The 288,358-nt window shown below is 40.0% G+C and overlaps 5 protein-coding genes and 4 long non-coding RNA genes across 19 annotated transcripts; 2 read left to right on the top strand and 7 right to left on the bottom strand.

Annotated features, from left to right (window-relative positions):
• Positions 1–5,764: 5,764 nt before the first annotated feature.
• Positions 5,765–12,778, bottom strand: LOC119026331. Its single transcript, XR_005077116.1, has 3 exons — positions 12,494–12,778; positions 6,008–6,074; positions 5,765–5,900 (listed from the first exon to the last, which is right to left on the bottom strand). It is a non-coding gene; the product is annotated as an uncharacterized LOC119026331 (long non-coding RNA).
• Positions 12,779–30,323: 17,545 nt separating this feature from the next.
• LOC119025942 lies at positions 30,324–35,842 on the bottom strand. Its single transcript, XR_005076969.1, has 2 exons — positions 34,673–35,842; positions 30,324–32,261 (listed from the first exon to the last, which is right to left on the bottom strand). It is a non-coding gene; the product is annotated as an uncharacterized LOC119025942 (long non-coding RNA).
• Positions 35,843–60,483: 24,641 nt separating this feature from the next.
• On the top strand, positions 60,484–73,700 carry LOC119025788. Its single transcript, XR_005076917.1, has 2 exons — positions 60,484–60,807; positions 70,465–73,700. It is a non-coding gene; the product is annotated as an uncharacterized LOC119025788 (long non-coding RNA).
• Positions 73,085–87,690, bottom strand: ralba (v-ral simian leukemia viral oncogene homolog Ba (ras related)). 2 transcript variants are annotated; one of them, XM_037109721.1, is made up of 5 exons: positions 87,535–87,690; positions 76,394–76,605; positions 75,723–75,931; positions 74,860–75,037; positions 73,085–74,745 (listed from the first exon to the last, which is right to left on the bottom strand). In XM_037109721.1, exons 2-5 carry the CDS (start codon positions 76,505–76,507, stop codon positions 74,623–74,625), a joined length of 624 nt encoding a protein of 207 aa, XP_036965616.1. In that variant the 5' UTR covers positions 76,508–76,605; positions 87,535–87,690; the 3' UTR covers positions 73,085–74,622. The 2 variants fall into 2 exon arrangements, with proteins under 2 accessions (XP_036965616.1, XP_036965617.1); XM_037109722.1 differs by lacking the exon at positions 87,535–87,690 and adding an exon at positions 80,252–80,271.
• A 6,088-nt stretch (positions 87,691–93,778) lies between these two features.
• On the bottom strand, positions 93,779–98,573 carry nepro (nucleolus and neural progenitor protein). The gene is made up of 9 exons (XM_037110768.1): positions 98,422–98,573; positions 98,090–98,244; positions 97,524–97,612; positions 96,886–97,014; positions 96,712–96,789; positions 96,301–96,596; positions 95,808–95,872; positions 95,475–95,689; positions 93,779–95,345 (listed from the first exon to the last, which is right to left on the bottom strand). The coding sequence occupies exons 1-9, from the start codon at positions 98,504–98,506 to the stop codon at positions 95,015–95,017; spliced, it is 1,443 nt and encodes a 480-aa protein (XP_036966663.1). The 5' UTR covers positions 98,507–98,573; the 3' UTR covers positions 93,779–95,014.
• Positions 98,574–103,218: 4,645 nt separating this feature from the next.
• Positions 103,219–118,227, top strand: LOC119025263. The gene is made up of 5 exons (XR_005076753.1): positions 103,219–103,414; positions 109,916–110,005; positions 110,095–110,271; positions 117,672–117,752; positions 117,842–118,227. It is a non-coding gene; the product is annotated as an uncharacterized LOC119025263 (long non-coding RNA).
• A 2,599-nt stretch (positions 118,228–120,826) lies between these two features.
• Positions 120,827–122,496, bottom strand: tex30 (testis expressed 30). The gene is given in 4 exon segments (XM_037110198.1): positions 120,827–121,063; positions 121,347–121,559; positions 121,968–122,181; positions 122,473–122,496. Coding segments are annotated over 3 exon segments (354 nt in total). The 3' UTR covers positions 120,827–121,063; positions 121,347–121,443.
• A 200-nt stretch (positions 122,497–122,696) lies between these two features.
• poglut2 (protein O-glucosyltransferase 2) lies at positions 122,697–131,986 on the bottom strand. Its single transcript, XM_037110621.1, has 10 exons — positions 131,458–131,986; positions 129,191–129,396; positions 128,866–129,071; positions 127,718–127,795; positions 127,166–127,338; positions 126,199–126,436; positions 125,406–125,615; positions 125,200–125,289; positions 124,650–124,754; positions 122,697–122,861 (listed from the first exon to the last, which is right to left on the bottom strand). Exons 1-10 carry the CDS (start codon positions 131,649–131,651, stop codon positions 122,844–122,846), a joined length of 1,518 nt encoding a protein of 505 aa, XP_036966516.1. The 5' UTR covers positions 131,652–131,986; the 3' UTR covers positions 122,697–122,843.
• An 868-nt stretch (positions 131,987–132,854) lies between these two features.
• On the bottom strand, positions 132,855–267,437 carry stxbp5l (syntaxin binding protein 5-like). Of its 10 annotated transcripts, XM_037109249.1 has the most exons (30): positions 266,380–267,437; positions 243,798–243,895; positions 206,480–206,561; positions 198,637–198,737; positions 191,172–191,306; positions 184,522–184,585; positions 181,994–182,077; positions 178,633–178,756; positions 175,230–175,305; positions 174,532–174,686; positions 174,281–174,353; positions 173,114–173,261; positions 172,573–172,640; positions 171,937–171,977; positions 171,308–171,522; positions 170,850–171,025; positions 170,089–170,214; positions 167,459–167,610; positions 164,144–164,212; positions 162,811–162,876; positions 157,842–157,946; positions 153,522–153,575; positions 149,730–149,909; positions 143,118–143,219; positions 141,705–141,944; positions 138,848–139,211; positions 138,198–138,363; positions 136,882–136,993; positions 136,490–136,710; positions 132,855–135,655 (listed from the first exon to the last, which is right to left on the bottom strand). In XM_037109249.1, the coding sequence occupies exons 1-30, from the start codon at positions 266,545–266,547 to the stop codon at positions 135,614–135,616; spliced, it is 3,807 nt and encodes a 1,268-aa protein (XP_036965144.1). In that variant the 5' UTR covers positions 266,548–267,437; the 3' UTR covers positions 132,855–135,613. The 10 variants fall into 10 exon arrangements, with proteins under 10 accessions (XP_036965144.1, XP_036965145.1, XP_036965149.1 ...); XM_037109250.1 differs by lacking the exon at positions 153,522–153,575; XM_037109254.1 differs by lacking the exon at positions 157,842–157,946 and having other exon boundaries at positions 266,380–267,435.
• Positions 267,438–288,358: the final 20,921 nt, after the last annotated feature.

Here is a 288,358-nt window from a genome sequence, read left to right as displayed (position 1 = left end):
TAATTTTCACCGAAATGCCATTACTGTACAAAAAAAAAAAAAAAAAACCTCTTGCATTTCTCTGTCTGGCACAATTTTGTGCTGCTCGTCAGTAAAACCATTAGCTGCAGTAATGTAATGACACAAAGGGTGATTTGCCCCTAGATGAAGTACAAATATGTCAGCCCTGGCTCCATTCCACAGCCTCACTTCACCACAAAATGTTACCTTGAGATTAAGGCCTGAAACCGGGGCATTAAAATGAGACATCAATCAACAGCCCTGACAAATATTATTGCCTTCTCTTGGCAAGAGAGCCACCACCGATTCGATCCGAAACCACACCGCGATGATAAATCATCTATATGAGCTGCTGGACAAGTCACTAGCCAGAAGCGTCAACCTGAATTTCCAACAAAGAGCAATAGGAAATGCATAAATGTTAAATGCTTCATTATTAAAATGCTTCCATCTCCTTTATCAGTGCCAGGAAAAGCGGCTGAGCTACAAAGGTCCTCGGGTGTGACGCACTTCACGCGACGCATCACACTGGAAAACCACATCCACCGCGCTCATCAAACATAGTGGCTCTTATACTCGCCACGCTGTTGGCAGACGTTCGCCGTCACATGCAAATCAAGAAAAAAATCATTTTCAAAACTTGGCTCACACTAAATGTGTAATGATTTGTGTCCAGCACACATGGATTAGACAGATGGTCTTTTTTACAGTACAAATACTGGGATTATAATGATCCATATGTATTCTGCCAGCACCCAGCAACACACACCAACACACACATGGAAAATGCATTTTAGTCGGCTGAACATGTTTTTGAACACGGGGAAAGAAACTGAAGTTATGATATATGCGACCACGGCAACCGTGCATGATCTTTGGGGGAACTATCCTACTGTAAAATGTTACACAAAGACAGGAGGACGCTTTCTCTGAATGCGTCTGACCTCAGACGGTGGAAAATTGCCCAGCTGACACACGAGCCCTGAAGTTCCATTTCATGGTCTCCTGGTTACCACTGAGCTGTCTCAGGGTATCATTTTCCTTTGCTTTTCCTTATAAACACTGTAATCCTTTATAACAGCTGCACAGAGCATTTATCTGTCCCTCATTTTCCCACAACTACAACTCCTTTGTGTTAAATTAGATCCAATTCTTCCTGAAAGGAGCTAAAGAAATCATTTTTCTTACAGTGCAGTGATGTCTCCCATTATAAAGCCACACTCAAATGTGTAAAAACTGATCATTTGGGCAGCACAGCCTTTGAGTCACTCAATGATGTGGGATGTATTTTATTCTAAGCACAGAACTACAAAGAAAATCTTTCTATACAGAACCAATAAATGGCCCTGTTAGGTACCACAGACTACAATAACGACATGAGGACTCCTCTGAATTTAAACACAATCCCACTCTGATAGCGAGTGTGTCAGTGCAGTGTGTATCACAGCAGTCTCTTAAAGACACACTGAAGTACCTGACTTAAATGGATGATGGACACGTTGACAGTGATGTTGTTTTTCCAGCTAAGAATAGACGTGACACTCAAAGACTGAAATATTACATTTTTAAAAGCCTCTTGATCTCACAATGACACTTTTTTTTCCCGGTAATAAAACAGATTAGCTTCACAAAGTGTCATTCTTCCGCAGCGTTTGTCGTCAATACAGGTTTGAGAAGTTTTTAAACTGCAGAGATGGGAGGTGAAGTGGTGAGTCTGAGGAGACGGTGTCGCGTCAGGTTAAATGGAGTCTGATTGAGCAAAGTGGAAAAAAAGGCTTTGATGCTTTGTTGTATTTTGATTAATACACATGATCACACAATGTCCGTGGCATTGATGTATGCTGTCTGAGTGTCAGCATTTGTGGGTATTTAATAGTGATCAGTCGTCTCAATACAGATGTATTGGAGTAACTGTTCACCCAGCAGTGGCCTGTCAAATGTGAGCACCCTTAGCGTGTTAGCGCCTGTCCTCTGTGTGTGTGGGTCTGGCCGGTGTTGTTTTGTTTTTCGAACCTGCCTGCCGAGACACCAGTGTGCCATGTCCTTCACCTTTCATTTTTCATTTTTGTGCATTTTTGTTTTACATTTAAACAACATGCTGTTAAATTAGATTAGATAACTTTGTTGTCCAGTCAGTGCAGGAGATACAAACATGAGACACGTCTCATTAAAGCAGTCAGTGAATTTATACCCATAGTATGGTAGTATAGCTTACACTTTAGATTTTAAGTTTGCTGTAATTGGTTAACATTAATTGTATTCAGGGTAAATGAAACCTTTTAGATCTTTTACTGTAGCACACATTTGTTCTTCAGCGTCGTCCTGAGGGGAGCAGCTCAAACTCTGTGAAGAGAGGGTGTGTTTTGTTATTTATGATGGACCGGGCTCAGTTGTGCTGTAAAGATTATCTAGCTGCTTCTGTTGGCAGCCTATTATCTTCCATACTGTCTTAACAATACTATATAGCTTGTTTCTATTTTAAGTCACAGCGTTCTTCTATCAGACGGACCAACACCGATCAACCGCATTCATTCATACACTTCAAAACATCACTGATTCTGACCTCACCTATTGGAAATTATTTCAGATTACTGCCGCTAAGGTTGGCACACGTCTCCTCGTCTCTGTTGTGTAACAAATTGGACGTTCATCTACTGCTAAAATCACGTTCAGAATTTTGCTTGTTTAAAATTAAGCGAACTCGTGTTTTATTTTCTGTCGAATCTGGTTTATTTGAGTGTTTTGGTTACACATCATTCAAGTTTAATTGGCTGCACACGGAGAAGTTCCTTGAGCTGAGGCTCTCATGAGTTATTGAAAGGGATTCCCTCCTGTCAGTGTTCTGTAAGTGAGCGTTATGTGCTGAGTTTGGGACTCTCCGGAGGGGATGCACTTTGAGATGTTGGGTTTAGGTGTTTGGCAGGAGGTTTTTCTTGCTGTTTGTGGCTGAACAGACACTTGTTTTTTTCTTCTGCAGCTGTTGTCTCCGGCTGCAGACTTTGGCTGAGGCATCTGAAAGTAATTGTTGATCCGCTTAAGTGTGCATTTCCTAAAGGAGTGTTTCCCCTGGTGAGTCTGGTGGCAATTGTCCTCTGGGTTTGGAGCGGTTGTAGCACTGAGGTTTGGCAGTTTGAGCTTACTTTTACCCAGTTGCCCTTAAATTTGCTCATTGTGCATCTCTGGTTTTTGGAAATGATTTTATGGTCTCCTCTACTGAGCTAGTGCACCGGCTACTCATGGAGACTATGGCTGAGTTTTGCTGTTGGATACTTGGATAGGTAGTCAGACTGCAGGGAAGCTGTTCTTTATATGGTGGATAGCAACTGTTTGCCAACAAGTTCACCAAATAAGCTTCAAAGGAGACCATATGTTGATGTTGTGTTTCCAACTTATTTCCACTATCAGGTATTGCAGGCTTGAGTGCACATAATTATTTAGTGTACATCTCTTTTGAGTAAGGGCTAGGCATTATTTTTGTGGTGTGGGCCATATGTTCATTATACTTAATATATAAACATTATAGTTTATATCTTGCTACAATCTTAAAACATCATAATAGATGTTTACATTGGACTTTGTTAATGATAATTTTACAGTTTCTTCCCAACCCAATCGCCTTTTCTCCAAATTGTGGATGTCTTGAAACTTTATGTCCTAATTTTACCTTTCATAAGGTTAAGTTTTAACACTCATGGTTTGGCTTTCTTTATGCACAAAAACCCTCAGCATTAGGTTTGGAAAAAGGTCATGTTTTGGTCACCACAAACATGGCTGGAGACGGTACGACATCCCATGAAAAACATCTAACATTTTCACACTTAAAAATGTTAAAACTCAGTCTCGTACTGGGTCAGTGGCTTCGAATCCGTCTCGCCAGTAACATCACCACCATCCCCTCCGCCTACCAATATGGAAGTCAGGACATAATCATCTAATGTGGACGTGATAAGACACATTATAAAAAATATTAATATAGTATGGTCATAGCCTATGACACTTGAATACATGAATGTATCAGGTGCACTTATTTCAAGCAACTTCGGCTAAGATCTTTAAGTAGCTGTTGTTAAAAGCTTAATGAAGGGTTACTCTTCACAATATAGTGCACATACTAATGCATGTGTAAGCAAATAAATGATGCTTGTGATTAAACAGCTTAAACAGTAATTCACAAAGCAACATTACATTACAGTGCATTAGCCTTGCACATCTTTCAGTCGGCCTACAAGGTGCAAACCATCCAAACCTTCCTACTTTTCTATGATTATTGTTATTATTGTGCTTTTACAGCAGCAATTCAATTAGCAATGGTGTTACAAAAAAAAACCAACAACAACAACATCCCACCACAGTTTAGACTACAAGACACCAGAGAATCAAATCTGCGATGAAGGTGAGAGATCATTTCTGGGGTTGTTTTATCAGCAGCGACTGACTTAATTGCTGTCTTGCTCCACCTGAAGATTTTTTTTTTTCCTGTATGATGACGGTGACCTCTGCTCCTGCGGGGCCATTGTCACCGTGCTCATCGTCACATTCACTGAGCAGATGAGCATCTCTGGAGGCTTTTGCTTAATGGCGTGGAGTCCCTATTCCCTTTAATCTCGATGTAGCGGAGACATATTCTCACTAAATTGTTCAAGATCATGGCACTAATAGGGATCCTGTGGACCGTCCCTTGAATACCTTTCACAGAATCAGCACGAAGCTCTCTCATTAGTTCTTTGTATTTTTGAACCCACATTTGCTTTGCAGTCTAATTTGATTTGTAGAAAAAGGTACAGTGACATCGAGGATGTGTAGGTCTCTTACCATTGCACGTTGAATTTAATTATATTCAAACTAATTGTATTGTAGGAGAAAGAATGAGAGATGTCAGGTTCTTCGGGGAGCAGAATTAATTCGTCGGCCTGTCAATGTCTGTAATTGGTGATGATGAGCTCCTTCTCCGTGGCTCGCAATATACCCAGTCCTCATTCAAATGCAGCCAAACCAAAACGAAGTGCCGTTTTCTAACCAAAATATGCACTGCTACATATGTTTTACTCTGAGCTGTAAAGCAGAAAAACACTGAAAATATGATAACAGGTATGCAGTTGGTATACGGACAGTGTGGGTGTTTTCCTTCGCCCTCCAGCGGAAAGCTACGGTTAATTACAAAAGATTTCTAGTGCTGTTTTTCTGAAACACCTGACCCATTCTCCTCCCTTTCCCCACGACCCAACACTTAACAACAGATTTTCTATACAGCACCCTAGACTCCTCTCTAATGTCCTTAGGAGGTCTCTGAGCAGTTAAAGCAGCCATGTGTTACTGATCCTGGTCCATGAACACACGAGTGCTGTCAGAATTCACTGAAACAATCCGCCAAAGGAATGAGTGGGAGGTCAGGCTCTGAGGAAGCTGAGGAGATCTGGGTAATTCATGTTTTATGCACCCATGCCCTCCAGTAAAACACGCTAATGGGGAGAGTGTAAAGTAATTTGCTGCTAATTTTTTTTTTTTTTTTTTTTTTTTTTTTTGTGTGTGTGTGTGTTGTGTGCTTTGGGATCATATTTGTCCTCACATAGATTAAACTGGATAGGAGTTCAGCGGTGACGGCCCCTATATTTGTTACTCAAGGCCAGAACACAAAGCCCAGTGGAATACGCAGTGCAGACTGGGCGTACTGGCACGTTCATTGGTATTTTCATATGCAGTGAACCAGCAGCCCACTTGAAAAGCAGGGTGGGATTAAGAGGAAATCCATTAACATATATTATCTGCTGGTGTGTTAGAGGAAGGTTAGAGGCTAGTAAACTATCAGTCGTGACCAAACACATCGGCTTGATCCTCTGATCCCTTTACGGCTGTTCCCTTATCCACCGTGATGCGCTGTGGCGAATGGTGCGGAGAGTTTCCTAAAAGAAAAAAAAAACAACACCTGAATAAGTTTAACAAACAGAAATGCACATAAAATAGAGGGTTTGGTTGAGAGTTACGGCACAGCTACAGCTAGGTAGATTACCTCTCACAGATGGAGATACCCAACAATCTCTGAACCTCTCGGATGTCCTCTGTCAGCAATTCAGCATCTGGGGGGAAACAGACAATGATTTGCGGCTTCCTTTGTAGCCAGCAGATATCAGGGCCAAGACTTTATCTTCTGTGCACTGGTTATTGTTTACAGTCCAACTGATAGGAGAAAGGAGCTGGAGTTGAGAGTGAACTTATCCCTTCAAACAGATATCTGCATATGAATACATATACAACATTTAGTGGTTTCTTAGATTGCATTTCAGCGAATGCATTCTTTCTCTCTTTCTCTTTTGCTCTACACAACCAGCAACCCAATAGCAAGAACAAATGTTAACAATTTATATTTCTGTCAGGCACAAATATGTTGAAACTTGGAATGCATGACAGGGATTTTTTTTTTTTTCTGGTTGTTGCTGTTGTTGTTGATTATACCAATAACCAATAATTACCTGCTTCTCGTGGCCACTAACGATAAGATACGTTTTTTTGGTCCAGTTTTCAATTTTATGTCATGACAATGCTGTTCTTATGTTCTGGTCAGGTTTAGCTTTAACATTTTGTTGGGATGAGGAAAAGATTATTTTTTTTGGGGGGGGGGGGGGGGTTGGCTCACATGGTTCTGTCACCACAAACACAGCTGGAAATTGTCCCAACATCTCGTAAAAATATTCTGTTTTGTTGCCACGGACACGGCTGAAAGAAATGTCTGACCTTTGGTTAAATGTATCCAGTGGTAACAAATTGTGTCTCAAACAGTGGTCTCTGGCCTGGTCTTGGCACCACCACATGCATTATAGAAATGCCATTATGGGCATACAGTATGACACATGTGTATTTCATAGAAATATAAAGTGCAGAAATGTCACTCTGGCCATTGGGACTAAAACGAATGGACAGCCAGACTCTTGTCCTTGGCCTTCAGATAATTCATTCATATGCAGATGTCTGTTTGTAGAAAACACCCAGCTAATATACAGACTATTTATTATCACATCGCATACCCAGCTTCTGATTGTCCTGAATAACAGACACAGTGACACATCAGGCTGAAATGATAAGCCCTGGCTGTTGTGACAGGTGGCCATCTAATAAGATCGCACAAACCACACACACAGGTTCAGCCAGCTGCTGAATTCTAGATGCCCACCATGATCAAAAAGCAGCTGGCGAACACGTTTCCTGTTGTCAGGTCGTAGAGTTCTTTCTGGGTTTAAGTCTGAATATTTGGTAGAGAGTCTTGCAGCAAATGCTTTTCCTCCAATAAAGCTAAGCATACACTGAACACATTTATCACCTGAAAGTTTGTGGTATGCTGTCAGCAGTCTACCGTGACAAAAGAAACTTTAAACTCCTCTAGGAAGTGAGTGTTGCCTTGCCTTGACTTCGCTTCCAAAAAAGCACTTTTCAAACAGGTCAGGACAGAGATTGTGCCTCATTGCCTAATGAATAAATGTGAATCAGAGAGTTGAATAATACTGAAGTGCGGAGGGGGAGGGGGGTCATTTCCTCTTATGATTTCATCTGCCGCGGTTTTGAATTAAAGAAGTAGTTTTGATAAGGTTGAATATTTTAGAAAGGCAGAAATATTCTTCTCATTAGCAGGCAGACGAAACCAGAGAAAATCTACCTGTTGGTTACAGAGTTGCAGCAGGAGAAGGAAACTATTGAACACGGCAACTAGGGTGAGTAAGGTGATGTTCAAAGGAATTTAAGATTTGATAACTCCATTCATTAACTGTTAATTCTCACTGCATAATTTTGCAGAAGTTAATATAATCGGGTGTGTGCATGAATTTAGAAAGACCTGACAGAGGACCTCTAACATCCGAGTTTCAGGGTTCCAATTCAACTCCTGCTTACCCTGCCTTTCTCAGACGTACAGTGTCTGACCTGGCTGATATCAGAATTTAATTAACAGGAGTGTCTATTCTTTTCCATTTATCAGTGGTTGGCCACTAATGAAACAGAATTTAATCCCAGCTCCAATAAAAAAATAAAAAAAAATCTCCTGGATGAAACCAACCCCTGCAGCTTGAGGTGTTTCAGTGATGTCTGGTGTCTGCAGGATATTACCAGTCCTGCCGAATAAAGCTCACTTCAATATTAGATAATGTGGGATATGACTTGTTATAAGTCCAGCCGCAGAACACAGACAAGTTAACGCTGTGAGTACAATTACAAAACACCCACTAAGCGTGAATCTTCCTGTTACAAGATTTAATTAGAAGATTTCAAGGGTCTTACATCACCGCGTCACGCTATTTGAATATTGACTGTAATCAAGATCATTAAAGATATAGTATGTAGGAATTCTGCATTAAAAGGTCTAAAAACTTCCAAAAGTCGATTCCAACAATGTTCAAACGTGATTGTCTTTACTGCTTACGGGACAGAGAAGTGGGTAAACAAAACTATACTTCACATGAATACGACTTTATACATTACCTCATCTGTGAGCATTTGTGCTGGTAGATAGAATTTCCTTGGTTGTGAAATTGCGTATACATCAACAGTGAAGCGAGTTTGACACCTGGAACATTTGTGTTTATTTGCATTACTTGTGCAGTGTTTGTCCGCCCCAAAACAGCCAGATTACTTTACTGTAACTATCCGTAAAATGACGCTAGGGAGCAACAGCACACGCCAAGGCTGTTAAATTCAGGACAACTGTATTTGAACCCAGTACTCGCCAGAGTCTCTGCTGCTCTCTGTTATTGTCCCCTCTTCTCTCTGTAACGTTGTTCATGAGGTAAAGTACATTTCCCTTCAGGCTCCAGTCCACATTATAGTACATAAACACCTGACAATGTAGGTCAGCTCTGTGGATCACTGCTGCAGTTAGGTTGATAAACAGGAGTGAAGATGAATCCATTTTTTGCTACCAAAGGTAAAAAATGATCTCTGAGTTCTCAGTTCCAGATCAGAGGAGAACCCGAAGTGACTCCAGGTGTTTGTTCTCTGCTCTGGTTCTAATCCAGATGTTGACACTCCTGCTTTTGCTTTATTTTTCGATAGAGGGCCCACAAGCAGCACAAGTCACATATTGTTTGCTGTAAAATGAAATACCGATATTGCGATGATACACCACATACGATAATATTGTTTAAATAATCCAGTGCTCGTTCGCAGTTTGTCATAGTACATGGGGGTAACACACCTTGATGCTGGTCGCCAACACTTAATTAACCACTTAATTAAGTTTAATTATAACAATTGATAACAACTCTTAAGTGTAATTGTTCTTTTTGTATGCTTTTGTGCATTTAAGTTTACAGGCTCTCTCCTCACCTCCCTGAACTCATATGTTGAGTATAATTAATGTTGACTGGTAGCGTTATTGTTGTTTTAATTGTCAAAGTTTGATATTGTGACAGCCTGAGTCTTACACATACTATCAGCTGTATAGGATACACAGCAGGTGGACACATTCGCTGATGACTTCGCTGATAATTCAAGAACAGCAAATAAAATTACACCTATTCAAAGAAACATTGGTGACATAGCAGGGCTCCCAACTTTAATAAACCAGACTTCTGAATGGATCTCCTCTCCCCAATAAACTCTGTGCAGGCCAGTGCACTTATTGATCCAGTGCTAGAAACCTAAATGTACAAATCACTGCCAACGAGAACCAATGCCTCGCCAAAAAAAGACTCAGAGTCCAAATCAGTGTACTTAATATAAATGTACAGATAGCTGCTTTTAGAACATCTCACAGATTCACCCATCAGGTAGGGAGGTAGGTAATATCCTGCCTCTCTACAGGATGGTGCAGCTATCAGCAGTTCCAGTTTCTTTCTGGGCATGTGTTTCCTGATTTATTCTCGCGAGGTGGTAAAGGAGAGCTCCAGAGACTGTGCATCAAGCTCACTGTAGCTGGGTAGACTATTCCCTTTGTGCAGCTCCACCAATTAATCAGGAGAGAACATAATGTCTTCCTTCTACAGAGCCTTGCCTTTGGTTTGGCTGCCTACGTAACCTGGATATCTTTCCGTGAGTTTTAAGAATCCTAAAGTTGACTCTTAGGGGAAAGCAAAACATTTTGGCTCAGGAATCCTGAGTGCTTTGTTGGTGATGAGTGATTGGAAGGAGGCCCAGGATGGCTTTGCTTTAGAAAAGGGGATTAAAATGTACTTTTTCAGGAATGCCAATCAATCTAAGAGCTGCATGGATGTTTTCATATGGAATCTGATGGTGCAACTGCTACACTGTCTGCATTAAGACGCTCCGGTTCTTATCTTCCCTTTCCTTTTTATCAACATCTAACATACAGAAATCTGTCTGTATGTCGCAAATATTATGCATTCCTCAGTCACCACCACTGTGCCTCTGCGGCCATTTACTCATAGGTATTCTCACAATGTGCGGCTTGCTGCAATATAACATTTTTCTCAGTGGACCTGCGGTCTAAATGAATCTTTATGTGCAACAATAGCTGGAGTGATCATTGCTCTAATTAAAACAAGCAGTCTAATTAAAATGGACTTGGCTACTCCGAGATTTGAGAGTTGAGTTAATTCGGCTCTGAAGTCTCCGTGGCTGCACAGCTGGAAGTCATCTCCGGAAGATCTGACAAGTCTTGTTTCGATGAAAGAACAGGGTGCCACAGTCCATCAAAGTTTTCCTTCTCAGTCTCGTTAACCCCGCTGGAATTAGTGATGTGATGATGTTGCATCATAAACTCACTGTATGAAACGGGGTCGTCCAGTGAGTAAACACCAGCAAAGCAGGGTTTGTTTTTTTTGTTTTTTTTTTTTTCAGAAGAGTTCCTTCAGGGAACTTCTTCCAATTTCCTGTGGTTCAACTGTTACAGTACCAGGAGTTAAAAATCGACAGTTGTTGAAACTGTTGTGTTAAAATGCTCATATTTGAGCATTTGTGTTTCTGCGTCCTGCTGCTACTGCTGCCAGAACAGCTGAATGGAAATGACAAACATAATGAGCATGTGTCAGACAGAACAACAACTGTGTTTCATTTATTTTAAGGTACAGGACATGCAAAGAAGTGGCAGCTGAAGCATTTTTCTCTATGGGAGGCTATACTTAAAAAAAAATCAAGCAAACATGTCACCATAAATCTATACTATTATATTACATAGGGTCTATTTTCAGGAGCGCTCCCTGCATTTCTGCACAAGACAGCACTACTGTGATTTTTAACATGGTCAAAGACCAAACATTTAGCTCCTATATCATCTGCGTAGCTGCACTCTGAACTTCCCTGAGGCCCAGCGTGTGCCGTCTCTTGCCAAGCCAAGAGTTCTCGGCCAAGCCTTATCAAAAAGATTACCATATAGGTCGACTTTGAAAGCAGCATATTGCAGCCCAGATTTATGCTTTGTGTGGCTGTAGTGACTGTTATGGCTGGAAAAGGAGGGGAGAGTCTGGATAGGGAGAAGGTCGGGGACAGATGGGCTGGATGGGTGCTGCAGAGGGAAATACGTCACCTATCACCAACGCTATAAAACATATATATCTTTAATCTTTTGATTTAACAATATACATTAAACCCACTTACTATATAATACTTACTTTGCACATTTAGCAAGTAACTTTTTTTAAAGTCTTCTTCATGCCTGGGTTGATGGAACGTTGCACCATTAGAGAAGTTGAGCACTTGGGGCAACAACAGGCCCGAGGCATTTGCTTGTGATTTGTTTGTGTCTGGGTATAAACTGCCTGTTTAGTCAGGCAGTTTATACTGAGACAAACAACAGAGCCTGTGTTCCAGCATTTTGTTCCAGTATTTTGTTTACATCAGCTCATCAGCACCAGACAGCATCAGGTCTTCTGATTGCTGCCGCCTGTTCTATGTGTTCGATTTGAGGGAATATTCACAAACATCATCCACCACATATGCAATCAAATATAGAATTACAGGGAAGCATTTTTTTTTAGAAATGTACTCTGAAAGTGTACATAAGGTGGAGTGAAGAGCACCGACTCCAACCGTACAGCTTTTATCTGTGGATTTCTAAATGTCTTCATATGTCAGGGACGAACACAGTGTGCTCCTGATTAAAGCTTAGCGCTTCTTCTGTCTGACATAACTCATCAACAAAGGCCCAGCAGTAAAAAAGCAATTGATTTGCTTGGCGGGAGGTCTGAGCTCAAGCTGAAATTGGGCATTAAAATGACACAGTCCATTGCTCCCACTAGCAATATTCCTCCTCATGTCAGGGGAGTGAGACTGTGAGACTGTACAATTAATGCTTATGAGCAGAGACTTGCCTCGTTCAGTCCCTCACTGCTCCCATATCCCACACAGAAAGCACAGGATGGAAAAAAAGAAAAAAAAAATCACCTCATTTAATTAAACTCTTGTTGGCTTGTTTTTGCTATCTGAACATTACAATTAGGCGAAAGTCGTAGAAAGACAAGGTAATGGAGGGTTATCACAGGGATTATAACTCACTGGGCAGGGAAAATGAAAGTGTGGGTCCCCCCCCAAAAAAAAAAAAAAAATTTCCACCAACCTGTACGTGTCAGCCCTTTGCACGTCGCTTTGACAACTTGGCAAGTCTGATTATCATCTGTTCTTCACTGAGGGATTCAGATGTGCATCTCTCCGTGTCTCATATCGTGGCATTAAAGCAGTCCTTGGCCATTTCCCTGAGCAGTTTTTGGTCAGATGAACCTGCCTGTCTTCAGCAGCGTCTGCCGTCGACTACATCTGTCTGTTCCACTGTTGGCTTCGACTGCAGTTTAGCCGTCAGCCGGCCCCTCTTGAGTGCGACCGCTCATGCAGCGAGGCGCTTTTTGGAGACATAAGGAAGCAAGTTTTAGGCTGGAGGCTATTTAAAATCAGAGGAATGGGTTTTGTTAGATGTCTTTGTGGACACCGACAACCTCCCAGCGCTTCCACACAGAATGAGGTCAGACGACCTATCGATACTCGTTGTATTCATGTTATACCAGCGCTTTTGTTTATGCCGCGCCACACAGGAACCTAATTTCTTTTGCTTTCCGAGTGATGAATTATGTTTATAGGAATGTGTGGAGAGAATGTATTATCAGGCTGTTTTCAATTCGATATAGGAAGGGAGAAAAATTGACCTCTAGTCCTTTCAGGCACAATAATATGCATTTAGAGGCTCATAATAGAATACAAACAAACATAGTGTTCTCCGAAGGTTTTCACAAATCTGAACTGCAGCTCGGTCCTGGCGAAATACAGCGTGAGTCATTAAATGCTATTTGCAATGCATTTGAAACTACAACTAAGGTCAGAGGAAAGACTGGAGACATAATGTAATGCGGCTACTTCCTCAGCTCAATAACAGTGTGGATAGTTTGACTTAAAGGCACTCGCACGCTCATACCTTGTGTAGTTTTTCTCTCATCTGGGGATTAGAATTTGCCTGAAGAAAAGCGCTGCACCTACCAACACGCACCCAGAAGTCTCTTTCTTGTTCCGCCCTTACTTTCCCAAGATGCATCAAAGTAAGATTTTTAGGGTCGGGGAGATAAGCGAGAGCATGAAAATTCAATCTGCACAGCGAAATTGATGGCATACCCCTCGACGGCCTGCCACGGAACAGATGGCATTACAATATGAGGACAGCACTATTAACAGATCCAGCCATTTTGTGCCTGTGTTGGGAGAGCACCACATCACTGTAGAGGGGTGTGCTGAGCCAAAATTGTCAGATGGCCACTCCACCTTTCATGTGGAAAAGAGAGATGATCTTTACCGAAAAGACAGCATACACAATGATACGCTCTGTGTTCCGCTATCACCAAGCAGCATCCCGTCACTTCATGTCTCAGTTTTGTCCTTTTGATTATCATCGAGCAGATGATGTGGAAGTCTCACTCGCTAAATGTTGTAACAAAGAAAGAGCCCACCTCCATGATGACCGTCCTGCAGCATGGTATTTTGGTATTCATGCTTTGTCCGGACTTAAGAACCACTTTGCAGTGAATCATCAGTGGGAGAAGAAAGGCAAAGTTAAGTGCCGCATGAATATTTCAGGTCCACGTTGTCTAATTGCACTTAATTAGAGTGATTAAGAATTTAAAGGTTCCCGTCTACAGTGAATCTTGAGATGAAGTGGTAGCTGTCACTTGTGAAAAAGAATAGCAAAAAGATTCTTTGTTATGAAACGGTCCGTATGCATTTGTATTTAAAGGTCACCCATTGGAACATTGCATTTACAGTGACGCTGGTGGAAGGATGAGAATAATTTTCGTAATGGACATTATTTGCAGGACCTCAGATGGCTCCTTTGTACTCTCGCCTCAAATATGGTTAATAATAATAATAATCTTTGCTCACATCCCGGAGACGTTTCGGGCTTAAAAGCAACACAGAGACAGGAACTGAACCCTGAAGAAAGTAATAATAAAAGTTCATCTGCCAAGTGAGATTTATGTGGGGTTTTTTGTGGTTTTTTTGACCACTGCTTCAATTTAGCAGATTGAAATTGCAGTTCGGTCAGATATGGGCAGATTTTATGGGCAGGGAACTCACTGTGTTGCAGGGATTCCTACTGAAGTTAACATCACGTGCTGCCCACAGCAGCAGCCCAAAAAGACTTTGGCTTACAATGTGAAAGAAGCAGCTGCAAAGCAGTGGATGACATTTTTTTTTTTTTTTTTTATCATTCACAACCCCTGTGAAATGGTTGTTTCACTCTCACTCACTCCTGAAGTCATTTCGTCAGATAGAATTTAGAACGTTTCAAGGAGCTGGTTTCATTTTATTCCCGTTCATGTTAGCCAGCAGCTTAACCAGAAGTCAGTGGACATCTCTGTTGCACATGCTCTTTGGGCCCCATAATGCCGGAAGATCAGAGAAATTTTACATCTAGAAGATCGAGCAGCTTTCATAGGAATTAACAGGGCTCTGCCTCCTGAGCTGTATCCAGACTTTGATTACATGAATCCATTATTCGAACCAGTAAGTAAAATAAACTCACAAAATCTACAGTGCACAGTCTAAATTCAAGTTCCTCTCTTCAACCAAACTGAGACAATGACTCATCAAGTCATCGTAAAGCAACACATTCAGTACAGACATGACATAAACAAAGCAAAACTGAACAAAATTCCTGTTAGCTTATAGGGTCACTTAGCTCCACGGCTCCACTACCTTTGAAATTCTTACCATTACTTACAAATAACACCTTTACAAAAACAGATCTAATAAGTTTTCTACAGTTTAAAAGCCTAAAGCCAAGTGATGAATTAGAAGATCGATACGACTTTCACGTCTCTACAGTAACAAATGTGGCTGGAGACAGCAACAGTTTATGGCCCACGCCACAAATAAAGTGTGTTCTCCATCACACGCTAAATACTGGAAACCACCATGAAGGCCGCTGTCTACATATATCTAATCTATGTAAAATAATGCAAGTCAAATGGAAGATACTGCATCTGCTCTTCAAGGCCGACACAGACACAGGAAAGTTGCTGTCAGCGGTGCATTTCAGCACCATAGACAGCGACTTCTACCAAACAAGGGCATGCAGTTGCATCCTGCCTGCACTCTGCTGTCACCTACCTCAGCATGCCTAGAGTGGCCATAACAATTATCTTTTCAGAGGAGAGCTGAGTCTGATTTATGCTTAATTACTGAAATAACAATCACCGTATCTCAATCGCTACATTTATGGCCTTTTACAAATGCATGATTTTTTTTCGTGCAGCAGATTTTATGGCCGGAAAAGGACAAAGGGATGATGCATCGCACACAATGCTATCTGTTGATATTATAAGAATAATTCAGGGCTTAGTATTCAAAAAGATTTACAAGGAACAAAAGGTTATGACAGAAATTGGTCATGGAGTCTTAGTTGTTCCTCCTTCATTAACTTTAAGAGTCGTGACCTTTTCAGGAGTGTTTTGTTGATGGTGTGGGTAAAAGCAGCCTTTTTGTTGGGGTTGCCATGGCTTTTCCCTTCTGAAGCAAAATAATGAAGATGACCTTTGGCATCATCGAAATCACATTCCACAACTCGTCACAAAAAAGAAACAAAAAGACACTGCAGCGACATAAAGAAAGAAAAACATTTTGCTTACAAAGATAACAATAAAAGGAGCGGAATGTCTCTACTGTGACATCCGCTCAAGGAAAACACCGAAGAGTCTTCAGGTGCACTCGACCTCAGGGAGGACAACTAATCAGCTATTCCAGTGGAACGCCGCGCGTGGACATGTTTATCTTGTGCCGAAATATGTGTCGTCAGGAGCAATCAGCTGTCGGTGATAGTGTGAACACGGCTATTAGCCCCTGCAAGAATGTCACAAGGAGTATAAACACTGGCTGTTAAGAGATGATGTCCATCAGTAGATAGGGTCGGAAAAAAAACATGAAAGCATTAACATCATCCACAAATGTTTGTTTTTTTAAAATAAAGAAAAGACAAACCAGAGATGTGAAAAAGGAGGAATTAGGGTCAAAGGTTATCTGCAAATGAAGCCACTTGGATAACTGATGATGTGTTGTTATGGCCGTGAGGTTAACAACACTTTAAAGGTCAAAAGCTTTGTTGCCTTTATTTCCGACCAATCAAACGTCCTGTAATTATAACGGCATTGAACATAATTATATGAAATTAAGAGTGCTGGTGATAGGTGTGGAGATACTGTCACTTGACCTCTTAACTAATAATAAGCCCTGATGAAGTTGAATTAACTGAGGTAAAACAGGACAAATTGATACTATAATTGAGCCGTTCCTGAACGGCCCAGCCTCATCGGGAAAATAATCATATACTGTAGGTCGACTGTTGGAATCCATATTGACGTCTGTTGTCAGGTGGCAGACACAACTAAAAGGAAACATTAAGCACAGGCTCAACAACACTGCAGCTTACATTTAATGCAAATAGGTGTTGTCACTGTTTAAACGTGCGGGCCAAAAAGCAATAGAACAAACAATTCCTCTCAGCACCCAGTTCTTCTCACAAAACCCCCTTACCAAGTCCATATTTTACTCCACTCAAAATAATAAAATAAAAGTAATGTTTCTGGTTTCACTATCAGTTCACTGGATAAGCAATCAGTTCACCAGGGTTAATAAAATCACATGAGTCATGAAGTCCAGTCTGTGTTTTCAATTCAAGAGCTTCCAGCACTGCCGGCCAGAGATCTCCAAGGCTGGAGCAGATTCCAGGAATTTAACTGCCCGGAGGTTTTTCAGGGAGAGACGAGGATTCAGCAAGATTAAATCTTGAACTATTAAAGAAAACGTGAGAACAAAGATCACAGATGCCAAACTAAGACCAGTCTGATGGGACAGCCTCACCACTTGGAAGGCGTAGCACTGCCCCATCTTGAATTTCCACTTTGTCACCATTTGAGAAGAGAAGTTGGATTTGAGCAGGGTCTGTCTGTGACAGCGATGCACATGGGAGGAAAATGAAACACGGGGTACATTTGCCACAGGTTACCTCGCCTGACGGTGCACCTCTGACTGCAAAACATTAGCTAATTACAGACAATTACTGAGGACTAATGAACATCTTTGTTGGTGCTAAACAGATCATAAAAAAAACAAATAGAAACAGCAGTCAGAAAGTTGGAGAGCAGATGAAGGACACATTTTCTGTAACTGCTGAAGGAGTTGCCATGAAACAGAGCATTAAACTGAAACTGCCGGCTGAGATCTTGTCAAAGGAGAGCTAACCTGGCCTGTTCTTCTCAGAAAATGTGAAATATCCTGGTGTTTGTAATCATGTAACAGACGGGTCTGATGTCTGACCAGGCAGTCTTAATGTCACAAGAAAATAATAAGGCGGCGGAGGTTAGCTGTACACCACCAGGCAAAGCTGCATTGCCATTTGTTACTACTTTGGACACTGCAGAAACCTGCCTGATCCTGAAATTCATTTGCTTTCAGACCACATTAAACAGAATCCTGCAGTTTAAAAATGTCTAGCACAAACTCCACCCACTGCTCCACAAGAGCATCTCCTTGAAAGGCTGAAGAGAAAAAAAAAAGATCAAATGCTGCTTTAATCTCTAATGGATTCAGAAACTGGAAGAATGTGTTGCACTGCTTAAAACAAACATCAGCAGAGTAAACCTCCAACATCACGCAGCTCCCAGAGACACACAGAGGGTCATTAGATGAGCGGTCGAGTAGACATGCAGAGGTAAGACACTGCTCCGAGAAAGAGAGCGTATGCTCGGTAAGGAGATGAAATTGATTTCAGTCGATGATTCAACTGTTGAATTTTCTTGGGAGAACAGATCCCCTCCGGCTAACTGGTTAATGCATAGTCATGACTGTGGTGCTGCAGTCAACGGTGCCAAAAATGAGTTCCTCGACTTGTTTGGCGAGAAATTTAACTAAATTATATAGTCCTGCTGAAACTGAGCAGTTTCTGCTTGCATGAGAAGTTTTGACATTTTTGTTTTCATCCCACGTTTGTTAAGGGTGTCATTACCTGTGAATCATGCATGAATCCAAACCAGATGCTGATTCATGCTATTGTTACATCCCTTACTTTTTTCGTGGAATTATTTATTCTGTTTGTTTGCCAGTTTAGCTTTATTGTCTTTTGTCTAACTGGAAATCTCTTTCATCCCCTGTGGGAAAAAAAAAGGACATCTCAAGCGATGAGGAGCCGTGTTCTTGCACCAAGGATAGGCTGACCTCATTATCACAGTGTGTCCCAGTGTGTTAAGAAAACACCTCCACACGCCCACCCTCGCAGTCTTAATGGGCACTTCAGGACTGTTGGTAATTACTGGAAATCTGTTACACAAGTGCCTGGAAAAAGTCCACAGACCACAAGCGTGATGACTGGGACAGAGCCAAACATTCCATTTGCTGCCGTCAATGATGTCTCTGGATGTTTCGCGTCGTATTACTATCAGTCCTTTGTTTAACATTCTGCTTTAGTGCGGAGGGCAGAGCAGGAACTGGTACAAAGGTCGCCCTTGATTATCGCTGACAGGATTGGAGAGGGCTGAAACTTAATGTGCTTTGCCATCCTGTGATAGCTTGCCTTGTTTAAGATTTCTCTGTGATGCAAATATTTTCAGAACGTGGTACTCACCTTCATGTTGCAGTGTTAACAGTTATTAGAGAGATGAAGGTGGACTGTGGTATCCCCTTTACATTGCAGTGCAGTATTTGCATGGTAACAGTGGGGTTCTAGTTTGATTGTAAAAAGGTTATGATTAAAGCTGGGGTTGGCAAGATTCTAGAAACCACCAAGAGCAGTATCCAACGAAAAACAAAAACAAGCAAAATCCCATCAGTGCCACTCAGAAATACATGGACACTGGCCAGCAGGGAGATGTATCAGCAGCCATTAGCTTTGTTTGGACTAATAAATACATAAATAAGAAACTCTATTAAACACCAAAAGGCAATAATCTTATCAATACGAATATAACTCAGTCCGAAATGGCACGGCACTCACTTCTTACTGCCGTAGGTGTGTGCTTTGTGCTAACCGGGTTAGATTGACTCAGGGACTGTGTGCTTTGTGCTAATATATTAGCCACTGAAAGAGGGTGTTTCTGCCGCAGCAGCTCTTCATGGCTCTCAAGGGCTCTTATTTTATGCTACTTGGTTAGCGACTGTCAGTCAGTGTTGCTGCTTACTCCATCATTAGCTCAGAGGCCGCATGCTTTGTGCTACTAAGTTAGCCAGCTGCTAAAGACCGGGCTCAGTGGCTGTGTACTGTAAGCACGGCATATCATGGTAATCTAACTGCCTCATGTCTCACTCACATGGAAGAAAATCTAACAGCTAACATTTTCATCATCAGTACTTACCGCTGTAAAGCTAGCCTGTTATGCTAGCATGTGACTTGTTGCCAAAACATGTGTATTGTTACCAAAATGTAACTATTTTGCTATCTTTCGTGCCCCTTGACAACCCATTAAATAAAATTGTTAGGCCAGTTTTACCCCAATAGCCAAGCTATTACCCAGTTATTACTTATTTGTCATTACTAAATTACTACCCTCTTATTATCAAACTATCAGTATGGGAATGTTTTGGTCAAGGTCTTAATGGAGACAATATTGATTAATATTTGTGTGTCTGTGGTTTTGGTACTTGTTGGAGATACCTTCACCAACACAATGCCAGGGAAATTGATTAACCCCAGTCCATCTCCCTCCGGTGTCCCAGCCACTTCCACCAAATGTGTATAAAGTTGAAGCAGCATTCTCATCTCCAGTATCTCCTACGGTCCTTTGTTTCATATCCCTGGGAGGTTGGTTTCAGTTTATTGTCTGCATCTGTTGAATGGAAGTTATTTTGTCGTTGTTTGTTTTTTTGTGTGTGCTGATAGTGGAATAACGACATTTCTGTGCTCACATAATAAAGAGTAAGGTACTTCAGGCAAATCATCTCCCGAATACATAATACCATCTCCACCGGTACAGCACCCCGGAGATGCCATGCAGAAAATTTTTAATGAAAACACAGAAGCACAAAATCAACTATGTGCGACCTGGGAGTTGAAAAATAACTGTTAGCACAGTTTTTACCAGATGTAATCAGAATTTTATGCTACTATGATAAATCTGTTTCACCATTTTCCTGAGGTTTTTTTTTTTTTTGGTTAACCCTTTAATCTTTCGGGGACTTTGATAAGATGCTAATGTAATTCTCATTTTTAATGTACCTCTCAGGAGAGCACTTGATCATATTTACAGTTGGCCAGTTGCAGACAGACCTTGATAGTTGCAGCACATAAATTAGGAAAAATATTCAAGACCTCTGACCTTCAATTAACTGCCGCACTTAAAATGCAAACTCAAGCACCAGTGAAAGGCTGAATGCGGCTGCATGCAACCTTTCCTATACAAATGTTTTCACGGATTTTTTCACCCGTTAGATTTCACTGAATAAATTATCAGGCTGATATAATTACTCTTTTCTATCGTTGATAACAAATCATTTGAAATCATGAAAATTTTAAGTGAGGACGAATAATTTAATCTCCAAATAGGTCTTGTTTTGCTATAAACACATTTTTTCTTTCCCCTTTCCCTGTAGTCTCTGAGATGTTAAAACATCATTAATCTGCCAGTTTACTCCCGTGCTCTAAAGAGACAAGGACAGATGGTGCGTGTCTTTGACAAGAATCTGGACCCATTATACATGGATACGGTGCCCAGCAGAGGCTGGAATATTGTCAGTCACAGGTCAAGTGTAGTTTAACCAGCCACTTAAGTGAATATGTTTTAGGTGTTTGGGTTGTCGACAGTTCACGACAAGGTCGGCGTACATGATTCATAAGGAATTCATAAATTGAAATGAACGAAAGACCTGTACAAAGTGTGCAAGAACGATGTCACGTGTGATTCAATGCAAGAATAACACGCAGATTTATCAACAACTATCAATCATGATAGCTGAGCTGTTAATGATCATCTTCAGAGGAACATCTGCAGTTAAAGTCAAAGCTGAGATGTAATTTTTTTTTTTTTTTTCTTAAAGACTCTTCAATCACTAAGCATTCATTTTCCATTACCTCATTATGTTTGTGGCCTTCAAATTACACTGTGACCTTGTCCGTCATCAATATTAATATTAATGTCGGGTTAAAATATGTCTTTGAGGTGCCTCTTATACGTACTTAAATCCTAGATTCGCAACTCAAGGGTCGGGGACAAAATCAGCCTGGGTGTCCTGTGAGTGACTGGCTTTGAGTAACGCAGCGTGGGGCCACCGCTGTCTTCCTTTTCGAGCCCCGCACTGTGTTTCTATTTTCAGTCTTGTCACTTGCATTTAAAGCAAGACAAGAAGGTATGATAAAGTTTATTTTTTTACTACACAAACCTAAATAAGATAATTTCTGGTAAGAGAGTACATCCTCTCAACTTGATGTTGACTATCATATGTCATTTCTGATAGGGAAACATTTAAAATATCATGGTAGAAAATGTGTGTTTCTGTTCATAATGTAAAAGTGCCGGAATGACCTCTATCTTAGTAAATCACCTGTCTTTCATCATGTTTTGAGTGTTTAAGCGAGCTTCTGGACATCACCTCACATCGGACCCTCGCATGGAGTTAGGACTCGTGTAATGTTAGTGAATTGTGTCCAGGGAAAAAAAAACAATTCTACGCTTCCTGCTGTCTAGTTCAGGTTATTTCTCACAACGCAGAAGGAACAGAAATTCATAATGGCTGCTCTGATGCGCAGTATGCTCTGAGATGGCGGTGATTTCGGCTCGGCGGCCTTCCACCATCGCCCCATTTAGAGGAGAATGATAATCAAAGGGAGGGGGGGTGGCTCATTCTCATCCCGCCCAAGTGAGATTTAAAAAATGTCGAATCCCAAATACAGGCTCGTTCTCAGGGGGAGATATTTCAGCGGAAGAGGCTCATTCCCTGGAGTGGCTGGATGGCAGGAGCCTCACCTTTTGATAAGCCATCATGAGCTGTCTCTGCTCTCGATCAGTACACATCCACACCCTGCTGCCTGACTCCTGCTCCCTTGATTCTCTGCCTCAGAGATGGAAGGCGGCATCAATACTGTTTCCACACCACGCTGCTTTGAGAGAAGACCCATTCGCCCCCTGAAATCGATTAAGAATTCTTCAGAAATTGAAAACACTCTCTTAACTGATCAAATAAGTGAAGGGCCACAAAAGTTTTTCATTCCCTCGGGAACAAGTTTTGTCCCAGTTTTGAGCAACTTTTAGCATTCAGTGGCTTCGGAATAGAAAAGTCTCATGCAAAAGAGCAAATGAATATCTTATATATAGCTAAGCTCATTAGCTAAACCTTCTGAATATTGTGCAAGTATCATCATGGTAACGCATCACACACTTATGTAATGCTTATACTGTATAATGCAATCAATATGAATTTGTCTAGTTTACCATTAGACTGTCATCAGTTTAGATGTGTTCAGTCACTGTCACTTCATTTATTCATATGCATCAATTTAGCTAGATTTTAGACCAATATTTAGTTATGCTTCCCTTTATGGCACTCTCAATGTTCTTCACACATATCAAATGAGAAGGATATGATGATAAAAATATCACTAAGAGATAAAATGTATAAGATACTTACTTTGAGCAAATGTTGGCCTTGATTGTTACCATTTCATCTCTCCGTAACAACTGTCACATATTTTAATTCAAAACCTCAGGAGGACGGTGTCAGGTTATTCTCGAGGAGAAGTGGATCTGAAAATCCATCGACTCTGTTCATTAGTAATTCAGTTTCTGGTTTACAGCATCTGCAGCATCATTTGAGAAGAACAGATGAGGAAACTGTGCAGCTGGAGCAGTAATTCTTTGTTTTTTTTTCTCCCTGGCCTGCCTGTCAATATCCACGCCACCTGTCACTGGAGGCTGCTACATCTGTCAAATACCATTTTCTGTCACTTGAGCCTTAACCAATCTGAATTCAGTGTTTAATTCAATAACTTTATCCATCCTGTATCCACAGTGTGGTCATTAATGATCTTTCTACATGAATAAATCAAAATCAAATTAACTTTTTTCGCAGCAATGAACCTACTGAACAGTATTAAAGGTCAGGTTAAAATAATACATCTACAGAGCTTGTGGAAAGGTGCAGAACACAAGTATCTCTTGTCCTTAAGAAGATTATTATGATTATGAGTATATTACCTCTTTTTTTAATGACCTGGTCTAAAATTATAGTTTTGTTTTTCTCTGTGTAAGAATTCTGACAGCTGGTTTCAGCTCCTAACAAGGTTTGTCAGCCAGTAGCATAGCAGCATTGTTATCACGTAGCATCTGTGATCTGTCAACAACCAATAACCTTGCCAAAAACTTAAAAATTGCCGTAGTTTTACAGTATAAGCCCAGAATATTATACTGCCACATCAGTGTAAGTTAGGTGATGTTAGCATTGTTGACTTTGGCTAGTTAACATTAGCAATGTAAACAGTAGTGAGCTAGCGTTAGCAATGTGAATGTTGACTAGTGATGGCTGATGTTAGCAATGTAAATATTGGGTGGCTAAATATTAACAATGTGAATGTTGGCCTGTCAACATTAGTAATGTTAATATTCGCAAGACAGTGTTAGCAACATTAATTTTTGCTAGTATAAGCAACATTAGCTAGTGCAATGGACCTTGGCCAATACTTGAGTGAAGATTATATTTCATCTTGTCTCATAGTTAAGTAAGGGATGATGTATAGAACGCCGGTCATTATCGGGAAAATAAGTCCCGACGGGAAGGGACTTATTTTCCCGATAATGAGCGCCGTTCTATACATTATCCCGCTTATGACACGGCTACTTGCCAACATGAAAAAAAACTTCACACAGTGTGTCTTTTTACAATTTATTTGTTACCATTCATAGTGTTTTTAAGCAGAGAAATATAGTTTGCCCAACCGACGACAAAGACGTTAAACAGAACATTCTTTAGAACACAGCTGATCAGATGTCCGCTGAAACTCAAGTCCTCTAACCAATCTTTTAAAACTGACATGGCCCATAGCGTGCTCTTTTTGTTGTTCAGTTTGTGTCGATCCTCTATTTTATCAACGTCTCTGTCATCCAAAACTTTGTGCTGTTTTGCTTCTCCCTCTTCGCTGCTTTCCTCTCTATTTATTTTCTTGACCAGTGACGACAACTCAGCCTTTTGCCAAGAGTCGAGATCACCGTATTTTCCAAAAATATTAAAAGTAATGTTAAACTCGTGCATACTAGTAGCCTTGGAGTAAGTTTTTTCTGATATGACGTCTGAGTTACCAGTCTCATGGTTCTTTATCTATCCATCAAAAGATCTTTAAACTTTTAGGGGAATAATAATAATTAGAAATTGGCCGGCAATAGTCTTTGTCTCCAATCTGTTCTGATTCCAAGGTTGTTTTTTCGTTGTTGTCTCCGTTACAACACTGGTCGATTTTAAACAATGTTAGCCAGCTTCCAACAGTCTGCTAATTACCTTTTCAATGCTTGCATTCGAAATAACTCTCCTTGTTATCGAGTCATAAAACAATGATTTATATTCTCAGAAAAAGGGTTCATTTGAGGTGCACGGCGCAGTATGCATAAGAATAAAGAGATCAGGACATCAAAGTCATGCAATGAGTCTAATTTGAGCAAGCACTGCAAAAGATCTGAGCGAAAGTGTTTCACAGAAAGCAGGTAGTTTGAATTAATCTACTCTGCAATAAAATGAAGTGATCTGTCATTACAATCCACCCGGAGAAATGTGGCCTCTTGTAGGAAAGTGAAATTCAGCAGGTAAATTGGGCCATCATTGTTGGACTGAGGCGCAAAGGACAGCTGTATAGAATTTTAAATTATTCAAATAAGGGTGATAGTCCTTGAAAGTTCCTCCTCTTACGGCACATCTGAATTAAATGAATGGACACTGGCTTATGCATATACAGTATACTGTTTATTACAACGCTGTTATGTGCAGTCATGCAGCACTGATCCAGGAGTAAACAGATGTCATACCAAGGACACTAGAGGAGAACTGTAGGTGTTGTACATGTGCCATTACCTGAGATGGCACTCCAGCTGAGCATTTGTGTCCCATTGACTTTGAGGCATAGTATGATGAGCTAACGTAACGTGGAAGTGAATGGAAGCTTTATCTCATTACATGTAAGCAGTTGTGGAATCCGGCAGATGTTGCTTGTTAGTTTCATTCAGTTTGAATGATCTACAACAAATAGTGAGACACAGCTGTGTTACTTACTAAGTACAAGGGTTTAATGGAATTATTGCAGATGTTTTTTATGTGTGGGAGGATTTATGGTTAAGGACAGGGCGGCTAAGGGGAAGTTACTTCATGGAATTTATAAGAGTGGTAACTGCACTCCTGGAAGACTTCCAGAACAACTTCCCTCGAAGATCTTTGTGAGGATCAAATGAAAAACATAACCCTGTGTGTGCAAAACTGGAACATAAAGATCTGACGTCACAATTTTTAAATACATATTAATCTTTCTGGGTGGTACATTTGCCAGTCTTGGAGACTCACCTCTTAGAGTGTGACAATGAAATTAAACCGTTGTTGCTTATAATATTAATAACAAGTGTATTCAACATAGTTGTGATACACAATTCATATAATTCAGAAGATATTTGTATAGGATTGTGATATTGCCAGCATGCTATCTGAAGTTTACCACTGCAGAGGTGAGCAGATCCAAAATAAGAAATTAATTGCTTTGGTTCTGATTCTGATTTGTTGTGATTCTTCTGTAAAGATGTTGCACAATTATTTTAAATGTATTTCATTATCCCATGTAAATCCATCGTTCAACCCTTTCTGACAAGTCGGCCCTGCACGTGACACTCAGCCCATGTGTATTTGTTTATACAGAATATATAAATCTATCCAAAATCCTCACAAATATGTTTATTTACATCAGTTTTGATCCTAATGTACCCAGATGGGTAGTAAACAGTGCAATTTGCTGGGAACAATCTTCAGCAGTGGACTACTACACAGCAGCAGGACTGTGTGTGTGTTGGACTGACTCAGAATAAACAACCACAATGGCCAGAATAAATGTTGGTTTCTGCAAAGCATGCATATGTTAAAACTTTCCCTTTCTTTAGGTTCAGGTTTAGGTTTTCAGTGTTTACGTTGTGACAGCGCTGAGCTTATTGTCTGGATAAGTTTCGGCACAAAAAACACTTTATAAGGCTTTACGAACTTATCACAGTTTAGCTTAAAATACCTGTTTTTGGTCGCAACAAACGCGGCTGAAAATTGTCAGGAGGTCTCCTAAAAAAATATCAAGTGGTTGCCAGTTTGGCACCTGTAATTCCACACCATCTGTTCTGCCTGTGGATGTGAAAGTCAAGTTGTGCAACATGTAATGTGAACATGATATAATGCTTTTGCAGGAACATTTACTGCCATCATTTTATCTTGATGACTGCGCTGAAATAAACCTCTGTAACCATATTCATTGTGGTGAAGAAGCATGAATCGTACTGTTAAAAAAGCTACATCATTCTCGGGCTACACACCTGTAGTCGGTCGATTGAATTAATTCTTGGTGTTGGTATTTTTGTTGGATTCTTTAAGATATAGCATCTTGGTTGTATGCCTCCACACAGCAGTCAGGAGGTTCCCGAGCAATGGTGTTTAATAATGATAATATTTTTTGCAGTTTAATAGCACATTGAAGTTGACCTTTGACCTTTTGGATATGGAATTAAATCACTTCATTTTGTCCTATTAGACATTTGTGTCAAATGTGTTTTGAGACCTTTGACCTTTGACCATTCAAGTCTAATCAGTTCATCCTTGAGTCCAAGTAGATTTCATTTAACACTTCTGTTTATGCTGATTTTGCATAGACATGTCAAATTGTTACTAGTGACTGGAATATATTTTAGATTTTTTTTTTCATTTGTGACTGACAAAAAAGTGGCTGAATATACTTTAGAAAAGGACAAAAAGTAGGGGAAAATCTCCTCGATAGGATGAGTAAACAAAATTGCAGATAATACAATGGTCCACTTCCAACACGCAATAACATTCCACAGCAGTAGTGGGTACAGCAGCGTTGTGTGTGTGTGTGTGTGTGTGTGTGTGTGTGTGTGTGTGTGTGTGTGTGTGTGTGTGTGTGTGTGTGTGTGTGTGTGTGTGGAGATACTGTGCAGGTAATTTCTTCCTTTGTTGGTTTTATGTCTGGATACTGGCAGTGCAAAGAGAATTACCTGCTCATTGTTTGTTTTTTTTACACAGATAATGCCTGATTCATTTTATCAAGGGATAAATGTTGTTTGCATACTTCTTTTTTTTGCTGTTGTTGTTGGAAAAAATAAAGGGGACAGAAGCCTTCTTTGCTGCACGCTACAGAGCAGATATACACTGAACATATATTCCACGAAGGTGCTTCCATGCTGTGCCATGAGTCCTTGAGGTGCTCTTTAATAAAGTTAGCACCTAAGTAGACTTACGGTCAGTTTAATACACAAATCCTTGTAATGTATAATTACCTGTATTGCGTCCTTGTACTGTTTAAGTTTACAATACAGCACAGCTGATTTGTATGAAGACTTTAATAGTGTATACTTGGTGTTGGCAGTTGCTGATTTCGATACATATATACCTACTTTCTTTTCACATGCACAATGCATCCCTGAGTATTCATTCCTCTTTAACTCTGTCTACAGTATACTGAGAGCAGTGTAAAAGGCATACATAGTCCTCCAACGTGTACATACTTGGACATTGGACAACTCTATTCTGATACTGATAAGGGCTATGTGAAAACTGAGAACAAAGTCTATGACCAATCAAAACTACAGAAAGGAAAGGAAAACCTGTGCTGTATAAATCTGTTTTAGCAATAACTTTCCCTCAAATCCTGTTCTTAAGCTGAATAAGATTAGAGAGAAGAACAAGAAAGTCTCTGCCATATGAAGCTGAAGTTTGAGTCCCTCTGCAGGTGAGTTAATGAGTGTTTGAATACTGCACATTTTTGTAGCATTTACAATAAGCAAACCATATTTCAAGCAAATAAGTGGTTCACAGAGCTCCGTTATTGTTTAGCGTTATTGAAATATGTGCCTGTAAGCTATTTTTTTTATCACTTCAGATCAAAAACAATCCAGAGTGGCCTCGCTTCCACGATGGCAGGTGATAAAAGCGGAGTGCCATCACACTGAACTTGGCATCAGTGGCATTAAATTTCATGTACTCTATACTGCTCAGCCATTATATACAACTTCATATCCTCTTTGATTCAATTATGTTTGAGAAATGTTTTCATACAACTCAACTGGCAGCCTTGCTTAGCTTAAATTCATCTCTTTGTTGGAAGAGGACAACAGGGAGTCAATGGCTCTCTTCTGCCTGAGGGCTTTATATATTGCTTTTGAAGATTCCTCATGCAAACATGATGGGGTTCACATTTACATTCATGCAATTACATTAATCCAGAGCTATATGAATCAATTGCAAACAGTAGAAAACAACAGTAAGGGTTATAAACACTGGTTTAGAGGCCTTGAAGATCTTTAGCATTTTGTAATTGAACTTATTGCAACAGTTCATGGGTTATTCCCAGTGCACTGTTTTGAAATCAGAGTTTTGCATGATGTTTATCCTCTGTGAACATCAAACGATATCCATTAAGCAGCAGCCAGTTTACATTATTTGACAGTAATTATGTGTCGCAGGATCCCCAAGAGAAGTTTGTGTGTCCCATCAAAAGCATGATTATTAGGTTCATTTGCCCTTAAGTGAACCCTGATCTACATTTAAGATTATATTTTGTGACAAGAAATGCTGAAAATATCTGGGTAGTTCAGAGATGCTTTTTTAATCCCACCCATAATCTCTTCCTTTACCTAACACGTACTTTTGTTACCTACCAGGTAGTTTATTGCCTATACCTAACCTTTTTTTTGTTTGGGCAATTTAACATTGTTGTGTGTTGCTTAATCCTTACAAGGTAGCTAATTTTCTAAACCTAAGCAGGCAGTTTGTTGCCTAAACCTTACAAGGTAGTTTGTGTTCTTAAACCTAACCAGGTAGTATAATGTCTAAACCTGACCAGGTAGTTTGTTGCCCAACTGGACCAATACTTAACTAATTTTAAATACATGAAAACAATACATTCACAGTGTCTAAAGTAGTAAGTGTTGACTGGGGATGAAAATGAGTTGAGCATACTTTTAGGTCATGAAACCAACAAAAATGAACCAAAGGTCCATTCGAAATGTTGTCAGTTTAATGTAAACTTCCTCCGCTTTATTTTACTGACAGGCTGGAAGTTCTCAGTCATTAACAACACACACAATGAAGGCTAAAATCGATTGAGGAGTCCTCTGGAGATGTAATCCCTTCTTACTCTAATCTCTAATCAATGTAACAAGCGCGCCTGCCTTCTGTCAAAGTTAACTCTCCGTCCAACTGTGTTTACATAACACCATCTACATTGTTGGTTTTGCAACTCCTGGTCAAAAACAGCAGTGCTTCTTAACATATTTTGTTCATTTTTCAATCATATGCCCCCCCCCACTATACAGTACTGCTGAGACATAGAAAATCAATGTAGCAAGCAGAAAGTTTTAAAAATAATGAGATTGGATCAGGGATAGAATATAGAAATTGAACCTTTTGCTAATTTTGAGAATTCAGTGATTGGCTACCTGTGGAAGAGAGATATTTTGTATCAAACTGACATAATAAGAAAAAGAACATAAAAGGTGATGCCAAACTAAAAAAAACTTGATTAAACAACCTCCAAACTATTGAAACATTGCTCTGATCCAGAGCATCAGTCACATTTAAAACCTGGCATATTAATAATGTACTTGTGAAAAGTATATCAACACCTTCCTTGGCCCTATTTATGAAAGGAAAAAACCCCACAAAGAACAGACTAGCTGACCACAGAACAGAGCACACAAAGATTTAATCAAGAGAAAGCTCTTTTTCTTCTTCATTTGATAATGAGTGGCAGCCAACATGGCCGGGCATAGCATGATACACAGTCATCGCTCCTGAGTCGGGGTGTCCTTGTTCCTCTGTTGAGGGTGGCTTGCCCGGACTTAATGGGTCTGATTATGATTATCACTTGATTTGTAAAAGTGGTTTCATGGTAACCCGAACATACGAATAAGCCCCCGGCACATGCACGCAGTAAATGGCCTTGGAGTGCAATCTACGATACATTATATGTTTATTGATTTAATGGTACTGCAAATATATAGCAGTTATTTACTTTATATCAAGGGACATATATTAGCCATGAACAGTTGTAAAGGTTTATGAACACTGGTTGCAACTTTTTAACAGCTATCTAACAATCACAAATGAATTACACAGTATTTAATAACCTTTTACATCACAAAAAATAGTTGTTAAATAATGCTTCACAGTGAAAGAACTATTCACTGAAATGAAATGAACTATAAATGAATCTTGGTTATTTGGATGTTTGACCCATTTCAGTGTTAACAGTGTCCAAATAAATCTTTCTAACTCCCCATAAGTTCGACAGTGAAGTCTCGATCATAAGTAATTCACTAGTAGGTCGACATTTATTGACCCATGCAGGTTGTACTAGTGAACAGACAGACTTCATTTAAAGTTATTTGAACACTTTAAACCAGCTCTGCCCAAAGTTGGCCCTCCCTAAGGTTTGATTAGGCACACCAGAGCTTTCTAAAATAAAAATCACTGTTTATTTTTTTGTGAGGAGAAAAATGCACTTGGAATATGTCAGTCGCTAAAAATTGATCATTTTCCACTATCTAAGCCCCCAGAAGAAACTGCTGCCCCCTCTTTGCTCAAAACAAATAGGAGGCAGTATTACCGTTAAAGTAACCGTTAACTGCTGCAAAATGTAGCTGTCATTAGCCAGCTAGCTCATTTAGCCACACAGCTAGCTCGCTGGTTAGCATGGTTACTTCGGTATATATCTTTGCAGAGCCACACATAAACATCAGAACATCAGAACTGTTATAACACATCCTGTAGATAATTTTATTACATCTTTGAATGTTTTCAACTAAAATTCGTACCTATTGCACCTTTAACGATACAATTAGAATGTTGTTTACTTTTCTGACCTGTGGCCCATCATTAAATCATTAAGCCCTCAAACGGAAAGAGTTTTGCGCTTTTTTTACATAAGAATTGAGCATATATATTGTAATGAAGAGAGAATGACAGGAGAGCAAAGCATACCAAGATAGTGATTAATGTAAAACTTCCTCACTAACTGTCAATAAACAGTAATTAGGAGGTTATTGGGAAAGAAAATCTCAGTTAATGGCCTGGTGTCTGTAGCATATGGATATGAATATCACTATTAAGTGTTTTATAATCACTAATAACGCGCCAAAATGCTACTAATATGTATGCAAATAAGCAGCTAATTGATGGATAATGTGTGTACCCTAGTGTTACCATATGTTTCAGTATATCAGACCTCTGTAAAATGACATGTGAATTAGCATTGTGCATTGTATACAAGTGTAAAGTCTCCGGAGTGTTCTTGGACTGTCAGAGCAGCCAGACTCCAGCGCTGAAGGCGGTGTGAATCTCTCTGGCAGAGCTTCGTGATTGGCACCGGATGGATGAGCGCAGCCTGAGGCAGTCCAGAGTTGCTGGATATCAATCACTGTTGATAAATAGCCCTCTCCACTGAAAACAAATGTCCCCTCTTTTACCGCTGATTTAGATGAATCAGCCAAAGGACATCAACATCCCATTGGTCTGGCCGGCTCCCCACTCATCAAAGTACACCTGTTTGCCGTCTTTTAGTGGCGAAAACAAATGTCCTCCAAAGTGTTGGCGAGCCCATCGCCGAAATTCCTCAACTACAAAGTCACCTAGATAAAATGAAGACAGTCAGTCATTTCTTACATGTTATACAACGGCATATTAATTCTGCCAAAGTTTATTACTCCCCTCCCCCTCGCCCCCTTCCCCTCTTCCACTATCACTCATTCACTGGCCCTTCCTCACTCGCAGTACAAAGGCTGTCAGGGTGAAATCTAAATAGGTAATTATCTGGCTTATGTGAAGCACAGAGAGAGAAAGAGGGAGAGAGAGGCAGATCCTTGTGACTGGCCTGAAATCAAGCCCACTTCTCAGCACAGGCATATTAATTGCGGTCCCACCTTGTGTCTGGGGCTTTTATTGGATCCCCTTGTTTTCCCAAACAAGCCAAAATGAGGGCAGCTTGTTCCCTTCCCACATTCACCCATTGATTGTTTACTTAACAGGTTAGCATTTGAGAGGGCTGCTTCATCCCAGGCATTATTAATTGAGCCCGCGGAACTGACAATGAATGCAGATTTTTTTTTTTTTTTTTCTCACCCCTACTACTCACTTTCCTGTACGAGTGCATGTGTGTGTGTGTGTGAGAGAGAGAGAGAGACTGGCTGCCCTATACTTATCCTTGCGTCTCCCTTATTAAACGGGTGTATGTTTCTGGTGGCTTACTGCCCCCAATAGGCCACAACGGTGAAAACCAAATCATGAATGAAAACAGACTCATGCTATTGTCCGTCTCATTCTGTATTTGAGGTAGAGGCATTGAACATATGTTACCCATTCGATTCAATTCAACGGGGCTTTATTGGAATTGGAACACAGATGTTGACCGAGCCAAAGCACATGAGAAGAAATGTGATCGTCTGTGAACCATCTGATCTTGTTGTGCTTTCAACTTAATGCTGTTTTCTTCCATAAGCAGCTAATCATAGTCTTTGTGTCTGTTTGCTTTGTATTCTCTGTTTTTCAGGGAGGGGTTTTCAGATAAGCCTGTAATAGGTCTCTACCTCACCTCATATCAGTTTTACTTCTTTTTTAAAGCTTGTTGAAAAAAAATTTCTGTAAACTAAAAACTTAACTCAATAATAATCAAGGATAAATGTAGAACATATTACAGCATAATACAACATAATATTTTATTAAACTTTTATTTATATATATATATATATATATATATATATATATATATATATATATATATATATATATATATATTAAACAGGCACATTTACAGTTGGTTCATCGTTGAAAAATAAGGTATAATGAATTATAAAATGAACCGTTGTTAACTGTTATGGTTTTAAACCATTTACTAAGCACCTGTTCATTATAAAGTTGCAATTGATGTTCATAATACTTTGTAAATGGTTGATATACACTGTGCAGTTAAATGTAAATGTACTATTTATTGATAATAGTTATCATGAAGTTGTTTGTTTGTTTGTTTGTTTGTTTGTTTGTTTGTTTGTTTGTTTGTTAAAAAGGAGCCCCATTAGGTGAATGCACTTGGCAGCAGCTAGGGGTACAAAATCCAGCAAATCATATTCATAATATGCATCATAACATCTGTGTGACATTGTGTTCATTGCATGTGCACCTCACATCATATCAAGAATGAATACTGAGATACTATATTCAGTCAGAAGTGGAAGTAAATTCAAAGGAAAATTGACCTTGGAGCTCACTACAGTAAAAAAGCATATTTGTGTGGGTGCAAAAACTAATCATTTAAATGTCACGAACATATGAGAACACATTTATAAGAATGTACATGATTAACTTTTGCTCCAGCGGTCTCATACAGATTTAATTTGCGCTTATTTGCTTACTTTTTGCAATTATAACATTGCCAGATATGTCCTCGGTGATATAGATTAATTCATGATCATGCTAAATCCCATTTGATGATTCCGTTTAAACATTCATTAACTGTTTAAAAAATGCAAAGAAAGGTGCCCGGCTACTGAGAGCAGTGATGACCTGCCACAGGTGTAAAAATACTAGAATGAATTAACAGTGGCTGAATTTCATTTAGCTGCTTTGGTTTCAGGGCGCTGGTATTGTGCTCGGCATTGATTACAGGAACACTTGAGGAGAAGAGTGCCCTTTGGTGATGTAATCAGAAACACCTTTTCTACAGTGAGGACTCATAATGTGTGCTGTGAAAGACAACGGCTTGAGACATTTCTGTGGCCTCGTTTAGCCATTAGCTGCATTAGTCGTATGCCCATAAAACTGAATAAAAGCTAATAATAACTTATACTAATAAAGTTTGGTAAAAGCCTGTGACTACACAGGGTCGTACTACATATTCCAGCTCCATCAGATTAAAGATACGCAACCCAGACAGAGTTACAACATCAGTACGTCGTGGTGCACACGTGCTCCTTATTGATCACACATCACATCTAATTTCTCTCACAGTCGGCGTCTGTCAGATTTGCCTGAGGTCATACCATCTCACCTCCTGTCTCAGTGTGGTCCGGCGCCTCCTGACTGACTGGTAACAAATGATCATCTTGCTGGCTCCTCTCTGCAGCCCGGCTGAAATAGCCCACAGTGGCTGCTGGCTGCTGCTCCCATGCAGACCTAATGGAGGGGGGGAGAGGCGGAGACGACTGGAGATGGATTTCCTCTGTCATTCTCCACTCGAGCATGCCAGACTCTATTTGAAGAGATGAGCCATGTTTGAGTCCACGTCTCTAATTAGCCACGTAGGCCTTTGCCTTGCTCAGAGAGCTATTATACTGCCTAATAAAAGCCACTGCAGAGCCCTGAGAAGGAAATAACTAACACTCTCAGTTTAGATATGCCATTGTCTTAAGGTTCAAAATAAATGGGAGCGCGGAATTGCAGTTTGTAAGGATTTGCAAGTATGCTAATAGCGTTCGAAGGAGACGCGGTACGTATGCATGAGCTGGAGTGTCCCGTAACAATGAGAGAAACGCCAGAGAACTGGGTCTCAGATGATTAAGAGCTGCCTCTTTCCCCAGGCGTGTTTGTCTCCAGAGACACATCATCTTCCTGATAGTTTCTAGGCTGAGCTTCGGCCCTCCGACAGATGACAGAGAGAGACGCCCAGCTACTCTCCCTTTGTCTGGTTCAGGAGGGCAGGCCGCTGCATCTAGCTTTATTTATCTTACAAATGACTCTATCTCTAGGCGCGAGTGTTTGACTTCACAGCTGGATGATTGAGAGGGTGTAGAACTGATCTGATCTCCCCCACTCATCCTCTCTGCCTGTGTCTCTCGTGCAGACACTTAAAATTCATGAAGCCTCCTCCCATTAGTTCCAAAACAGGTATTTTTCTCCACTTGCCAGCTCTCATAGAACATGCCGCTAATCACATTTGATCTGGTCTGCGTTTCAGCTCCTATTCTATTAAAAGATACCTCCGTGTAATCAAGAAGCCGGTGTGTGTTTCTGTCTTTCATATCTATTTTTTTTTTTTTTTCCCTCAACAGACAAAAACATGATCCTTCATTTCCTAATTAACCAACACAGGGGTTTGTGGAGCAGGGAAAATAAAACGAAGCATAGATTGTCCTCTGAGTAGAGGCAATTACCACCTTCTCCTCAGCGGCACGTAACATCACAGGTTGCCTAAATAGTTGTTTCTTGTTTGTTGCCCTGATGTTTTCCCTTTCTTCTTCACTTGCCTCCTATGGAGACTGACCCATATGGAGGAGAAATGTCAAGAGTAAGGCAGCGAGCAAGATGAGAGAAACAGCGCGGGGAGGGAGACAAAAGCAGACTAAAGCCTGCACTCAGATCCACTCATGCAAGAAATGGAAAGAAAAAATAAGATCCACTCCTTTCCCTCCATGCTTCCCTGGAGAGGTCACCTCTTGTCACGGTTACACGCTGAAAGCGGTCAGATGTGTGAAAGATGCCACACACTCTTTCTGAGCGTTAATATGATCGCAGCCTAATTACAACCACAGAGAATATTTATAGCCGTGTATTGTGCAGTTGTGGTTAACAACTTCCAGGATTGCGTTTCACCTCTTTTGTATTGCCACTTCTGTGGAAGTTCAACAACCCCCTGCTGCAGATGTAGGTGGCAAGACGTGAGTTATGTTTTCATGCGGCTTTCTTTGTTCCTCCTCTGTTATCACAAGATGAGTTCAGTGGGCACTGACCTTAAAATACACGAAGTAGATACCAGCAGCTACAAACTGTGACATGTTTTGATCTTGGCCTTACTGGGAGACCATCATATTGCCTCTCAGATGGACTTTATCAGACTGCCGACTGCACTTGATTTTAGTGCATCTGACTCCCGGAACAAAATCAACCCAATCACCAGAGTAAATGTTGGCAATGTAATCTTTTTTGCAAAAGACTGATATGTAGAAATTTCACATTTATTTACATTTACTCTTTTCTGTGTTTTGGTCTAATTACTATAGAAGGGATCATGTTTGGTTGCCACAAACGCCTCTGCAGGTGTCACGAGTTCTCATTTGCTGACGTGAACGTGGGCTGGAAATTACAGACAAGGTCTCCTTAAAAATATCCAGTGGTTTCACTTTTACAAATGTTGAAACACAGTCTCGCGTGGTGGTCACTGGTTTGGCAAACAAACATCCCCTCCACCTCCTAACATAAGAGTCAGGTCATTAACATGTGAAGTGAATGTTTAATTCGGTACATAGCCTATGACGCATTCAAATGCAGAGGAATCTGTGGTTTGCCGATATGTTTATGGGCTGAACAGAAGACATCACCTCCTTAAAATCACTATACTTGGAAAAAACACTTCCTAATTAACCAACACAGGGGTTTGTGGAGCAGGGAATATGAAATGAAGCTTAGATTGTCCAGTCAGTAGAGGCAATTACCACCTTCTCCTCAGTGACACGTAACATTTTTCTAATTCATTTATCAAATTATTTGTTGTCAGAAGTTGTTATTTGTAGTTATTAGGGCACAGGCTGGCATAGGTGTCAGTCACGCTGGGTGTGTGTCATCACCGCTTCTTTAATTGGCCGATTTTTTTTCCCATCACTGTTTTAAAGCCCAATGTATTCAAAAGAAGCGTATTCCAAGAAATGTTAACAAATGAAAACAACTCGTTGACATGCACTGGTACTTTCTACAGCTGATGTTATATTGGTAATGTCTGCTGAAGTCGTGGATGTGATGCATATATGTTTGGTCCATATTATCGTGTTTTATTCTTAATAAACAATGGTAATAGTATTGTTGACAGTGTAGCAGCCTACGATTCACCCTTTTGATGAGCTGTAAATAAATGTTTTTTCCTGTCTTAATTATCTACTCTCACCTTACTGACTCCCCTACAAATATGCTTCACATCACATTGTTCCCACCGCTTTGAGCACAAAGTGAGGCTCTTGTTGGCTGGTGTGTTTTCACCTTATGAGTCTGTGTGTGTGTATGTGTTTGTCATCTTGGCAAATTGTGTTCCTGGAGACATCTATTGTAGCGAGAACTTACACGGAAGCAGTTTTAAGTACTTGACTAGCTGGTTTTTCTGTGGACACATTTTTGTCAGTGTGATAGCGTCACAGCCCTGAAATACTGACTTACAAAACTTGAAAGGTGTGGTTAAGATGAAAATGAAGGGCCGAGTTGCACAATCCAGGCAAAGTGGCGGGAAGTACAGGAGCGGCGCAGCTATTATTTATTCCCCTGCCCTACAGTGATTGGATGCGTACATGAAGGAACGTAAACATGTTGATGGACGTAGCTGGTGCAAGCCCATCACACGTTGTGGTGGCTTTGGCGCAGCAGGTGGAGCCTGCATCTTGTAATCGAAATGTCGCTGGTTCGACCCCCCTGGTTTGCATGTCGAAGTATCCATGGGCAAGATACTCAATCCCAAACTGCTCCTGGTGTGCTGGTCGGCACCCTGCATGGCAGTCACTGCCATCAGTGTATGAATTTATGCGTGAATTACTGTAAGTTGCTCCTAAATGCCCCAAATGTAACAAGGGTATTAACATTTTAATGGCCACTTGTTGAACTGTTGGACTTGTTTTTCTTTTCCTAGTGTTGTAAATTGACTCAGTGTCATTGCAAACAAGGGTCACCTTGTAAGTACACCAACTTAATCAACTTAAGTTAACTTAATCGACTCATTATATTCAAAGAATTGCTTTGTTCTTAATTACGTAGGCTTTAAAGGAGGATGAATCCAAGCCTGAAGGATGCTTACACATCCCTGCACAAAAACGTAATCAAAACACACAGCACAATGTTGCAGAGCTCCAGACATTGAGACTCCCCTCGTGTGCATAAGAGCCAGTAAATATCGTGGCATCTCTGAAGGTGTGTGTCAGCTCGTGTCACCATCTGTAGCCGGAACTTTTGCTCGCGCCTCTACAGTAAGTTGTGCGTGAGACTTACTATTAACATAAAAACAGTCAAGCCACAAAGCTTTGGCTGCTCATTTTACAGTGTCAATCAAGCAGCGTGAGCAGCTTCTCGGGAGATCCGGCGAGCTAACCACTTATGAAGACTGACAAGAGGAGAGGATGTGCGAAAGGAATGACGACCACTTAAGAAAAAAAAAAAGTGCCACTTGCACCTAAAAATATACACGCTTGCCACTAGAGATACTACACAAGGAGATGTTTGACATTTGTGTCACTTATCCCCATTATCACATCTCTGGTGGTCCTGTTTTTAGAGATCACTTTCAGTCTTTAGCAGCATTTAAATCTCTGTAGAATATTTCATCATATTAATGGCTTTTTTTTTTTCTTTTTCAACTAACGAGACGTGACTAAGATGATGTTATTGTAAGTGTTCTCATATGGGTTGACAGGGACTCAAAGAACTGACACAGAGCCTCTGGGATATGGTGTTCTGTCTTTATTCTTTGAAGATTTGGCTTTGATAACACGCTGGCACTTATCCACAGCAAATACAGGATTCTCAACACCAAAAAAAAAACGTACAACGCATCTAGATTAGCCTCGGGGCTAAGACCAGTGGTGAATGTGCAATGGGCAAAAAGACTTGCTGTAAGACAACAACTCGGACTGCTGTCTCAATCTGTGGAAAGTAGACATTGGTGGCGTTACTGATAATGAGGTATGAATAATGAATCCAGCTAAGTGCACAGTGTACAGATTCTGCCGCAGGGGGCCTCTCAGTCAAAACAAAAGGTGCGAGTAGATCGGGATCATAGGATTTGTTGTGTTCATTGTTGAACAAACCACCACTGCAGATGTGTTCACAGATGGGTTTTAAACTTAACACACATTCCTTCTGCCCTGTCTGCTCTAGTGGAAGTAGTGGAAGCTACCAGATGAAATGCAAAATTACTTCAGATAAAAAATATGATTCATTTGGGTTTGAACACTGTTGGATCATGTAGGTCCCCAATTCAATAAAATACTTAAGAAGGATCTGGTCATTTTTTAGACATTTGAATGCAGAAATGTTACATATAACAGCTATAAGCTTCATTTTAAAATGTAATGTCGTTCATTATCTTGAAAGGACGTCTGGCCTTTTCCCCTTATACACTAATACTGACAACCTTCTTACGCTCAGCTGTCAGTTTATGAGACATGCTGAGCTAATACAACAGCAATAAATGCTACCGTCAAAGTTTCTTCAAAGGCTGCTGTTAGTCATTTTCTTTATATTGGGTGTTTTAATTGTTTAGTGGACGCCTCTTGGCACACAAAAGTAAAGTAAAACTACATCATCAACCCCAAACAAAGCCTGAAACAGCTGTGTGTTGAGACTCCAAGTATGTTTCTAACTATTCTCTCTATATACTGTTAAAAGTTTAGAGTGCATGAACTAAACCGGCAAACAAATCCACAGAGACTATCCTACATGACCTCCATTCTCAAAAGAACTTAAACTTAGGAGCGAGAAAGAAGCTGCTGTCAGAAGCTGCTTTGTCTGTGTTGCAGCCTTGGTGTTGTGTTGGAGTGTATTTGTTCTTGTTGTTTTCCCTCAGGTGTTGCCCTCTCCCCCCCTGCTTTCTTACCCATGAGTGGAGGATCACATCAGATCTCCCACATCATTAGGCCTTGGTGATTTTGTGGATAGATAGCTTCTTTATGTTCCTTTTACACATGTATTGCAACAGTCTGTACACACACTATGCATCCACAGCACCTATACATGAAAGACACCCACACACAACACAACTGCTGTAAACACATAACCCACATAGATGCACAGATGGCATCGTGGCAGCAGAGCGTGCGCCGGACCTCAAGCGCAGCATAAAATAACAAAGGGGCCAGTGGGCCGAGCATCTATAGTGTGCTGTGTGAGCTTGAACCTCAGTAGGTAAGGTGATTTATTTTTTTTTTTTTTTGTCAATAAGCAAACCAACATTTAGTGCCGGAGCTGCTCTGAATATTGCAACACTGGTTGTCTTTTCTTCCGTTGAGAGCCAGCATATTCCTGAATATTCATGAAGATGTTTGTTTTTTTGTTAACCCAAGTACTTTCATTTCTAAATAAATCTTTTGTGTTTAAACGTATTCGTTCTGTTTCTCCTTCTTCTTTTACTCCAAGTTTTAACTTGGTTACCCCCATCACTTCCTGGCTTTATGGGGATGTAATTTCGTCTGTGATTTGAATATTTGAGTTCCTAGTCCTTCTGCTTTCCTTAAAAACGGGGCTTCACCACCTATCTCGCAGAAGATGAGAGAAGAACTCAAGAGGGATGTCCATAAATTTGTTGTTTGAGTGGACACCACCTTTGATTGGCCCTTGTTTTATTTATCTGACCAGTTTGGACAGCCAGGGACATCACTGAGGTCTCAGTGGTCTCCTGGGTCTGAACAAAAGATCCTATGAAGTCTTATATTATCACAGTGATAATTTACACCAGAAATGTTCCTGATGTGTGAATAAATACAGTTCCAGTGTTGACGCAGGACCAAGTGGCAGACAGAAAACACATTTTCCACTTGACCTTTGACAGCCCTGAGGTGTGTGCTCTGTGTGAACTTTGACTCGCGATCTTTGAAGTGGCCATCAAGCAGAAACTGCAAGGTCACGGCCAGTATCGACCTCTTGCCACAGTACGTACTGAGCAATGTGTAGGGACCAGGACCTCTCTGAAGGTAATTTGTCACATTCATAAGTAACTATGGCTTTAACTCCTCAGAGGCCCCATGTTTCACCGGCATCTGTTGGAGAAATTTCTCAAACTGCCAGGCTGTAACTACGATTCGTTATGGTGGACACTTGAGGTCACATATGTAACGTCTGCAGCTTCACAAGGTGCCCTTCTAGGTCTCTCTGGAATCAATAACGATTCAAGCTTTGGAGGAATAATTTGATTTGAGGGAACACAAATGTGATTATTTGTTCACTTGTCGATGTTCTGTTTGATGTTTGGATGATTAGTTGTGTTTACATCCGCAGGGGGAGTGCCACCACGTTTCTACAGAAGCCCAGAATGGACACATCAAGCACAGGTCTTTCGTGTTTTTCATATATTTAGCAGCCTCTGTAGCAGAGGGTTAGATGAGGGGTGTTCAGTTGGTTGCAATCTTAACATCAAGGCTTTATGCCTTAATTTGAAATACTGGAGCTTTTCTTATATTAGAGCCATGGGGCTATTATTCGATGGCCCTGAAGCTCAAAACACTAAACACATTTCACAACACATAACATTTTACTTTTCACAAAACACAACAATGGCATTTTTTTTTTCTTCCAAAACATGATACAACATTGCAACATTTGCAAAATACCATTGTCTATTCCCTTTTACGTAAATGTTGTTGTTTTTTGACCCTCAAGGCCACCGTACTATTTGCTTATCTTCAACAGCAGATCAGCTTTGCTCTGACAAAAGTTCATAAATATACCTACCAAGTGTTGGTGGCACTTCAGAAACCATAAAAGATGCTAGGGAGTGGAATTAAGAGGTGTTAGCAGGGTTATTTTTTATTTAAGTAGAGCCAAGTTCGCTATTTCCTTCTGTTTCCAATTCTAAACCAGGCTAAGTGCCCTCTGGTTCTGGCTCCATTGTTAATGCACACTGAAGGCATGAGAGTGCCATAAATCGTCTTTTGACCCTCAGCAATATAGTGAATGAGAGTATTTCCCAAAATATCAAACTATTCCTTCGATGAAAAACAAAATAGCCACCTTTGGCATTTTCATTTTCTCCCATTCTGAGACCCCCATCTCGTTTGCTTTTCCAAGCGACAGAGGATGTTGTTGTTACCTGTACCGGAAAGGCAGAAATGTCTGAGTGTGTCAAATTCAGACGAGGACATTCTGGCGGAGTGGCGTTGAAAAAAACATCACCTTGAAGAAATGAATAGTTTTGAAAAAAACACAAACATTCATCTGAACCACAGGCACCAAAGCAAACTACTACAAACGTTATCTAGCTGATACAAACCATCGCAGCCATCTGAAATGAGAAAGGTGCCGCAAACAACCACAAATCCCCCCTCCCAAACAATCACTACTTCAGCGTCAGATTCAGATTTCGCATATCATTTAAGTGTCTCTGGCTTTGATATATCTGCGTGGCATTCAAGGGAATGACTTATGTTAAGAGCACATACATTTAATTACCTTCGGAGCTGAGGTGCACAGAAATGTTGGCTTGCATTGTGAGAATAGGAATATTGTCAATAATGTAATGATGTCTTTTATTCACCTGTATACACTCCCTCACTCTCTCTCTCTCTCTCTCTCTCTCTCTCTCTCTCTCTCTCTCTCACTCGCTCTCTCTCTCATGCAAGCCAGTAAACACAGATGTACGTGTAGCTGGAGCACAATCGAAATAAGCTGCTTTGTCTGCTTGTATGTTCTGAGGGAGAAATGTACCGAGATGATGACGTCTGTCTGAAGTTCTGATGGTTTCGATGTCTGTTTCTATCTGTCTGCCTTACGCTATAGATTACAGTCAGACGCACCTTATTTTATTTGTACATTTTGCTGGATACACCGCAAACTAACAACATTTTGATTAACATGACATATCTGAAACACCTAGCTCCATCGATGTCACTGATGCTCTGTAGATGATAGTGATGTTTCCAGCCGGTTTTTGATCACCCGCTGTAGAGCCTTCCTGTCCCGGGCCGTGCATGAGCCATTGCCAGTTTACGATGTTTCCAGTCAGGATGCTTTTCTGTTACTCCTGGATTCCTGTAGCTTTGTGCATCTGGAAGAGGTTCATTCATTGTATTGTAAAAGCAGGCCCAGCTAGTCATCACAAGAAGCATCTGAGTTTATGACTCCTACACCTTGAACACCAATGATTTTACAGGAATGGGCTGAGGAACATGTTGACTCCAGAACCACCGATAACGAGATTTCAGAGCACCAGTCACATCCGTCCTTCCCTCCATCAGTGACCACAACAACTGATGACCAAAGTTTAACCAGGAGCCTTCAACACTCTTGAGATGCTCTAACTAGCAAAGCCAGGAAAACTACCTGCCCATTTGTATCAGGCAGGTTGAAGCAGTTGAGATGAATATACAAGGTTCTCATATTAGTTCTCTCGAGATCGCTGCTTTGAAATTATCTTGACCATTGCCACATTAAGGGCTCATATCGTCTCAGCTAGCTTGTCATTCTCATTCTCCAGTTTCTCTTTCTAATGATCGAATTCATCCACTGCACAGTAACAAACTCCTCGCCACCAGCAGTGTCAGGTACATCTTTATTTCAAGTGTGAAACTGTTTGCTCTTTGGCTGTGCTCTCAGCTTTGATACCAGAAATCCATACTAGGTGTTAAAAACACTTTCCAGGGCTTCCAGGAAGAGGGCATACCCCCACGAGAACAGATATCTAGGGTTTCTTTGCGTGCAGGAAGAGGCAGGATGAGGTGTTTTGGCAAATGGTGAAGTCTGATAAAAGCTTGTTAAAAAACAGATTCCAGCCAATCTGGTGCCTTCACTTAGTCCCTTCTAGTCAATAAAGATTTTAAAATGCCCAGTGTCAGACATGTTTTCAGACAGTGGATGATATTGGATAACTTAAAGAAGAAAAATTAGTTCTGAAACCACAAGAGGAAGTTAATAAACCTGCTATATGCAGTGTTCTTTAAGGTTTCAGTCCGCATGTACACACCCAGGCTTTTGTTGTGTTTACTGTTCCTCTCCATCCTCAAGGTCCAGTCAAAGTGAAATTTAGGAAAACATGAAAAAAAAAAAAACACTATTTCTTCAAAAACCCTGGCCACAGAAGTTAATTTCCCATTTACTGTCTCTGTGGACATCAACGTAGCTTTGAACCAAGCCCAGCTGCAACAAAGTGAATCACGAGTTTGCACAAACAAAAAACAACATAAACTCAGTTCTCTCCGGCTTTAAAAAAAAAAAAAAAAATTGCGTCTGACAGTCACCAACAGAGGTTGTTAGGGCGGGGAACATTCTCACATTGATCTGCTCTCACTAACCAAGGCACAACTCAGTTAACTTGGTGGAGTCACTTCACAGTAAGCTTAGTTAAAAAAAAAATCTTCAGCTGAAATCAGACAACCTGTCGCACCATTCAATACCTTCTTTGCACTCTTAAGACATTCTGGATGATATTAAATTTCACTACGGGGATGACAGCCTTGAATTATTGGTCCTGAGATCATATGATTCAGCTTTTCTACCCTTTAAACTGTTTATCGCTTCTCAGTCATGTGGAATTCAGACTGACATCAAAGCTCTCGCAACACAAGGCTCGTACATCTATCTGCCGCTGCAGCGGAGGGAAGACAGGTGTGCTCTGTTTTGCCCAATCAGCCTGCCGATTATCCCTCAGTAAAGGGGCCGTCAGCAGCAGCAGCCTTGACAAGCGACGGGATTAGGGAGAGCAATTAAGGCCTCAACAGGAAACGTGTGTCTGACTCACACAGATAGGATTGTGGCTGCATCCCTACACATACATGCATTATGCTCTAACTGTGAAGTGGGGCGCTCACCTTGAGTCACATAAGACGACTTCAGCATCCATTTGTTTATTTGTGTGTGTGTGTCTCGGAGTGCGTTATTGGCAATTACCGACTGAATTCACCACCGCAAACCAATTATCACATGCAAATTAATAAAACTGGAATAGGATCATCGTAGGAATAATACACTGAGAAATGACAAAGATTAAGAGGCACTCCGATCCTTCAAGACGCGCAGGAATGGTCTGTAGTTCAAAGCACACTTCACATTAGATATTCAATATGCAAACATCAGTAGAAAATGAAAGCAATATACCTCAGTTCAGTCAGAGAATAAGGTCAGTGATGTCTCATATCAGATTCATTTTTAAATTATCTCGCAGGTCATTGCGGCTGAGTGCTCGGGCGAAGTAAGAAAAGACGTTGCAAGGTCAATTTTACTCACTATGGAATAAAAATACAAGCAGGGCTGGAAATAATGTGAGCAAGGTTGCACGCATTAGGCCATGTTCAGGATCACTTCAGCCGTGCGTTAAAAATACAAAGCCTTCTTGTTCATTTCAGTGAGACCTGTGCAACCACACTGCAAGGTTTTTACAATGCAGAGAGCTCCAACAAATGAATTCAGTCATGCAGCAAAAAAGTTGAGCCAGACTCAAATTTTGCAGCAGCTCAACACGTCGTAATCTGCCAAGGCCAATCAAATATCTTAAAAATCTTAAAAATAAACTGGTGTCGCGCTTTAAACTGTTGAAATGACAGGATACCACATCAAAAATTTGCTTCACACATACACTGAAACACAGTCTGTGGTCACTTGCTAAGTGCCAGTGTAATATGAAGGTCAGGTCATAAACACGTAATATGAACATGATATGACGTGGTTTGTAGCAATGTCAAAATGGCACAACTTGGCTGAAAACTAACCCTCCGGGGATTTCTACATTATATTGCAGGCTGTGTCTGTGCTGATGACTTCTTTATTCCAATGAATATTTTCAGCCTGCACCCAGCAGCAGCCTCTAGTAGCCACACACAGATGTGTTACCGCAAGGAAAAGTACAATATTTTAGAGGTAAAATTTAAATAAATGAAGGACTTTCTGGAGTTTTATAACTTTTTTCCATATGTTGCCATGTATGAAAAGACCCCAATGAACACTGTACATGGAATACAGTACTTGACTACAATATGTGAAGCATTAAAAAAGCCCTTTGATTCTCTCCAAGCGTTTCTTATCAGTGAAGCAGTGGATCACTGTAAATGGTTTTCAGTGTATCTGAAGCAACGCGCCCACCAGCACGGCTCCCCGTGTTGTTGTCTTTTTTTTACAAAGGGCTGTTTTCAGTCTGAGCAGCCAATTAGATGCAAGCACGCCGACAGTGGTGCACAAGTGCAAAACTCTATATCGTTTTGTCAAACATTTGTTTGGTACGACGAGGCATTTGTTGTTCCCTCAAGTTGTGTGTTCTCTCACCATGCAGCACTGGTGTAAAACAACCAGTGCAGAGATTACACCACAGCCTGATCAATATGCTGATGAATAATTTAAGTGAGGACAAGAGCATGAGTGAGATTTTACCGCAGTCATGTATAGCTGACCTATATTCAAGCAGCCTTCATTCACTGCATCTACAGCAGCAATACAACATGATGAAACAGTCTTAATGTGGTCAACAAGAGGTACCTGACGGCTCGGTGAGGAGCATCAGTCACATCTGTTCATGTAAGCAGAGGAGTTTTCACTTCTCGGCATGCAAACGTGACAGTGAGTTGGCGTTGCATTCTCAGAAACTCCTCTTCTTTTTTTCTTTTTTTTTTTTTTTCCGAGCCTCCATCAGTCGACCTTGTAGCTCTTTTCATGTCCCCAATGCTCTCAGTGCTTTTATGCGTGTCTCCAATTATGGCCGCCTCCCTCCCCGACCCGCACTCTCTAGACACACTTATGCTCACACTTTTACACACTCACACGTCTGTCCTCGCTCTTCTCAGCTCCCTCTGTCAACAGACGGTCTTTACAGTGTGAGGACACGCCGCTCATCCCCCATTGTAATGACCTCCACAGAGACCCGGTGAAGCTGTTTGTAAATCCCCCAGTTGTTTTGTCGGGGACTGTTGCCATATTAAAAAGGACTCCGCAGCGCAGTGGAGTGCGCCGATCAGCCTCTTGTTATCAGTTTGCACGCCATCGCGGAGATGCCAGCAGCCAGATGAGGGGTCATTTGCAAACACTACAAAGGACACTGCTGCACCCAGTCCCAAAGCATTTTCAAAGACCCTTTCAAGCACTGCTGAAGCTTATAATTACCGTGCAGAGACTTATGCCACATTCACATCACATACGATCCACTGTGTGCACAAGCTGCCAGTGGAGGAAAACATTTACCTCAGCTCTATAGTGCTAATTAAAAGTATGATGTGAGCATTTTTTAGAGGCTCCGTATCTCCCACCTGGTGTCCCATATTGCGAAAGTGTGTCAACACAGGCAGTGAACACAGCCATTAATCAACGTGTGCCAGAAGTCCACGGCAAAACAAATCAAAAAAAAATTATTAGTGATAATACAAAATGTTAATGCACTTGGCTCTATTTGAAGAGACAGAGCTGACAGTGGGATCTAATATAAAGGTCCAAGATATCAGCCCACATCACGAAGCGGTGACCTCCACTTAAAGAGCTGGGTTGTAAAAATGTCTGTTACTGTGCTGTGGCAGAGACACTAAAGTAACGACTGAATAAATGTTTAATTCTTTTCAAACTTTTAACAAACAGATGTTTTATTCAAGTCATATAGTATTTGATTCTTCTCCAGTATTTTAAACGTGTTTGAACTTAGTCTCTGTATCTAATAAATGTTGGATTATTTCCAAAATGTACCAAATGAGCCTGTTTTCTATATTTAACGAGTATCATATTCAATGCGATATTTAAACTACTATTTGCTATCTCTGCACTACGGGTGGGCTTTTAATTCAACATGACACCAGTAGCTTGTAAGCCAACTGTATCGATTATATTAATTTAAAAGGACATGTGATTTAGGGGGAATATCTTTTTTTTTTTTTTTTGGAAGAAAAAAAAAACATTGAAAACATGAAAACGATCACTAAACTTGAGGGCAAATCAAAAACATAGCCCTCTGGCCAATATTCATGAGATCTTTTCAAAAGCAAACATGAGCACAATTGATTAAAAGAGTGTGCTCAATACTGTCCAGTATTTTACAAAAATATGATTTAAAATGTAAACTATGGCCAGAATTTTGAAGACCAAACAAACTGGGCTGCATATCAACAGACTAACCGGGACTCCACTCTGTGCTGTAGCTGCAGTTTGGCTGGCATCTGTATCTATCTCAGTTAGCTGTGGAGACCGGATCTATTAGCTGACATGAGTGTGCCTGGACTGCGAGCGTGGATCACGGGAGGATGTTGCTGTTCACACACCGCTGCTGCTGGGACTCACTGAACACCAAACCAAACACAGCCCAAGCACAGTCCAAATACGGTCACTTCTGGCTGCAGAAAAACAAGACTGTGAGACTGTAATGCTAAACTCGAGGCTTCAGAACAAGCAGTATATATTTAGCTAAATGCTCCACTACGTTCACCAGATAATTGCTTAAACCTTGTGTGTCTCTTGTTTGACATCGCAGGCCATAAAACCAAAACAAAGACCTGAAAGAAGCTAAAATGCTCTGCACATTTGACGGGAACTGCAAAAGTTTGTGTTTGTAATGACCTTTAAATTACACATCATTTGATATGCAGTAAATACAGAAAAAGCTTTAGCTGAGAAAAAAGTTACTGGACTGAACTATTGCAGTGTAATATTCTGAAAGTATGTGTTCATTTGATGAAAATACTTTCAGAATATTCAAACCACTACCTTTCCTTAAAAAAAAAAGTTGGACTGAAAACCTTCTTCCCAGGTGTACCTTTGAAGTTACATAAATGTTACCATTTAAGTGACATGCTTGAAAATCCCATATTGCCGAATGCACTTGAAAGTTTCCTAAAGTGGACGAAATTGGCCTTCTAATGACACACTGTCAGTAATGAATGTCAGTGGCCAGATGCTCGCACACAGCCTGAAAATGAAATTGGCACTTTTGTAGCCGCTATTCCTGCCAGGCCCAAGGACTCGCTACCTCCCATTTAATCTGTCACACACACACACACACAGCCATTACATGCAACAGTGACGATTATGAAAAAAGATCTGCATCCTTCTGAGGGACCCTGTGTACTCTGTGGGCGATTAAAAACAAATCCCAACAAAGTCATTGGAATCCATTAGAATCATCTCTGGGCTGTCATCTGTCTGACATGTGGTAAGTCTCAGATTTACTGGCATCTTTGGGTAACAGTGGAATCATCTCGGCGAGGCCACATTAACGCTGGTAAAAACGAACCAACTGGAGACACTGTTTTATTCACACTGGAGATGATGACTGCTTATAAACCACCTGACCCTGACCTCTTACCCCTTTTGAAATGTTGAAAGAAAATCAAAAAGAAAAACCACCTGAAGTGAGTTTTGATAAAAGGTTAAAAAGGTTATTGTTTTATTAAAAGAAACATAATGATTAAGCAATAGCACTGGCTTAAGATAATTAGCGTTAGTTGTCTTTTATCAGCTGTTTCATTCATGCTTCCCCATTAGTTTTTCATTCATCGACTAATAACATCCAATCCCATATGAAAAAGTGTAGCTCATGTTGATGCTGATTGCTAGAGCCGCTCCCTTCACTCACCGAGCTTTCTCTCCATTGTGATGCTGTTTTCCGTGTTGTTTTGTGTAGTGAGATTTAATGTTCATGCATATTTATTGAGGGGAGATAAGTTCTCCCAGCAGAATCGTCACACCGCTGATCTGATTCCAGGCGAACTCTGTCAGAGAGCAGAGAGCGCTTTCCTTCCACACGAGGCCATCTTATTTACCAGAGAGATTTACCATTTTGAGTGACGAAAAATACAGCTCAGCAACTATTAACGGTGACCTTTCATCTGGTGCTGGCTTTTATGGTCACATTTATTATTACTGAGATGTTATCACGATCACTGCTTTAACGGCCTCCTTCTGCTATGAGTTGTCTGAAAAGACGAATGTAAAAATGTCATAGTCATCGAACACCATTCACCCCGAAAAAATGCTAATGTTTGCCCTTGTAAAAGCACAAGATATCAAATCTCCAGTATAATGTGAATTATTACGGTTAGCAGGCAATTAGCGACTTCCTTTTCAATTAAGATTAAATTGAACTGCTGAGATTTGAGGAAACGATCATTGAAAAGCTTTTCCTCGCATGCTTCTCTCTTGTTGCTCGCAAATAAAGTGTGGAATCTTAAGCGAAGAAAGAGAGAACAGAGCAGTCCCTCCAGGGCCTCGTAAAAATCCTCCCTAATTAAACTGAACTCTCCCCTTCCGAACTGCGAGCAAAGCTTTTAGGAACACACAGAGCCTCCTCAGGTCCTCTTTCAGCCTCGTATCGGTCTCCTGCATCAGCTACTTTCCTTGAACACTGCAGGCTGCAGCGATCAATAAAGAGCATCTTCGTAAATTGGAATTCTCTCCCCCATAAAAAACACTTATTGTTATTGTTTAAAAACGGGCACGCCATGCTAAAAATACTTGATTTAAATGCATTAAATGCTGAATGACACCACGGCTCGCAGCTGGTAAAGGTAATGGTCTGTAATGGTCCCGAGGAAACTAACTGAGTCACACCAATTATCTGATACATCACCCAAATACCCAAGTGCATGAAATAATGTACAGTTTGTTGGAGTGAAGAGGGAAGAAACTGCACATTTCCTGCGTTTCATCGAGACAAATGCGCGAGCAAAGAATAAATAAAGATCATATATATGGTGTCGACATTTCCAAGCTATTTGCTGTCATTTCTGTCTGACTAATGACATTTAGCTGCAGTCAGCCATTTCACCTCAGGGAAGAAAAACGCCCCCAGAATTCTTGGAGATGTCTGAAACCGGCTCAGCACTGACTTTCACTTCCCTGACAAACTTTAAGGATGGCTGTAGGAGTCAGACATATGTCAGAACAACCAGATTATGTTCTACAGTTTTATCGGATGGATTCAAATTCACTTGGGAGCCTCTTTGCTGGAGCTAGATGTCAGAAATAAGTGGACGATGTCTACATTCAGAGATCTTTAAGGAACTATTGAATCTTTTTTTTTTTCTTTTTTACATTACTGCTGTGCAATGACCTTCAAGTGGCAAATGAAATGGCTGTACGTATAAGACAGGAGGCTGGAAAGTATCTTGACTTGCAGTGTTAAAGATTGGTGCTGGGTGCTCTTTAGCTAAGGACCGGCCTTAATAATGTGGGTCAAACCACAGGCGCTCAAAAATCACCCAGCAATCACTTAAAAATGCTAACAGTACGTCTCTGGCACAGCTTTCAGTGGCCTGGAAATGACCTGAAGAAAGAGAGGAAACGTGGGTACTTAGAGCGGGAACTCAGCAAAGTTGAGGGTGAAAAGGTCATCAATATATCACAGTGCAAAATGTTTGAATAATACGGCTGTTATATCAAGTGTTTGTTTGAGTTTGGCTTCCAGCAAGGCTAAATAATGGGCAAGAAAACCAAGGAATTCAACACCGCTCTGCGTAATTGAGTCACCGGTATTGATCGGCAACCCTATTAACCTCTTTCGCAGATCTATCTGGATATCTGTCCTTTAATGATCACTATGGTTTTTTTGTTCAGCGTGAGAGGAAGAGAAATGCGTCACTTCTCTCCAAGACGTGCACGGTAAGGTGGTGCATCCCCGGGAGATTTCCTATCTCCCCATCCGCTCTCTCCCCCCATACTCATGTCTCCATGATGTCTCCATCTCTGTTGCTATCAGTTAATGAAGCCCGGTCCAGAGCGTGGAGCAGCACTAAACCAATCTGCGGGACCTACACGGGCAGCAGAGGGGATTTGCGGACAGTGAGAGACACTCGCAGGCAGGTTAGCTGGGGGGGCATCGGGCTCCAGTTTATAATCTGATCTGAGTCTATATTTGACTCTGGGAAAACCTAAATATGGTAATGGAATATATAATGCCTGCAGATTTACTGTACGCTACAAGCGTGGGCACCAAGGAGGCATGTCGCTGAAGTGTAAAAGCCATCTGTAATTGAGCTGGCAGCGAGACCTCCAAAAATGGAGCGAGCAGAAAAACGACAAAGATAGCCGTGGAGGAATATTCCCCCAAGGTGTCTGCATTGCGCCAGTGAGGAGGACGGCGAGCCCTCCGGGTGGAGGGGCGCAGTCAGGTTCACTGAATTCCACACAAGCCTATCAGTCTGAGTACGACTCCTCCAGAGGGAGAGGATCCCCCACACTCAGCTGTCTGCGGCGAGCTGTTTTTCTCTCTGGGGGTAATTTGTGGCACCGCACAGTGAGACATCAATTCTTTCTGACGTGTTGTGTAGAGAAAATAGGAACATTTACAGGCCTTTATTTGTCATCTTTTTTTCTTTTTTTTTCTTTTTTTTTCTCAGACAAATTTATTACCACAGAGGTCGCTGGCCTTGAGACACCCAGCCCGGGGGTTCTTGTATATCTTATTCACACTCATGCGAGTGGCTCTCTCTGCAAACCAATCGGATTTAGATGCAGATTTGTGTCATATTCAAATGCGCGAAAGCGAAAGTGGAGCACCCTCAGCGATGTTCAGCTTATTAAACTCGTTGACGTTCTGTTGTACTTTCACTTTTGTTATTTGGTGATAACACAGATAATTGCAGCACTCAGCTTTTCTGGCAACCACGTTAAAATACTTCCAGGCCTTGAACGGAATGATGTGCGGCACACTGGACAAACTGTTAATTCCCTAAGTGGGCCGCATGACAAATATCATAAAGTGTGAATATCGCTGAGTGCAAATTAGCAGCACTGCAGAATATATTAACCACATGATACCTAATTTATTCGTATCTTTGATTTCACAGCAACTCGGAGCAGCTTCTCAACGGCTGGCAGCGAAGTTAGGAGTGAATACACAGTGCAGGCAGCCTCCATGTCAATTTGACTTGGTTTCTCAAACTTCTCGCTTGAATAAATACTCCATCTGTCTGAGCTGATCTCATCACCAACATTGCATCTAATCCTCCTCCTTAGACATCAGACTGTACTGGCTGATGATTCTCCACCAAGTCAGATTACATTCTCCAGTCTCTCCGAGGGAATCCAAACCCCAAGCCAAGGCTTGAACGGCTTCCAAGGTGACATTTTCATCGGAGTTCTCTTGCTACAGTGGACTCCCCCCCCCCCTGCCCCCACACACACACCTCCCAATCAGGATTTTTGCATCGTTACCAGATGTGGTTACACACAATGTCATCTATCTTTTAATGCCACGCGCACATATGTATGTACAGACACGTACACAAAGCTGTGTACATGCACGCACACGAAGACATAACAGACGCTAATGCTATCACACACAGTCACATATGGAGGCAGGGATACAGATGCACACAGACACAACAATATGCAGTTGACACACACACACACACACACACATTTTCCATCCCTCTCCAATAACTGAAAGGAGAGGAAGCTCACAAAGGGAGTAATGTAGCACTAGGGAAAATGCCAAGTGTCTTATTAGTGGTTTAGTAGAGATGGCTGGGAATCGATGAGCGACCCCGCTGGTCACAACACAGCACTCCCAGAGACACATATCACGGCACTCAGTCTGCACAATCCATCATAACAAAACAAAAAAAGAAAACTCTTCCACAGCTAAAGACTTTCTCCCTCTTATCCCTCTCCTTCTGTTCAGCACTTTGGGAGAGACGTGAGAGTGCTGCCAAGCAAAAGCTCGGGCAACATAAGGAGTCCCTTATTTTCTTCTTTGGTCCTCGGAGATGACTCCTCTATTCCACCTCCATGCAGCAGACAACTTTTTCTTTACAGAAGTTATTTTTTTCTTTGCGTCCTTCTGGAAACACATTTGACAAAGAAAAACTTAAAATTTTTAAATCCTTTTACAAAAAAGCTGATCAAGGAAATCCAGTTTTCTTTTTTTTTTTTTTTTTTTTTTAACCCTGCAGATGTTGACACGTCTGTGAAAGTACTGGTTGGGTACGTTAGCGACTGTGGCAGTAATACTTTCAGTACAAAGTGACTGCCTTAAAGATCCAGTGTGTGGGGTAAAGTGGAGGTCACAGATTATAACCAGCAAGATATTCCTCATCTAAACCTGCCCTGATGGTGGCAGTGAAAAGAATTAGAGGCCCTTGTTAGAGCTGGGGTTTGGTTTATCCATTCTGGGATAGTGTAGAAACATAGTGGACTCCTGGAGGAGAAACTGCTACCTCTGTAGATATAAAAGGCAAGATTCAATATAGTTTTGTCATTATGAAGAAGGATATTGCTTGTATTTGCCTCAAGTACATGCGCACAAAAAACAAAACTATACTGACTGTTGAAAACAGGTCAGAAAAATTAACTATTTCTGTTGGCGTGTTGGAGGAAGAGTTCAAAAGCATCGCAGCCATCCATCCGCTAAATATCCTCCCATCATGCATCACGGTTTAATCTTTGCAGTCAATTTAAGCGGGCATTAAAAAGAAAACATTCTGTGGTTTGTTTCTTGCCAGTCAAATGTTTCGTTTAGTTGGAGAGGGTTTCCTGAGTGTCTCTCTCAGACTTGAAACTGACTTTCATTTCAAAGACTGTTGCTCCACAAGGCTGCCGCAAAAATGACGCCCAGTGTGATTAATGAAAGATTAAAGTGGGTGTGTGGTCACAAAGCAGTCAAGATGACACATTTCCATTTTTTTCCCTCTCATTAGGCAAGCTGTTGGGAACTTATTGAAAGAGATGGGATAAACAAGGTTATTCCACATGAAAGGTGTGCAGATTGCGTGGCAGCGGTGTAACAGACAGGGAAGCAGCTGGTGGCTAATGGTGTTTCTGTAGAAGAACTGCTGTGATTCTGACCACCTTCCACACTGCACTTATTTTTCCTATTAACACTTCAACAAGTCTTGGCCTTCTCATGACTTTCTGATTTACCTTTGTCCATACCTGCAGTCAGCCAGAAAATGAGTTCTAAAATGCCAAAGTGGCTCAAGGGACCCATTGTTAAGTGTTATTCAGTAAAGCCACTGAAATAGCTGCCTGTCAAAAACAACTCAGCAGACACTCTGCTGGCTGCTCCGACGCCCGGCTCACCAGGGACAGATATTATTTGGGAATGTGGGGTGATTTGTGGTCATTGCAGGGTCTGTTGGTGATTTCAGGCCGGCGTGAATGAAATCCAATCGCAAATTACCCACTTTGTATTGGTAAGTAGTAATAATTGTTTCAAAGATAAATTGAATTTGTGGCAATAATACCCCTCCGATAAAAGTATTTTGCAATACAGAGTAGCATAAAACTTACAGCACGAAGCAGCAAGACACAATCAAACGTCATATTTTTCTAAATTACTGGCTAATATTGAAATCTGAGGATCAGATCAGGGCACGTCTTCTGCGTGTTCATATAAGAATATAACTACACAAACAGCTTTTTTCACCATTGTGTCTGTCTCTGGATCTATACACTTCTTTTTTTATACCTTTAGAAATGTTGCACAGCAGCATCGTGAGGCAAACAATGATCCTGGCAAAAGAGAGGCCTACAGAAGACATTAAGACATTATTTTGTCCCTTCTCTTAACCTGCCTGAGGGTGAATGAGCTTCGTCTTCAGACTTCAAAAAAATCCATCTGTCACAGTTATTAGACTGAGAGACACAATGCAGAGCAAGAATCAACAGAAGAATTATGCTTTCTTCTTGAACAAAGAGCGTTTGTTTCAGTCTGTTTGCTATTGTGTTAAGAAGTGTGGTTTCCAGCTTCCCAGCCAACGTTTCTGTCAGCAGCCAAACACATTATCATATTAGTAACTGTGAGGTTTGGAATATTTCTGCTTTGTCTTATGAAGGTTGCATTTTAATAAATACCTCATGGGCGCTCACACAAAACTAGGTTTTCAGTCTCACTCCACAAAAATTTGAGCACATCCATCTGTTTTAGATCATTTTCTGTTTGGTTATTTATTTATTTAGTTAGTTAGCTGTGATTAAAATTGGCCATGTCAGACATGGATGGCAAGAGGAATCTCATGCAGCACCATTAGCAATAAAAGTAGCTTAAAGAGGTCATATTATGCTTTTTGGGGGGAGGGTTGCCTTTCCTTTATTGTCTTATGTAGCATTTTTGAGCATGTAGAAGGTCTGAAAAGTGAAAAAGCCCGAAGTCCAGGCAGTTAGTCAGCAGACATACAGTTGATACTGCTGTAGCGATGTTATTTTAGATCACACTACCTCGTTATGGCACGCCGTCCTGCCCGTTAAGTAACGCACATGTGCAAATGTCACCAGAGATTGAACAGATGTGAGATGCAAACCTATTCTACCCCCAAATAAAAGTATAAACCTTACAATTTGCATAATGTGACCTCTTTAAATGCCCTACTTGACCAAATCAGATCATTTGTAGCATGATGATAACACAGATATCACTCCAACAGTAAATCTGTCTCTGAAATATGTAGGTCACCTCAGGAGATCGCCGCTGCAGTCAGGTTGATAAACACGTGTGAAGATTAAACCACTTTTGTATCCCAAAAGTTAAAAAGATATCTCAGAGCAAATGTCTTTTGTTTTGTTTTGATATAGATTGCCCTAGTGGCATTTACATATTATACAATTAAGTGGTTTGTTCAGCGTGTATTTTTGACTTGAACATACCATCATAATCCAAGGGGCAGTCATTACATGGACCAAACTTAGAGATAGCATGATAAATCAACATCAAGCTCAAAGTGCAGATGATATAAAGTTTTCAACGTGGTATGAGAAAGACAAAAAAGACAGAGGCTATCTGAGGATCCTGAGGGTTCATGCTTCAGTGACTCTGAATGTCTGTGCAAAAATCCAAGGCAGTCCATGAAGCAAATTGTTGCGCTGATAGACCAGCAGTCAAACAGATGGACTGATAGACCCACATCACCATCCCGAAGGCCATGCCGCTAGCAAGGCTGAAAAAGAAAAAAGAAAAAGAGCAGCCGCACAGACACAAAGATAAAGTCACGTCCCAGGCCTTACAGCACACACCGAGTGGAGGTTGTACAAAGGATAAAGGAAAAGCTCATCCTTGCCACAAATCCAACTCAATTCAACTGTCTAATCAGTATTCTGCTAAGGCCCTCTCTCACACATATTTTCATCCGTCATGGGAACCTCCCAATGTGTCTGAGACTATCTCAAGTGGAAAACTTGTGTTGCTTCTCCCCAAGTAACCACAGAGAGACACACAAGCATATTGAAGCCGTGCCAGTAGAACAAACTACAGTAAATAATGCTTATTTCCAAGACCTCTCAAAGGTGAGGGCCCAGGTAAATGAGTGACATTTCGAAAAGCCAATATAAAAAAAAGGGCGGGGGGGGGTTTGAAGGTTTTCACTTCCTGTGATTAGCAGAAACTCGTGGTAATGGAAAACATGTAGTGACGATACCAAAACAACCTTTTCAGTGAACTTTACACAGAAATGTCACAGTCTATCACAGAGCTTTTGAGGGGCCGAGAAAGACATGAAAACAACAGGGGAACATACAAGGACAAAGGCACCCTTCAGATATAATCTATAAGTCAAACTAGATAATTACAGACATAAACACATGGCATTCACAAAAGGAATGTGATTGCACCGTGTGATGTGGGGGTCAATCTTGACAGAGCAACAGCTGCCTTTATAAGCAGCTCACAGCACTGAAAAGACAACAAAACTGTATTCAAAGCATGCCAGTGGCCCTGACTACCAGGAGCATGGTTCAAATCCATGAGGGCTTCGGCCCATTGGATCTCAAGTCCAACGACTTAACCACTCAGCCAGCCTCATTATGTCATTGCTTGGGTGTGTTGTGCATTACTGTCAGTACAGTACTGTTTAGCATTGTTGGATAAATAGTTAGCTAGCCTAAGCCTAGCCTAGCTAGCCCCCAACTATAGATTTGACATCAGTGTAGAGTTTATTATGTTATTTTAATAGATTTTTGAGAGGTTGTCTGTCCTAATGTGGAAACATTTGAAAGTACATCTTCGTCTTCTTGGTTTTGAAACACATCAAGTAAGAATAAGCCCGAACTGTCTTTTACTTTGGTGAAAGCAAAAAAAAAAGATTAGTATGATTATTAAAAGGATCCAACAACAAACGTCACCTTTGGAAGAATCCAACACTCTCTTTTATCAACCCGTTCCGTAAAACATACACCTCTAATCCAGCCTTCAACTTCAACATCAACTTCTCTACTCTCATTGAGAGAGCTGCTGTCACATGTGCACCAGCGATTCATGTCATCGGGGGGTTTATTTTCCTCAGAGGTTAGAAGGTGAATACCGCTCATTAGGTGACATCCCGTCTCTCAATCTGTCACATTTGGTGTGTCATTTAAATCCTTCACGGATCAAATGAGGTGCAGAGAAGTTGCAACTGAAAGTATGTAACATAAAAGACAACAGTGGATCACTATTGCTAGTGTTTGCAGGACATAGACCTGATATGGTGAGTAAAAGAGAGAACGCAACTGTCCGTAATGAGAGTCCATAAATTCACTGCATTATTTCCTGTGTCTGATTGGCAGTGACCGGGAAGCAGATGCAGGCTGCTGCTATCCCTGCCGCACCTTTGACTTAATCCGAATCCTTGAATCGCTCAGGCGCCACAACACATTGAAGTCGATGCACTTTACAGCAGAAAAGATAAATCACTTTGGACATTACAATACAAAGTGGAGCAGAGGGTTTGCCTGCTCTTTGATTAAAGTCCTGCGAGACCCGGAGAAGGCGATATCTTATCTGAATAACGGTTTGATAACTTATTTTACATATGGCCCATTGTTACATAATTGCAAGGTAATTTTCCAACCTCTGCGCACATAGTATGTAAATGTTGTGCATTTTTTCATTCTGCACTAATACCTGAGGGAGATTGCTATGTAGGTGTACAAGAGGCCATTCAGCAGCAAAGCCACTGGGAAAACTGAAAGCCTGCTGATTAGCATGGAGATCGAAAAGTGTCGCGGTGTAGCCAAACTTCAGCTAATCCCACAGCGGCTTGTTGGGTCAGCACCTCCCAAACAAACACAACGAACGGTCACATAGCGAGACTCAGAACGACGTCCAGTGCAAACATTTGATAAAGCACATAAATGAAATACCAACAACCACCAAGATTATTAAACGGTTGTAAACTATAGATGAAGCTTCCTACCTGTGAGAAATATTCATCGGATGAACATAATGACCCGGGAGGACCGGCTGTTATTTAGATTTCATGTAAAACAGCACCGCAGACTGATTTGAACTGATGATTTTGATGACGTCATACAGTTCATGGAGCAGCGCTGCTACGATGAATTACACCTCAACTTTGACTCACATGTTCTTTTTAAAGTTGGTGCAGGACTTTGTACAGCATCTATTTTGCTCATATCTCATCATACCTGTCAGACAAGCACAGAATACGCCCACGGCACAGTGAGGCCTGCTGTGCTGAAGTTTCTAACAATACAGCCCCACGGATACGAGTGCGCGAACTGAATTCATTCATCTTTAATGAGACACACACGCACAACATAAGTTCCTGATGCAATTATTGCCCGTACACCTCATGCAGATCTCATGCAGCACTACCTCTGTATCCCGCTGTTCCCCCCATTTTAAATAGCCTCTAATGAATCATTACTTTCAAGCCCACACGTCCACCTTTGACATGAGTTATGTGTTTTTGTAGTTATGAGCGCACACTGCCAGGATTCATCAGATGGGGCGAATATTGCCTCTTTCAGTTTAATCTGGCTTGGCTACGTCCTTCAGTGTTGCACTGAGATTGCGTGGAGGTGTGAGAGAGTTGATCAAGTTTTTTTTTTTTTTTTTCCTGCCTTTACTTCTCACTTTGTTTTCTTTTTGACCCACCCAAGAAGAGAATCGGGTTGAGCACAGATTTCCTCTCATGTCCCAGATGGTCACACTGATAATACGCAATGTGCTTTTTTTCTGGTATGTCTGCGGAGTTTTATTTATTGTTTGATTCTATTCCCTCAAGTTCACTCAGTAACCAGGATAAAACATTGTATTTGAACATTTCTGCAAGCCACTGATACATTTACATGTCTGCCAGTTTCAAAGGCTACAAAGCACATAGGCCAGCTGTTTTACCAAGTTCACATGACATGTTTAGAGCCTGACTTTATGTTAGGAGGTTGGAGGATGTTTAAATTATTTTATCCTCATTCAATTTAAACGGGCGTGAAACCGGAATTCATCTGGCTCAGTCGGTGGAAGTTTCTTGTGCGCATGCGCTGTGGTCCCCTCTACAGGGATCCCAGAAACCAAGCCATTTTGTCCTCAAAGCCCCACTGCAACATTATGTCCAAATTTCAATACAACGTCCTTTATCATCAATACAGCACACAAAAAATGTAAATAAAATAAAGTCAACTAAACAGAGCGAAAGAGGACTATTTTGGGTTGATGGCAGCTAGAACTTCAGTTTCACTTTCCGTTTCCGACGGACCCGTTACATCGGCGCACCGCTGAGGGGAAAAAACACAACACCTGGGTGGACACCATGGCATCTAAATAGACAAACAAGTCTGAGAAAGACGTCAAAGAAAGGACAGTTCAGCACATAATTCAACCAAGAGACGCTGCTGGTATGAAAAGAAAGTTTAATCCTGATTAGAGAAGTGTTGAGTTTTGTGTTAATGTGAAGAAAGGCCTGTTAAGCTTCACATTTAAGTTGATGCAGCATGAAATGATCAATAATCATGTTTAGCAGCATCGTGAAGGTCTAGCTTGATTGATTCATGACTGTTTTAAATATAGATATTAATAAGCTCAGTCATGAGTGACTGTTAGGAGTGATGTAATGAAGCATTAGGGGTGATTGTCATGGTCATATTTTAAGCTAACGCTGCAAACAGTTGCATAATTATGTTTTCTTCCTAAGGCATGTTGTAAATATTTATATTTAGAGAAATGTTTCATTTAAAGGGAGAATATCTCTTTGAAAATGATGGTATTTGTTTATTTTCTTTAGTTTTCTTTATCAACCCAAGTGACTCCACTAAAAAATATTATGGATCTTGATAGGACACCTGTGAAATGTACAAATTTAGCATATCTTTAGTTTCGGAAACATTTTATCTGGCAACCCTGCTTTTAGGATAATCATTTGTGTGTGTCACTTTATGGTATTGTGGTGGAGCTTAAGATTTGTCTAATTCAAACAAACAAGGGGCAGCATGTCACTAGTGTAACTGCTAACTGTAGCTGCCATCAGCTAGTTAGCTTAGCTATCCGTGCAGTTAGCGGTTGTATTAGCTGACATGGCCCAGGCTGGAAGTGTGTAGCCTTGGTGGGGCGTTGGAGTTGTTTACTATCGGACCATCCACTCTTGAGGTACAAATCAACTTGTGGCTATCTAGATAGCATGCTAACTTAAGTAGATAACTGAAAATATGCTCAAAACTTGTGGATCACATTCTGCCAGTAACTTTAGTTAATCTTTGAATGCTTTAAACTGAAATACCTATATATATTGTACCGTTTTAAAACAACTTTAAAAAACCTACCCACACCAAACACTGTATGAGAGACCCAATTCAAAAGGGACCCGATCAGGGCCAAACTTGATCCAAATCGTTGGGAGGATAGTTAAGACCTAGTTCTCCTGAACAGGCAGACACACCAGCTATTAAGAAGCAAAGGGAGTCGAAAATAGTGATAATAATAATAATGATTTATCCAGGAATTCACAGTTCAGACTCATGCCTGCCCATAGGTCTGCAGTAAGTCCTCTTAAATCCACCTGAGACCCACAGCAGTTACAAGTGGAACATACCAACCCGGTTAGACTGAATATAACTTGCTTCTGGCCCAGTTTGTGTTGGGGTCAGATCTCATATTCCAGGACCTTTAATATGCTGCACAGGCTGTATCCTCTCTGAGCATCAAACAAAAGTTGAAAACTATGTTTCCCTTAAAAAGTACAAGTGTTTTTTTTTAAACACTGAACATTAATAACTGACCAGGCAAGAAACCTACAAGCCCCATTAGTAGCATCAAGAGGCTGTGCTGCTCCAACGGTACCGAACTGGTCGAGAGGTGAAGATTCTTTGATTCTGTGCAGTTGATGGTGGGTAATACCAAATTCCAGAATGAAAACTAGCTTCTTTCAGCTGTCTGGATAAACTCTCAGTTCCCGTAATGATTTCTGAGCCACAAATAATTTTGAATAAACTGTCAAAAACGTCCAGTGTCACCACATCTAATTTGGATCCACCGAGTCTCCCGCTGTCTCCCAGCTCAGCACTTAAATGCTGATGGAGGACGTCGTCATTTTGTCAACATCGGAGGGAACATTCATTGAAAAACCATTGAAGCTTATTGCAGTAAATATGGGCAATATGGCTGTAAGTGAGAGCATAACAACGTTCTTGAATAACCTCTGAGAGGATTGTCAGCCACTGGTGGACGCTGGATCCTGTACTTTCCTGTGATGTGAAAAGATATACCTTGCTTTGGTGTTATATTCATGTGTGATGGAAAGGGAGAAAGCGTTTGAAGCTGCTGTCTCATCTGTCATTCTGTATGAATCTGTGGGTTGGCTGCAAGTGCCTCTAACATCTTTTGAGAGCGTTTACTGTACTACAGTATATGTGGCCGGGGTGACGACTCTGCGTCGAGTGAGGAGCTCAACACCTGAACTGTTTGTCAGAGGCAGGTCTTTAATTACCTCCATCGACAAAGTTGTGTTTTTACCGGCGTCCGTTCGTGTGTTTGTTGGTTTTGTCAACAGGATTACACAAAAAGTACTTAGAATACTATAAACTAGAAAAGACTCCATTTTGGCGAAGATCCTCAGAACGGGACAGATTCACTAACTTTATCGTACCTTCTGTAACATTGTGTGATATATTTATGTCAGATTGTCAGAGTAATACATGGATATTGATGACAAAGAATCCGGCGTATTTAGATGACTGGTGTCAAGGAGCGAGCACAAGTTGATGCAGAGCCCAGAACTTGTGATTATGGACTGCGTAGTGTTTTTGTCGTATAATCAGGGCAGACTGTGTACAATACAAAGTCACGTCCAACCAGCTCTGTGTGCACTTGAGCTAAGAGGGGTTTTCATGTTGTTATTCCACAACAAGCGCAGATTTAATCAAGCTAACCACAGTGGATATGGCGTCCATAATTAAACTTTGACTCTCAAATTAGAGCCTGCAGACACCTGATGGTGATTTTTAAGGAGTTAATCAGCGGAGATCCATCTCAGGCCTTTAGCATACAGCTATATATAACTCCTCCTGTGGGCACCCATAAATAGAGGGTGGTGTTTAAACAGATAATGACTGACCATATAGAAAATATAGTTAAATATGTCTTCTTAGGGGATTTAATCACTTCTGGCAGATGCAGCGCTTAATAAAGGTTAGAGGTTGTGTTTTCACCCATGTCCATTTGTTGGTTGGTTTGCCAGCATGACACAAAAACTAATGAATGGATTTCCATGAAACGAGGAAAGTCTCAGCCCAGAGTAGACCCCATCAAGATTTGGTGCGGCTCCAGATGAAGGGGCGGAATCAGGAATTTTCTCTCACTTTGTTTAACATTGCAAGATGGGGCTTTGTTGGGGGGGGGTAATCTTAAATAAAAGCAGATTTAATTATGTTTTATTTGATATTGGATCAGGCTTGATTGAATTAAAGGGGACCTCTGGGCCTCTGCTGAAAGCCATTCTAGGTTGTGCTTGTTTCATTTGAGTATGAAGGCCCGGCTTTTCCAGTTTTTGCGGCTTTGTTTGTAGTTTAGGGACTCCAGACTCCCATTGTTTTGGTTATTTCATTATTGGTGTTATAATTGGTGTTGTAATATTTGTAAATATAACCAGTTTTTCTATGCAATATTATCCTCCGTTATGGTGTCTTTTTTTGTAAGCTGCTGGTCGTGAGGTTGAGCGAACTCTTTGTTTTGTTGTGACAGTAACATTTCTATATTTTCGGGAGAGAGGGTAAAGTGTGAACAAGTAATTAAAAACCTGATTTGAGAAAACAAGACTTTTAGTTGTCTGTGTGGATTTCCAACTTTAAAGGTGATCACAACAATTTGTAAGTGATGGTGTGAACACCTGCTTAGAGAGAGAGAGAGAGGCAGCACAAATGGGAACAGTGTAATAAACAACAAAAGTGTGCATCTTTTGATTAGGCGTTTAATGAATTTAATGCACAATTGTCATGTCTGTCTTTACAAATAATTTAAGAATAAAGGTGAATGTAAGCACGCCGTTAAAACGGGGTTCAGAGAGAAAGCAATTTGTTAATTTTGCTGCCTGTTTTTGAAGCAGCATAGCTGCAGATGGTTAGGGAACTGAAGCTCCAGATGAAACACACAAGGTGTAAAACTTCTCATTTAAATGCAAGGGATCTGTGGTTTGTTAAAAATATGGAGGGCTCCCACTGTTAGGCTGCTTTTAAGATGGCAAGCTGGGGAAAAAAAACATCTTTAAGCTCCAAGAAAAATAGATTCAAAGGTAGGCATCGTCAGTATATTTCAAATATTGTTTAATAATGATGCAAAAAAAAAAAATATGTGACCAACTGCATTATGTGGTGCTTAATGTGGCTTATGGTGATTTTTCAGGAGATGTCTCTGTGTTCAGGGTGAGTAAATGGAAAGACCTATAAATTATATAAACACACTGCAACCTGAATCACTGAGTGGAAAAAAAAAACAGAAAAACATATTGGTGTGAAAATTGTTCTGATATTTTCTTGTCACCGGACCGAAGGTACATCACAGCTCAATTTGTGAGGCAGGTTTGGCAAGTGTTCTCTAAATTACAGAGCAGCTAGAGTGAGCCACAATTATTTTGTAAACCACAAATAACAGTAATTATAGTACCTTTAACAATGTTCCATTTATTACAGGAAAACATAGTTTCTGACAGGTTAAATAGATTTTCCATTCGGCTGTCAGGTTGTTATTACTCGTCCAAATGAAGGTGTGTCAGGCCTGCTGGAGATGTGATGGGCTTTATTGAACACATCGTCTGCAGCTCATGTAATGTACTGCATGATGTCCCCTAATTCACGCTGTCTGCTTCCACATCAAATCAGTGCTCGTGGTTTCCTTTCATTAATATAAGCCACAATGAAGAGATGCATCAGATCCTGCTAATGAGTTTGCGTCTCCGCTGTTACTGATTGCAGACGGACAGGGAAGAATTTGGCTCTTTCTCTGTGTTAATGTGGGAATCAGCTCAACATGTCCTTGAGAGCTGCTGCTTGTTTATGTAGGAGTTAGATTTGATAACATGACATCGCTGCCTCACAGCTTGTTTTTCTACTCCTGGCTTAAATGTCCACATTCGCAAACACTGATCGAGCGTAATTGGAGGTCCAACCTAAGTGGATCCTGACATTATTCATCCTTTCCATCCAAGTCTGACAGTTTTTGGCATTCAGTCTAACAGCTTCGGTAAGCCCAGCTGTCAAATATTATATGTTCAATCGATTTAGATGCTTTGTACATTTCATCAACTATATCAAGTCTGTGATTTATTTATTTTTAACAGGAGGGTTGGTGCACCGAGAGCATCCCCCTGCCCACCACACCACCAGTCAGCACACACACCCATTTAAATCTACCATAAGTCCAACTTATCAAGTTATCTTCCATCTCTTCATACAACATAGGGATGTTACAGGCAGCAGTGTGTCTCTATGATCCTCTTTCATGATAACACTTTGAGCTTTGATCATGAAGGTGACACTACTGTTTACACTCTGTGGCCTACAGTAAAGCGTAGGACTATGTTTTTGAAGCCTGTGCAGTCGAGACTATAATGGATCTGAGATGAAAAGAAAGACAGAATGACACAGAGAAAAAAGGGAGCTCATTTTGTTTTTGTCTCTTTTAGTAAGACCAAGTTCTGGCTGTTTGGTCCGGACAGTGATTCGGGTGAGGTTTCACACCAGGAATTTTGTTCTGGATCAACCCGAAAAGTCCAAAACTCCGGACCAAACGAGGGAGTTGTGAAAGCACCCTGAGAGCAGCTGGGATGACGTACTTTTGTAGGCTAACTTAGAAGTTAGCTTCGCTCCAGCTCACTCAACAAAAAGCCTGTAGGATTGAACGGCAACTAACATGTTGTTTTGTTTAGCTAGATTACCACTTTTTGAAGAATTAATGCAATTACAATAAGTAAAAAGCTAACACAAGGCTAAAAACAAACTGATTTGTATGTCACCACCAGTTTTTCTACTACATTAAACTATACACATTTTACTCTAAATTGATCAATATATGATCAAGATAGCTTATATAAATGCTTTAAAATAAGGTGTGGTGTATTTTTAGATATTTGTAGAATAAAAATGATCACTTATTTCCAGGTTTAAAGACTCGTTCCTGCAGCACTGCACTGCAGAGCTGTCTGCTACTTCAGCACCATGGACAGTGCAATGGATTAAAAATATATAGAACCGGTGAGCTACTGATATTTGAGAGCAAAAGTCTGGGCCATAAATTCTATCTTGCAGAAACTTTAGTCAGATAAAGGATCAAGGATCAAACATTCAGCTAAACAACCGCTCTGCGCCTGCTAGAGAGGTTGTAATCAATCAGCATTACTAAACTGAAGTGTCTGCACTGTCTTTTCACACAATGAGTTAAAGCACAACGCTTGTGCTGCAAAATCAGTCTTTATCTATCTGATCTAATGAGGGTTTGACTCACGTTGCCAGCCTCTAGTGATTACAAACCCTTTTGGCTTGTAGCCTCTTACGCATTTAAAACTGGTTTTCGAGTTCGGGCCCTTGTCACATCTCGGGAATCGATGAGTTGTTTGCATTTTCCAACAAGGAGAGATTTTCCCTTTAAACCTCTCAGTTTTTTTCTTTTGAATAATAATTCGTCTTAGGCTCAAAGGGATAAAACTCAGTTTAGCTAAAGTCCAAACAAATTTGTGCAGCAGAACCTCTTGATTTCAGAGATCAATGCATTTATTCAGATGAACACACATCATCTGTTTTACTTAACACCAATGAAGTAATACCCTCATTTGATCATTTCCGCTTTATATCTTAATTATTCTTAAACAATTAACGAGAAGCTCGACGTATGTGAGGGGATGTGAGGACGTATGTGAGCCTCATCTCATTATATGGAGTGGTACTGACGGACTCTTTGAGCACATTGTTAACCACAGTGGATCGTTTGTACAGTGGAAACCAGCCCTGAGGATTTGCTGAGGGAGCACCTCCCTCGCTTTAAGAGGCAGAGAAAATAAGTGATGGTTCAAATAGGCTTTCTTTCTTTCCCTCTTTCTCTCTTCCTTTCTCCCACTGTGCTGCAGTGTGAAGCTGTTGATAGTTCGGCTATTACACCAGCACAGCGCGGGGTGGGAGAAGTATGGGCAGTTGTTTCATGACCGTCCAAATAGGTTTCGCTTTCTTCTTCTGACAGAGATAATGGAAGCAATACGCTGCTTAGCTCTAAATTGACTGACACCGCGCTAACAATTGCAATATGGACCAATCTGATATCTGTGTGATCAAGTGTTTTGTGTTACAGATCTGTGTTGTTGTCGAAGCACAACTTTAACAATAGCTGGATCTGTCCTTTTTGACTTCCTTTTATCGCTCTCATGTTAGCAAATGTGGTTTATCTGGTACCCGTAGAAGAAGTACTTAGATCTTTTACTCAAAGCTTTTTTGCTTTAACTTATCATTCTGAAGTAACAACCAATTGCAGGAACTTTCACTATGAACATTCGGCCCGCCACCAGGCTGCATTATTCTGCAAAAAACGAAGTGCGAATTATGGTACGAAGGAATATATGCCATCGTGCAACCAAAACAGGAAGAGGCATTGTTTTCCCCAGGTCGCTATCCCCAGGTAACGGCCGAACAATAACTGTGGAAACTTTACACTGCAAGAGAAAAATGAACTCCGCTGATAAAAGAGGCGAAGAAGAAGAAAACAAGCGTGAACAGACGAGCATTCGCTCATCGGAGAGCATTCCGGTGTTGCGTCCGTCTGTTCCCCTGTTTATTTGTTCCCCCTTACCAGCAGGACATGAGATGGTTCAGGGATTAGATCAGCAGAGTAACAAAACCTGTTCAACTATTCATACAACCTGACGTGTTTTACCCTACATATTCATAGCACTAAGATCTTACAGTTGTTGTTTTTTTCGCTTTGAACAGTAGCCAGGCTGCTAGATGTAGCTAACAGTGTCTTCGCAACAGTGGCACCAACATTGATAGGCAACCACAGGGGAAAAGAAGGAGGGAAAGTTAAAAAGTTGACATCACGATGCGCAGACGTGCAATAGTCACATTGCCAGACGTGCAATGTCAAGTAGGGCAAATTAACACAAACATGTCGCTGCAACATTTTTTGCAGCTTGATACGAGAGTGAAACTCACAAGGTGCCCGCCATCCGAGTCTAGTCTACAAGAGACGAAAATCACCAGATCATTCTAGCATGATTAATGCTTTCCAAATTGCAACTTATATAAAAGAAAAACAAAACAAAACTGTTTTTTATCCAAAATGGTGCAGCCCTAGGTGCCTAATTCTGCTTTTAGTACCACAGCGTACCTTCAGAGTAAAAACAAGTTCTGTATTTCAGATCTTACTGTAGTAGAACTAGAAAAAGTATTAGCATCAAAAGTTTAACTTCAGAATAATAAATATCACAATAGACACAGAGCTAATTTTAGCTACTTTATTTTCTGCCAGCCAACTTAATCCAAAATGATACTTCATAATTCATTAGGATTTATGTTTTGTATTAATAATCTGAATCTGCAGAGGAACAGTTTGTTAGAGCTGTCAAATAAATGCAGCAGAGTAAAAAGGACAAAAATTGGTTTGTAAAATGTAGCAAAGTAAAAGTATTAAGCAGCGATTTAAAGATAATTTATGCTGTCAGAAAATTATAACTACTTCTCCAATACGAGCAGCACCATCATTGAGAGCAGCAGTCGGGTCACAAGAGTGTGGCAGCTGAGTCCGTCTTCCTTGGAGCTGAAGACGTCTTGTAAAGATTAGATGTTCGCCTGTGGTTTTGGCCTCAGGTCTGCTCGGCCTTGGATGGACAGTTGAAACAGTTAGATGTTACTGTTGGATGACGTGCTGAGTTTGAGAGTTATTGAATCATATGTTTGAAATGATCTTGTGAATGACTGCGTTGATGTCAGATGCCGGGTGACTTATAATCGATCTTCTTCTAAACTGGCTGTGAGAGGAGCACTCCTGGTGTTCAGGTCAGCTGCATTCTCTGAGAAACCTCATCACGACTCCATGACAACCAGTAGTAACCAGTTACGTCACATGTACTCGAGTAACTTTACAGAGTAAATTGTACTTTTCAGAGTCGCTTCAATGCAGTAATCCTCTTACTCTTAAGTAAGTTAAGAAAACTTGAGACAACTTTTACTTCATCATATTTGGATACATTCATCATCATCATGGTCCCAGGTCTGTTGGTGCTCTCACAATAAGAAAGTAATGTAACTTAATTACTTTTTTACTTTTGGATTACCTCAACATCAAACACGCAAGTAAAGAGAAAGGAGTGACGTTTGAGTTTTGTGATGTCATGCTAGTCGTTAGCATGCAGACTAATATATCATTCTTTAATTTAAATTTGTAATTCTTTTAATAATCCCCTTTTTACTTGATGTATCTGAAATCGGATTCCTTTTTTTCCTGTAATTGTAGGACACACAGAAAGGTAAATGTTATCCAGTAACTACTTTTTTTAATAACTTTTTCAAGGACTTTTGTACTCTAAAGTCATCTGTGAAACAACCATGTCGATCCACATAAATCCTGACAGCACCCATTATTCTGGATCTCTGCTTTGTCCCAAAATAAAAATGTACTCTCTTGTTATTAAGTAACTATTCTGTTTTTGTTATAATCTGTGCCCTCCCGTGTTTGTGTGATCCCTTTATAATAAATCACAGCAGATTTATAAAAGCTACACAGCTCATTAATAGCGTAGACTCCCGGTAGTTTAAAAAATGCCCACACCATCCAGAAATTCCTCTAGGTCCACCTTATTCCTCTACATCACACCTTGTACCCACACGTATGTATCAGTACATGCAAGTGTAGGAAGTCTTGAACTTTGGGAAGTTGTCGGCGGTAAGATTGAACTATGGTAACAAAAGGGATTTCATATTGTGTTATAATTAATAATCACAAAGATAATTCAGAAACTAATCATTAATTCTGCAGGGGCGTATTGTTTAATCAGGGCTGATAAACATTCATTCTTTGTCATTCAGTTGCCACTCGATGAATCCTCGCGGTGTGAGAGGAGTGATGATGCAGGCAGCACCAAATGAGCCAGGGTCGGCTCCACAGAACACCAAGACTGCCATCCCATGGTGGAAGAGGGAAGTCGTCTTCCCCTCTGAGACGCTCCATACAGACAGCAGGATGTGGCACAGTCGCTAAAATAGGAGTTATTCTCCGTCCGTTGCATTCATCTTACAGGTCGAGCACAATTCCACCGAGTCTGTTTCTCTTTCTGTATAATGAAGGACTGTGATGGTGCTTTATCACCTGAACATCCTCATCCCCAACATTAGCTCAGATATAATGAGGGTTACTCAGAGGACGGGGGCCCTCTCTGCAGCATGATAAAGGACCCGAGAGTGCGCCAGTGACACTGCATCGGTCATTAGCCTGGCTCACTTTGCCCTTTCATATATTTCTAAATAACTGCCTTCCTGTGGGTTTAACGGACCACCTAATCTGCCTACTTAGAGGTAAAGGGGGGGAAAGAGTGGAAATCCGAAGAGGTGAGTGTCACGCAGGTAAATGTGCTTATCAGAGCTGTGACATGTTTAGCCTCTCTGGTGGAAATGCTGTCACGGGCTCTAAAAGAAAAAAACCCCTCAGTGGGTTTCACCAGCGATATAAACTGGGGAGGGATTAGTGTGTTTTACGTGAGGCCTGCAGTAAATGTGGAACAGTGGCAGCCATTAAAATCCCCACAAGCGCTTTCTCTCTGCACTCCCCCTTTAAGTTAAGAATTCACCTGGCATAGGCCAGTCTGATCAATACTTGTAAATAAACAATTCTCTCCAAAAGACCGGAGAAGTAACAGTCTTATCTTTGGCGCTGTTAAGATGCACAGCCCGGAGCCGCTGCAGTGCCAACAAATGGACGATTGATTTGACACCGGGGACGTGTGAGGGTCGTCAAAACGAAAGGGGCTTAGTGCTACAACGGCGCTGGAAAAGATGAACTTTAAATTCCTGAGATAATTCAGAAAAAAAATTGAAAATATCACAGAAAATCATCCATCCCTGCAGGAATACCACGGCAGATTTTAAAATAAAGCCGAACAAGGTCACTATAAAGTTTTGAGTAGCAGAGACACAAATAAGTCCCTATAGGAAAAACTACAGGAATGTAAAAGCATTTTAAAGTGAATTTTGAATCCTCTAGGCAGGCAAACTACTTTCTCATGTTCAGCGGTGGAAGACGTAGAAGTTACAGTGTGTCCACAGACTTAAATTTAATGATTTTTAACCTGATTGAAATGATTCACCCAAAAAGGAAAATGTAGTCCTTATCTTCTCACAGCCATGTGGAGGGAAAGTGTGGATGATGTTTCGTAGTCCATCAAACAATTTTTGGAGCTTGGCAACAAAATAGTGTTGCTGCATTCTCCTGAACAACTGAGGTAAGCTGGGGACTCGTTTTAACACAATGTTTGATTCCTGGACTTTCACAGACTCGGACTACACATTTTTACATTTAGAAAAGCTGCAGCTCTGTTTTGAAGCTTTAGAAGTGTTTCATGGACCACAAAACATCACCAGACTTTCTATCCACATAGGGGTGAGTAGATGACTTGCTTTTCAATTTTGGGTGAACTTATCCTTCAAGACTGATTTGATTTGACCGTTATTTCTCTCTTATTTAAGCAGCACGGGTAAGTATATATATGTATATATGTGGCCTTGTGCAGAGGTAGATTTTATGTAGGGATATGGTGACAGGTAAATGCAAGTATAAAGCAAGAACAACAACATAAGGTTTGTGTCAGGTTTGAAAGATTTGTATTATCATAAACGTGGACTTTCACGCGAAGGAGCTCGACTCATATTGACAAATAAATATAGAGATGGATTTAAGAAATGAGATCATATGTTTGTGGATATTTAACTTTAAGACTATTTGAATTTTATGGCGCAGAATGCATCAAACATACTGAGTTACTGTTATTTCCTCTCTTTTACAAACCAGAGGGAGGACACAGAATAATTTCAGTGATATATGATGAGTCTTAGCCTGGCGGTGTAGTCAGCCATGCTTTCACATTGTGAAATGAGTTCCACTGACCCGGCCACCCACAGGGGTTCAGCAATGAGAGCCCACATCTGGTTCTTCCTAAGGATGAAGTTACACTCATCCTGCCATGTAAGATAAGCCTGTAGGGTTAATAAGAAACGGTGCCGGTATATCACCGTCAAATTCAAGGAAACAGGCCTTTGGCACCCCTTTCTAGATGGCAGAGGAACAATCAATGCAAAGTGTGTAACTGCTGGGTTATTTGACTAAACTGGGGCACAGAATGCCTCGAAGGGAACAGGAAATGACAACCGTAACATTTCACTCCTGTGGCTAGTGCCAGAGTAACTGTACTGTGTCGATACAATAAGTAGAGAGGGCAGGTCTGTTACCTCCAGCAGCCAGCAGAGGGCAACATGCAGCACTAAGTCCACTGATGAGGGCTAATTCACTTCCAATTTAATCAGTTTCTAAATTCAATTAGATCAAATGTAAATCATCATCTGTTGCTATGGCGCTAATAGAAAATTCTGATTTGGAAAACACACGCACATTATGCTTCAAGGGTTTCCGGAGACAAAATAATGTCCACTATTTACAAAGGAGAAAAAAAAGCATTTATTCGACAACACGCGCTGCAGAGCAATAAAAGCATACTCACAGCTGGAGGAAGTAAAGGAACAGGGGAGGACAAGTTACAAAGAAATGTTTCAGGCAGTGGTACAAACATCTTGTTCATTGTAGCACTTGATTAAACAGTTAAGAAGTTGGCTCTCTCGTCAAAGCTTCACGCACGCCGACACAGAAAGGTTGTGGGATTTTCTGGTAAATGCACATACACTCTGTTAATTAACATACATACTGTACATCCACAAACATAGTTTGATTTTTCTGTGAGTGTATGTGTGTGTGTGTGTGATTTTGTTGGCACAAACTGTTTAAAAATGACTCCAACATGAAGTCCACTTCTTAGGTATCTGAAATGTAGTGCATGTTATTCAAAAGACCAAAGCATAATAAGAAAATCTGAACTCTTGAGGGTAATGACACGCTGTTGATTTTTAAAAGTTTGATGGCCTCCTGGATTGTCAACACCTATCGCACAGTACAGACTCCAAATTCAACAGTCGTGTAAAACAGGAAGTTGTCTGAACTGTGAGAGGGGCTGGATTACAGAAACATGGCAGAGCACCATTGAGAAAAACAGGTCTACTCTTTCATTTTAGACAATGCTCATTTACCAGCAACACGATGCTAGTAACAACAAGCTTCTTTTCAGATGTTTAAATATTTTAAATGAAGCTGTGATTTGTTCCTTTCTGTGATTCACAAAAGATTTTATTTTTTGCTGCAGCTGAAAAACCACAAAGCATCTTATGATTGATTTGTGGTTTTAGGCCTGATAAAAAAAAATCGAATAAAATAACCCTTTTTGGCAAACAAGTTCTCTTGTGATTTTCTGTGGTCAGAAAATCACAGATCCTCAAATGAACTTAAAAAAAGAAATCTGCAGCCTCGAGGGCTGTAAGATGAAAACGCTTGAAACAGTCGTCCCAAACATGCTCTGAAGTCAAAGAGATCAGAGTCGGGACAGATGAATGAGTTCATGAGGCCAACATCTTCAACAGTCGACATTAAATGTCATCATAAAAGATTACAAACATGACAGACAGCAGCATTAGAGTTCCTTGTAAATTGATGAACATGGATTCAATGGGTTTACACTAACAGACTGGGTTAAGACTGAGAGCGGGTAAAGAAATTAAGAGCACTGTTAACAAAGACTCAACAATTCGGGTGTAAGACACACTGAACGAAGGTCAAAGGCAGTATAATCGCTGAGTTAAACAGTGGAAAACGTCTTGAGCAGCAGAGTTAGTGTCACTGGCAGTTTGGTTGTCGGCCTACTACGAGCCATCAAGCACTGCAGTCCGAGTCACAGTCACATAACAGTGGTTATCCTCCATTGAATCAAATTTCATTAAAAATAAAGTGGTTGAGATTGTTCCTTACACTAGACTATAACCAGCTATTACAAAAAGATCAGATTTCATTTGAATGACGATGGCAAGGACGCTCTGCTTTGTTCCGCATTAACTTAACAGCTGTACTGTGGGTTGTTACGGTCCATGAAGAGTTCAAAGTAAACAGCATCTTTCTCTGAAGCTCTTCTTGTTCTTCTTGTTCTTTCCTTTTCCATTTTTGTCTTTGTTTTCTGACATTTTCTTCCCTCGTACTTCACGCATCAGGTCAAAGAACACCTGCAGAGAAGACAGGGAATCATTTAGCACTTTTAAGCATTTTCATCATGCAAATGTGATACAGCGATGAGAGAATGAAAATTAAAATATGTCAATTTATAGTATTGGACTAACCTTGTCAACGTTGGCTCTGGTTTTGGCTGACGTCTCCACATACTGGACGCCCCACTCCTCTGCCTTCCCTCGGGCCTCATCCACAGATACCTGCCTACGCTCCTCCAGGTCCGACTTGTTTCCCACCAGCAGGAGAGGGATCTTGTCCTCTTCCGCCTTCACCCGCAAGATCTGCTCCCTGCCAGCACAGCAAAGACAGTGTACTTTTTTGTACTTCAGCAGTTTTCCCTCTCTAAATAAGTGAAATCTAAGCTTTGTGTCTAGAATGCAACATTTCTTCTAACTCTATATTCAAACAAGGTTTATTTATGAAACAACTTCCTTTTTTGAATACTGATTATCTCCAGCATTGCCTATCAACTTGTATTTCTTATTTAATCAGTTTGTAAAAACTACTGTACAAGTTATCTAGATTTTCCTGATGGTACATACAGTTTTCAAACTTATTGATTTGGAGCCAGTACTTAAAAAAACAGATCATTATATTAAAGTTTTACAATTGTTCTGATTTAGGGGAATTCGGATTTGATTATTCCTCATTTTCTTTTTGTGACTCATGTCTCTAGGTGTACATATATAAAAATATGATGTCAAAAGTTCCCCACTGTTCTTTTACTGCTCTGAAGCACTGAATGTCTCTTTGATTCTTGTTTAGTGTACATGAGTCTACAGAGCTGTTCACTGAACTTGAGCTTCAGTATTTTGTTCTTTCTCTATGATGACGAGAGGCTGTGAGAGAGATCCTCGCTGACATTCTTCTCTTTACAAATATTACGGAACACACTACAGAAAACCAGTGAAGCAAAGCGGTTGTGCAGGTTATATTTTCTAAGTGACAGATTGCTGTAAGAAGGATACGCTACCTGAACTCCACAGTGGCAGTGAAGGACTCGTGCTCTGTGATGGAGAAGACCAGCAGGAAGCCCTCCCCGCTGCGAAAATAGTTGTCCCTGATGGCAGCGTAGTCCTCCTGGCCGGCTGTGTCCAGAATGTCAATCTGGACCTCCTCCCCGTCCAGCACCACCTTCTTCCTGTAGCTGTCTGCCTTGGTGGGCTCGTAGTCTTCCACAAACTGGGGATGAAAAGATACATTTCATTCTTTGAAGCCTGCTGAAAGTATTTGTTTTTATTTATCAGGCATCAGTTAAGCACGAGCTGTTATGTGCACACGGCTACACTGGTTAAAATGGAAGCGTGTGTGCGCAATCTAATGAGATGACTGAAATATGCAGCCGATTTGCTGCTTGGTAGCAGAGCCAAACAAAAAACAACATCTGTGGACTCGAGAAAGTGTCCTATTTTTGTTAACAAGGATGCCTACAGTATGAAAACTTTTTGCAGCTTTGCAGCACTTGTGTGATGAAGGAGCCACTGCTGTTTAAAAAAATCATGTTGTTAGTTTCAAGAGTTTGCAGCTTCACAGTTTTCTGAATCATTTTTTTTAGACTGATCACCTCTTGCATTTACTTAACAAAAAAAGGATCTTCATTGGGGAGCCTTCATTGAAAGGAGGGCTTTAAATTTGTTGACTCACCTCATCGTACATAAACTGCAGGGTGAGGGCCGACTTCCCCACGCCTCCACTGCCCACCATGATCACCTTGTGCAGTGTCAGAGAGCTCTGGTTTTTACCTTTACCAGTAGCCATCGCTGGATTCTTCTGTCTGTCTCTTTCACACACTCACACACATGCGCACACACACCCACGCATACACGTCTCTGCGCCCAGGCACTCTCTGACACAACCTGTGAATGACAAAAGTAGAACCATATCAGCACCTACAGTAAACAACCTCCACAGAGAGAGACCATAAGTGCGGGGACAGATGGCAGTTGTTACTTAACAGCTTTCACTGTGACAGTTACTTGCTGTGCCAAGGCGCTAGGCTTTGCTCCAACAAATCTTGAATCCTAACCCCCACCCTTCCCATTAAAGTGCCAAATTGCCCACTCATGAATCCTAGAACTTTATAAAGTTCACCATCAAAAGGTCATTGCTGCTGATCGGAAGTAATGAAGCCATCATTCTTCACTGCAAGAAGGCATTTAGGAATGCATTAAAATAAGGCCGTCATGTGCTAACCTCGTTATAAAGAAGGGAGACGTCACTGGCCATCTATCTGAGCTATACGGGCCCTGCCCTCAGAGGGTGAAGGCTCAGAGTCAATTGCTTTCGGCTAACTTCCATATCTTTTATCTCTGTCGGGCATAGCTTCAACCAGAGAGCAAATTCACTATGTTGTAAAAGCCGGTCTGTCATGTCTTGACTTAGACAGCCTTTGGAGGGACAGGAAGTGATTGTATCGAGAGTATCAGGTGTGTACTGAAGTCATAACAAGTCAATCTGGCAATCTGTTGGCACGATATATTTCAACTATGTTCCTAAAGTACAATTTCCTTGACATTTAAACAGAAGTTTAAAGTTAGTCCACTATTCTTAAAGTAAGACAACAATCAAAAAACATACGTTAACATAATGTAAAAGATATTCACTATAGAGAAACATTTTGAATGGAATGACATGATATTTCAGGGCAATTATGTCAACATGTAATTTAAACGCGCATGTACCTATAGAAATAATAAGGTGAGCTGTTTAATAGACTTATCGAGGAATCACACACAGCTCTAATTGAGACCAGGACCGGAAAATTACCAGCAAGTGTAATTTTGTTAATTATATCTTTGTCATCCGAGTTTGAATAAGGCATGCACAGTGTATTTGTCAGTTTATTGATAGGTTGGTAACTTACATCTCTAACTTTGGCTTACTTTTTTGCTGATCTCTACAAACTTGCATGTTGACTGAACAAACCCTTGCTGTAACTTATGGCGATACGGGCAAGCACCCATCTGTTACACGGAAGGTATGTTTTCTGCATTTCAATTGTAAATAAATTGTGTTCATCTGCATTGATTGCAGAGCACCCCTGTTTCTCTATGTCTCCACTTGTGGTCTCATTGCAAAAATATTAATAACATTAATAGCTGTGATTGCCGACATTATGGCAAACAATGATTGGATAGTGGCAAAAACGTCAATACTGAGCACCCCTAGTTTGCTGTAATGATACACTGCATTAGAAATGGCCATTTAAACAGCCGGTGGCCTTTTTAAAGATCATTTGATGCTTTAAGGACATCTTGTGTTGTTCTGTAAATCATCAATAGCTGTACGTGAGTGACAGAAAATAAGACAAATGTGCATATTAGTCCTCTGAGACTATCTCTGGGAGATTAACCAAACAGCTGGTATCCTGTGTTCCTCTGATGCAGCAGAAATCTGAAGCCATCACTTCCTCTGGACTTCCCTACTGACACGCTTCTTCTGTCTGATTAATACTAATGACACTCAGCTCTCATCAGTTAATCCAATGGTACATCCTGCACTTTTAGGTGTTAGCACTGACAGTTGTTGTCAAGACTCCACCCTTTACAATCATGCCTATACTGTAGGTCAACAAAGAGCAACCATTAACTAAACACGCAGCCATTTCCTCACCTCACTTCCTGCTATGAGAAGTCAAATACAAGGTAAAACATATGCTAATGTCAACAGATGTCAGATTATATTAATGCAAACTAATTTCACCCAGAGTTGTTACACACACTCTCTCACTTGCTATCCTGAAAGTCTGTTTTTCTGTCAGATGACACAATGTTGCTGCTGTCACATCACAGGGGACAACATATTATTTTCACTTTACCTTTTTTCCTCCTATAATTTTATTCCCCTCTGCACGGAAAAAGATTTTTTCCCTCCTCTCGGGATGTCACACTAATGGGAACTCTGAGCTGATTCATAGCATAGCAAAATCTGCTCCTCCCCAACAGTAAACATTTCACTTCGACTCATACAGTGAGACGGAGTGTGCACAGACAGTTAACCTAACAGGGCTGAGGAGGAGAGAAAACATTCCCAAGGATGGCAGAACAAACTGGTGATTTTATGTCAACTTTTTCATAATAATCTAGTAAGTGTCAAAAACCTCTCAGATGCCTATCAAACCTGTTAAAGGTCCTGTGAGATTTTCATAGTTGCTGTTTCACACAAGCACGTCAGACTCCTGATGTGAAAGTAGATAAAGAATTTCTAAGGCTGCAGCATTTCCTCACATTGTCCAACAGTAAAGGGGGAACATGTGGTTCGCATCAAATAACGTACACTTCAGTATGCCAGCTATAGTGTGGCGACTCTCGGCATTGAGGAAGTGGCATCATGGTTCCTCTGCCTCTGACAGGAAGTGGAGTTTGACCTGTGCTCTTCCTGTCTTTGTTATCAGTAACCAGGCCAGTGAATGGTCTCGTGGGAAGGATATCCACACAACGCACCTATGCCAAACTCAGCACTTATGCATGGGGGTCACTTCTTAAATTATTCACTTCTAACCCACTTTACTGCATATGTGCGCACACAGATCCCACAGATATAAATAAAACGATCACAGTGAATAAACTGAAGGCAAAATATATCTCTTAAATATGCTGAGCACACACAAGTGCTTAGTGCAACTTCTCCAGAGGAAGTTCAGACCTTACAGGAGGGGTTCCGCCATATTTCCCCCAGCTGCACTTTACTATATGTTACATGCAGGGTTATAATGGAGGGCAGTGGAAAAAGAAGAATTAATATTTAGGCCTAACCCAGATATGTAACTGGTCCTTTTTAGGGGCTGTAGGGTTAAAGAGAAGGATGGGTGTAGTCCCTCAGACCACTGTGGTTGCTAAGCTGCTGAAATATAGATGACACCGGTGGGTTGCAGGGATTCATTAAGATTCCCTTTGGAGAATACACCAGTGTTGCCTCCCTGCTCACTGTCAACACTCTGGCATGGATGCACCAAGGTTCACCAGGACACACACAGATGCTAATAAAAGATCACAGCAAACGAATAGAGCCAAAGACAGAGCTGTGTTGATGCTACCCTGCCTCACAAATGGGTAATTTTCCTGAAATAGAACATGACCACCAATCATCCACACTACCATCGAGGCATACGTCAACTGATTAGGCACAGATCAGAATAGGCATCCATTACAACTGATGTTATCACTCAATCGGCTGATTTTTAATGGCAGTAAAACTGTAACTGGTATTTGAATGCATTCCAATCACTTTCACCTCATGTGTAGAAAAGTACAGTTCTCTTTCTTTAGGAATGATCTGTCCTTGAAGCGTGTCTATGGATCCCTCTGCTCTTCATTGCAGGACCTGCCCTCCTCTGCCTCTGACTGGCTTGCTTCTATTGTTTTCATGTAACGTTAGTCTCACTGGCTATGTTGTTCTGGTATCAAGATCAACACTGTGTGTGTGTGTGTGTGTGTGTGTGCGTGTGTGTGTGTGTGTGTGTGTGTGTGTCCATGGGTGTAAACTCAAGATATATAGCTGAACCTGATGAGTCTAATTCCAGATGACACAGAGGTGAGGGGATTTTCCTCTTTCCATCTGATGGAGACAGACAGGATCTTTTCTGGCCCTATTACAGCCCACCTAAATCCAAAGATCGGAGAAGGAGATTAGCTCAGTGTGGCTGTTTCTCTCATTAGTACTGCTCAACTGAGTCGACCAAAACAATGAGGTGGCCTGGAGTGGGTGTGGTTGAACTGAAACACTACTGCCATGGTAATATTCAACAGATGTTAAAGGATGTGATGTCATTTGAAGGGAGGAAAAATTATGAAATTCCACTTATATTGTGATATTCATCATACTTGCAGAACTTCTTTAGTCTCTCTGACATTGCTAATGCTTGTCATATAGAAACAGTTCCTCCCTTGGTAGTTCTGCAGCCAGCAAACACCCATCTCCCTCACTAATGCACTGGCTACAAATAAAAACTCTTCCAGTTTCTCATCTGATTTCTACCACACCTAGACTGAAAATGTCCTTCATTAGTGGTCCAGTACTGCAAATGTGCAAGGGACCCTTTGCTTCTGCTACCTATCAAGCTAGTCATATGTTCTGCTCGCTGTGCAGAAAACAACATAACCTAGATGAATCATCTCAGTCATGAAGTTATGTGTAAGAAAGGGTTTTCTGTTACATGCAAATAACTGGCATTTAAGAGCCTAAGGTTTGGTTTCCACAGAGTAATCAGCAATGTGCAAGATTCAGCAGTTATTTTGGTCAGTACCAGTGGAGATCAGGAAACGATTTGGTCTACTTAAAAAGACAGCAAGACAGAAATGTTATAAAGGCACCCCACGATGCATACTAACAACCCTTGGCTAGGGGAGTGCACAGAGGAGCCTTTGACGAAACCGGGCAGCAGGCCGGCCAGCAGGGAGCTAAATCCTCTCGTTGGTACAATCCTTCTTACCTCTTAAACACCAAGTGGGCTCCTTTTCTGAGTATAACTCTATTCAAAACTGTTTTTTTCTTCCTCAAAACATAACACCATGTTGGCATACTGCATATATAGAGAAGAATGGAGAGAAAATATGTTTCTACACAATGACAAAATGATGTAAAAGCTTTTTGTGTGTAGTCAAAAACGCACAACAGACATCCTTTCTAACCTCCCTGCAGCTGACCCTGATGATGTTATCCAAACATTCGTGTCTTTCCTATTACTTCAGCATTCCACTGGACTGATTCAGGGAGGACAGAAAGAAGATTCTCAGCATCCATTCACTAACAACGGCGTTTGTTCGTGTTGTGTGACTCCCTTGCTGACTACCCACCACTCAAACTTGCCATTTGCCAAAAAGGAAATGCAATAGACTCAGGTACATAATATCAATGCAATGGTAGGGGCTAGTGGTGGGAGTTGTAAGCCACAACAGAACCACAGAAAAATCTACCTCAACCCTCCCACATTCCTCTTTCCTTCACAGCTCAGATGTGCTCATGAGGGCTTTGGTCATCATTCAGAGAGCCTTTTAACCTCCCTCCTTGGTGCTTTTCGTACCATTTTGAAAAGCCTGGACTGTCATCCTTATTCTACAATGCAACACTCCCATACTCTAACCAATAGCTTTAACACAGCCATGGGATTAATGAGAGGGAACAGTTCAGCGAAACCTTTCTGACTTTGTCACAAATTTAAACGTAAATGGGCACACAAGAAAGCAATATTTATGGGCTGAGACACTGCATCCTTCTTACTGCATGATGGTGTAATTATCTCCTTGCCTGAAAGGGTACAGAGCACATTCAGAGTGCAGATGAGTGTCAATGGGTAGCTCGGCTCAGCTGTGGAGCAAAGTGGAGGAAAAGAGGCCGATGGAAGTGGTGAAAGTGATGAGAGGGATCTCAAATCTGTCCACTCTGCATTCTTGCACACATGGCAAACTCATGCTAAAGTCATGTTAGCATGCTTTTGACAATGCCAAATAAGAAAGGACGGACCAACTGATTAACCCAACAATGCATAGGTTACCGGTCACCATTTTTACGTTTTCACATCGGCAGCTAGTATAAGGATAAGTTGTTGTTGAGAGTAATAATAATTTTAATAATAATAATAATCTTCCCCACAGTCTATACTATGTATCTGTATTTCATTTTTATTAGGGTTAGCTAAAACTGAGCCCCTGGCTGTGTCCAAAATGTCCAACATGCTTGTTAAACCGCTAAAACAGTATCTGAGAACTTTTTTTTTTTAACCATGACCAAAGTCTTAGTACAAAACCCATACCAGCATCATATACTATTTATAGGGAAACATAACAGCATGCAAGCACTGCAGTAGTGACAACAACCCAACATGCAATGCTGGTGTTTCTTCTTCTCTGGATCAGGCCAACTATATGCTACAATTGCATATTGCTGTACCACATTAATGCTTTTTTGACAGTTACTTGTATTTTTAGTCCATGACTGTGCTGATTTTCAACCAGTTTCTACATTTTAGTCCAGGTATCCTCTGCACTTGATGAAAGTGCAGAGTAAAAACAGTTTCTCCAGCTGCTCCCAGGTGTTTAAACAGTTTCCTCCCTTGAAGCTATGCCAGTTGCATTTGGTGACTTACTTTTTACAAGTGAATTGACGTTTTTGTTTGTTCCGAAAATGGTACCGTTTGGTTTGAACTCCACCCTACCACTGAATTATCATACTGTTCTTTAAACAAATATTTACATAACGTGTTCCCCTTCATTGCATAAAACAGGATGCATCACTTTTCTTTACTGTCACACATAGCAAGTAATCACAACTAATGTATGTACGGCAGTATATCAAATTGGCTGCCTTGGGGGGTAGAAAAAAAACACTCTAGCCTTACAGTAATTCATTCCCCTGTAAGAGTAAAAAAAACCCTGTCTGATTAACTTATCTACAGGAAGGATTAAATGACAGCTCCTAGCATATTCTGCAATGGCTGCACGAGCAACAGGTTCTTAATTCCTCAAGCACGGCTCATATAATATTTAACTGACGTACAAAATATATAAACCTCCCTTCCTCCATGCTCACAGAGGGCAGACAATTGATGGCGGCTAGGTATGCACTTAACCACATCACTATGTCCTGCACATAATCATTCACTTTCCAAGTCCAGTAAAAAATAAAAGCCATACGCCGCTCTCTCTGTCCTTTCCCTACACTTTCACTGCCAACATCATTAGCAGATGGTTTTCTGACTCTGGCGCTATTACACCCCTAGAACCCAGGTCATTCTGGGACCTCATCAGAAAATGAAAAAGGAACTGATCAGAGTAGCAGATGGGGCTCTTTGATACGAGCCAGCCAGGTTAGGTCCAAACTGAGGGAAATTAAGTCTGCAGAGAATAGTCAGTGCTATAAGAAAAAAACAGAGGGCTTAGCATTAAGATTCAAGTGAGGGAGAGCATGGTTGGACAGAGATTAACATCCAGACAATCTTGACAGAGACAGAAAAAGAATGCAGGGTCAGTTTAGTCTCAAAAGCCCTTACTCTAGCTCTGAAGTCATTAGCTTGCCATTGGTCTGCAGCTATGCAGAAAATGTTTCTTTACCGGAATTGATCAAAATCCAGCTCTGTCGTCGTTTGCACTAAGTGGCTAAAATGTTGCCAATGTTGGTCAATGCCTGACCCATTTCACTAGTTGGAATTTCACTGGAGTTTCCACTTCCTATCATGGTCAGATGTTGTTTCAGGCATTTTCTTTTAAAAAGTCTGTATCAGCATTTAGTAATTAGATACTATTGTGGCAAATACGCTTCATACTTGGATGACATAATCATAAAAAATATCAGCCCTTAAAAGTTCCACAACAGAAAATCTGTATAAGCCTTTAAAAACCTGAAGTATACTGATGGAGCCCAACAAGGCTGCTAAACAATTCCTGAAATGGTTTCCCTGAACACACTTTAATTGTGCTGCAATCAGCATTGTGCTCATAGGTTGTTTACGAGGGGGATGACTGCATGTGATTCCAGCTGTGTTAACTGTCATATACAGCAACACTGCTGACTGGGTGACTTGAACTTGACTCACAAGCTTAACCCTTCAATACACTCAACATGAGGACGCACAAGATGAGTAGTGCTGCAAGGTTTAGTCGACTGAAAGAATATTCATTGACAAATTTATGGATGAGTCATTATTACTTAAGTAATTTGTTGTTATTTATTGTCAATAAATTACATGAAGAGTACTGAGTCTTGGAGTATGAGTTTTGGACTCCTGGCTGCATAAACAAGTAATTTAAAAATGTCACTTTGGACTAAGTGAAATTGTGAGCATTTTACAAAATTCTGGCATTTTAACAGACAAAATAATTAATCAATTAATTGTGAAAATAAAATGCAGTTGAACTGTTATTGGAAATAATTAGTTGTAGCTATAAAGATATGCGAGATCTGCCATAATTCTGAGATCTCTGGCCTGGATTTGTAAAAGACATCGCACACAACCTATATTCATGGATCTAGTCATTTTGGCTACTTTTAAGACATGAGAAGTAAACCTCCACATATATGTTACAATGAGTAATGTTATTAATAAAACAACTTGTCTAGCGGGTCTAGGATGCAATAATAATACTCAGCTCTCATACACTACAGAGTCAGAGACTCACAGTTAACCTCCAACTCCACCACAAGACAAACAATTCTTTCAAACATGATTCAAAAGGCCCCGGGCAGATCTGTGGTTTTAATAATGAAGCAGACGCCTTTGCCTTTTCATGTTTAATCTATGACAGCTTCACAACTACACATCTGATTTTCATTAACAAACATCTCCAACTGTAGCTAAACACACTCTGTGACGGACAGAGAAGATCACTGGTGCAATAATTTATACAACTTATTGTTTGCCTCCAATAATGGCCCTCGGCTCTGAGTGTTGAGAGAGGCCGGACTGCTAATGATTGTCCTATTTGCTTACGGTACATTTGTCAAGTGTATGGTGAGAGTGGATTAATTGACAAAAAAGTTTCTTTTAACTTTCTCTCAACTCTCAAAGCTAATGTCTCAGCATTTTTGAAGTCTGTCAACAACAAACAGTCCTCCGATAGAGACAAGATAAGCTAAAGGTGTTAACGTATAGCCCTCAGATAAAGCTCAACATGCATTCACTGGGTGATGATTTATTCTTTCACAATATGCATCAAGTAAATAACTGGACAAATGTGAAGTAAAGCACATCAATAATGCGTTTCTGTACCACACAGCCCTGTGTTCATCTAGTAAACAGGCTATGGAGAAAAGAAAAACAGTCAGTTTAAGATTTTTTTTAGGTTGTTTTAACTAGGGCTTATCCACCCTTGAGACACATGAATCTGGATGATGGATTTGGAGTTGTCACTCTCTCCTAGGGCTGTACAATATGATAATGTTTGCATCACAATTTGCATATTTTACTTAAAAACAAGAAACTGTTGAAGTCATGATGATGTGACATTTGTTGGGGTCTGAAGAAAACAAATATGTGTTCTTGCATCTGGAGAAGGAAGATTTGTAGGCCATGGCATATCTGCAGGACTGCAGTTCTTCATTATAAATTTGTTTTGTCACACATTTTAACTTTAAAAGAAAAAATGCCTCTTCTGGCATTTGGATATTGTACTTTGACTTGACTGCAATAATAGTGTGATTCATTGTGCAGCCCTACTTTTCCCAATATCCAAATAAAGGTTATTACAATTAAAAGAACACTGGTATGTATGTTTGTGTCTGTAATGAAACAATATGAAAAAAAAATGTTTTTAAAGATTATTATTATCATTATTATTATTAGTGGAGTTTTACTGTAGCAGTACATTTAAGACAATGATGTTTACTGTAAAACTTAAAAATATCTGCCTCCATCACATATGTCACATTTGTTTGATGATCACATTTCAAGGATTGTTGCCAAAGAATCTGAGTATATCTGCTAACATATCGACATCTACATTAATTACTTCTGAATATTAGTTACAGCATCAGCCCCAAAAATCCATTATGGGTTGGGCTCTAACTGTTAATGGGATGGGGTGAGTTTTGCTTTGTCCACACTGTCCACAATCCCCTAAATCTGTCTGTAAACAAAACAGGCTGATAAGAGATGTTACACCTATCAACAATATGGTGCATCAGTAAACACAGCTCATTACTAAACAGCAACAACAGCATATAATACTAGTTATCCAGCGCTAATATAATGTCTGGAAAACATAAGAAATATACTATTTTGAACTTGTTGAGTCCACATTTCCTTGATACATTTACAGGGGTAAATATGTATAATGTTTTAATACCCCCCGCCCCCCTTTCATTTCAATCAAATAGATGACACACACACACACACACACTCACGCACAGGGAGAGACAATGTGTGGCAATGCTCGCAGTACACCCTGCATAATTAACAAATAACTGCCAAAAACAAAATGGTGGTGGTGGAAAAGTACGCTGTTACACTGTTTTTGCTGACACCAACATTAAGTTAGCTGAAGAAACCATGAGCCAGCTTGGGTGTGTCATCCCCTGAGGGGGGGGAAACTTTTCAGCACAAGCCTGTCTGAGTAATTATCGACGGGAAAGTATATTTTAAGGATGAGCTAATAAAGTAGCTATGGACAGGTAATAGGGCTGATAAAAAAATAAATAAATAATAGTGAACACTTTAAAACGCCGGCGCTGCTGGTGTCAAACAGTAAGGTAACTTAGCTAGGTTAGCTAACTTTTGAGCTTTTTAAGCTAACGGCTGGTCTAACGGCAGCTGACCATCAACACAAAAGCCTCATAAACATGGACTTTGATAACACGACTACCGTTAAATCCGCAGCACCACGGTGGCAGCTGTTAGTTACCTCCTCAATGAATAAACTTACATCACATTCAGACATATTTGTTCAAATCACCCATTAAAAACAGGGGGGGAGTTACGAGGCGGCCGCGAATTAGCATAAAATGTTGTCCACATCATTACCGTTGAAGAGCAGAGACTGATTGCTAACCTAAAGATAACATACAGGCGATTATTAACACAACGTCAGATATTAGCGTTAAGTTACGTTACACGCATTCAACATATGAATACGAGACACACGAACTACAACACTGAAGCAGGTATTTAAAGTAGTTCGTTAAACCCTTGGACGAGTAAGGAGTTTTATTTGCACCCATCTTATATTAAGCGGTCACCCGTTTTCTGGGTCGCTCGTCCTTCCTTAAAACAGGTGTGGTACTTTATTGCTCTGTGGCCGCCGTGTGAGCGAACACTAAGTCATTTTAGTCCGATAAGATATCTGTGGAGAGCTTACCCGAAGCAGGATTTGTATTTCTGCCCCTCGGTTGATGTTATCTTGACGCCTGCATTAATAGAGCATTTCGAGGCATTGGTTCTCCAAATGCAAAGCGCTCCTGCAACAAAAGCCCCACCTTCCGGAAGTGAAAACTACGGATGGCCGGATGTAACATCATCGTGACGTCTCACTCAGGCTGTCAGCGTTCAATTATTTTTATTTTTTTATTTTTTTCCACCCAAAATATTTACAGAATATATTAAGGGCTGTCATCACTGCAACAACCCAGTCTAGCTAAAATAGAAAAGTTAAAATAGAAAATACAAATAAATAGTTAATAGTCATCAATTCACTAACAGGGACAGGGATTCGTTGCACCTTAAAGGGCCAAATCACTTTATTTTTGCCCCAACTACTCAAATTAAGTATCCTTAATAATGTAACAAATGTAACTTTTAACTTTTATAGAGTGGTGTAGTTTGTAAGCCTAAAATTAGGAAATCAGATTTTTAAAGTCTGAGTTTTATTTGAAAAAAAAAAAAAATTATTGGTTTTTGGTTAAATGTCTGATTTAAGGTCTGAGGTTTCCACAGGCTTATAACATGTAGATGTTTTGCTCTATGACATAAAATGCATCATTAAATGCTCCACTACTACAGGTCGACTTATTTACAAATTATTCTAACTTCAACTTTACAACTCAATTTACAGAAAATGGGTTATGGTTAATGTGTAGTAAGAGGCTTAGTGGTTGTCATGTTTAAGTCATGTAACCACAGTGTAGTCTGTTTATAGCCTAACATTACCTTTTTGTGTCAAGGGATCTAAATCAGGCCTTGAAAAACACAAAAAATCACGAAAATCAGAGTGGTGTCCATCTCTGAAGATGATCCTGCTGAATTAAAAAAACCCATAGGTTTTTTGTCAACGGAACCAGAGTGATGCTAACTTCCAGGTTGGCCAATAAAAATACATCATCGCTACACAACTATATAGACTCTATATAGTTGTGTAGCGATGATGTATTTTTACCTTCTTTCTCTCTATATTATAGAGAGAAAGAAGGTCCCGTGGGTCAAACCAGAAGGGGCATGACTTCGGTTCTCTACAGGTCCAGGTGGCCATTGTCCACGGTGCACTACTACAACTAGATTATTTTTGTTACTGATGAACCTTCTGATTATTTTCTTTTGTCATTAACTGTTTGGTCTTGAAAATACAGGCTAATGCACAAAAGGAAATCCTCATCATAAGTTCCCACTGCCATGGAATTGTTTTCAGTTATCTTGTTTTTCCAAACAAAAGTACAGAAACCGAGAGTGGCCAAGGATTTTTCTTCATTTTTATGCTGAGGTTATTTACTCATTTGGTAACAAATTAATTTATTTCATTATCTCGATATAACAAAGATTGTTTTCTCATGATAACGAATGAATTAATAATGTGTTCGTCTTGATTTACAACCTACAAAGGCTGCCATAAAGTTATGCGCTATGAGTGACTGAATAATACAACATTAGAAAAATTAATACTTTCAACATAGTATCAACTATTTATTTTTAAAAATTAGATAATTTGAAATTCATTTCATTGTCATAATATTATTATTCAACATTCACTCAAAAATTATTTGGCAGTATATGAGATATGAACGATTGCACTGTAACTGTTCTTCTTTTTTTATGCACTATTATCTTGTGATAACAACTTATTATCTCATTATCTCGATATAAAAAAAGGTTATGTTCTCATGATAACAAATTAATTTATTTCATAATCTCGATATAACAAAGAACAAAGAACCTTTGTTATATCGAGATAACGACATAAGAAGTCGTTATCACGAGATAACAGTGCATAAAAAGAAGAAAAATCCATGTCCATTCTCGGCTTCCGTACAAAAGACCTAAACATAAAAAAAGTATTTGCTGTAATAGAATTTATAGAAAAGAAAACTTGAATTCTCACAATTTTTTGCAAAAGAAATAATTCAAAGGTGCAATATGTAAGAATTGGCCACCTTTCGAAGCAATTCTAAAAACAAATAAAGGTCTTACCTGAGTTACCGTTTGTTATTTATCTCAATTAGCAGAGCACTAGCGGGCAAGGCGGAGAGATCAGAGAACCAGGGGACTGCTCACAAGGGAGACTTGAACCAGCAAAGGCTGGGACATGCTTGTTAACATGCTAAATACAAAATACAGATACTGTTTTCATTTTTTTCAGTGTTTTCATTAAAATTCTTACATTTTACACCTTTAATGATTGATTGAAATATTTTTACTCAAATATGGTTGCCAATTATGTTTTTGTTAATTGATTGATTCGTTGACAAACTGCTGTGACTCTCAACTTCTGAACTAGAGCAGGAAAAACATGTATCATGAGCTTGCTGACAGAGTTTGGATAAAAATAATTTAAACTGATGGACATCGGATCGGTACAATATTCAACCGAATGTCCAAAACTCAACAGCACAGTTTACAAAATGTTTACAAGGAACAAATGAACCTTCAACTTTGGCTAAACATTAACACTGCTCACATGCTACACTCCTCTGGGTCCAATTTCGGATCGGTACAATATTCAACCGAATGTCCAAAACTCAACAGCACAGTTTACAAAATGTTTACAAGGAACAAATGAACCTTCAACTTTGGCTAAACATTAACACTGCTCACATGCTACACTCCTCTGGGTCCAATTTCAAAGATGCCACTAAAACTGTGTTCACAAAACATCATATTCAACTATGATCTTATTTTGCCTTAAAGTCAGAGCTTTTAAAAAGGCAAAGAGAACAAATGGTTTGTTTGGTTTTCAGCAACAAACGCCAAGAAGCCAAGGACACTTTTATGATCATACATGAAATACTTTTAAAAGGTAGAAAATGGAACTTAGTACTCATGTAGTCTACAATGTGCAGCGGAACAGGGAGTGCGATGTTTTATTGCAGTGCAGTAACACTGCCCTCGGTGACCCTGGATGGGAATAAGTGAGAGTGTACAGTAAATGGATGGACAGCAATGATACAACTGGGAGCGTTTTACAGCCACATTAATAGTTGTAGTAGAGTTGAATAAAGACTCATACTCTTCACTGTGCTCTCCCAACAGATTTTGTTAGCACACAGGCTTCAAACATGAATAACGGTGTGCAATCCCACTATACTCTTCCACTTTATTTTATTTTTCATCTTAATTGCAGGAACACATATAGAGCACATATGTTTCAGGTCCCAGCCTCTCTAGTGTGTGGCACCGATTTAGGGCGCTTGATGCTCCAGAGGATTTTCTCTCATATATTCTTGGACACAGACGTTACAAGAGCATAAAACACACTCAGGATACAATGTGTTATTCAAGAATGTATGATATAGGTATAAATTTAGATATAATCATAATATTGAACATATTCAATGCACTGGAGGGGGAGAAGAGACAAAAAAAAAAAAAACCTGCGCTGCCGTCACTGTTTAAATTCAGTGTTTCGACCTTGCATGTCGTCTTTGGTTGTTTTCCCACTTTATTCATGGCCTCGATACAATTTTATGCTTTACATCAATGAGCTGCTGGGGACCGGGCTGGAGTAATGAATGGCACTACGAGAGCTTGATGCACTAGGCTGGCCCTCTACGGCTCTACTTTGCTTATTTTGTCTCTGTGGAGGTAATGATGTGATTGATTTAACACGCCTCTAAGTATAAATGTTGAGAAGCCCTCTCCCTCTCCACTCCCCTGCTGCTATTAAGGTGGCAGGGAAATAAATGAAGGTAGAGCATGTTGGGGAGTGCAGACCTTTTATATTGCTGCTCTTATTTTAGGTCATATTATGCCCAGCGGCCATAACTGATGCATTTGCAGAATCCCCGGAGAACTTACCCGCTCTCACAAAAATATGTGCAATTCCAGCACTGAACCTGTCCATGTGGAACCATGTTACAACGCTATTAAATACTTCTCAGTTAACAGAAGTAGGCAGACAGACAGGTGGACCACAAACTGCAGTATGTACAGTTTTGAACACCCTTGATAGATAATGACACAGGCTCTTCAGGCGTACACCTTAAATGGACATAAACCGGAATGGCACTCAGTAGAGAGGATACCTCCGCCAAGGCCGAACAGACCTGTTTAATTCAATCAAGCCTAATCCAGTTTATTCCAATGCACTAGGTCTAGATTTGTATTTGGAATCATATCAGCTTGTTCTCACTCATAGCCACTACAATACACCTGACTCCTTTCATCAACGTCAAGATGACAAAGTTAAAGAAAGACAGAAAAATCTAAATCCGTCCTTGTTATCTGGATTGGCACCAAAAGCTAATGGGGTCTTTTCTCGGCTGAGAGCAATCTGCCATCCGAGTTTCATGGAAATCTGTTCACCTTGGCTGCTCACAAACCAACCAACCAACAGATGCACACAGGTGAAAACGTCCTCCAGAGTGAAACTGTTAGCCTACCAATTCTGTAAGTGGGCAGCGTTATTGTTACTGATGATTTCTAGTCGGTGGGCTTGCTGTTATTACTGACAGCTATATTTTAACATTTTGAATATCATTACTGCTCACTGGCTTCAAATGTAGTCCACAAGCATCCCATCAAGGAATAGATTTCAACATCCTGCTGTTGGTTTATAAAGCACTGAATAGTTTAGGGACAAAATACATTTCTGATCCTCTGAAGATCTGACGGCTAAAGACTTCTTTGTTACCACTGCCTTTAATTTAAGGAATTTTAAGGCTAGTTTTGATCAATATCTTGAACTGCACTGGGATTTTATTGTCTTATTTTTTCATTTTTTAAAAATATATTACAGTCTGCACCACTGATGCATATCTAAATTGCTGTGAATTCATGGACAGGTTTGTTTTGTTTGTTTTATTGCATGGGAAAATACCATCTTTCATCCTCAGTATTTAATTTACTAAGTGAAATGTCAACAAGACACACACCCCTACTGTTATTTAAACACTGTACTTTTACTTTTGCTAAGGAAAAGGTCTGCAAAATAGAGAAAGGGTTGCATTTTATTCACCTTAAGTTTGAGATAATAACCACAAAAAGTGGACATTCAAAAGGTGTTGCTGGTTGATGCCTTTGTGACTCCCATAAAGTGTACATCAGTGCTGCCAACTATTAGTTAATTAATCCATTAATTATCAAAACACATTTAATTGCCAACTATTTTGATAACTGAATATTTTAATTTTCAAGCAAAGATGTATATCTAGCTTCTTCAGTGTAGAAATGTCCTCATTTCTGTTTTTCTCATTCGTGGGTTAGAAGAGTCTTTGGGTTTTGGATTGTTGGTCGAAGCAATTTATAGACCATTAAAGAAAGGTCACTTTGGGCTCTGGGAAACTCTGATTGATTGCAATTTTCACAGCTTCACAAAAAAACCCACAACATTTTATAGGTTAAATGATTCATCGGGAAAACAATCAGCTGGTTTATCAATGATGAGAACAATCTTTAGTTGAAACATGAGTGTAAATATCTTGATAGTGATGCCACAGTCACTCAGAGTTCATGCAAAGAAAATACGCTCTAACCTCCTGTGTTCTCGTATATACAGAATACAGACATGCAAGGCTTCTCCTCTGCCTGCACAAGTCGACCTTGACTAACTGGTTTAGATGAAACCCAGAGAGCAGAGGAATCAAGAATCTGTATGCACAAATAAAGCTGGTGGGCTGATGTGAGACCATAACTCAACCCAGTCAGACTCGGTGAGGGGGAAGAATACTGCACCGTTGTATTTGTGCAGTTGGGAGCACTGTGTCTTCTTTGGCAGAGGATGATAAGAAAGTGGGCAGCAAAAACACAGGCCGACACAAAGCTAACCCTTTAGCTTCTAATCTAGTTCACAGCCTCCACTCCTGAGCAATCGGACGCCACAGACCGGCAGACACCTGCACGGTTTTATGTGGTGCCACTTGGGCTCTTACAGACTTCCAAAGCCTATAGCCTTACAGTGTGTTCTCTGTTCAGATGAGCTTTCAGTCTGTGTACACAAGTTCAATTCTAGGGCAGAAGACTGACACCCCTGCTTTTTCACAAGGTTGAGGGAATCGTTTCATATTCTCTGAGAATGGTTTTGAATTCATCGTTGAGTGAATTCATTTATTAACTCCACCAGGTGGAGCCAGAACTACCATCACAGCCTGAGCAAGCTGCCCTCAATCTGTGTCTCTTCATCCCATAAGACCCATTCAGCTTTGGGACCAGTAACACTGAAAATAGGCTCGTCTGCAGGATGTCATGGTTCACCAAACTGATTTTATTTAGTTGCAAGCCTCATTTGTTGTTTAGAAGCAGAAAACTCTGGCTTAACTGTGCAGGGACGGTAAAAGCTCATCTAATTCCATAATGAAGTAATTCATCCCTCATTTGACACATCAGTAAAATAGTTTAAATAATTATTCAGTGTGTCATATTCCTACAAACAGTCACTCTTTGGATCATTTGCACATGTACTCTATATGTCCCAAAGTTCAGAGCGCTTGTGTCAAAGTTAACAGCGCCTGGAAAGATGTGCTTATTTTGCCACATTTCTAAAATATTAAAGGATAAGTTCACCCAAAGATTAAAATTCAGTTAATTCAATTATCTACTTTACTCGGATGAAAAGTCAGGCGAAGCCTCACAGCAAAACAGCATTGCAACAAAACACAAAATGGCATAATCCAAGTCTAGATCCCAAACTGATTTGATAAGATGTGATAAGATCAAAATCTCAGGAAGCCCAGCCAGAACTGACTAGGAAAGCAGTTATTTAAACCCTTGATGCACTGGTAAAGCTTGTTCACTCAACTCAGACAGGATGTGTGCCAGTGCTTTGAGCTCAGTAGATACGTATTTTAGCTATAAAAGATAGATTACATCTTATCAAATCAGTTTGGGATCTGTGGGCTTCCTGAGACTTGGATTATGCCATTTTATTATTTTATTTTATTTTTTATTTTATTTTACATTTTTAAGTCTCCATCCACTTCAGGTGTTCGTAGTCATGTTTTGCTGTGAAGCTCAAGAAATGCTTAGTGGAATACAAAGCTTCACCCATCTTTAAATCCTTACAGGGGTGAGTATACAGTGACTGAATTTTCATTCTTTAATAATTTGCCCTCTCTGTAGGGCAAATCATTAAAGAATATCTTTTTCTCATTCATTAAAGAATATCTTTTTCTCTCACTGTTCACCGTCTGCCTCTGTACTGATCTATCCAATAAAACGGAAAAAAAAATTACACTGTAGAAGCATTGTCATCTTTAAAGTTCTAAACTTTAAACCAGCAGAGGTCAGTGAAACAAGGCTTCTCAGCTCGTTATATAGTTAATATAGTAGCATACTGCAAAATCAGCTGTTGCTTCCATAATCCAATCATCAGTTTACACATTGAAGTTACACATTAAATACCATCCAACTGTCAAGACGAAGACAAATGTGTCAGCAGACAATAATTTGTGTCCTTGGATGTGTCCAATTCCATAGTGTCACAACCCCACAGATGCAAATATATCATCTATGTCATCACCGTCAACAGTCCGAGACGTCGGCTTGTGTGTTGTCCTGTTTCTTTGGTCGTCCGCTGACAGTCCGGACACAGAGGGCTCAGCCTTCTCTCTTTGTCTCCTCCGCTGTTTCTTTTTGACCCCGGCTCTCACCGCTGAAGACCTGAATCTGCTCCTGAGCGAATGAAAACGAGTTCTCAGGTGAGCGTTCCTCCTCGTCGCAGCCGAAGACCGACAGCTTCTCGGCACTGATCCTTGAGGAGATGAAGCCCAGCGAGTTTCCTCTCTGAAGGTCTGCAATTTCCTCTGGACACTGGGGATGAGGACATATTATACACACATGCACAATTAGTACTAGTTGCATTAAAATCAATTGTATTGCACTGCACAGCTATACTAATAAAATGGCCACTGAATGTATATTCTGCAGTGTCACTCTTACTTGTAACCCTCTCCCTCTAAGCATTTCATCCTCTGGCACTTTAAACGCAGGAAGGTCAAGAGACTTTTTTCCTTTTTCATCTTCTTAGATTTGCACCATACGATCATTTCCTCTAAATGGGTATCCATGTCTGTGAAAGAAGTCGCCTCTCTCATTTGTTTCTGGAACTTTTGCATCTTGTCACTGTTTTTCTTCCATCGTTGAACGCATTTGTCCTTTGGGACCAAAAGGATGTAATCAGTAGATGCAGTAAAACTAGATCAGGCAACAACAATTAAACATTACGTAAATTATACGAAAATGAATAACATTTATTCTGGTTTGCTCACATACCTTTGTAAAGTTCTTGAAAGCCATTAGAAAAGGCTTCAGGTCAGTGTCAGTGTCAAAATCTATACCTGGAAATACAAGACAAATATATTAAGTTATGTTAATGCTATGATTCTGGGTTGTTAAGATCATCTGGTTTAATTATAGAGGAGCGACACTGAAGATTATTTTGGTTTTGTTTGAAAAGTTTTAATAAGCAAGAAACACTAAAAATCATGTGAGGTCGCTTTACAATTTCAGTTCTATTCCAACCTGTAAGACTAAATAAAAAGTTTCACACAAGAAATGAAACAGGTTTTATTAATTACTAATTTTTCACGTAAAAAGTTTAAAAGGCAAGCATTTTGCATGTTACATTATGGAGGCCGAGTCGGCTTCCATTAAGAGATCCTTTGAAATTGAATAAATCTACAGTTTGTTAATTCTCCAGAAAAAAAAATATCATTTTACTATTCTGAATTAAATGCTTCTAGCAGAACAAAAAGAAAAAGCTCACCTCTTTCAATAGCTACACCCAGGTCCTCTTTCACCTTCTTCGTCTGTGCCTGGTTCTTGACTTCAACAGATGATTTCTTCCTCCTCTTCTCCTTGTGCTCTTTGGCATGAGGAATGTGTGCTGACTTTTTGGTCAGTAAAGATGCATCTGAGGGACCGAGGAACTGTGTCATGTCTGCTGGCAGAGAGATGTCTTTGAGGAAGGGCATGGGCTGAGCGTCGGCAACCTCTCTGAGCAACTTCAGGAGCTTCTGATACATAGCGGAAAGGCTGACCAGGATGCCACGGCAAATCACCCTGATGGAGCACAAAGGTGGGTAGACTTAGACTGTGGAAACTTAACAAACACAAATTATTTAAAATGCAGTTTTTAAATTCCCTTTCAGATGCGACAGTGAGGAGGAGCACTCACCAGAGACGACTGAGCATGCTGGTAATCACCACATTCAAGATTATAAACTCGTCGCATTTCATCTGCTGCTTTGAGAGTCTGAAGCAAAGTTTCTGTCAAGGGTTAAAAACCACGAGGACACATCAGAAAGGACAAGGAAAAAAAACATCACGTTGCTGTCAGATTCAAGGATACATGAAAGCTCTGCTGCAGCGACCCAATGTGCAGCTCATCAGCTGGGCGCCTCCCAGCACTTTGAGACTGATCCACTCGAGGAAGGGCTGACTGGGAACATCACCCTCACCAGCCTTGATGCTCAGTCCTCTAAAACACAAACAGGAAACACACACACATACACAGAGAAGCAGCATTCAGATATTACGCCCCACGTATCTGGAACTCCCAGAAAATGCCGGTCTGCTCCAAATCTCACCTCTTTTAAACCTTTTTGCTTGCCACTGCCTTTTATCTAAGACATTTTACTGTCTTGTGTCTTTTAAACTTTTATTTCAGCTTATTTTTCTATTTGTAAGTTATTTTAATGTTTTGTTTCTTGATATCTTCCTTCTTGTTTTATTGTCTCTTAAATGCAAATTTCAATGTAGCTGTAAGCCCCTGTAAAAAACTTCTGACTTGCCTTCTGTCTGAATTGTGCTGTACAAATAACCTTGCATTCCCTTAAATAGTACACAAATAAAAGCACATTCTTCAGTTGGATCTGGATCATTTTTTTCTATTTTTCGTTACTGAATTTAATTCAGCTTTCATAAAACATGTATCTCATTGACCCTAAGTATGCTGGCAAAAGCAGCACACTACATGTCACCACCTACCTTTGAATTCTATTGGGACACAGATCTGTCAGCTCCTGAAGAGCAACGTCAAGCTTCATGCTCTTCAGCCTGTTCATACATTGTTCAACCTGAGAGAGAAAAAATTAAGTAAATGTTGAACCATGCTGCTCTTTTAAATATCTAACGCAAGCAAAAATTACAAACACAATTTACTTGTACTCTTGATACTTCAGATAATTTAATATCAGATCCTTAAAGTCTTTTACTCAAGTAACAGTCGTATGGGTGACTTTCACTTTTGTTTAAGTAATATTTTAACACAATATCTTGACTTTTTCTCATTCATGACTTTATACAACACCATGTTTTATAGACTCTTCATTTACTCTGCATGCAAACATGTTTTATGTAAATTAACTGCCAACAAAGGTGTCCTAAAAGCTGTACCAAAATAATGGAGTGCAATATGAACTGTGAAACGCCTTGGATTAAAAGTAGGAAGTCCCATGACAATAAAAACACTTACGTTAACTATGAGTACCTAAAATCTGAGTTTGCAGTACTCGACTACATGTTCTTGGTTACACTCAGCCTGTGGTCCTCACCTGCTGTAAGCCCTTGTAGGTCTTGTTGCCTCTGAAGCTGTTGTTGAGGATGTACAGCAGCTCGTACAGGACTCGTACCTCCGTCTGAAGGATCTCACTCCGGAGCAGCCTCAGCACCCTCTCGTTTTCCACCAGCAGGGTTTTAACACTTACATCTGCAAAACAACAACGACAACAAGACTGAAACACAGGTGACAGAGGACTGAATGAGCACTGCTGAGGGTGGATCCGTTCTCTCCCACGTGGGGTGCAAACAGCACATAATAAGAGATTTAACCGCAAACATAAAGTTAATATATTTAGCTTCATAGCACCCGAGCTCTGCACCGTACCTGTAATTTGTCTGAAGTGTACACGGACACTGGAAACAGCGCTGGGAAAGGGAATGTTTACTCTGTTCCACAACTCCGCTGCCATGCTTTTCACTGCGCGACAACATGCGGAAGTCCGTCAGCCAACCGTATTCGAGTTAAAACATACGTCACGAGTTCGTCTTAAAGGCACACCGACGGATTTTTTTTTTCTTCTCAAAATTGTTTAGACACGGACAACAAACACAGCTGTGTAACAGCAGAATCCTGTACTGACGAATATGGCAAGCCGTTTTAACATTTAATCGAACCACACTCCTATCTGTAATTACATTTTAGATAGCCATAATAGCATTTCTCCTAGTCAAAATTGGTATCTCACAGTCAGAATGGTAAGTAAAGATATCCGCAATAACATTCTTACTAGTAGAAATGTTATTTCAAGATATCTACAACTGTGATTGTACTAGTCAAAACTAAATTTAAGATATCTAAAAATCCTTAAAATATATAAGTGGCCATTTTAACATTTAATAGCTGGACTAGATATGTGTTGCAGATATCTGTAATTCAATTATTCCTTGTCAAAACGAACATTTCATATATCTTCAATCCAATTGTTACTAGTCATAATTTTCATTTCAGATATCCAAAATGAAAAACTATTCCAGATATCCAGAATGTAATTTTGAATATCCAAAAATACATTGTGACTACTAAAAATGTCATTATGGACATCAACAATATATTTACAGATGTCCACAATTGCATTTTTACTAGTCATAATATGAATTATGGATATATTATGGATAATGACAATTGTGGATAGGAAGAATGTCATTGTGGATATCTGAAATGTTCATTTCGACTAGGAATAATTGAATTACAGATATCTGCAACACATATCCAGTCTAGCTATTAAATGTTAAAATGGCCACTTATATTTTTTAAGGATTTTTAGATATCTTAAATTTAGTTTTGACTAGTAAAATCACAGTTGTAGATATCTTGAAATAACATTTCTACTGGTAAGAATGTTATTGTGGATATCTTTAATTACCATTCTGACTAGTGATCATACCAATTTTGACTAGGAGAAATGCTATTATGGCTATCTAAAATGTAATTACAGATAAGAGTGTGGTTCGATTACATGTTAAAACGACTTGCCATAGTAGCCACACTAACGGACAGCAGTTGCTCCGTTAATCTGGTCAATGCGGAACAGGCGATGCATTCAGGTGCCCTCTTAGACGATGGGAAATTTGACTTCTCAAACCTGGGTGGACTGTGTCAAGCTGGCACCACCTACTGGACATTAGCGTCGATGCACTTTCTTTTGTTAGTGCGATTTAGGCAGCTCTCATGTCAGAACCATGTGCCAGCCCCAACACAAACATATTGTGATAAAATATTAGAAACATTTACTTATGACTGATCAGAATATTACATCACTGACCTCCTCATGAAAATCCCATAGATCGTGAGTGACTCAGAATCAGAATCAGAGTCAGAATTCCTTTATTGGTCCAGCAAAAGTGGATATTTGTGTGTCACAGGAGCCTAAGGACAGTTTAATTTAACAATAAACAATAATAACAGAACAGAAATAAACAAGATAATAAAAAGGTAGCAAATAGATTCTCACATAATATGTACAAGTACACCACTATGAAGTCATGATTCACATTTAATTTAATTCATTTTATGGTAAAAGTACAGAACAGAAATCAACAACACTTGAACTGAGGTGTCAAAATGACCCAAATTCACCCAATTACAATTTTAAAGTAATGTAATTTGATTACATTCTGTTAGAGTAATAACAAATAAAGAAATGATACATCAATAAAAAGTGACCTTTTTTTAAATCCTTTTAACAATTGTTTATCTGTGTTGGTTCTATTAATATTTGGTTTATTCATATTTTGCCCTCTATTGAGAAGACAGATTGAGAAATTACAGTAAACAAAATGCAAACACAGGTCCTCAGCCCTGGATTTGAACCCAGGGCAAAAGTAGGTCACATTATTAAGGGACACCTGTTTTGCCAACTAAACTAAACTATCCACCCTCAGGCCCACTCTCTGGTTAGATACAGGTAAACCAGCAAAGTAAGTCCCCCCCCCCAGCTTCTCTAAGGAATGTGGGTGGTGCGCGCCAAAAGGGGCGGTCTTTCTCTTTTCCCGCGTGAAAGTAGTGCATTTCCCTCCAAAACACTTTATTATCAGCCCCTGAGGGATCTCCAGTCTGTTTGGAGCGGCCCTTCTCTGAGGACACGAACACGGTCAGTAAACTTTTATGTACCAATCTGCTTTATGTGTACAGTTATTTGCTCAGTACAGGTGTGTTAATGTCTGTGTGGGAGGTGTACAGATCAGCTATTATTTACAGATATCCAGTAATAAGCCCAGGTAATGTTCATTTATATATCAGGGAGCTCCACATAGTAACTACTTTTATGTGTTGTGTAAGCCCAGTAAGTCCTGCTTATGTGCAGGTTAAAAGGGAGCTAGCCTCCCCCTATGTTGGTGAGATTTGTTTTTGAAGAAGTCTCATTTAATTCTTAAATGTTGAGGTAAATTCGGCTGGAACATAATCCTCAAACAACAACCAATTAAATCCGCCATGGGCATTATGTTTTGCTCAGTGTACCAGACCTCCATTGTGATTTTGGTCTTTTTATCGCTGTCCTGTTTATTACATGAATAATGAACAGTTAATTAAATTTAGGTCGCTATCTAAAAACAAGTCACTAGTTTTGGTAAAGTCGGTTTTAAGTTTTTTGAGTTGTATTGATTATTTTGAACGGTATGAAAGCTGGTTAGGTAAGGTTTGCTGGTCAGTGTAAGTGAGTGGTTATGTTATGTTATGCTAGCTAGCTGACTTTTGGAGTTGCACTGCATGGTTTGGGAAACATGTTAGCAGCGACTCAGCTGCCTTTACCAAGGGTTAAGGACACATGAACCGGGTACTGACACTGTAACGAGCTTATAAAGATTTCTGAGTCGTTTCGTCGTTGTGTTTTTACAGACAGGTTTGCATGTTAGCTAACTTGTGTGTCTGTTGGAGAGTGTTAGCATGACGCCATTATCCTGCTGTGTCCTGTGTTGGCCAAGGCCAGTAAATCCTGTTTATGTGCGGATTAAAAGGGAGCCAGCCTCCCTCTCATGTCGGTGAGATTTGTTTTTGAAGAAGTCTCATTTAACTCTTAAGTGTTGAGGTAAATTCGTCTGGAACATAATCCTCAAACAACAACCAATTAAATCCGCCATGGGCATTATGTTTTGCTCGGTGTACCAGACCTCCATTGTGATTTTGGTCGTTTTATCGCTGCCCTGTTTATTACATGAATAATGAACAGTTAATTAAATTTAGGTCGCTATCTAAAAACAAGTCGCTAGTTTTGGTAAAGTCGGTTTTAAGTTTTTTGAGTTGTATTGATTATTTTGAACGGTATGAAAGCTGGTTAGCTAAGGTGTGCTGGTCAGTGTAAGTGAGTGGTTATGTTATGTTATGCTAGCTAGCTGACTTTTGGAGTTGCACTGCATGGTTTGGGAAACATGTTAGCAGCGACTCAGCTGCCTTTACTTAGGGGTAAGGACACATGAACCGGGTACTGACACTATAACGAGCTTATTAAGATTTCTGAGTCGTTTCGTCATTGTGTTTTTACAGACAGGTTTGCATGTTAGCTAACTTGTGTGTCTGTTGGAGAGTGTTAGCATGACGCCATTATCCTGCTGTGTCGTGTGTTGGCTACGGCCAGTAAATCCTGCTTATGTGCGGATTAAAAGGGAGCCAGCCTCCCTCTCATGTCGGTGAGATTTGTTTTTGAAGAAGTCTCATTTAACTCTTAAGTGTTGAGGTAAATTCGGCTGGAACATAATCCTCAAACAACAACCAATTAAATCCGCCATGGGCATTATGTTTTGCCAGGTGTACCAGACCTCCATCGTGATTTTGGTTGTTTTTATCGCTGCCCTGTTTATTACATGAATAATGCACAGTTAATGAAATTTAGGTCGCTATCTAAAAACAAGTCGCTAGTTTTGGTAAAGTCGTCTTTAAGTTTTTCGAAATGTATTAATTATTTTGAACAGTATGAAAGCTGGTTAGCTTAGGTTTGCTGGTCAGTGTAAGTGAGTGGTTATGTTTTATTATGCTAGCTAGCTGACTTTTGAAGATGCACTGCATGGTTTGGGAAACATGTTAGCAGCGACTCAGCTGCCTTTATAAAAGGTTAAGGACACATGACCCGGGTACTGACACTGTAACGAGCTTATTAAGATTTTTGAGTCCTTTCTTCGTTGTGTTTTTACAGACAGGTTTGCATGTTAGCTACCGTGTGTGTCTGTTGGAGAGTGTTAGCATGACGCCATTATCCTGCTGTGTAATGTTAACTTGTTAATACTAGCATTGTTACAGCCGAATATCTGAGTACAGCACAGTTAGCTAACAAGCTCCATCTGTTGTGTTAGACACACAATATCAGCCTCATTTTAGTCTACACAGAATGGACTCAGTGTGTTTGTCTCGGTTCTAGTTTAATGTGTTATTAAAATCACTGCACTGACTCTCTTGTGGTTCAAAAGATAGACTTCATATTACTCGTGTATAATGCAGTTAATGTTCTCAGGACGTAATACATTTGGTTTACCTTTAAAAAACACATTTATTAAATCAGATTATGGTAGATTTTCCAGTGCAGAGGGATGTGAGACTTGTGAAGTGTTGTCATGCACTGCTATATTATTCTTTATTATAAAATTATAATCTGTGAGAAATACCCTTTTTTCCTGGATGTGTCTTCAATCTGATTACATCTTCTTTTTTTCTGTTACGATCAGCATATATACATAAAAACACACACATAGGTATGTAGTCATAGTTATATTAAAGTTCTTCCTCTTCTATCTAGGTGAACAGTGGGACTTGTCTTCAGCTTCAAGTGGAACAGCTCTGACCTGTATGGTGATCAGACTCGGAGAGGAGAGACACCTGGTCCAACAAGGTCAGTGCAATGGAGCTGCCAACGTTAAAGGCAGAAAGTGTGAGATTTGTCATCTGCTGTTCATTAATACTCTAGCATCAATAAATGAATCAAGAGAGTAGTCGAGTCTCATTCACAGGTTGTTGAATACCAACATTTTGGGTTAGCAGAAGCCATTACAGTGTCACTGTTGGGAGACTAGTCTCTCTCCCTCTTTTTCTGTTTGTCTTGTTAAAAAAAAGGCAAACAAATTTACAAAAAAAGCAATGTATAAGTTATTTCAATGGGAAATTAGAGAGCGAAGTAAAAGTAGTATTTTAAATGGCTTTTACTGAGTGCCGTATTGTAGGCAACTGGCCTTGTTTTCAGTTCAACTTGTTAAATGGGTTTTGTTTACTGAGAGGAAATATAAACAGTATGTCTGTTTAGAACACCTGCATGTATTTGATATCATTTATATATAATATAAATGATATAATTATATTTTATTTAACATGTATATTTGTTCATTATACACTCAAAATCTCCACAAATGAACACAAAACTTCCACAAATAAACACAAAACTTCCACAAATACACTCAAAATCTCCACAAATACACTCAAAATCTCCACAAATAAACACAAAACTTCCACAAATAAACACAAAACCTCCACAAATAAACACTAAACTTCCACAAATACACTCAAAAACTCCACAAATGCACTCAAAACCTCCACAGATAAACACTAAACTTCCACAAATACACTCAAAATCTCCACAAATAAACACAAAACTTCCACAAATACACTCAAAACCTCCACAATTACACTCAAAACCTCCACAGATAAACACTAAACTTCCACAAATACACTCACAATCTCCACAAATACACTCAAAAACTCAACAGATAAACACTACACTTCCACAAATGAACACAAAACTTCCACAAATACACTCAAAACCTCCACAGATAAACACTAAACTTCCACAAATACACTCAAAATCTCCACAAATAAACACAAAACTTCCACAAATACACTCAAAAACTCCACAAATAAACACTAAACTTCCACAAATGCACTCAAAACCTCCACAAATGCACTCAAAACCTCCACAGATGAACACCAAACTTCCACAAATACACTCACAATCTCCACAAATAAACACAAAACTTCCACAAATAAACACAAAACTTCGACAAATACACTCAAAATCTCTACAGATAAACACTAAACTTCCACAAATACACTCAGAATCTCCACAAATGCTCTCAAAACCTCCACAGATAAACACTAAACTTCCACAAATACACTCAAAATCTCCACAAATAAACACAAAACCTCCACAAATAAACACACAACTTCCACAAATACACTCAAAATCTCCACAAATGCACTCAAAACCTGCACAAATAAACACAAAACTTCCACAAATACACTCAAAATCTCCACAAATAAACACTAAACTTCCACAAGTACACTCACAATCTCCACAATACACTCAAAACCTCCACAGATAAACACTAAACTTGCAATGCATGACACTGGCATGTCTGACATTTCCTCTCTAAGGTCTCAACTTTCTGCTTTCAATGCTAGATAACTTAATCTACAGTAATATATAATGTTTGATCAGTGAATATTTAATTTTGATTATATAATTCTGCAAAGTAAGTAGTAACTAAATCTGTTAGACAAAGTGCAGTGAAAGTATGAATAACATAGTTAAAAAAAACAATTTATGCAAAGTATTAAAAGTAATTAACGTGTATATCTTCACTGTTCAGCCGAAACATTAAAACAACTGACAAGTGAAGTGAGCATTGATCATCTTGTTACAATCAAATGTTCTGCTTGGAAATTTTGAGTACTGTCATTTCTGTGGAGCCTCTTTGACAAACACCACCCACCCAAACCCTGTTCAGACCAACTACACCCCATCATGGCAAAGAACCCAAGGTGTCAAACTGGCCTCCTTGTCTTCCAGATCCCAATCCAGTTGAGCATCCACGGGATGCACCAGAACCAACTCCCATCCATGTTGGGGCCACCATGGATTGTTCTTGGCTCAGACTGCATCCAGTGGAAGCTCAGTTGGATTGAGATCTGGGGAATCTGGAGGCCAGGTTGACACTTTGAGCTCTTTCCCACGCTCCTCGGGTCGTTCCCGAGCAGTTTTTACAGTGTTGCAGGCGCGTTGTCCTGCTGGGGGGGCACTGCCATCAAGGAGTGCTGCTGCCATGAGGGGGTGTACTTGGTCTGCAGCTGTGTTTGGGTGACTGGTGTTTGTCAAAGAGACATCCGCATGAGTGCTAGGACTCATGGTTTCACAGCCGAACATGGCGTTGGAACACAATGATCAATGTTATTTATTTCACCTGTCACTGGTTCTAATGTTGTGGCTCTCAGTGTATACACATGTTACATGCTTTTTACAAATACACTCAAAACCTCCACAAATAAACACTAAACTTCCACAAGTACACTCAAAATCTCCACAAACAAAAGCAAAACTTCCACAAATACACTCAAAGCCTCCACAGATAAACACTAAACTTCCACAAATACACTCAAAATCTCCACAAATGCACTCAAAACCTGCACAAATAAACACAAACCTTCCACAAATGCACTCAAAATCTCCACAGATAAACACTAAACTTCCACAAATACACTCAAAATCTCCACAAATAAACACAAAACTTCCACAAATAAACACAAAATCTCCACAACTAAACACCAATCTTCCACAATACACTCAAAATCTCCCAAAAAAGACTAAAAAACTTAATCATAATGACACACAAAATAACCATAAATACACAAACAACTCCACAGAACTTAACAAATTCACAAAATATACTCAAAACCTCCACAAATACACTCAAAACCTCCATAGATAAACACTAAACTTCCACAAATACACTCAAAACCTCCATAGATAAACACTAAACTTCCACAAATACACTCAAAATCTCCACAAATAAACACCAAACTTCCACAAATAAACACAAAACTTCCACAAATACACTCAAAAACTCCACAGATAAACACTACACTTCCACAAATACACTCAAAATCTCCACACATGCACTCAAAACCTCCACAAATGCACTCAAAACCTCCACAGATGAACACCAAACTTCCACAAATACACTCACAATCTCCACAAATAAACACAAAACTTCCACAAATAAACACAAAACTTCCACAAATACACTCAAAATCTCCACAGATAAACACTAAACTTCCACAAATACACTCAAAATCTCCACAAATAAACACAAAACTTCCACAAATACACTCAAAACTTCTACAAATACACTCAAAATCTCCACAAATGCACTCAAAACCTCCACAGATAAACACTAAACTTCCACAAATACACTCAAAATCTCCACAAATAAACACAAAACTTCCACAAATACACTCAAAACTTCTACAAATACACTCAAAATCTCCACAAATAAACAGAAAACGTCCATAAATAAACACAAAACCTCCACAAATAAACACAAAACCTCCACAAATACACTCAAAACCTCCACAAATAAACACCAAACTTCCACAAATAAACACAAAACTTCCACAAATACACTCAAAAACTCCACAGATAAACACTACACTTCCACAAATACACTCAAAATCTCCACAAATGCACTCAAAACCTCCACAGATGAACACCAAACTTCCACAAATACACTCACAATCTCCTCAAATAAACACAAAACTTCCACAAATAAACACAAAACTTCCACAAATACACTCAAAATCTCCACAGATAAACACTAAACTTCCACAAATACACTCAAAATCTCCACAAATGCACTCAAAACCTCCACAGATAAACACTAAACTTCCACAAATACACTCAAAATCTCCACAAATAAACACAAAACTTCCACAAATACACTCAAAACTTCTACAAATACACTCAAAACCTCCACAAATAAACACCAAACTTCCACAAATAAACACAAAACTTCCACAAATACACTCAAAAACTCCACAGATAAACACTACACTTCCACAAATACACTCAAAATCTCCACAAATGCACTCAAAACCTCCACAGATAAACACTAAACTTCCACAAATACACTCAAAATCTCCACAAATAAACACAAAACTTCCACAAATACACTCAAAACTTCTACAAATACACTCAAAATCTCCACAAATAAACACAAAACTTCCACAAATAAACAGAAAACTTCCACAAATAAACACAAAACTTCCACAAATACACTCAAAGCCTCCACAGATAAACACTAAACTTCCACAAATACACTAAAAATCTCCACAAATGCACTCAAAACCTGCACAAATAAACACAAAACTTCCACAAATACACTCAAAATCTCCACAAATACACTCAAAACCTCCATAGATAAACACTAAACTTCCACAAATACACTCAAAATCTCCACAAATAAACACCAAACTTCCACAAATAAACACAAAACTTCCACAAATACACTCAAAAACTCCACAGATAAACACTACACTTCCACAAATACACTCAAAATCTCCACAAATGCACTCAAAACCTCCACAGATGAACACCAAACTTCCACAAATACACTCACAATCTCCACAAATAAACACAAAACTTCCACAAATAAACACAAAACTTCCACAAATACACTCAAAACCTCCACAGATAAACACTAAACTTGCAATGCATGACACTGGCATGTCTGACATTTCCTCTCTAAGGCCTCAACTTTCTGCTTTTAATGCTAGATAACTTAATCCATAGTAATATATAATGTTTGATCAGTGAATATTTAATTTTGATTATATAATTCTGCAAAGTAAGTAGTAACTAAAGCTATTAGACAAAGTGCAGTGAAAGTATGAATAACATAGTTAAAAAAAACAATTTATGCAAAGTATTAAAAGTAATTAACGTGTATATCTTCACTGTTCAGCCGAAACATTAAAACAACTGACAAGTGAAGTGAGCATTGATCATCTTGTTACAATCAAATGTTCTGCTTGGAAATTTTGAGTACTGTCATTTCTGTGGAGCCTCTTTGACAAACACCACCCACCCAAACCCTGTTCAGACCAACTACACCCCATCATGGCAAAGAACCCAAGGTGTCAAACTGGCCTCCTTGTCCTCCAGATCCCAATCCAGTTGAGCATCCACGGGATGCGCCAGAACCAACTCCCATCCATGTTGGGGCCACCATGGATTGTTCTTGGCTCAGACTGCATCCAGTGGAAGCTCAGTTGGATTGAGATCTGGGGAATCTGGAGGCCAGGTTGACACTTTGAGCTCTTTCCCACATTCCTCGGGTCGTTCCCGAGCAGTTTTTACAGCGTTGCAGGCGCGTTGTCCTGCTGGGGGGGCACTGCCATCAAGGAGTGCTGCTGCCATGAGGGGGTGTACTTGGTCTGCAGCTGTGTTTGGGTGACTGGTGTTTGTCAAAGAGACATCCGCATGAGTGCTAGGACTTGTGGTTTCACAGCCGAACATGGCGTTGGAACACAATGATCAATGTTATTTATTTCACCTGTCACTGGTTCTAATGTTGTGGCTCTCAGTGTATACACATGTTACATGCTTTTTACAAATACACTCAAATCCTCCACAAATAAACACTAAACTTCCACAAATACACTCAAAATCTCCACAAATAAACACAAAACCTCCACAAATAAACACAAAACTTCCACAAATACACTCAAAATCTCCACAAATAAACACAAAACTTCCACAAATAAACTCAAAACTTCCACAAATAACACAAAACTTCCACAAATATACTCAAAACCTCCACAGATAAACACTAAACTTCCACAAATACCCTCAAAATCTCCACAAATGCGCTCAAAACCTCCACAGATAAACACTACACTTCCACAAATACACTCAAAATCTCCACAAATAAACACCAAACTTCCACAAATAAACACAAAACTTCCACAAATACACTCAAAAACTCCACAGATAAACACTACACTTCCACAAATACACTCAAAATCTCCACAAATAAACACTAAACTTCCACAAATGCACTCAAAACCTCCACAAGTGCACTCAAAACCTCCACAGATGAACACCAAACTTCCACAAATACACTCACAATCTCCACAAATAAACACAAAACTTCCACAAATAAACACAAAACTTCCACAAATACACTCAAAATCTCCACAGATAAACACCAAACTTCCACAATACACTCAAAATCTCCCAAAAAAGACAAAAAAACTTAACCATAATGACACACAAAATAACCATAAATACACAAACAACTCCACAGAACTTAACAAATTCACAAAATATACACATAAAATCTCCACAGTCATGCACAAATCCTGCACAATGACACACAAAACCCCCACAATGACACAGAAAACCTCTACAAACCTTCACAAATTCAAGAACAAACTTCCACAAATACACACAAAACTTCCACAAATATACACAAACCTCAGCAAATTTACAAAAAACTTACACAAAATCCCCACAAAACCTCCATAAAGAGACGTGAAACTACCACTGCTCTTATTTCTCATCTTGCAGGTGATGGACGGCTGAAAGGACTAATCATCAAGATGAACAAGACAAGCCAAACATTGGAGACGAGCCACCACAGGAGCCTGAAGGAAAATTGTGAGTATCTTTCACCTGTATGTCACAAGGGGGATCAAACATGGCTGATAAATCTGCCGATAACTGATGGTCACTGTTCATTTCTCCAGAACGAGAGCAGCCAGGAGCTGAAAGTGTGGGCAGAGGAACAGGATGCTGAGGACGAGTTGGAAGACGGTTCCCTGAACCTGCACTGAATCCCGATTTCCTGTAATCGAGTTTTGTGGACTGACAGTTTGCATGGTTGGTGCTCGGCCCAGGACAGGAGAGACACCTGGTCCAACAAGGTCAGTGCAATAGGTCCAAAAATTAAAGGCAGAAAGTGTGAGATTTTTCAGTTGCTGTTCATTAATACTCTGGGATCAGTAAATGATTCTGGAGGGTAGTCGAGTCTTATTCACAGGTCGTTGAATATCGACAGTTTTGGTTGGCAGAAGCTAGCACAGTGTCACTGGTGGGACACTAGTCTCTCCCTCTTTTTCTGTTTGTCTTGTTTAACAAAAATAATAATAATAATTAAATAATATAAACTGTATGTCTGTTTAGAGTGGTTGCATTTATTTGATCTCATTTATATGTAATATAAAAGATATAATCATATTTTATTTAACACGTATATCGACAATGTTCAGCCGAAACATTAAAACAACTGACAAGTGAAGTGAGCATTGGTCATTTTGTTACAATCAAATGTTCTGCTTGGAAATTTTGAGTCCTGTCATTTCTTTGGAGCCTCTTTGACAGACACCACCCACTCAAACCCCGTTCAGACCAATGACACCCCGCCATGGCAAAGAACCCAAGGTGTTAAACTGGCCTCCTCATCCTCCAGATCCCAATCCAGTTGAGCATCTATGGGATGCGCCAGAACCAACTCCCATCCATGTTGGGGCCCCCATGGATTGTTCTTGGCTCAGACTGCATCCAGTAGAAGCTCAGTTGGACGGAGATCTGGGGAATCTGGTGGCCAGGTTGACACCTTGACCTCTTTCCCATATTCCTCAGGTTTTTCCTGAGCAATTTTTACAGTGTTGCCCGCGCAACACTGCAGCAAACCCAAAAGGAAAGTGTGAAGCAGTGTAGCAAACCCAGGAGTTAAACCACACAACACTGCATCAGACCGAAAATGAAAGTCTAAAGCAATGCAGCAAACCCAGAAGGCAAACTGCACAACACTGCAGCAGACCCCAACAGGAGAGTGTAAAACACTGCAGCAAACCTAAAAGGAAAGCGTAGAATAGGACAACAGTGCAACAAACCCCAAAGGAAAGTGTAAAGCAGTGTAGTAAACCCAGAAGGCAAACAGCACAACACTGCATCAGACCCAAAAGGAGAGTGTAAAACAGTGCAGCAAACCCAGAAGGCAAACTGCACAACACAGCAGCAGACGGAAAAGGAAAGTGTAGAACAGTGCAGCAAACCCCAACAGGAAAGTGTGAAACAGTGCAGCAAACCCAGAAGGCAAACTGCACAACACTGCAGCAGACCCCAACAGGAAAGTGTAAAACAGCGCAGCCAACCCTAGAAGGAAAGTGTAAAACAGTGCAGCAAACCTAGAAGGCAAACTGCACAACATTGCAGCAGACGCAAAAGGAGAGTGTAAAGCAGTGCAGCAAACCCAGAAGGCAAGCTGCACAGAACTGCAACAAACCCAACAGGAAAGTGTAAAAGAGTGCAGCCAACCCCATGAGTAAAGTGTAAAACAGTGCAACAAACCCAGTAGGCAAACTGCACAGCACCACACCAAACCCAACAGGAAAGTGTGAAACAGTGCAGTAAACCCAGAAGGCAAACTGCACAACACTGCAGCATACCCCAACAGGAAAGTGTAAAACAGTGCAGCCAACCCCACTAGGAAAGTGTAAAACAGTGCAGCAAACCCAGAAGGCAAACTGCACAACACTGCAGCAGACCCCAACAGGAAAGTGTAAAACAGTGCAGCCAACCCCAGAAAGAAGATGTAAAACAGTGCAGCAAACCCAGAAGGTAAACTGCACACCACTGCAAAACCCCAACAGGAAACTAAGTGTAAAACAGTGCAGTAAACCCAGAAGGCAAACTGCACAACACTACAGCAGACCCAAAAGGAAAGTGTAAAACAGTGCAGCAAACCCAGAATGCAAACTGCACATCACTGCAGCAGACGCAAATTGAAAGTGTAAAACAGTGCAGCAAACCCAGAAGGCAAACTGCACAACACTACAGCAGACCCAAAAGGAAAGTGTAAAACAGTGCAGCAAACCCCACCAAGAACGTGTAAAACAGTGCAGCAAACCCAGAAGGCAAACTGCACAGAACTGCAACAAACCCAACAGGAAAGTGTAAAACAGTGCAGCAAACCCCATGAGTAAAGTGTAAAACAGTGCAGCAAACCCAGAAGGCAAACTGCACAACACTGCAGCAGACCCCAACAGGAAAGTGTAAAACAGTGCAGCAAACCCCAGAAGGAAAGTGTAAAACAGTTCAGCAAACCCAGAAGGTAAACTGCACAACACTGCAGCAGACCCCAATAGGAAAGTGTAAAACAGTGCAGCCAACCCCAAAAGGAAAGTGTAAAACAGTTCAGTAAACCCAGAAGGCAAACTGCACAACACTGCAGCAGATGCAAAAGGAAAGTGTGCAGCAAACCGAGAAGGCAAACTTAACAGCACTGCAAAACCCCAACAGGAAAGTGTAAAACAGTGCAGCAAACCCAGAAGGCAAATTGCACAAGACTGCAGTAGACGCAAAAGGAAAGTGTAAAACAGTGATGTAAACCCCAACAGGAAAGTGTAAAACAGTGCAGCAAACCCAGCAGGCAAAGTGCACAACACTGCAGCAAACCCAAAAGGAAAGCGTACAACAGGACAACAGTGCAGCAAACCCAAAACGAAAGTGTAAGTTGCAGATCAACTACCCTCCATGGCAAAGAACCCAAGGTGTCACACTTGTTTCCTCATTCTCCAGATCCCAGTCCAGCTGAGCATCTACGGGATGCGCCAGAACCAAGTCCCATCCATGTTGGTGGCCCCCATGGATTGTTCTTGGCTCAGACTGCATCCAGTGGAAGCTCAGTTGGACGGAGATCTGGGGAATCTGGAGGCCAGCTTGACACTTTAACAGTGTTGCCAGTGCAACACTGCAGCAAACCCAAAAGGAAAGTGTACAACAGTGCAACATACCCAAAAGGAAAGTGTGAAGCAGTGTAGCAAACCCAGAAGTTAAAGTGTAAAACAGTGCAGGAAACCCAGAAGGCAAACTGCACAACACTGCAGCAAACCCCACCAGGAAAGTGTAAAACAGTGCAGCCAACCCCAGAAGGAAAGTGTAAAACAGTGCAGCAAACCTAGAAGGCAAACTGCACACCACCGCAAAACCCCAACAGGAAAGTGTAAAACAGTGCAGCCAACCCAGGAGGCAAAATGTACAACACTACAGCAGACCCAAAAGGAAAGTGTAAAACAGTGCAGCAAACCCCACAAGGAAAGTGTAAAGCAGTGCAGCAATCCCAGAAGGCAAACTGCACAACACCGCAGCAAACCCCACCAGGAAAGTGTAAAACAGTGCAGCCAACCCTACCAGGAAAGTGCAAAACAGTGCAGCAAACCCAGAAGGCAAACTGCACAACACCGCAAAACCCAAACAGGAAAGTGTAAAACAGTGCAGCAAACCCCAGAAGGAAAGTGTAAAACAGTGCAGTAAACCCAGAAGGCAAACTGCACAATACTACAGCAGACCCAAAAGGAATGTGTAAAACAGTGCAGCAAACCCAGCAAGCAAACTGCAGAGCTCCGCAAAACCCCAACAGGAAAGTGTAAAACAGTGCAGCAAACCTAGAAGGCAAACTGCACAACACTACAGCAGACCCAAAAGGAAAGTGTAAAACAGTCATGTAAACCCCACCAGGAAAGTGTAAAACAGTGCAGCAAACCCAGAAGGCAAACTGCACAACACTGCAGCAAACCCCACCAGGAAAGTGTAAAACAGTGCAGCAAACCCAGAAGGCAAATTGCACAACACTGCAGTAGACGCAAAAGGAAAGTGTAAAACAGTGATGTAAACCCCAACAGGAAAGTTTAAAAAAGTGTAGCAAACCCAGAGGGCAAAGTGCACAGCACCGCACCAAACCCAACAGGAAAGTGTAAAACAGTGCAGCAAACCCAGAAGGCAAAGTGCACAACACTGCAGCAAACCCAAAAGGAAAGCGTACAACAGGACAACAGTGCAGCAAACCCAAAAGAAGAGTCCAAAGCAGTGCAGCAAACCCAAAACGAAAGTGTAAGTTGCAGATCAACTACCCTCCATGGCAAAGAACCCAAGGTGTCACACTTGTTTCCTCATTCTCCAGATCCCAGTCCAGCTGAGCATCTACGGGATGCGCCAGAACCAAGTCCCATCCATGTTGGTGGCCCCCATGGATTGTTCTTGGCTCAGACTGCATCCAGTGGAAGCTCAGTTGGACGGAGATCTGGGGAATCTGGAGGCCAGGTTGACACTTTAACAGTGTTGCCAGCGCAACACTGCAGCAAACCCAAAAGGAAAGTGTACAACAGGACAACAGTGCAACATACCCAAAAGGAAAGTGTGAAGCAGTGTAGCAAACCCAGAAGTTAAACCACACAACACTGCATCAGACCCAAAAGGAAAGTGTAAAACAGTCATGTAAACCCCAACAGGAAAGTGTAAAACAGTGCAGCAAACCCAGAAGGCAAACTGCACAACACTGCAGCAAACCCCACCAGGAAAGTGTAAAACAGTGCAGCCAACCCCAGAAGGAAAGTGTAAAACAGTGCAGCAAACCCCACCAGGAAAGTGTAAAACAGTGCAGCCAACCCCAAACTGCACAACACTACAGCAGACCCAAAAGGAAAGTGTAAAACAGTCATGTAAACCCCAACAGGAAAGTGTAAAACAGTGCAGCAAACCCAGAAGGCAAACTGCACAACACTGCAGCAAACCCCACCAGGAAAGTGTAAAACAGTGCAGCCAACCCCAGAAGGAAAGTGTAAAACAGTGCAGCAAACTGCACAGCACCACAAAACCCCAACAGGAAAGTGTAAAACAGTGCAGCAAACCCAGAAGGCAAATTGCACAACACTGCAGTAGACGCAAAAGGAAAGTGTAAAACAGTGATGTAAACCCCAACAGGAAAGTTTAAAAAAGTGTAGCAAACCCAGAGGGCAAAGTGCACAGCACCGCACCAAACCCAACAGGAAAGTGTAAAACAGTGCAGCAAACCCAGAAGGCAAAGTGCACAACACTGCAGCAAACCCAAAAGGAAAGCGTACAACAGGACAACAGTGCAGCAAACCCAAAAGAAGAGTCCAAAGCAGTGCAGCAAACCCAAAACGAAAGTGTAAGTTGCAGATCAACTACCCTCCATGGCAAAGAACCCAAGGTGTCAAACTTGTTTCCTCATTCTCCAGATCCCAGTCCAGCTGAGCATCTACGGGATGCGCCAGAACCAAGTCCCATCCATGTTGGTGGCCCCCATGGATTGTTCTTGGCTCAGACTGCATCCAGTGGAAGCTCAGTTGGACGGAGATCTGGGGAATCTGGAGGCCAGGTTGACACTTTTACAGTGTTGCCAGCGCAACACTGCAGCAAACCCAAAAGGAAAGTGTACAACAGGACAACAGTGCAACATACCCAAAAGGAAAGTGTGAAGCAGTGTAGCAAACCCACAAGTTAAACCACACAACACTGCATCAGACTGAAAAGGAAAGTGTAAAGCAGTGCAGCAAACCCAGAAGGCAAACTGCACAACACTGCAGCAGACCCCAACAGGAAAGTGTAAAACAGTGCAGCAACCCCAGAAGGAAAGTGTAAAATAGTGCCGCAAACCCCCAAGTCAAACTGCACAATACTGCAGCAGACCCAAAAAAAGCCAGAACTGCATCAACACTGCATCAGACCCAAAAGGAAAGTGTAAAGCAGTGCAGCAAACCCAGAAGGCAAACTTCACAACACTGCAGCAGATCCCAACAGGAAAGTGTAAAAGAGCGCAGTAAACCCAGAAGGCAAACTGCACAACACTACAGCAGACCCAAAAGGAAAGTGTAAAACAGTCATGTAAACCCCAACAGGAAAGTGTAAAACAGTGCAGCAAACCCAGAAGGCAAACTGCACAACACTGCAGCAAACCCCACCAGGAAAGTGTAAAACAGTGCAGCCAACCCCAGAAGGAAAGTGTAAAACAGTGCAGCAAACCCAGAAGGCAAACTGCACATCACTGCAGCAAATCCAAAAGGAAAGCGTACATCAGGACAACAGTGCAAGAAACCCAAAAGTGTTGTAGTGATATTTTTTTGTTTGGAAGCAGCTGTTGTGGTCATGTTCATGGTAGAAGTGTAGCGAACTGATAGATGCAAACAGCTTGAGTGATTGTTAGTTTGTCTGTGTCCTTCTAATTGTATTAAAGGTTTGTTGTCAGTTCAGGTACGTCTCCACTCAAGCATGCAAATGTGCGTTCAGGGAGTGCTCAAGAAGCTTTATGAAGCCTTGGAAGTTGTTTTGCTAGAGAAACATTGTGGCATAAAGCTTACAGGCTAACAGTGTAACAATGTTGAGTGCAGTAAGCTAAGACATCCAGTTAACCACTGTAGAGTTCTAGACACGGAAGTTTAGAAACAGCAATCCAGTTGTTGGTTTGTCTGCTAGGCAAGCGGCCCCACCTCAAAACCCACAGGATTGGAGCGTTTTTTCCAGCTACTGGATAAACTAAAAAAATGTATGTAAAAAATAAATCTTAAAATAAAACGTATATGAAAATACAAGTCTTCTCATTGTTAATAACTCGACTCTCTATGAGTCCTGTTAATAGCTCACAACGTGCGTTATTTGACGACCTGAGAATGAGAATAAAAAATCAGCTGTCTTTGTACAAAATTGCTTTAAGAGTATGCCGACATCACGCAATAAATCAATTGATTAATAAGAGACCTCCATAATGCATGACACTGGCATGTCTTACATTTCCGTGCTGAGGTCTCAACTTTCTGCTTTTAATGCTAGATAACTTAATCTATAATAATATATAATGTTTGATCAGCAAATATTTAATTTTGATTACATGAATCTGCAAAGTAACTAGAAACTAAAGCTGTTAGACAAAGTGCAGTGAAAGTATGAATAATATGGTTAAAAAATCAATTTATGCAAAATATTAAAAGTATATCTACACTGTTCAGCTGAAACATTAAAACAACTGACAAGTGAAGTGTCAAATGTTCTGCTGGGAAACTTTGACTTCTGTCATTTCTGTAGAGCCTCCCAAAAAAGACTAAAAATCTTCACAATTGCACACCAAAAGTTCGCAACTTAACAAACAACATCCATAAATATACATAAAATCTCCACAAATACACAAAATCTCCACAAACAAAAACTTAGACAAATTCACTAAAAACTTCCACAAATACACTCAAAACTTCCACAAATAAACACAAAGCTTCCAAAATAACACACTAAATCTCTACAAACCTCCACAATACGCAAAAACCTCCACAATGACACAGAAAGTCCAGAGTCAAAACCTCAACAAATTAACAAAACACCTAAACAAATGAACAAAAAATGTACACAAATACACAAAATCTCCACAAATACACATAAACCTCCACAAATTTACTAAAAACTTCCACAAACACACACAAAACCTGCACAAAGAGACGAGAAACTACCACTGCTCTGCTTTCTCCTCTTGCAGGTGATGGATGGTTGACAGGACGAATTATCAAGAGGAGCCAAACAATGGAGATGAGCCGCCACTGGAGCCTGAAGGGAAAGAGTGAGTATCTTTTACCTTTACCTTGAGAGGGGGATCAAACATGGCTGATATGTTCGAAGAGTGCTGATGGTCACTGTTCGTTTCTCCAGAACGAGAGCAGCCAGGAGCCTCAAGTGTGGGCAGAGGACTGGGCTGATGAAGACGAGTTGGACAACAGCCTCCTGAACTGAATCCTGATTTCCTGTAATCAAGTTTTGTGGACTGACATATTGTCTGGTTGGTGCTCGGCCCAGGAGAGGAAGGCTCTGCAGCGGGTGATCCATCCATCCACAGAGCATCAGTGACAGAGGAGAGGTGAAGTGTCTGCTCAGAGCTCCAAGAATACTGAAAAAGGCTAAAAGAACCAGAAGTAACTGCTGATGTAGCTTCTGTCCTCGGTGAGACTCTCCAACATGAAAAATATTTTGAACATCAACAAAATAGACTGCTTTGGTTTCTATCCATCTGTGATGAAGCATTAAATGAGTCAAACTTATTTTACAAGCGTGGTGTTGTCAAATGTTTTCTGTCAGATCAGTAGGAAGTGTTGTGCTGCTTGCAAACAGACTCACACTCTCGGCTGTATAGACTTCAAATACAAGACCCTCAGAAGCTGCCATGTTCAATTCCAGCGTAAATGTGTGGAGGAGAGCAAACAGTACCAGTTTTCTTCTGTCGTTCCTCCATCATTCCCAATCTACATCAATGCATTCGGAATCTCCTGTCACTCACAGTGTAACATTTTGGCAATCAGAGTTTTGGTGCTTTTAATACAAGCAGGTGGTCATGTCATGTCATGGTCCGTAGCTGCTTATCCCTTTCCATGGGGTCACGGGATGTTGCTGCTGGAGCCAATCCCAGCCTTGTCTCAGGGCGAGGGCAGGGTACTCCCTGGACAAGTCGCCAGCTCATCGCAGGGCCCTCACTGATGAGCAATGTGGGGTTCAGTATCTTGCTCAAAGACACTTCGACATGCAGCTCAACCCTGAGCCGGGATTTGAACCAGTAAACTTTCGATCACTAGTCGACCTGCTCTACCCGCTGAACTACAGCCGCCCCAAGCAGGAGATATTTTCTTTAATTAAACAAACTCACAAACAATCTTTCATCAAGGCAGAAACTCCTGTCAAATATTAATGTTCACATTTTTGTTTTTAGTGAGTATTTTGGAGTTAATGAGTACGACTGGGGGTCGGTCTAATGTCTATGGCTGTCGGCCATTTTGTTCCGCTATCTTTCACAGACAGACCACAAGTGTCACCTAAGATAGTAATCAAGCATTTAACTAATAGTTCAATAATACAGGTATTATTAAAATAAAGTATTAGTCTAAAATAGACTATATTACAATAAATGTATCATTATTTGATGTTTTAATATGAAATAAATTGAGGAATTAAAAATGAAAATAATAATCCACTGATAAATAGTTCAAATTAAAAAGAGATTTAGTTTGAAATGTTAATTGTTTTTAAATTGCAGAAGACAAATAAATAACTGAATTTACAAACTGAATTAATAATACAGATTTTATTATTTGTCATGTATATTTATGTAAAGCAGTTAGAAATACCTTGTGTCTGAATGGCACTTCTGCACATCAGTAAAGTTGCCTCAAGTGAAGTTTTATTTATTTGAAGATACTTAAATCTAGAGGAAATCTTGTTCTAAAAAGCTGAATATCTGAGTACAGCAGAGTTAGCTAACAGGCTCCATGTGTTGTGTTTAATAAGGTGTCGGTATGTTAGTATGTCAGCATCTAGAAGGTCATTTTGAGCAGCTACAGTAGTTTATACACACAGTATGCAGCCTCATTGTAGCCTGCACCGAATGGACTCAGTGTGTTTGTCTCAGTTGTGGTTTAATGTGTTATTTAAATTACTGCACAGACTCCCTGTGTGTCAAAAGATAGACTTTAAAATCATACTACTTGTGTAAAAAGAACTAAATGTTGTCAAGACTGAACACATTTGATTTACCTGTACGGGGGATTGGGAGGGTTAATTGAAATGTTTGTTCTGATAGTTACTTATTTAATTAAGTAGTCACTCATCTAAATCAGAGAATAAAACATAACCATTAACCGTGGCTTTCAAATAAGTTAATTAATTAGATGCATTTTTTTCCGTAGCTTTTCTCCGTTCTGGCTTTCAGATGCTGTTTTAATATTTTAATGTTTTAGTTTTGATTAATTTCTCTGTTTCTGAATAGGTTCAATTCTATATAAATAAACTCTCCAAAGTGAGGTTTTATTTGACTGAAGGTTTTTAGATCTCAACCTTTGAGAGCTCTAAACCAAGCAGTATGAAATAAAAAACAGGACCTGAAATAAATCCAAATCCAGATAGTTTACAGGCTGTACATCCAGGGACCAAATTAAAATCTTAGAATCTTGACAGACTTTTTTTTTTCTTTAATTAGGGCCCAAACACTAACAGTGTGAGGACCCTCTTGTTTCTGTGAATTCAAAATGTTCATAAAGTAAAACCACAAGCTGCACACACACACACAGTTTTTCCTTTGTTGTGATCACATTAAAAACATGTACATTATAGGGATATTCCAGTGTAAGTTTAATCCATGGTCTAACACACCGTGACACTGACTGATTGCGAGCGTATGTAGTTTTAGCAACCTCAGAAAACACGGCACAATAACAATACACTGCAGTCTATGCCTCCAACAAGAAACTGCTGTAAAAAAGCCACAAATAATGCTCAGAACAGCACCAAACTTCAGCAACACTACAAATAGGGTCCCAGCACATAGTTCGAAGCATCAAACATCTGCTAGCTTTGCCAGATTTCTATTGAAAAGACAACACAACTCACCACTCTCCTGCAGCAGCTTCCTGTTGTGGGGAAGCCTGACGAGTTGATTACCGAGTACAGTAGAGTTCCGCAGCTCAAGGATGAAAATGTCTGATTATTACGCCATGGAAATGCAATCAAAGTGCATATGTGTCTTGTCTCTATAACAGTTATTATTGAGAGCTGACAGGGAAAAGAACGGAATTGAGCATTTCTAACCGCACTTGAACTTAATTGATGGTGTCAACAAACTTTTGATTAAAAGATGACACAACTCCTTAACCATATTTTGTGAAAAAAAGTTAAAAAAAATCCTTTATTAATTACAACAAAAAAAACCAAAACAATCTTGCAACACATATATATCTATGCTCCTCGCTTGTTCATCCAGGTGATGACCTGTAGGTTCACATCATCTAACACCGACTCCTCAGACCTTCCTTTCACAGTCAGTCCATGGCTGCCTCCTTCTATCCAGAAGACCTCCACTTTCATTTGCTTTATTGTCCCTTCGAAAAGAACCTGAGAGAAGACAGAAAGCAAAAATCACAACTGTGTGACATATTCATCTACATCTCTCTTGAAAGATTATGTCCTAATGCAGAAAAGTCAATAATCTAAGATATACAAAGAATAAACTGAGTGTGACAAATACAAAAAAAAGGTAGACAGAATATTTAAGATATACAGATATTCTAATATAAAACATCAGTGGATACAGTATGCCTTAGTATATACAAGTATAATTTAAGAATAAAAAAAACACAGACATTATGTATGTTTGTAACTCCCTAACCGTCCTCACCCTGTCACACATTGTCCTCGCTGCCTGACACAAACAGCATGGGAGCATTTTCAGGCAGCCCCCTGAGATCGTCACTCCGCTGCTGATGGGAGTGTGTCTATGCTGGTGGGTGCAGGGGGAACGACAAGCAGATGACACCCTGCACTGCATCCTCCGATTCATCCCTCAGCTTTCAGGCTAAAGCTGCAGCAGCGCGGCTTCCCATGGACCGACCTGTGGACAGGACATAATGAGACAAGATGTCACCTGATGTACAATACTGAGCATTGTCAGATTCTCACCCAACGTCATTTATTGACATCAAGTATTGTTCATTTAACTTCTGTAAATGTAGAAATGAGCACTGAGCTAATGTCACATCCATTTTTTGTTACTGCCTGCTTTGATTTATTGCTAATTGGTTAGATATGATGTTATGTTATTATGATGCAAACTCACACGCACACAGACATAACGTACCCACTGTTTCTGCTTACCTCCAACAAATGTGCTTGATGTTAAACCTCTGCAGTGATTTCAGATACTCCTGGGGAGGAAACACAAGTGTGCACAGAGTCTTAAAATAGCACAGAGAGACTATTCTATAAAGGAAATATTAAGTGAATGAAGACGTTTACCCACAAAGCACAGTAAGCCTCACTCTGTAACTCAGGTTCAAACCTTTGCATGTGAAGCAGAGACACAGGAAGCCCTCTGAGGACAACGCCTGTGCCAGAGACACTGAAACTGAAAGAAGACTCTGCTGTCCACAGTTCAGCCCATTCTTCTTCTTCAATTTGTAGTTGGCAAATGACCTCAGAGGTGCGTTACCGCCCCCTCCTGGACGAAAGTGCAGCTACTGTTTAATACTGGTACAAGGACACAGCAGTGTTGGATTAAGTCTCCAGACCTTTTACGCAAGTGAAATGACTAATGTCACCCTGTAAAAATACTGATTAAACAGCAGCTGTGATTCAGATATTGTATTAGACAGGCATCACATTGCTAAATATAAAAGTAACATTTAACTGTAGTAGTTGGTTGAAATGGAAAATGGATGTTATGTATGTGTCTCAAACTAATGAGGTTTTTAAATGAAAAGTATTGTTAACAACCAAATGATTCCAGATATGCTCATACACACTACTGGGTAGATTCTAGGAGTCCACATTTTTGAATATACCTCATGTTATGTCAGGATGGAAACACCACAACAACCTGTTCAACAGCACATTAAAATAAATTAATTAATTAATTAAAAAAAAAAAAAAAGACTTTAGAATGTGTGAACTATTTAAAATAATTCCAGAGGGTTTCTGCGTTATGAGTGACTGAATAATACAACACTAGAAAAAAAAAATACTTTCAACATAGAAAAAGACAAATATTTATTTTTAAAAAATGACATAATGTGAAATTCATTTCATTGTCATAATATTATTATTCAACATTCACACAAAAATTATTTGGCAGTATATGAGATATTAAAGATTGCACTGTAACTGGATGACAGGTCGGTCAGAGTTCATCCCTCGCCTGGAAAACAAAGAAGATTGCATTAGAATCAGAAGGTACGGAAGCCGAGAATGGCCTTTGGTTTTTCTTCTTTTTTTATGCACCGTTATCTCGTGACAACAAATACTTATATCTCGTTATCTCGATATAACAAAGGTTGTTTTCTTGTGACGACGAATACATTTATCTCGTTATCTCGATACATAATAAACATTGTTTGCGAACACATTTATACATTTATATAACAAAGATTGTTTTCTTGTGATCATGAATACAATTATCTCGTTATCTCGATATAACAAAGATTGTTTTCTTGTGATGACGAATACATTTATCTCATTATCTCGATATATAATACACATTGTTTGCGAATACATTTATCTCGTTATCTCGATATATAATAAATATTGTTTGCGAATACATTTATCTCGTTATCTCGATATATAATAAATATTGTTTGCGAATACATTTATCTCGTTATCTCGATATATAATAAATATTGTTTGCGAATACATTTATCTCGTTATCTCGATACAACAAAGATTGTTTTCTTGTGATAACGAATGCATTTATCTCGTTGTCTCGATATAAAATAAACATTGTTTGCGAATACATTTATCTCGTTATCTCGATATATAAACATTGTTTTCCAATGCATTTATCTCGTTATCTCGATATATAATAAACATTGTTTTCCAATGCATTTATCTCGTTATCTCGATATATAATAAACATTGTTTTCCAATGCATTTATCTTGTTGTCTCGATATAACAAAGATTGTTTTCTCGTGATAACGAATCAATTAATAACGTGTTCGTCTTGATTTCAACCTGCAAGCGCTGCCACAAACGGCTTCCCTAGCCACTGGCTGTAGCTGTAGCCTACCAGTAAGTTACACTTTGTGTTAGTTTGTTTACTTGACTGGGTTTGTTTAGGGGTTAGCAGGTAAGGTAACGTAAATGCTGTGTCACAAGAAGGATAAAATGAGGCAAAAATGTACCATAATAAAAATACCATTGGTAAAATCCAACATGAGCTCCATATTCACATGCATACAAGTTTGGTTTAAACTTTAACAAACTTAAATATTCTCTTTATCCTGTGAGGAAATGATGTCAACTGGAACACTTTTGACTTTATTTCATCTTCAGATGCAGTTACACTCAATATCCATCAGAGGGAGCCACACTCTGTAGAGTGGTATAATGTGCCAAAAGGCTGTTAAGAGAATGTAAAAATGTAATAACAACAAAAAGCTTAAAGCCATCAAGGTAATAACCACAGTCAGAAGTAGTTCTGGTTTGTTCTGCTACAGGTTTGTCTTGCTAGTCAAAATGTCTGCTGTGAAAAAGACTTGTTACTGAACAGAACAGCTGTTCAAAACTGGTCAGAAGTTAATGGATTTTGGCAAAGAGCCTTTCAAGCTTTATAAAGTTGGTTAAAATAGTGCAGCTCTGGCTCTTACGTTGACAGACTTCTGCCATTTCAAAGTATCTACTTACAAAACCATTATAGTTACTCATCATTTCATACAGACCAGACTCATCATGCAGTACAACTTCAGGTGCAGTTCTGTCAATATCTACAAGAAACTGCTGCATGTTTCCAGATTCATCATAGCTTCTATGATGCCCCTGAGTTCCACCTCTTTATTGGGCAAAACAAGGCTGACTACAGCCATGTTTTCTGGATTAAATGTGATTTAAGAAAGTACAGCTTTTACACCTTAGATTCTCTAAGGTCAGCTGTGGTGAGGTGAAACACTCCACTCCACACTGATGGACGGCAAACTCATTGTCGTTCCTTACCCTCGTCCTGTGGCAGAGACACGGGAACAGGTCGTCAGCAGGTTGCTCTACGAGCTCCATGTCTGTACGAACCTTGGGCTCCGTGACCTGGAGTTTGGCATACTCCTACAAGATGAACATTAAAATCAGAGAAAATCATGACATGCAGGGGAAGTACATCCTGAAAACAAGCAAGCAGTTTTACTCACACTTGAATTGATTTGACATAAGGTCACCTGTGATAGAGGACGGCCTCACCACAGAGATGCAAAGACAATGATGAGGTAACTAATGAAGGAACTGATTTGACATAATGTCAAAATGTCAGGATACTTTAAATAGAGTTTATTCATTTTTGGGGTAATTTTGAGGTGAGATTTCTCCACACTGCTGCAGTGAAATGTAACCAAACGTGTACCTGTGACAGAATAAGGCATCAGGAAGTAGATGCAAAGACAATGAACATAAATAAGGCACACTAAAATACACTACAATACACTTTGATCCTAGGATGACTGAATGATGATGATGATAATGATTCATATATTCTCTCTAACTGCAGAAATGTTACCTGGAAAAGTTTGTAGTAGTAACAAAATATTCGGTCTCCCATAAGATTGTTGCGAGCAAACTGCTGACCCGCCAGTGCAATTTTCTTCACCTGAAAGACGGCAAGAAACAAGAGCGACAACATCGACACAAACAAAAGATTATTTACTCGTTATTTATAGAAATTCTTAATGAGGACAATAAGTAAGATTTATCCACAATCATCACCTCTTCATCGTGCTCACGGGCCCACTGGATCTTTTCTAGCAGGTCTCCGAGGTCCGCCCTGATCGGGATGTAGTGCTCCCACGGCCGGAGCTCGTTGTAGAAGTGCTCGTAGTAGCTCGAGTCCTGCTTTAAGACCACGCTGTCTCCTGCCAGGAGATACGGCAGCCGATACGCCGCCACCGTGCCGTCAATGTTTATTTGGTACTTGTACTGGTGACGGAAAAAAGTTAGAGATAATGAGAGTCTCCAAATCATCCTCTCTGCAGTTTTTATACATTCAGCAGACACAAAGCTACATGGGCATCCCGTTAGAAATGTGTTTTGTAAGTGGTCCTTGAGCATCAGTTTGGTTCATCATTTCCTTAGAAAAATGTCTGCATCTATTCTCTCCTCACGAGATATAATGTACGAGAAACTTAAGAAACATATTCTGAAGTATACTGGAGAACATGGATTTAGGCAACAAGTCTGATTTACAGACTAATTTCTCAGTGCCATGTGAGTCTACATCGAGTCAAACAATAGAGACTCCTCTTGAGTAATAAGGGTGTAAGTCTTTGCCGCTATTCTACTCTCAGCATGCCTCAGCTTGTTTGCTGAAAATTACTTCCTATGGTTGTAAAACAATTAGCTAAACATGCAAACTGCTGCAGTTAAGTGTTAATGGACACTGGTTGCTGCAGTCCTAGCATCTATTTTCCATTACTTGGTATCATCTGTTTCAAAGATGTATACAGTTTTTGCATCCAAGACGTTTAAAGTGTGAATGAACTCTGAAACCAGCCTCTCTCACCTTGAAAAAGTCAAAGAAAGAGACATGTTTGACCAGCGGCCCGTAGAGGCTCTCATCGTGTTTGAAGAAGAAGAAGTTGGTGAAAGCAGCGTCGATCATGTCGGGGTGAGCCCTCGACAGCTTGACCAGCTCCAGGCGCTCCTGTCGACTGTCTCGGCCTCTCCAGAAGGCTGTGGCGTTCTTCTCAGGCCATGATGGCCCCGTGTTGGCCTGCACCGACATCATGTCCAGACTTACTCTGTTGATTGAATACACAATATGTTGTTCAAATTCTTAATCTCAGCGTCTGTCAAAGTTATGAACTCATACGCAGAATGAGAATGTGGATATCCAGACAGTAATTGGCACCTCACAGTCGTGCATGTGAACATTCTGTCATCTTCGTATTTTACACGCATAAAGAATCACTTCATACTGTCAGCTTTGCCTCAGAGCCTTTAAATCATACATTGCACTACTTTACCAGTTCACTGCTGCGGTCAACAAAATATAGTTTTGTCACCAAGAGATGTTATTCTGCACCTGGTGATTCAGACTCACTCATTAAATGGCTAAAATTCCTGCAGGGCAAAAAGTCAATGCATGTGTGATGAGGCCACCTGTTTTTCTGGCTCAATCTAGATGTAAAATAAAATACTTGCAGCAAAACTTTTTTGTTGTCACACACCAATTGGCTATCTTGCACGGCATAAAAATGCATGAAGCAACGCTGAGGAAATAATGAGCATCCTGACACAGGGTTATTTTGGAGCCATTATCCTGTGTGCAGTGTGACAGTGTCAGTGTCCGTATACACAAGCTAACGTACTGTTATCTCCCCGAGGACAAAAATAAAATCATTATACTGCAAAACTGCAATGTGTCTAAATAATATTGTTCATTTATTTCGAACTCAGCAATATTAATGCATTTTTCAGCTTTGTCAGAAATTGCGCAACATGTTTGTGTTTCAGATTCACAGCTGTACCTTCCCATGGTCTCAAGGACGGACTCAGTCAAGTCGTAGGTGGGCATGACAATGTCTCTGGTGTTGTTTGAGCCGCACCAGGAAAAGATGGGATGAATCTTCTCAGACGCTTTCCTCTTCTCCAACGGCCAGTCACCCAGGTTAACAAAGAACTCTATATCAGGGAGCCGCACCTGGAGGAAAGTGGCATGGTCATTATAGATGTTGTGTGTTTTTAAAGACCATTTTAAGGAAAGAAAGAAAGAAAGAAAGAAAGAAAGAAAGAAAGAAAGAAAGAAAGAAAGAAAGAAAGAATAAATAAATAAAAGCACAATTCAATTCAAATAAAAATGACTAATGCAACATAGAAGTGAAAAAAAGTTATCCACATTTCTAAAATGTATGCATGGATAGTGAAAAAAAAAATTTAAATAAAAAAATAAATCATTTAAAAAAAAAAAAAAGTCAGCCCTTCCTTAAACTTTCTTTCAAAGTGCACAGATTAGATCAGATAACATTATAAAGGATAAGATTTTTTCAGTTCTTACATACCATTAAATATTATGAGCTTACCTTTCTGGTGAGTGACAGGAGGATGGAATCCATAAAGATTCTGAAACCAACATGTTCACCAAAGGTTTTCACGTAGACCTGAACAAAAACAAAGAGGATAAGCTCATGTATCATCATAACATCACAGGAGGGTTCATCAGGCAAGGAACTAACTGCTATTTTTAAGAAAGGGGTGCTATGTAGTTTTGGTGAAGAAATTAAAACGCTGAATCTAAATATTCACAATATTAATAAGGTCACAATACAAACTCAGAAATCTTTTTTTTTTTTCATGAGTGAATAAACAAGCTGTTCTCAGAGGAAAATAAGGTCCACATAACATTGTTTGAAGCTAGAAAGTTGGCAGGGTCCACCACATATAAACAAAGTTAAACAGTATGAAATTCTGTTGTCCTTCAAGGTCAGCTTATTTACCAAGTTGTGAAAACAAAAGACAGTTTGTTTAGTTTGTTTATGCATTTCTGTTCCGATTACAATTTATTCCCCAAAACTACGTCATGCACCTTTAAATACAAACAATATCCGTTGATGAAGATTATGTACTACGGTTGAAAGCGTCTGGAAACAGTATTCTGACGATCCACGTATTAGTTCTCCAAAGACCTTTCACACATACATAATAGTTGTTTCAGTTACATACAGATAACAAGACAAGCAGCAGAAATAAAGTTGATTCACACTTTACTACACTCGTTGCCAGTGTCTCATTTCTCAACCAAATGTATAAATTACAATGTGAGTGCAAATCAGCGACAACTGATTTACTACTGGATGTTCCCAGGTAATGTAACACTGTGACAATGTGGCTGTAAAACGTATCACTAGCACAGGAACCTGGATTGACGTCTACAGTGGTATTTTGAGAAGATTGTACCCTTGAACACCTGGCTGTCAGACTGTTCTTACAGGTGTGTCACATAGCTCCAGGCTGTCCTGGCCCACTTTACTTTACTACACGTCCCTAATCACTACTCATCCTGAAGAAATTCTACACTTTATTACCATACCACCCTTTGGTTTGAAAGAGAATCTGGGGATTTTTTGAAAATGTACTACTTAATATAGGTTTTCTGTTACATCAGGCTGTTGGGTACGTATTGCTTATTTCTTTCATTTTTGTTGTCTGTGATATTATACATGTGAGGTACCTTGTTGTCTTTAACGGTGTAATGGCAGAGGCTTTGTCTCTGCCCGAAACGCTGTGGGATCTCCTGTGCGTTGCGATCTGGGTCGACACTAGCATAGAGGGACAGGTCCCTGTCTATCTGGGGGAAGGTCTGAGGACAGTGCATGTGGGCCTCCCATACAGAGCCACTGGGCTGGGGACAGTCACAGCCCTCATGATAGACTGGGCCTGCAGAGGAAAAACACAGGAACATAAGGAAAATCATATTCAAAGCATATCAGTGGAGCCAGACAGCCACAGTTTTCATCCTAATACATATTGTGTAGGCAGCTTGGATCGTGTTCTACCTTTGAGAATGAATGGTGACTTGGCAACATGCTTGTTCTTGAGCAGAATGTGGATGTGAATGTCCGTGTAGGTGGCGTACATTCTGTAGCGGACCAGGAAGGAGCCATCCTGACGATCCAGGACTTGGATCCAGATCCTGGTGAACTGCTCCACTGGAGACACGATCTTCACTTCAAACGTCTCCTCACCAGGCGACGTCGTCAAACTTGTCGCAGAGGGAATACGGAGGATGGGATAATTATTCTTTTTTAAAAAGGTCTCCATAACCAAACCTTTTCAAAGAACATGACCTAAATGAAACATGTTTAAAACGTGCTATAAATAATTCAATCTGATGCTAATTTGACGGTTGAGGTGTTATTTTATTTGCTTCCAAATATAATCAGGTAAAATTACTGTTTGAAAAGCACAAGTGTTGTATCACTGGACACAGAGAATGAGTAAACAATCATTAACACTAGCTGCATTTACAAGAACCCTAATATTCCAAAAATAAATGGAATAAAACCCCAATCAGATTAACAATGTCTCATGTAATCTCCACTGCCTGATCTGAATTGAGAGGTAAACCTTGGATAATCCGTTCAGCAGGATAATGCTAGCGCCTGATAACCACCTAAATGCTAAAATCCAACTGTTTCTTTCTGGTTGGAATAACTTGTTGGATTGAATTATACTTCAGCACACTGGATTTGAAAAGAAGCAATTTACAAACAATTCAAATGACATTATTTTCCTAATACCTTCTGACTTTAATTACATATAACAAGTTGTTGCTGCTGATATAATTTCATGCCTTCTAGGTATTAGCGTGCCGTTATTGTCTCTCTTGTGTGCCAGCAGACAACAATAATGTAGTTTTTTGTTGTCAGCCTAAATGGAAGAGAGAATCTGATATCTTGTGATCCAAAGCACGTGTGAAAGTGACACCCAGTGAGTAACTGGGACGTCTTCATTGGTCCCATGGGAGCTTCTGGAAGAAAGGGGTCATTGGAGGATGTCTAACTTTTTGTCCCGGGGTGCTAACTTTCATGTCTGCTCTCTCAATACTGAGTAGTTTCAAATTTCAACGTGAGTGAAAAGATTTACTACGATGTCCTTTCTTTGTAGTCACGCAGTCCTCAGACACTGTCAACATTGTCCAGGGTCTAGAAAACTGGACAGAGGTTAAGTTTTTACCTGCTTGTAATTCTGCAATTTACCTAAATATTCCTAGAATGAGAAAAAGTGGGGTTACATTAAAGTACATTTATAAAACGATTAGATTATAAGCTTTTTAGAACAATTAATGTTTTTTGTTTTTTTTTAAATACATCAATTAAGTTTGAGCTCGTGCGGGTTGACCGATATGGCATTTTCATGGCTGATGATTAGACATCAAGGAGAGTGAAAACCTATAGTTAGGAATAATATTCATTTGCAATTAAAATGAAACTCAAAAATTTCAAACAGCAAGTGATGAAATAATCCGGAGTACAGTTTACTCAAGCATGTTGTTTGGACACGTTTTGAGGTACTTTACTTGAGTACTCTGCTACTTCATACCTCCTCTCCATCATATTTACTTAATAAATGTAGTGACTAGTTATTTTGCAGATTCAGATTATTCCGTTTTCATAGGCTATTTATTGTGTTACCAACCAGTCATTGTGTGAGAGGATGTTGCATCAGAGCCAAAATATCACAATTTCAATTTAGTTTATTTTGTCAGCAATCTGACGGAACTTTAACAGATTTTGATAATTGGAAAATGCTGAACATCGGCCCTGATGATCAGTCCACCCCAAACTGTCAAGCACTTTAAAACATCAGCACTTTGTAACTTTAGTTTTAGAACCAAGGCTGCTGTAATTTCTTGCTGCTTGTGTTGTGATTTAAATGAAAGAAGAAAAAAAAACAAAACAAACATTTCTCTCCACCTTTATTCCTGTTTAAAATCATTTACATGATGCGTTCACGAATTAATCTATAATTTCATGGTCAATGTTATTGGGTCCACCAGTGTAACCAGTGTTCAAAGAGCCCTGCTTCATCATTATAATCTTAATTATATTAACAAACAGTGTCTCGTGGCTCTAGCAAAGTACTTACCTGCACCAATAAAATTAATTTATGTACAAGTTTACAAACTCCAAATTACGATGTTATGTGGAGCACCTGAAGGCACCATTTCTTGCCAATAAAACTTTGCAGGTTATTCCGACTGTGGGGGGAAAGGTAGTAGCAACACCAAAGATGATTAGCAGGCCTCTGCTACAGTACTTACTTTCTCCCAGAACTGTCCACCGCCTGTATGTAGAAAAAACGAGCAGGGAGGACCATGTTTGCCTCCAGACCGGGTCCCCATACCAAAGTTTTCGCAGCACTGGGGACCGCTCCTGCCTGAGCTCCTGGGACTTCATGTCTGAACAGATCCAGGCAGAGGAGCAGAGTCGACCACGAAACCAGCCGAGGAGACATACCAGCTAACTGTCCGGGTTCACTGTCAGCTAACGTTAGCTGTTAGCTAAAGTTACTTTTCTAGCAACAGAGGTTCACTTTCCAAACCTGCCATTGTTGGTTTAAAAATGTCAAACAAAAAAAAAAAGAAGAAAGAGTGTGAATAGAAGTATGTAACGTCAGGTAAACCGTTACTTCGTCCCGTTTCCATATCAAATAACATCATCTAACGGTGGCATTGCTAGCAGCTAACATCTGACTAACATGGACGTAAAAGTTTAATTATTTTAACACAACGTCAGTGAGACGAAGTTACCGTTAGCTCGTCCTGAAATCACTCAACTGTCTGCTGAGAGAGCAGGGGGCGGGATAAGAACGCGCCATGCAGCGATCTGATTGGTCGTGGCTCCACAGACTTTGGGTGTGATTGGCTGATGACCATTTGGCTCCGCTGACCTTATTGCACAGAAATCCGGAAGTTAAAACCGTGTGTACAAGCTGGAGATGGATGGTGTTGAGAGAATGGGATGTGATCTGTGTGAATATAGCTAATGATGTTTTTGTGTTTGGCAATATTGACCAAGTTTTAACAGATTTCATTTTTTAAAATTTTTTTGGTAAATGTAGTATTTTGCCATTGCTTTTGGCTTGACTTACATTTTAAATACCTTTCAGAAATGCTTGAAAAATATGTCAATCTAACAAATATTTAACTCAGTCCAACTTCTCCCTAGATTTAATTTGTATAATAAATAAAATTGCATTTATTATTTTAGCAAAATATGACATTCATAAAATGAAATGGCTTGAACAATTGCCCTCCTGTCAAACATTTAAAGTTACAGATTTTAAATCGCAAATGGCATTGAAAAAACAGAAATTGGCAAAAACATTTAGACTATTTAGATATTTCAAATTTAATTTCAATTAGCAGACCTCTAAACTGTGTTTTGTTTTGTTTGTTTATTGATGTTGGGTTGTGCTCATAATAATAATAATATAATAATAACAATAACGATAACAATAATAATAATAATAATAATAATAATAATAATAATAATAATAATAATAATAATAATAACGCTGCACTTTCAAGCCTGCTTGATGTCAGTGGTAGAAGAGAATCAACAATGTGGAGATTACAGTCTATATTTCACCATTTTGTACCTTCAGCACATCAGTGGATTCTGGTCAGGGGCCATGCAGGGAAACAGAGCTCTCAACTGTGTACATCAATCAATGTTTATTTCAGTTTGCTTTTGCATCAACATATTTTCAGTTCTTTTTTGTCAAGTAATTTCTATTACACTAGTATAATATCAATAAGAACAAAAAGTGGTAGAATCCATTTAAATAAGACAAACTTTGCTGCCATCATTGAGAAAACCAGAGAAATGCTTTTTCAGGATACTAGTGTGAAGAACTACAGAGTTCCAGTGATTTAGACAGAGCCAGAATACCAGATACAGTACCAGCAGTAACAGGTACAACATATACAGAGAAAGATATCCCAAGAATGTCTTTATCTTTTGTTTTTTTGTTTCACCTTTCTCCCAAGATTGAACTGTACAGTTAATATAAAAACCAAAAACATACAAACCAAAAACATACAAACAAAACACCCTGTCAGTAGAAGTCAGATTTTTTTTTTTTTTTCAATTTTCTTTTGGTTTTTGTTTTTTTGTGTGTTTTCTCTGCTATTGAAAGTACTGCACTGAACACAAATCTCATTGACGGTACAGAGATATGAGAGAAATAAGTTTTTTGACTTTTTTTTTTTTTCTCGACATGTTTAAGACACCTCATTGAATCAATTCACATGTAACTCCTGAAATCACAGCCTCAGGACTTCAGGGCGTTGAGTTTGGTGAAAATAAATGGGGTTTAAAGGTATGACCAAGGAATGCCTCAGCAGCCTGACAGGAAGCAGGCAGAGATGGCTCGCAATTTTAGTTTGAATCTTTTTTATTTTTAGCGCATGTGTCGCTGTGCATATTCTATGTGGGAGTGATGCTTCATATGCATTAATGCTCGTGTTGGTAAAGGCCCGATGTGTGCAAGATGGACATCAATAATCCTCTGTTTGGTTTTTCAGATCGATTCAAAGTACAGACAGATACACAAGTACAAAATATCCTCCTCAGTTAATGCTGTTTGCCTGCGTCATGTGGCTACCCATTGACATGTACAACACAATCACAATATGATACACAACCATGTATCATGAAACATTTTGTTGTTTTTAACACACAAGAGCCTTCAGTTGAGAGGCCATCACCATCAAATATAGGACTGCGACGAGAGGATATCATAGTCATCAAGAACAATATTGAACGAAAAAAGAGAACATTATTTGCCTTCAGTTGAAATTGTTTGCGAATGTTTTACACATGTACATAGTTTCTTCACTGACTCACATCTGAACATCACTGAAAGAAAAAGAATAAATACTGTTACTTCTCCTGAACCGTTTGTTGATAGCGATTAAATGGGTGTGATTCTCCGCTTCGTACTCACAACGACAGTGACAATCTTTCGAGGAATGGTTGGTGATCACAGCAGAGGGCCGCTTGGGTGAAAACGTGTAAAGAACTGGGAGGGTATCATTCATTTTTGATTGCTTTGGTAGAGAAAGAGTCCGCTTATTTAACATTTGTGGCACTCTTTCTCTCGCACACACACACGCACACACAACCTAATGGCTCACTAAACTTCTGACAAAGGCAGCTAAAGACTCAAATGGTGAACCGGCAACAACCCCAAAGGAGTAAACAAATAAATCTAAAAAAACACCCTCTTACGTGTATTTTTTCATAAAGAAAACAGACTTATTTGACATTGATAAATGCCCTCGATTGCCAACTCCATGTCTCACCTGTTCAGATCAAACAGGAAACAAATGATGACTACCACATATTAGCTCTTTGTTAGTTAGTTTACAGCAAGTGGGTTCACTCACCTTGTTTTGTTTTTTTTTATGGCACATGAATAGTATATAGGTTCATACTGTAGATATAAACACACTGTGTCCAGAATTAAATCTTTCTACACGCCTCACACTAATCTGCTCCCTGTTTTCATACAACTGTCATTGGGGGGTGAGATATTCCTCGTCATCGTTTAATAATGCTTCTGTAAGTTGCAGCAGCCGAAAAAGTGAACTTAAATCAATGTGTTTAGACTGTGCAGAGGTAAGTGTAAATACTACGGATTTGTGTTTGCACTGTGCAGCCCAGAGTAATTGGTAAGAATATAGGTTTTAGCGTTGTTTTAAGTGTGTGAAGAGAAAGCTAACTACGTGTTTCTATATCGTGGCAAGTAATATTTGCTGAGACTAAGAAAAGAAATGTAAATAAACAAAAAATAAAAATAGAAAAAAGGGAAAGTAACACAAGTTTTGGCTTAATAGCAATGCAGGTATACATTTCCCTTTTTATATATAGTTTTTTGTCAATATTTCAAAAAATATAAAGTATTTCATTGTCTCTGTTGTTGGCTTACATCTTTAAATAAAACTTTTTTTTATTTTGTATCTCCTGTTAAAGTAGCATGCTGCTTTTTAGTATGGCAGTTGGATATTTTTAATAGTCATCCATTTTGTTTTCATGCATTTCTTGTTGGTTTCTTTAACTTTTGAGTATCTACACAGTGAGGTCCAGAAAACCCAACCACACACTCAAACGCACACACACACATACACACGAATACACACAGACAGACTTGTCGGATATTTCTAGTTCCATCTTCAGTCCTTCAAAAGCCGCCACTCTCTTTCTCTCCTCTACATGTCTAGTTGAGGACTGAGTTCGTCCTCGTCCTTCAACAATGTGACAGTGCCGTACATATAGCCAGTCCAGAAGCCTTAAAAGGCAAAGTCACTCTTGAGTCTCTCTTTTAATTGCCCTCATTTGTAGAGTGAAAGTCCGTGTCCCGGCGTGAAGTTCCCAGAAGTCCAAGGGCAGCCTCCGCCCTCTGTCCTGCTATTAGAACTGGTACCACTTCTTGTCCTTGCACTTTAACATCAGCTGGAGAAAGAGCGTTGAGAGTAAATAAATAACGTGATGTGGAATTGGCACCAGATTTTTAACATTATTGTGTTCTTTCTAAAATTACAGTGGTGATTTGGGATGAGAATGACATAACTTTTTTCTTTTCTTTGTACAGCCTTACTGGGAAATTTCATTTTAATGTATAAAACCATGATTTAACTTAAAACCAAACGTACATTAACAGTGATTCAGTTATATTTCTATATTATTTCCGTCAAACCACATCTTAATTTTGATGGCTTGTTTAAACAATACAAATAGTGAAATAGTAAAATACTATAACTGACAGATAAATTGTGTATCACACAGCATACCAAAGTTTTTAAAGCTAGACACTGTCTCTGGGAACTGAAGGAGGGAGCAACTGCGGGCCTGTGGAAATAGGAGTAGGGTGGAGGAGTATTCTAACTGCCAGAAGGGGGAAACTAACCTCATGTGATTTAGAAATTACATACTGACGTCTGTGTTTCCTGTGGTGCATTCGCATCGGATAATCCAAGTCTGCATTTACTGGCCTTATCTTGAGGATATGAGGTAAAGGCTCCTTTACATCAAAATTTCAAAAGCAGAGCACCTGTTCTTTTGTAGCCACATTAGCCACTGTGACCTCCTCTGTTATTAATTTTAAATGTCACTACAGCGATCTCAGTGCACATCCGCTGTCAACTGTTCAACATACAGTATTATAACCTGACCAGATTTCTTAATTGTTCTTTTATCTTTTTTTTTTTTTTTTTACATAAACATGGTGACCAAATACTTGTTTATGAATTTTTAATTATCCAGGTTTTTGTTTGCCTGCTTGTTTACCTCATGAGCATGTTTGGAGAAGGTTTCTGCACTGGTCATCATCAGGGCTGTTCGTTCCTCCAGCTCTCCGAGCCTTTGGCCTCTCTCATCCAGAGCAATGCGAGCCCTTGCCAGATCACCCACTACTCCGCTAGCTGCCACCTTCATACCCTCCATTCCACCTTGCCCGGGGATGTGCTGGGCCAAACTCCGAGAAGCCTTCCCAGCTGCTGCTTCACCAACTGTCGACAACATCAGGTTAAAAAGGAAAGAGAAAATGAAACAGAATAAAGCTGAATTCATGTTATGATGCATTTTAAGCCCTTAAGAAGTTCTCTTTTAGGGTGAATTAGTATGCAATAGAGTGACACTATTCATACAATGAAAAAGAAAGAAAAGACAAAAAAACACACAGAGCTCCTCTCTGTCGAAGGTATTGGCATTTCCTCCAAAGAAGCCCTTTAGGAAGCCTCTGTTCTGGGCTTCTGGTGTTTCTATCGGTGTAAACAGCTCTCCCAGCATCTCCTGAAAGCAAAGACAACAAATTCTCAACAAATTCTCAGCAGTCAATACATTTTAATAAAAATTCTGCACCAGGGATGTACTGCAGGTATTGGTTTATCACACATCGGTGATTACCCACGTTGGATGGCTATTTTTTTTTTGTTAGCTTTCACGCCCCCTTATTTAAAAAAAAAAAAACATGGCATCCTTATATGTAACTGGAAGACTTGTACTGTCAACTTTTCCTTACTGACTGGCTAGGCAGATGATAATCTGAGTAACTACTGTTGCCTGTAGGTGGCACTATGGCAGCACCATGCAACTACTGTAACTCTGTTATCATTAGTGAGGGAGCAGCAGTGGCTCTTAAGAATAAACACATGCATGAACGTGCCCATGTCTACACACACACACGCATACAAACACACATACCGTAAAACAGTCACACAATTGACCTAGCGGAGTTCACACCACAAGTGACAAGTGTGACATTTCACTTTTAAAGCCTGACAGAAGATTAAAATAATTGCATGTGCGCTTCTGAGCTGAGAAAGAAAATGTGAGATGACACAAATGGTCAATCGCACGATGAGGGGGCAACTTAATAAGGAAGGCTTCAGAGCACATACTGGATTACTTAGAGACTTGTGCCTTTGGGAATGAACAATCTCAAGGTCTTTTTAGAAAATCTTAGAAAACAGCCTTTATATGCGTGTTTTTAATGTTTTTCTATCATGATATCAATCATTTTTACAAAGAGATAACACTTGTCCCCATTATTTTCAGTGATTATATGCATATTTGTCTTTGTTCTTCTGTTTTCCATAGTGATCCTTTTGAAAACATGTTTTGATATTTACATATGCACATATATGACTTCAGAGTTGAAGGACCCCCTGGCTGTATGTAGTATTAAAAGTGAAAAATGCAGTTCTTGGTGTCAAAGATTCTATAGATATTGTGTAATTTAACAGTTCAAGAGGATGCATGTGATTGTGTAAACACCGCTACATGTGTAACTGCTGGCTGTATTTAAGCACTATGTCACTTGGGTGAGTGCTGAAAAAGACTGAAATATTGACGTTATTCTAATAAATCTATCAATATATTTTTGTAGCAAATGGTCAGTCAAGCAAAACTGGAGTGCAGATATATAGGTAAGATACAGATATGTTTGACAGATAGACAGCATGCACACTACACACACGCAGACTGCAGTGCTGACCTGCAGGTTGTCACACATCTCCTGGCTGTATGTAATTCTCTGGATCTCTGTCGGGGAGCTGAGGTATAGTGCCTGCCCCCCGTTGGTAAAGCAAAAGGTTCTCGCAATGCGCATGTCTGTCAGAGGCAGGTAATTGATATCCATCAGCGGTCTTAGACTGGGCAAACTGTGAGCAGAGCGAGCAGAACAATAGACACGTTAGACACCTGCAAATAAAAAGTGTATCCAGCAGAGAAAACCACAATAACAATCATGATTATCAAAGTCGAAACCAATCTCGGAATTATTTATCACAACTTTGTGTCAGTCTCTGGTAACAAAGTTGTTTATTGCGTGTGAACATCTGACAGATATAAACCTGCCACTAATCCTACAATGTAACTATTAATATTCCTTGAAATGAATTTCTATTCTTAGAAGATACAAATAAATTAGGACAAAGGCGGCACAAAATGGCATCAAACCAAGAAGATATTCCTACATGAACAACTTAGTGACCCGATGTGCTGTTTTTTCTTTATTGAAAATATTCTTGCCTGTATCATGTATGTTTAATGTTATGTTTAATATCTGATGAGACAGACAAAAGAAGTAAACATGTCCAAAAGATGCATTTTATCAGATGTTTTGAAAACAGATCGAGGTTGTACCTGAGTGTCATGACATGTCCGTTAGCGCAGAAGCAGGCGAGGCACACACTGTTAGACACGGACACCACGTCGGCTCGCAGCACAAAGGATGATTCTGTGATGTTGTGGACAAACAGGCAAGACTGTGAGGGCAGCAAGAAGACTTTGGCCTGCCTCTCTGAGCACACCACAGCTAGATGTCCGTCTCCGCAGGTGTCCTGAGAGGATGACGGTGAAAAGTGGACCAGCTTGCGTTTCCGTGGTCTGTCAGGATCCTCAGGGGCGTTGGGGTCTCGCCAAACCTCGTAGGGGCTCTGAAGGAGCGCTCCCATGCAGTCCAGGAAGCTGAAGCGTAAAACCGAGCCCTTCAGCATCAGCACTGCTCCTGGGAATCAACAGAGGGAAGGCATGACGTCAGAAACAACAATTTCTACAAATACGACATATTACTACAAGACGTGGATGCATCTCCACTGCAACACTCAATTTCCCACTGAAACTGGTCAAACAGTGACAGTGGATTTTAAAGGTTAATAAAATAATAATACAATAAGTTTGGGGCAGGAAATAGTTATACGATTGGCGTCAAGATGAAAAAAAAGGCAAAGTAATAATACTTAAATAAATCTGGATCACTGAACATCAAACCAAAAGAATAGTCATCAAAGTTGTTACATGTGGCCCTATATAAAACAGACTGCACACACTGCTTAAGTTGGTGTGTTGTTGTGTTTGTTTACTGTGTTTTGTTTTCCTCAGAGCACCTGCAAACAATTACTGATGAGGGAGGCCAGGTGGGGCAGTGTGAAGTGTGGAACAGCGGGTGTACCTTCTCACACCTGTGCACACCAGACAGCAGGCAACACAGACTTTTCTCCCCAAGCGTTTTATTTACAATGTTGGGATTTTAGTTTGGGATTAAAATCACTTGTAGTCCATTTATCGGGTCTTGTTTGGTTGCAGTTTGATTCTTTTCTTTAGGTAGGTTAGGGACCACAGCGGCCCACTGCACAGCTGGCTCAGTAGCTTCCTCATCTTTTTCTCTTTTGTGCCAAAGCCCTTTGTTAATTTTGTGTTGCTCTTTAGGTATGGTGGTTATTCTTAAAAACAAACAAACAAATAAATAAATAAATCTTGTGTGTTTTCCATTTGAGATGTCTAGGTGTCCTCTGCATGTTCCTCTTTCTAGTGAAGCCTTTTTGTTTAGAGAGACCGTAACATAAATAAATGTGTAAACTGATGATGTACCACTTCATCTGCCTTTACTGGAGCAAAGTTAGACTGATACCCATAGACTGTGAAAATGTCTACTCAGTGCTCATTGACATCCTATAACAAAGCGGATCACATACACAATTAGGAGCCTACTGTGACCTGTCATCTACCATTAGCTTATAAGTAAACCATCACTAATATATAAGCTGGAGTTTGATGACATTTTTGTCAAATATTAAATCTTCCTGCAGAAAACATCTTCTATCAATGGGAGGTCCACTGGAGCACTTTGAGAACACAAGGGAAGAGTTCAACAAAAGTTGCTTCTCTCCTCAATTTTCTCTATGACCTTCCAGTAATAGGCTTGCATCTTTTGTTCCGTCTCAACAAAACAACTGTGGCTTCAAAGGGCTGTATTTTTCCGTCTGTTGATGTTTTTTTTACTCTGAGTAGGAGAGACCCTCTTCCTCTCACAGCAGGGCTTCTGCACTGGTAATATATTTTGAGTGTCTCAGTTTTGTTTGGTCAAAGTGCAAACACAATATGGCTGCCAAATCTGTCCTTGATCTGACTACAGAAGGAAGTCAATACAAGATCTCGTCCCGCTAATTGAAATAAATAAGGTTTTAAAAGCACTGGAGTATGAGTAAGACCAGGGGAGAGAGCTGGGCTTTCAAATGCTGGTCAAACAACTTAACACAGTGTACTTGGATCCTCGGGCAATTACCTGCTCTTATCTTAAAAGCCTTGTGTTGCATCAACATTGCATTTGTCATACGTCTCAGTAGATGATTTCTGTCAAAAATACAAATGGAACTGAAATGAGAGCTAATGTCTCTGTACTTAGATGAGCATTTTCAAAGTGTTCAAAGGGTACCCGAGATCATTCTTTGTGAAACTGCTTGTTTACTTCACAGTAATATGAAAAAAAAAATAAAAAATAAAAAAACGCTAATTAGTCTGCTCAAATTGTAGCCGGCAGCTGTTTTCAGGAAAAAAGTTCACATAAACCACCCATTGTTATGGGAGATATGCACATAATTGAACATGCAATTCTGTTTAAGAGGTTTCATTGTTGAGGCAAAGAAATAGAACTAAAATGAGTGTCAGATTCAAATAACATTGTAACTGATTATCTTTTTTGCAGTTCTAAATCTATCTATCTCAACTTTTAAATTATTATGTATTCATAATAATTTGAAAGTTGTCTTGTCTGTCTTGATTGTTGCTGCTGACAAGGCTGAAAGCAGCTTTAAACCCTTGAATAGATTTAATTAGATATGAACGCCTTTAATAGAATTGTATTGGAAACATTTTGATCTAATATAGCAATTTGTTGTGATGTAAATGTAATGGGAGTGGTGAGACGGAATGCCACATTTAGTTTATGAATGTTCTCAATAAAACCTTTAAGTCTGATAAAAAAGCCTGCCATGACAGGTAAATGACAAATTATGTTTTCAGGGTTGATGTCAGGTTGTCATCGCAAGAACATCTCAAACAATGTCAACTTAGCATTAAAAGTTTTATGACTGACCAAATGTTACTCAACTGAACAGTCATAAAAAGATTTACAATGACTCATTAATGTCAGTCTCATGCACACCCTATTTAAATGAAGTGTTGCTAGGACCTCTGTAAGGTTGTGATGACTAGGACTTACCACTGGGGCCAATGGTCACAGGTTCCTCCATCCTCTCCTCCTGGTCAGTGGGAATGGACATTGGTATGAGCAGCACCACGCCTAAGCTGGTGCCCACCCACAGACATGGGGTGGGCACGGCGTCAGTCTTGCGACCGTAGGACTCTCCGAACTGCAGCGTGGTAATAGCTTCTTTGGTGTCCCGGTCGATGCTGGACACACTGGAGCTGCGTGAGCGGCTGAAGGAGTTTTCACGGCTCTCTGTAGCAGCGGCCGTCGAACACGGAAGCACGACACAGGCAGAAACGATGCAGGAGGAGAGAGACGTGAAGCGATGGCAAAACAGGAAAGGGGAGAAAGAGAAAACAAGAAAGAGAAAGGCAGAGTTGCAGAAGTCGCAGAGGCAAATAGCAATGTGGTGGACAAAGAAGACAGAATGGTGGTGTGAGAGGACAAGCAGTTAAAAAGGAAAAAGTAGCAGTGAAAAGAAGTGCGGCACACAGGTATTCTAAAGGTCATCTATGATTTGTCTGCAGATTGTATGTGATGCAGAACACTGGAACAAATAGTAAAATGCCACTGAAAAGATGTGATACAGTGAGAAGTAAAGTGTGTAAAGTGACAACTGGACACACACACAAACACACACACACACACACACACACACACACACACTTCTGTCGTTGTTTTACTGAGAGTGCACCGGTTTTCACTCACTTCAGCGTGGCCTAGTGACACACTCGGATACGCTGCTTGTGTTTACACACACACACACACACACACACACACACACACACACACACACACACACACACACACTCACACATTATAAATACACATATTTACAAATGAAATGTGCACACACACACACACACACTCAGTGGAAGTTGCAAAAAAAAAAAAAAATAAACTCCTTTAACTCTGTTTGAGTGCTACCCATTCAGGTCTTCCATTGTGTACTTAAAGCCTCCATCATAAAAGTATTTCTGTATTGCTGCCTTTCTGAATTATTCAGAGCCAGGCAATGTGCAAGACTGTGTTTCACTGCCTCATGCTACACAGAGTGCAGACTTTATGTAACTACAGATGGGGGGGGAAAGCCCAGCATAAACACGTCAGGCCAAACTGAAGAAAAGTTTGACAGATGCTCAGGAATTTTTCGTAGCCATTATGAGAACCGAATAAAAACCCCCAAAACAAAGACTGTCGGGAATATACAGGGTACTGTATGTAAAAATGTGGTCACTGCTATAAATATGCAATTACCCACCTCCTACACATCAGGAAAAGAGCAACCGGTTCTGGGCATGTTTTCAACGACTACAGGACTGACTGACATACTGACTGACTGACGGACAGACGGACGGACGGACGACGGACGCATAATAAGCAGGACGACATCAGTTGATGGCTTTGTGGCCGAAGCCCCCTTACCTCTCTCACTCCAGCAGTAGGGGGCGCTGGTGTGGTGCTCGTCGTGGGAGTACATAGTGACTCCATGTAACTGCTGAAGCATTGCCCTCCTGGATGCATAACCTACTTGTGCCCCCACAACATGAACCCCATATAACAAACCACACCCCACCATGCCCCAGAGAATACACACACACAATCCACCCAACCACCCATTCACAAACACACACACAAGGGCAGCCATCCAGCCAAATATATATATATGGACGAGACGGACAGATGAACAGCGGTACCAGAGAATGAAAGGAAGGAAAAAAAAAAAGAGAAAGATGCAACTGAGAGATTGCTTCAAATACATTCAGACAGAGAGGCCGTCACCTATGTTTCTGGTGGCCACACAACCTCTACTCGTTCATCCACCTTCTCCCTAGAACCTTTTTTCAGCACCATCTGCTCGACTAAATGCTGTTGGCATGAGTAGCAGGTTTCTGCGCTTCAAATGACACGGATAAATCTAGTATTGCATACCTACTTGCATTCCAGCGTGGTCGGTATAGAGCTACCGTACAGCACTGTTGCGCGACAACCAACATTTTTGATACAGCTGATATCGTTACAGATGATCCAAGTCTACAAAAATACACAATCAATTCACTACAAAACTGACATGACAACTCCTCCGAAGTATTGTTTGGTGTATTTTTTTTTTCTTGTTCACCACAGTACCAAAACAGCATCAATGTATTTGGTGTCATGACGACAATGCTGTACGATAATGCTGGCAGCCACGCAGACAAAATAGCCTTGAGACTCGGTGGCAGCTCAGTTTGGCCGTGTGTCGCTGGAGTGTGTTTACGCTGTGTGACAGAGCCTGTGGGGCGCTGGCTAATGAAAGTCAGGCACAGTGGTACTCTGACAGGACACAGGGACCCCTGGGGGGCCCTTACAGGGAGCTAGAGGCAGGCGAGGCAGTGTCAGGGAGGAGATAAGGAGAAGCAGACAATGTGAAGCAGTGAGACGTACAAGGTGCCAGATTTTAACAGAGGTACATGCACATACACCCACACACAGTGCAGAGAGGACGAGGACAGACACCTGGAGACAAGGCTTAACACAGTCTGTGTACCACCAGCACTTTGTGCAAGGATTAATGCCAGTCAATGCATACGATAGATCTATCAGGTTTTTTAAAAAAAATAATTGGGTGCTTAATTGGGGATTAAAAAATCTTTGAGCTCAAAATGTGACATTTAACAATTCGAATAAGTTTGTCAATTATTTCATAGAGTCAACAGGGACATCTTCCATCAACAAGCCAGAAAATAAACTGTCAGCTGCTCTGGCATTTGGATTTCTCCCTTGCAGTCAAACACAGACGTAGGTGTGTGTGGGTGTGGACTTGAGTGTCTTTTGAAGGACACTTCTGCATCTGTTCAGGTAGTCACTGAGTCACCACAGCTCTGTGCCACGGTGCAGGAAAATATATTCTCTTACTGCCTCTTTTCCTCGTGAAACTTGTGAAATTATGTGATTCTATAATATGTGGATTGTACTTAATTATACTTTAATTCACTACATTTTTAACCCTTGTTCTTGACCAAAATGCTGCCAATTTTCAGACCTCACCTGCAAATCCAGCAGTGCTTCAATATTTAATAGGTGTGCCGCCTAACAAAGATGGGAGGTATGGAAATGTTTACTGTACACTGAGTCTGGCTTCCCCTGCCATTTCCCTCCTCAGTTTCCTCCTCCTGGCATGCAGGCCTCATTAACATCGGCCTCATCTCTCGCACTGCTTGTTGACCTTTAATTATTCCAGTGATCCTGCTGGCTCTTCACTGTGGTAACCCAGTGCAATGGATAAACAACAGCACGAAATGTAGGAAACGGATAGAGAATAGGCGAGGAAAAGCAACCTCAATACACTCACTTTAAGCGGCTGCAGATATTCAATGACATTCTTCCTTATTACATGCATCTCTTAGTGCATCATATGTCTTACTTGTGGTTTAAAACAAATTATAGTATGTCATTTGATCAGTTTCAAGAGAGAGGGGAACAGCAGAACATTTAACTGAAAATACTTACTACTCAGATCAATGAAATTAAATCATAAAATATTTTTTGCCGTATATTCAATCTTATCAGAATGCGCTGCTTCTGTTTCTAAGCTTATGTTGCTTCATAGAGCGCTGCAGTGTCATGAACGACAAAACGGGAATTTTTTTTAGACTGATACAGAACTAATGTGCCAAAGAATCTGAAAGTTGAACTAAAATGTTACCTAAAACGTCACAGCAAGTTGCCTTTTAGATCGTGTGTCTACATATTATTTTTTTTGAGTGCCAGTGTCTTCTTTCACTTGTTCCCAATGAGGAGCATGTGGCTACCAAGAGAAAACAGGTTGCACCCAATGTCGTTTTTTCAAAGACCTCTGCCCTTTGTGTGCAACCGCTCCGAGCGGTTGTAGTTAAAAACTTTTTTTGCTGCCTCTCTTCAGGCAACCAATCATATATTGGATCAGCCAGGTCTTTTTATCCTATGTCCCCGTTTTACCACGGAAATGGAGGAGAAGCTTGTCCTAACTGGGTCCGCATATCCTGAGCTTTATCAGAAAGAATCTATTATACCAGAGACAGAAAAGTCTGTTTGTTTGAACAGATCAGCCGACACATAATGTTGCAGTGATTGTTGTCCTTTTTTCACCCTGCACGTAGTAAACCTGTTTTTAGCTGTGTAATCAATCCTCTGTTTCCATAGCATTTGCTAATGTCAATCAAAATGAACCTGAGCGAAAGTGCATTCAAACATTGCACCAGCACTTTTCTACTAGTGAGAAATGTTATGTGGACACAAGCCCTTGCATTTTGTCATTTCAGGATACATTTCAGCTAGAGGGGTTGCCAAAATGAAAAAAAATAAAATAAAAAAAAGATTCATCCAATGACATCCAAAGGAGTTACTGGACTGACAAAAATGTGGATAGCTAAAGATCTCGTTTGAAGGATTTGGGGGGATAAAACTGGATATCGTGGACTTAGTGCATTGGCTGTGAGATGATCAGAGTGCCTGTCTAACACTTTTTTTCTACACAGACATGCACTTCTAGCCAAAGGGAAAAAAAACCCAGTTGTCATGTCAAATACTACACTATCAGAACAGGAGGATACTGTCCACCACTCAGGCCCTCAGAAGTGGGGTGGTTATCATGCTTGTGATTCTCTAGTATCATTCTCGGACACTCCCATACAGATGTTTGTTTTTGTATTGTTTTTTTACTCTGCTAGCTGCTTACATGCAGCATTACTGTAGTCAGTCTTGAAATAATAACACTAATTGATAATAACTTTTCTTTAATTGACAATTACATTTTAACAAACTTTTTAGGCTTAGTCCTCATTTGGCACATCTGGGTTGTCGCACACTGGTGTATCATGGCCATAATAATGGTACCAAAACCCTACTACAGTACTTATCTGCCCACAAATAACAATGATGTGCTGACACAGCCTGGGGTTAGGATGCTGCACAAAACTACTCAGTCAGTGACTAAGTCTGCGCGGCCAAGCAGGTACATCATTCTCTGTCCACCTGTATGAGAAATTTGATCTTTTCTTACATTAAATGTCAAGCGGCTACCTTGCTAAATCCTTATTCAAAATTTCATGTTAAATTAATCAAGAAATCTGTAAAAAGTTTATTCTGGATATTTTAGAGGTTATGAATCAACTGAGGACAGAAACAGAGCAGTTTCTACCATCGTTTTTCATCAGTTTGGTTGATAAAGCAGCTGTAGCCCAGCCAGTGGCTTTAATAAAACATTCAGCTTATGCTAATGAAAAACTGCTTCCCCCTCGGCTCTGCAGGTCACTACTGTATAATGAGCTTGATGAAGATGGCAGTGTGAATGCACTTGCAAAATTGGTGTAAAATGGTCAACTGTGACACAACATGAAGCACTGCACCTTATCTTTGTTATTTAGCTTCAGTACTTTAGGAAACATCATTTAGGAACATGCTCTTATTTTTCAGCTGCCAACATTTGCAGTTGTGCGTGTTTTTGCCTGATGTGCGTGCAGAGGTGGGTTCAGTAACTGTGATATTTTGGGAACTGTCACAGTGTTGAGTCTCCTATGGAGAGATTAACCTTGGCTTTCTGTTGATCTGACAGAGCCTGACTGAAAGCAAATACTGACTGGACCATGAGCAAGAAGCTGTCACAGCCCAAGCTTTATGGAGAGTTCTCCACTTTGGTATACAAGTTTATATAGCCATGATTCACCTGCACTGTTTGAAGGCAATGCAGTGCTGGTGGTGCATGAGGTTCAATCATTTGTCTGTCACTTTTCAAGGATGAACAGCTTCTAAAAAATGCATGCTCTTTAGCCAATGTCCTCTAAATTCAGAAAATCACCCAGCGATGTGAATTATTTGAAAGGTTTAAATTGAGTTCGACTCCCAGACATGTCTAGTAATAGGTCCCTTTGGCGTTTTCTACTCTAGCAAAAAATCTACAAGCACGATTCCGAAAAGGAAAACAATACAACAAATGTTTTACTTCAGCTTCATTGATTTCTGTAAATGTATGCTGATTCTGACGCCATCAACATGTTTCCAACTACTTGGAACAGGGGCAACAAAAGACTGAGCAAAGTGGAAGCTCAAAAACTGGGGAAACATGGACGGGGTGAGGTTCACCACTTAATAGTTATAAAAGATATTATTACATGGTCTTGGAAACACTGTAAAATTGTCGTGTTCATTTACAAATGATTGCATTGTGTTTTGTATACATTTCCCTCTCTACATTTGGGGTAGTGATTGTGAGGGTTAAATAGAGAAATAAAATGTCCAACATGAAGAATGTCAGGAGTCCTGTTAAGATGTCTGAGTGGGAGGACTTTGTTTATTTAAGTCAATCGATGCCTTGCATTGGCGTCTAGATGTCTGTCGCCTGGCAGTGACAGACTGAGTGCAAGATTTCATAAACACTGTGTAATTAAATGTTGACGCACAATGCTGGCCATTTTTCTGTGTCAGATCTGAGGTCAATATCTTAAAATTATGCTGCTGGGAGAGTCATTCAAAGTCCTTACTTGACAGCATGTTCTTTAATCTTTTTTGTTTTTTCTTTGGCTGTCAGTTGTTGTGTAAGAACAGAAAACAAAAATATACCCATCAACAAGCCTTAAACATGAGCCACACTTCTTTTAAAATAGTAATCAAATCTTCAAGAATAAAAAAAAAAAACCCCAAAAAACAATGTATTAAATGTTGAACGATGTTTTATCAAAGCCTGTAGAAGGAGTTTGGCTTAAATCAGCTCAGCAAATTCTAATGAAAAAAAATAAAGTAGTTACCACTAAACCTGTTGGCATTGTAAATACATAAACACAGAGACATATTTACACACCCACAAATGCCCACACTCTGTTTCTATCACATAGGCTTATGTATACACACACACATACACACAGAAACACACAGCCTGCTGGGTCAATCAATTTTTAGATGGTGTGGTTCGATGTCAGGGTGTGAATAAAAAGAGTTCAAATGGAAGAAAATAAATGTCAGATTTGTCGATGAGAATGTCAAAATGCCAGACAGCAAATCAGGCCGGAAGAGATGTCTTGAACTACTTGTTCCCCTATCTTATGTGTGTTTTCTGAAATGGGATACTTCAAGAGCAAAAGAAAACCAAATAAAAACATAAACTAAATCAAGACTGATGTAATATTTGGTTTAAACCTTTGGATTAGAGTTCTGTGGATTAAGAGAAGTTGGGAGGTGTGGCCACATAAATCAAATAAATCTTGTGTGCTCCGTTACATAGTCTTCAAAAAACAAGACTTTCAGAATCTTTTTATAAAGACAGAAAATAATTAACTGAAAAAAATACAGAAAAAGTTTACATTACGAATAAATACTATGATTGATGAGTAAAATAAGTAGCAATTTTTTTGCAAAGTAGAAAAAAACAAGTAAGAAAGGCACTGGAGAAGAAAAAATCAACTGGTTAAAACAAAAACAGTAATATTGCACCAACCTTCAGGCCTGGAACATGGTCAACACAAGTGTTAAGGGACACGATGCAAGGACTGTTTCTTGCATTCAATAGAAGCAGAACCTGTCGTCCAAATGCTGAAAGGTGATGCTAATGCAAGCTGCTGAGCTGTCTGTTAGCATTATTGATATATATATATATATATATATATATATATATATATATATATATATATATATATATATATATATAGCTAGATATTGCTCTTGCCACAGCACCATGTCCGCTGCTTCAACTTATAAAGACTGACAGACAACTTTACCCACATATGGTTGCTGAGCTATGATTTTTGGAAGAGGGGTTTAGCAAAAAGTCAATTATGAAGTTTTACATTAAACTTAACTATGAACCTTTGACCGTCAGTTTCCCTGCAGCATATGCTGCTGGCAACTAAAGCATGCTTTAGGTTTTTATGCTGCTAACTTGCATTAGCATTCATTTGCCTTGTGTTAATTATGTATCAGGCCTTAATTTACTTACCCCAGGGTTAGAGGATGGCATGCACTTGTTGGGGGGTAGGATATGTTAAAGAGGTTAAGGGGATGGGAGTTGGGAAGTCAAGCACACACCTTCAGTGTGGGACACAGGCAAAGAGATCTCCATGCAAGCAGCGGACTGGGCCTTGCGGAAGGGCGGTCGGCCAGGGCCTCTGCGTGTAAGCCGCGGCCCCTCAGGACCCATCGGGACGCGAGGCTTCCCCGCCGAGCACGGCTGGGAGGTGGGGCTAGTGCAATGTCCATTGACATGATCTGTAACAACGGCAAAGCATTAGCAAACAACACAAAGAGGAAAATAAAACTGTCAAACATTCTAATCCACCGCTGCAATATTCATCTTCAATAGTCACTTAGTCAAATAATCAGCACTGATATCTAATTCAATCAAGAAATCTTCAGATGAAGGGGAGAATGTTATTTATTCATGATGCTTGTTTTTCTTTATCAAACAAATAGCTGATGTTTTCTCACTCTATTTAGAGATTTTGCTATTCCTTTAATTCTGACATGATACTGCAACTCAATATTAGACTTCATGACCTATGAAGATGGATATTTTTGCCGTGTAAGAGAAGCAAGCCGATGTTGAAAATCAGATTTTCAAAAAGAAAGATGGTAGTGAGGGAGAAAGGGAAAGGGAGAGTGAGTGAAAAAGGGCTGGAGAGTGGTAGTAAGTATGTGCAGGGAGGAGAAAGAGATGCTGGGGCAACAGAAAAGAGAGGAAAATGCAGAGGCAAATTGTGAGTGCAGTTTCAGTCAGTCTGTGCCAGGAAAAAAGATATGAAAATCAAAAGAAACAAAAACAGGCTTGTTTCATCTCCACTTTGTTTATTTATTTATTTATTTTTTGTTGTTCCTTTTTGAATTGCAGGAAAACCTTGTTTCCGGAAGAAACTGCTTTTCTGTGATCAGAAGTTTCATGACATCACTGGCTATTGCAAAAAGCCAAAAGTAAAGATCAAAGAAACAGAAAAAGAACAGGAAAAAAAATAAAATCTCATATCTGCTTTTTAATTGCAATGCAAACCAGTAATCCAGTTTAGTTGGCCGGGCCACACAATCAGCTACAGATAGTGTTGACAGGAAGCACTTTACCTTCTGGAAGTGTAGCCTTAAATGGCCTCCCCTCTGGGACTGAGTTTGTCGGAAGCTCTGTCCTTAGTTAATGTGCGATGCTCGTGTGTGTGGGCAAAATGATTTGTTTAGAGCCAAACCTTATTAACGAGACAAAAGGAAGCAAAGTAGGATTGTGTGGATTGGGTGCACTCTGTGGTTCCTTTATTGCCTGCTGTTAGGTCGGCAAAAGTAAAAAGCTGCGAAGACAGCTGTAATAAACAGCTTCATGATACCCACGCCTGAATGCTCTCATTCGCACTTGTCTTGAGAGAGTGCCCTTTTCTTTTATGACTTCCCTGTGGCAGTCAAACCAAAGCCAGACAATTTAGGGTTGACAGCAAGTTTTTTTTTTCTTTGTTTTTTTTAATCTGATATTTTCCTAAGAATGGACTCATGGAGCAAGAGGATAATCAACAGTGTGCTCATAAGCAAAAACACAAGACAGCATTCACTTGTCACTGTCCTTTTAGTATTTGGGACTGAAAATATGTCTATCATATCAAGTCTCCTTTTCAGCCAGTTGATGCACAAATGATTCAATTTCAAAGTGAAGATGAAAAACTCCAGGGTGCCACCCAGTCTGCGTGCAACAATCGCCCAGTTTCACAGCAGGACGGATCGAGGCAATGAAGCGATTGAAAACTGCAGGCGATATTGGGCCAACCAATACCCGAGCCAAATGATGACACCGCTGTGTACAGTAGCTGTCCTGAAATGTTTTTGCATGTTATTGCACATTTCACACGGAGATGCACAAAGTCGTTCGCCCCGAAATCTTCTGCAGGAAACTGGTACATAGCAGAAAGAATGGCACTGTACCCTCACATACACACACACACACACACACACACACACACACACACACACACACACACACACACACACACACACACACAGAGTAATACTCTCATTAACAGACCCGTCCCATTATCACGACCCATATTTAAGTTTATTGTTAGGCGGCAACCCCTTCGGCTGGAGTGCTTATTAGTGCAGCAAAGGATGAAGTTGGATAGAGTTGTGTAAGGAGCAACCATGTTTACATATGGAGGAGTTTTGGATGGACTGATGTGTCAATCAAATAGAAGACTTTCACCAAGGAGACTGCTTTTTGTGTTACATGTGAAACCAAAAGTCAACGATGTCACTTGTGGCAGTTCAGGTGCTGGTTTGGAGCCAGTGCCCACTATGGAACCAGTTCTTTGGATTTTGACAGCCAGAAGAACCGTCTCTCAGTCAGAAAAACTGCTTCTGGAGCAGCACCAACACTTTGCTGGTCTAGCACAAAGAACTGCTAATGTCAGGTGCAGGGAGCGGATTATCTTGACGAAGGACAGATTAAAACTGCTTCTGAGCGCCATATCTAGAAACCTCGTGTAGCATGTTCTGACTTATCCATGGGAGAATTTTTTTTTTTTATGAATATCAAATTAAAGCAACAATGGTCTGAGGACCAGTCATTTATGGACGCCAATGTAGAAATGCAAATCCAGCAACAAGACTTATAAAGTCAATGTTGATGTAGTCCGCCATAGTTGTTCCTAGCAATGCTGGGAAATTATAGATATATACTGCACAGTGGCTGATTGCTGTGACTCTACAGTGGCTCTCATGCCGATGGAAAAGCAAATAGCTTTTAAAAAAGGTTCACAGGTTGAACCAACTCCGAACCAGTACTAGCACCAGCCTGGAACAAGCACTTGCTTTGCTTTGATCGAAAGGTGGTATTATACTGTGGTTACATAATTAATTAATACTTCTTTAAAGCCAAACCACAATATTTTCCTAAACCTAACCAAGCAGTTTTAATGCCTAAAACTAACCATCTGCAAACCCCACAATGACGGTCTGGTGCAAACTGTGATATATGTAATAGGAATAATAGAGAGTCATCGGCAAACAACCTATTCAGTCATTTAGGTATGATGAAGTGTTGATGTCTGATGAGGTATCCAAGGTTTACGTTGATTCATTTCAAACTTGAGTTAATAATCTCAGATATGTTTGTTTCGATTAAATATAACATAGGCTTTATCAAAAAAGAAAGCATTATTACACCTGTCAGATAAAGAAAGGTTATTAGATGAAGCACTGATGAACAGGAACATCATAGGAATAAGTAGGCACTGGCACATGTTGTGTTGAAGAAGCAGAAGTTGTTAAAGGGGAAAGCATGTGTGACACTGCAGAAGCAGAGCAAAGGGAAACCTGAGATTGTGATGTGTATGTATAGCAGTTAGAAATGTATGGGAGGAAGGCTCAGTTGCTGCAATACAGATGATCAAGTCAAAATGGAGAAAAGATTGTTTAAGTGAAATGATCCTGTTACAATGAGAGAGGTAGCAAGTGATCCAATCACTGTAGAGCAATGCTGTCAATGGAGAAAAGGGTGTGTAAGGTCAGAGGATGGTCCAATCATGATAAAGCAGGAGAAAATCTCAAATTTAAATATGGGCATGAGTTACAAATCACCTTTATAAACACTTGCAAAATGTAGAAGAAATGAATACAGACGATTTAAATCAAATCAGAATACATTAAGGGGCAAAATGGACAAACACTTCAGCCGAACAGTCTCATGGGCTGTTTGAGCAGGAGTAGAGAGTGACAAGGAAACTGAAAGAAGAAATTCTGAGTGAGAATAAAAAACTACCAAAGCAACATAAAAGCCTAGAAAACATGAGAAAAGCAGAAACTAAAGGACTCAAAGGAAATAAAGTATAAACTGCTGGCTTTCGCCTACCGTACCAAGATCAGTCTTAAGATCTGTTGGCAGACTTAACTTTCTGCCGGGTCCCTTTACTGAAACAAAAGAATAGGAAACAAAGCACCAGTTAATCCCTTCAAATAAAAAATAAATAAATAAAAATAAAAAAATCATAAAAAAAATAAGGAAGGAGTAATCTAAGTCAAACAATGACAAACAAAAAAGACCTCAACCAAACAAAATTAAAATCACTCAAATGAACAAAGACCCAGAACATGCAAACTAGTGCAGTTGCACATGGCAGGCATATTTCAAAATGCATGCTCCATTGTTATCCCAGGCCAGTGTTCCCATCTATCTCCAGAGGATCAATTATACTTATACTGGGATAGTCCTGTGGACCTCAGGCCGAGTTATCCAGGCACCAAGCAGAGTATTTCTAACAGTCACTCTGGTTGTCAAACTTGGGTCCAAGTCTCTAAAATCAGATTCACTGTACCAAAGATCTTAACTGAAATACAACAGTTTTGTATAAAATCTTTGTTTCACTAAAATGTCCCAAATCAAGATTTTCTACGGCCTGGGATGTCCGACATGGAGGTATATATAAAGAAAGAAAAAAAAGAAAAGAAAAACAGGGTGACACCACAGGGTGTCAATACAAAACACAGTCAGACACTGGTGGCAACAAAATAACTTGTTACAACATTTTGCAAGCATTTTGCAGTAAGTAGAAAACTGCAAAGGTCAAACTTGAGATGTTATGAGTCCATTTCCCCCTCAAAAAGAAGGCAATATTTAATTGTTTCTTTGTGTTGAATGATTAACTTCACAAGTGGAAGACACAGGATGGTGGTTAAATGATGTTGGATCAATTTCATGACCACAGGGAAAACAGCATGGCCATGAATTTCCATTATTTTCAATTCTGACCAATTTATTTCTGGAAATGATCATCAGTGATGATTCATTTGACAAAATGTTGACTCAGGTTTCAATCCTCTGCCATAGAGTAAAAAAAAAAAGAGAGCAGTACAGCAGAGGATACGGGGCCCTTCTGGAGGAAATCATATAACTTTTCTTGAATATATCGTGATGTAATATAGTTTATTCCATTCATACGTTTACTGTGAAGGACAATGTGGGCAGCTCAGTATCAAAGGTCAATTTGAGGAAAAACATATTTCCTGTTTTGTAGAGGAAATCAGGGTTGAGTTATGGTTCACTAATTGAATTTCTCAATCAATGACTTTCTGTACCCATTTCTTTTCCGGGAACAATAAAAGCCATTCAGATTAGTCTTGCAAATGAGATAATAGATTAGCTCTGTATGTATGTGTGTGTGCTTCAATTCATATTAAACAGTAAAGACCAGATGCTTCAGTAACCCTGTAAAATGTCCAGTGTTGGAGACAATGAATGAGAAATGTTCGCCTAATATACCTATTGCACTCACATGCTCCTCTTTTTAACAGCTCAGTGGCTGCATTAACGCTTCATAAAATTGTTTTTAATCAAAATACACAGGAGGGTTGTTTATTGTGAACACGAACAATAAACAACCAAACACTGCATGTGTTACAATTCATTCCAGAGTGTTTTTGCATCTATGGTTCCACTTTAATGATTACCATTATGACTCATCACTCATCATTAACATTTCTGTGTCCAAATATTTTGATTGCAGTAAGTCTATCTTAATTAATATTATTGCTATTTACTGTAGCACTTTCTTTTCATAGCTGGAACAGCTTTTAACTCCAAGCTGGTATCTTGTTGTTGGTACCTTTACGTGACAATATTAAAACGTTTGTACGAAAACAGTTTATGTTACACTAGCCCCATTTGTGACCTCAGCGGCTGTATGTTACTTTGTGATTTGGTCATTAAGTGTTCACGTTCATAATTCTGAGGGATGATTGAAAAAAAAATAAAGGTTTATTTTCTTACCAGCTATTCAGCCATGTGTTGCACCCAGTAGGTGTTTTTGTGAGTCCACAGATACAGTATCTAATGTCTGCTTAGAACTGAAATGGAGAAATTGACACCCTGCATTTCCACAGCCTGCATTGCCTTGATCTACTCATATTCTCTGTAGCGCTAGCCTTGGATATATTGGACTTAAGACACTAAAGAAGGACGTTCACATTTTTAGTGGAGGATATAGGGAAAGGCTTGCAATATGCAACCTCACTGCTAGATGCCTACACACTGGACCTGTTAGGGATCAAGTTATTACTGTACAGTGTATCCTTAGAGTAACATTAATTTCTGTCCCAAATTTCAAGGCAATCCATGAATCAATTAATAAATAAATAAGTGTAAACCAACTGATTTAAGTATTAAGTTTAAACCTTGTATATTGAATAATGAAATTAATCAGATAGGCTATTCAGGAGCACCATAATCTGGATTATCATTATTATTTTTCAAAGAATGTCAAGCTCCCCCTGGTAACCCATCAAGACCCCATGAAATGGACGGTCATGCTATGGACTCTTTCTAATTCCATCGAACAATGTCTGCAGAATGTCTGCAAGGGAGCCCTCATGCATTTCACATTTGGACAGTGGGACAGCTCTGGGCCCTTGTAGACTGGAAACACACCTGAAAGTCTGTGAGTGTGGACATTGGGACTGGCCTATTGTCATTCCTAAAGCCAAAAATAACATTGTTTTTCCTGAGGTTTGCATAGGGAACAGAATCATATGAATATACAGTGCACTGAGGTCACCAGTGGGGCTAGTGTTGGACTGGATCAGGCCGCAACACTGATAAACATACGAAGCAAGCTGAAGTCATCTTTATCAGCACAGCAGCTGCCACATAGTGGGCACCATGCAGTCAGTTAGGGACAAGACAGTGATGAATGTTAGCCGAGATGACAACACAATGAGAGTTGTGGGTTTATTGACACACACACTATTAGACAGAAACACACAACAGCTCTTAATGCTACAGTCCAGTAAAAAAGCATGTTGCCTTTTGGTGACAAAGATGTGTGGTTCCAGTGGAGACACGATGGTTAACGTCACAGAGAATGAAGCACTAGAGACACTGGCGACTGAGGAGGAGCTGGAATACAACCCCTTCCTCTTCCCAAGCCTGCTTTGCAGCAATGCCCAATGATGAAGGATCCAAGTTCAAAGCCCAGATCTGGCACATACAACAAACATTACTGTGTCTACCACCCGTACAGCTGGGGCAGAGGGATAATGCAACAGCAGCAGTCGTCTGCACAAAGCATGGAACACACTGACACAGCAGCAACAAACAGTCTACTCCTAGAAACACTGTTCCTGTCAGCTTGTTTACACTGCAAGCAACTTGGTTGACGGGTCATTCTGTTGTGACCGATCATGGCGCGAGGGTGCATTTGTGTAGAGGCCTACAACACTGTGATCGTTGGAAATTATATATTTTATTGTATCTTAAATATTCATAGTGTTTTCACCTTAATTGGGATTCCCATGTATTTATGTACTACAGTCCCTGTCACTGCTACAAGGACTGCTACAATGCTTACAGGTCAGTAGCGGAAGCCAGTGCAGCAACAAGGACAAGAACCCTCTTCCCACCTGCCACCTGTGCACTCTCCTGTATTGATTCTCCATAATTTCACAACACATTAGTAGCCAGTACATATGCTAAAAATGAATAAGCCTATACAGGTACAGTAAATCATATTTTTTTTATAGGCTGCATATTATGAATGTGCTTGAAGTTACTTGCGTTTCATGGATATTGACTACTTGTGAAGTATAGTATCTGTTAAGTGGCACACAGGTGTATGTGGTACTGCTGGAAAGTAGCAGGGTCCCGTTTCTGAAAACTCGGCATTTCCAATACTGTTATTAGGATCAGCACAACCCTACAAGCCAGTGCTAATACTTTGTTTCAAATTTTCTATAAACTGCCAATGACGGTTTTAATTTTGATATCCACCTTCAAAATAAAGTTGATTGAAAACAGGGAAGCTTTGACTTGTTGTAATCAATATGTCACCCATTCTGTTACTGCCATGGAGATCTCATCTTAATGAAACTTGGGCAACAAGGAAGCTAAAAAATATATTGTTTTGCTAACTGACAGACAGCTTTCATACTAAATGCTAGTAAATTAATCAAGCCAAGTTCCCCCTTTTGGTAGCTCTATATGGTGTACCGGTAGTGTTATGTCGATAGTGTTGCTCACAGTGTGGAAGCAAAGTTAGCATGCAAGGTGCAACATCAAACCAACCACCTGTCCAAAGACAACCCAGTTAACCCATCTCCTGCCCCTGTTGCAGTACTGCCATACAGTTAAAAACCACAAGCAGAACTCCGTGAAGAGGCTGAGATCTGACACATCCCTCCTCTTACCATTGTCCAGCAAGTAAAAGACTGGACTGCAGTGGCTGGCTCTCAGACTGGCCACAGGCTCTGGCAGGACGCGTGGGTCATTGTGAAGGGAGGTTGGGTAATGAACTGGAATAGGAGATCCAACAGAACAGACACAGACTTTTCAGGGCAACAGGGAGAGACAAACACAGTGGTTGAACTGGGGAAAAGAAAGACTTGCAGGTAACAGGAAGAAAAACAGTTGAGAGGTTATGAAAGCAAAAGGGTTAATAGGAAGGTTACTATTCCACCCCAAATATGAAACTCTAACGTTTAACAACAACAACTATTACTATCACCACCAACACTACTACTACGACTATGATAACACACACAATCACCAATACTTTTAACAATACCCAAACTACAATTAAAGTTTGTCTGTCCTCAGGGTCTGGCGTCATCCACTTTTTTTTAATCCCTCAAGGTAGTTTGTTCCTCCAAATATACAACACCACCACTTAGTGTCAACTACCCCATAGGGCCTTTAAACCATTTTAATACATGTATTTCAAACACAGCAAATAATTTACCCCATCATTTCCATGGATACTTGATGAAGGCGACTGGTTTGTTGAAATGTCATCTGCCATGATAAGGATCGAAACTTAATGGAGAGCTCAAGTTTGCAAACCCAGCCACATAATGCCGATATTCTCTCTTTTGTCAGCGTTCCTGTTTGTTACCAAGCACCTGAGGCTGTGCTGGAGAAAGTTGGAACACTAACAAAAGACCTGCTGACAGGCTGTTGTTGTGACACAGCAAGTGTAGATTTTATTTAAAGTGTTGTTGCTACCCCTACTAAAGTTGATGGAGGTAACCTATCCTTTCTTACTGTTTGTCTCTGGTTGCATTGAACTGTTTCACTCTACTTTAGTGTGTGTATGTTCATGTCTATGTATCTTATTTACACTGATTTATAAGTAGAAATATGGTGTGTGATGCATGGAACTGAGCAGGTGGCAACGTATCACCTCCATCCTCTCTCCTGTGAAGTGCTCACAGCTAAATATATATCCTGCCGGGTCAGACACCGATCACTGGCATCTCGGCTTGTTAGTCCACCTCACTACTGAGCTTGGTCAAATAAACCTTTCTGCAGCCACACATGGAGTAAAGCTCCTTGAAGAAATGTAACACATAACCCTCAAGCAAAACAACAAACCCAGGTACATAAAAAAAGAACACAATGGAAAGGGTGTGGAGGGAGACAGATTTCAGACAGGAGAAGGGCCAATTACAGGGCCTAATGACAAAAGGAAGATAGGAAGGTCAGAAAAAGACAGGGGAAGATGTGTAAAGGAGAGGTGGGAGAGACGACTGCAGTTATTGACACACAAGGTGAATCAGGATGATGGCTGGCTTCTTTAATAAGCTGTCCACAGTCTGTATATGGCCTTGAACAGACACAGCATGCCTCGGTGCCAGGGACAACCAGGCAGCCTCTTTGGGCCAAGGAAGATGGAAGTTGATATTCAGCAGAAGGAACAAACTATGAACTCTTCATCTATTAAGCAGCACGCAGCCAGGCTCCAGCATAACAAGTTTAAATGTCCTGATTTTTTTAAGCTAACACAAAAGGTTCTGGAGAGGTCAGGTTGCTATTAGCCATTGTTAACATTTTCCATCTTGATTGCAGCTTGTGATTCTGAAACTGTACTCAGTATAAGTACTCTACCAATCAGCCTTTTATTCCCCTCTCTGGGTAAATGTTAAAGCGAATCAGACACTTGATCACACTGTGTCGCACTGTGTCTGTCCATACACTTTTCATCCAACTCTCCATTATTCTCCCTTTCTTCCATCTCTCTAATTAGCAAACGACAGGCCTGTAATGGGGTAGAATGACCATGACCTAGTCCACATCACAATGGTGAAAGACTTTCTCCCAAGACAGCCAAGAACATCTTGTCCTGGTTTTGTTATTCTCCCGTTCATATGCTCTCTTTCAGAGGATCAAAGGCAAGGCTGGTAGGTTCTCACGAGGACAGCTTTTAAAAAGTTTAGGACTGAGACAACAAATTTCTGTATCCTAGAAAATACTGTTAGAGCTGATCGTTAACAGCCAGCTGCTAAACATTAGCAAACATCATAGTATTCGTATAGTATGTAGAATCTCATCAATTACAGAGCAATATGTACATTTCTAAAAACATCCAGATCTTTTGCAGAAACGTCAAGTCATCATGCCGTTTATTTTCATAGCCTGCAATCAATTCCAGTAAGAAACTGTCCACTTTCCACTGAACATAACATGAACATCCTTTTCCTGAAAACTTCAAAGGATGACATAAAATATTTCTCCTGCGCTATTAAATCTGCCAAGTTGTGTCTTGATGAAAATTCATCATTTTGCCTTCCTGGTTGAAATGCAAACCCACTGCTCTCCTGCTTGTAGCAAAGTCCACCATCACGAAGCAGCTGAGTTTTTTGGAAGCCACACATTTCAGAACCTGACGGAGTAATCTCTGACTTACTGAGTCATTGTTGAGTCACACTATTCATCCTCCTGTGGATACACTGCATTGGTCTTTCTTTGCTACCTGGCAACAAGATACTTAATTATGAGCTATACCTGAAATAAGCATTGGCTGGAAAATATTTCTAATTTTATACAAAGTCTAATGATGACTGGTTCTCTGCAATGCAGCAAGGTTATGTTTATATGTTTCACTAAAGAAAAGTTCACATGTACTTTATCTATCTCTCTTTTTATTTACAGTAGGTAGCAACCTAGATGACAACAGCCATCCCTGCAGAACTGATAGGCTATGGGGGGAGGGGGGGGCATTTGAGTGTCTCTGTGACTCTGGCTAGCTTTTCCATGGACACTGTCCCAGCTGAGAGCCTAGAATTAGAATCATACAAAGGTTTGGACCCATGAGGCCCATATGGGCACAGTCAGACAGAGCGACATGAAGTCAAGTGAGCTAGAAACCTGTAAGGACAGGGATAAAGCTCTGGTACACTGCCAACTGGGAAAGGGGGAAGGCAGGGGCCTTGTTGGTCTGAGCCCTGTCAAATTATTTTTTCAGAAGCATATGAAGTGCCTTGGTTTTGGCAAAATTCCCCAAAGCTTTTATTCTCTGAAAAAACACAGGAGACTAATTGAGTATTTGCACACAATGACACTACTCTCATGCCAAACCATTTACATATTCCACAGAATAAATGTTACGGATTCATCTCCAGCCAATGATTTATCATTACAAAAAGAGCAGTGGCGGTCTACCCTTGGTTGTGAGAAAAACAGGCTTCTTCTGTTTAGCTCAAAGAAATAATAAACAAACTATTCTACTTTAGTTCACAGGTTTTTGTATATCAAAAAAAGAAATACTATGAAATTGTTCTTCTTTTCCTTGAAAAAAGTAAGAAACACAATTGGGCCAAATGTTTGAGGCCGGTGTGTTGATCCTCATAGTAAAACAAGCTCTTCTTATATACCTCACAGGTTTTATATAAAAAGAACATCAAATACTCATCACTTACTTTAATGACAATGTACCAAAAAGTGTTTTCTATGAATAAACTTGTCCTAAGTGTATCTAATATCTATTACACACACAAAACCAACAACACTTATATATCTAGTTGGTTTAACACGTACTGTTTGGAGAGTAAAGCTTTATAAAGGATATAGAGTTATAGGGACACAGCACGCCTGCATGGCAGTGCCTTAAACACAGTTTAAGACTCCATTTGACCTTTAAATCCTGAGTTTGCTGAGATAAAAGGTTTCCCCATGACAGATTCAAAAGCAGCTGCTAAGAAATATTCTCTCCGTCTATTATGCATTTCTGTTTCTTTCATTGCAGTCATAAACAAACTCTCCTATCATCCCCCCTTCTCCACCAACACAGACCTCAACACAATATAAACAGCTCTCCTCCATTGCATCAAACCTTTGCTCTGTACAGACTGACCTCTTACATTATCTTGTGGTCCACCATCCTCTCATAACACAGATTATCTCTTTCACTCCACTTCCAACCACCACCATAATGCATCTCCTAGATGTAATCATTACACTCACATTACGTGCTTCATTCCCCTCTTAAGAGGTATGTCTATTTCATTAAACATCCTGTAGCATTTAATGCAAGTCAAGTACTGCTACAGACTAACATGCCAACAAATATTTATCTGACAGGAAGTTATTTTCATAATACATTATGGATGATGAAAATTAATATTTAACCAGCTGTGACAATCTTCGGATTCGGATCTGATCTCAGACAGATATGTAAGCCTTAATTTTATGAAATCATGCAAGTTATCGTGAGTAAGTTATCACCATTGCTGCAAACCATTGCTTTATCAACACCATTCCTATGCTTTGATTTTACAACTGTTTCGTCTGTCTCTCTAAACATTACCTACTGGCTACTTTCGCGCTATGTGTCCCTCACAACAGTGTCAGGATGTATCACTCAGTCCAAAAGAAGAAGAAGAAGACGAAGAAGAGGAACAAAAGAAGAAGAGCTGGGCAAACAAGAAAGCCCAAGAGGCATACATATAGAGGCAGAGCAAATGGAAAGTACTATCATAACAACACATAGGAATAAAGAAAAAACAGAATGCATCAGACATGCCACACAATGCTGCAATCAAACTGTGTTGCTATTCAAACTGCATTACATTTTCTCCCCCAAAACTTTCTACTGAATGAGGTTTTCAGAACTTCTTGCACTTTTTCAGAACTTTAAATGCAATACGTACATATCACAACATCAAACATGATTCGCCATTTTAAACAGCTGCCATTCTCAGGTGCAGATGCTCTGGTGCTTTTTGAGGTGCCAGCAGGCTGCATACTGTAGGTATAGCTCACATTTAATGACAACCGCATCACAGTGCCAACTCCAAAAGACATTTCCATACAGGGAAGGTGGCAGTGCCTGTGCATATGTGTATGTGTGTGTGTGTGTGTGTGTGTGTGTCAGCAGGTTACCTGAGGTGGGCGACTTGCTTCTCTCCATGTCAATGGACTGCTGGTTGTCAGAGAGTTCAGTAAGGCCTGCCGCAGTCAATGGCAGCCGAGAGGAAGAAAAATAGAGCGCACGCTGTCAGATCATTTCAACCCTGTCAGTCGTACAGGTTTAATAGAAGTCAGCTTGGGTGATGTCAGCCACACAGAGCCCTGAAAAAGCACTTAAGAGTACAGTTTATCAAAAGGTCTTTTGTTTTATAGTCTTTGATAAGTTGCATAATCAATGCAATGTACTTAATTGTCATTTGTGAAGGTGTGATTTTGGAAAAATCTTTACATTAGCACATTAGCTTTCCCCTTGTTAATGTTTCCTACATATAATTTTGTTTTCCAGGAGCTGAGTGGCTGAATCCTGATGTGACCTGCACTACAATCTGTTCAGTAAATGTAAATCTTTTTTAACTCGCCAAGCAGATGGCATTAAAATATCAACCTCACCTCAGTAAGGCATCTAGAGTGCAGTATGTAGTGCAAATCTCATGATACAATTAAAATACAAAACAGAACAAACACAACCTTGATCAGGATCTAATCAAATCCGATCGCATGCACCAAGCACAGGCCAGAATGAGAACTTACACCTACTCCCTTTAACTCCCTTTTTAAAAAAAAAAAAATGCTGAAAATTGTGAAAAAGTGATTCTTGTTAGTTTTAGTCTGTCTACAAATGTGGGGTGTTTAAGCTGTGCTCATTATGGCTTTATTAACAGCCTCACTGAGTCGTCACAGTTCAAAAAACTGGGATTAATTTAATCATTTCTCTTTGGTAAAAGTTTCCAGGAAAACTTCTTTATGCAAATTTATCTTCATTCATTTACACTGTCTCTACAAATGATTGAAGACAGTGAAAAGGACTCTGATTAAAACTTTATTGTTATATGACATTAAGAATTCCTTTGTAATCATCAACTAATTGCGTACATTTTACTTTTTCTTGCCTCAGTGGGTGAACAAGGCTTTATTCACCCCCCTAACTATGCGTCAGTTAAAATATAAATCACATGGATCATATAATATTTATAACTGCCCTTACTTAAAAGATTCAAAGGAGTGGCTCTCTTTCTGCAAAGGGCATACTGTCGGACATGACTGGAATGGGGCGGTTCTGCTTTATATGGCACAGCACAGATATTAAACAGCCATATTCATTCCAATCATCTCTTTGAGTTGTCCTTTGCTTTAAGACCCCATCCAGTCCCTACCAACCCTGCTGTTCTCCCAACACTGCTCCAACCCCCCCAATCCCCCGCACACAAACACACAGTCCCCCAGCCTTTAGGAAGGCTTGACTTACTCTGATAGGATGTACGGATCCTTTTCTTTGAATCTGAATAAAAGTTAGACAGGCCACGCATGCAAAACTCTGTCAGGCAGGCCCACATGCCCACACCAGCAGCCACAGAGTCACCAAAAGGTGGGAGGAAGAGGAGGAGGAGGGGGAAGAAAGGAAGGAATAGTTGGAAGGATGGAGGGACGGAATAAAGAGTGAAAGGTGTGGGTAGAGATTCAGGACAGAGAGAGATGAAAGACGACAGGAGAGTGGAAAAGAGAAATCGGTGGCAGAGAGGCGTATGAGTAGTGTGGGACAAAGGAAAAGGTGGTAAGATAAGGAAACAAGGAGGGAAAAAATGTGAAGGTAAGTAAGAAAGTAAGAGAGGAAGGATGAATAGGGAAGGAATTAAGTTTTTAAAAAATCAGGATGGAAGTAAGGGAGGGGAGGAAAAAGGGGGGGAGGGGGAGAGAAAAGAACACACAGGCTTAGAGTGGAAAAGAAAGTGAGAGCAAGCAGCAACCGAGTTAGTGTCAGGGGAGGACAGAAAAGATATACCCACTACTGCTGCAAACGCCAGAAACGCTGATGTGATTGGTCATTTGCAAAGGAGGTAAACTACTGTGTTAGCTGGCAAAATATCAGCATCAAAATAAATCTCTTATAGTATATGTGGCTAAATGGTGGCTATAGCATATCTTTTACATAGTTTTGTCATGGGCCTACTGCCCTACCATGTACAGGCTGGTATTAATAATGAATCACACAATAACTGGATAAACACATCTATAATAATCAATAATTAAGCATAATCTTATTTGTAATTAATGCACTTAACTTTGATTTGACATATATATAGTACACATACATATATGTGTGGGGGACAACAGCTAAAAATGTTGTGTGAAGGACAGAAAACTATGTTCTAAAAAGATGGAATCCTACAAAAAGAGAAGAGGCCAGCAGCTTAAAGATTTGGCCTTTTGACTTTTTACAGGTTTTTTTTCTCCAGTATTGTATTAACGTCAGCAAGTGCTCAAGATCGTAACACCACCACATGTGGTTGAGAAAAAGGGCAAGGCTCCCTGTTTTTTTTTTTCTCTCTAATTCTGTCCCGGAATTGATTTTAAAGACCAAACACAGAAAGACATTTACAGAAGAGGAAGTTGGAAACAGTTTTCAACAAAGTGCTGTGCTAGTCAATAAAAGCACTTATGCAACAGCGAGTGAAAAGAGCTGGTTCGAAAGCCCATAGTCATCCCTCCATCTACCTTGATGTTCCCCTCCACAAAAGTCTTGAATACAGGTAAAGCATTTTCAGCTATACTTGTGGGAATTATGTAATAAGAAAGCTTGCTTAAAGGACCTTAGACATCTAAAATATTAAACCACTGGAGCTGTTATGCCCTCAAATCCAGAGGTTAAATTAAGGTGACAATAAGAAAGGTGTTTAAGACTATAATTTCTGGAAGGTTGGGCTTAATATCTTACAGTAAGTTAGTATAAATAAGAGGCTTCAGAGACCATCACCAGCCAAGATCAGTGGGAGAGAAAAGGGGAGCAGGGGTCAGGAAGTAAAACGAGACCTCTGTGGCTTTTGACTAACAGATCTATGCTCAAGCAGGACTGAGAACAGAAAGGACAGAGAAATCAAACGACAACATGCATAATAATGCCAATGTGGAATGATACGCAGCCTGTTAACATGCACTTCATATCATAGTGCAGATCCATGACAGGCATTCTGAGATGGACGGGTGCTTTCTGGTCATTGTATGTTATTGTGTGAGAGAAGAAGAGGAAAGACAGGAGGGAAATAAGGTTGGACTGATCCCATTTTTGAATGCTGATAAAGATTCCTGTGTCTTCGGATTTTACTTGTCGATGGACTCTATTTTGTATATATAGCCAATATCTCTAAATGTGACCCTTAATGTCAAATATGTCATCTGGTGATGTGCAGTGGTCACCAAAGATGTTTATTTCTATCAGGGCAAAACTTGCAGTGTATCATTGTGCTACCACAGTATATTTTTCTATCAAGTACACATTCCTTTTATGCAGATTGGCCTCTTTAACAGTGTCATACAAATATAAGTATCTATAATACAATATCTATAGATGTTGCGATATTATTCACAATTAGGGCCATATTTGGATGGCCTGAAGCACAGCGCACTAGTGCATTTAGGGCGTGTCCAAGTCAATTTTGCTGGTTAAATGGCAGATAATGCATCCTTCAAATAGCAGTAAACAGTGCTATCCTGAAGATAGCAATATGCCATCAGTGTGCCTTATCACACCTCACTTTAACATCAACACGCCCAGGGGCACACAGATGGGGGAAGCATCTTCTTACATCTGGCATTTTTTAAGTACTTTATTATAATGTAGTTTGACACACATTTCACCTTTACAAAACAATTGAAGCTTCTTGCGATTTGGGTATTGCACTTGACCACTTTATGTTTTACTGCTTAGTGAGTAGTATTGTAGTTACAGTAAGAACAGTACAGTACAAGTAGAAAAACAGCACAATTAAATACTTTGTTGCAAGTCAATTAGCCAAAAAAAAGTACTGTGAAAGTACTGTATTATCAGAAAATTAAGGTAACAAAAGTATGTAGCCAAATGGACCCTGTCGAAATTATATTATTACACACTGCTGTATATCATTGGATTTTCAGTGACACACTGAAGCTGGTGAAGGTGAAAACAACCTCATATATATATATATATATATATATATATATATATATATATATATATATATATATATATATATATATATATATATATATATATATATATACAGTTCTGTTTCAACTACAAAAATATTAAATATACTTTTATGTGATTAGTTCATTAACAAATATCTTGAAGTAGTTGTAAAAGTCTGATTCCATGGCTGAAAATTGGATAATAAGCTATTATTTAATCTTTGTGTGGAATCCTAATAAAATGTGTAGGAGAAGCCAATAACATGATTACATTTGATCGATCAGGTTAAGGGCTTTGGTATTGATCATTTATATTGGAAATATAATTAAACCATGTGCATCATTGATGCAGATTATGAATGAAAGGCAGATCAGATTGGCCTGACGGATCAGTTTTTCACCTTAGAAAGAAGAACAGATAGAAGATAGATAGAAAAGATTAAGGAGGCAGAAGACAGAAGAAACAGAATGAAGAAAAACAGCTGAGAGGACAGGAGAATAGAGAACAGATGATAATCTGGATGTAATGACTACATAATTGACACCTTAATGTGTGGTTGCACAGTTGAGTGTGTGCATGTGTGTGTGTGGACGGGTGCCAGAGGTGTGTGAGCGCTACCTGAGGTGGACTGTCTGTTTCTGCGGGGGGATCGGGTAAGGCGCTGGTAGGGGTCGGCGGCTCCATACAGATCCAGAGTGGACACACACAACAGGATGGTTTTCTGCATGTAGTCCACTACCGCTAGGCCATTACAGTTCCCAAACGCCAAACTAGACACACGCGAAAACAGCATGGAGGCACGTACACACGTACAGACACACACAGACATTTGCATTTACACAGAGTAGAGAGAGTGTTATTCAGCTGAGACAATTATACTGTTGGCAGATTTTTTTCAACAGGTTATTCTCACTGACATTAAAGGTGTGACATGTGGTGCTATCAAACACTGTCAAATTATCAGTGACATTTTGGTATAATTACTGTCAAAAAATTCAGTCTTTGTCTCACACTGCTATTGCTGCTGTTTTTGAATATTAATACCAGACTTCCATTGAGCCGCACTGCCACCTGCTCCCCCGGACTGCTTTAGAGCCTCTGGCTTAACTGATCGAGAGAAACTTCTAGGCAGTCATTTTTCTGTTTGTATTTTGACAATACATGTTCTAGTTGATCAGGCACTAATCAAATGGATTCACACCGTCCAGTTGCCAGAGTAAAATTGTGGCATTTTAAGTTTCTGCAAACCACAGATACATGTATGTCAACTTTTCTTATTTCTTGTTTCAGGGGCAACAAAACTGGATATTTTAATGAGATAGCTGTATGTGTGGTGACAGAACCAGATAAGCAAAACAGGATCTATTCCAAACCTAACAAAGCTGTTTTTATGCCAAACCCTAATCAGACCAAAAGCACTGCATTTAACAGTAAATACAAAAATGTCACTCATACATGGCGCTGGCCATTTCATCATTGCTCTGCTACATGCAGCACACGTCCTGCTCACTTTATACTACTGTCACTCACATGGTCAGATGGAAGTGTCTGAAAGGGTTGTTCATCATGTACTCTATGTAAACAACATTTTCAATACGACAAACATGATTACGCTTTTGAAAACACATCACTCAAAATACACCGAGAAAGCGACAAGTGCAAAGGCATCCGTGGCTGAACCCTATCCTTATCCAGCCTTTCAGGACAAGCAACAGCTTGAGCCTGACAGCACCAGCTGCAAAACAGACATTGCCGGGAAACCATAACATTCATAGATCAAAGTTACGGCTTGACAACTGGAGAAAAATGGTGGCAAAGAAAGAAAGAAAGGAGTCCTATGTGTCACTGTGGTGGAGATAGAAGAATCATTCTCCTGTTTTTTACTCACAATTTCAGAATGTTTAAAAATAATTCAATCAGTTGATTACTTTAAGTGATTTTATAACCAGTGAGAATTAAGAATAATTAAATACTGCGCACATCTATAAACAATACAAATCATTTGAGTAGCCAGAGGACACAGATTTGTGTCTTTGCAAAGACTTCTATAATTGGTAAAGACAGTGTCACACTAGTTTGTTGCTGTTGGAATTCTTCATTAGACCATTTTCATAACATGTTTTACATGTTGCTGGTCATCAGTGTGTTGTGCTACTTTCGCGTTGTACAATGTGCACTGTCACCACTAGATACAGTAGATGTCAGTGATGTGCAAATACTACATTCTTCTGATGGCAATATTCATTGCTTTGATGCAAGTACAGCAAATACTAAAGTGAAGTATAAAGAAACATAAACTTTTTGTTTGGTTTGCTTGCGTTTGAGTCTAAATGTGAGCAAGTGTGTGTGCTTTCAAGAGCTGCGAGAGAGAGGAAGTGAAAAAGAATAAAATAAAATAAATCAATTTCCTCAGTTCTATTCAAGCTGTGAGGAGCTTTAACAGAAAGAGGGAAATGATTTGCTTTGACCCTTAAAGAGCTCTTCAAACAGAGCTGTGATTTTACTTGGTTTCTGCAAACAGAACTTCTATTCACAGGAAATCTGTGGTGGTCCCTCAAAGCACTGCGGGGCTCAGGGAGTCATTCAACTTCTCTTCAACACCAAAAAAGCAGGTTTTGGCCATTTTTTAATTGTGAAAACCAACACATAGATACATGTCAAACATTACTCAAGTAAAGTATAATAATTATGTGATAATCTAATCTAATCTAATGAAAGAAAGACAGAAAGCAAAAAGGAGACAGAAGACGATTCTGATATTTAAGCTTATTGACACTTGCAGCTTGGTCCAGTAAACCATCTACAACTTTAATTTGGCAAGTTCTGACTACAGGACTGTAGTGCTGAATAGGACGATCTCCATGTATCTCGTTGCTACAGCTGCTGACAAGTGCTTTTCACTGGCAGCCCACCCAACCTTCACTCACAATATCCAGTATTTAAGCATTAGCCCAAAAAATGAAGTGTGTTTGCCTTTGCTTGAGCCTCAAATTTAGCTGTTCTAACCTACTGCTCAAGGATTGGTCTCTCAGGTGGAATATTTTTCTCTTTGTCCGTAAAACAATTTGTGGAATTTGTCCCCTCAACTAAAACAAGGATTGCTGAACTAACTGCTGATTAGCAAAACAGATCAGCACTGATGAATACCGGAATAGGCTGTTACATTCATGTTAATATTCCTGATCTAGACAGAGACATGATTAGTCACACAGATGGACAGGCAGATTGCAACGCATCAGGAGACTTACAGGCCATAGGCAGAGTTGACATCCAGGCTGGTGATCTGTTGTGGAGGTTCTCCATCTACCCACAGCAGCTGGATAACCAGCTCTGCCTGGTAGCCGGGAGGGACCCGAACCATCCGGTCTTTCACTCTGAAATAGATACACAAGAAAAGTTTAAACATCTACTGTGTAAAATACATACAGTACTGAGTGAGAAAGAGACACGCAAACATGATTGTTTCCATCATGAAAATGGTCAGTAGCTAGCCACCTATCATAGCCAGACAGCTAGTACACATTTTAATGCCCCATGGTACTTTACAGCTCAGCCCTTCACAACACATACCACCAACCTTTTGTTACATGCACCAACCACTTTACATCCCCTTACACCTTAGAAAGGACACTATAGTGTGTAGACTAAGATGCAGGCAGTTAAGATTTCGAGAAATTTTGCAAATCAGTTGAGCCACTTTTTAAACTAACAAGCAGCAACAAAAAGATAATAGATCTTATCATTTCTTTTATAGTGACTATTGAATTATGTCTTCACAGCAGTGAGGTATTTTTCTCCTGTTCCACAGCAAATATTCAGTCTGATTGCAAATGACACCTGACAGAGGCTTTTCATCACAAGCTATTTGTTTTGCCAATATTCCAACAACTGTGCTTTCTAGTAATGTTAAAATACACAATTCCTGGCAAACTGATAAAATGATTTGTTAAAACAGATTTGTGTTGTCATCTCTTACAGAGAAACTATAATTTGTTTGAGGAGGTCTTACTTAAGGCAGGGGATGCTGTCTTTGATACCCTCAGGCGTCCTGCTGCCGGGGCTAGGTGGATGTTGTTGGTGGGGCTGGGGTGAGTGGGAGCTGGACTCTGTGAAGCAGGGATTGTTCTCATTCTCGGACGGAGAGATGACATCTTCTGACTCGCATTGTAGGCGCACCTCTAATGACTGAGGATGACAGAGATACAAAAGTACAGATTAATCATAACAGCCAGCTGCTTAACCTTATTCACTGAACTGCTGTCATGAAGTTCCAGGTGCCTGACAAAATGGGATGAACTGTGACAAAGTCTAATGTGAACTTTCAATAGATGGTCCTCTAAAAGAACACAAGGCTTACTGCTTTACACATTTCTGAAAGACAATCACATATGATTTTGAAGCAGCAGTTTGGGAGAATATCATTGTACCTTCTTGCATTCCTGAAATTTTGATTCTAATCCCACTTACCACTATCTGAGTGTTGGCATCATATTTGCTGAAGCGATACAGGATGATGTGGGCTGAAATGCCGACCACACAGAAGATGCGACTCTGAGGGCACCAGCTGACCATTTGAACAGCGAAGGGGTCTTCCTCCACCAACTCAGCCGCCCGGCCTTCACCTTGCTTTGGCTTCTCAAACGCTTTGGAGGTCTTCAGCTTGTACAACATCTGTAGTGTGACTGGTTAGAGAAATACTGTAAATATCACCACATACCAACCGTGAAAAAAATGATACTGACGAGATTCAAAGCCCCTATGCAATGAAGGATTACATCACCCAGTGCAACGGTACAGTATGACTGTAATGTTCGTCTTTAACTGACTGTGATATGAGTGCATATAATTTATCTGGACATGGCAAATGAATTAATTCATGATGATAACAAAGAAATTGTAATTGTTTAAAGAACAATTACAATTTCTCTTTTCTCCCCAATTCAAAGCCCATGACCAATGTGAAAATAACTCATGGAATTCATGAAAAATTATCATTATTCGAGTATGCTGTGTAACAAAAAAACCTGGACTGAACAAAATGATTCACTTCAGTGAAGCTCATGCAAAAGACAGAGAAGCTTAGAGAGTGGACTTACTTGCAGATGCATCCCAAAACTTAATAGATCCGTCAGCATGTCTAAAAAAAAGAGAAAGATTAATTTTGTTTTGACTATGAGGAAAAATCTTTCAAATCAGGAAATTAAGGGAATATGTAGCGTATTTAACCTTAATCTTAGCTTTAATGCCACCAATTCATATGTAAGACTGTGCAGGAATAGTCAGCTGAGCCTTCCTTATGGTTTCTGACAGCTAAACTGAAGTTGAAGTTTTACCATATCCTCAGGGACAGCCACACTTCAATAAACCAAGAATTTAAGCATTTGAAGGAGACTACAAAGAAACTCTCCATGTTGAATTCATACTTCCAGACTGCTGCTGATATCTCTGAGTGCTGCTTAGGAGTAGACACTACCTGGTGTGCTTGCTTCAGAAAAGGTTAACATCTCTGTCAACAGCTCACAATGCATTACAGCCCCAGACTGGCCTTATCAAACTTACAGGACACATATAAATACAAAATATAAATCACAGTCACCTGGTCCTGTCATAGCCTGAGTGAGAACATACATATACTGTGGGATCCTTTTGTGACTGTGATGGGTTTTTTTCTTCTGAGAGTCTGGGTAACAGCCGATATGTATTTTGGACTAAAACATAGATTTTTGACTTACCCTGTGATGATAATCTCTGGGTAGGTATGGGAGCCTAACGTCCATGTTCCTCCAGCGATTGGCCACTCCTGACATGGTTACAAAGAAAGTAATCACACTAATTTGTGTTTTTCTTCCACTGGGTTCTGTCTTAAAAATGTAATTGTATACCAAAACAACCTCTTAATCCTCAGATATAACATTTTACTAACTAAAATGACCCAGATCTTAATGGTAGCCCATAATTACTTCGGAGCAGCAATTATCTTAAAAGCATTTTTTTTTGTTTCATGAATTCTAAAAATTAATTCAAATTGCAGTTTGTAACTTGAAAGTCCAGAAAGATATATGTTTTTGTTTGGGGTAAGTGGTCAATCAGTAGCATGCAGAGACACATTGTTATGTTACACAAGCACATTTACTACTTGTAAGACTTTGAGCACGCTACTGAAGAGATTTAGATTTTTTTCTTTAAACCTTTACAATTTCCCCAGACATTGTAAATTGAAATAATTTCATCATAAAAGCAGCAAATCTGTCTCTTATGTTGTTCCTGTCCTACCTTTTGGCTGTAGCCGGTCTTTTTGTGTTTAGCTCCTATAGAGTAGAGGATGGGGATGATGTCTGGCGGGCACTCTGCAAAATATGCTGTACAGGTAACCGGAGACTCGTGGATGTCCATGGGGTACGGGTTCTCAAAGACAGGGAAGCTGCAAGATACATCAATATCAAACTGACTGCTCTGCTTACTCTACATTTTAAACCAGTGATGATTTAAGTTCACCAGATCAAGAATCTGGAACAACTTATGCTCAGTAATTGACACCAGACACCTAATATGCCTGATTCTTTTCATCAAGATCCATGCTTTATGGAAGATGGATCAAAATGTCAGAAAATGCCTTATCTCACAATGCTAAGTTAGAAAAAACCCTGGATTTGACCCATCCTCCATCTGAATTTTGTGGAAATCTGTTTTGTAGTTTTTGTGTAATCCTGCTGACAAACCAACCAACCAAACATCAAACAAATGGGCACAGCTGAAATGATAACCTCTTAACTCTAAACTTTATGAATGTGAGTGTATGGACACATTCTGTGAATCAGATCTACACCCTCTGGGTGCAGGGCACTGACTTATTCATAATGGATAATTTAAACAAATTAACAGCTAATCAATGAGCTCACAATGTCAACAAAGACAATCAGGACAATTTAAAGCTACATTAAGCCGTATCACGAGATATTCATAGCCAACAGTTTTAATTAGGTTACCTAATTAACTTGGTTACCTAATTTATGCCTTTCACACTGTAGGCCTAATTTATAGTGTTTTGCCGCTATTCGAAGGCCTTAGGGGTTATTCTGTCAAAACTGTACCACATCAGCACCTTTCACCTTCATCTTCATTCCCTCCAATAGTGATAACAAAGTAATTTAACAGGAAAACTGGTATTTCCCCCCTGAGAGCAGAGTGACATGTTTTATTAAAAGGGCAACATCTGGTCTCTCTTTCTCCCTGAAGTGTGGATTCGAGTAAGTCTTTCATCTTGTTACTGACTGCGGCAGGTTTGGCTTATGGATAAATGGTTGTGTTTTTCCTCCCTTAGGTGACAACAGGTGATACCGTCTCATGTCATATGTTGTCATGATAGGACGCTCTCATTTTGCTATCAGTCATGTGCTGCTTTGCTGCTGAAAGGTGTGTTTATATATATGGAACACATACTTGCTCTGTGTGAGATCCACCACGATCAAGTCCTTCTCCAAAAGCACCACCACTGCATAAGGCTCCTGGACCTCTGTAGGATAAAAGGCATACTGAAGAGAATCATGCTACAACAACACAATAGACCTTTTACATTATTTTTAGGATAATAATCCATTTTTCCAAAGCCCTCTTGATGATACAAAAGAAAATATTCACAACCCCATAACATATCAGACACCAGTTTAATCACAGTCTTTGAATATCCTTACCGTTATTGTAAGGAGTCTCGCAGAGCGCCATAAACTCTACAATAGGATAGTCCATCTCCAGCACAGTGATGGCCTTGCCGTGCATGATGGTTAATGTTGGCCGCCGTCCTGCCTTGTCATATGAAAGACCTCCAGAGAAGATAATAAAAGGCTCACTGTGGTGGGGGGAAAACAGGACATTAGGAAGACTTGGTCAGATCATTATTAATAAGTCAAACTGAACAGCCACATAATGAAATGAAAGAATACATTTTATAATTTGGACTAAGAAGGAGTTGCATCTCAATTTCATTGTACAATGTACAATGACAATAAAGATTTATCTATCTGTAAATTAATCAGCCAGTTAAACTATAAATGAATGAACACATTAATTAATGACATTGACATACATATAGATATGTAGATTTTTTCTGGATTTTTTTTGCTTTTTATAATATTTTAAATTCACTACCATGTGTAAGGTATTGCAAATACAGTGCATTTCATAATCCCTGCCCAATGATCACATTTTGAGGGGTAAAAATCATATAATTATGTTTAAAACCATAAAAGCTTTGTCTTTTGAAGACTTATACTATAAACAGAGCCCAGTGGGGTGTATCATATTACATCAATATACTACATCATGAAATAACCCCGGGAAAAATCTTCTCTTATGTAAAATTTAATGAATTTATTTGCATATTTTCACAAACCTGTTCCTACAAGTCTTGTACTCCACTTTGAGTATGGGTTTGCATGACTCCTTTCTCCCATCCTTCTGTATCTTTCCTGAATTAGAAAAAAAAACAGTGAAATACTGGACAACATTTCAAACATTTCAAGATAGTACTAGTCCTACCAAAACTAATCCATACTTTTTGAGATGCAAGCAGTTTGATCAGGTTAGTTTTTATGGTAAATCAGAGTGGTGTCAGTCCCACTTATGTGTGATTCAGTTAAATATATCATAAGCGCACTGTGGTTAAGTTATTTAATGTTTATCATTTCAGAAATTCAAGGTGGAAGGGTCCTTGGATTATACTTCTCGGGCATACTAAAAGACATCACCCACCCTGGCCACCCTGCTGACATCTGGCAAGCAATTACGGAAGTATCCACTGATGTCACACCAGACTACAGGGCAGCTTTTTTCCTCAGGCAGTGACAGAGCTGTCGAGATCTGTCTGGCTATGCTAGAACACAGGCTGACTCCTGAACTCATCCCTCGCACTCAAAAAAATCATATTTTTTTGTATACATCATTTATTAATATTCATACATTTTCTATTATTAGTAGTGACATCAAGAGGCTACAAACAGCATTTCGTTATGGTGCATTATAAAAATTATTACATTAATTTTGTATTACAGAAGTCTAAACAAATAATTTCTGAGCACTTTAAAAGATATAGAATTTCCAGACTTTCACTTTTTTTGAAAAAGAATTTAAAAAGTATCACCTGCAGGGTAGATCCTAAATAACGACAAATTAACAAACATAAATCGAGCATTCAATAAGACTAGTGACATCTTCTAATGTACCTGTGCTGCGCTATAATTCTCACGGGTCCTGCTGCTCTAATTTATTATTTGTTACTCAAAACAGTACAAAGGGAACATTTGAACATTATCTCTTACTAAAAACAAACAATTTAGTTTTAGGTGAAGGCTGTTAGACATTTGGTTGAGATTGGGAAAGATGATGGTTTTGTTAAACATTGATTAAATCGTATGATTTCGGTTAGCCTCATAGAATCAGGTTTTATAGTTGAAAGGAAGAGATATCGCAGGAAAAGGAATTAAACACCTAAAAGTGAAGATTTTGAACACAAAACAGTAACAATACAGTGTTGGAGATGGAAATTAGACTTCCCAAATATACATTTATACACTTTATGTTCTATACATGAGATTTCAGGTGGTTTCAAGTTGTTTACACATATACCTCTTATCCACAATCTCTGTTAGGCAGCTAAAGCTCTGGGAAATGGTGAGTTATCATCAGTGAACAGGCTCAAAGGTTCAGGATTACAACACGCACTGAAATGTCAAAGCAGGAGACGATGGAGAGAAGGCAAAAGGAGTACCAGAAAAATGGCCAAATCTCTTGGTAATGCCTTGATATCGGTCAAACCGAGACAAAGATTTACCCTGACACTTGACATGGTCAGCATTTACTGTTACATGTAAATCGCTGCATACTCTGACTACTTTTGTAGGCTTTGCATTTGGACATGTGAAAGATAAGTCGGTCGCATATAACCTTCAGCTGCAAGACAGGAACGTTGATTCATCTTGTCTTATTTTTTTCAATTTCTGACTGTGTTTTTGTTATCCTGTTTGTTGATGTGTTCCTGTTCACTTGTCTTTTCTCAGAAAATAAATTGACTGCTGCCTTTTCTGCTCTCTCCACCTTCTGTGTCCTTTCACCTTGTAGCTGTCAGTCCACATTCATTAGTGCAACCACTAGCTCAAGCAGCTGTTTCTTCATTTGTCCCTCAAAGACACAAATTAACTAAAACCTTGACTGTTGTGGCCAACAACAACAACGACTCAAAGTTCAGAGGGCTACGATGTGATCATAAAACTATTATCAATGCATCTTTAATAATGTATATATGATTTATTTCTTCTCACTGTGTGTCTATGATCCACTTTTAAAACATGACTTATTTGTAAGAATGCACAATTAAAATAAACAGATGTATTTACACTTTCTTTGCTAACACTCAGCGATCCTCACCAATACTCAACAAACATCCTAGCCTAGCACGATGTTTCTTCATCTAGTTGATTCAGTCGTAAGGAACACTTACAAATAAGTTTTAGATGATTATAATGTAAATTATTGTGTTTTAAACTTCTGATTAGCTATTTTTTAGCATCATGATCTAAGTTTTCAAGAGAGAATCAATAATTTCCCTCCTCATAAAAGCACTATAAATGTATACTACTATAGAGGTCCCATGATATAGACACACTCGTACAATTTGACTTGGCTCTAACCCTGAGATGCTCATTCTTATGAGAAATACATACTGTTTGCAGTCCTTTTAATAATGTTTTCTGGCTTCAATTAGAACTAAAAAGAAAACTTCCCCTGCACAAACATCTAGCTCTGAATAGAGCATAGACTGCCCATATGTGAGGCTGGATGATTACTATGGCTAATGACTTTGCTGTGACATTATCAGCTGAAACAAACATTATTCTGTGAGAGCTCCTCCAGCAGGTTTAGACTGAGGCGGGCAGCAAGCCTCCAGTCTTCCTCCAGCTCACAGCATGACATCTGAGCACAACAAATAGCACAGCCAGTGACAGCAGCATCCAGCAGGCAAAGCAGCCAGCCAAACTGGGTCTGGTGGTGTGATACAATGCCCTGCCAGAATCAGTTCATTTATCCATTTTGTGACAGAATAAGTTATTTTATCTGCCACTAGAACAGAGGGAGATGGTTTCATTCCCTGGAGATAACATGTTTATTCTTCTTTTCTTCTCATAGCTTTAGTTCACCTCTGTTCATGCGCAGCTCCCTCTGTCCTGTTCCTTTCACTTTTGCCCATTGTAATACAAAAAATCAGACAAATATCTGGGACATAAACAATCTGCTGTATTTAACCACGTCCTAAGGCCCGTTTCCCTGTCCTGAACATTCACCGCCCACATCCTTCCATCACGCCTTCCTGTTTTGTGATTTTGTCTGAGATCACAGCTCACAGCAAGGGGACTATTCATCACCAGAGATCTGACAAGGTCAGGATGCCCTGCCAGCACACAAACTACAACTACACCATCACCCTCTCCCTCACTAGAGACAGAGAGAAAAAAGGAGGCCTAGACAGGAAAAGATTACATTCAAATCATTCAATCAAATTTGTGTTGAAGTGTTCTCACCTGAGAGCCAAATATTCATAACCGACATTCTCACGTAATTTAATTAAATCTACAATCAATAAATCAAATCAGAGGTTGATCCTCATTTAAGGTATGTTTTCTGTCTGTCTGTGTGTCTGTATCAAGAGCAACCTCAATGACCCACTTTTACCAGCATGGGATTATCAAAGTTTCATCATTAGTACTTCAAAGAGAAAGTAAAGTACACCGTGTGCGTCTCACCATGAGGGAAGGTGACCTGGAATGGCTTGGTGGTGTTTCTGAGGTTCCACATCGTCAGGCTGCCGTCTGAGTGACTGCACATGAACTGCTTCCCTTCATGGTGCCAGCCGACTGAATGGATGGCCTGTAACAACGAGACAGAGGAAATGGATTACTAGAGACTTGATAAATACAGTATGTCAAAATGTTCGAGATAAGTTTCAACTGAATTATGTATGAGCAGAGAACAAACTGTAATTGTTGCTTTTATCTAAATTCAGTACTGAAAAAAAGCCACACAAACCACATCTGCCCCTTCTGCACGAGCGTTAAGCTCAATTAAGTATGCTCTTGTGAATAAATACCATAAAAGCTGCTCTGCACAGTTCCAATGTGGAAAAGGAGACAGTATTGGGCCCCCAAGCAAGACTTCAACTGCATGTACCACAAAATGCCAACAAATCTTTGGGGCTGTGATAATGTATTAATGACTGTGGTGGCTTTCTAGTTTTAAAAAGTGACATTCAGTCTTGTTCTGTTCAGTGATGTGCAAGCTGAGATATCTCAGCTAGGTGCACGCAGACAAGTCATTTTCAAGCCAAAACAACAAATGAGAAAGCAGTGATGAAGCTCAGACTACAAGCTTGCTTTCAATTCACTGCCCTGCATCCATCTACTGCTATGTATTAATCACTCACTTCACACCGCATAATAATCTAAAGGTATTTATCTGCCTTTTTAAACGTACCAACCTGATGATCCCTTTTTAATTTCAGTGTTGTCTCAATGGCTTTTACACTGCAACACCCACCACCGACATGACAATGTTCCCAAGAGGGATGACTCAGGCCACAGTTGGAGAGGTTATTAGTAGATACGTCGATATGAAGATTAGAAAAAAATGAATTTTTTTTAATACTCACTGCAGCACAACACAGGAGTGAGGACCACACATCTGTATTTGGAGATGTACTGACAGTTGAACACTTGCGAATGGCTTGGCTTTTATTTCTGCTAGACTTTGTGTCTGTAGCTCTGTCTACTAAATCAAACTGTTCTTCAGTTATATTAATAAAAAAAACTTAAAAATATTTAAAGGTTTTTGTTTTTTTATCAAAGTCTCTGTATGTGCTATGAACATAAATCAATCAAGTAACAGATGCTTCATGGCTGTACTTGAGTGAGACCACCTTTTGTCAAGACATCTCAAAGCAAAGGTACTGACTGCTGTTCAACATATTATGTGCAATGATTAAACTGACTTACTTCCTCAGTTGTATGGCAGAAAGCAGATGGTAAAAACAAAATATGTCCCCAAATTGCACAAGACTTATAATATCTTAAGACCTTAGTGTTTGGCTAAAGTGTTTGCTGTGGAATTCTTACTTCACAAATTACAGATATGGAAGAATTGCACAGGATTAAGATCACAGATGATATCCCCACAATTATACAAATAACTAGAGGTCCCCATGGATGAAGAGAAAAAAAACATGTTTTGTCATGAAAGCAAGCTATACAAGGTTCAAGGTCATCAGAGAGTTTCTGTCTCTGTTTCTTTCTTCTTGGACACATGTATACGTACTGTATATGTGTGTATTCAATGCAGTGAAAATAAAAGGTGGTCAACATAACAGATCCAAAATAGAAAAGCCAAATAAAGTAAAACCCTTGTGACTTTGTGAGACGTAAGTGGTGTTGTTTTTTTTTTGTACGCGACTGAAGAGGTGTGAGACATCATGCCATGCTGGAGGTGATGCACATGAGATCACATCAATGAATGTGAGCAGGATGTGACTGTTCACAGGAGAGGGGACAGGAGATGAGCGATGTAGAGAATCAGCGCCATGGGGTGAATATGTCGACAGGGCAAATTGGTTTTGAGGCCATAAGGGTAGAAGAAAAAAAAGATTAAATAGGACTGAGCTGTGAGTTTGAGAGTGAATGTGTCTGTGTGTGTGGATGCAATGGAAATTCCCAAACTGACCTTGGATAAAATGTCCACAGATATACTGTATCTTATGAGAAATGTGACCAGTTTGAGTCTATTCTGTTCTAGTTTTACTTGAGTATTTTTTTTACACTGTGTATCTAATTAAGATGATTTACTGATAGCTGATAATGGGGAAGAGCAAGTGATGAACCTTCATTGCACTTCGCTGACATAATTTTATTATATAATGAATCAGCACTTCATGGGGGTTTATCTTTAATTGATAATACCTCCAATTCCGGACTGGTGCGTCTACATAATCGATTACTTAAATACGTCGATTTAGGTAGTGCGCATGGACACGTCAGATGTGATCAGTACTACCGCCATGCCCGAGCACTTGTAGCAGAAGAATATAATAATAATAATAGCAGCATGCTGGTCCTACTAGTGACTGTTTGTCCTCATTGACAGGTTTGAAATAACAGTAAACAACGAGGATCGTTTCTCTGTTTCTTAATGGGTGTCTGTAACTGTGTTGAAATATTAATCAAATAGTAAAAAAAAAAAACTGTTTGATTAATCCAAAAATAATCAATAGTTTAATCGCTGAACAAAAATAATCATTAGGTGCAGCCCGACTCCGATCATTAACAAGCACACACTTTGGCACAAAGCAGAGAGAACACATAAACCAAATCTTAAACACCAAGAGCATGCCATTATGTTAGTCTCCAGTACTAACTAGAAAAAATGGCAAGAGACACTGTAGTCATCACCAGTTTGAGCTCATAGTGCAGCACGAGCTGTCGGGAGCTGACTGGTATGAGCATGCCTCAGTCCTCCAATTAGTGCTTCTTATTCAAAGAAACAGTAATTGGTTGGTAGGCAAACAGGCATGACAATACAACACCTGATGACAAAGACAACCTTGATGGAAATAAAGGTTGATGCTACTGAAAGATTAAAATTTTGTTGAGAAAATATTGGCAGACAAGATGGCTAATTTCTGCCTCTAAATCTAAGTGATGAGAGAAAGCTGAACAATGGTGAGACATTGTTAGGGCCAGAATATGTACTAAAGTTTTTCCTATCCTCATTTACTGATCTATGCCTTTATCATTATTGGATCTCCTTTCTTGTTCAGTTTCTTTTCTGTTAATGACTGAATGTGCAAGTCTGACAGTTTATCATTTGGAAAGGCCATTAATTACAGTAAGAGCATTACAAGCCCTTACGTAACAGTTAAGTCACAAAGTTTTAAAAATATGTCACAGTTTCCTAGAAATGGCAAAAAAAGACTTTCACATTATTTTATGTATATATATATATATATATATATATATATATATATATATATATATATATATATATATATATATATATATATATATAATTGCGGCTTCACTTGTTAAGTTCTTTCAAGCAGGAGTGCATAGTGGAGCTCACCTCGTCATAGTAGATTCTGAAGTCAGCCTTCTTGACCCGGAGGTCCCACTGTACGATTGTCCCACTCTCAAACCCTATAAGGAGCTGGAGCAGGAAGACAAAACAAATGGAAGTTAAGACATTTAAATCATAAGATATTTTCAATCGCCTTAAAAAAAGATGAAGAGCCTACTACAGCAAAAATATAATATACATAATCACACTCTTGGCTGTAATGTACGGGAAGCATTTTGCATTTGGCAACCCCCCAAAATACTATTCCATGGCTTCAGTTGTCTTAGTCAGACCAGATTCAGATACTGGCAAATATACACTGACTGTATACAGTATTGGCACAGTCAAACACACACACACAACCACATGTAACGTATTGACTTATATATTACAGACACACACAAGTACAAAGGCGTAGTATGCAAAACAGGAGTGTGCAAAAAATGCAAGAGATGAAGATAGGCACCCATAAATACACAGCTCCAAAACACACTTCCAAAAAAAAAACAAACTCACAAACACAGCCGCACACTACAACACGATTCTGCCGTCACACACAGGATAAGAGTGGGGAGCATAGTCGTCACAATCTGATCACAGTTCAGAGGAGATGGAATTGATGTTGGAGGAACGGGGACTTTAAGACAGAGCGGAGGAAACAGCTCTCTTGCTGAGAGCAAAGACTGTGTGACATCTCAACTCATAAGACAGGAAGTTGAGGGCAGTAGAGGAAGTGTGAAATCCCAAAGTTTAATACGAGTAACACCAGCAGTCAAGAATGTAAACAAGGGAAAATTAGTGAAGACATCCATGAAACAAACACATCAGCTTAAATACACATAACTTCAAAGGTACGTGGATCTACATCGACAGACACCTGCAGAGTAACCCTTTTTAAACTTTAAACATGTATTTGCTGTAGAAGAGCTGACTTGTATGAATAGCAGGTACATCACGAGATCAGATTGTTACTGCAAGGCTTTCACTAAAAAATAAAAGTGCATAAGAAACAATTCTCTTATAGCATGTGCTGATATATACTCACATTAGAATAATTGTTACTAACATTAATAATGGCTGTTTTCAATTTAGGTGAGCACTTTCCAGGTTCCTGGTATTGTAGATGCTGTCTCCTTCACATAATCTGCTAATGTAAATGTTACAAAGCCATTAATAAAGTTATTAGCTACACCTGTGCTTTTCCTACTGTGATAACTTATCAAGTCTTCCAAGCAAGCTTTGACAACTAGTTAGCCAAAGAACAGAAAAATACTATATTTGATATCTCTAAAAACAAAGAGCTAACATCCCAGTAACTTATTAAATTGTAAAGGTTTAACTGTTGTCCTAAAATCATGTTGTCTTATTGGTTGGCTATTGGGTTACTGACAATTAATTAAATAAATAACAATAAACTGACAGTCCGAGGAGTGTGTAAGGTCTGTTCTTGGAAGGACTTCATCAGTGTAAACCTTTTCTTTTTAATAACTGGGGAAATGCGCCTTCTCCTTGCTGGATTCACCATATGGATATTTTCAGCCGAGATCAATAACTGCTACTCATGGGAGTCCATAACCTTGTTTTCCACTCACCTGAGCGTAACAAAGCCTTAGATGTCGTGAGTAAAGATGGATAATTTCATATTTCATAGCTGTAAGATCTGTTGCATTAAAATTTCACAGATATTTTCCCTCCGCTGGAGGTGGACAGAGAGTTATGTATATTCCCTGCTGTCAGGTTTACTGTCAGAGTAATATTTAGTTAAGCATAAAATGCAAAGGCTTTGAGAAAAAAAAATGTAGAAACAGCTTTCGTCATTCTCTGAATCCTTGCCATTTCAACCTAAAGGTGGTGTTCCCACTTTTTCCGTAAGTGACATTAACGCCTTTGCTTTATTGAAATGCTGCATGCAGAACTTTTTCCCTGCAGTGAGTTATGGCAACTGTGACAGCAGCTGTAAACCCGTGTCTCAATTGTATGTCTTCACAGCTTGTCAAATGCGGTTTCACACAGAGGCAGCAGAATCCATCGGGAAAATCAATAAGCTCCTCAAAGACCTCTCTTTCACAGCAACCTCTACCTGCCACTTTTCCTACCAATTTGACTGCAGCTTGACCCCGAAAGGCTCCACTCTCCTCAAAGGATATATTACCCACATGTCCCTCACACCTCTCTTCATGGGCGTGTATATGTGAAAAGCCGAGGGACAGCAGATGGGAGCAAAGGTATAACGTATAGAGGATGTCTTTTTCTCTTGCTGAGAGCCTGAAAGAAAGCCAGGCTGAGTGAGTGAGAGGTGAGAAAATGAGAAAGAAAGAAGACAGAAACACAGAAGGAAAGACAGAAAGACAGAAATAAAAGAGAATGAGGATATAAGAAAAGCAGAGTGGAGGTTGAAGGACAAATATGTGACAGAGAAAAACAAGATAGAGGGAGATGATTGGGTTAAATGAAAGAGCCTCTGCAGATTTGTGGGTAGAATTAGAGTTGGCGCTTGAGGAAAACCCAGAGGCATTTTTTATTTGTCTACTCACCTTGCCTTCATCCTTTGGGCTGTCGCTCAAGTGAACCACAGGTCCTGGATGAGTTTTAGTTGATCTGCGACAAGAGGGAAAGAGAAGAGATATGAGAAAAAGACAGCAGCAGCACTGCAGTGAAACAGTACTGCAAGAGGACCCTTACACCCTGTTGAGAGAGGACATGGAAGAAATGAGTGGAAGGTTTTGCTGTTTAGGCCATCTGTTAATAGGAACTGAAATTGTGATGAGCATATTTCATAGTTTTGATTTTGCCTTTTATAGACTAAAGAACCTAATAATTGTGAAAATAATCAGTAGCTTCATCGATAATAACAATAACTGTGAGTCTTTGAGTCGACCAAACCTTTCGGTATTACCCTGTTTTACACATGTATAAATACAGCATGTAGTTTGAAACTTCTATCAAAGCCAAAGTAAGAATCTAGATTCAAGTATCCCATTAATGATTGTAACTCTAAACATTAACACAACTGCTCATTAATCCATCATCTATCATCACTGTATCATCATATACAGTACAGGATGTGCCTTTATTGTGCTGCAAAAACATATGGCTGCAGTATACTTTCCATTGTACCCTTTGATATATCGCTACAGGGTATTAAAATACCCAAAATAGGCTACACACCGAGATCATTCAGAGCTATGTAAAGAGCTCCACCTAATTGCACCCAGTAGTTCCCCAACTGATTTGTTCTATGCAGAGTCAATCTTAATTCTTGCTCTTACCTAAGACCTAAATATAACCCCTATGTTACAGCTACAACCTGTTCCATCCTGTGCTCCTAAATTGTCCTGCTTAGGGTTGCAGCAGCTTGGTCACCAGCTACACCATAGCAGCTGACATCATGTTATTTTATCACAGTGGCTGAAACCATGTGTTGATCTGGAAAGCTGAGGTGTGACTGACACATTCAGATGGGCCCGTTTAGCTATGCCTGCTGCCAGAAGGCGATAAAAACATAAAACCATGGCAAGCTCTTTCCAGCAGTTAAAGTAATAATAAGCTGAGGTATCTACAAACCATCCACAACGAACCACACCTGTTCAATCAATGAAGTGCCACAATGGATGAATGCCAAGGGCTAATCTTGCTGGACCAGCCATCCAGAACAAATAACACACTAAACCGAAATACACTTTCTGATCCAACATGTATATGCACTCTTGACCTCAGTCCTATTGTTGTACATCAACAAACCCACAGACACATACACATGCATAAAGACTGTGCCATGGATAAATGACACTAAATTCTTGTTGAGTTTATCAGTATAAAACAGTTTATTAGGTTGTCTGGGAGGAAAAGTTCACAGTATTGAATTTGGACAGAGAGGCTTCCTATTGTATGTAGAAGGCCATGTCCTCTAGCTGAAGAAAGCTTTGACACCGAGGAGAGAAATATGTGATCTACGCAGAGCTGCTGGCTGACTCTGTGAGTCCTGACGAAGTTTTCCTTTCAGCTAACAAGGCCAGTCATTGAAATGCACACAAAGCAGCAGGATGTTTCAAGAAAGAAAATGAATAAACCGACAGTGTTTGCCAAGGTACAGCAATATATCCTGAGAAGAGACCATACTGCTAAATTAAAAAACACCTTTACGTTTCTGAAAGATAGAGGCTGGATCTGCTATAGAGTATAGGTTTTTTCAAAGGTGTATAACAATTTATCACCATATTATATCACTCTTATACTTAACTTTGAATACAAAACGTTTAATTTGTTATAAGGACTTCCCATAGTTAATAATTAATAATTCCCGTAACTTCTTTGCATATGCCTGGGAACAATTCATGAAACTAATGGAACCAATTAGTACATCAATTATCTAATTCAACCTGATTTATGTCTTTGATGGTGATGGTGGGGTTGTTCCATGCCTACTACAACAAGCACAATGAAAATGTAATGCTGGTGAGCATTAGGGCAGCAGGCTTGTTGTGTGTGTGTGTGTGTGTGTGTGTGTGTGTGTGTGTGTGTGTGTGTGTGTGTGTGTGTGCGCTCTTGTTCGTCATCAGATGTAATGCTAAAAGATGAGCATATTAGACAGTCTAAAAGCTTCCATTAAGGTAGGAGTGTCCTGTGCTTGTGGAGCAATAATGTTTCCAAATCCTTTCCAAGACAGTGCCAAAAAACATTGACTGTTAAACAGGCCTGCCTGTTGTGGCTCGAGGGATCTGGAAATGAGGCTAGCTTCCCTGCCTGTTGCCCAGTGCATGAAAGAACAGGTTCCAGCATAGCCTGTATCATTACCCTGCATCAATGACAACACTAAAATGTAACAGATTAATGAAATATAGAGTTGAGAACAAAGAAACAAATCAATTAGTATGTTTAGGGGAAGCGGAAAGACAAATTGGGACATTTTCATTGCAGTCATCCAGAGACTGACAATCAAGACTTATCACAAATACTAAGGCAACGTCACCTTGAACACCAGCAGGGCCAGAAGAGCCACAGCAACAAATGACCAATACAAAAGAGTGAAAAAATGTCCTCTTCAGGGATAAATAAACGCTAATACAATTTCCTAATCAAATAAAAGGGGAGTATAGGGCGGTAAATAGAAAGCCAGCTGTAGAGACATGAAATGTTTGAATTGTACATTGAGGGACTTATTATGCAATCACACTAGAGTGAGTGTGTTCTTATGTATTAATCATCTTTATAAATTATCAGGTTTCCATGAAAAGTATTCCCTATAGTTGCTCTGTGGAAAGAGCACTGGAACCTGGAAACTGTTGACTGACTGTTGACTGACAGCTGACTGACTGTATACCATCTATATTTTCACTCTAATTGTCACTTTATCCAGCAGCTCAGAAAATGTTTAACAGGGCAGTTTGGCCGAGAGGAGACTGAGAAAGAAGTGGTAGATTGTGCGGAAAGAAGAGCTTCCATTTTTATGCAATAATCCAATATATAGTCATGACATTAAAGATTCTCAATTTTATACAAACATGCCAGCTAATAATGCAAATCAATGATGTTCTTTAAATGGTTAAGCTAATTCTGTGTTTTGTATTGTAATATTTTGGATTTAAGCTAGCACACTGTAAGTATGTAGAAGCCTCTTCTTTTGCTCAGTACATTTTTTTCTTCCCTGCATTATTTGTGTATAATCCTAAAAAATAACTCTGTAGCTGTTCTTATTTTCCTTTGGCACAATGAGAAACAAATTTCACCACAGAGTTTAAGATTTGATTCCCCAACATCTTTTTCATCCTCATCTATACCAGAGAATGTAATTTGTTTTCATTTCTATTTCATTCCCTCCTCAACCAGAATCAGTGAATCACAAACATTATTTTGAAGACATCGTTCCTGAAGAGGCAAAAAGAAAAAAATAAGATGTGTGCCTGCCGGCTTCCTGCATGCCACGTGTGTTTAGGATCAACCTACAACAACACCAGCAAAATGTAAATGCAGTAGAATTGTATTATGTATTTTTTTCATCATTTTGCAAATTAGTGGTGTATGTTCAAGAGACGGGGTGCTGTTTCCATGTTTTTCTTTTGCAACATTTTTCTGGAGCATGCACTCGTATTTCAAGACTGCTTATTATAAAACCGTTGAGGGACCAGGAGGATGCTGTAAATTCATTGCTTATTTTAAAATCTAAATAGCAGAAATAGCCAAACATGCCAATGTTGATTATGGCTGACATGATGCCAAGCGTAAACACAATTCTGTTCATCACCAGGATCTATGAACTGAAGCAGTGTGTGTGTGCTGCAGTGTTTTCCCATTTCTCTTTGCATCTAATTTTTTCATATCTCATTTTGGAATGAATCTCCTTATGATTAAATTGTGCATTAAATATGTTGCGAACCCATTTGAATTTCAATGAGAGCTTGGTCGTTCCTGTGCGGGCTTGCTGGCCCCAGTTGAATTGTTTCTATAACAGATTCTTTTCAAGAGAGCATCCTTTTGTTCATATTAAATTAATTCATCTGTGAATGGCTGTTGCACAAACAAACACTGTGTGAACACAAATACACACACACACACGTGTAAACACACACCGACTACGGTGTGACTCACACTGTGCTGTTTGTACTCAGTGGAAAGAGTGGATGAGTTCTCCGTTGCTCACTTGATGTTTCACCGCAGGAAAAACAGAAAGTCCCCCCTCATCCTTATTCATATTTAGTGGAAAACCTCCCCAGCCAAACTATGAAACTCCCCAGTTGCTCTGTGTTGATGAGAAAAGATTCATTCTCTACAAGTTCAACTTATCATGAACTCCACTCCACAAAGGTGCAGAATGCTGCAGGCTGGAAAATAGCAAATGTATTCTAGTGTAAGCTCAAGCAGAACGTAATATGAAGTGTTGAGAAACCTGTTGTGTGCTCAACTCAACATTAATCTGAACAACAGAGTTACTACCCAAGTTCTAGGGCTGCAAGATATAAGCATCATCATCGTGATGTATGTGTACGCAATAGTCACATCGCAGGGCCTGCGATGTAGGAGGCAAATTAACTCATCTAATTTCAAGGGTACTTGACATACACTGCACATGCAGACTCTGCATGTACAGCGATCCACCAATCACATTAGCTCTTATTCAGTGTGCCGAAGCAGACCACACCCTGCACATGAACTGAGTAGCTGGTAACAACATTGAAAAATGAGCAACGAACAAGAGAAATCGCAGAAAACAAAGACTTGGTGCCAAAAAGAAAAGCAACATCAGTTATCTGGAATTATTTTGGCAACAAGAAGGATGATATTGACCAAACACGTGGTCTGTGTCGACAGTGTCTTGCATCTGTTGCCACAACCAGAGGTAACAGAACTAATTTGTTTGAACATTTATGTCAGCATCACACAGCTCAGTACGACAAAAAGAAGTAAAAACAGTGCAGGTTAATTTTCCACAAGATAGCAACGGTGCAGCATAACATAAAGTGCTATTCATGTCATCTGATGAAAATTCCTGTACTTTTCTTATCGCATTATATATCGCAGGTTTGAAAAAAATCACAATGTCAGTTTTTTCCAATATCGTGCAGCCCTGCCAAGTTCTTACATTTGCTAATGTGCACGTTTTTGCTTGACTTATTATTAGACTGAAGAAAGTTCTGACATATGATGTTGGGGGAAAAACGGAAGTTCTCTGTGTTGACTCACACTGTGGCGAAGAATCAATGAACCAAATATCCTGTTAAAATCACGACCACTGTCTCAGCCTCCGAGACTCTTCACAATGATTGGCAGACAGCTCTCCCCCACACACACTTCAGTGTTATGACTGCTCACTGGACTGTCACAAGGCAACAAGATGGCTTGGTATGAGAGTGACTTGTGACTGACACTGCAGCAGGGGACTTGTCAGGGTAACACCAGAAAAAACAGCGCGTAGGTGGATGAAGCCAAGAGAAACAAACGGGCATACAATGCAACTGAGCACCATTTGAGTATTTGCTGGCACTTTAAGTTGTCAATCTGCAGCATATTTCGGCTGAAAAGTCAACAACAGTGCATGTCAACATTTAATAAAGGCTGAGAAGTCAAATTACGCCCAAATGTGAGGCATTACATTGCATTGTGTGCTTACAATGAAATATAAGGGCTGTTGATGCTGTGAAAATGTTGTTGTTTTCTTTATAGCTGGATTTTTATGAGCTGTGGAAAAATCCAGCTTGACAACTCATTTAGTCTTCTACCAAATGTTGTCACAAGGCTAAAGGAAAGCTGATTCACTATCAAGTTTTGCTTGTATTTTTCTTTTTGTGAGATGTCAAGTACATCTTAATTAATCACAACCATAGAGTAGCTTTCCTGATAACTGTCCAAATGATAGATGGTGGATGAATCAGGGCGTTTGCTACAGCAACCGCACCATCAAGTTCAGCATGATTGGACAAGGCTCGATCTAACAAGTAGCAGCAGTGTGTTTGTTTACCTCAATGAGGCTGAACAATAACACACAATATGCATGAGAAACGGGCCCACCTTAACATTACAAGGACAAAATCAATTCAACAACAACCCAACCAGTTTGAATACAAGGCATTTATTTTACTGTGTGTGTGTGTGTGTGTGTGTGTGTTGGTGTATGTCAACGTGTGCACGTGCGCTATCTGAAGTGCAGACAGAGAGGCAGACAGGTTATTTTACCAACTGACATGAAGACATTCAAATGAAGTTCAAAGTCAATTTGTGACAATCTGTGACAAAAACGTGTTTCACCCAAAAATGCAAAATAGTAAACCAACAACTGAATGAACTTTGAACCTCTCTGATTAGTTATAAGGGCGAGGTGGGATAGAGCAGTATTTGCAAACTTTCAGCGTCTGTGATGAAGCATTTATCAAGTGTTCACATCCCAGATTTGAACCACGAGATTACAGTTAATGACATTTTAAGGGGCTACATATCTCAAGACCACCATCATGATTCACATTTACAATTACTCGATTTCCTGCGTAAAATTGATTTCACTCAACATGACGTGAGTTTAGCTTTTAAAGAGATCACTGCTCTTAAGAGATCCTAGACTGCTTATTGAACAAATTAACTTAAAATACAGCTCAATGTTAAACTATCAAGTTATTGAATTCACTAACTGCCATTCACACCAATGCTCTCATCAAAAATCATCACTGCCACCACTGATAACTTCTTTTCAACTTACAGTTCTATGGCCTTGTTCCACATGATGACGTATCCAGACAAAATGAAGGACTCGATGTTGACGATGTGTGTGTTTCCACGCTCTGTCCCCACGTACAGCCATTTACTCTGAAAGGGAAGGTGGCAAAACGTGATCCTGGAACAAGAAACAAAAGGACAGAGACTGAGTGTTAGAATGGGAGCAGTCACAAAGGAGTCTTCAGTTTGTTTCAAGGACAGTGTTTCTGTGCTGTATTTCTTTAAACAGGGAATTTTCACACTCTTGTACATGACACACATTGATCATTGTCGTTCACCTCTATGACTGTTGTGCACAATTCTGCTGTCAGAAAGCCATGTGCATTGCATAGCTTTTGATTAAAAAATGTAAGTATAGTTCTTAATTACCTATAAAGAACTTATGCGTGCAATATGAACAAATATTTCACCTCAACATAGATTTATTCCTTTTGAAATAAAAAAATAAAATAAAAATCCTGTGACGCAGTTTGTTGGAATAATGTTTTTTGTTTGTAAAAAAAAAAAAACATACATTATGTATGTATTTTAAAGAAAAAAATAGATAACTGGGCACAACACCAAAATATGGAACAAACATGGGCTATGAGGCAGTTATTAAATCAAACAGCTGCTGGACAACAGATTTTCTTTGAAACTTAATTCTAGCCATGCTCTGCAATGACGTTAGCATTCCACAACTTTCCGTAAGCAGAACACTTAAAAGACTAGAAGAACTGTAATCATAATCAATTTCATTGGTGAAAACTGCTCTTCATAGTCATACCCCTACTCATTCACGGAAGTCATGGCCCAATTCATTCTTGATGGGTGACTAACTCTTACCCAAGGTTTAATTTAGCACCAGGAGAGTGAAAATCTTTTGTCCTCAGCAGTCCAGCACCTGGGTATTACTGCCTACATTCACTCCTTATGCCCCACTCCTGCTTCTCTCTTGACAGAGAACTTTTGCACTCAGGCTATAAACTCACTCTTAGCCAGTATAGATAGTTATTCAACAAGCCCCTCATCGTGACTGCCAAAAGTAGAGGACTGAACTTAGCTGTGTTGTGTCATGCCTTTAGACAATCTGCATGCACGACAGGCTAAACTTGTCCACCACTCCTGTGTTTCATAGTTTGAATTATTATAAAATCCTAATTATCATTCAGAGTTCGGATCTCTTTTTTTTTAAGCAAATTTTGAAAGTTTCATTTTTGTTGTAAAGCAACAATAATGATCAAGTTAACACTTAATAACCTCCTGCAACCCTAATCATTGATTCAAAGCAAACTGTTACTAAAATCTTAAAAAAAAAAAAAAAAGGTATTCAAGGTTTTTGTTTTACAGAAAGAAATCACTGCATTGATCAATCAAATCAATCAGCCTAATTACCCAGCCCTGCATAATACATAAACAGAAACAATGACAGGAAGTATAGTTTAATTCAATAAAATACAAGTTGTATGTGCACAAATGTCCACTGCAGTCACTCAGGGGAGCGTGACTACTGCTGTGACCTGATCCAATGTCCACTAGATGTGTGACCAAGGCGGCTACCCTGCAGGTTTTGTGTGTCTTCACTATGGTCTAAAGCAGAAAGTGCATTTATAGACAGTAAGAGCAGATTGGGAGTGTTTCCCCTTCAAACTAACTAAAAGCATGATCAGTGCTATTTTGCACACATTGCTGTTTTAAAAGAAAATGGATTGCTGAGATTTAGTCTGAAAAGGTCGGTTTTTAGTTTGCAGCAAAATATGGGCAAAGAGTCTGTGCTGTGACATTAGAGAGGATCTCACTCGCTCGTTGGTGGAGCCTTCATTGAGGCTAAACATCCAGAGGCAGAGAAGCACAACGATTTGGAGAGGATGTAGAATTCAACTATGGCTTGAAGGTAGGAAACAGCAGTGCAGAGGTCACCAGCACAACTCCAGTGACCTACTCTTTATAATGTGCCTGAATGCATCCTGTGCAGAGACAGATCCATTGCTGCTGACTGCTAAGTTTCCTGTGTAGACACAGTGTTAGACACCCAATGTTTTAAACCCAGCATCTGGGTATCAGACCCGCGGTGTTAACGAGATACATGATTACTATAGTTAACAATGTCCATGCGTGGTATCGGTCCAGATACCACTGTAGTCTGTTATGACCACACAGACCATGACTTTTCCCAGTTTCTAGTAACTTTATGAAGCCAGGTTGCTATTAAAAGATCAACAAATATCCAAATAATCCAGTAAGGTATTCATGTGGTATCTAAAAATAATCATGATTTGATACAAGCTGTTAAACCATTATTGCCCTGGCCTTACCATTTATCAATTTTACAATCAACTTAACCAGCGCAGAATGATCAGCGCACACTTCAGTGCAATTCTGTCCATGCTTATTACCTCGTAGATGTGGAGGAGATCACTGGGCTTCAGCCCCACAGCCACCCACACAGCAAGTGGCAGGATTATTAGATAGAAGACAAATGAGACTGCAGACAATTCAATAAGGATTTTAGGGGCTTGGGGAGATGACAATATTCAAACTGGCAGGGGGGGGCAGAAGTGCTCTAAGTGTGACAAAGGATTATACAGTCTTCTGTGTTTTAAGGTATGCATTTAGCCTTAGCACATCAAATTTACATAATTCTTTGTTTAGGGAGGCCTCCTGACTGAACATCATAGATTATTATGTCCAGTTCTTTAAAATTAAAAGACTCACTTGCAGTAGCAACTGCGAAAATCATGTATCACTGTGCAACATGTCAATAGTTACTCATCTAAATTGCCATATTTCAAAAACATATCGACAGTAACCAGAGTGAGTCATGATATTTTCCCGGTGAATAAGCTTTTAAATGAGGCCACTTAAGAAAACACTCTAAGCACTGATTGCCTCCATTATGAGCTTAACATTTACGTGAAATATCACAAGAAGAATCGAATAAAAGAAAAGGGTTAGAGGGAAATAAATGTAATGGAAGAAAGGATGAGAAGATAACAGGAAGGGAGAGGAGGTAAGTAGTGATGAATTTTCCAAGTCATGGTTTTTGTACTTCATAAGGTCGGACCAGACACCATCAATGAGCGTTATCATTATTAACCAAAGAGGACAGAAGGAGACAAGCTGCCTGGCAACTTTGAGACCAGCTGAAGGCCAAATGCCATTAATGAAGTAAAAAGAGATTAACTGAATCAGTGACATCATTTAGGGAACTGGTAACCTTGCCATCTGCTTGGCAGGAAACGTGACATGACTGCTTAAAGAATTCAGCAAAGACTCAATATACTCCATCAGCAAAGACATTGGAAACTCAAAATCACAGATTACTTCGTTAGCTCTAACACCTCTTTTTAATCCAGTGTATCGAATGTTTCATGTATTGTAGTCAGCATTTTGTTTGGGCTTCAAATTCTTTTTGACAATGACATGAGTCGAGGAGGAGCAGCAAGCACGAGCTGCAGACTGACAGTTATCACGGAACAATTCTCTCCACCGCTTCCAGTGATTCATGCGTTATTCACGGGGGATTCTTGTGGGGGTGTTAGGGTGCTAATTATCAGAGATTCAGTTGAGAGACACAGAGCTAAATGGCAAGTCACTGCCCAGCCACTGACGGATGACTCATGATGCCCTTTTTCTACTTTTATCTTAGGGCATGATTCACTGCTCTGCCGCTGAGAGCGAGTGATTCTGCTTCCTACCTTTATCGCACCACAAGACAGGTAGAAAGCAGTTTTCAACACTGCTGATATGAAACATTCACCTCTGTGTGTCTGTGTGGGCATGTGCATCACACAGCGATAGCTACAGCTGCTAAGCTGTGAATCTAAAATATCAAATAGTCAGATTAACAGTGTCTAGTATTGAGCTAGACCACCAAAATACTGCATTTTCCAATTAATTTAACCCTGACCTGGTCTCTACTTTAAGTTTGCCGACAAAGTTATACCTTACTATCTGGGTGAAATGCACCGAAATAACGGTATATGAAACACAAAAAAGCTATTTATTATTTTGGCTGGCAGAAAAATCTGTTTAGCTGATGATTTTTTTTTTTTTATCTCCCGGTCAACAAGTTAGTTTTGGACATTGTTGACATGTATGATAACAGTGAATAATTTTCAGTAAGAAACACGCTGTCTTCACTTACACTATTTTCACAGAGGAGTACATGACTGACAGAGAACAATAAAACAGCTTAGCCAATAAAGCTGATTCTGATGTTCACAATGTTGTAGCCATGACAGCTGAAAGGCTTCAAAAATGGATATTGCTGGAAACACGCGTGCTTGGCACACTTCAACATGGTTGCAAATTCTCCTTCATTCAAGAGTTATGGTTTGAATAATAGCCAGACAACTGTTTATGTAGAACACTTTCACAGTAAGGCTGACTGCTGACTGTGCCCTGAGGTTTTTGAACAACATGAGTTCTCAGTTTTAAGGCCATTAAAGTCTGAATGAGTTTTAATAAAAACTCTGTAATATGTCTATATTCTTACACACACACACACACACGCTAATGGCTTGAACCCTGTCACTGCATTATAGAGCCACCACGTTCTTTCCTTAACAACCTGTACATCAATTCAACAAACGCCACTAGCGTATTATGCTATAAGGCTCAGCTGCATAATCAAAGTGATACTGTTTAAATGCTTTGTTTTATGTGCTGTTTGATAGCAGGAGGAGATTTTTCTGTGTTGGGGAGGAAGCTTTTTGCGCACCTGTTATGTAAAGTTTCCGTATATAGAAAACATCCGGTGACTCAGCCAAAGTCCTTGAATTGAAAACCACCAGGCCGAGAGTTTGCTGATACGTGTCCTCATCGCAAAGTAACCCTTGAATTGACGCTGTGACCCTGCATTTTCATGAATAAAAGACTTCAGTTTCTTTTTGAGTCTAAATCATATTCCATCAAATTCAGTTGTGATGCAGTAATATTCATTAATATCGTGTATTCATTAATACACTTTTAGTTGGAGTGCAAGGACAATTTCTCTTGCCGAGAGACAGGAAATATGAACAGAATCAGAAAATGAAAAGGGAAAATATCTCAGACTCTTACCTGTTATATAAGTTTAACTTAAATATGAAACCGTTTCACAAAGTATAAAACGAGGAATATAAGAATAATTGGGATTTATTAGCATAAAGTCTGAGCTTTATTCACTTACCCAGACTGATGGGATGACTTTTCTTTCAAAAAACAAGCCTTTGATCTTTCTGCTAAGATTTAATGAAGTTTTGCTTTGTGCGTATCAGTAAGGTTCACCAATAAATCATTGCAATATTGCACATTGAAACTTTAGTACACAATTATCTGTTCAAAGATGAAAACTGCATCCACTTAAACAATATTTATTCTATATGTACCTCTACCACTGCACAGCAGAAACAACAAGTAAGTAATTGCTGACCAGAATGGAGTCGATCTCTGCTTTCTTACCCACACACTCCTAGCTTGCTTTTGCCCTGTATACAGAAATGGTAAGCTGTGCATGTGCACTCTGGATGCCTTAACACAATGCAAAAACTGAGATGGAACAACCTGTTTCTGAGAGGGTCGGGGGAGGACACTGATACTATTGCGCCATGTTGGACAACCAAAGGTGTTGTTTTTTAAAGTGAGTCACATTTGTGTATGGCAGAGGCCCCACAGTTTTCCTGAAGAAAGAAATATGGGAAAACATTTTCAAACACATGAATCAGCACACTGAGGCCATTGTTTACCATGACAGTTTAATGATAGAGAGCAAAGATTAAGCTGTCTCTGCAAGGGAAAAGGAAAGAGCCAAGCCATTGCTTATCATCACATCCCACAGATGGCTATTCTACATATAAGAGGAGATGGACAAAGCAGGAAGGGAGACAGCAGATGACTGCAAGACAGAGCTGGCTAAGTGTGTGGCAATGCCTCATCCAGCGGATGTGGAAGTACGATATGGAGATCCAAAGAGATGAGACATCATATCTGCTGTAAGAAAAGTATAAGTAGAGGGAACTTAAATTCAATTTGGCCAAGTTGGAAGAAATTCAACCATTTTTTCATATTTCACCAGAGAAAGTGTCTGGCTTACTGGGCCTTGTCTCCCACAACTGGTCGGCAAGGAATCATAATCATGCTTTCCTGGTCCATTGAAGCACTCATGTGTCTTTGTTTTTTAAACAGGTAGGGCCTGAGCTGTTAGAGAAAACTAACAAAATAGCAACCATCTCTGAACCACTCAAAGACTTGAGTGTTTCATTGGCTCACTGCTCCAGAAAGATGATGCTCAGCCACATCCGCAAAACTCCCACATCAAAGCAAACTGTGACATGGCTCTTTTTGCAAACACTTTTGCAAATTTTGTCCATTTGACCTTTATAAAAATTAAATACAACTCATCTCCCTCCATCTTCAGGTCTACTAAGCCACCAGAAGGAAAGTCTATTAAAATATTCCACCAGCTCGCTCTGCTGATGTAGTTTTTAGCGTTGATTTGAAAACTGGCTTATGTGTCACAAGGATTTAGGTGGCAACACGTTAAAGGAGATGGAGCAAGCTGCCTAATTACCAAATCTGCTCTCACAGCCAGTGGTGGGGGTAGTCTCACATGGCAGAGGGTGTTGCCAGCTGCAGCAGAAGACAGAGTTTCCAGCCAGCAAATTCCCTGTCTTAGGTTTTCTAGACAGGGTGAAAAGGGATCAGAGGCAGGACAGAGGAGCTGGCCTCGTCTTGTCAACACCCTGCTTCACTGTCTTCCAGGTTGAACTGATTAAATGTGTCTTCCTGGTGGAAGAACACTGATGCTGCAGCTGAGACATGGACCTTTATCAGTTGGGTGGTCTGCGAGAGAGGGTCTTTTCTAGAGAACAGAAGGCACAGCCTTCCATAATACAATTTTACACCGAAGTTAGCACATATTGTACATGAAGGTAAACCCACTAAAGATGGCTGATTGATTCCTATTCCATCGCCAGGAGATGAGTTTGCCTTTTTTTTCTGCTGTGTCATGTTCACCCTGGAAAACAGCCAACAGTGGAAAGCAATATGGAATGCCAGTGATGACATTATGGTTTTCACTTTCTCTGTTACACAAGTCTTTCTCTTTCAACATGGGCTAATTCTGAGCTCTGCTTAATGTAAAACTATTTACACGCCACGTCCAAAACTTCAGCACATTTTAAAGCTTGAAAAAGGAGATGAAAATAAGCATGTCCATCCAGGTGCATTACTCACAATCATAGCTGGAGCCTATAAAAATCTGAACAGCTGAGAGTTGCTTGGTCAGGCATTTAACGCTGTTTGCACCCTTTTCAACTGAAACCCAAAAAAACTATTTTTGTGTCTGGTGTTTCTTGTCCTGTGTTTTATGGGTTTTGGTCACACATTTGTATAACAAGGGATGCTTCTTTTGGATCCCTGATTAGAACTGCTGAGCAAAGTATGGAAAGCATGTGTGTGTTTTATGTTGTGAAATGTATGCTTACCTCTCTCTGTTGAACTTGAGCGAATGAAGGACAGCCGGCCGCCTCTGACGGAGGTTCCACAAATGTAGCGTGTCATCTGCACAGGCTGTGACCAGCGCCCCCTGAAGGACAAAAAACAAAAAAACTATGATTAATGAATCTTGCCATTTGGAATTAACCCAAGTACTGATGTCCTGATTGATCAGACTGTGAGCACAAAGAACAGTAGATTCCAGCGGTAAAACACCCAAATGTGAGTATGGTGACTCTTAGACTACACATGTAAAAGCAAGAGCACAAATCTAAATGCAGAGACGAACAGGCAACAGCACAGAAACAGGAAGACAGAGAGAGAAATGAGGACATTAAGAGTTTCTCCTGAGCTCCACCTGATTCTGGTCAGTTGAGACAACTGAAATGTTGTACTTCTTCAGCCTGTTAGGTGGCAGCAGGAGGAGATGAAAAACTGAAATGTTTCCAGCTATTAAAAGCTGAACTGTAATTGTGATGTAAGCATCTGCATTTTGTCTTAGTAACCACAGCTGACAGAATAATGGTTTTATGATATGTTTGAAACAGTTAAATGGTTTACATTATAAATAAATCAAAACACGTTTAGGCTTCAAACATCACAAGCAAACACTCCACACATAAGACATACTGTATTTTAAAGATTACCTCCGAAAGCACACATAAACTATTAATGTAGATATGCAAATGAAGATTTCAGACATCTCCTCATAAACCTAGTGAAAACCTGTTTACTCTAAAGCCTACCCACCAGAGCAAACATCTCGTTAGAATTTACAGATTGTGCATGAAAACATAATAACAGGAATTTGCTCTTACATGTAAATGGTTAGTTTGGTCTACTTGTGGAAATAATTACTTCAAAATATTACTTCATCATTTTGGGTAGTCAAATAAACACAACTCCATGGAAACTGCCTCTTAAAAGGTGTGCCTTTGTGGCAAACCACAACAGTGTTATACTGACATTACAATTAACAGACAATTTTAGACGACTGTCCCTCTTCTAAAAATTGTAAAATAAAAAATTCAAATTTTGTGTCCTCTGTCTTTTGACTCCATGCAAGATCACACAGATATATTATGAAACAGGATGAAAATTGTAAGAGAACAATGACAATCATTGTTGAATGGTGTTAGCTGGTATCAGCTCTAGCTCTTCTGAGGATTGTAATTACAGTGAAATTCCCAGTGCGGCTTTGCTAGCAGAGCATCACTGTGTAGACTGTAGCCCAGAGAGAATAAGCTTTAGATTACAAACTTAATCATGGGATTAAAGACTGCACCAAGCAAGGGAGGATGCACAAATCATTGCCTCTAACTGATCTACATAGAAGTGATTGTGTCCCTCTCACTCACTGAATCTCTCACCCTGCACAAGAGAGTTGGTTGCATAATCGTTCATCGGTAGGTAAGGAAAATAAAAAGTAATTATGAGACTGCATGACTACTATATTGTACCTGTTATACAAATTGAGGATTCTGTCTCAGTATTTTCTCAGGTTGTTCAAAAAACTACAAAATTGTATTATTTTTTGGAAAAGAAAAGGATTTATTACCGTCAGGCAATAAAAGGATTTTGTATTCACTGGCAAAAACTAATCTGTGAATAATTTCCCTCACCCCACCAACACCCAATTTCTAGATATGATTAAACAACCTTAAATTTTCAGTGCAGCCTGTGACTCTTACATCTCACTTAAAAACATGACAGCTACTTCGGAAAAGCCTCTCTGCAAAGTGAGCAATGAAGCCTTGTTTATGAGGCAAATAATTGATCTTCCCAAGTTAATTCAACAGGAAAGAAAGCTTTAATGAACAACATAATTATTTGAGCATTTTCTGCCTACCGCCTCCTATTTTGTTCGACACCCCTGTCTCTCCATACATGAAAAATAAAGGTTTAATGAACAACATAATTATTTGCGCATTTTCCGCCTAGTGCCTCTAATTTTGTTTGACACCCCTCTCTCTCCATACATAGTAAAGGTTATGCTGCTCCTTAGCCATGTCAAATTTGACTGATGGGGTACATGCTGGATGATTACAGGGTAATTTCAGGAAATGACAATGTCTCATACAGAACTGAATTACTTTTTTTCTTCTTCTTTTACTTTTTTTCACATCATTCATGTTTCTAACTTGATTTGATTAATGTAAACGTTTTTAATTATGTTGGTGAAATGCATGCTTCTTGGATTTCACATGTTTATACAAAGTATTACACTATATTCTCTAATGTCTATGAATTCTATTTTATAAGTTAGTGTCTCTATTTCCTCTGGCACCATCTTAGATGAAGCACATCTGAATATTAATAGTAAGATGTTTGAGTGTGTGCTAGTTTGTCTCATTATTGCCTTCTAATGGCACTGGCTTTTGCAGATTGTCAGAGGTTTTTTCTGAATTTGACTGATGATGGCTTTGACGAAAAATGATAGACTTTTTATTCTTTCATGTGCTTTTAGGTGGCCCATAATTGGCTGTCATCTTATTGTCATTTCATTTAATTATCCTTATTTAATTCAGGCATCACTTACACTCACACTACTGTAATGACAAAATCAGGCAAACTGGTCATAATGACACAGATTCAAAAATTGAAAAATGTGCTCTAAAATGATAAGAAACTACAAGGAGACAAACATGGCAATACATAACTAAAAGTGAGATGCATACAAGATAAATGGCAGACAACCATATAGGACAGCATGTAGTTAAAAACAATTACATCCAAATGCTGAGTAGTTTGAAATCAAAGTCTTAAACTGACCTTTAGGTACAGCTGTATCACATTTAAATGTTCGTTCTAAAGTTCCAAGTGTATGGAGCACTGAAACTGAAAGCAGTTTTACCAAAACTTAGCATTTTCCAACCTTCGAGTGGAATAACAGTCACCAGTAATAAATCTGAGGGCAGAGTGATCAGAGTCTAGTGGCATAAGAGTGGAGACAGAGGCATGTCTATAGAAAACGTCAATGTAATCCAGGGCAAATAAAAAGACAGTTCAAGTGATCCATTTCCTACCGAACATGGGGAAAGCAGTTCTGTTTCTGTATAAATAACCAATTTTTCGTCTTTTACATTGCTAAGAATTGTGAAATGTGAATGTGAGTTTCTGATCCAACCAGATACCCAAATACAGGAACCCTTTCAATAAATTAGAAATAACATGTCAGAGAAATGCTAGCAATCATCGCAATCCGTAATCATCTCTGTCACCTTGACAACACTGTTAATTACTGCACAATTATCGAAGGGTGATTTTCAAGACTTTTTCCTATGCTGGTGAAGTTTGTTTTTATCACCTGTATAAGTGATAGGAGGAGGAGCAGCAGCTAATTAAGAAGTTACACCAGACAGAAAGAAAGAGAATGTGAGAAGCAGACAGGGTGAGAACCAGGTCCACAACTCCATTATAGTATAATTATCTTGATGTCTCAATGGCAACACAGGTGAGGCGACTGGGCGAAGTACAGTATAAAACATGGAAAAATGACAATCAGCAGAGATGTAAGAAAGTTGCACTACAAAATCATCTAAAAAAAAGGCTTTTGGCACTGTATTCATTCTTGGTCTAGTAAACTGATAGCTCCCCTTGACATTTCTCATCGCCAACATGTTTTTGGGGTTTTCTTGCCAGATTTTTTTGACCATATTTGGAACAGGGTGGACCTGGGGAGGACAGCCTAGTTGGATCTGACTGAGAACCCGAGGACTGCCACAGTGGCAACTTGCAAATTACAAGGTTGTAAAGGTTGTAAAGTTTACCCCACTTTATCCTCTATTCTATTCTAAATGGGACCATAATTTACAAAAAAAAAAAAAAAAAATCATGCATACTGGTGAAGACTTGAAACCAAGGATTGAGGCATAAACCCAGTAGGAAAACGTTTACTGAGGCAATGAATCAAGGGAGAAGTAGGGTAACTTTCTCATAAACTGACATACAATCTGACATATTTTTGCAACCAGTTGAGTTGACTCCTATGGTCCATTAAAAAGAATCTATTATTGGTTGATCCATCAATACGTCAGACAATGTCTGGTCTGATACAAAGCCAATTCTTTCTTTAAGGAGAAATCACTGACGTGTTGAATTAATCTATATGGGTCGAAGTTCTTCGAAACTGAAAAAGGTGAATAGTAGCCCAGACAGCCTCTCTGCACAAAGAGGAAATAAGACTTAAAGCTGACTAAGAGACCTAACTTATTAGGATAGACAGTTATTGAGGAAATGGGGCTTCATTAACTATATGCAATCACAAAGTTTCCCTTGAACCTTACTTTCCTGCCATTGTAAAAATAACACCATTCAACATAGTTCTGAGGAATGGGAAGTTTGAATGTTCCTCAGACAAATTCCCATGCTATGTATCTCATTAATGCAGCAGATGGAAAAGTGCTTGGAAAACATAATTTCTTGTCATCAATTTTAAAGCAGTAATTTCTCACATTCTTTTTGATGTTTGTTTGTCAGTGTAGTCTGATTGATGTAAAGATCATATAAACTGATAAAAACAAACTTTACAAAACAAGTTTTTTGTAACTATATTCAATTATCCCATCCTTTCATGTGACTTTTACATTTGTTTTTGTAAATACACCACAACTAAATACAAGACTACACATCTTGTTTAGAAAAAAAACACTGTTACTGTGCTTCTGCGAACCCATCAAGCAATCCTTCTCACCTTTTCCTTCCCTAAACAGTCTCCCCGGTCCTACCTCATCTGACAACAACCTTCAGCAGCCCCCTCAGCCTCTTTAGATGTATTATTCATCAAGCAAAATAATGAATTCAGAATAGGCAAACAAACACATTAATTAGCCTATTCATACCCTCCAATGACTCAGTGTCAGAAAAAAAGAGAGAAAGAGGGGGGCTTATGAGGGTGACATGGTATAAGATTATCACAACATGATAAAATGGGTGACAACTAGATGTGTTGCATTGTGCAACTTCAGAGTGATACAGAGAAGATATATAAGCTTAATACATGCTCAGGCTCACCATTCAGAAATACCTGCATAATTTCTCCTCCTTTGTGAGTTCATACGTCTGAATGGAATAAGTCATCCACCTCACTGAATGTCAAGAGCCAAGGCTGAATATTCAAGTCACCCATTAGCAGGGCAGCAGACAGCCCACACACTGAATCCAAGCAAGGGCAATGACATACAGCACTGCTATTAGTCCCTCTGTCAAACGATGACCCAGGGTAGTCACTCGAGGTTTCATTAACATACAAGACTAGTGGGTAGGTATTGCATGTGTATCAAGGACTGGTGGTAAACTCTAATTCTGATGTGCCAAACTAGAAATGTGTCTTTAACACTGGTCATTGTCAGTGCATGTAGCAATGCTGGAGTATTCTGTAGCCAATAGCTAGCATTTCCAATTGTAAGTTTAAACCTAATACGAGCTGTTCTGACAACTAGAGATAGCTGATTTTGTATTGCTTGGCAGTTTTTTTTGACTGTAGGTAGATGACCAAAGCCTTTATAACTCCATGATGTTGCAAAAGTAATAATGAACTAAAATATCTTTAATATTATGTCTTGAATCAAATTATGGAAAGTAGAAACCGTTATACCAAGTATTGGTATCGATAGGATTATTGATGTTGGATATAAATAAAACAATAAACAATACCTATCCTTACTTGTGTGAAGTGGGTATGCACAGAAACACACACACACACACAAACGCACACCCATAAACACACAAACCGATCACACTGGAACACAGATGCTATCGCGGTATATGTTCTCACAACCAGATACCCACTTTGGAGTTACACAAACATTTGGATGCCTGCACATATACTTAGACCCACAGGCACATACTCATACACGCAAAGTCAAAACCTGTCACACAAACATTCCCCTCTTAAGGCCCATCTACCTCCATTTGCCTCAGACACATCACAAGTACTCCAATGAGTAATAAAGAAGTGGGCTGAAAGAGCCAGTGGGCTTTAAAAGAAGTAGAGTGGGTAAAGAAAAAAAAAAGCAAAGACAGGCAGGATAGAGCGCTTAGATTACAGCAGAAGAAAGGAGAAACAAGAAAGAGAAACACAGCTTGGTGTTGCAGACCCGTGTGACTCGGCTTCTGCTCTTTAAAGAGACCTTTTATTTCCTTGAATACACCTACTAGTGCTGTTAGTAAACACTATGTGACATCAAACTGCATCACACTGAGACAACTGCTGTTTAAGTCCAAAAATCAGCCACTTGATGCTGAGACCCGCCATGTGTCAGGCAGCCCACACAGTACTGGTCTGTCAGTAGAAAATTAAGCAGTGAGGGAAAAATGGTTTTACAGGCAGAGAGGTAGGTAGTATGTAATTTCTGCTGGTAGTGTTCACTCAATCAAAACCACAACAAAAGAAGTTTGATGAAGTTGTGACGTTGGACAGGATAATGGGAATTGTTGGCACCATTGTTACAAAAACACCATTGCTGATAACAACAAATAATAGTTCTCCATCACAAATGCACAGACAATAGTAAACAAAAGAGTGGCAAGCTAGCTAGTTTGTTCCTTTCATGCTCTTTGACGTAGCATCTAGTGTTTCCCCAGAAGTTATTGTAACGAGAGGGGATAAAGAAGGGATATGACGCCATTAACAGGTGACCAAATTTAATGCACCATTGCCTTTAATAAAAATGAAACATTTTGGAAAATGTAAGAACAGAACCCATAAACATATATAACATAGGTATGATAGATATTATATCTTAAAATAAAAATAAAATCAAAAAAATGAGCAGCACCACCATAGGAACGACTGAAAATCAATAAATACTTACACTCAAAAAAATAACTCCATGGGACTGGATGGTACAGCAGAAAGCAAGAAGATTCTCAAAAGTCTATATTGAAACTCGTCAATGTGTATTTTCTTCTTAACAACGGGAAAATAATCTATCCAAGTCAAATCATACATTGATTGAATTTGAACACCACACCATTCAGTTGAAACAACTAACAATAGTGTGAAATTGAATTCATCTTTCATGCAATCTCATGAAACAAGATGCTCCGATAAACTCTCATTTTCAAAATGAGTTCTCTGTTCTTCACCTCTCCTTTCGACCAACTAAAGAGCTTGCGGCACTACAAATTCTCAGCTCAGGGCTCCCCTTAGCCCTGAACATAGCCCAGAAGTTGACCCTTGGCCAAGATTTTACCCTTAATCCCAGCATTGTATGGTTCACAGTGCATTTCTACTAGCCCTGGGTTAAGTGTCCATTGAAACATGCGGCTAATGTTGACATCATAAGGGTCCCATCAGCCATATACAAGATAGTCTATATCTTCCAATTTGGCCAAAAGAAAGAAGTAGAAAAAGTCAGCTTCCTTTTTAAAATATTGTATATTGTTATCAACAAATGGCTTTAAATACCCAAATAAAATAGTGATGCATGATATGGATTCATTTCAGCTGATAACAATAACCAAAAATGACCTTCTTTTATTGTTCCATGCCCACAAGATTACAGATAATTTCACATTTTTGTATTCTAATGAGCAGTTCATCACCTGTAGTTCATGCACACCTGAGGCTTGGAAAGGTTATGAAAGTCAATAAATTCAACTCCACGCTTACCCAGATTATAAACAGGAACACAGTTCTTCCTTCCAATAAACAGCTAAAATCTAAAAGCTCCACCAGGCCATCTCAAACAGAAGACATTAGAGCCCACAGTGAGAGGTCATTTGAATTCTTAGAGTGGACAGGTTGCTTCTGACATAGTGATGATGGTGACCTTATAGGGTGACCAGAGGAGCTTAATAAAACCATTGTAATGTGTGAGTTTGACTTACCTCATTGACGAGGAACTGCAGCTGAAGAACAGCCGCTCCACTCTCATGCTGACAGTAGCAATCTACCCCCGGTCGTCCAAGTCTGATGACATCACAAAGTCAAGGAAGTGTATGGAAGGAAACTACAGGTAAATCATCACAAAACAAGCAAAAACAGTACATATTTGTTATGTACACATTGTGGTGGTAAAAACATAGAAAAGACACATCCAGCTAACACTTGGAAGTTGGAGTCAGAGAACGGATAAAGAAGAATTAGTTGTCTCACCTACTGTAGTTGCTGTGTTTGAACCTTTGCTATAGGCTTTCATGTGACTTTGTAGATTCTATTTTGTAAGATGTATCTGCAACAACTGTGATTGCACTAGGCAGAAATAGTACAAAACGCTATGAGCGCCTGCCACTGGCCTGGTATGAGCAGGCAGGTAGTGTATTGTCAAATCCGGTTAAAGAGGATGACTGAATTTTAAAAAAAGTCTGTTGAGATGATTGATGATTGCTGACACACCCCCTACTGTACATCTCCTCCCACCACGGGAAAGTCAAGTTCAAAGCCAAGTATCCACGTAAGCAAGCAAGCAAGGTGAGGAGCAAAAACCACTGTGTGCCCGGTTTTATATTTCACCAGTGCTGTCAAAAACAGGGATGATCAAACAGCATAACTGTTCAGTTGAAGGACAGATATATAAATTTGAAAATACAAAAAGTTGCTGAGAGGCTCCAACACATTTGCTAGAGGGCAAGTAAGTACTTTAAATAAAGCTAATTTGGGTAACATTTTATAATAACCATAATGAATAGATGGTTAATTAATAATAATTAAAAAAAAGCAAAAAATGTATTGTACAGTTGCAATTGATGTTTACAACACTTTGTAAATGGTTAACGCATATTTAATATCATCTTTCAACTTAATTTGGGTGGCCTATAGGAAATAACAACTAATAAGAACCAAGGACCAAAAAACAACACCACTCCGTGCCAGATTTTCATCTTGTGTCTCCATGCGTACCTCCTCTTCGGTACCTCCAGCTTGGTTGTGCTATCCAACTAACACACCCATAGGCTACTGGAAGCCTTCATAGGGCACGTAAATATAAAAAGTAAAGCCTAGAACTGGTATTTGTGATTGGTGGCAGTGTTGTTGTCCATTATGCACTATCTTTTTTTTTTTAGCATCAACTCCTAACATCATACCCCTGCACATAATGACTGTATTTACTGAATGTGTAAATGAGATCAACAAAAATATTTACATGAAAACTGGTTAAAAAAGAGATCAGGTTATTGGAGGAAGCAAAATCTCCAAGCACATCCTTCAAAGCAGGTGGAAATCAGCAGGAGGGGGAAATGATACAACATTAAATCCCAGCCAGTTGGATCTGGTACAGGAGCAGCTATTTAATCACTATAGGTTTCATAACGTTGCCAACATTGCTCGAGGTACAGCACAGAAGCACATGTAATCAGTACTGCAATAAAGAAAATGGCCCTGTTATGCCTCAGTATTCATTAGCATCCTAAACCAGGTAATTTAGATGTTTTAGTCATGATGTTACTGCAGTCAGTAGGAACGAAAACCGAGTAAATCGCTTCAGCGTCAATGTATAGAATTGGTTATTCTTGTAAAGCACATTACAACTTGAAGAGTTTAAAAGCAAGTAATGTTACATTTTTTATATAGCATGATAAGATTTTTTTTGTCTTCCAAGAATAAGAGGAACTGATTTACACTTTCTTATCCCACTTTACAGGCAGTTTTTATGCTTTAGTGTGATTGTAGGTGCATACCAAATATATTAGTGTTACAATACAAAATTTAGGGTGACCCAACTCAATCCTTTTCTCCCTCTAGGGATTTGTGTCAACCTCACTAGGCATCAGCGGCTTCCCACACCTTGAAAACAGCTCTGGGCACAGTGATTGTATAAGAGTTCTCAAATCATTTGTTTTCAGTTGTCTGACGGTGCAGAAAATGTGTCAGTGAGAGAAAGTGCATGCTTAGTTTTAATGAAACATAATATGATTAGACAAATAACAAAGGAATAACCTGCTGCAATGGAAACGGGTCAAGAGAGGAGGAAGGGGTAGCTGTTTTCCTAATATTTGGAGTTATGGACACAGATGTATGAAAGAATGTTTTAAGGTTCCTCTATGCGTAGTGTGTACAGGATATCTAGTTGCAAAATCATGTGACAGACAACAAAAGCTAGTCAAAGCAGAGCTACAGAATAATAAGGGAATACAAAGCTTGGATTCCACACAACACTAGCTGTGTTCAGTAAGGTGTAACACACAGCAGATTTGCTTGAGAACTCAATCAGAAATCCAGCAGATTGACAGTATGCAGAGTGAGCACCTCTCATTTCAGTTTCACTATGTACTTGGAAACCAACAGGGCAGAAACATCCAGACAGTCTTGCTAGACTGACTTATCACAACGACAGCAGCAGCAGCAGCCACGGACTCTGATATGGGGAACTGTTGAAGCGGGCAGCAGATCTCAGGTGCACTGGGGAGGAAAAGACTCAAGATAGTTCATGGTTCAAAATGCTGCTTATGACCCTGGGAAAGTTTCCAAAGTAATTCTTAACTTTTGTATAATGCACCTAAATAACATACATGCAACAAGCATTATTAAGATGCCTTTTTTGTTTTAATAAGTTTGTTTTGTTTGAAATAAGAAAAATCAGTGTGTATTTTGTAAACCATTCTTTAGGAAAACTGACTATAAAATGTGGCAAATGGCATGTGTTATGGATCTGTCTGAATCTATTTTGTTTTTATAATATTAGACAATGTAATTGATACTCTCAAAATATGTTCTTTACCCAGAAGAAGCATGTTTTAATGAGTGCCCAGCACCACACAGTTTGATGTTTTAGCATTAAAGTTTAACAACGTGACGGTGCGAGAATTTCCCATGCAATTAGGAAACATCACAATGACTGAATAATGGTCAAAGTTGGCTTGACAACCCCTTGGTGGTTGTGTTAAATATAACAAAATACTCTTGTATGTAAATCTTTATGACTTGTGGTTTGCATAGTCGTTTTGCCCACTGGTTTGGAGGAAAAAAATAACTCAAATACTTAAGTTAGTTAACTCAATTAACCACATCGCATACATCAGCTATACTAAAGTGACACACTGACTCTTGTTGTTTACATTTCACCTGATGGAGTTTTATTAAAATGGGGATTAAGTGACATGCTTACATTAGGTTGTTAAAAAATGTAATGTAATGCAGGATAAGACCACAGTCCATGAGACAACATATGCACAGAATAACAGTGTTGCTTTAAAAAAAAAAAAAAGGAATTTTACAATTGATTTCACTTTTGTCTCTCTATCTGTCAACTCTCTTCACTCACTCTTATCCAAAGATACTGAACTACATCAGTGAGGGAACAAAAAAGAAAAAAGTCAAAAAACAAATATTTAAGCTTTCTCAGAGCAGAGAGGTCTTTTGTGCCCATGTGCCCACGCTGAGCCACCAAATGGAAAGAAAAATCTGTTTTTTGACCTGTGGCAATACACTAAGCACAGGGAACAGGCAGGTCCGCTTAGTCAGGCAGTCTATATGTATTTTACTTTGAATACCCACACAGTGGGTGACTTCCAGTACAAAGGCCTTCGATAAAAACAAGTCAGGGGTGGCTGCTCTGAGTGTGTTGCAAAGTGTCAGTATTGACAAACTGTTGGGTATGGCACAGCTGATGCTATTACAGGTATGATACACAAGCCACTGGTGTAGTTTTCAGCATAGACCAGTTTCCACCTCTACTATCTGAATCATTTCTGAGCTGCTAAACAATCACATGTAATTCTACATAATGTTGTCAAATGAGACAGATTCAGGCTCAGAATTCAGTTGCCAAATAAAAGTTCTTTGGTGTGGCAGGAATTTGGGTTGAGAATTAAGAAGAGCTTTGTGAGGAACATTTTTTTTTATTTTCGTTTCATTTAATTTATCTAGTTTTTTGTCTTACATTGTCTACTCTTCTTAGTATTTTATAAGATTAAACTATTACTGGCTATAATTTTGTATTGTATTATTTTCCTTGTTTTGTTGATCCTCTCTGTGAAGTGCTTCTTTGTTAAATACTGACAATGTAAATTTCACGTGTATAAAATGTACAGTGTGTATTTGTACATTTCTTTCTGAAAACATATACTGTATTGTAAGTTGTAATGTCGTGCTGTAGACTAATCCGTATGTTCTCAAGGATGGCAAAAACACTGACTGTCCATTGACGGCAAAGAGCAATAGATCTTTAGAAGTGGTCAGAATATATTAAAATCCGTTGACCATCTCTAGGTCAAGTCACTCAAAGAAAAGTGTGAGGGGATGTGTGCGCATGATTCAATGGCTGATTTGAAAGGGAGTACTGGCGACAGACTTACAGTAAATCATCTCTCTGTCAGTCTGGATCATTCTCCCCCTGACAGGCGAGTCTTTGTACAAACCCCATTCAAATTCACATCACACTCGGGACTGCATTAAAACACATAAGACGCTGTCAAAACACAAAGCTGATGTGAAGGTGAAGTCGCCCACATCCATACAGGAGACAATCACTGTATTACTGCCAGCTGACAGGAGAGAATGCCAATGAGAAATTTCTGAACCTGGGCTGATGTATTTGAAGATTTTTACAGTGAAAACCAACCAAGTGACAGCTAATAAATGTCATGAATTTAAAGTGAAACACATGTTGTTGTTACACCATTGGCTGCATATAAAGATGGAGGACAAGGCAGCTCTCCGGAAGTGAAGCCGAAATGACCCATTCGCCCCCTGGTGGCTGGCTGCAGAAGCGGTCGTAAATCCTGACCCCTCCATGTTCGCAGATGTGACGTGAGTCAGACTACAAACTCAAAGCAGATGTCAAATAAATGTTTTTTTCATTTAAGGTTATATGTTCAAGTCTTCGTTGTTCTGATAAGTTTGGATTTTTTTCTGATATTGATGCTATATAAAAACATTGAGATGACATAATTGATAGCTGAGCCCTGTTGTATTTCAGGTTCATTTTGCAAATGCAATGTACAGCTTTAAATCCCTCAATGCATTGTACAGCTTTCACAGTACAATGCATCCATATTTGCCTCTGGGGTGGTCAGTGCAAACGACTGCACAAGGGCCCCCCCGCCCCGGCTCAAAACATCTTAAAAGTAATGTTGTTAAAATACTCGTTAAGAAAGAGAAAGATGGGAAAGCATTTACTGTCAAATGGAAGCGTTTAATAACTTTAGTGATGTGAAGATCAGTCACATTCAGTTTTGTGAATCCATTAGTTCAGCATCCATAACCTTCTTGTATCCACATCTTAGTGGAGGACACACTGCTAAAACAGCACTTTTGAATCTGAGGTTATTTTCTGCTTCATAGCTTGGGGAAAATCAGTTACAGCATTCATTAACCGACAAAAAAACAACTCTTATTATTTGAGACAGTTGGCTAAAAGTTAAAGCTGCATAAAAGTGGATTCAAGATGCATTATTCCCGAAATTTCAGTTACATTCAATGTAGCTTTGGATGTTCTAAATAGGAAAACAATTTCACACTTAAGAACACTTTACACCTTTTAGAGCGATGAAGGATGTAAGGCAAACATTTGCTTTATATAGGTGTAAACAGGTAATGAAGGTATTGTTTGCGCATGTGGCTTTGAGAAAACAACACCTGCATAGTTGCATTGGTAAAACAACAGGGCTAACAGCTACAATTTCTGATAAATTATCGCCAACTTGCCCTGCTGTGGATAAACAACCAAATTAGTTCAAAATGAATCTAGGGCTGCACACAATGGGCTCCAATCATGAGCGTGTATTTATCTCAGCAGGGAAAACAACGGATATAGTAAGTCCATTTCAATAAACGGTGACAATCGGTTTTGATTGCACTGCAACAATGATAGGCAAAGACAACAGAGGAAGGGACAGAGAGGAAAGCATTTTAATTGCCTCACAGTGGACTAAAATTGCTCGTGCCTTAATTATCTATGTAAACAACATGCAAGGCAGCATCAAATGAGGAGGCCAATCATCTACTTCTAGAAGTAAATCAACATTAACAAGGCTTTCATCTACATGGTGTTTGATGAACAAACACCATAACAAAGCATGAGGATCTTATTATAAAGGAGTTTTTCTTCTTCAAGCTGAAACATAACTGACAACTCATCAAGGGACATACACCAACTTTGACTCTTTGTTCTCCTTCAACATTGTTTTTTCTCACCTTTGAACTTGTTCAACTCCGACATCAACCCCTATGGTTGCCTGTCAATCATTGGTGTGACATTAAAAAGCATCCTTCCTACCACTGGTTAAGATGACATTTACAACCCTGACAAACAGTAATGGTTTTATAGGCGTGAGGATGTTTCAAACTAAGACAAACTTGACTACACAAAACTGAATACACATTCCAGTCCACAAGCTCCACTGAAGTCCTTGTCAAGCACGTAAAAGCTAAAAATATGTGATGACGTGGACATCCTTTATGTCATATCTAATTACTGTTGTGGCAAAAACAGAATCAATTAAATGATTCAACAACATGACATGGGACACATCAAGGAACTGGTAGTTGGAAAAAGTGTTTGCTCAGTATTAAGCTTGAAACCAGAGTTTAGACTTACAACTACATTTTACTAAAGACCAAAAGTCTCTCTCTTTAAGGCTGAAACATGAAGGCAGTCACATGAAGTCTGCCGTGTCTGGTTTCCTCTCAGTGCCTGACGGCTGAATCTGACTGTGACAGACCTTGCTGCAGTCACCTGGTATTTTCATCCTGCTCTGTCAACCCCACACCCATTACATGCCTTGTTTTATTAACAAGGTGAATGCAGGATTTGACAGAGCAAGGACACGAGAATACCTGATTACAGCATCCACAACAGTATAGATACTACAGCCAAAATAAGCAACGTCCATATGCTCCTACCATATGATATAAATGTAAGTGAGGATTGCAGGTGACATAAAAATCCCTTACCTTATGGATATGTGGTGTGATATGATGGCTAGCAAAGTGTTTTCAGTCTCATTTAACACTCTGATTTGTGTGATAACACATGGAGCACATGGTGAACACCTCCCATATGCACAATTTGTTTAAGAGTGTAAATGTATGTTTTTTTTGGTATATGTCTTTAAAGTATGTGCGCATCTAATGTCTTTGTGTGTCAACATTTGTGTGGTTAAGACTGGATTGGCTGTTATGCCTAGTTTATACATGAAATTCGTATGATTCTCCAAAATCCTGGCATAACTTGAGGTTAAATTGACTTTAAACATAGTGCTTGGTTGGATACAGGATACAGTATAATTGTGTTATATGGTAAATCTCCTTCAGCAATGCCGTCTCTTTCCGGGCTGTTGAGCAACCAAAATCAAATCCAATTTTTGATATTTTACAAAACATATTTTTGAATTTATATGTTGAAAATCAACTTAGCCATCAACAGCTACAACACTTTCTACAGACTAAACATCTGATCTCATCTTTGCTATCACAGAAAATAAACATAACCTTTTCTCAGTTATAATCACCACTTTGTTTTTTGTATGCAGCGTCATACAATTTTTTACCTTAAAACTATACGTCATCCTCAGATGGGAAAACAGTTGCATCCAAGAAAAAAAACAGACTGAGATGTGAATCAGACAGTGACTGTGATTGTCTCCCATTATTTTGTCAGACTTTGATTACTATGTCTTCTTCCTTGTAATTTTACTTTGTGCAGAAAGGTTTGATTTGCCTGCAATAAATGACAGCATCTTCCCACTGTTTTCAAATAAATTGTTGATTTTGGTGTGTTGACTACAGGGTAGGGGTTCACAGACTGGCAATCACAATCATGTTTAAAATAAACTCAAAGATTAGATAATCTGTTGATTGCCACACTATGGTGAAGACATTGTTAATACTACTGGTCGCTGGGTTTGGGAATTAACTTCCAACATGTTATAATTGCATAATTCATGTTAATAACTGTGTTTTGCAAATCCCTCAATGGTTTGTCAATCAACAACATAAGCCTGGTTTCACTGTTAAACTGGATTAACACTGGATTAACTTTTCCTGAACTCTGATATCTGCCTCATTTTATTTAGTCACAATTGCTCGCTGTCTACCATCTGATCTCTGTATTTCTGTGTACTGTTAGGACATCACATGACTGGAGTATTTTTTCAAAAAGTCCCTCATCATTCACAACGGCAACACCTGATATATTTTTATGTTTTGTACAGTTGATTTGAGCAGAGCTGTGGGCTGTGGGATTGGAATCTCTTTTTAGAGGTGAGTCATATAAAGTTTATGATATGTGATGAGTTTATTAATTTGGCAGTAAGAAAGAAGATATCACCAACTGAGTCTTGAAATGTTTTGCATTTTGATGTGTTCAGGAAGCAACTGTGGAGAGAAAATACTCAATTTAACCTGTTTTGTTTTTCAAATCAGTGTTATTTGTGAAATTACAGCGAAACTCAGGAAATAAAGTGTGTGTGTCCACTCTTCACCTTATCAGCAAAAATAATTCACATTCATTTGGCCATTACCACCTATGGTCACAACTGAGTGGTGAAGTCAAAGTTGGTGGTGCATTAAGCTGCAGCCCTTCTAACAGGTGCAGGAGCTGGGACTTCTTTTTCTTTTTGGCAATTTGGGAATTTATATTCCATTACAGACATTCAATAAAAGCGAGAGAGAACTGTGTTCTGGCTCATGATTGTTTCATTAGGGATCTCATCAGCACTGCTGTAATGGCCTCTTGCTGGACATGCCTCTACCAAACATGTACTGCATCCAAAAATTGCCTACAATGACCTAAATGCTCAATATCTGTACTTCTGCTCATAGGGCTAGTATCATTAAAAATGCATAGATACCAGTACTAAAACTCTTGACTTCGATACAGGTCCTGAAAATTTTACACTACACACACACTTGGTGAGCCGCAGTGTGTATCTTTTTGGATGTACTGCTTAGAATCTAATCCTTGCCTGTTGGAGAAGTGTAATCCGGATAACCTGTGCCAACAATGAACTAATTTTACAAGCAGTTTTAGACATTACAAGATTGCTACGCAAGTTGCTGTCCGCCATTGTCTGTTATGTTGTTGATGTCGCTGTCCCATAGTACTGTATGGTATGTACACAGTGCTATTTATGCTAGCATATTCTCAAGTGCTTGCATACCGTAGTGTTTAGCCGGAAATAGTATGTATTTGACATACTCAGTTTTTAAATGTACAAAAATAAAAATCTCATTTTAACATACTAAATAGCATATAGGTATGGAGTTTCAGACACATGGATGGATTTTCTGTGTTGAAGACGGAAGCCAACGTTTGACCTAAATCCAGCTCCAGCTCACAAAACACTCGAAAACCCCTCGATGACATTTCAGATGCTACGACTATGTTTTTGTACATGTAGTGGTTTTAAAATCTTGGGCTGGGCTGCTGTTCAAAGTGCTGACTTTTAACTTCATCACCATTAGAGCCTTAAAATGTCTGATGATTACACCACAGTGGTCTTTATATGAATTGATCCCAATGTGACACCTGGTTTCTCAATCTAATTGACCTGCTATCCACTCATACTCTCTTCATCTCCCTCATCTACACTCAGAACCTCTCCTTCATCCCGTATGAATTACTCTGGTCCTGCCTCTATTACTGAGAGTGTGTGTGTGTGCGCATGTTGTGTGTGTGAAGGGGGTGTATAATAACTGTTTTGTTTGTGTTTAATAATGCTGGTGGAGCAGTGGGGACACAGCTGGGCAATTTAGATTTGAGTATAAACATCTCACAGAGGAGTAGGTACATTAAAAGTTGTATGAGCAGAGTGTGTGCCAGTGTTTGTCTATGGGTGTGTTGTGTGGGTGGCCGGCTGCCTGTTTGTGTTGGTACATACTTTATACAGATTTGTAAATTTGTATTTTATAATGTTTCCTCACCAAACGAGTTACCTGACAGCTCCACCTGCGTCTTGTAAAAATTCTATTGGCTTTGATCGCTTACATGCAGGTGATGACTTGACTTACAAACCTGCACACAAAAAATAAAATAAATGTCTTTACAAATGTAAATGTCATGTAAGCACATATCTGGCATGTGAAAACAATTGTGTGTAACGTATTGGTCTTCTTTAACTGTCTACATTACTATAACTATATTCTGTCCAATTTTAACAATGTCAGCGGTTCATTAAAACAGGATGATGTCATCCAATTGGTTCCGAGTCCCTGGTTTTAGACAAAAGTAGAGGGTCGTAGGTCATTCTGTTTAGCTGGCAACTATCTGGTTACCCATTTGAAATGACAGGTGGATTGTATCAGCTGTGTCGTTATTTCCTTGTGTGAGTCAATTGCCATTTCTGGTTGACTGACTTTTTTAAGGTGGTGTTTTCTGTGGTGAACCAATTCTTCCAGCTAACCCATTTAAACTAAAATCTAATGTTTGAATATGTTTCATGGCTATATATAGTACATTATATCAGCTTTCAGACTCAAGGCAAAAAAAAGCCACTATTGCTCCCACACACTTTATGTGCCAGGCAAACATATACTTACAAATATGTCTGAAGAAATCTATGTTTTGGGTCATCTGAGGAGGTGGCTGTGTCGATTGTGGCTTATCCAAAGAGAATACAGGGTGTTAAGCAAACTGTCAGCTAACTCTGGACTGATATCAGCATATGTATGAGAGATGATGACCCCCCGTACATTTCTGTCTTGAAAAAGCCATAGGAAAGCGTGTTCTGTGGCATGGAAGCATCCCTCACGTTTGTTTTGACAGCTATGATGCTCACTACCAAGAAAAGCTTTTTTCCTGCATGTGAGCTACTGCTCAGTCAAACAGTGAGAGGACAGCTGACAGCTGTAACTTCTGTTTGTTTTTGCTAGTGGACAATTTTAACAGGATTCTGTCAAACAATGTGTGATATCTGCATAATTAAAAATCCAGGCTGCTCATATCAGCTCACATGGGATTTGTTGGGAATGTCTATCAGACCAACAATCCATTGATTACTGTAAAGATTATGTCTTTTAACATAAACATATGCTTCTTTTCACTGTTCCTCTGTGATGTGATAAGAGCAGAGAGAAGAGAAATCTGTCTTGCTCAGGCGCTCATAATTTAAAGATATGTGCATGTTATTGGCTGCTTGATTATCTCACATCATTGTGATTAGAATGCCAAAGCACATCTGCTCTCTGCCAACCCCCTCTTCCATGCCAAGGACACACAGGCCCAATCTGTATTGAAAGAATGCTTGGCTGATTTTCTCAGTCAAGACTGTTTTGTGTTGGGTGATTATATAGAATAAATCAAGACAAAAATGACAAAAAACTCTAATTCTCCATGGTGAATCAGTCTCCAATACTACACTTTTATTTCCTTTTAAAAATAAACCGGAATGAATGGCTTGCTATTCATTTCCGAACTGTAACTATCAATATTTTAATGCCTTGCCCTGTCCAGTATTTGAGTAGTAGTTTAAAGCATTATCACCACATTTCTTTTTTTGTACATCTAATTTTATTGTCCTTGTCATTGTCTTTTCATTTTTGTTTTAAGGTATTTTCTACCTTGTGTGAATTACTGACTTGTTTCTGCAAATGTTTGTGTAAAGTAAATGCAAACATGCCATACATTGCCTTAACATTTTCATGCCAACACTCATTAACATGGAGTACTGGTGCACATGATGAACTACATGATAAAGACAATTAACATTCATGTGCAAATGAAACTCGGCTAGTGTAAAATTGCTTCACAAATGTTCAAAATGCAATTAAAACTTCAAACTTCTTGTTCCCACTATTTCTCTCTATCGCTCTTGCTCTCATTTAAAAAAGCATAATCCTGTCATGACCTCCTTCTCAACTTGCAGAAGTGGTGTTATGAATCAATATAATGTATTTTTAATTCCAATATGACATAAGTTATTACTGTAATGGTGCTGGATTGAGCATATAAATATCAAACTAGTATTGCTTCTGTGTGTTTTGTTATATAATACACTGAATTGCAAATCAAAGTCAGGCAACATTGAACTCAGAATGCATAACATGACAGGATTTTCAAACACAACCTGCAGATTTGTAGCTTGTGTCTTCTCGTTTTACCACAAAATGGCGCTTTCTTATGAACATATAATGTAACAAGAGGTTAATGTGTAATTAAGTCATTGATGTCATACTTTACTATCTTAGAGTAAAGTAACCACATTTCCCATCAGTCACAGCATTGATATGAAGAGTTGGAGTTTTAATCATCATAATAATCAGGCTGACAGCAGACAGTATAAGTGGTTTACTATATATATATATAATGTTTATCATTGGGCTGTTTTCAAAGTGACAAGAAAAACCTGCGGGCACAACCTGAACGCATGACATTTTTGGATGCATGAAGTATTACATTTACGAAATTGAAGAAAATATTATATCAATCAGATCCAAGTTCTGTGGTATTGCGTAGACCAATGCTTTATAACACTGCCAATAATGACTGTTGTGTATAGGCAATTACACACAGACACACACGCCCAGGCGGCACATCATTTGTCCACTCTTGGCTGCATCTTAACAAGCGGCTCAGTGAGCAATTAACCTGCAGATAACCCGCTTTGAGGCAATACAATTGGTCCTCCAGAAGCTGGAAACATGTCTGCAGTAGAGACTCTTACAGGTCATAGACAATGACTGCAAATGCACAAGACTGAGCTTCCTCTCAAGCCAGCAAGAGAGAGAGGGTTGGGATAAGCCTGAAGCGATTCTGTCCACAAAGAGTGTAAAATGTGTCATGTCAAACTAAAAGCGATTAAAGCTCTTATGTGTAGAAACACTCTGGTAGACAACAATTCACTCTGTTTTGGTTGAGGGCTCAAGAGGAACAGCGTCCCATCATCACAGGGATGATTAAAAACAGTGTGTTTGGTCAAGTTTCAATTCATTCTATTCTGATTTCAATTTTTTTTTCTTGAAAAAGCTACTACTACTACAGACAATTACATATAACCACAGGACAGTCCTTTACAATCCCCTTCTTACTATATCTAACCACAGGATGTATTTGGGGAAGTGTGTCCCCTTGGAGATGCCATGAAAATTATGCAGCGTTAAAATGGGGAAGTCCGTATGAATGGGGCGGTCACATTGCTATTTCATTCATATTCATATGCAAGCAAGTATAGATTTAAGTCTGTTCACTTTTACAGTCTCCTGTACTGTCACCACAAAGAATCAAAAGAGTATAGTCCTTGCACTGAAGCACATTCAGCCTTGAGAACAGAGAAAGGACATTTTCATGCTGCAGATACCATATTTTTCAGGCTTCTAATGCAGTCATATCCAGTGATGTGAAGTGGTCCTCTATGCATGGACATGATCATAAAACATATCCCTGTTGTTGTGTTTTGGGTGTCTGCTTATCTGAATATAAAACAGTAACCTGTATTAAAAAATATCTTCACAATTAATCTGATTTCTTAGTGAAAACATAATTAGTGTCAGGGCTACTAATGAGCTTAATATTTGCACAGCTGGGGTGATGCCCTGTAAACCATAGGGCAGCCAATGAGGATTCAGTGTGCTAATGTAATATTAATGGTCCAATGCAGACATCCGCACCTGCTGAGCAATGCAAACACAGCAGGTGATGAAATGGAAGGCCTTCAATCAAATTTGCAGCTTCAGTGCCGTTGGACATTTGATACAAGTCAGTCCAGATCAATCACTGTGAAGCAGCAAATGAGCTGACAGGAATGCTGTGTAGATTGATATTGTATCTGACACATACACACAAACACACACATGAAGAATACTTGGTGATTCCAAATCCTTATGGCAAACAAGACTCTATCTAATTTAATTATAACCTTAATCTTAAACAAATTCAACCCAAAGCCAGAGTCACATGTGAGGACAGGAAAAATAAACCATTTTCTCTGTTTTCATGTTGAAGAGTACTGTATTTTTGATCTCAAGTCGTGTACACATAATATTTCTCAGAGATAATTATACACTGACAGAACACAGAAAACATTAATCCAAGCAGACACATACAATCTCATTCTGAGCATAAATGCAGTTGGTTTACATCACCTGTGTTACCATCATATCACCAACATTAATCTTAACCATAAAGGAATAATTTGGCTTGGAATCTCTCGTACATAATTCAGCCGTGATGGAGATTTGACAAATAAACTGTGATGAAGTTAGAGGCCTCTTCTTTATCCTCATGCACAAGACTGATTAAATAAATAAACACCACAGAATCAGCAAATCAGCTCCTCCATCAGACACAGGCTGTCTGACATAGCTCGCTGCCCTCGATGTGAACCCTCTATGAAACAAGTCTCCTGACAAAGTTAACCCAGGGGAAAACTCTGCTGTCTCAGTGACAATACAAGCCGTAACTTACTCCGGAACACAAGCTTAGCTAAGCATGTGCAGGTCCCTACCGCATAGTTTTGGTAAATATATAATAAGAACATCACAAGCATAGAGGAAAATGTATATTCTTTTAAAAGTGGTCCTTCAATATAATATGCCACATTGATGTGTCTGTTCTCGGCCTGTGAAAAGCTGAATTGGGCTGTTTGTGGCGAACCATAAAGACACGCCCTGGAAGATTTTCTGCTCCAAAGAATTAAGAATGGCTCTTACATCTCCCATGGGCGAAGGTGTAGCTGCTAAAATGTGTTAATATGAGCCATGCTGCTCCTCAGGCATTATGGGCCTCAGCTTTGGTTACTCCCCCTCCCTCATGCTAAGCCTGGTGTATCTGGGGACCTGCATCACAGTGCATCTTAGATTTTACTGTACTCACATTTTTTCTCTCAGGGTGGTGGAGACATGACTCATGCTACTCTGACTCTGACTGGCTAGTATTTGTTGCCTTTGTTGTTTGGGTCTGTTAGGTTTAGGCATGAGGAGTGAGACTGGTTAGGGCTAGGGAAAGAATATTAAATTAAGTGGTAAGAGGTAGTTTAGAGGTAACACAGCTTCATTACCCTGGGGAAAAAAAAAGAATACCGCTTACAGGAAAGCCTGGGTCGTCAACGGGGGTCTGCGACTCATTGGGGGTCCACCAAATTACTGTTTGTTTGGTATCTTAAAAGTTCGTAATTTTCAAAATGTATGAATATGTCTATAGACACACATTAAGACAAATTCCACACATTATTAGCTTAGATAAGTAAACGCTGATACCCATGATTCCTCATCAAGTGAGCCAACTATGTATTATGTAAGCATATTAGACACAGATTTTTGTGTAACAGCAACCATCATACCATCATACCATCATACCTTCCACCTCAGAAACCACCAGAGGAATAGCAGAGAGTGAGGCTAAGCTTTGGGCTTCTCTACATGTTACTGTAGGAACTATTTAATATGCAACATATACATATATATGTATACATAAATATATCTATTGTGATCTCCCTTAAGTTTTCTATGGTGTACAGTAAGTGCTTATGGGGTAATAGGAGGTAAGGTGGGTCATCCAGTAATCAAGAGGTCGCTGGTTTCAATCCCTGGCATCCCCAGCTACATGTCAAAGTATCCTTAAGCAAGATATTAAACCCAAATCGCTCAACATAATCAGGTTGGCACCTTGCATGGCAGCCTCTGCCATCAGTGTATGAATGTGTGTGTGAATGGGTGAATGTGACAAGTGTTGTAAAGCACTTTGAGTGGTCAGTAGCCTGGAAAAGCGCAATAGAAATGCAAGTCCATTTAACATTTATGTTACTCCCCTCTCCCTAGGACATACTTGAGGTTGCAACAGCTGCTAATACAAGGTCCATGTGCTCCCACTGGAGAGCACACAATCACACAGCCACACATGCAGAGCTCAGACACAGCAGCCAGTAGAAACTCAGGATCCTCTGGTGCTCTCTCTGGGTAAGGTGCAATTTGACAACAGGAGATATCGATTCAGCCGCCTGCAGGCTTTTTATAGAAGCTAGCACCATCATTACGTCTCCAAACTCAGCCAAGCCTGCCTCTTTGCCTCTCCTAATGCCTCCCCATCTAGGCAGAGACATTGTGTTGAGAAAAAGAAACAGGGTTGACAGTAGGAGTAGGAGAGGGGAAGATAATGATGGCTATCGTGAATATAGTTAAATGAAGGGGAATGACAAGAAAAAGAAGAAGGGGGGATGGGAAGGAGACAGAAACAGCACAGGTCATTGCAAACAAAATGGAAGGCGAAGGGGCTGATGAAAACCTAAAGGTGAGTGGGAAAGACTGCAGAGGATCGTAAGAAAGGTGTAGAGATAATGTAATCTGGATGGTACAAAATAAGGAGAAGAGAAGAGAAGAGAAGAGAAGAGAAGAGAAGAGAAGAGAAGAGAAGAGAAGAGAAGAGAAGAGAAGAGAAGAGAAGAGAAGAGAAGAAACTCTTGTGACGCACTGAGGTACTATAAAGAGATTAAGTAAGGATTTAGACACCTAATGTTAGGTAACATAACCATAATCACTTTTCTGCCCCAGTGTTAGAAAAAGCAGAAAATTAATACATGTCTTTAATACTTTTCAAAATACAGCTTAGGGGTCTCTTGCTCCTACTTACATTTTTCAAATGTAAATATACAAATATAATCCCAAATACTGGGAACTAAGCTTAGCTGATGTGTGCATGCAAATCTGTGGGGGAGTGACGTGTACCCATCAGATTTCAGGAGCAAAGCTGCCATGCTGTGTAGGCTATTTTGTTTGCAGTTTTTGCATGATTACGTATATTAGTTCTAATGCACATGAGCTAGAAATTGCTCTTGTAATTGTTGTTTAATTAGGACCTTTGAGGCTTGGATTACAGTTGTGTCCATCTCACAAACTGGGTCATCTTTAATATGCTTTGTTGAACAGTTTAAAGCCACATTATGTAACTTCTTTACATTAAAATAACGTTTCAAACTCACTTTGACGGTACAGCGTTATGTATGTAGTTAGCACATACACTGAGTCTGACAAATTGTTAAAGATCTGGCCAACTTGGGCAAAATGCCATTCTCTGCATATTCACTGTTCTTAACCCCTGTTCATGATAAATCAGCTGAGCAGCATGTTACTACAGAAATAACACAAATTTGAATTAAGTAATGAAGACAATCCAGCTTTGTTTGCTTTATAGTTAATGTACCATGCGAGATACCACAATCCCCCTCTCTGTCTGATATTCACTACAGCTTTTCTTTTATTTTGATACCTGAATTAAAACCCTCATGACTGCGTCAATTCTTTCCACAGAAAATTATCTTTGTATAAACAACATTGCTGCTTGCTGACTGCAACACTGCCTCGGTTAACAAATATGCAATGAATGATGTGTGGTATTCAAATGACAATTCAGTCTAATCATCAGACTACCAAAGGATACCGCGAGTGTATGTGTGTGTGCGTGTGTGTGTGTGTGTGTGTGTGTTTCCAACTACGCTGCTCAAGGCTAATGCTTTAATCTGTAAAATGTGTGTGATCCATCCACAGTTGCATATATCCCTTTTTATCACTTGATAGGACCTCTGCCTGCTGATCGAAAGCTGCTGACAGGATTAGCAGTAAACAAACAGCTTTTGCAGAAAAAAAAACAAAACAAGACAGTGCCAAGCAAATAAGAATAGACAGACGTGTTTGCTTGAACTGTGACCTCTGGTTGTGTCTGAGCCTTGTTTGTTCTTACAGCCACTGAGGACCACTGACTGTGCTGAATGCACATCTGTAGTATAAAATATTATGTAGGCATATGAAAGGTTCTCAGTAAACACAGTGAATGGCCAAATGTATGTGAACCTTGACTCTTCTCACCAATGACACTAAGGAGGACTACATGTGAAATATTCATAAGTACTGAAAGGAAATGATTTATTTGTAATGTTAATCCTCGGGAAATAAAATGAGGTTCCAAGATACTTCATATAAGCCGAGGTAGCCTTGGTTTGCATTGAGTCCATGGACAGACGTTGGACAGTACCATGTAAGTACGATTTCAGGAGACACAAATAAGCAGAAGTGTGTAAAACTGAATATTCCACAGCTTTCACACCTGATGATGCCTGAAACAGCAATCTTGGATTTCGAGGTCAGGGTTAGTGAGGGGTAAAATATTATCTTGGATTCCTTATCTGGGAACTAGTCTTGTCTTTACCAAATTGTAACTCAAATCCATTTGGACGATGTTAGTATGTTGCAATGGATGATGATTTTTGATGTGTTGCGGTACCCATTGGTGCAAGATGGAAAGTCCAGCGATTAACAAAGTCATTAGTCTGCAATTTTTTGGGTGGAAAATGTCATTCTGCTGAGGTATTACTATTGTTGAGAACACTTGTATCTCCAACTGTACAAAAATGTGTCACCAAAACCTTTTTAAGCACTGAAAAGATGCAATTCTTTTGATGCATTTCTGATTACCTATTTTATGAAAATGTGTACAAAAAACCATCATTGCCTCTGAATAAACAAACAAATTCCCCACTCACTCAGAATGGCCTTTTCTGTCTGGCATTCAATTTCTATGTGATTGGTTCACTGATGAGCCAAACCCATTTCATTGTATATTGATAATCACTCCAGGTGTCAAAATGCCGGTCTGGCTCCAGTGCTGGGTATCTGCAAGAATCTGCTGTGTCTTAGCACTTGTCAGGTCTGCTATCTGTGGTTATGTCCCAGGGCCAAACAGCAGTGAGAAAGCTGTCTGTGGCACTCACCGAAACTCATGCTGTTAGCAATGCTTGTCGTCTTGTGGAAGAGCTCAGCCAATGACAGAGCCTGTCCAATCAGATTTTGTTTCCATCTGTGCGATTATGGTTATAAACTGACTCTGTTTCCCTGAATTGTGTGCACACCTGTCTAGTGTTGATTGTGTGCAGTTTAATCATACAGTGAGCTATGTCTATGAGGATATATGCAGCTTTAATTGGGATGCTTTACTGTGTTTTTTCCTGTGCAGTACAAAGTCACATTTGGTTAGAATTAATTAATTTGGAACTGTGGGGTTTGTTGTTTCCTTGTATACCTTCAGAAAGGTTATTAATAAACCTCTGAGTCATCAGGTCTGTACCTGGGTGTGTATCAGAACACCTGCTGTAACCTTTTAGATCAGCGGACACACTGTTCCATTGTGTGGCCCTCAGTTTTATCATGGGAGGAGAAAGAATCACAGTGTGTGTGTGTGTGTGTGTAATATATAAAAACTAAACTACGCTGATAGTGTCAAGCAAATGGAATGGCTGTAAGAGGCAATCATGTAGCAGTAGTAATGCTTTTCTGTTTGGTGACGTTAAGTGTTCTGCAGTGCTTTTAGGTGTCAGCTATGAGACACTGAGTGGAGGGAAATGGAGAATTAATCAGGCCCATACAAATACAAAGATAAAAGCTGCACCGTTCACAGATAATCATCCAGAAACCAACATGTTCTCAGTGTACATTAAACATATTCAGTGGAATAAACTTGTTGACACCTGTGTCAGCCTTACATTTGGATGAGAACTGATCTGTTTTTGTGGATTCAAGCCATTAAATTCAGTCTGATTCTTTATAAGTGTCCTTATTAATTCCTGATCAGTTTTCTGTGGGAAGAAACACAGATTTAGAAAAAAGGCATCCGTATGAAAGGGTTAGCGAAGGCTCCACCACTGCTAGTTGTAGCAACAGTCTATAATCGTCTAAAAAAGGCAAATGAGAAAATATCTGTACAGCATTGTCATGTGTGTGGCCCTGATGGTACTGTAACACAGGATATTTACCCGTGTCAACTGATGGGCTGCTTTGTTGGGAAGCAGTAGCACTTGAGCATAGTAGGGCTGTTAGAATGGATTTTAGGACTCAAATGTAATTCCAAAAGTAAAAACAATTCATACTAACCCAAACAGGAAATTATTATCCATGTGAGTGAATCTTGCTGGAATGAAGCACTTGTGTGGCAAGAGAAAAAAAAAATGGGATATGGGTTTTGACATTAGCTAGGCACCTAACTTAACGCTGCATTAACAGAGAGTTGACATCAAAACTAGCAACAAGAAAAAACAAGCAGGTTGATAAAAGGACAACATTCACCAGCCACATTCAGTTTTGGTCGACTTGCTAGTACAAATAGCCTCTTCTATCCCTGTTGTTTCTGGCCTAGACACGTGAAAACAAGAATCACTGAATCACGACCTCAAGTACAACGTACTTATGTTAACCTCTAATGTTACAGAATCAGAAAGTGATGCATCCCTCTTAGTCATCACAGGGCTTACAGTGCCTTAGCTTAATCATTACTTCACAGAAAAGCTATCAGTGTAACGTTTTTTGATAATGTGTTAATAACCACTAGTGGACGCATCATGTTACAACCATATGCTGATAGTGGCATTGGCAATGCGCAGTGACGATACAGAGGAAGACTGACAGCACATGGTGCGTAGAGTGTTAAATACATGGTGTCCCTGTAATTTAAGGATTCCACTGGATCAGACAAATTGGAACTGGCTCTCAAATGGAACCATTTCTCGATTACCATCCTTAGTCATACACACACAGAAGTTTGGAAACCATACTACAACACGAGTGTAATGTGTGCCAGATATTTACTGTACATATTTCCAATAGTGGCACATATTACTTGGCTGACACGATGGTGATTGCTTGAGGCAGTCACCCAAACACTTTAGTCCTCCCACGCACATATCGTCAAACCACCATGTGTAACGAGGTTATATTATGCTATCTGTACAGTCCTTAAACTCTGCTCTTGGACTGACTGTCTGATGTGCAAGCTGCGTAAACATGTTCTCCAGCAAATTACATTGACTGATTGATTGAAAGAGCCTAACAGGGCTTTGCACCACCTCAAAAGGCTTCACTTGGAAAGGTTTTATTTTAAAGTTTGGTTCACACAATGGATTCAGACAAACTAGGATTAGGAAGCCCTCGACACAACCCCAAGCCAGCGTACAGTGGATTCGACCTTATTGAGTTCAAAGATTGAACACATTTAGCAAAAGACACAAACTACTCTTTGTTTGTAGCAGGTTACTGCCTGTTAGTGCCCTACTTTCTAAATTCTCCTCTGAAACGTATTCTATTCGCTCTTCTTTTGCTCCCTCTTCTCCCTTTCTCCTTTTCTGTTCTTTTCCCCCCATTTTCATTCTTTCTCTGTGTCTTTTAGTGGCTGTATTGAAATGTAAACTGTATGGTTGACAAATGGTGAGTCACAATGTGGGAAGATAAATCAGCCCAACTGTGCAACACTGCCAAGAAGCTATCTATCTTTCCATCCTCACTCTCTCCTCCTCTCCTTGCAGGCGTCTTTGCATCAGCCTCGTGTTCACACATGCACACCTACACCAATCGCCTGCTTGCACATGGAGGCGTGCATCCTTTTCAAAAGAGCCTACAACACCCCTACTAACCTCTCGCTCGTTCTTTCTCTCACTCACAGGCACAGTAAACTGTACACACAGTGCATGTTTTGAATGTGTGCATGTCTGCACATAAACACCCAGATGCAACAGCGCTTTTAATGTTGTCTGCGTGTTGCAGTCTCTGTAAAGAGACAAGTATTACAGAAGAGATTAGAGTGCTGCTGAATTGAGACGAGATTCATTCACCCCAGAAACAACAAATGTTTAGAAGAACCAATGTCCTATTCAAATGGAGGCAAACGTGAAGGAAGGAACACTGGAAGGAAGAAAGGAGGAGGTGGAAATGAGACGAATGCGCTCAGCAATAACAAACAGCCGGAAATAATATCACACTGATTCAAGGAAGAAAATATAGATAATATGAACGAGACAAATAGTGAAGAAGACTGAGCAAAAAATACTTGAAAGAAAGGGAGTGGGGACAGTGGAAATTGAAAATCACTCATGCTGTACCCATTATGTGATTAAAGCAGTCAAATTCAAGATTCAAAGGACAGGATGGAGGATAACGTTATGATGGTGATGATGGATGACAACTTCGATGGTAACTGTGATGAATATCAGTCAATATGGTAATGACAGTGAGTCCAATAGCGCTATAAGTGCTCATTATGGTCCAGATGGCCTTGCTGATAGGGCATGAGAGAGATCATGACATTGGTCCTGGTCCCACTTACAAGTGACTTACTGCTTGGACCCCAAGTCAATCAAATCTGACCTTCAAAGCTTTTACAAAACAACATGTAGAAGATTGTTTTAGTTTTGTGAATTAAAGTTAAAGCAGACAGTGAAAGTCCCAAAGCTTTTTTTTTTTTTTTTTTAAACTTTTTACTATTTACTACTTGTTTTACAGTCACAATCCAGTTGATTACTGCACTAATTAACCAATCGACACTTCAGTCAGGAAACACGTAGTTGATTGGCAAAAGAAACAAGTGGATCAATACTTGTTTGTGTGCACGCTTGTTGTGTTCTGTGCTATGGGCTCACACAATCATCACCTCCAATATAATCAGTCAACAACTGAGCAGTTCAGAGAAATTTCCATTTAGAAGGAATTCACTCTCACGCCAAACACCGCTTCTATGCTCTTCAACGCACTCTGGTTGCATCAACCACACCTCTGTTTCACTCTCTTGCGCCCTTTTATATCCTCCTCTTTTATTTCCTTTTCTACATCTCCGTCTTTCACAGCTTGACCCTGTAGTCTCCCCTTATCTGTCGCCGAGAATTTGTTTCTCCCTGATCTGCCCTTTTTATCATTCCTCATCATCTTTCTGGGGCCAGAAGAGCAGATAAAATGGCCAACTATCAGCCCAAGCATGTGATAAGGAAGCCAGGGGAAAATAGCAGCAATTGCAGTGTGTTCTTGCCTATCTGCACTCTGCTCTGAGGTATGACCAGCATAAAAAATGGTCTAGTATAAAATCCTGAAAGGTCTTATTCAAAAAGCAGCACACACTGAGTATACAGGCTTGATCCAGAAAAACACAAATGGTGAAAAAAGAGAAAAGAATGTATTATATTTGGACATTTTTGCTCCTTTACCATTGAGATTGGATGTCTCCTGATCTGCTCCACTTCAACTGCCACCACCCTCCAGCACCTCTGTTCACCCACACACACAAGAGACACTTTCCTGAACCTTCCTCTTGAGCTATCCACTATTGCCACAGTGAGTTTTCTCCCTGCATGTCTGGTGGAGTCTAACCCAAGCTAGGGCTCATTCATTCATTTGCCTGCTTCACCTGTTGTGTTAAATAAATCCCTCTCAAACCACTCCCCGTTCTGGTGTTCGCTTTTGGGTCTTAAAACAACTCAGCCCATCATAACAGAAAGACCAGTACAGGGATCATGCATAGCTAATCATTTGTTTCAAGCAAGAAGAGCTAGGAGAATATAGATACAAGCTGATTTTCTAACAATTTGTTGATGTAAATACACTTCAAGGCATTTTGTAGGTGACCACCAAATTCCTCCGTTATATAAAACCACACGTGACTTTGTTAGCTTGTGTCATAGTAGCCAGCAGAACATTGGATCATTGGAGTTGGAGAATCGTGCTTGGATGTCTCCTGGCAAAAACTTTGTTTACATTTTCAAAGAGCGTGGTCTAATTTATGCATCCCTCCCACATCCTCCGCCTACTGATCCAACAAAGCAGGTGGGGAGGTGTGGGTGAAGGCCAGCAGTCCGGTACAACTGCACTTGTGGGTGGCATCCTGCTCCAAATCACTGCAGTTTTCCAGAGGCCGCATGTTCACTAGGACATTTTTGAGCAATTAAATCCAAGAAAAAAATTATAAAATCCCTAAAAAAATCACACGCTGCGCGCATAATCCGGTTCACTCAGAAATGGTCACATTACAGAAGCTAAAGATACTCTAACTGCCATTTCTTAAGGACTTTAAGGGAATTATTTCTTTCGCATGAATAGTTGTTGAAAACTATGTGTGTGACAGGCTTGATTTCAAATTAACTTGGGTGATTCTTCTTTCATTCTGATTATGTTTTTGAGCTATGACTTGTACTACCTTCTCCAAATTGAGCCCCTCATTTTCCCCACTACGACACAATTGCCATCTCTGTCTCGCCTCATCTGTCCTTCCGCCTACAGTACAAACGTGATGGGAAAATTATCTCCAGCACCTGCAGTGCATTTAACCACATCCCAAAAACAACACAGGCTTGTGATGACCAAGGAAAACCAGAAAAACAAAAACAAAAGTCCTTTTGTCCTCACAGTCTAGACAAAACGGCGGGACAGCTCGGTGGCTGACTGCTCCAGGCCCGAGCGATGAGGTGAGGAATCAAATTAACAAGGGAGGCAGCTGGCACTGGTAAAGCCCTTTGGCTAGGGTCTGTTGTTTTGGTGATAGACAGGATGAATTAATGAGATATGATGTGCTACGCTGCACTGTCTCACCTTGTTACACTGTGATGACGGTCACAGCACCTTTTCTGAGCTCACCAAGGACATATCTTTTGTTTCCTCTTCATTAGAGCCTTGACAAGCAACAGCATTACATGCTTGGTGTACATGTCCTTGAAAAATAAACCAAAGCATGCTGTGCTGTTGCAGCCATTGATCCATATCTATTCTTTGTTTGTCCTCTTTGAGACTTTTATCATGACGATGAACCCACTCTTCGGACTGAAATCATTGTAGTGTAGCATAAGATTTTCCTTGTGTGATGTATTATAACATTAAGCTGTGACATCGAAATAATTACTTAAGTGTATGACTTTCACTGTCTCCTTTCATCTGATAAATGAAATAGATGGTCAAGTGGGCCATCCACATGAGACATTTGTGTTAGTGTATCCATGGCAACGCCACAAAACCTGACAGAAATCTCTTTCTGTATACCCCTCCAAGCCCTAAGACCCCCTCAAACTACACCAAACAAGCCTTCTGTATGACAGCAAGTAATGCACCATCACAGTTTCTAATTATTTGTTGCTGGAGCTCATCTTGTAAACTGGAAGTAAAACACAAATGATATGTACAGATCAAACCTGTAGAGCTTTCGCTAGAAAGACAATATGGCACTGAATGAGGTCCCTTCTGCCCCTTGTTGCTGAAGTAAAGACAAACACTGTATTATTTGCTATAGGTTAGAAACTGTTGTGTTATCTTTCCACTATCATGTGATTTTATACGTAGAGCCTGAGTAATATGTCATTATTGGACATTTACCGATAGAACAGTATCAGTGAATATGTTGCCTGACATGTGCCAGTATCAAAGCTTATAACACAGAAAAAGAAGATCGGAGCAATTTATAATTATTTAACTCCCAGATCACTGAAAAAAGAAGTGTATATTGTCTGACATATCAATATCAGAATCTTTTCCTCCCTAACATCGGTATCTGCAGTAGGCCCATAAATTGTCGCGCTTTATTTATATGGCAACAACACTTGCTATTTTTTGTGACGTATTCTAAATTCTGGAAATGTTGTGAAGAAAATACTGTATTTTTCAGTTACTCTACTGAATTAAATACCTAAAAAAACTTTGGCTACTACATCACATTGTTGCAAAACTCAAACTGTAAATCCAAAATGTATTCATGCTCACTATCTTGCAGAAATGTTCACAAACAGCCTAATAAAAACCGAAGGTAAAACAGCAGTACATATTTATCAAAACTGACTGGCAGCATCAACTCTTGACACAGTTCCCTTTACAGATACGCAGCTCTGCACAATGTATAGTCTCACATCCAAAATGCTCTTATTTAACCAAAACCATTCATTTCCATTTCATTCAAGTCCAAAAGTTTTGACACATATCAATTCTGAAGTTTGGAATGTTCTCAATACTAATACTTTCCAGTATCGATTCTCTAGCACTAGATGCTTCTTTTTGCTCTCCTCCACTCTAGTGCCCACATAGCCCCACCTCCTCGAGAAGTAAATTATCATTGATTCTGTTGTGCTTAACATGCATACAGTATATACTCAAGCAGTGCTGAATGCATCTTGTTTTCAAAATCTCAAATTTTATGCCCTCAGTGTTGTGTCAATTTCCCCTGTGACATTGAACATGGTAATAAATATCACCACAGTATTATATCGAAGTTAGAAATTCCAGTATGACAGCACCACTTCATACCCATCTTTGAATCAAGTCTTCTATCTGAACACACATTTATGAAAGCTCCACTGCAACACTGCCATAGGATATCTGTTTTATAACACTGGTGCCATACTGGTAAGCTGGGTCTTTGAAAAGTTTGAAGGAAAAAATGTCAGAAAAAACACAGCATTCACAGTAGCAATGGTTTGGCATAGCCTTGAAATGTCAAAATAATGTGTTTTTTTCTTTTATAAGCAAGAAATATGTTATGTTAAAGACACTTTCCTACAGACACTTTTCTGATTGTGATATCTACATTTACATTATTGAGTGTGACCACCATGCCAATCTCCTTAAATTTGTCAGACTACTTAAAAGGGAGAGGAATTGTTCAAAAGCTATCCCTCATTATAGTTCTTATTACGTCCTGACTTTTCAATTCCACTGTAAAGCAATACAGACATAGATCTAACGGTCCCATCTTCCATTGTGTTGCAATGCACACAGTTTTCCACGTGACATCACTGGGAGCTGAGATAAGAATGCAGAGCGGCTCTTTGTCTCTTATCTGTCACACAGACTCCAAAACACCAACAGCCTTCATTTTTTTCAGCCACCCTCTCCTCATGTTTTCTCTGCCTCTGATGAAGTGAGCTACACATTATGTAATGTGTCTACACGTGGGGACTCAGTGGTAAAACCATACTCAGTATGCATACATACAAACACCTCCTCACCATCACGTGGCATAAACATGCTAATATGTCAAATCATATAATTAAAAAATCTGATCTAATTAAAGACTTAAAGATTACATGTACCATTGCATTGGCAGTGCAGCTAATTGCATTTGCAGGATTTCTTTGCAGCTTGCGATAACGGCATGGCCAGCATTCAGTCAGACCCTGGTTTCATTTACATACTACCCACTAAAATATAAATGTGGCAAAACACAATATCTGGGGAGAAACAGCAGAGAAATCACACTGTATGAACATACAGTCATACAAATAAAGATGCTTAGAGGGCATAGCGGCTATAAGCCATCACAAATATATAGAGTCCACGTTGGAGCTGGAATACACTGTAATTAAATTTAAGGCATCTTAAAAATTAATTGTAAAAGGATTTAAAGAGTTTCATCCAACAGAAGCTATACAGTATAGGGGCCAGCAAGGAAATGTGATGACAGTTTTCAATCTCCATTTTTATAAGTAAATGCATGGAACATTAAGCATAGTAAGTGTGCTGTATATATTGCAACAAGGTCATGCAGATGCACTTTCAGTATTTTTGTTGTCGGAGGCACATTAAGCAGGAGCCAATATATTTTAACAGAAGTGCTTGCAAGGGATCATTGAACGGCTTTGGAAACTGTGTACACATGAGTAGACCACTACGAATGCCCCAAAAATTATTGCTTTTCATTTAAACTTTGGCAGTTCAGAATCTACAGTATATTGGGACACTTAGAAATGCTCAAAGAGATCTGTGATGATGAAAAGAATCTAATCCTACTAACAACGGCAGCAGCAAAAAAATAAATACTTTAATCGACTGGAAATCAATAAAATCAATAGGGCAACCCATGAAATTTGATGGAGTATGAGGCAACTCATAAGCATAAAATAAGTAATAACCAAATAGCGGGACAGGTAGCTCCATAGAGAACTATACTTATAGGTATAAATACTTTATAGGTGGTGGTCATACCAGCAGTATCGATGGTAGAATTCACATTCACTACATTAATCCCTTTTTAAATGCTGTCATGGGAAGAGACAATCTTAAGGGAGTTAGTGAAAAGATAATATAACATTGTCCTCCAATTTTTCATGGAAATGTCAAATTGCTTAGCATGTGTCAGTCTCAAACACTTTTGTTGATTTACACTGCACAAGCATTGTGTGGACAAGAGAACAGATGTGTGGTTATTTTGCAACCTCCTGCTGCTGGTTGCACCAATCCTGCAGGTGGCTCAGCCGTGCATAATTGCAGCTTGACAATGTGCCTCACTCCAATTAGAGACTGCAGATGGATCACAGACCTGTTGTTAATCTGCTGAAAGAGAAATGGCTTCATACCGCACGGTAACTGTGAAAATGCAATTTGTGTTGCGCCTTGCACTGCACTTTCTGCTGCGTGCCTTCACGAAAAATTGAGCTATACGTCTTTCACTTTCTTTCAGCTCCTGCTCATTTCATTTTCTCTTCTCTGCACCTTGTGCTTTCTACACACTCAAGTCACCTGTTATGGTGAAATACTGAAGGCTTAAAATATATGCAAGGACACGTGCACACATAAAACATATGCAGGCACACTGATACACACATGCCTGTTTTTAATATTTCTTTTTTACTTCCATTTCATGCTTCTCTTAGCTGGGGGGCACCGTTCAGTCTATAGGATGTTAGTGAATTCAGAGGCCCTGGTGTGATATTTCTGCAGAAACAACAGTAGACTTCACAGTGTGTTTGTTTGTGTGTAGGCACATGTGAGTGCGCACAGCATCACGAGCCAGAGGGTCGATGAGTAACACAGCTCAGGACTGTTACTTTACTCAGAAACCAAATACTATTATATTTACACAACAAGTCCTCATACATAAACGTCAAAATAGGTGACTAGTCCGTGTCTTACAAAATTTATACAAAGAAGTTATACTTTAAGAGCAGGTAACTGAAAGTTAGGTTGTTGTGGATTTGAGTAAAAATTACATTTTTTCTATATGTCAACTACGAGATAAAATATCATTTTCTTAAAGTGCAGTTCTGATTCTACACTCTGTGATCCCCACTTCTTCTGACTTTTCACTATCATTACCCCACAGTACAGTAATCACACAGTGCCCTTTGTGCAGTAAAAGGTTAGCAAGCATTCATTACACATCAGATAAAGGCAAAGGTCAACCTGCCAGCTTGAAACAAGGTGACGCCCTTTTTCTTGGAAAACTACATTTTTTTTTTTTTTTTTTTAAATGGTCAGCATCACTTCATATTGTCCCCAAATGTTTAAAAGAGGCCATGATTTTGATTTTAAGGAGCACAGAAAAAAACAACTTAGATGCTGTGTAGCCAGAGTGAAGCTCTAGGTGTATTGTCCTGTTGGATTGTCTACATTTTGCAATGTATCATTCAGCAGTGGACTGAGTGGACTGCGAATGTACACAGTGGCATTTCCTAGATTATTCTTGGTTGCTGCTATTAATAGGCAGCTGACCTTTCATTCCTCGACTACCTCGCCATCCCTAGCAGATTGGACGAAGGCCAAAAGAGCGAAATTGGCAGCTGGGGAGATAAAGATGAGGATGATGAGGGGAATATTAATAATTACTGATTTATAGATGAAATTCATAATGTAAACTCAGCTTGTATGAAAAAAATCATAAAATCAAGTATACTCACAATTATTTTAAATTCTTTATAAGAACTGTATCACTGCATATTATGGATTTAGTAGTTTTCTACAAATTTCTCTGCTCAAGCGTATCCTAATTGGCATCATCAAAAGACAACAGGGCTTCTCCTACTCATGCTGCCATTTAACACTTCAGTGGCTTAAGATGAAATGAATGCCATCAAGCTGTATTGGAATCATTTTCACACGTAGAAAAACTAAGGATCTACTGTTCAACCTCCCACAGCTTCCCCAGTTGTGTAACAATTGTGTATCATTGTCACGTCAATATATCTTAACCATGTAATTGTGAAAATTTGGATGACACATTATGGAGAAGATCCACTAGCTCCTGGTGCTGGATCATATACTGTGCACCACTAGGTAATGTTTGGAAGTAAATCTGAGGCATTGTGTTGCTGCACAATACAGCAAGTGACTGCCCCTGATAAAGCACAAACAAAGTTAACATGTTCTGAGTACTTTGTGACGGATGGACGGTGGAGAAAGCGGATGTAACTTTATCCAAAATGACAGGGTGGAAGAAGGGGCACGGGAAGCTTTGTGGACACACAATGTCTTATCGTTGCAATTCTAGCAAAACTATCAGAAATGACGTCAATCGTTCATGATTATTTTGACAGTAACACACAGTTTGATGTATGAAGCCACATGAAGCGATCTCATTATGTGACTCAGAGAATTCACAGCTCCAGCAGTCGAGTGCAACTGTCCACGTTCTTTACTATACAGTCTGGGCAGATTTTCATAAACATTTCATCACTCACTCGCCCTGTCACTCAGGCACACATGTACATTCAAAGATATACAGTGTTTTTATTGATGTAAAAAAAAGTGAGCAATAGAGTCACTTGCACTTTCAAGACATCAGAGCCGATAGATGTCTGAAAATGAAAATGAAAATAAGTGTGTGTGTGTGTGTGTGTGTGTGTGTGTGTGTGTGTGTGTGTGTGTGTGTGTCTGTTTGTGTGCGCATGAGTACACAAAATTGTGCATGTGATGAGTTGTGCTCCTCATGGCCAGGAGAAGTGAAGTGCATAAATCACATCAACGTTCTTGCAAGACGGCCATAATTTTAAAATGAGAGAAGTAAGGATGACACAAAGAGAAAGGGGGGAGGGCAAGACACTACACCAAGAAGGAATGAAGGAGATGGGGGGTTGTTTGTGTCATATCAGGATAGTGCTGTACAAAATTGAGGCCAAACAGGTGAGAGGGGGAATGACATAGACGGAGAACAGGCTCAAGTCTACAAGATACCCCCACTCTTTTCATTTCTTCCTAATTATATACGTCCAGTATTGACCATGTGACAGAATTTTGCTATTGTGACAGAGACCAACAGACTGCAGAGGTTTTCCTTTCTACTCTGAATGGAATTGCTAACAGCAGAAATGAGTGGTGGTCTGTCAACCAAACCAGAAACACCAATGGTAATGGAACCCAGAGGAAAGATGAGGATTAATTAAAAGTGAGAGGGAAAAAAAGACAACATGGGGCCACTAAAACACCACAGTTGCCAGCTTGCGGATTTTGCCTATTAGCAGGTACATGCTACAGCAACAAGATACGAAAACGATAGCAAAGCAACTCTACTTAGCATCTGGATGAAGTGCATCTGATGAAATATAATAGAAAATCAGGTTTAAAGATGTAGAATATGAATATGAAGAGTTGGTAAATGCAGCATTTACAAGAAACACATTACTGGGATTCTCACATAAACAAGTGTCAAACTTTGTTCCTAATCCCATTACAAAATAAAAAATACTTGACATCACCTGTTTTAATGAGCGGGTAAGGGCACACTGAAACCACATTCAGACTGAAAAATAAATAATTTAATAAATAAATAAATGAATGAATAAATAATTATAAACAGTCTCCTTATTTATTTGCCTCTGGATATGCATGCGATCTCACCCTATGAGGAAGTTTCCAGAGTCACAGGAATGCATGCAACAGCCAACATCTGCTGCTGGGAAAAAAAAAAAAAACATGGATAACACTGCTCATTAAAACTCATTAAAAAAGGTGTTGTGTCGGCTAAATATTTAAGAAACACTATACACTATAGTTTCTAAGTGCCTGTTCAATTTAACTGACATGTATTGGAATTACTCATTATGTTTTTATTATGTTATTTGTCATTTTGTCTTACTTCTCAAGGGCAAAGATTTGCACAATTTCATTGTTTCAAATCATTTTAAATTAAGTCACTGTAGAATTGTAATGGAACTTGGATATTTGTCTTTTTCTGAAAGTAAAGACAACATGATGTCATGTGCAATAACCAATAACTAACTAATAATCAATCACATAATGATAATCATTGGTTGCAGTCCTAATTGTCCTTCATAAATCATGTCAGTCTGATTCACAGAAAACTGTCACAATCACAGTACTTTCCCTATAATCTAGGGGTATACTGCACGGTAGGGCCATTAATTCTATTATCATGTACCCTACAAGGGTGAAGTAAGGATAGAGTGCAGTGTGTGGCCATGAGTAACTTAATAGTGCTGCTTCATCCCTTTTCCACCAGAGCAGCACTTTTGCTTGCTCACCTTTGGCGCCCAGAAAAACTGCCATTACTCTAGTTTACAAATAGAGGGCTGTAAATCCTATAATGTATAATTCAATCAAGACCAAGTGAGTCACTAGGCATGACTGCACACGTCTCGTTTTGATTATGCGTGTGTGCACTCACATCCACATCAACGGGTGTGTTGATGCTGTGCTCAAGTTTGGAAACAGAGTTGGTGCTAACAGTGGAGACATAAGTTATGTAAATAGAGCATGGTGTGTGCAAATACACCCACCACTCATGATCTAGATGGCATCTGATTATGGCAGTGACCACCTTCCTTCTTCTCCCTGAGCTACTGATGGCAAATAGTCATTTTGTTTGCAGGCCTGCTCACACAGTCAGCAAAGCCAATGACACAGTGTGAAAATGATGAATGTTTAATTGATGACTATCTGATGGTACTGTTTGCCTAAGTAGCACTGCAACGCAGTCCTGTCACACACACTGTAAGACCATGTGATTAATAATGGACTGTAACAGTAGCTGTGTGTTTACACAGAGTGACCTCCTCCCATTGCCTGCTCACGCTCCATTGGCCAAATTAGGTTTACTAATTGCTTGCCGCTGGTCAGTGAATAAACATGTGGCTGCTGATGAGAGATTCACCCCAAAAAGTAAGCTGAAGTCTCCTTACCTAGCAACAAGCACAGGTCTCTTGGCAACGCTGGCTTACTTATCTCGATTACTCAGCACTGTCAACAAATTTCTGGCAGGGCAAAAGTCTTGGCAGTGCCTTGAGTTGATAGAACAGAACATGCAATATCAGCTTAAGTCAAGTCTATCGATTACCTCAGTGTGGATATCATATCACACATATTTAACACAGAACACAGATTATACAATCATGTTTCAGTGCTATTTACACATAGTAACCAGTGTATTAGACAAACTCGCACATGCAATGGATTAACAATCTCACAATAAATCCTTATACGTGTTCATGCTATCCAGTTTTTGTTAAAACTATTTTAGAAACGTTCTGATTTAATTGAATGGTAATTTTACCACTTAACCTAATAAACTGACAACTGAGCATTTATAGAGATAAGACATATTGGGCTGAGTGTGTCATTACTTATCTTATATTGAGATAAGCGCTTACTTTATTTTACAGCAATGATTTTAATGAACCTTGTGCTGATCGAATCACCAGGATGGCAAAACAAATGCAGTCACTTTCAGGTAGACTAATGGCATGTAAGATATATAGTAATACCACAATGATCTGACCGTTCTGTGGTTTCTAATGCACTTATTCAATGTACTGTGTTGCTTTGCTCACATCTTTGATATCTACTCAACAGCAACATCTCAGACTAACTGCTGGTTTTGGGGTTAACTGTGGTTAACAAATTAGGTTAGTCAACTTCACGTTAATGAAAGTAATGTTATCAATGAGATATGAGAGCACAAAACGTGTATGTTAGATGAATGACGTATATACGAGATGTGAATAGCACGATAAAAAAAAGGGCAAATTGTGTGTAAGCTAGTGTGTGATGCAAGGGTTTTCTACCCAGAACTTACTGTTAAGAAACATTGACAAATTGGTATTGGTTCTATATATTACTTAAACAAGTAACATATACATTTGACTATTTTGCCATATGTTTAACAGCAGAATATAAAACAGGAACCTGTGATGATCATGTCGGCACGATATTATTCTACTGAAAGCTGATAAATATAATTGTCTCAAAAAGATTTGAACTAATTGACAATATTGCGTATCAGTGATACTTGGCTCAATGTTTACTGTCATGTTATAGACAAGCTGTTGGTATTGATTTAAATCCTCTTACTGTCCTCCTCCCCCATGCCATCACTCTTTTCCATTTACCTCTCATCCCTTCTATTCGTTCTTGCTCTTCTTTTCTCTGACCTGACTGACTGTTATGAGAAGTGACTGTCTATCAGGCTCTGGGCAATTCTATTACCTGAACCCTTTATTGAAACTACATCCACTCTCACTGCGCTGACACACAAGCCAACACCAATAGGAGAGAAACATGTGCACGCACAAACACGTGTTTACATCTGTGCACAGACACACACAATATTGACGCAGGTAGACAGCACACATGGGTGCACACTCAGCAAGCAGACACACAGGTTGAGACGCAAAAATAGAGAAACGTGTGAACATACACACGCAGAGACACACCCACACACACCTACAAATCCTTGTCATCCTCTGTTCTAGTACTCACAATAAACCAAATCTCAGCATATTTTGGTAATGTCGCCCCAAGCAGGGAGAGGAGTGTCCTCGGAGCCCACTGCAGAGAGCCTCATTGCCAACCCACTGCGCCAACCCTGATGACATCGTCACTATGCACCATTCACCAGAGCAAGACCTGTCGTACCCTGAGGGCCTCCGCTGTTCATAATAAATATGTGACAATATGACATGTCGCATCAATTAATAATACTGCAAAAATAGATGCAGCAACATTCAGTTTCATGTATCTTTGTTGTTTCTAGACCACTATGATGGGTTTAAGTTTCACCCAGTGCAAAATCATGATTGGGCATGGGTGGCCAAGTGATTGAATATACACTTTTACAACACGTTGTATTTGCTTTACAATTCACAACATTCAAGTGTGTAGGGGATACAGTATGGGCCACACATAAATCAACAATACAGGAATCTACAGGAATCCATGCAATAAAATTTTTAGTTCCAACTTTGGTGATTCTGCTGCAAGATTTACATTTGTAAATGTTAATAATAACCACATTTCTGAAGTGCAATATGATTGTTTCAGAACGACTGTAGCATTGTAATGTGTTGAATCCTAACGTGTTTGTTGACAATTTGGTTTGGCTAATTCTACTGCTATGCTAATTCTAATGCTACATTCTCTCTCTTTCAACCAATATCAAGCTGTGACGGTAGGTTAAACAGTGATACAAGTAACCTATGATGTCATATGGTTTCTTTGAATTAGCATCCAGTAACAATGTTCATGAAATGAGGGGCACAACACACTTAGATGTTCTAAACATCATGCCGATTTCACCAGATCTAATCTATCCCACAGCTAAAATGACTGTGACCATAACAGTGAGTATAGTTAATATTTCAGTGTGATAGGTATTCAGTATAGTGAAGTCCTAAATGTGTTAAAGTTTTGTGGATTTGGGTTTGTGGGTGTGTAGATCACATAATCAAAGGATGTTTTATTCATGATGTATTTCTGCCCACACTAGAATCTTCAACTACTTTTTGCTGTATCCTTTTCACTCTTTCTATTTTCAACAATATAATCCCATTGCCTTCTCACTATTCTAATGACCCTTCTATTTCCTTCTCCCTTCCTATAAAACACTCCACTACCTTCCCTCACTCATTTTTCTATCCTTTTTTTCAACCCACAAAATGTACATCAGTGATGATTTTAGCAGCTCTCCAATCTGAGCTCTCCAAAGCAGCCAAAGACTCAGGTATATTGATCACTCATCTGCCTAAACTGACATGCAGGCGCACATACTGAACATGCACCTCCCATGGAGAGCCCCACCTAACCTCAGTCCCACACACGATCAATACCATGTAGCATAGAATGTTAAACTCTGAGACCCCGGAAATCAATACAGATTTCTTAACAGGAACAAAATACACATCTCTGCCAAATAATTATGTTGCTACTGTAGAAAGCAGCAACCATGGTATTAGGTCATAGCATAGACAAAGAAGAGAAGCAGACAGGGAGCTGTCTCTAAATTGCTTGCTTTTACATGCTGCACCACCCTGGAGAGACCGGGTGAGAAATATGAAAATCTGGTAAAATGGTGAAATGTCCTTGGTCGATTTTGTGTGCAACACTAACATAGTGTCAGTGCAGAACAAATGCAGGAAGGCTGTAACACTAAAATAGAAAAGGAGCATGACAAAATTCCTGCAATTGCTACCATTGTTTACAGTATATAGCTAAGGAAATAGGGAAAAGAGATGAGAAAAACATTAAAAAAAAAAAGCAATGGAGGAAAAAAACAAAGGGAGACCATGACAGAGGATGACAGGTGGACTCTCAACACCCTGGCAAGAAGAGAAAGAACATTCAGACAGGCTGTGAAGGACAGAAGAAGGGTGAATTAAATAAATAAAATCTGAAATAAGGGAGAAAAAGGTTCCTCAAGACAGGAGGCAATAGAAGGTGAGTCAGAATGAGAAACAGCAAAATAGAGAAATGTGCATGTGAGAGCGTGCAATTGAGAGAGTGAGAGATAAAAAGAGAGTCTGACAGGCCACATGCAGAGGACGGTGTGTGCAGCATGTCAATACAAATGCTAAGTCATTCAAGGGCTTTCATGCAGGTGAAATCTCAGCCTCGTTTCACAGTCAGGTATTCAGGAGAGAGATGGGGAGAAAAGGGGTGGATTAGGAGGGCGGGAGAAGTAAAGGATATCGAATATCTACATTCAGCTGAGCTTATCATGTAATCGAGGCACATTTTTGTCTCATTTCATCAGCTATTCCCTGTGACATCAAACACTGCTGTGCACCTTTACCCTTCCCTTCAACATTCAGCCTCCTATTCTCCAGTTTTTTGCCTCTCTTTCAAATATTCAAACAATGTCACATCTCCCTCTGTGACTGATCTCTTTTTTTTTCTGTTTCTTTCGTCAGAGAAATCACCCTGCCTCTCCATCTATTACCCCAGCAAGACCAGCACTGCGGCTGCTGCAGCATCAATAATTGTTAGCAGCCTCGGCCCTTGGTTCCCTAGAGGCATACTGGGAACCCTGGGTATTTATGAGGGTGTAATCTCCTACCTGGGTTGCACTTGCATGTCCTGTTCCATTACTGTGACCCTGTGACCCTGTGTATGGGCCGCTGGATGGACATTTCTGAGTCTGCAACATGACAGCCAAGCCACATGAAATGACAGGACTGAAAGAGGGACAAGAATTCAGAGGTGAGGGGGTGAGGTGGAGGAGGAAAGCCACTGCCGGGAAATGCTAGCCCACTAGGGCAATGCCAAAGGTTTGTGCAGGAGTAGATTTCAACATTGTTTCCTATTTCTGTGAAGAATGTTATAATTTCTCCTAATAGTATTATCATTAGGTCATGGATGACTTAATATCTTAATGTTTACTGCAAAAGATAATGTTCCATAGTTTACGTTTCTTATAATATACTGTTATGACCAGTGGCAAAGGCAAAGAAATCTATTTAGTGCAAGCACATAACTATGTATTCATGTAAGTAAAAATGTCTAGTGTGTCTCCAGAAAGAGGAAAGAAGTGACAAGATGAGCGGTAAAGGATACATCCGCACACCGCCTGATCTGGAGCCGATGGCCAGGATCTTCTGCACAGGATCAAAGGCCAAAGCAGTTGGCTGGTAAGGGAAACCATGACGCACCGTCTGCAAGAAAAAAACACAACAATATTTTAATTAAACAAAACAAACATTTTAGGATTAAAGGCTAATTAAATGATTTCATCATTTAATGATGTTGGTGGCCCCTACAACATTCTACTGTGTGTGAATCAGCTGAAACTTTGTCATTCTGAATAGCAAAACGTCCATTTAGTAAAACTGTGTACTCTAATTTTGAATAAAAAAAATAAGTAAATCCTCTGAAAAGTTATTCATTTTCTGATTAAAGATGACTAAAGATGTCAAGGACGTTGCATTACGTGTTTACTTTTTATTGTCGTTTAACTTTGTGTCAGAATGTTTTTTACAACAGACTGTCAAATATTTGTTTGACTGCCACTTTGCTGTTGTTGAACCAAGACATTTAAAAAACTAAAGCTTTTAAGGATAAAGGCATAATCTTTCTTTCTTGTGACATTTCATGTGTCGGATTGTTGTAGTGACACTCTAATATCTCAGTATGCTTATTGTTTGAAAGTGCAGATTTAAAGTTAAAAATCTAATATGTTTACTTAAATTACTGTAGTCCACTACTGGCTAGACAACAGCCCAGACAACAACTTAACATTTATGAATACAGATTCTATTAAAGATGCATCTGAAATTCGATGAACTGAAAGCTTATTGAAATTCAAACTCTAAAAAAAACTTTCACAAGGTCAACCAACATCCTTCAATTAATTAAACACGGAGAGTCCGTACGGTGTAATTAGCAAAGAAAATGTAGCTTCTGTTCATGTTGCATATGGACTGAATTGAGAGTGAGGTAGCCTCAACATTCATATGCCAAGGCCTGACTAGGCAAAACGACACTGTCTCTCACACTCCCACTCTGAGGTGCACTGCATTCACTGCAGCCGTCTGCCATTAGTCATGTTAAATTTCTGAGCAGTGCCTCGCTTACAATCATTTGCTCTGGAGGGATGAGGAAGACATGGACATCACCAGTGTTGAATTGAAATCTTGCAACAATATTAATATTAGGCTACTGTTTTTCCACCAGTATGAAAAAATTACTATTTTAGGCACCGTAACAACGCTAGCAGTGCTGTCACAGAGGACCTGATTTGCAAAGCACTGTCACAAAATTAATACACATTTCTCCTTTTAACTTGTCTTTTTCACATCCTAAATTAGTGATGATGATGCTTACTATATAGTAACTATTGAGTGCCTTATCATATGAGGAACAGTGAGTGAGTGAACTAGGGAGTGATTTCAGACACAGCCAAACAGTCTGGTGACCTTATTCCCAACAGGGCACCGCTCACCCAAACCTTAGCAGAGGTGTAATAAGCAACCACTGAAAACACCTATGTACATTAGGTTTCATAAACAAAAAAAAAAACAAAACACAAAAACAAAAGATTCAATTTACTACTGCAAGTACCTTGTTAGTTGTTAAACCTCTTCAACATTTAAGGTAATGAAAGCCTCTGACTGCAAACTGCAAAGAAATATGGGTCTGAAAGAAGGCTGTTAAATCCAGTTTTAAACCTCAGGTTCCGACTCCATAATAAAGTAATCAATGGCTTTCTTGTTAATAAAATAACACCCACTGTTTGCAAACCCCCTCCCCGCACACCTTTGTTTGCCGGCCTGAATTGCCATAACAGGGGGTTTGTGCTGTCATTATTACAGCAGGATCATGAATTTAGAAAGGTAGAACGAGGGTGTGTGGGTGAATTAAATGGTTCTAAAACACAGAATGAATTCACTCAGTGGTGATCAGACTCAACAGAGGACAAAGAAAAACAACACAGAGACACACTGAAGCCGGGTGCCACCACAGGGCAGAGTGCGAGTCTGTGCTTGTGTGTCTGTGTGTGCATATGCTATATGTGTACATGATCTGTGCATAGTTCTCATTAATATTCAGTAATCAAGACCTTCTGTGTGTGAGTCTATATGGACTACATATTTATTACTATTATTGTTTACATGTGTTGCATATTTATGAGTCTGTTACGATGGTACGTGACATGTTAGATTCACAATAGTTACGGTAAAGAGACTGTTTGTGTGTGTGTGTGTGTGTGCGCGGATACACTACTAGCATACCAATTACATGACCTTCAGATGCACATATATCTGTCATTCCACTAATACATACACAGCAGGGTTCCACTGCTACATTTAAGCCAGTGAGTGCCTTGCATACAAATGGGGTAAGGAACAATAATACACATGGCCTTTGTGTAAGAGATATAAAGAGTGAACCTACCATCATACAGTGCATGGAATCTGACTCTCCGATTGAGCACATGTTTAATGAAACAATCAGTCAATATGGATTTCAAATGCCTCGCCTCGGTATGATTAATATATTTGCAGTGTTCCTCTTTTATTTGCTGCTTTGAAAGTGCGTGATGTACCTAATTCCGCTTATGTGGCCATGTAATAACACTGAATCTGTATGTAACACTCTCACAACACACTGCACCTTATACATCTGGAAGGCATTAGGCTGTATATATATATATATATATATATATATATATATATATATATATATATATATATATATATATATATATATATATATATATATATATATATATATATATATATATGATGAAGCTATTTTAAATTAAACTTCTTTGAGATTCTAGATCTCTTTCCTGATTTAATGTCTTCTTGCAGCATTAAACAGAAGACCTTTAGGCTGTACTGTAAGTACCTACATTTTAAGAGTGGTGGAAAAAAACATTGATACTAGGGCTGCATCATGACATCTGGCTGCCTTTCTCCAAAAGTTTACTCAGATTCAACTTTCCGCCTTGTTTTTTTGTGGAACCCCCTGCGGCCTGCACCACCCCAATCAAGACAGATCACACCTATTTCTTGTTGGGGAAAAATGCCCTGCAGTGCATACTTTGTCATATTTGTTTGTGAATGATTTAAGATGACTGAATAAAATACTGAAATATAAATGAAAATTTTTAAAATGTTATTTGGGGTTTTTAATAGAGTGAATCGCTGAGCTGCTGTATCTTATCATTAATATGGACATGCATCTTGGTCGTATGGTAGTGAGTAACTCTTCGATTCTCAATTTCAAAGAGTTTAAACTACGAGAGTGCAGAGTGGGCACTTACACACGCCTTCACCCAATCGTTAAGAATCACTTGCCTTCAACACCATCCCCCCATTTATAGAAGAGGACAAAGAGGAATGTCGAGTGTTTATCTGAGTTGTCAGGCAATTAAATGTTTGAGCCCTTTGCTGCGAAGAGAGCAGCAGATGATACTGAAAATGTTTCAAACTGACATTCAAAAATTCATCTCTGACTTTGACCCAAAGGGGTTTTTAACCCGAATATATCAGTAAATGATTCTGACAGTCAAAAAAAGAGACAAAGTAAAAAATCATTAATACACAATGGCTGTGAAGAACCTAGCCAGACAGACACATATTCACACAATCATCCTGAAGGTCTTGCCATAAGGCCCTTTAGGTTCCCTAGCCCAGCTCTGGGGCACTGTTGCTGGGATACAGGAGAGCCACCCCCAACATATACATAAAAGAGAGGCTAGAAGTGGAGGAAAAACACATTTACTCTGGGTGAATCTCAGAGCTGCTCATATATATTTTAAGGCCAAAGCCATAAAGCCAATGTTCTCCCTCTTCCAGCGAGGCCGTTCATACATGTAGTATATGCATGTGTGTGACCAGGTTCTCCCACATCATCCTCTATCTATCTACTTATCTTTCAAAATCAACACAACTACATGTTAATTGTCTAAAATAAACTAAATAATGATTTATCCAGTTAACAATATTTTAAAGTCTGAATAGGCGTTAACAAGCTTGGTTCACCACCTTATAATGTGATTAGTTCCCAGTCACAACAAGTTAACAAGGGGAAACGCACATAAAATAATTACTAAGCGTACATTCATTCTGTTGAAGCAGTCAAAATGTACATTTAGAAACACAGTCAGCCATGCAGCGACTGTTTAACCTGCTGCAAAAGACCTACGTTATGGCTGCCAGAGGCAGCATTACATCAACTCTGCTCTCTATCCACCTCCTCCCCTTTTTCTCTTCCTCTGTTGTGTAGTTTTCCCTCCTCCACACATACACAACCTTTATGCACACAAGCCTGATGTTCAATCAGATAACCCCACATAGACATCCACATCCCCCAAAAGACTGATACCACCTCATGCCACCCACCATCCTTTCTCTCTCTCTCTCTCCACACAGCATTCAGCTGCAGAGCTGGTCTAGACCCCTGGTTCTATAAATAGCAAGTAACACCCATGTCTACCATTGCCAGCAAATTGTGCTTTGAGCAGCTATATCTCTGAACATGGATCAACACAGGGAAATATGACATTAAATTCTCAAATACATCCTCATGTGATGACGGTAATTGTCTGTAACGTCATCTACGCTAATGTACAACAGCTTATGTTCATTTAGTTTAAGTGTGATGTAGCTTATTCAGTATCACAGAATCATTTACATTTGCTGTCACCTTATCATATAGAAGATGAGTGCTCTGTAGCCTGTTTTTTTGCCACAAGGGTTTAGTATGTGATTTTATCTCTCCACATGCTTTTTCACTAAAAAGACTAAGTCTAATGTAAGACTAATGTACAAGAGGTTAAGGTAGCAGGCTTTACGACATTAGCAAGTGCTGATCATTGCTTTTGCTAATTAAATTGACAAACATATTCGGTGTAGGAGTAACTTGGCAAAAAGCCAAAATGCTGGCTCTCTCATAGTCATGACTGTATCTACTTGTTGTGAATAATTATTCTTGTAACATCACTCTATGATCAAGAACAGACTTCATGTAAATGTACCAATTCAACAAGAATCACAAAGCTGTGAATCCACTACAGAAGCAGTTATATCCAAGTAATTATTTTAAGTATCTTTTCCTAGCAACAGCAGCGTCTAAACAAAGCCATCTTTACTGAACAGTGGGTACACAGATTCAGAGTTCATGACATTATGTAAGACTGAAAAGACACCATCATATTCACATACTGGTGGACAAATGATTCCTGGGATATGCATGACAACGAAAACCATTAGTAAAAAATGTATTCAGGCAGCATTTGAGATAGCTGATATAAGGTCCTGATCGGTCCTACAGCCTCTAACAACCCCAACAGTGAGTAACCTTCCTTTGGTCCTGCCAACTTATAACGAGATGCATTCATACTACCTACATTTGTAGCTTTTTCAGTAGATCCCAAGTTTAACTGAATATATTCTTATCAAATAAGTTTCCCATTATGTCGCACACATGAACACTTCAAATAAACTACAAGAGAAAACAAGAATCAGACCAGGACTGTGGGAGTGGGATTATCCTGAATTTACACCTGTACAATCTAATGCAGTCTAATAAAACAGCCCTGCATTACACTAATATTTTCAAAGCAGATGTCATTTAAGTTGACCTAAATTATCCAGCTACTTTTCAAAGCATGTCATCAATTGAGTATGCTACACACTGAGACAAGTAGTAGTCAGCCAGATGAAACCGGCTCAACTTAATGACTGATACACTGCTTCAGACCTTCAATATGACACATGTCACAACATAGTGACATAGCTGAAGGGCCCCAGTTGATACTGCTGAGCTGGGATATATGTAATCCACTGCCCAGACGGTACAGCCTGACCTTGATAGCGCTTGGATACATTTATCTACACAACACCAAAATCACAAGGGAAGCATTCAAGGGAAGCAAGAATAAATGGAGGAACGGATGAAGAGGCCACTTGTAGTGTGCAGTTTGAAGAAAGAGCACTGACAAGTGGTAAATTATGTATAGCGAGAGTAGCATGTGTGTATGGACAGCAGAATAAAGTAAAAGGAAGCCCACAGGCAAAAATGTTTGAAAAAATAGAAAAACCTTTTCTCCACATGGATCTAATTTAGTTAGAAGATATAAGGGCGAGATTGACTGAGCTAAAGTGGTCATCATGAACTAACATTCGACAACAAGCCACATATTTTGTCCTTAAAAAAGAAATAAACGGTTTGATCTTCAGTTTCAGTGAGGTGGACAGGGGGGACAACAGACATATGGTTCATATCCCAAACATATTATTAATTAACAGCATGCATGTCCAGTTGTTGGAAGTGCTCAGCAGTGCATTTACACTTATCTAGAATTATTAAATGGCCACATGAGCAAACGTGTATTCATTTCTATAGTTTTCGAATTTCAAGCCCTTTAAAAGTAGTGTGACTTCCGTGTTTTTCTCAGCTCTATTATCTGGAAGATATTTTGACATTCGGTTAAAGCTGAGGTTTTTCCACTGCAGTTTAAAGTGCTGGCTAATGGAGCAAAATATGTGACATTACTGAAAGTAATGCCAGACAGAAATTGCTGTTAACTTCAGTTGCAATGTTTAAGCTAGCTAATGGTGAGTTTGGCAACAGCTTCAGGATGGTCGCTTTCATTGTTTGACATTTTAGTTAGGTTGAAATACAAACCGTCACTAACCTTTAAAATTCTTTGAAGAGGTTAGCCTCTCAGTTGTTTAGCAAACTGCAAGGCTTCAAACTGCAGCTGGGACACATCCAGGTTTGAGCTAACGTTAAGCTAACAGTAACATAACCTGTGATAGCACTTAGCTGTTTTGGTTTTTTTTTTTAAAAAAGAAGAGCTAACTTTACCGTTCACTTTATTTCTCTAGTGAAGAAGTTGAGAGACTCCTTTGTCCGACAACAGAAGCATTTATGTCCCCTTGGTGTCAGCAATCATTAAAACAATAGCATGTAGATAATTTGCATTAGTAATCAGCAGTTGTTAGGCGGTTGCGCAGGGTCCACGCGCCCACACGCAGCTCCAACTGAAATACGGCAGTTGGTGGATGCGAGCGAGTTTGCATATCCAGTCAAGAGAAGGTTGATAAATACCTTAAAATTAAGTATTTTGATGGAGTCCAGTTTCTTCTCAGGTATTGGTAAGATGGATGTCTAAATACATGAGTGCTGGTTAGAAGCCTACAAACTGTATGGCTAGCCACATCGAAGTGCAACAAACAAGTGCAACAACCTCTTAAAGTGAAAGTTTAGGCCACGCCCCTTCCGGTGAATGCCTTTCTGAAATAGTTTGTATAGTAGTGGAGAAAGACAAATATTCCCCTTGAATTGAACTACACATATGATGTTTGTCAAATTAAAGTAAATATCATCTCGTTTTGTGTTAAACTGCACCAACACCAACATGGCTGACAAGAGCAGTTATGTGAAAGACTTTGGCACTTATGATAATAATAACAATAATAATTGTAGCCTCCTGTCAGTAATCAAGTGTAACTAAGTACATTCACTCGAGTATTGTATGAGAGCTGTACATCATACAACACTGCCAACAGTAGCTATGTGTAAAATCATGACAAAGCGCAACTGTGTATGATAGGATCAATAATGCAAAATGTTTATATCAAATTGTTAAAAGTGATATGTATCAAAACATATGGTTTTGTAAAGAATTAAAAGGACTTCTCTTCACAAACTGTTGACAACCACAAGCACTCTAACTCTCTCTATAATGATATTAGGGATGCTCAATAAAAGCTGTAGTAACAAGCCTGTTGGCTTCATCAGCATGATAGAATGGACAAATGTGGTATATATTTCTAATCACAGATGGTTTGATATGTCAACATTTTGTGGGTACAATTTAATGATATTGAAGTTATATATCTTAAAGCCACCTAAACGAAATGTTGTTCAGTCGAGAATATTTCTATTTATTATACAACTGTAATAGTATTGGTGTTTCAGCAAAAATAAAAGCCTGAGAAATTGAGATTATGGAAATAATTAACCGGTGTTTAGGGGGTCACAAAAGAGGATTCTAGATGACTAAAACCTACATGTGAACCGCACCTAAAATAAAAATGGGACCTCTTCATTGTCATTATAATAATAAAGTTTTAGAATCCATAAGCACAAATCAACAGGCTTCACATAGAGTTGAAAAAGGTTCTCCGTTGGTTAAAACACTCATCTGGGCTATACACACAGGTAACTACTGGAGCACAGACCTTGCAAAAATTGAAATGATTTAAAAGGGAGAAAAAACAGTTGTGTAATAGTTGTTAAAGGTCAGAGGGTTGCAGGGTGCAAAGGGAAAATATGAATGATATATACTTGTAAAATAATTGTAGGCTACATGGTGAAAAAAGAAAAAACAAAAAAGCACACTGAAGCGAAGCTGATCTGAACGTGAAAGTGTGTTTCAGTCATGTTACTTCAAGCTGGTGAGTAAGGAAGTGTTGTAACTCACTAGAAACATATGAAAGCATGTCTCCTTGCATTACTCATCTACCGTAGATGTATTTTACATACGGCTTGTCTGTGTGCGTGTGTGTGTGTGTGTGTGTGTGTGCGCACATACAGATTGTGCCACCGTATCACCCAGGTGTGATACACCTGTCCCCTCAGGCTACATGTCAAGATGAGAGACAGTAGCGCAGTGAAAAGTAGAGTATTCCCATCACATACATCTACTCCAATTTACCGAGACTTTACAGAGCCAGAGCGCCCATCAAACAAACAAAGATACGCAAGGCTTCACCCTCCAGTGTTAAAAGGGAGATATTTTGAGGTTGCTCTAAAATTCCTTTGATCTAGTCGGGAGCAGCCCAAAATAAAAAAAAAAAATAATAAAAAAGAGGCAAATGTGAACGTGGGTAGCAGAGAAGACGTTCGGGGGAGGAGAGGAAGAAGAGATCAGGGGATTCTGAATGTGAAGCTGGAGTTGAAACACACGGTAGTTTCACAACACAGCAGGATCCCATTCATCCCTTTACTGTTAAGTTATCCATAGGGTCTTCCTCAGGACCCCAGTTAATATCTATACAATATCCAAGCTTGCTATACCCTGAAAGAGCTGTGTTTTCTAAAGGCCTGCTGCGCAACTACAGTCTGTAGGCTCCCATTTATAAACATCAAGGTTTCATACAATTGTAATGTCAAAAGCTTTTCGATGACTGTCTTCAAATATGTATCAGGCAATTACAATGGAACCTTTGATAGCTTCAGACCTCTAAAAGTCCCCAAAATGAGGTTTAAACTGCTGTTGAATACAACTTAGATGGACAAATTGAATTTTCTATTTAACAATATTTAGCCCTCATGAACAATCAATTTCCTTTCATCAAAATATCAAAACAACTGGGAGATTCATGTTTATAGCTATTTGCAAAAGAAATGCCTGTTTTCACACCGAATCAATTGTGTTTCAGTTCACTTTTATGAACAGAAGTCAGAAAAGCTCTCGTTTTGCTCCAGTTTTGGTCTCAACAACCTCCTAAGCAAACCACGAGCACATCTCTGAGTTTGCAAGCCGGTGACTGCAGTTCAACACTGCGTTTCAACATCTGCATCTGTGAAACAAGTGGATATTTTTTAAGAAGCCCAGAGGACATTTTCGAGCCGAGTTTATGGTGCATTAACACAGATAATTTGAACGGGATATCTGCACATCTCAGGCCTCATGATCCTTTACTAAGCCTGACCAAGAGGGTTTGTTTCTAAACCTACTCAGAACACAAGGACAGCATTGTCACAAGATCAAAATTAAAATTTTAAGAAAAGAAATGTGATGCAACATGAAAAAGGTGACATTTGAAAATATCTGTCATTTGCAGAAGCATTCCTTAAATTTATTCTGGTGATTATGTTATGACAACACATCTGCCAGGCTTCTGCTGTTCTACACACAAAGTTTGGTGTTTCTTTTCTGTGAAACAACTCTCAGGCACAGGAAGTAATGCAATATTCATCACCTGTTTGCCTAACATACTAAATAGTTTAAAGAGAACCGAGAACCAATACGGCAAAATGTTCAAATGAAAATGCGTCAGCAACAGGAACTTGCCTCATTGACAGAAAATACAAAGAGAAACACCCACGCTGCTTCATCGAGAGGTGATCTGAGCAACCACGGGAATGATTGTGTGGCGCTAAAATTTGAGAGAAAAAACAAAAGCCCTTTATAACAAATGTAGGTGTGCCGTGGCAAGCAAGTAGCGAAGTATGATCTTTTGATATCCAAAACCATCCTTGGTGTCTTTGGAGATGAATCAAGTGATTCAAGGTTTCCAGGGTGTGATTCTTTATCGTGCTGAAAGCCGAAGGATGAAGGGAGTTTCATTCATCACTGAGGCTGAGGCTGATCTAATAAGCACTTCCTCCATGCACTTGCCGCATGACACATGAATGCACATCCACACACACACACACACACACACACACACACACACACACACACACACACACACACACACACAGCACAACAATGTGAACAGGGTGAGAATGCAGTGTGAGAGCTCGGAAGTATGAGAACAAATGAATGAGCCTGGGTAAACCTCCCTTCCCTGCTGACTGTAGTGGGCTCATTTGTATGAGAGCTGCAGACTACACAGTATTATGTGTGTGGCCAGAGGGGGGCGGGGGAGAGACAATAGTATGTATATATGTTTGGAGTGTCTGTAAGCATTTAAGCATTTATATTGCATCCACGTACACCGCATGGTTGTTTTGGTTTCGTAGAGACGATCGTGTACACGTAGGTACATCCTGAACAGTGCAGTGCAGCACATGGGCCTGTTACCTGGCAGCATTTAACACAAACCTCTTCAGGGTCAAATGCGAGAAATGTTAGGTATGTGTCTCTTCAGATGAAAGCGTGGGCTTAACAACCCTATGTACGCGCATACATATAATTTCTATTATATAAGCGCGAAGCGAGCGTCTCTTGTTTATGTGTGCGTGGAGGAGGTGAAGGATGTGATTGCACACTGGGGCTTCATGTCGTGCTTTCATGCACCCGTGGGGTCAGAAACCAGCTATGTGTGGAAGTACTGTATATGTGGTTTAACCTCTTAACCCCGGCAGCAGGCATGTCAGTGAATTAGCCGTGGCATCATCATCCTGCCTTAGGCTTGATGGAAGAAGAAAAGAAAAAAAAAAAAAAAACGGGAGCAGACAAAATAGTCACGTGTATCACCACCCACGACACTGTGGCTCAACATGTCACTCTGACCCCACACGATCACTAGAGAAGGAGCCACATTCACACACGATTGGATTTCAAAATAGTGCGTCGTTTTTAAGGTACGTTTCCCGATATTCTAAGTTGTGCGTGGGTTGAATAGCCGTTTACATTTATTCCGACAGTTCATTTGAAACAGGCTTAGTCGTCATCTGTAGCTGTTAGCTTGCACAGTTGGTTTGATACTGTATGTTGAAACTGAATCCACATAAGAGTTAAAAATCAATTCTTGAATAATTCAAAAGGGGCATCGTGACCTTTGATGTCAGAGTAGGGTGAGACGACTCTAAAGATAAGATAAATGCTACCTTGGAAACTGGTTCTGACTAAATTTTGTTGTTTAGGCAGGAGGCAAGAAATCTAAGAAGAGCTTCACAGCTCCTGCCTCATCATCGCCGGAATGAATGTTTGAACGTTTCTGAAGCCACTGAAACATTCACATTTGTATGCCTCATAAGCTAAGCACTATATTGACATTTATAAACAACGTGTCATATCACATTCCCATTGTTTTTGACCTCATTATCACATTGGGAGGTGGTTAAAATAGCTTTCTACTGACCTTCTTTGCCAGCAAAATAGGAAAGATGATTTAAAAAAAAAAAAAAGAATTAAAATGACAATGAGCTAAAATCAGGAGGCATGTCTGTGGCCCTTGCTATCTCCAATTACACAAGACAGAATTTATGTATTTATGCAAAATGAGATGAGTCACATTTATTGGCTGAACATCACAGCAGCTATTTACAGTCAATCATAAGCACCGCTTCATCTGTAAAGACAATGGTTAAATGCTTTATTTTGATTACTCCTGTATATTGAGATGTCCTTAAAATCAGTAAAGATGCATAAATATAATGCTGAAACACTAGAAAATAAACAATCCAAAGCAAACCTTCCAAAACATACTGTCTCTTATTTATCCCTCGGATCTTATAACGAGTTACGTCTCTATTATACAAGAAATAAAAAAGAAAAAAAAACAGAACTCCAGCTTCTACATTCACCCTTTGGATTCTCTCAGAGAAACATTCTGTACATGAGGTTTGTCAAGTGCTTGTCAGGAGCACTTAAGAGCAAAGGGATCTGCTAACCACTCAGAGAGGCAGGAGAGAAACCATATGTTGGTTTAAAGCTCTGCAGCGCTGCAGTTCCAAGTGGATTGTTTTCCATAATAAAGTTCCTACTCAGCAGTCTTAGTCATGCACTGAAACATTGTGTTTGCATTGTGTTGCACCGTGAAGTTCACAGAATGGGTAACAAGTGTGTGAACGTTTTTATTACTAAAATAGATTGTTTCCCTGCAGGCAGCGGGTTAAATGGCAAAGGAGAAGAAGAAGAAGAAACAGAAGAAGGTCAGGTCGGGTTCAGACCTCGTGTGCCCCCTTATTTCAGGTATGGTAATCAATGGTGAGTGACAAATAACTGAATTTTGCCATGAGTCAAACATGTGCTGGTTGTCAGTGGTGATTTTATAAGATACTTTTAGAACATTTAGTGCACATGATGGTCAGTTTGCGTTGCTGCAAAACCTATTGTCCTTTGGAAACAAGTTAAAGATGGAGTTGGCTCCACAGGAGCTCCGCGCTGATTCCTAAATGCGCTTTTCCGAGGGAACGCACTGGAGTGACGAGTCTCTGTTCGATCAGCCCCTAAGTCAGTTCTGAGAAAAAACACAGCCAGCCTCAAAGACAACGCTTCTACTACTATGATTTCTAGGGTACAACACTGCCGTGGTCATGGCAATAATTGCTAATCACCTAATCTGGCACATCTTAACAGATGGATTGTTTTTTACTCATCAAGACAATCACGACATTTATTGTTCTTTTGTGTGGGTCAACAGTGGATTTAAGATGAGTGATCTCCGCAATCTTCTTTCTCCCCGAGGCGTGAACATTTAGTGTAGCCACGGAAACACAAGCGAAAACGACAGTGTGAAAAACAGACAGAATGCTTTGACGATGGAGCCTTTCAGGAAAGCGTTGGGCCTTACAAAATTGCCTGGAGTGATTATCTGTCATAACATCCGTGGGCCTAATTTGAAAGGTAAAGACTAAATGAAAAGTTTGATGGCTTTTCTGTCAAACTGAATTCCACCCGAAGTTTGCTCTCGCGAGGAGCTGCGTACCACACAAAAGAGGAATTACGCAGCGGTTGATGAAGCACCTCCAAATGAAAACAGATTTCGGGAGAGGGAAGTCATGTGAAATTGAGTGAAATGAAGGGCTGTTGGAAAAGCTCACTCCATTATATTTGCACAGCATGAGGTGAGGCAGGCCGTCTGCCGGCACCAACAGACAGAATGGACCGAGCGTTTTGAAAGCCCACACAAAATCAAGAGGGGGCTATTTTCCTTTCTCAAACGCACACAGTAAAAAAAGTAACCCAGATATGATAGAATAGTTCATGTTTGCACAGCATGTTCGTGTTGTACAGATTTAATGCTGTTCTTCGGAACGCTTCAATTTCTTTTTTTTCTTTTCTTTTTTTCACTCATGCCACACAACCAGAAAACATCCATCACGAAAGGATACCTGGTCACGTATTCTGCTATTCTGCTGATTTCTCTAATATGATTTTGAAGAAAATAGTGAGGGAGGAAATATGACACATGTCCTACACACACTGCACTTTGTGAAAACCACCCTGCTCTGTCTGACTCGTATGCAGTTTGCTCAACATTTCCCCTCTCATATTGCTTTTTCCCCCCATCTTCTCAGCCTGACACCAACTCCTCCTTAATTGATCCCACACAGGGGCTTCTGACAGGCAGTTGACACATGGAAATGTGAGACTGGCTGGAAGTCAACCCACTGAATCATCACAACCTTGGAGATCTTGCACGGTCTCCGGCGAGGGGAGTGAGGTGATGTCATCTTTACAAGCCCATGTTTCATACTGTCAGAGGGAAGAGACTCGAGGAGGCACCCTTACTTGTAAACTCTTTACTTTGACCAAGAGAAAAAAAAATTTCTTCAGCAAAATACAGCACCTGACCAAATGAATAATAATGTTTATGACTTCAGCCTTTCATCACTATCATTGTCTGAACATGGGGTGACTAAGAGAAATGTCTGACAAGTTGACAAAATACAAATTTGACATGCTAATGAAAAAAATGTACCCGATTTATAATTGGTCGAATAAATTATTAATAGGAGATTGTTGGGGTCTATCGATAGGCCATGAGCAGGGCTTTCCCCAGCAAGCCCGGGGTACACATTCTTTGCCTGACCGGAACACAAGTTTCTGATGTGACGTGACTGAACGTAGTTATTTCAACTCACACTATCTTTTCCTAAAGCTAACCAAGTTGTATTTATGCCTAAACCCACCCAAACTGTGACTGTTTCACAACATTAATAACAGTCCAAAAGTCAAAATGTGAAGATTGTTTTCAGGATTTACTCATGTCTGATTTTCTGATTTAATGAACACAGTAAAAAATATTTTAACAATGGAACCCTAATAAGAAATGTGATTGTTCTGGTGTTGTGGGTAATCGCACATTATTCTTTTGAGATTAATTATTTACTAAAAGAGATTACAAATGTAAATGGGGTCAAGTTGTCCCAGCAGTGTACTTTTTTAACAAGCCCCACATTCCAAAATATTAAAAACACTTAAAAAACTAATTGAGGTTAGATACGAAATTTCAATTGCAGAGAGACCACCTGTAAAAGCACCATTAACCCATTTTCTCCAACATTAAAAAATGCCTCATGTTTTCATGACAAGTAACTTTAGGCAGTTATCAAATAATGATTGCTCTCACTGTGAAGCAGAAGCGCAAATTGCTGCTGATGTTGTTATAACATCGCAAATCCTCTCAGGAACGAGATCTTTGTGGATGTTTGGACATAAAAAGTCTAAATTTGACTACTGAATACAGGCATAAGTAGCTGTGTGCCTTCACACTGCTGCATAGAACCACTCACAGATCGTACACCTGACGGTCAAAACAGCCAGGCGTAGTTAGCTCCACTTCTGCATTAAATTAAATCAAAAAGCGGCGCTGCACTCAAGCGCGCTCTCACGTATTTATTTCATATCGGCTTACGTTTGTCTGGGACAATGAGAATATTCAAAAATTCCAATTAATGGGGTTGGAAGCATGTTCTTCACAGTGACAACTAGGACTTAATAAATATGGAAATCATCACTTTTCAATGATTGAAATTCAATAGCCAGTACTCCATTTGAGAGAGGTGATGGAATGAAAAAAAAAAAATGAAATGGCACATGGAATATGAATGAAGTCAGCTGAGGTAAAGACTTCCCAGAATGCAAATGACATTCATTATGAAAGACGCTGGCGATAATTAGCATCAAACATCTGGCCGTTAGTGGTTCTCCAACTGTGAAGAGCTCATATTTTCAGATATACAGGTTGTACATAGCCTTTTCTTAATTCAGTGTCCTCTCTCTTTTGAGAAGCTTCTAATATGAATCTGTCTGTCAGATTTTAAACCTGCTCCACCTGCTTGTGTTGATCTGATGAACTTATGCATACAGTTACCCATTTACTATACACATCCAGAAGATCCAGAGAAAAACTCACATTCATTTGGGGTTGTGCTTGTGTCCAAGTGATGAATGTAAGTGTAATATCCACTATGTTTGTAGTTTTTGGTCTCTACTAGCTCCTCGGGGGAAATGTGTGGCTCTGTAAGATGCTAAATGCTCCAAAAAGTCTGCTGCGGTGACGAGAATGAACCGAAACAGTGAAGTTGGTGGTTGAATACCAAAACAGTGGGCTCAAAGACAGCAAAAAGGAACACTAAGAAGAAGTGCAGGGTCGGTTGATGATTCCTATCTCGTTCACTACAAGTGAGCACTGTTACATGCAAGCATCTGTGATAATAGGAGGTGGAGGGGATGCTTGAGTTGCAGGCAAGAAGATTGCAAAGCCAGTGCTCTCAGTTAAAGACTGTGTTTCAACATTTCAAGTGTGAAACCACCAGATACATTTGACATAGGGACTGCAGTTTTTCAGAGACCTCGGTACAATTTCCAGCCATGTTTGTTGCACAAAAAAAATCATCTGTTTCTGTTTATTTTCTAATACAATCTCTCTAAAATATAACCTGTCCTTGCTGTAAGAGGACCTTGTGTTGAAAGAAGGAAAAGTACTTTAAACTAAGCTATCAGCGAAACCAAATAAAGAACAATAACCATCAGCCGTAATTCTACGGTGAAATTGATGCATTATTTTGTCTCCTCCCTGCAGAGATCAATATCCCCAACAGAAGAACCTTAAATTATCTGAGGCCCGCATTCAGCAAGTTGCTGACTCAGGTCTTTGCTTCCTGCAGAGTGTTTCGCTTGGCACGCCACAAACTTTGTGCTCCACCTCCCCTCAGAAGTGCTCTACGATTGAGACATCTGGACACTGCGCCGACGTGCTGCGTGCTGGAAATATCTATAGGGGCATTAAGGATACACACTGGTCTGCGAGACTGTTTACATCCTGCATGCATTGCAGTCACATGAGGCTCTGCTGTAAGGACGAGCATGCGTCATCACACCACTATCAGCAGTAGCTTGTAGCAGTTGCACAAGATGGGACGGATCCATGATTCAAGCTGTTTACACCGAGTCCTGGTCCTGTCATCAGCATGTGGCTCCAGAGATCAAGATTTGTGAGACTGTGCAATGTTTCTCTGCTGCTGAGTCCTACGTGTTTGACGAGCATGTCCCTATCGTGGGGTTTTCTAACAGTACGACAACCCAATTTGGCTGTTGTTGAATCAGCCCTTTCTTCAAGGCTTGAACATTTTTCAGACAACCTGTGCTGTTATTTGCACAGTGGTCGTTTTCGAGCAAGTTTGAGCAAAAACAACCCTTTTCAGAGAGAAGCCAAATATTCTCAAAGACAATCAAATTGTCTTTATCAAAGCAAAGAAAATCTGCCTGCATTGTGAGCCAATTTTGACTGGCTAGAATTCTTAAAACTAGTATAACAATCTGGGTACCGAAAGACCGAAATGGGCCACATTTAAAGCAGGCTGCGCTTCTTACATGCAGTGGAAAGTCAGTTATTTAAGAGAGAAAATGTATTTTAGTCTCTCAATTGAGCTGACATCAGGATAATACCTAAACACCTTTTTAGCAGAAACAGAGATTACAGAGAATGGGAAAAGAGAACACTCACTGTACGTAAGTGAAAACACACAAGCTGTGTGAGAACACATCGTGCCCTTCTGTGTCTGCAAGCTTTTTATAGAAGAAATTACAGCATCTATCCCTCAAAGTTCACCAGCTTGTGTCAACAGTTTCTCTAAACTAATGGAGAGCACATTCACCCAAGTTTTTTTTTTTCTCTCTGTGTTTGACTTGCTGTTCTGTAGTTTTTTTTGTTGCCAGAGGGAAAGTGGATTTATATTGTCTGCTCATGTTTGACTTCTGTGTGACATGAATGTTTGAAGAGTTTTGTGTCGGAGCCACTTCTGCTTTCTGGGATTGACTAGAAACAATTGTGTTTGAAGCTAAATCAACACATTATGGGCTGTTATGGAGGAAAAACATACATGAAAAAAAGGTTGTAGGCAAGTGTATGAGATCAATTTGGTTTAAAAGAGAAGTGCTGTGTTCGCTCTGCGAGGCTGGAAACTGTCAGCATCATGCGTCATGGGGAATGCAAACCACTTAATAAATAAAGCCTGTTTGGCCTCAGCCTTCATTTATCCTCCTGCCTTCCTTCTGTCCGCCTCTTTAGTTCTATTACATCATAACACCAACACATGTCCAACATGACTACCCTGCGTCGCGTGAGAGAGACAGCTGAAACACCATACAGTGATAACATTTCTGACGTATGCTGTAAAGTAACAAATAATACAGTTGATTAGGCGAGTGATTTTTGCTCATGGGAGTATGTCTTCTCTAATCAGTTACAAGAATAAATGTTGGCCGCTCACATTCCTGCAAACCACACATATGTTAAAACTTTAGATGCAGTTTTCTGTTTTTCAGTTTTATGTAGTGACAACACTGTGCTGATGATCTGGTTAGGTTTAGGCCCAAATACCACCAGGTTAGGGCTGGGAATGTTGCCAAATGTTGTGATAATCCTGTGCTTATGTTCTAGTTCTGTTTTGACACCTAAACCATTTGGTTGGAGTTCGAAAAAAAATCTCATGTCTTCATGTCTTTAAACTGTCATGGTTTTTAGTTTGTGGTTAGTTATTTCCTGTTTTATTTTGTAGCTATATCCTCTCTACTTCCTGCTCACCTGTTGCTCCTGCGCTCCTCCTCAGCCTGATTTCCCTCTAACATCTGTCTCACATCAGCCTTGTGAGCACTGCCCTGTTCTCAGCGTCTCTCCACCTGTGCTCCGTGTCTTTGTGTTTTCCCAGTGTTCCAGATTTGTTTCTCGTGGATTTCTGCTTTTTGTCCACAGTTTTTGTATTACATTTGTCATTTTCTTCGCCTGCCTTATTGTTGCCAGTTTTTGTTGCCTGCTGTTTTTACTCTTCACACTTTCAGATTTTTGGATTCAGACTGCAGTGTTCAAGCTGAAGTTCTTTTACCTTCCTGCCTCTATGTGTGTCTTGCATTTGGGTCTATTTTTGTGAAAACCTGGCAAAAATACCTGTTTTGTTTCCTGGAAACACGGCTGGAATTGTCATAAACATCCAGTTTTTTTCTTCACAAACATGACTAGCAATCATCCCAAGGACTCCTTAAAATGTCCAATTCAACAAATGTTGAACCTTTGTGTTTCCTCATCAAAAATATCCACTGTTTTCACACTTACAAATGTTGAAACACATTCCTGAACTGTGGTCAGTGGCTTGGCAGCCTCCAACTACCAACATTTCATCCTAGCGACTGGCCGTTCTTGTGGTTTCTTATGAAGTGAAGTGATTTATCATGAACATAAATACCTTCTTATTGTGTTAATTTAATTACATACCAACACAACACACTCCAGTCCAATCTCCCTCCATCTCTCCATCTGTTTCCATGACTTTCTCTGAACTTGTACTGCTGTAAACTCACATGAACATATAGATTCAATGAGGCTCTCGGCCAGCTGGGTCCCTCCCAACTCCCTCCTTCGCCACTTCGGTCTGAGTGAGATTTCGCCAGAACCTTATTTCAGCACCTCAACACTGCTCACTACAAACACAAAAAGGTACTGTGCAGTCCAAACAAAACGCGAGTTGTTGTGTCTTCCCACACTGCACAGCGAGGACAGAAGTCACGACTAACTTTGAGAAATTAACCCAAGATGCCAAACCCTCCCACACATACCGCACCAGCTCACAGATTTGTATCCCTGTGAGGATCCAATCAAATAATATTTAGGGAAGTGAATGGAAAATTGCCGCGTCTTTCTCTCCGCCGTGCTCACGTCGAATGTTGAACCAGTCTAGCGTGAGGCACCTATTCGCTTTTTATTCAACACCTCTACATTCAAATTCAATTTTTCAAGCTGACTGGGTGCAAATCAGACTCTCCTGTGTATGCTATGCACATAACTTGTTTCTTAAATGAGTGAGGAGAAAGGTCATGGGAGACATATTGTTCTCTGTCGTCATCCCACATGAGACGGCTGTATCTCCTTTCGATGAGGAGAGTGACACAGCTGCCGGGCAAAACATGTTGGCCTTTTTTTTACGTTTCTGCAAACCGTGGATACGTTTAAATTTGTACATATGTTATGTGTATGTATGTGACCTGACTTTATCACATCAGGAAGAGGTGGTGGGGACGGTGGTGTCGTTATAACGATGGCTACCAGGAGACCACACACTGAAGACAGCGTTTTAACATTTGTAAGCGTGAAACCAATGGATCATTTTTTGGGGGTTACTGGCAACAAAATCCCATATTTGCAAACGAGATGTCAGGACAATTTCCACTCAAGTTTCGGGCAACAAAACTGAATGTTTATAGCGAGACGTTGGGACATTTTTTTAGTCGTGTTTGAGGCAACAAAACTAAGTATTTGTGATGAGACATCTGGACATTTTTGAGCCCTGATTGTGATGACAGAACCAGATAGGAAGCCACCATGTTTTAATGCATTAATGTATTGTGAAGAATTACTCAACATGTCAGAATCATACAAGGCTCAGTCTCTTGACTGGGAAATTTGATTAGAGCCACGACCTTAACCACAGACTGTTTCACCCGAGATGTAATTCACCCACACTGGTTGGTCACACCTTGCATATACTTCCTGTAAAACCTGCCAGTTGCTTTTCTCCAGCCCAAATAAACACTTTCATTGACTTTCTCTCAACAAGAGTGTTATGTAGCTGGAGTTGCGGCCGGTTGCCTGAATAAAATGCTGGTGAGTCGGCTGCCGAGCCAGCGACCGCAGTTTGAGCGTGCGTTCCAACATTCCCAAGTGTGAAACCACTGGATGTTTTTGACAAGGGACCTTCAGCATTTGTCATCGACAGCGCTCGAGATTTTTAAAGAGACCTCTGGACAATTTCTGATGGTGTTTGTAGCAGAAAAAACAGGTATTTTAAGCCAGAACATGGTCTTTTCTTTACACTAACTATCAGGTTTTCATGCCTAAACCCAACCAGAGCACGAGCACAGCCGTGTCTCTATCCCGTTGATTGAACTGGAGAGATGACTAAGCAGACTTCCTCGAACTCTCAGTCTTCCGTCCATTAAAACACTGACTTGAAATTACTTTCAGATCATGTTTCATAGTTTTAAGCTTGTTTTTAAAGCTCCACCTGGGCTGAGAATTATCATCAAGCATGAGGAAGCCACATTAACGCCCCCAAACGTATCTTTACTAAAGGATGTGGGATTGACGGACTGCCTATATTGGACAATCTAACGGACAAATCATACATAAAACCTCTCCACCCCGCTTTGAACCACGTCTGCGCCCCATTCTCAAGGAAACTGACGGACATAACTGGTGCAGCTACACTACCTCGTCCTCCCTTTCCCCATCACTCACTCCCTCTCACAGACACAGGCGCACAGTACACCTGCACACACTTTAATAAAATAAAAAACACTGGGGGGAAATGCGATGGTGGTGGTGGGGATGGGGGGCATATTTGTGCACTCATGGCTTTTTCATGAGGAGTTTGATTTAGTGGCCAATGCATTAAGGCGCTCGCTGATGGAGGAGCAGCTTCCTGCATGGGACCAGGCAATCATGCTGTTCTGTTTTTTTTTTTTTTTTTTTCCAGCACTTTCTCCTCCCTGTCTGCCCGCCCGCCCGCCTGCCTGCCTGCCTACCGAGGGTGCTCTGCAGCATCCTTTTCAGCTTGTGAATCAAACCCTCCCTCCCTCTCCCTCTTTCCACCACTGTCACTCTGCCCAATGATAATATAGCTCCTCAAACAACCCGGTTTCTCTCGGGTTCCCAATGAATTATTCACAGCCGTATCCACAATTCACCCCGTTTTCTTTTAAGGGTGAGGAAATAATCGCTGCAGTCAGCTCCAAAAAAAAAAAAAAAAAAAAAAAAAAAAAAATTAAATAAAAAATGCATCCAGAGAGGGCTGCAATGGGCGGCAGAAGCTGCTATAAATACCCCCACCTCCCTCCTCCTCCTCCTCCTCCTCCACCACCCCCTCCTTCAACCATCATCCCTCCCTCCTCCTCGGTGAAAAAGCACAACAGCTAGGACAGTACTGCAGGGTCCCTCCGCTGGCTTTGCTGTGCACTTTTTTCTTTTTTTTTTTTATGCAAGGGAGGGACACCAGTTATGTCATCGCTCCTACACCACCCGTGCCTGCTTGCTTTGCTCGCTGATGCAACCAGGAAAGGCTGCTATCAATCGACTTTCTTGGGATTGTTTATATCGTCTCTCTCTCTCTCTCTCTGTGTGTGTGTGTGTGTGTGTGTGTGTGTGTGTGTGTGTGTGTGTGTGTGTGTGTGTAGGCTACAGCAGCCTGTGCAGCATGCTGATGATGACGGGGCGCATGTACTGCTGGTGGTGGGAGCTGGAGTGTGCCCAAAACCCGCGCACAGGCGCACACACGCCGTCCACACACACACACACGTGTCCGCGGGGGCTGAGCTTTTATTGTCTGCACAGGGGAAAAAAATGGAGTGACTAATGGAACAATTATTTGTCCGCCAAGGCACCGCAAACAACAACAACAAAAAAAATGATCACAAGGTTGATGAGAGCGACGCGCTTTTTTTTTTATTTGTCTGGCTAGCCTTTGGTTGCGTCTGACTGCTGGTTGGCCGACAATTGTCTCCACTCTCCGGAGGACTGGAGACGAGGTGGTGCTGAAGTTTAAACACAAGCGGAACAAACAGCACCACAACTCTCTCCAAATCCAACTTTCCACTACATAAATCGCAACATCTGGACACAGCGTGTCTGAAAGCACCGTGTTTGTGCGTAACGATGTGAACAAAGCCAGAACAGAAGCGCTGTGGAGCTCAGATGTCAGCGGCCTAGATCCCGAACAACCCTCTTACCTTACACAGCTGAAAGTTTTCCGACACCAGCGTCTCCTGGACGTCGATCTCTTTGGGAGTTGGCGCCGCGGTGGGAGTCCCGGCCGCGCTGCCGCACGATGGAGATCCCATAGTCCCTCCCGGGGAGGAGGTGGTCAGACCGTCCAACACCTTCCGAAACTTCTTCATGTTACTACCTCGCTTGTGTGTGTGTGTGTTCTTTTAAGCTGAGGGACAGAGAGTCAAGACGAACAACTCTGCTTTCTGTGTTGTTCCCAGAGTTCCGCAAGGCTGCGAGGAAAGCACACGTCGCTTCCTGCAGACAAACAAACAAAACAAACAAAAAAAAAAGAAAGAAAGAAAGAAAGAAAGAAAACAGAGCCACCACTCTCTCTGTCTCTCCCTTAGGTGCAATTTAAAAAGTCACAGAGGCACCTCATCTTGCTCTCTGGCTGCCTGTCCGCGGGAAATAACAAGGCGTCCTGACGCGAGGATTACAGCCAACGTTGCAGATGCGGGTCGCCTATCTCATATCAGAAGCATCGCTGCTGAAACTACTCAACTTCATCCTCCTGCTGCATCCTCAAGTCACATCCGCTCCCGGGCTCGGAGAGAGATCCCGCACCTCCTCAACATAACCAGGGGGAAGCGAGCGGGGGGGAGATGGAAAGAAGAGGAACTTGGAGCCGGTCAATCCACTCTTCTCTCCCCCTCCTCTCTCTCTCTCTCTCTCTCTCTCTCTCTCTCTCTCCGAAAGCACTTTCACAGCACAGTGGTTGCCAGTAACAGGAAGAAGAGAAAGGAGGTGGTGGGGGTGGGGGTGGGGGGGGAAACAGGCTGGGAGACGCAGAGGCAATGCAGTTAAACGCGGTGTGACTCCACAGTCAGGCCGGAAAGCGAGACAAGTCAACCATCGAGGAAGGAGGAAGGAAGGAGGAAGGAGGTGTTGCGCGTCGGCGGGCGCGAGCTGGGGGTGAATCTGCGGGTGGACGCGAGGAGGGTTTGTGGAAAATATCATCCAGCTGCGCTTCAGTCCAGAGACAGAGAGACGGAGGAGCTGTCCACGGTGCTGAAAAACCATCAGCAGCCAGCCCCGCCCCCCTCCAGCTAGCTCTCTCTCTCTCTCTCTCTCTCTCTCTCTCTCTCTCTCTCTCTCTCTCTCTCTCTCTCTCTCTCTCTCTCTCGACAGCGATTGGATGGTGACGGCTCCAAATCAAATCTGCTGAAATTTTAAGGAATAGTTCACCCCCCCCCCAAAAAAAAAATTGATAAAAACAAAGAGAGAGGTAATGAGAGGTAGAGGAATCTCTAAGACATTGCATCGTGTTTTTTCTTTCTTTTCTTTTTTTAAAGCTCTTCATGACTTCTGCAGCGGTGGTTTTGTGTTAAGCGCTTTCCATTTGCAGCTGTTTATTTTTGCCACCGGATCCCTCGTCTTCTCCCTACAGCAACATCCGCACGGTGGGAGATAATGTCCATCTGCTGCCAGCAAAGAAAAGAAATGAATCCGAACTGTTCCTTCAAACAAAATGATTTTTAAAATTTTGATGTCAAGGTTGATTTGTATGACAGAATGCACGCTGTGGTGTTTGGGATGGGAATGAAGCAGCGGCAGCGGATACTTCTGTATCTCTTGTCCGATGGCAGCAGGGTGAGCAGACTGTAGCTGAGGTGAATGTTGTCTTTTAGTATCCTTAATATCACTGATGCTTTAATCACCTGCTGTAGAGTCTTCCCCCTTCCTGGGCTGTGCGTAAACCATGCCAGTGTGTGAAAGTTGACAAGAATTTTACACAAAAACTCAACTCCTGTCATGGTTTGGGGTTTTTGGTTTGGTTGTCTCCCTGTTTTATTTTGGTAAATGTATCCTCGTGAGTCGTATTTTGCTTTCCACTTCTCGTCTTTGTGTTTTTTTTTTGTTTTTTTTTTTACTTCCACCATTTTGTCTTCATTTGACTTCAGTCCTGGCTTTCTTGTCTATTCCCTGCTCCTGTTTCCTGTGCGGTACCATTGGTCCTTGCGTATCCTCAAGGTTTTGTTCCTCGGTTTTGTCGCTTTCTGGTTTGTTCTTTGTTTTTGCATTCTTAGATTTATCTTGGAAAATCTTTACTGGGTACATTTAGTTTTTGCCACGTTGTTTATGCATTAGGGTCCTCAGTTTGCAAACACCTTTTTTTTCCCCTTAAGAAGAAGAAGAACCTTTTCAGGTCTTTTTTGTTTGTACCAGGGTGGCACTGGTTTGCAACTTCTGCTCTCTGAATGCACCACAGCTGTTAACACCTCACACCACTGCTCCAGGGTGCTGCCAAAAAAAAAAAAAAAACCTCTTCGACTTCAGAACAGCTGTCCTAAAAGCACTCAGAGAGTCATACCTGCACGTTCATTCACATTTAATTTTATCAGTGTTAATTGAGGTATTTCATACTTTCATGTTCCTGGTTTCTTTGTGTTAACCATTATATGAATTTACCCTTCATTAAATCAAATGAGTCCCATTATTAATGGTTATGTAAGAGCCAATGGTCAATTGTGGATAAAGATACACTAATGGTAAAATGTTTCAAAAATAGCGGTAGGGTAATAATTACATATCAGGATTACAAACGGTCACAACTGAAATCAATCCTGGGTTTTAACTAGATTCATAAACTGACCCATTGGAACCAGAGTACCAAGCTTCAAATACACCACAATTTATTCTAAATGTCACGTAGAAAAGAATCTAAAATCTGAGTGTTGCTGTTATCAAAGGTGCAACAATGCACCGTATTTACTTGCCCACCTCCTGATTATTATTAAATCCACTGAGAGAGAAATCCCCAAATGTGTCACAGTTCAAACTAATTTTATTAAAAAAGCTTCCAACCCAATGTTCTACAAACCACAAATGTTGTTTGTTACATTTCTCTGTGTTGCAACTTATTGTTTCTTCGTGTTTATTTTCATATTTTATGTTTTGACAGCGCAGCTTATGATCTTGTTAGGTTTAGGGACAACAAAAAACGCTTGGTTAGGTTTAGGAAAATGACCTGTTTTGGCTTCAAATAACTGGTTTTGTAGCCACAAACATGGATGAGATGTCCTGACTTCTTGCCAAAAAAACATCTTTTCTTTTTATCACCGTAAACACAGCTGGAGTTTGTCCAGAGGTCTCCTTAAAAATACGCAGTGGTGTCATGCTTCCTTATGCTGAAACACAGTGCAACTTTAGCTACATATAACACATATGTTTAGACGAGTTTTATGGAAATATTTGTTCAAAAAATCTAAAGAAACATGCTGGAAAGCGGTCGATAGGTTTGACTGCAGGTAAATACAACGTTGAACTCACCGGTGTGAGTAAATACTGACTGAATATTCAATGCGGGTGAAACAGCCTTTGGGCGAGGCTGTGGTAGGAATCCTGATGAACAACGAAGAAACTGAGCCGAGCGGTTCTGAAAATCTCCTGCTATAATTCCTGTTTTCTGACATTTCATACATTTCAAGTTGTTTGCCACGACACAGTAATGGAATAAAACAGTGCTCCGCGTGTTTCGTTAACTAACGAGAAAGTGTACTCTACATTATTGCAGCAAACCTTCTCCAAAGCCTGTCATAAGTGTTCGGATTGCTCTCGTACCTTCCAGGCTGCTATTGATTTCTGTCCATTTCAGAATACCAACAAAAGTAGCTGCAAGAAAGACGGCTTTGTTCACCGCCAGTTTCTCACTTTAATTACCATCCGAGTTAAATTATGGTTGACTGGCACTTTGGTTGCCAACAAAGGCGGTTTTAAAAACAATTTTTTTTTTGGCAGCTGGGATCAGCCACCAAAAAAAAAGAAAAAATCAAACTCTGGGAAAGATTAAACAGACACGGATGTTATGAAAGCTGTAATGTGAATTTTAAAAAAGGTTCACTTTTTGGTCTGGAGAGCAGAGCATCCCTGAATCTCCTCCAACACGAAGACTCACCAGAACAGTGCCTGCAGGTAGCAGATACACAGATAATAAATAAATAAATAAATAAATAGATAGATAAAAAATAAATAAATAAATAAAGCTGACTGTGCAGAACTCTACCATGTATGAGGCTCTTGCACTTGATGCTGGAAAAATGCCAGAATTCAACATTTTACAGTTAAAAAGCATAAAAAAAAAACAAAAAAGTGAAACAAAAGACCAGATCAAAAGACATCATGAAGCATAATCATCTCATCTGAATGCTCAGGACCAGTGATATTGCATAAGGAGTTACGTCAGTAGCCTGCGCCCTCTGGCAATATGTGATGTTATCGAGTCAGAGCACAGCACACACACATGGTCTGGCCTATTCTCCAATCTGAGATAAGAAGATAAAAAGACTGCTCCGTGTGGCTCGTGAAACTAATGCCGTCCACGGAGCTGACAGGGGTGCACACTTTGCAGATGTGCTGCTGTCAACGTCCGTTTGAGTCTCTGCACTCGGGTCTTCCTCTAAAAGATGTGTGTGCTTACAGTAAGAGGTCTTTGACAGTATATGAAATGAACCAAAAAGATGATTTCCTTGAGCAACACGGGACTCACGCTTATAAACAGCAAAGGCTCTGAAACTGCAGGGCACGGGGGGGGTGGGGGGGCAAACTGGATTACTTTCACATTTACTTTCGCTAAAGAGGCTCTCTTTGCTCCGCTTTAGATTGTGGTCATTTGAGTGTGCCGACGGGCGGTTCCTGCTGGGGAGGTAGAAGCGGAGGGTACATGTGGAAAGCAGACCAAATTAACGGTGTGATTATGAGCTTTTAAAAGCGTGGCATATATAGAAAAAACAACTAAATCTGCTCCAGTTGTAAAGCAAGAGCCTGATGGTCCACTTATCCAGCAACAGAACATTACATTCAAGGAAAAACATAATAAACTAAGATGGTCCTTATGTTCCTTTAACAGTCTTTGTGTTTGCTTTGGCGCATCAGGACCGCTGACTGTATAAAGTACAGATGGCGCTTTAAGGTCTTTGAGAAGTGAAACCAATGCAGAAGCCCTAAAGTTGTCTCCTTTAAGTACCAGCAGACAGTGACTCTACTGGTTTCAAAAAGAAATCAGATTGTATGTAAGCTTATGAAGAAATGACCCTACCTCTCGCTTGGTTTATCATATCAGTAAACAAGTTTCTTATTGAGTTCATGGTCGCTCCATTGATAGTGGAGCCCGACCAGTTTTTGAGTGTGATGCGGATGCCGGGGTAAAACAATGTACACACATTTTTTGCAGTCTTACCTCCAAAATATGAAGTGGCGGCAGGATATTTTCCAGTTTGAAGGTCCTGTTTGTAGGAAATTAATCACTCCCAAATGTTGGACGCCATTCCAAAGCGTCGGTTTTTGATGAGCTGGGAATGAGTCCCCAAAATCAACTTCTCTTACAAATAGGAGTCGAAATCGAAATCATATTTGTTGTATGCAGACATAACTGTGATAGGCCAATATTGACCAACTGATATATCGGTCGGGCTCTAATCACTTGTTTAAAGTCTTCTTTAATACCGCATAATGTTCTTTTTGTAAATTCTAGCCCCATTTAAAGTAAAATATATGATAAACATGGATGTGCTTCAAGCCTTGTCTCATGATGTCACCCTCACATCCACTCTGTCGTCCAAATATGGCAACATCAGGCTCCAAAAATCAAGACAGCTGATGTCAGACTATAGGCTTCAAAACAGTTGCCCAGAAACCGCCCGGTGACATCACGATGGGTTTGCACTCAATCAGGAGCCCGACAGTTCAAGGCAGTCCTGACTGACATTTACAATCACTGAAAAACGCAGCCTTAATCAATAGTCATTTTACGACTATACTTGGCCTTGACGTGTGTGTGTGTGTGTGTGTGTGAGCGCGCACAAATCCCTTCTGTGCGAAAATCATTTGGACAGACTTTTAATTACATCTGTTCTTAAAAGTTAATCCACCTCCGCAAATCATCTCTGAGATGAAGCCGACTGAACAGCGGGCCCGTATTCCCCCGACACAGAGGTCAATTGTGGAAGAATTGTTCAAACTTGCCCTCCTGCCTCAATCAGTGGTGAGTTATAATTATCATAATGGGCTTTAAAATATCCCTAAATTGTTCTTGATTGCATTCTCGTTACAAACCAAAGGAGCGGTGAACAACACAGGAGATGTTTCACGACTGGGAAGTCGACATCGAGTTATGACGGCTGAATTAATTGACTACATCGGCGGTGATAATACCCTCCTCATCTCCTTCACCGAGCACTAAACATTCCTGTTTTTGTTTATGTTTTTTTCTTCCATGAAAGCCGCAAATTATCTCTGGCCGTAATTTAGTAAGCATCTTAATTACCATGTGCCATCTGAGACAAAGCTCTCTGTGGGTGCGTGTTTGTGCTGAACGCCATTGTCTTCGCACCGAACACAGAACTGAGCTCACTATCTGTACTTCGTGTCTGCTGCTCATCGCTCGAGGTGTTGTAAACAGTACGCAAACGCGCCGCGCACACAAACACACAAACATCACCACGCAAAAACACTGGACGGTGATGACAGAACCGCTCCGGAGGGCAGTGTTTTTTGCGCTGCGTCAGGTGGACAGCTCTGGTCGTTGGTATGATTAAGGGCCCCCGAGGTGGAGTCCTTGTGTCTCGAGGAACAAACAAGTCACATATCTAATTGCCTGCCGTGCTTGAAGACTGCATATGTCAGAATAAAACATATCAGAGACAATCAGTTAACTCTGATGTCTGCAGATTATAGGTTAAGGTCACTGACTGTATAAAATAGTGGACAAAGCCATTGGGACGTCACCCATGGGTCTCTAAAGAGCCAGAATGAAGCTCAAAGTGGGTGGTACCCGCCGGCCGGCACAGTCCCAAAAGTTAAAAAAACAAACTCTGTACTCTCCTCGACTCTTTGTGTTTTCCTCCAGAGCTCAGTGTCTCCAGCTGCTGTCTGTCGGTTAATGCTAACAGCGTCACTCGGTGTCCCAAAACAACCGCCTCCGTCCCTCCGTTCCGATCTTTTAGTCCAATTAACCGCACAGTATGAATCTCGAATCTCGATCTCTGAATTAAGGTGTCAACACCACAAATACGACCGAGAGATGAAACTGACATCCGTTAGCTGTGGCGACCTGTCACTCAAAGCGGCCACGCCCCTAATTAATTGGCCACTTGAGGAACTGCAGTTTTTGGTACCTGCGCATTGATTTCAATTCTCAGGATTGTGCCTTGATAAGGGGAATATTTTCTCAAACGATCTCGCAGCTTTATTTAATTTCCTTACAGCATGTTGTGATGAATCTTACGCTCACTGCTCAGCATCAGAAACCATATATAACAATGTGGATGTACAGATGTAGCTACTCCTGAGTGCTTACCAGCGTATTAAAGGACGTGCCAATCAATTTGGGTGTGACAGCAGCTTCCAGTCCTGTGTTTTGAATTTTTGATGGTGGGCAGGGCTGACCTTTTGGTTTACATTTGGATCACAGGTTGATGCTTTAAATTATTGATGTCTTCACGTGTATGAAGCATTTTAATGTTGTGCAGGTGGAGCTGCAGTACCTCCTATAGCAGTTGATCATATTTATAGGCTCATGATGTGTTTTTGCTTGCAAACGGTTTCAGCTAAATTAAATCTAGAAGTGCAGTATTCATCACTGAAATGCATTAGAGTGGAAGTATGAAGCAGTTCCGGACGGAATTGATCACGAAGGCATCAGGACCTAATATTTCATTATCAGTGACACAAAACATCCAAACACATCATATCTGCACCATTCTCAGTCCCAGGATAAAGAAAACAAACACTCCACCGGCGGTGTAATCAATAGCTCATCCACTTCTGCTGGGATGTTTTCAGACAGCCTCCTTATTGACTGAACCGCCCACACTCAGTACCTCCACACTCATGCTTGTCGTAGGAGGTTATGACTGTTTGTCCGCCTGTCATCTCTGATGCGGAGATATTTGATTTGGACTCATCTCTCGGAGATGTTTGTCCATCACAGGTGCAGAGGGTCTCATATGTTTTTACTTTGAACTCACAAAAGAACAAAAAATCTGAGAGAGCGTTGATGTTAACGATTTACAGATAGATTTTCAGTATTGTCCCTCCTGAATTCTGATCAACATCCAGGCTTTTCATGAATAAACAAAAGTTCATTGAATGAATGAAATCTAAATAAATACAGCATTTGTGCTGCAAACAAGGTCTGTGGCACTGGTGCTGTCAAAACTGAATTGCAATGCGACGAAAAGGAGACAAGAAAAAGACAGCGCACTGAAGAATAAAATAATTCTCACCTGATTAAAGAGAAAGACAGAAAAAAGTGGAGAGAGGAGGGAAAATTAGAGAGCAGGAAACTGATCGGAGAGCAGCTTTTGTCATCATACATTTTGTTTTGCACAGTGGTAACATCATTTAGAAAAATGTCTTTGTAGGTTTAATTTACATATACTTAAGTAACATCCTCTGATTTAATTCCAATTTTCAAACGCATTGATTGAGAAGGTCAGTGGGTGTTTCTGCCGCTGCATCGCACTGGGGGCTGCATGCAAATTTAAACCCAGTTAAGCGCATCAGACGTGGACACTTATTAATAGATATATTGATTCATGCATACATGAAATGAGAGGGATCTTCATGCAAAAGGGGGAATATTTGAACCAGCACATTAAAACACATTATCATTAAGATACATTCCAGCTTTAACTTTTATAATTACTTCCATGTACCCCCATGGACACTCCACTGTGCCCCCCCAACCCCCCCCCCCCCCCCCATTGAGCTGATTAACAGCGACTCAGACCACCCACCAATCTGGTTAGTCACTTCGGCCCAATTAATACCTGTGGGGTGATTTGATAAAAGTGCACAGGAGCAGAGTTTAAAAGCAAAGTGAAGCTGCAAAAAGTTGTTTTTTTAATCAATTTCCAATTAAGGATTCATTCCTGACGGTAGGACCACTGGTAATTGAGTCAAGGTGGAGGAAGTGAGGGCCGGAGAGGCGGGGCCCATCCTTCAGGGACCGTTCATTTCCATATAAATGAGCTGGTGAATGCACGCCTAGTTTTCCGGGGTTTTAGTATTGATGAAAAATAGGACGAAGATGAGTAACGGCACTTTCCTTTTTTTTTTTTTTTTTTTTTACTTTAAGGTGGAGTTTTTTTTTTTGTTCTTGAGTCGAAGCTGATAACATTTCGATATTTCTCTTAGCGAAGGGTGCAGAGTGCAGATGGTATGTTTTTCTTGTAACAAGCTCGTGCTCAGCAGTTACTCACCACCCCCGAGCAAACAGAAACCTTTAGAGGGAGAGATAGTACGAGTCACAATGAGCCTCAGGACCCAGTGGCATTTCTTTGAGGTAACTATCCACTGACACGAGTGCCAATACTTGAAAAAGAGAGACATTTTCTCATTTCCTCATCTGCTGACTGAAAAAGAAACAGCTCATACCACTGACAGCGACTACAGCTGCGTGAAACAGAGAAATTAACGTGACGTACTGGCGTTGCGTTCGAGTGTCTTACTTGTATTTACTTGCGTTGATCCATTCTTTCTTAATTGGGCGGATCAATATGGCACATGTTCGGCAGCAAACCACCATCGCAGCTCAGTGACAGCTCCGTGTTTCACCAACAGCTCATAAGAAAAAGAGAGATTTCTTGATGGTCGTGGTAAAGATCTGCTGCTTTGAACTGTTTGGGTGCAGCCAATCAGACACTGCGGGAGGCGTCGCTGGCATCCACCTGCTCCTGTCAATGAAACGACAAAGGATTTTAAATGAACCCCAGGTCTTCAATGCCACCTGCTTAATGTAGTTTCTGGGCTGAAGTGCTGAAACCTTCGATCACATCTGTGTTTTGCCCTCATGCAGTTGTTTGACACTCTTGACAAAAATCTATAGAATAATCTGTTGTGTTATAAACCAATTGCCAGCATAAATGTCAGCAAAGTACGTTTCTGTTAAATCTTTGCGCTTTACGCTGCAATTTTTACTCTTCTTTAGGTTCGATTAGCTCTTTCTCTCTCGTCATATTGATGTGCCGATGCTCTGGTTAAGCCGCTTACTTGCGTTTAGAAAAACATTGTGGTTTCGTTGAAAGTACCTGTTTGTATTGCCACAAACACCGCTGTACATGTCTTGAGGTCTTGCTAAAAACACTTGTTCTGTTGCTGCAAACATGGCTGGAGATGGCCCGACATCAGTCTCCTTAAAAATACCCACTGCTGTCACACTTCAAAATGAGGAATGAGAAAACACAATCCACAAATGCCAGAACAGGCACACAGAGTTGTTTTCAAATGTGTCTGTGTTAGAGCCAGAGAGGCGCTCCTGTGGAATATTCACAGAAATCAATTGAAAAGACATCACATCAGATTAGAGGATCATTATCGATAATTGTTTGCTTTCAGCTGCTAGTTCCGTGACGACGATCTAATAATGGTTCACTTTTATTTGGTGCGTGTGTCCATTTTGTTCACGGATATGTCTGATATATGTTTTTTTGATGGGGGGAGGGTAAATTAGATTATATGCAGGGGTGATGCTATGATTGTATGATTGTGTTCCTGCGTTTCTGCAGTGCCTCTAACTGTACAGTCTGTATCTCACCCGTAGAAATACTCCCCCCCCATCTCCCCCCCGCTCTTAGCAAATAGAGAATTCTAGCATCAGGGAGCAGGAGCCGAACTGTGTGACAGCGAGGACATAGAGGGAGACGAGATCCATCGATCCGTGCCTCTCCACTGTGTTTGTCTCGTCCTGCAGGGTGGCACTGTCTGCAGAACGTGATGTGAAAAAGGATCAAACTAATAGTTGTTTCAGTGGCGATTTTAGGTAAGATACAACCATGGGTGGCACGTATTCAAATGGAGGGAAAACAGGATGACATTGCTTGCTCTGTTCAGTATTTTTATAGATATTTGGTGAGTAAAAGATATGATAAGCTTCATGGGCCCGACTCCTACCACCTTGTTCTCCTGAGTACGTCCTTTGCCCCTCAGAACAGAGTTATTAGAGATGTATGAATTATACTGAATCTTCCATAAATCTTCCTTTCTGTGGCATCCTTAATTTCTCTTTCTGACATGAAAAGCCCGGCTGTACGGCAAGATATTTATTGCATCCAGAGTGGCAGATTGTAGATCGCAGATTAGACTTTCACATCTGCGACCTTGACTACGGCACCGGAGACCGACACACTGACACAGGCGGGAGGCTCTAGCCAGCTGTGACCTTGATCCAGTATCACCGTAACAGCATATTACCCTATCACCTCTTAAACACACGCTGTAAATCCGCTCACGGATCATAAATCTAACGTTACGTGACACAGTGTCAAGAGCACGGCACATTTTTAGGGCAGAAGGAGGCGGGAGGGGACGCTGCTGAAATGTTAAATCCTTATCACGGTGTAACCTTGGTGAGATGACCTTTCATCTCTTAGTATTTTATTTTAGCATCTAATCAGCTAATGGCGGGGTTAACAGATTAGCTGTTTAAGAGGAACTTCCGAGGTCAGCGACTGGAGCTCACCTTGGAAAGAAACCAAAAGGTGGACTCGCAGGAGCTGCCAATCAGGTTAAATTATCAATTATAGTAGTCTGAAAATTAGCTCCACATGCCTGCTGTGCAGGCTGCTACTGTTAAGGTCTGCCACATTTTTATTCCTTTCTTCTACGTGAAGCTACAGTCCAATTAAAAATATAACCTGATGAGAAGAAGGCAGCTGGAGCAGTAACCTGATGTGCATTTTAAAGGACTTTTACACAGATGTTCCTGGCAGGCTCAGCAGCAGATTGTGTCCCCGCGTCAAAATATAGAACGTAAAAATCTGTGGGCAGCTGAGGGAGCGGTGGCCTCTTGAAGCACAGTTACCTGGTTGTTACCTGTCTGCAGCTGTATATAGACATCTGACATGAAAGCAACACTTGGGTTTTATAAACGAGGTAGGAAAAAAAAAACCGAATTCACCATAATACTAATTACTGAAAATTCACTCCAGGAACATAAACCCTTGGCAGTAGGCAGATGAGGGCGGCTCATCGCAATTTGAGGATGGAGCACTGGTGATATTCAAAACAGTGGAAAATTACAAGCAAAACAGAGCTTTGGCGGATGGGTATCATGTTAATTAGGGAAACCTAATTACGATGGCTTAAGTACAAGCACTGTCAAGTGAGCACATTTTCATTAATTAATCGTTGTTTCAGATTAAAACATTTCAAGTTCTGGGAGCAAATGCTGTGCTGGATGCTCATTTGCATTAAAATATGGAAATTTGCAATATTGAGCACTCAAAAGCTTACTTAAGATATGTTCATGCTCTGTGCTGCCTGCCTGTTGAAGAACACTGGCTGGGTGCATGGCTGTCCACGCCGTGTCCCAGGGGTTCGCTGCAGCAGACATATGGTCGTCTGGTGGAGCAGGTTCTGTCTGCAGCCACATCAGCGTCGGCAGAGAGGGTCCAATGAGGATTCAGTCATGGATGGAGGATTTTTGGCAATTATGTAAGCTGGTGACGGAGAGTTAGATGACAAATCACAAAAAAAGTTGAGTAGCGGTAGTTTCACACACATAACTGAAGACCTTGACGACAGATTGAAATCAAGTTTTTCTTCTTTTTACGCATCATGCTAGCAGTGTCCCTATAAAATCCCTGACAGATTAGGGCTGGTAAGCTATGACTGAGAGAGTCCGGTGCAGAGCCAGACTCTCTGGAGGAATAAACACACCTGGAGTCATGTGGATTGTGATCTGATTTTGTTAAACAAAGCGAAATAATCTTTTTCCTTTTTCCTTTTTTTTTTTTTTATATATATTCACACAGTAAAGAAAATTCACCGTGTTTCACTCATGAAGAGAAAATAAAATTCTCCCGGTATGTCAGAGGTGGAGATGAAAATTGCAGGCTGTGATCAGTAAGTGTGAAACTCTATTAAACTCATTCCAACTTGTCTGCATTTTAACAATTCAATCAAGGGAATAGACTTTCTGTCGACTCTTAATTAGAGTGGAAAGATTCTATTCAGACAGAAGCAGCAAATAATTGGTGCTCAAAGATAAGACCTTCAGTACACTGAGAGCAAAATACATCTTTTTGACGTTATTCATGTCCTGATTCATCCTTTTGCGGAGCACTGATGAGTAAGTGGCTGTTTTGACTTGACTGGTGAATTGCTGTGCTATTAAATGGAGTAAAGGCGGTATCACTTCGTACTCTGGTAGTTTATCCTTAAATGGACTGAGACAAACAGAACGGAGCCCTGGGTTAACGTGCACACACTTTAGAATGAATGAGTCACACACTAATGAATAGCTGGTTTCCTGAGGGCCCTGAAAGTTCCCTTTTGCCAGGAGACGGAGACGAGACTTTTGCTTGGTGGCATGGAAACAAGTCCCTCTGCTGGACACCACTTGGCACAATGAGGAGGTGACGTCAGCGCTGCAGACTCCTGGGACCTTTCCCGTTGGGCCTGAGGGTTGGAGGAGGAGGAGGAGGTGTGAAGCCTCAGTTGGACCAGACAATGAAAAAGAAACAAGAAAGTGAAACGAAGGAAAGTGTAAATTAAAGCGCCCGCATCTCCTGCATTTTATGGCCAACGAACAACAAGTAGGGTCAAATTAACCCAAGATCATCGATCCATCCATTAACTACTGGCGTCTGGTGTTTTGTCTTCCTTTGCTCTTTTTTTCAGACTTTCCATCCTTCATCGATGACACTGACATGTCAGACAAGCCGGACAATGGAAATAAATGTTGTACTGTTTTATGACCAGGGATGCTGGATGTTTGATCTTTTTTATGTTAATATGAACGGCCGGGGATAACATGCATCTAGTCGTTATTCACAACAATTCACAACAATTTGAGACTTTTGTCATTACAGCAGATGGCAGACTTTGAACAGCGATGAAGAGGGAGACAATGTCCCCCGACTGCCTTGGAAAAGCACGACAGTTTGTGAGTTAATGAGTCACTTCATAAACTTTGTGAAGCGCTGGTTCTGACAAATTTGTAAATTCGTCACAGCTTCGTTTCAAGGGGTTCTGCAGCCCCCTCAGCACCCCTAGTTCCTGCATCCATGCCTGCGACTGGAACTTTAGTCGCTGTTAAAGAACAGTGTTCTGTAGCAAACTGAGCTAAACTCCGCTGTGGTTCACAAACGAGGACATTGCAAATACATAGTACACAAACAGACACGTCAGCGGGGTTTGAGCACACCACTTGGTTCATTATCAAAAGCAGCATCGCATTCAGAGATCAATGCCTGACATTTTGCTTCTCAGACACTGTTGAGAAATGATCCAACTTCAGTTTGCACAACAAGCAGTCAGTCGAAGACATCTGTCTCTCAGGCAGTCAAACAAATGTGACTTGTTTTGTAAATCTCACTCGATGAATGTTTTCTTGGTAAACAGGATTTATAGTCTAAGGCAGAGTCCTGCGACACACCAGTGTGCCATGGGATTTTGTAACAACTATACAACGAGTATTGAACGCATATTAATTTCCTATATAAGTCTTTTTTTACACATTCATTTATATATACAGAGGCAAATCCTAAACACACTAATCAAAACACTGGAAGGAACCAAAAATAAACACACTCAGAGTGATATTTTGCAAAATACTATTAAAGGTCCTATCTGTAAGAAAGGACGAATTTTGAGTCTTGGGACAGGACTGCAAAATTTGCTTTTCTTACAAATAAGACCTTTAGAAGTATTGTAAAGGTCATGGGAAGCTTCCTTCCTTTCAGAACCATAAATGTGCTCAAAAATTGTCCTAGCTCTCTGCCGTGATGACATTTCTCGCGTGTAAATGTTCATGTTTTCCCCAAATGATTATGAAATGAAATGCTCACCTCCAAACACGTAAAGTCAAGTGAATACGTTAGGCCTGGAGCGGCACCAGAGAAAGGGTCAGGGGTCACAAAAAACACTGCGGGATACACTGCAGAACGCATGTGCGTCTACAACAGATCAGGACGTACCAACCACGTCAGATTGATTGACGACACCGTCATGGGGCCACACCGAATAACAACAAGCTCATGAACAGGAGACCTCACATTTTATGTTAATCATTTCTGATCTCATAAACCAATTGTTATTCTTTTTAGTTCTATTCAGAATATCAATACTTACTTTAATGTACATGATTGTATTATAAAAGATTTCCTTTGTCTAAGATCACTTGAGAACAGATTCATTGAACCTTTTGTTCAAGGAGACGCTGTTGTCATTATCTCCGTTTGTGCTCGTCGCTGAATCACTGACGAGAGGCAGGGGAACGGACAGGGAGGGAGTTCTCATTCACACAGCACTGATCTAACCTGTTAATGGTGCTGCTCGAGCCTTTTATTCTGCCTTGGCAACAATTGTGAAAACAAAACATAAATTCGGTCCAATTATGAGAACAAAGACTGTCCCTGCTGGTGCACGGCGACTAATGTTTGCAAATTGAAACCCTCCTAATTTAATGGGGACGCCTGGTCACTGTCATTACAAGCAGGCAACAGGTACACTGGTAATAAAAGGCCGGCTGTTATGGAAACGAGATCGGCTTTTCATTTTCTTCTCACAACGGCCGATATCACAGTAAAGCACACCCTCGCGACGAGGAATAAACTGCGTCGAAAAATCAGCTTCGCGGTACGAAGACATTTTATTCTGGACACTTCAAGCGTATCGTTATTTTTCTGACGTCCAGGCTGACAGTGAAAATCACTCCAAAGCTAATCAGCCACGAGAGTGGTTGAGTGATAGTCCCAAGTTCCCCACGGAGAAAAGGAATGATCAAAGGTCCTGGAAGGTCACGCCATTGGTCTTTCTGTCAATAGTCCACTCAAATCAACTCTCAGGGGTCACTTTGCTTCAGGCGCAGGAGCAGTGACACATCATGACAAATGAACACATGAGGAGGACAAAAAAATGCAGCTGTTTCATCACCGGTCATTGATTATGCTCCTACACATCCTACACATGTCGGGGACATCGTCAGAGCGGCAGTGTGATTATTTTTTGCTGTAGTAGTGGTAGTTGTTTGACGCGCTGTCAGCTCCGTGCAGCCGACAGCAGACAGCTAACAGGACACACTTCAAATACTGTTCACTGGACAGAGATCAGCGACCACTGTGTCACTCATGTATACGTACCAGTGATCAGTGAAGGAATGTAACTATTTACTCAAGTAACCTTCTTAAATACAATTTGAGATACTTGTAATATGCAAGAGTATTTTCCATTTTCTGCTACCTTCTATGTCCACTCCACAAAAGCTCTACAACATTTTTTCGATGACTTCAGTTAATAATCACTTGGCAGGTTACATGCTGCATCAGAGCCAAAGTAGCAAATTTTTTCTATCAATTATTTGATCGTCAACCTAAAACGATCCAAACACTGATGATCAGAAAAATGCTGACCATTGGTTCCCATAATTGGTCGACCCATAGTATCAAGTAAACATGAAATTAAGGTCATAATTTACTCTTACTTGCACTTTTGACACTGAAGTACATTTGATGTCACATACTTTAAGACTTCTACTCAAGTACTATTCGTATGGGTGACTCTTAGTTTTACCTGAGTCATATTTTGACACTTCTGGGTAGGTTGCCAGTGATGACCCTGTTTTGAGAAATATGAAGAAAGCCATGAAGAAAAAAAAAAAATCATCCCTATTCACTACAAACAGACACGATAAAAAGTCATCTATGAGTTAGAAGCAGGAAAAGAAAAAAATCTTCAAACACTGAAATGTTGCTGTAACGCAGGGTAAAATACAGCTATAATTTAGTGGCATTAGAGACACATAATGGATGATAATACCAGGTAGAGTGGCCCCTGCTGTATATTTCAGGTCAAAATAGACCCACCTCCACGGATGCATTGATGTCCTTGTCTGGTGAAGACGAGCGCGGTGTCTCTCATGAATAAATCAAGTGAATAATGGTCGTTCTTTGCAAAATGGATGTGAAATGCTTCCACAAAAGGTTAACAGCTTCTAAATAAGGACAGATGTTTGTCATGGTTTCTTCAGTAGTAGCCCAGCATGGCTGACAGCGGCAGAGGAAGCACTCACTTCCTCCGCCTTCGCTTCTTGAAAGTACACACAACAATGTGTGGCGGCCTTAAGTGCTGTATAGTTGTGTTGTTTTTCATCTTTATTCCACCACCTACCATTTTTTTTTTCCTGTGGTGAGATTTACAAAAACAGAAATAAGGGAAAGGCTGACACTTTGAGAGGACTCATTATAGATTTTCCTGTTTCAGATTTTCAATTCCTTAAAAAGACAGTAGTGGATTTCATACTTTTTTTTGTGGTAACTTGTTTGGCAGAATGAATACAAGTTGGTCAGATTGTCTCTCAGTAAAGAGATGACATAAAACAAGGGGAGAGCGAGGGGGGAGTGACATCCATCGTCATTTACTGGGTGGACTTGAGCTAGACGTCGACACGTCTCGACTGGATTTTGGACAGAATGCCAGTGCGTAGCAAATGTTTGCGCGCGAAAGTTCAGAGTGTGTCTAAAGCACCCACTATAGCTGTCGTTAGCTGGTTAGCTCAGTTAGCAGTGCAGCTTGCTGCTCAGGCCACTGGGGACTGCCGGTGTTTACACCCAACCCTGTTTCTGCAGAGCCACAACATTACCTTTCTCTAGGTGTAACTTACTATTTCTTTCTTGTCATAACGTTGTGCTTATGTGCTGGTCAGGTTTTCACACCAAAAACCACTCGGTTAGGGTCAGGAAAAGATCAGGGTTTGGCTTTAAATGCCTGCTTTGGTCGCCATGATCATAGAGAAGTTCTGAATTCTTGAAAATATCCATTGGTGCATCAGCTGTTTGGCAGCTATGTGGGCTCGAAACAAGATCCTCCCCTCCACCACCTGATGTGAAAGGTGGCTTATAAGCACTCAAGGTGAATGGGAAACATGCCACGCCTGGTGCAAATGTCAACTTTAGCCGCAATGTTTAATGCTAACAGTAAATCCTGGCGATTGGACTGCTACACCACAACCACAGGAGCTTCGGGCCATCGGGAGGACATGGTATTTCCAGGCCCGGGGCAGTGGGGACCCAGCAAAGAGCATCACAACAGAGGACGAAGAGACTGAAGAGGGTGTTGACGGAGGACGCTAAGAAGAGAAAAAAAAAAGAGATAGGGACCAAGCAAGACATGCAGGATGTGAGGTAAGAGGATGATCATGGAAAAAATTATATCTGGTAATGGCATGATCCATTCCATCAATTCAACTAAAACAACACTGCCAACAACCGTGTTACAGACGAGGCTCCAACTGCAGGGATTTAAGTTTGAACTTTTCAATGGCCAGATACAGACCACTGGTAAATGTGTGAATGCTTGACTTTAAGAGAGAGCACTCATCACAGCCTTGGTAGGGATTTATTTTTTTTATTGCAGCAGGCAGCGAGGAGCTTCACCAGGATGCTGTCGAGTATGAGTGCCAACTCAGCTGAACATGTAGTAAGCTGTAATATTTTTAGCTGCTCGGCCTTGTGGCCGGAGAGCTCTCAGGGCTGTAACTGTCCTAATAAAGTGGTGCCTAGAAAATCGATAGCGTTTAAGAGAAATTTCCGCTCGAGGATGTAGAACAATCAATTAATCTGTTTTTAATTTCGTTTTGTGTGCATCTCCAAAAAAAAAATTAACCAAAAAAAACAAAGCAAAACAAAACATAAAGCTGAATGGATGGATGGATTAAATGGTGTTAGCTTCTTAAGAGCTCTCAGATTTCAAAGTCGGCGATGAAAGAGAATTGCCGGCTGAATGACAGACGGACAAACAGGGTCGATCATTAGGCTGTTAATCTTTCCGCTTTATTGGATGAAGAGTGACAGAGACACCTCGGAGCGATCAATCCTGATGTAATCTTCTCGGGCTAACCTCGCGAAAGCATCAGTCATTACAACCTGCCTTTGTCAGTCTCCACCCACACATAGAAAAAAAATAGATAAATAAATAAATAAATAAATAAATAAATAAATAAATAACCAAACCAGCTCTGCACCACACCCCTCCAAATCCTGTCCCAGTGAAATTCCGCTCTCTCCCTGGACTCCAACCTTTATTCCCTCTCTGTTAAACTATTCCCTTTATTTCCCAAACAAATGAGCTCACATGCATGTATGAATATTTAGGCATTAATGCAAACATGATGATTATGAAGGTTAACGTGCTCGAACTCTGTTCCATGCTCAGACTCCATAACCGTTTCTCACTACGCCATACCTGGTCTCCAAGGCACCACGAGCTCTGTGGATTCCTGCTGGGTTCTGTTCACCCTCCCTGTAACCCCGCCTGTCTCCCCAGACTCTGGCTTGCCTTGGCAGATCAATGGCACAGCGTGAGGCTGGGTTTTTAATTGAGCTTTTCTGATTGGTGGGGGATGTTTTAATGAGGCCAGGTCCTGTTCTCATCCTGACCTTTGAGGCTCTGCCCTACAGGTGTCCATCCTCTTAACTTAAAAGGGATGCATGGGCTTGTAGGGCTACCTCGGTGGTGTCAGTCCTCGCCAAGCTCCACTCCAGAGTGTGACATTTTCATCTGAATCTACTACGCCCAGTAGATTTTTTTTTTTCTTTCTTGGCCATTACACAGTGTTGGTGTACCTATCACCAGTCCTATCCTCCAACACGAAGGACAGGATGTTCTGTGGTCACATGTATAAATGATGTACATCAAGCGCTTTCTCTGGTGCAAATGTTAGCTTAGATTAACGGAACGCAAAAGCTTCATCTCTATATCTCTGTGTCACTGTAGCTGCTGTTAGCTAGTTAGCTCAGTTAGCAGCGCTGCTAGCTGATGTTGCTCGGAGCAGTGAAGAAAGTTGGAGCTTGAATAAGTATCACAGGAGCTTTGGACTGCCGGAAGGTTTTAAGGCCCGGGGTGTTGGAGAGCTAGCCAAGAATGCTGGTAGGAAGCAGCGCTAACGTGGACACTGGAGCCAGACAGCTTCTACAGACACTGTGACTGAGGAAACGACGTCAGCTGAGGAAGCTGAATTCGGATTAACTGCCTATGAAGCGTGTTGTTGCACTTGCTTGATGTTTGCGTTTGCTAGTTTTTCTTTCACAGGCCACATTTGTCCATTTGTAACAGACTTGTAATGGGTAGCATGTTCTAGCCAGGTGGTAATGCGTCCGGTTCAAGTGACGTTAGCTTGGCACGCTACTGTTCTGAGTTATATGCGGTGTTGGGTGAGCTGTGGTCCCCGTTTTCAGGGCTCCGCCCCCTATTTTTGGCATCCTGTCCCTGGGTGGAGCTGTCAGTGGACATGTCCCCGTATTTAACTGTGCCCTTAAAAACACACCGCAGAGCGAAATAATACTTCATGAGGCAAAAAAACCCGACAGATAATGACATACTGACCGAGGCACTGGCTTCGATCTGGAGCTGCTCCCTGGGCGCTGTACGTTAAATGGCAACTGCTCCTCCGGGATGGGTTTAATGCAGAGGACCAGTTTCACTGTATGATTGTATGTGATTAATAAAGTTTCTTCTTCTTCTTCTTCTGTCCTCTATTTGAACTGACAGCCTGCAAAACAGGAAGACACACATGACTTTACAATTAAAATACATCCAGCAAGGCACATTTTAGGAGCAATGTAAAGGATTTCAATCAGTAACACTAACAGCACACGCCGTGCATAACTGAGTGATGTCAAAGTAGAAAAATAATTAGGAAAACTGAGCATAAATACAGCCAATTACCATGGAAATACAAATCATTCATCAGCAGGTGTTCCTATTGCACCAATCCGCTGCTTTTAATTAACCTTCATCCTCTAGAGCAGTCACTGACTTACACATTACACACTACTTACCACGCAGGCACGGCACAATCATGTTTCAGGCCTTAATTACAGTATTCTAACAATATTCGTTATTCCACTTTGGCCAACACCAGCTGAGATAAACAGTACAAGTTATTTAGCTTCTGGATGCTCCACTGTGTTCACCAATCACCACAGGTGCTTAACAACTGGGCAGGTAGCATTCGTGCTGATCAGAGCCTTTGTTAGGAAAGGCTGCCCACAGGGTGTGAGACCATAAAGAAAAATGTAAAACCAAGTCAAGATCTAAAAAAGGGCTAAAAATCTCAGTAAAGCTTTTGATTCTCAACATTCTTCAAATTACACACCGTTAATTGATAAAATGTGTAAAAACATGGGTTGGAAATTGTAAGTAGAGCAAAGACAGGCTCTTTTTGTTGTCTTTGTGTTAAGTCTTGTGTTAACTCTTGAAATCTTTTTTTTTGCTAATAGCCTGGAGAAAGGGACCAGCATATTCTTATGCAGTATATAGCTATGGCCGACACATCGCCTTACCCTTTTCTTGTCTTTCGCACATCATAACCTGTTGCAGTTACTCACAGCTCTGTGGCAGTGCAGACTTAATGTGATGAAGTCCACAATTCTCACAGGCTGACATTTAAGGTTAAGTTAAGAAAAAAAAAAAAAAATATGGACCCTCCATTAGCTGTCCTAGACAAGCCAAATAAAATGACAATGAAATTCAAATGTTATGCATTAAAAAACAAACAAAAAAAAAAACATGAGGAACTTAAACCAAGATTATCCTTCTAAAACCTTTTGTCCAGTTCTGAAGTCATAATCAGAGGGGAGAAAACAATTTCAATCAGACTTAGAAAACAGCTCACCACAAAATGCCCTCGGGGTTTACGTAGCAATGAGCAGGTTTACATTAAAATGATTGTCCTCAATCCCGCGACTCGCTTGGTTGGAATGGAAGAAAAATATACATCTCAATAGGCTAACACAGAGAGGAAATATTTCACCGCAGCAGGCCCCTCAACAGGTGTAACATTTAACATTGTATTTGAAGAGGCCCGGTTCCAGTAAATGCCAAACCCATGTCAGTATTCAGACTTTGGCTTTGAGGTGAAAATGCCCCCTGATATGAGCGGGTCACCGGGCGCCGTGGGTTACTGTGGTTACATCAAAGAAGCAGTCATTATTTGGAAAG

This window comes from Acanthopagrus latus, chromosome 9 (assembly GCF_904848185.1).
Source record: "Acanthopagrus latus isolate v.2019 chromosome 9, fAcaLat1.1, whole genome shotgun sequence".
Lineage (NCBI taxonomy): Eukaryota > Metazoa > Chordata > Actinopteri > Spariformes > Sparidae > Acanthopagrus > Acanthopagrus latus.
The sequence above is the reverse complement of the archived record's forward strand: the minus strand, read 5'-3'. Positions and strand labels throughout refer to the sequence as shown.

What these genes read in the sequence shown, in the direction of transcription:
- ralba (XM_037109721.1), bottom strand. Translation starts at nt 76,507, where the DNA reads ATGGCTACTGGTAAAGGTAAAAACCAGAGCTCTCTGACACTGCACAAG. An exon ending in TGCAGTTTATGTACGATGAG is followed by an intron (nt 75,932 to 76,393) that starts GTGAGTCAACAA and finishes TTTCATCCCCAG; the next exon opens with TTTGTGGAAGACTACGAGCC. An exon ending in CCAGAGCCAACGTTGACAAG is followed by an intron (nt 74,746 to 74,859) that starts GTTAGTCCAATA and finishes TCTTCTCTGCAG; the next exon opens with GTGTTCTTTGACCTGATGCG.
- nepro (XM_037110768.1), bottom strand. Translation starts at nt 98,506, where the DNA reads ATGGCAGCGGAGTTGTGGAACAGAGTAAACATTCCCTTTCCCAGCGCT. An exon ending in TGTCCCAATAGAATTCAAAG is followed by an intron (nt 97,015 to 97,523) that starts GTAGGTGGTGAC and finishes TTTGTGTTTTAG; the next exon opens with AGGACTGAGCATCAAGGCTG. An exon ending in AGCATGCTCAGTCGTCTCTG is followed by an intron (nt 96,597 to 96,711) that starts GTGAGTGCTCCT and finishes GTGCTCCATCAG; the next exon opens with GGTGATTTGCCGTGGCATCC.
- poglut2 (XM_037110621.1), bottom strand. Translation starts at nt 131,651, where the DNA reads ATGTCTCCTCGGCTGGTTTCGTGGTCGACTCTGCTCCTCTGCCTGGAT. An exon ending in ACACCGTTAAAGACAACAAG is followed by an intron (nt 127,796 to 128,865) that starts GTACCTCACATG and finishes GTTTTTGTTCAG; the next exon opens with GTCTACGTGAAAACCTTTGG. An exon ending in CTTTCTTTGACTTTTTCAAG is followed by an intron (nt 125,616 to 126,198) that starts GTGAGAGAGGCT and finishes TTCCGTCACCAG; the next exon opens with TACAAGTACCAAATAAACAT.
- stxbp5l (XM_037109249.1), bottom strand. Translation starts at nt 266,547, where the DNA reads ATGAAGAAGTTTCGGAAGGTGTTGGACGGTCTGACCACCTCCTCCCCG. An exon ending in CGAGACTCCTTACAATAACG is followed by an intron (nt 174,354 to 174,531) that starts GTAAGGATATTC and finishes TTTATCCTACAG; the next exon opens with AGGTCCAGGAGCCTTATGCA. An exon ending in AGATCTTAAGACTGATCTTG is followed by an intron (nt 149,910 to 153,521) that starts GTACGGTAGGCG and finishes CCGTTGTTACAG; the next exon opens with ATCATGTCAATGGACATTGC.